The sequence below is a fragment of the Vicugna pacos genome, chromosome 29, assembly GCF_048564905.1.
Source record: "Vicugna pacos chromosome 29, VicPac4, whole genome shotgun sequence".
In the NCBI taxonomy this organism is placed as follows: Eukaryota; Metazoa; Chordata; class Mammalia; order Artiodactyla; family Camelidae; genus Vicugna; species Vicugna pacos.
This window is the reverse complement of record NC_133015.1, coordinates 24,323,953-24,612,310: the sequence shown is the minus strand read 5'-3', so window position 1 is coordinate 24,612,310 and position 288,358 is coordinate 24,323,953. Positions and strand designations below refer to the sequence as shown.

Genomic DNA, 288,358 nt, shown 5'->3' with positions numbered 1-288,358 from the left:
CATAAAACTAATCATAAACCTACCCTATTGTCCAGCAATTTTGCCCTGAGGTCGTTACTCAAAAGAATACATAAATAAATAAATAAATATATCCACACAAGGACTTGTATAAAAATGTTTGTGACATTTTACTGGTAATACCTCACTTGTCCAATAAAAAGGAAAATGGAAAAAAAAAAGCCCTCTGAGACACTCAGCCCTTGGAATTCCACCCAGTGAGTGAAAGGAGTGAACTGCTGGCGCACATCGTGCGGAACTCTCAGGACCACCGTGCCGAATGACAGAAGCATCACACAGAGAGCTGCATACAGGGTCGTCCTTCTTAGCGTCAGTTCTAGAACAGGCAGAAGTAATTTATGGGGAAAAATCATCAGGATAGTGATTCCCTTGAGGAAGTTGGGGAGGCTGCTCCTGACCTCAGGGTCTCCCACAGGCCCTGCGCCCCTGCCCGTGAGAGCCGGGGCCAGGGCGGGTGGCCGCCACCCCCAGGGGGGGCACCTCCCCTCTGTGCATCCGGGCAGCTCACAGCCTCTGCTGGGACGCCTTTGCCCAGTGGTCGGGGAGGATTTGCAGTTTGTGACTCATACGGGGGCCACCGTTTGAGTGTGTATGAGTGTGTGTGTCAGTGTGGGTGTGTGTACACACATAAATGGAGATATATGTATGTTAGGTAATGAAATAAATGCTTTTATGCATTTAAATTAGCAGCAGTCTCTCTTTTCTGGAGAATAATGGAAATAAAACATTCTCCCCACCAAACTCCCACGACCTTATATTTTACCTGAAAATCTGTTGTCAGTCTTAAAGCAAAGTCACTGTGAATGGCACCCAAAGCATTTTGAGTTCTAAAGCGCCGACTCTGAGCCCTCCTGCGCTTCTTACTCTGCAAAGCGTCAAACCCGCTCTTGTCCCTCGTCATGCGCCCTAACACCCCACCTGCTATTAATGCAGATCAAATAATGGTCGTTACTCTGAGAGCAAATAATTATGGGCTCTTTGATGCTTTGTCCAGCCTATTAAACTTTATATAATTTGTTCTGGGAAAATATATTCAACCTTGTACCAAAAAAAGTACATATCTCTTTGTATTTCTGATTTCTGAATCAAAACTTCAAACAATCTAACTTGATAACAGATTATCACAGCAGACACTTTCATCTTTTTTTTTTAAGCACATAAAGAAACCAGGACCGAGAACAGTGTAATAGCATGTTCAAAGTTATCAAGCTGGTTAACGGAGATGATTCCAAATCCAAGTTGCCGCGGCTCACAAAACCCAGCACCCTGCAGCTTCCCTACAGTGCTGTCAGGGATGACACTTGTGTGATCTGAGACCATAATAGTTAGGAACCTGAGATGACATACAATGATACATGTACTTTTTGCGAACTATCATCCATGTCAACAAGAAATGTACCCTCCGTGTTCTAATAAAATGCCTGCATTTGCTGTTTGCTTCCATTGTCCATAAAGGCACTGCGGTTTTCTCCCCCACCACTCAGCTGTCCTTTTTGTGGCGTTCATTACCTGCTGCTGTGGTCCAGCGGCAGCTGGAGGGAAGGGAATCCAAGGAGATCTTAGACGCCTTCGCGTTTACGTCTTCCTGTTGGATGGGAATCGGTGAGCTAACAAGGTTCGGGGCAAAGGCTGCACCTTTGTACCACTGAGAGGGCTAGCGCCTCCATCTGCAGCGGGGAGAGGCGCACAGCGAGGTGTCGCGCGGAGGAGGCGGTGACGTCTGATTGCTTCTGCCTGTGCGGGTTTTCCTAACAAATGTCACCTGGTATTATTTATAAACTAACGTTAGTGTCAGAACTCCTTAAAGGCATTCATTATTCTGTGGCTTATGTGTTGACTTTATTTACCAGTTTTAAGAATATCCTATTCTCTTCTATTAATAAGAATTTGTAAATTTGAATACCAACTGGCATTCAGAATCAATAGTCAGGAACATGAGTATTTTTAGCATGAGCCCCTCTTGGCAGTACGTGAACCTGGAGCCCAGTCCCCGGAACAGAAAGAGGCAAGTGACGTGGCTGGTCGGAAGGCCGTGTCCCTCGATGCTGTGGCGCCTGCCTCACGCTCCACCCCTCCCGCGGCTCAGCTCCCTCCCCGCCCCCTGCACACGCCTGGTACAGGTGCGTCCCTCTCAAACCTGCTTCCCCATTGTTCTGTTCCCACCGGTTTCTTCCCCTTTCTTCCCGGAGAGCCGCCGACGATGGGGAGAAAGTCTGACCAGCTGGCTGCACCGGTGGACGGTTGTTACATCTGTCTTCCCAGAGTCCCTTTTCCCTTCTCTGGTGATAGACTCCTCGTTCCGATGGAAATTAATTCCATGAGGTTCAAGGCAGATCACCCTCCCCGACTCCGTCTTGCTAGCACGCATGTGGGGCTGTGGGACAGATAAACGAGGCCTGGCCAACTGGAGTACCGCGTCCCCCGTAGTAGCGACTGACTCAGAGTCACGGCGATGGGAATCCCTTCCTTGGATGCGTGGTGCTGGAGAAGAGAGGGTCCCTCTGTTCCTTGGGTGTCTGAGCTGTAAGGGCCATGCGAGCCTAGAGCTGCTGGTACCACGCTTGGAGAGAGGTTGCCTGAAGATGGATGCAGTGCAGAAGGCGTTAGAATAAAGATAAGAGGAGTGAAACAGAGCCCTGATGTCATCATCTGAGCGATGAATCCATCCATGTCTGTCATCGGAGTTACCCAGCGTCCCTGAACTGCCTTGCAAACAGCCCCTATGCCTTATGAGCCAGCTTCCAGCGGTCCCTTCAGGTGGGAAAGCAACCAGGTTAGTCCTTTCCTATTCCTAGTACATACCGTCTCCTACAGGAGGCATTAACCAGTGAGGACAAGGCAGTCTGTTGGTCAGGAATAAATACCTTCCAGGTTTGGGGAGGAAAACAGAGCCCTCGGACTAGGCTTCTCACTATTCTGGAAGACAGACACCTGCATCCCATCACGCTGGAAAGCTCAGACCGCCTTCCCAGGACACAGCAGTGTGCAAGGGTGATTTCACAGCTACTGGTGGGAAGGAGATGCCAGTAGTGTCCTCACTGCCTGCTAGATCTCCTGCGTCAGCATTTTTTTCTTATTTATTTATTTACTGATTTATTTGTTTATTTTTATTGAAGTACCGTCAGTTACAACGTGTCAGTTTCTGGGGTGCAGCACAGTGTCCCAGTCACTTCCTGCATCCAGATTTGTCACACACGAAGCAGCCCACAGGGATCTCAGAGTGTGAGATGTTAGAATTGGAGGAAACCACAGGCATAATGGGATCCGATTTCTCTGCAGTGAGGCTGATTGAGAATAACAATCGTTACACTAACGAGTGCTCATGAGGAGTGACTGCAGCTGTGTGAGCCCAGCGACGCTCCACGGTGGGCGTTCCTTTTGTCAGGATTTCGCAGGGGAGGCTGCAGCAGAGGAAAGGCCGTGCCTTGCACAAGACCACACGTGTCTCGGCTGGAGCTGGGGTTTACCCCCTAATGCCCGAGCCTGTCTGTGCTAGGCTGCCTCCCTCTCTCTGCTGGTGTGAATTACCGCCTCCCGTGAACACTCCCTGAGACACCCCATCTGCTGAGTGTGGTAATCACGTTGTTCTCCACCTCTGCCACTTACTAACATGTGGCACTGGCAAATTTACGTGGTATCTCTGTTTCACACAACTAACTCATAGGTTTGTTGAGACTATTAACCCAGGCCACATGAAGCACTTAGCATAGCAATAAGTGAAAGGCTTTACGATTATTAAATGTGCCATGGTGGCACCGTCACGTTTAAATCAAAACATAACTGACACTTCCCTTTAGTAAATAACTCTCAGGCTTAAACTGAGTATTTGTGGCCTAAATTTCAGGCTGAGGTACATTATGACATAGAAACGTCAAGTTTCGTCGGTAATTTCAAAGATACACTTTGAAGAAGCAGAGACATCTGAGACTTCGATTGTGGGTCCCTGGTCCTTCTTTCTATGTCAGACGTGGACTCCCATCCCCTAAATAACATTATTGTTTAGGTCGCTTCAAACAGCATGGGAAGTCTTTTAAGTTATGAAGCAGATCCATGTTATACCCCGCTGAAACCATAAACCTGCAGATGACAGGTTTGTTCCAATAACCCTCTAGCCAGGGACATCCTGCTAAGGGCGTTCTGGAGGTATGGTCAGTTATCAGAGGTCCTGCTGAGAAGGCTATCAGGCAGTGCCCTGGCTTCGCTGTCCCCAGCCCCACACCTTGGGGGGGAGGGGGGGTCTCTTCCACAATGGGAGCAAGGGGAGCGAACTGGTTGCAGCCCAGCTACTTTAACTCTTTACTCTCCAGTTCCATGTGAAAAATATCAAAAGCAACTACATTACAGTCCATGCAACTGTGCAGCGTGGCCTGTGTTTTATATGCATCTTTACAGCACAGCTTATAATGAGCAATGTCTCATCTCCTGGTAAAATTCCCAAACTACATTATCCCTAAGTTATTTGGCATCCAACACACTGGCTTCCTTGACTGTTTGAAACTCGAACAAGTCACTTACACTATTTCACAGCTGCCATTTTTGCTGTCTCCGGTTAATGGAGTGCTGTTATTTTAACCTTTCTAGCAGTTTCAGGTGTAGCATAGAGACATGGATTGAGCAATTTCTAAACCATGTCTAGGTAGACAGGTAGGCAGACTTTCCAGACTAGGCTGCATTCCACTACCTGTGCCTCCATTGCAGTGTATTGTAATCACTTCTTCAATTCCTTGTTTTTTCTTAGACTGTTAGCATTGAAAGCATATCTGTTTCCTTCACCTGTCTGCCCAGAATCTAGCATGAGTCCTGGCACAGATAGAAACGAACATCCTTTCGAACATCAGTTGCTGAAAAAGATTCAGTTGCAATGTTTGTTTGTGATTGTTATCCACAAACCGAGACACCGTCCTCTAGGAAGGATAATGCTGTAAGTTAATTTCCGAGAGGAGGAGATACCATAATGCTTCAAGCTTGCTGCACATTGAGCTTTCCCTCCAGGCAAAGAGATTAGCAGTTTCCTTAAAAATAAATGTCTAATCATGTTCAACGTATCCTGACATTTTTACGACCAAACATACAGCATCCAGCCCAAGGAAATGATCCTGTTTCAGATGAAAAAAAAATTTGCTTTCTTAGAATTTTCCAAATTTTACTTGGTCCTTATTTTGTTAAACAAGTCAAAGGATTGCCAAACATGGGATCTTATAATGCGCTTGAACTCCAGTCACTAGTGAAAAGTTGAGTTGGCAATCCAGGTGCACAATAATGAGACATTTGCTGTTTTAAGTGAGACTGAGACTTGCTAGTGTGTCCTCCCCAAGTAGCAAAAGGGAGGCCCTGCTCACCTCCCTTCCCTAAGTTTTTGTTTTTATTTACCAAAAAAAAAAATCTTTCTTTTGTCAAGGTGATGACTTTTAAATTGCTCTGCTTGTGTGTTCAAACACCATGAGGTTTAGAAACAGTCCATGGCAGCGATGTGGTTGTGTTTCACTGGGAGCAGGGCAGAGGCTGCCTGTGCCTCCAGAGAGTTGTTTTGTGTTTTTATGGGTGGGACAGTTTGATTTTGAATTTTGCATGTTTTTCAGAGTGAAAAAGTGCCTTTTCAAAGGGAAGGCAGTGGGTAACCCAGAGTCTGGGATCTTGGTAGCATTACCGTGGAAACAGGTGCTTTGTCCTCAGTGACTGATGGGTTTGGGAATTTAAGATCATACACAGTTTAGATTCCTACATGTTCTGTTCCTTCCCACTAACCCTCCACAACGTCGCCATGGATGGGAAGTTAAGGCGGCAGTTTATATTTCTGCCTAACAGTGAGCCTCCTCCCTGCTGACGTGCGGCACCATTGAAGCCGTGAGAGCGTAGATGAGTGAGAGCAGTAATGGGCTGCTGTGACTTAGCAGGCGGCTTTTATTTTATTGCAAGGCACACAACCATACACACGATGCATAATCATCAGCTTCTAAGCACAAGCTATAAATCATGTGCAGTAGCATAAAGAGCGTGTGAGTAGACTTCTGTCTCAGAGAAGAAAGCTGCCCTAGGGCAAGCAAGTTCATGCCCTTTGGGGATGAGATTTTTCATTTTGACGCTGAAGTTTCCAAACAGCTCGTGCTTAGAAAATAAGTCCGACTGAGTGGACACACCGCCTCGTCACGGGTTCTCCTTTAAAAGCTCCAGGTTAAAGCCAGCCGACGTGTTCCTTGCATCCCAGTTGCTCATCGGACGGCCCGATGCTGGATGAAGCCCCTGATGATGGTCACGCAGGCTTAAGAACTCTGTGTCTCAGTGATACCTCGTAGAATGAAACAATTGTCTCAAAACGTATGCGAATTTTCCTTTATTTTTTTTCAAACTTATCTTTCCAAACTATGCTTCCTTTTTAGTATTAAGACTGGAGCTTTGACTTAACCCCTTTGCACAGGGGATGTGTCCAGATTTGTAAGAGTAATCAGAGACACTAACGGTGGTTCCGCTCTCCCCTGAGTAAGAATTACAGTTTTTCATCCTCATTGCTGCCTCCTGCACAATGTTTCATTTCTCTGCATTTTTTCTGACCCCTAACTAGGTCCTAAGCTTTCAGCAGGGAGAGAAGACGGAGTTCACAGAGAAAGCTGAATTCAGAGTTAGACACATGCAGCTCTCGTCCCAGGGAGACACAGCGGACAGTGCCCTGCTTGCTGTGATGGGGGACCAGGAACACCAAGAGATGGGGCATAGACGTGCACACCTGTCACACCCATGCACACGCACAGGATCATACACATGCACACACATGCACAGACACACACTCAACTCACACACACGCACACACACTTTTGACACAGAAATGCATTTGTGTAAGTGGTATTTTCCCTAACATACATGATTCACTTTATCATTCTTTCAAGTACTGGCCTGAGATGAATAGCCATCCTCTCCTCTTCCAGTTTGGGGAAACTGGTGCTTACAGCAATGGAGACGCTTGGACATCATGACCTCACGGGCACTGAGAGCTGCTCCTCTCTCCTGGGGCTGCAAACTTAGACACAAAGAGATGCAGGATGCACGGGCAATGTCTAGACTCCAACAATGGCAGTGGATCCTGTGAGCGTGAGTGGAATACGGATTTAAGGAGGTTTCTGTATTTCCCACATCAGTAGGAGCTGTTCCTGGAGCTACTCTCTATATAGTAGATAATGGCCAAGACTTTTAACCATGGGGTGAATCTCAACCAATATTTAAGCCATTCCTGGGTACATTTAATTACAAGAATGTAGGAACGCCTAGGAAAGTCAACGAAATATAAGAAGCGCTCGGAAGAACACTTCATTTTCATTAGGGAAAACCTCGCCTCGCTGCCCCCAGTCACCTGTGTGAGGAGTCGTGAAAACCTGGAGCGCAGACAGACACCATCACAGCACAATTCTGGGGCCCCACAGACAGACTCTTCCATGGAAGGCGCTTCCAAAAGGAGAGCGTCACACACACGAGAGAAGGTGCACGGTGAACAGGACTCACCGACGTAGTGACGTCTATGGCCTACGTGTTTTATTTTCCAATAAATTCCACAGGGGGCTACCCTAGTAACATACAAGCTTAAAGAAGAGACGGGTGTTATTTGTCAACTAGCCCTTTCCTCTGCCCAGGCAAATTGCAGAGAAAGCCATTTCCTCTGAGATCATAAGTTTCAGGGGCAAGAAGGAAGAATTTATGTCTTCTGGAAGTTTTAGCAAAACTACCCTCAACGTGCTGCCCGTGGGTGTTATCCCCAGCAGGCGTGCTCCTCACGGAACACAGCGCCAGGTGTGTCCAAGCACCACGGGTGACATAATGTCCCCACTGTGCCCACGATGAGGGTCAACCCCACTTCCCGCTAAAAGCCAGAAAGCAGCGTCTCAAGGTCTGCACGACAAGACGCCCTCCTCCCACGAAGAGGGAGAGTTTGGCGGTAGCCACACCTTCATAAGGAGATGCAGCTTGTAAACCTGCCTCTGCCAAGGCCACAGCCTGGGAGCCAGGTAACCACTGCTTGACTCATTAGCACGCGTTCTGAGCCCTGCTGAAGGACTAGCGGGCGCTCGGCGAGTCGGACAGAGATGGCGCCGTGACTGAGTCCTGGACAGAAGCTGACGCGGCAGCAAGACCTCTCAGCATCGATGGCTCGGGGACCTCGGGAGCGTGCCCTCCGGAAACTGCCCAGTGGGAAGGCCAGCCCATTCCTTATTTGCACATATACCATTATTTACAGGTGAAACTATAAATATATATATTTGGTGGTATTTGAACTTCATGTCTCAACATCAGGGCGTGCTTTACCATGAGATTATTTATCTGAAGAGCATGCTAAAAACAAACAAACCGTACTGTTCAAGAAGTGAAAGCATGTTGGAAACCGCCGTTTGCACGGTGAAATAGCTCCGTAAACATCGTGTAATTTTCTGCTACACGTGAGCAGCGGACACCTCCGGCGTGGGTGTCTTCGGCTGGGCTCCTCACCCCGCGTCACAGGAAGTGCGTGTCCACAGAGTGGAAAGAGAGCTGGGCACGGGCCCTGGGAACGTTCACCTTGCTGAGGCTGTGCTATCAATGTTAAGCTTCTGGACTGGATGCCCACGAAGCTCTGAAACCACTTTCTTTCCCTGTTTCCTAAATAGAGCTTTTGACACCACATTGCATAGAAAAGTCACAGCAGATGTGTCCTGAACTAAATCTAGGTAACCAGAAGGAAGAGGCTTGTTTCTTTGTTCATCAGAGGAACTTGGGCTCAGCCTTGCTTCCCCGCCCTGGAAGGAGGCTGAGTCTAATTGCCCAGACCTCCCGTGCGCCACCCCTGCAGGCTGGATGCTTCCACCGACCTGGGTCGCTAAGGCAGCCTGCATCCTATGACATCGGACCACGAGGTTTCTAAAGTTTGTTTAAAGTTCTACCTCTCCTTCTCAGACTGCAGTAGTAACCTGAGTTAGACCTAGATCGTTGAGCTCCCCTCCACCTGGAGAACTACAAGAAGACATCTCCACGACTAGTCATACTGGTTTATTGATCCCATCCACATCCCTCATGTAGGTGGGATTCTGAACGGTATTTCTCACTCTGCTCGTGCTCTGTCGCTCCATCCTCATCTTAATGGGAAAGCAGAAGTCCCTGAAACACCGCTTGAAGTTTTCATCGAGAAAGGCATAGAGGATGGGGTTCAGGCTGCTGTTGGTGTACCCCAGGGCGATACAGAAGTAGTAGCTGGAGAGGGCAGCCGTGCTGTGGGAGGTGCTGCCCAGAGCCTCCACGAGGATGAAGATGTGAATGGGGGTCCAGCAGACGATGAAGACCGCCACCACCACCAGGACCAGCCTGGTGATCCGGCGAAGGTTGCGGTCTTTCTCTCTGGAGCCGGAGAGGAGCCGGACGCTCTTCAAGCGCAGGATCATCAGCGTGTAGCAGACGATGATGATGAGCACCGGGATCACGAAGGCAAAGACGAAGACGCAGATCTTCATAAACAGGTCCCACCAGGAGTAATCGTCGTCCGGGAACTGCAGGGAGCACTCGATGACATCCACGTCTGCAGCGGGTGACAAAACAAGACCGCAAAAGGAAAACCGGTTGTGATTACTGTGGCTGCCAAGTGTTCTGAATGTGAATTTTGATACCTTTGGTCGCCAAGGTCCAATCACGCTGAGGCGATATTCCCCAAAGCAGATCACCAAATTAAGAATGAATGCCATCTACATTAACCATCCGATCTTTGCGCATAGAACAATGAAGCCAGAAGGTCACCATTTATTGGTAACACATACAAGGCTTCAGAATAAATGAGATTAGCCAGGAACATGAGTTATCTAGTTGTGGAACTGGTTTGACATGGATGACTTTCAGAAGAGCTAATCTGCTCATTTATAGCACGAGTACTTGCCTGCATTTCCGTATATTACCAGTTCTCCCCGACCTAAGGCTCTGGCAATAAAAGCTAGTATCTCTTTGTGATAAGTGATCAGATATTTCCAATCTATCCTTTCCATTTAACAAAAGCCAACTTATCTGAAAAATATTAAATGGTTTACAAGAAATTATTATGTAGGTCAATGAAAATACAAGCAAAATTTTAAGTATGACCCAGCTGTGTGATTTAATGGAACCAATGGTGGTCATTGTGACAGAGCATTGCTAAAACACGAGCAAACTTTTGAAGAAGGAGGAGGAGGAGAAAGAAAATAGAAGGGGAGGAAAATGAGGAAGAGAAGCATCATCACCATCAAGGAAATTCACAAGTCAGACACATTTTTCACTTTTGCAAACATCGACTAGGTAACAGGTAAGACAAATACATTGATATGATTACTTAGAAACCTGCTTTATTTGCTCTGCTTCTCTTTACCGGGTAGTATTCTCTTTGGAGTGGCCATAAGATTAGAAAGAGCAGAGAGCCAGGATAAGCACTTTATATCATACTTGCACTGGCGGCCCTCTCACCTGTCCAGGCTCCCCTGTCCCCAGGCATCAACCAGCCACACCTTTTCCTCTTGCCTCTGAGCAGTCACTGAGCAGGGAGCAGGCTACACTCTCTTTGTCCTGATCCTTCCTTACAGATAAAGGAATCAAGCAATACTAAGTTGTAATTTTTATAATGAAAATATTTTCTTCTGACATTGAAAAATATCTGTGTTAAAAATAGTACAATATTTTTGAATGACGAAAACAGCTCTATTAACAATGTTTTCTAAAACATCTTAATGTGCTCTTAATCATATATGCCTTAGTAAAACAAAATACATCTTCTTAGCATTTCAATTAGACATAATTTAAAATACAAAGAATATAATCATTTTGGCCAATTAATAAAGATGATTACCTTAAACTTATCTTTTATCAACTAAATACTAACTCAAATCTCCCAGAATAACCTGTGATTTTTGATTCTCTGAAAAAGGTCATTGCCCAAAGTATTATTACTATGAAAACTGTAAGAAACAGACAAGCACCTCTCTTAATTTTTGCTTTAGTGTCTATGGGGGAAAGAACAGTTAAAACCATTTTTTAAAATCATTACTATTTTATAGAAGAAATGCACTTATTAACTTTTTTAGGGTGGCACATTGTAATCTAGCTAGCTTCCCTGAAGGTTTTTTCTTTCCTGATTTTGTATATTCCAACAGTGCCTCTTCTTGTGGTTGACTCAGCTTAAATGTCACTTTAGAGACATTTATACAGAGGCTGGTCTGTCTGAATAGTCCTCCTCCCTGCAACTTATATTCTGTCTACTTATTATACTTTATCTATTTTTTGTCATTACATAATGACAGAAGCTAGACAGGAGCCAGACAGAAGCTCTTCTGCAATAACGTGTTGCCTTTCCTAATGTTTTTCTCTCCATCCAGAATGTAAACTACCTTAGGGTAGGCACCCAATCCAGTCCTCCTTAAATACTGTTCAATCTCTGCCACATAGGGAGGCAGAAAAATACGGTGTTTGAGGAGAATAAATTGTTAAATAAATAAACAAATGAATACCACATGGAAACCCCTGAAGATATGGGCTCAATATAGTAGTTATTATGGGAGAGTAATCTGCTAAGATAAGCAAGGCCACATAAGGGCTGGTGTTGAATTTGGATACATCTTTTAACTCTGAGGATCAGCTTCCTCTTGAACAGTTATCTTGTACGTAGTGGGAGCTCATTAAATATTTAATGAATGGGTGAAATAATCAACTACAGTTGCTTTTACAAGACTTTGGAAAACACCCAGTGACAGAGGTGAAAATATCCTCAGGAAATGTCAGTGAAGCTGAATTTATAACAATAAGGAGAAAGGAGAATACTGAGGCAGCCACCAAGGAAATCCAAGTCCAAACACACCATTTCATTAAATGTTCTGTTTAGAGTGCATGTTTATCTTTAAAGACACAGTAGGCTGAAAGTGAAAGGATACAAAAAGATACCCAATGCATATGGAAACCAAAAGAAAGCATGAGAACCTAGCTGTACTTACATCAGACCAAATAGACTTTGAGTTAAAAACTGTCATAAGAGGCAATTTTATACAATGATGAAAGGATCAATTCATCAAGAGGACACAACAATTGTAAACATACATGCACCCAACATTGGAGCACCTAAATATATAAAGTATATATGAACAGAGCTGGAGGGAGACACTGACAGCAACACAGTAACAGGATGGATTTCAATACCCAGCTTTCAACTATGGGTAGATTATCCAGATACACAATCAATAAGGAAATGGGGGACTTGAACAGCATTATAAATAAAATTAACTTAACAGACATACACAAAACATGCCATTCAAGAGCAACAGAATACACATTCTTCCTAAGTGTGTATGAAACATTCTACAGTGTGTAGATCACACGTTAGGCCACAGAGCAAGTCTTAACAAATTTTAAAAGATTAAAATCATATCAAGTATCTTTTCTGACCAAAAGAAAACAGATACCTGTAACAGGAAGAAAACTGGAAAATTCACAAATATGTGGAAATTAAGCAACACACTCTTGAACAACCCAGGGGTCAAAGAAGAAATCAAAAGGTTGAGATGAATGAGAAAGAAAGACAATATACCAAAACTGGCAGGATGGAGCAAAAGCAGGTCTAAGAGGGAAGCTAATAGTGAGAAACAGCTACACTGAGAAAAAAAGAAGGCTCTCAAATAAGTAAACTAACTGCACATACCAAGGAACTTAAAAAAAAGAACAAACTAAGTCCAAAAGTTAGTCAGGAAGGAAATAAGAAAAGATAGTCAGGAATAATGAGATAAAGGCTAAAAAAAGAAAAAAGAGTTGGTTCTTTTTGAAAAGATAAACAAAAATAACAAAACCTTAGCTAGACTAAGAAAAAAGACAGAAGATTCAAATAAGCAAAATTATTTCATATTTTTTAAATGCTTCTCTAATAAAGTTTGGCATTTCTTAAAATTTACCAAGCGTTATAGCTGAACACCTGGAGTGCTTATGTGGGAAATTAATTTTATAGTTTAAGAGGAAAAGGATTATGCTTCATTTAAAAATGTGTATCCTGCAAGATAAGCTGGGGTTTTAGCGCTGCCCTTTCACCATGACCTGGAAGGTTCCTTCCGACTTATCTGTACTCGCAGGTATCATGAAACTCCCTAGTAAACTGGAGCATGTAGCCAAGTCTTAGCGCGATAGCCAGCACTGGTGAAGTCCAAAGTGATCATTCTGCTCCTCTCCGCTCTGTGAATCCCTGTTAAGCTCCAAGAGTTTGTCACAGCTTTCTCTTTTACTAGGAAAACAAAACTCCTAGAACGGTGGTTCTCACGTTGGTTGCGGGTCACAGGCACCTGGGGAGACTCTAGCATCTGGACAACCAGACTGTGCCTCAGGTCAATGAAGCCAGACCCTCCGGGGTGGGACCCAGGCAGCAGTATTTTCTAACGCACCCAGGTGATTCCAACACGCAGCCTGGGGTGAGAACCATGGTGCAAGAAACACAGGGAAAACATCAAGTATACAGTATGCATGGGGTAAAAAGTAATGAGTCCAAAGTCTGATGGGTTTGCTCATCCGTACTACCTCCATCCGTGAACCTGCCTGTGAACGGCCGACAGCCAATGAAGCTTCGTGACAGTGGTGAGGAGATTAACGCCTAAGCAAGAGAGTGGAGAGCAAGCGTGTGGCTCTGATTCTGGGCCCTTTTTAGGGAGAAAGAAGAGGAGCAAGGAGGTGGATCAGAACTGCCAGGATGCAACAGAAATGTATTTTAAAAATCCACATTACAAAACAGAAACAGACTCACAGACGTAGAAAACAAACTTATGGTTACCAGGGGAGACAGTGGGCAGATAAATTGGGAGTTCGGGATTAGCAGATACAAATGTCTATATATAAGACAGATAAACAACAAGGTCCTACTGTTTATACAAGGAACTACATTCAATATCTTATAACAGCTTATAATGAAAAAGAATATGAAAACAAATATGTACATATGTATAACTGAATCACCATGCTGTACCCCCAGGGAACCATATTCAGTATCTTGTAATAGCCTATGATGAAAAAGAATATGACAACAAGTATATGTGTGTATACCTGAATCACTCCGCTGTGCACCAGAAATTAACACAACATTGTAAACCGACTAGACTTCAAAAAAAAAAAAAAAAAAGAATCCACACGCCTGCGGCTCGTTACCTCATCCCACCTCTCCAGATCCTGATCTGCGCTTTCTGAACAGGACATGGGCTGGGTGCCTGCGTTCTGGCCACACCATTATCCCATCCTGCATTTAGATGTGGAAAGGAACACAAAATTGTTTCATTTCTCATCTTCCGTGAAGGTGGGCATTACATTTCCTTTGGCTTCTGGCTTTCTTTCTAGGTATGTGTCCTCCTCACTCCCAAATTAAGAGTTTGTGTAATGAGAAGTTACATTTTTAAAAATGAAATGATATAACTGAACCACTCTGCTGTACACCTGAAACTGACACAATGTTGTAAATCAATACAAAATATTTTTCCTTTTATGAACAATCACAAAATCAATAACTTTAAAAGGCGAGAAAGAAATGAGAACAGCTGCCCTTACCTTCCCTGACTTTGGTCCCTCCGAGGACAATGGCAGATATGCCAACGGAGGAAGACAGGATCCAAATGCAGACATTGATGATCTTTGCCTTCATGGGCGTGCGGAAGTCGAGAGCCTTGACGGGGTGGCACACGGCGATGTAGCGGTCCACACTCATCATGGTCAAGGTGAAGATGCTGGTGAACATGTTGTAGTAGTCAATGGAGATGACGATCTTGCACAGCACGTCCCCAAACGGCCAGGAGTTCATCAGGTAGACCGTGCTCTGGAAGGGCATGGTCGTGGTGACCAAGGCGTCCGCCAAAGCCAGGTTAAATATGTAGATGTTGGTTGCTGTCTTCATCTTCGTGTACCTGAAAGACAAGAAACAAGACCACTTCCCTCCGTTGTCATGTCACACCCATGAGGTAAATGTGCCTTCCAATCACTGAGCTTGTTTTTCATTCACTTCTTCTTTACGTATTTATCATCTAAGATTAAAGGGCTGTTCTAGACATTGGGGGTAGTAGAAAAATGGGCCAAAATGTCCTGACTTTATTTAGCTTTTATTCTGGTACTTTGTTCCAAAATATGTTTAATTTTAAAAAGTAAAGAAATTACTATAGATAAACCGATCAATATGCGTATAGATCTTTTCAACAAGACTTGCATGCAGTACGGCTCTTTATTTTGTGACTGACAGTTCATTTTAATCCTACCTTTGATCACTTTTTAACACTTTTTTTTTCATTGCATAAAACAAAGATAAAACCTACCCCTTTTCCTCAAGGTTACTTTGAGACAATCAATCATGGTAATTATGTCTTTTGAAAATGCAAAATGGTTTTCTTTACTTTTTTTTTTTAACTCACTTCATTTCAATGACTAGAACAACTATGTGCTGATTTTTATTTACCAGGGTCCCACTAGCCTCTCACTTCAGATGCATTACGGAAACAGAGCAGGCTGGGTCCTCTCACACACGGCCCAGCACTAAACACCGCCGGTCCCGCAGGTGAGAGACAACTTGGTTCTCCTTCTCTCATCCCGGGAGATTAGCAAAGCACACAGGTTGTTTCATCTTCCAACTGAGGGAACAGAAATTTTCGAAATAGGTCAGAAAGATTGCCTTTAAGCCCAAATCATGCCTTTCCATTTTCACATGAAGTTTAGAACAATTCCATTTTCAACTGAAACTGAACTAAGAAGATTGCTTCACTTAGGAGATGTGTCCTCATGGATCCTGGGGCGTGAAATGTTCCCACCTGCACTGCAGGTTTTCGGAGGCCAAATGCTAAGGTATGCTGGGAAAATCCACATGTTAATTACTGTCTACACACCTCAGCTTGTGAACCTAATCAGAATTAATTCAGCCATGCCCCATGCACCATCACGGAGCCAGTTTTTCCTCGTTAGGGCCTGACGTTTACTAAGGTTATTTATAAGGAGCGGACTATGGAAAGCCACCCCTGCTTTGGCTGCCGAGTCAACACCACCAGCGCCTGCTGATCACTGTGTGGGTGTCGTTTCCGCTCAAGAACCTTCTGCTACCGCGCGGAGACCGAGCAGCCTCGGCTCCCCCGGGGGGCACTGCGGGCTGAGGTCGAGTCAGGCAGCCCCGAGTCTGAACTCAGTACGTGACTTAGTTCTGAGTTTCAGCTCCTGTGAAATGAGGCTAACAAAACCGAACTGGCGGGACACAGGCAGACGCCCCGCCTCACCCCACCCCCAGGGTCGCACCCCCAGCCCGGCTCCCGGCCTCACTCCCCCTCCTGCCGGCGCTGGGATGAAGGCGCTGTAAACGCGGGCACAGGAGTCCTTATCTCTGGGTTTCTGTTTTGATGCTCTGCTAACTAAACAGTGCTTTGATCTGAAGAGTGAGGAGTTTATTTTAAAATATGTCTTGCCTTTAGTTTTCACCCAGATATTATCATGTGGCCCGTAAGTTTTAGGAAGTGAACGACTGTGTGTGCCCAGGGCTCCGGGCATAGGCGCTTAAAGGCACGGATAACTAAGCAGGGGCACTTCCTGAGAAGGAGCCAAATGCTTCTAGTGAACAAGACTAAAATGCTATCTGTTCAAGTATTGTCTTCCTAAAACTACGGTTTTATGTTTGAAAAATGCATCTTAAAAGCTGGCCTCCTACTCGTTCAGCTTCCTCCCCCAAATCCCTGATGCCAGCAAAGACTCGAGCAGCCAGTACCTCCGACTCCTGCTCTCGGGTTTTGTGACCGGAGAGTCTCCTCTTTCTCTGCAAGTTAGACTGCGGTTCTCCGCCTGGTACACCCAGGCAGCCCTGGCTTCTAGTCCTTGGTCTTCCTTCCAGCTGATGGACTTTGGGGAGGTCACTGAAAGCCCCGAGCATCGGCCTCCCAGCTACAGAATGCGGACTATAACACTCATTTCATGGAGCTCCTGAGATCGTTAGGGGAGGCCCCTGATCCGGACGCCAGGCCTGATTTATCCCATGTTCCCAGCTCCTCTCCCCTTCTTATGTGGGTGGAAGCCACCAGCTCCCACGGGAAGCAGAAGGGAACACAGTTCCTAGCCAACACCCCTGGTCGTATCTACTGATTTCAGCTTGAATATGAGAGATAATAGTAAAATTAAGCCTGGCTGCTAACCTTAACTGCCAGAAGACAAGAATGGAAGGATACATGATTCCATGAATCCATAAATGTGTTCTATTTACAATGAAATAGAATTTGCATCATTTAAGTGGCCACAAAATGCTAAATGAGAACTTGCTCTTAGCATTTTAAAAATACTTTTAACAACTGGATGTGTGAAACTGCTTAAGGCTTGACCTTATAAAGAGTTCACATGCTGTCATCAGATCTCAGAATAAGACAGATGACCACCTAAAACAGAGACGTCTACAAATTACACAGACGGTAATTACACTAATTACAAAAGTCCTTGCTCCCAGGGAGACCAGTGCTGCTCAGACCCTGCCTGCCCAGCTACCACCGTTACCGCCCCCGGGGCTGGAGGCATCTGCCGGACACACAAGACGTGCCTGCACCTCCTGCTGTGGTGACCCCTGCATCCGCCAACATCCCAGTGTCCCGGCATCGAGATGGATCACGCTAATGACAAGAATCATAATAACCATTTCATTCAGAACACTCCCTGTGTCAGACTCTGCTGCACGGCCCACACGCTTTACCTGGCTCAGTCCTCACCGTGTCTCCACGCGGTCGGTACCAGCACCCCGGCTCTAGATGCGAGCCCCCGAGACCGCAGGAGCTCCGTAAATTTCTCAAAGTAACATGGTTGTGAAAGGCACTGCAGGAAGTCAAACCCAGGGGTTTGCCCGCAGGCCCTGCATTCGTCCGTCTCCCCAGGACTTTACAATGTACCGTGCCCAGCGTTTTGACTCCATGCATCTTATTTGATTCTCACCGCAACTGCCCTTGAGCTGCCCACGAGCTTTACGTCTTTCCCCTAACTCAGCTGAAGAAAGTGGACCCAGGTGAGCGAAGTGATTTTTCCAGTGTCTGCAAAGACAGGAGCTCAGTGGGAGGATGTGGGGACTCAGCAGGGCCCACCCCCCACCCCAGGGCTCTGGAAGGCAGGCGCTACACGCCCACAACACTGAAAGGGAGAACCGAACAGACACAGTTAAAAGTATCGCACGGACTGAGTTAAACAAATATTTACCGACAGTTTTTATGGGCCCCTCTGGACTGGAACCTGTTTAGCCAGGAGGATGAGATCCCTGCCCTCGGAGGCAGCCTGGCTGAGCCCTCAGGGGACCGTCCGTGTTTAGCTAAGACAGACCGGCAGTCAGACCTCTCAGTCGTTGCGCGCCTCCTGGCGCAGACAAGTCAGCTTTCTCGCTGCACTCAGATACGAAATGATTTTCCATTTCATCCACAAACACTCGCAAGTATGCCAAGCAGATCGGCGCCATCTGATGGGTAGTCTCGGCGGGCGGGTGCACTTCTCGACGTGCACACCACCAGAGCGTGTGGCATTAAAAGAGCAAAGTCTGCCAGCTGTCCCCGCTAAATGTGTCAGTGTCACCAACCCGGAAATGACACGGGGTGCGGGCAGCCGTCCAGGAAGAGGGCTCAGGAGGGAGCTCAGGGCACCAGCCGTGAGGTTGTCCCGGCAACGTGCTAGAGGGTGTGCCTGTGAGCTCACAGGGCTCCCATCGCACGTGGACCCAAGTCCTTCCTCGCACCGCCCTCTTCCCAGGGGACTGCGGGCGGCTTCAAACTTGGGCGAGAGTGGGACATGAAATACAAGCCTTATGAATAGTCACCAAACTGCAGCTGCAACGTCACGAAAAAGCAAACAGCCTCATGGCCCTTCTTCTGAATAGACTCCCTTCATACAGCAAATACCCAGCCGCTGGGAGAAAGCGCCTGGACAAGCAGCTGGTCTGGGGGAAAACGCATGTGACCAGACGCCCCTGCCCACGGGGAGCTGGCAGCCACCCCACGACCCCGAGCTGCACCGAACACCGACTCAGGAGCGGGAGGGTCTGCAGCACCTCGGATAACGCAGCCCCTTCCCAACCAGCGGCGGGAGACGAGCACAGTGAGAGCTGGGTTTCGGCACACTTTTCTCTGCACGATTGATTCATCAACCTGGGCATGTTTTCCAGATACAAAGCATTCTAGATTTTAGGATAAAAATGATCAGAAATGATGGCTGCAGGGGGGTGAGTTCTCAGGAGAACAAATCTGAAAGCACGCTGCCTCTGCTGCCTCACATTCTCCACGCACTTCCAGTTCATTCAGTGAAATTAACCTGCGTGGATTGTTTCCTGCTGAAATTATGGTGCTTTACTAACGGACAGTGGCTTATTAATTTTTTTAAAAAAAGAAGGGAAATCCAGCCATTGTTTCTCCAATGATCTGACTTTGAAATTGCCTCTACCTCTACCACTCTGAAGGAGGCACCAGGCCCCTGAAACGCTCCCACAGGCAAAGAGCAAAAGCTGTAACCAGAACAGAGGAGGGGCGGGGCTTGTCCCCCAGTGACGTACAGCCAGGAGGGCGCACAGGCATTGCCCCGCGCCCGGATGGGCTGTCCTTGCGTGGCGGTGCGGGGACAAAGGGGAAGCAGAAGTAATGATCTCACTGCAAAAGCCAGGACCCCAGCAACGCTCCTTCACCCTGCAGTCACGGCCCTGCCCCCCAGAAGGAATGTTCTAGTGCCTTCTGTGGGGCACGCAGGGTGAGTGTGCATCCTGCCCAAAAACACTCAGTAGAAAATGACAAATGTCAAAAGACTGACAAGTTCTTTCCTAGTGTACAACTACCTGGATACCCAGATGGATACAGAGTTCTTACATGATTTTTCCGCCTTTATGCAGAAACCTGGCCTAGCTAAGGTGAGCCGCAGGGTGCCGCAGAGAGGCCGCACGGTCCCCCTCCCGCTCCGTCCCCCATCAGAAGGAAGTGTCCCCTCCACGAGGCCGAGAGCAGCAGGTACGGCAGAGAGCACTCAGAGTTTTGTTGCCAAGTTACAGGCGCTCAGAAAACCACCCCTGTTGTTACGGCTGGTCTCTCCGGGCTCGTGACTCTGGGCCGTTCCTGGTCCGAAGGCTCCTGCCCACCGTCAGACCAGTTCCTTTGAGATTCTCAATTCATCACGTGTCTTACATTTTTCTCATTTCTCATTTAAATTCTGTCTTGCCTGGCCAGTGGAGAGGGTAAGTCTTTAAAAAAAAAAGACGTAAGCCTTTCACAGTACTGCCCCCACTCCTAAAATCTCCTCTCCTTATGTAAGTCTGCCTTGTCGAAGACACAAGCCAGCACCCCCTCCAAAGAAACAAACAACATTATCCGCTGGTGTCCGCTGAGGAATAAGCGAACGCTATTCTGAAACCACCTCCTGTTACCGCTGCGTTTTGTTAGGCCTGTGTGACGCGCACCCCTGCGACCTAACAGCTGCAGGGTTTCAGCAGAGCACAGAGTCCCCCGCGGCGGCGACAACGGAGCGTGTCCACAGGTTCGTGTGCAGCGAGGGAGGTGCCCGCCGCAGGGCTCCCGCGAAGACGCTGCTCACTGCTGCAGAGACAGGGCTGAAGGATGCACGGAGCAGAGCTGCCGTCTCCAGCGAGAGCAGGGAGAACTGCGAAGGCAGCACAAGCGACTGTGCGCGCTGCAGGTTTGCCGAGTCTGTTAGAGCTTGGGAGCGCGCTACCTGATCACCCGTTTGGGTTCTTTCTTCTTCTTTTCCCCCATTTTTCCTTTTTTCTTTTGTCTTCTTTTCTCTCCTTCTCCTTTTTTTTTTTTTTTTTTTTTTGGCAGCTGTCTGAGCTCTGATCTCTGAAGCAGTTCCACAAGGATTTGGCCTTCCATGATCACATGTGCCACAGGGAAGAAAATAATATTCCATTTAGCGAATCCATATAAACAGGATTATGGAGCCAATGCTCTCTTTTCAGAGCTTGTCAAATAATTAAATTACTTTGAGAAATTCAAGACAGGCTCTTCTGAGAATAATTTCTGAAGTTATTTTTGCTTTGCTTGCTTTAAAGGAAATGTGGAGTGTGGATTCCAAAAGAGGATTCAAGACTAATTAGAACTTTTTCTTTAAACCAAAGCCTCAGGTATGACTGCTGTCAGACAGGCAGCAGCAGGCGGGCACATGGCTAGTTACATCTCTGCCCCCCTTGAACGCCCTCCTGGGTGTTGTTTGGTGATATTATCCAAGGTCAGTTGCAGTGGCGCTTGAGAGGACGTGGAATAGGCAGGTGTCTACACACAGCTGCAGTGACTACAAGCAACACCCTCGGGAGAAGGACTGAGACACCTGGGATGGGAAAGAGGCGTGCGCTGCAGGAGACCCCCTGACCAGGCCACCCCATCCCTTCCCGTGCACCCCCAATCCGGTGACAGCCACACGGCTTTGGTGGGACTGGTACAAGTTCAACCGTGGGGCCCCTGCTAACGCAGGGGTGGCCTGAGTGAGTCAGCTTGTGTCAGTAACTTAAGAAGGTCTCAGCAGAGTGGAGTGTGGGACTTCTGTCGCCTGAGGAAGAAACACCCTGCTCTTGTATTTATGAGCAAGACAACAGGTACCTTGTGAGGAACGACCTCCATCCCAGCGAACCTGGGGGATTAGCTGCCTTTGGAGAAGAAATTTGAGTTCGGGACATAGAATCACTTCCAGAGTCCTTTTGTGGCTCTGGTTTTCCCTAAGCCTCTTATAAAGCCGCCGCTTTTAGGAAGTTTCAACACTGCCCAGGCTGAACTATAGGGGAGCCAAGGTCCTCCCCTCCCAGGGCAAGGTCAGCAGCAGACTGGGCCCAGGGCGCCTTCACCGTGGTGACAGAGAGCGGACGAAACGATGAGGAAAGAAGCAGGCAGAACGGAAGGCCAAGGACCAGACAATGCTCTGACTCCTGTTTCGTTTCTCCTGATACATTTTTCCTTCTTTGGCCTTACATTGAAGTTTAAAAGAAACATACCTTTGCAAGAGTAAAGCTTTTCTTTAAATTAAACACAAGAAAGCGTATATACCCAATTTCATAAAAACTGAAGCTGGGAGAGTGTTTTCTTACAGAGAACAGAAAATGGATAAAAAGTGTTCAGGGCTGAATTGTGTCTCCCAAATTCCTCGTTCAAGTCCTACCCCTGGCACCTCAGAATGTGACTGTTTGAAAGTAGCGCCTTTAAGGGGGTGAAATGAGGTAAAATTAAGGTACAATGGGGTCACTAGGGTAGACCCTAATCCAACGTAACTAGTGTCCCTAGAAGAAGGGAGATCGGGGCACAGAGACGGGGGACGAGCACACAGCAGGAAGACCCTGTGGGACCCAGGGGGAAGGCGGCCGCCTGCGAGCCAGGGAGGGAGGCCTCAGAAGAAACGAAGCCTGGAGACACCCTGATCCTGAACTTCGAGCCTATGACTGTGAGGCAACACACTTCCGTCGAGAAAGCCACTCGGTCTGTGGTACTACGGCAGCCCCAGCACGCTCATAAGGCAGATCCTCTAGGAATCTGAGCGACCTGTAAGATGACCATCCAGGGCCGTCCAGAAGGAAGGCGGCCGGCTGAGTCTGCAGCCAGGGTGGACAAGGCGGGGAGAGACGCGCAGATTTAGGGCTGGTCAGCATTTCCCTGACAGTTACAGCCACAAGAACGGATGCTAGCACTGAGGGAGGTGGTGTCACGTTGGCCAGGCTGCAGTCTCCGGACATTCAGTCACATACTCACCAAGGTGCTGCTGTGAAGGATGTTTGTAGATGTGGATAAACTCCATAGTCAATTGACTTTAAACAAAGGAGATTACCCTTGAGGATCTGGGTGGGCCAGGTCCAATCAGTTGAAAGACCTTCAGAGCAGAGCTGCAGCTTCCCTGAGAAAGGAGACATCCCCCCGCGTAGGGCCGCCTGCCTCCCCTGACACCTGCCTGCTGAGCCTCAGAGCCGCCCAGCCAGCCCACAGTCACATAAGCCAATTCCTTGTAGTCAGTCTCTCAACGCGTACATCCCCTACTGGTTCAGCTTCTCTGGGTGACTCCTGACTAACACGGAGAGAAGTGAAGTGAGGATGGAGATTGCTGAGCAGGCTCTGGGAAGAGGATCATTTAGACACAGCATGATGCTGCACCAGAAACTGACGCCACGCTGTAAACTGCCTATTTCTCAATGTAAAAAGTAAAAAAAAAATAAAGAACGATGGACAGATGCATAATTATGTAACAAAGCAAGTACAATAAAAAGTTAATTGTACGGGGTAAAAAACACCAGTGGAGAGGAGTGAGAAACCCAGTGGGTGTGGAAGGAGGTCAAGGAGCAGGTGAGGCTGGTCCGGTGGGCGGAGTCTCCACAGAAGCCAGGGGACAGCCAGCTGGGAGCGCGCATCCGAGCCTGAGCCCCGCTCTGGGGAAGCAGCGCCGGGGTGGGGAGCCAAGTGCACCGGGCTGAGGACTCGGCGGAAGACACCGAAGCAAAGAGGAGGCATGGTTCCTCCCAGAGGCCCCAGCAGACAGGAGGAAGAGAGGACGTTAGCTCAGGGAACTCAGAGACGGAAGGCTGTGGACTGACACTTGCAGGAGGACAGACACTGAGCGCATCCAGGTGCCTAAGGGTCAAAAGCAGCGATGAGGGAGAACTGACCGACAGGAGAAAGGAGATGACCGGTACCAGAGACCCCGTGAGACTCAAACACAGAAGCAGGGCTTTTGCTCCGGCGAGGGGACCCTTCACAGGGATGCAGCGGGATGAGGGGAGTGGGCTGCCAACGCTGTTTTTATCATATTTGCAGGAGGAGCTGGACCGGACGGTCCCAGTAGACCACTGAGACCAGCCACCTGCCCTGAGGGGAAGTGGCCAAGAAGAGGGCTTGGGAATTAGTGGCAACTAGAGTTTTGGGGGTTTTTAATGAGAAATGGGAAAAGCCCAGTCCTTTCCTGGGCTCTTTCTGGAAACAGGAGACAGAAAAACTAGGCAGAATGGAGGTCAGATATACTTGGAGGCAGTGATTTTACCTTGACAAAAGGAAAACTGATTTTATTCAGCAGCATTCAGTGATTCAAGGCCGGTTACTGGCCCCACCCTGGGTGCGGGCTCAGTGAAAGGCAGGGCAGGAGGACAAGGAGGCCGGGCAGTCGAGCATCTGCAGGGACGGCTCCCGGAGTCCAGGCTCAGCCGGGAGAGCAGGCAGGGCCCGGGAGAACGTGCAGGGCCGCGGGGGGAGGTGCCCAGACGTCTGCAGAGGCGGTGGGTGCAGACTGAAGACCAGAGTGGATGAAAGCACAGGGCCGGGGGCCAGGCTGCTGGGATCCTTCTGGCCCCACAAGTTAGCAAGGTGTGACCTTAGTCGGTTTATTTAATCTTTCTTTGCTTTAGTTGCATCGTCTGTTAAATGGGTGTGGAAACATACCTGTCATTACGAAGATTAAATAATTCACATGGAGTAAGCAGATTTACCAGCTCGCATATATGAAGTGTTCATTGAATTTTAATCATTTTCGCTAAGGGAGGAGACAGCTGTATGCGTGGGAGATAGAGGTTTAAGGTGTCAGAGGTGGGGCTGCTGGCAAGGTTGGTGGTGTGGGCGTGGGTGGGCATCATGGCAGGTGACCTGCACAGGAAGAAGTGAAGAGAACCTGGGGTTAGGATCCTGAGTGTCACCCCATGGGCACCCCCAAGGTGTTGGCGGGAGCCAAGGACATGAAGCAAAGGCTGAGGTAAGAACTTTGTACGCCAGGACCACAAACTCCAAAGCCTGCTGAGAAGGGAGGCTGGAGCGCTTCACCGTGGAAGGTTAAAGTACCCTGATATTCAGCTGTTAGCAGTTGCTACACGTTAAATGATGAAAATCCTTGAAACATTCAGTTATCTTCAAAAGGTACTGGACAGAGTTCCAGGTGCCCAGGGTGGGAAAAGCTACTCGGAAGGCAGGTCTAAAAGCAGTCAAAGCTTTTCCACAACTCTCACATTCTCCCCAGGTCCATGCTGGCCATCCTAGACCCGCAGCTGCCCCGCCGTCCGAGCATCTAAATTCCACCTGCAGAGTGATTTCCCAGATGACACAACCATGGCCCTTTCGCATGCTTAACATTTAAAAATAATGTCCTCAAAATTGAGCCTCCATCTTTCCAAGCAATGCTGCTCAGCCCTCGACGTCAGTCACGAAAGCTGAATGTGAATCCCACACCCCGGTTCTGCCCTGAGCTCTGATGAGCGCACCACTGCCTGAGGCCACCCTCGCTAGTATCTTCAGTCCTTTCCTTTCCTGAGCGAAATAAACCCAGCTCCGTCAGCGTTTCTTCTGGGGTGTGTTTTTCAGCTCATTGACCACCTATCAGTCGGAACAAATTCTAAATGCTCCTCGGTGCCCTTAGCTGTGGCTCTAAGCCAGCTCTTGTTTCCGTGGGTCAGCATTCCAGAATGCTGACAGACCCCTTCACTCCTCATTTGTCATCAAACTATCTCCAGGTAGCCGAGAATGGGGTGGGAGGATGGGTAATGCTGTTATGTGAACTCTCTCAACTTCTTTTGCACCTTCAGCTGAATTTATCCCCTTCTCACAAATTTTAGTCTTGGATACCTTTGGGATACATATATTTAGTTTATATTTATAGTTCTTTATATTTACCATTAAAACTCCCAGCCAGTCTACAATGACTCTTTTTTCTCTCTGGCATGCCTGTTGCTCCCCATAGAGTCACTTGTGCACATATTTTGGGATTCTTCATTCTTTTTACTTTTTATTTTTATTTTTTTATTGAAGTCTAGTCAGCTTGTAATATTTTGTCAGTTTCCGGTGTGCAGCATTATGTTTCAGTCATACAAGTACATACATATATTCCCTTTTCATATTCTTTTTCATTATAGGTTACTACAAGGCACTGAATACAGTTCCCTGTGCTGTGCAGGAGAAACTTGTTGTTCATCTATGTTATATATAGTAGTTAGAATCTGCAAATCTCGAACTCCCAGTTTATCCCGCCCCACCCCCTTCCCCTCCTGGTGACCGTAAGTTTAGTTTCTGTGTCTATGAGTCTGTTTCTTCATTCTTTTTCATCCTAGACTGCAAGGCTATACAGAAAGGTGTAGAGCAACTCAGAAGCCCTTCCTAGACTCAAAACTTGAAGTGCCTGTTCAAATGCCAATAAGATGTATCTGTTTCACTGAAGCACGTAAACGTGACATAAGGAGCGACAGAGCGGGGCTTTTGTTTGCATCCTCTTTCCTGTAGCAATGTTTTATTACAAAACAACGGCCTCTGTAACAAAAATCTCCTTAAAATTTTAATTATGGTTTCGAATACAGCTGTCTTTTCTTTTTTCTTTTCTTTTGGTTACTATAATCTTCTCTGTAATGGAGAGCAGCCCTGAAATTACTAATGACTTGGGAAAACAATTCACTTTTAAAATAGACCTCCTTCTGTACCCTGTACTCAGCACTGATGGAAGTCCTGTAAAATGCAATGAGCAATTATGGAAGCCAGGGGCAGCAAGCTACAGACACCGATTGTGGGTGAAAAGAGCGTATCTGGAGGCTTAAATGATGGTTTTCAGCTCCAGAGCCCAGACAAGGATAAAAGACCTGACATTCCGAAGCCAGAGAGAGAGAGAGAGATTAAGGGGTATTTGAAAATTCATGTTACTACAGATACTGTTCTTAAAGTTCATAATAAATAAAGAGCCTGTTTCAAAACTAAAGTCAGGATAAAAAATAGTAAGAAATTAGCTCCTCATCCTTACAAGGCCCCTAAACAGAGTAACTCGCACCCTTCCTTTATTTCACAGGAACTTCCCAAAGGAACGTCAGCTTTGTATTCTCTCTCAAAGGTGCATCTCCAAAGCATTAAGTCTCCCGGGACGTGAAACTTCTCAAAGGGCGCCCAGACAACGTTGAGGCTTTTTTTTTTTCCCCCTTTCTTTTCTTTTCTTGTTTTCTTTGTTGCAAGAGGCCAAAATAGGAATCATTTCACTAACCAGAAAGCGAGTGTATATGTCGATATTGGATACTTAATCATTGGAAGTTGACTTCAGTGTAATTCCACAAAAGAACAATAAAATAAAACAGTCAATTCTTAAGGTGGGCAATAAAAAAAAGCAATTTTTGAAAACCTCCAGCATCCTTTAGAGGATAAATATTAGGCGGCTTGGATCCTAGGTCGCTGGAAGTCTAAGCAAATAAGATGATATGTCAGCACTTAGAGGCTCGTGTATGGACACCAACCACCCTAAGTAGTGCAGTGTCTTTGCTCCATAAACCTTAACACCAATCTGATGAGTCACGAGAAATACTGAGGTGTCTTCAGTGCATTAGGTGGGCACGAACTGTATCTAAAGAAATACTTGCAAAGGGCAAAACGCGGTGCTCCAACCTGGGGCAGGCAGCAGGCAAATGGCCAGGCAGACGGACTAGTTTCCTGCCCAGGCGACCCTGACTTTGTTCCACACCCCAGCACTTTCCTTGTCTGCAGGGTTCGCAGTAGGGTCTTGGGGGGCAGGGGAGGGTTGCTCTGAAATCCTCAAGACACCTCTGGCCTCGGATTCGCCCTATGCGAACCTCGCGGTCTCGCACCAAATATTCTCCCAGGAAATCCTTCACTTCTGAGTCCACCCTCAGAATCTGCGGAGCCCCGACGGAATGGGGTTCCCGGAGTCCAGTACGGACGCAGTGGGCTCCCCACCTCCCAGCGGGTGGCAGGCCCGACCCTCCCTCCCGGCTGCGACCGCTGCGGCGCCCGGACCCCGCGCTCACCGGATGATCACGAACATGACCAGCGAGTTGCCCACCAAGCCCACGACGAACACCACCGAGTAGACCGCCGTGATGACGACCGCGATGGCCGGGGAGATGTGCGCGGGCTCGGGCGGCGCGCCCTCGGGGCCTGCGCTAGTGTTGCCGTCCGGCTCGGCCCAGCCCGGGGACCAGCCGCTGCCGTTGCGGGGCAGGCAGGTGCTCGGGGAGCAGGTGGGGCCCGGCTCGCCGCGGAAGATCTGGACCGGGGGCTCCATGGCGGGCGGCTGCTGCTGGGGGGCGAGGACAGGCGGCACCTGCGGGCTGCGGGGGCGAGAGAACCGGCTGGACCCGAGAGGCAAACTTTGGCCACTCCCGAGCCAGCGCTCGGGGCCGGCGGTGTTGGGGGCCCAGGGCCCGCTGATGCCCACCCGGCCGCACGTCCCCGAGGCGGGACAGGGAGGACGGACCTCTGGCTGCCACCCCGGCCAGCAGACGCTCCGCAGATGCCGGGAGAGGCAGAGAGCGCGCCCTTCTTTTCTCCCGTTCCTGAAATCACCCTACCCTTTCCTAGGCACGTTTGCCTGCTGAAACTGTCCCCAGACTGCCTCTCGGAGCCCCCAAGGACAAAAGACCCCTAGAGCACAGAGCCCTCGCTCCTGAGACTGCGTCTCCAAAGCCCAAAGCTCACCTCTGGCTCCCGGAGACGCGCGGAGCGGTGCAGGGGGCCCTGGCCGGCGCGGAAGCGCGCGTTCCCGGGTACTGCTCAGCCCTGGGGTTGCCGCGGGCTCCCAGCCCCCGGCCCCGCGCTCTGGCTGCGGACGCCTGTCCCCCCCGAGCGCGTCCTCGCCGCCCAGCGCGCGGCTCCCAGATCGGCGGCGGCCAAGCGGGGCTGGACGCGGGGAGGGCGCGCGGGCGCCGGGACCCGCGGGCGGAGAGCTGGGCCGGCCACCTCGCCCCGCCCCTCCCTGCCCCGCCCCGCCCCAGCCGTCCCGCCCACCCGGCCCCGCCGCGCCCCCGGCCCCGCGCCCGTTCACCCTGCGCGTGAACTTCGCAGAGCCGCGCACAGCCGCCCTCCGATGGTCCCCGGCCTTCCCCGCCACCCGAGCCGCCGAGCCCCGTGCGGTTCAGATGGAGTGGTCGGGAAGGGCGTGCCCGCCGCGCGCGAGTGCGCGTGGGTTGCTCAGGATTCGTCTGGAACTCCTGCAGGCCTAGTTCTCCGGACACGTCCGCTTTCAAGTGAGGAGGGGAAGTCGTAGCTTTGTTTATTTGAATGGCCCATCCAAATGGAGCAGCCAAATTGTACAAACAGAATAAGGCCCAGATCTCACAACTTCAATGATTTACTTGACATACGTAGAATATTCCGTCCCTTTCAGTCTCCTCCGTCTGAGACAGCGCACAGACTGCACCTTAGGGCGTCACTCGTATTTTGCGGTGTTACCTGCGGAAAATCAAAGCACGCGCCTAACTCAGGCCTCAGTGCTGGTCCAGGGAGCTGACAATGTCCCTGCCTCCTACATCCACCTCTGTGCCCACGACTTCCCTCACTGTGGTTCTTTCTCTCTGACACCTCGGACAACCTGAGCCCCACAGAGAAATTCAATCACCATTCCTTAGCATGACTCTGCCAGCTCAAGGATCAGGTTCTGCGGGTGAAGGAGGCCCTCAGGACGACGACCAAAAGATAGGAAAGCAAAGGTCAGCTGGAGCAGGGGAGCCGGGACTCGGCCGCTAAGATGAAGACCTGAAGGACACGGGGGAACTTCCCGTTGCCTAATTGGGTATTGGAGGCAGGATGCGGGGAGACCGAGGTACCTGAGTTTCCCGATTGGATTCCTGTCTATGTCCGATTTTCAAGACGGACACGGGTCCTCCACTGCTTCCTACTGCTCACGTCCGTGCCCACACCTGGGCACCGTGACGGCCGATACAGTCATTCCATCCATCGCTGACAGCAGAGGAGAGCTCCTGCCCCTTCCAAGACGCTGTGACCCCAGGGAGGTGCTTGGCCACCTGAGCCCCAGCCTGGAAGAGTGCTGCTCTCCTCAGCATGACGTGGAGAGCCACAGTTCTGCCCTGGGCATCTTAGGGGTTTTGAAAATTCATGTCACCCAATCTTATATTTCTTTAAAGTCTGATCGCAGATTTTCATTAGACAACGACGTCTACTTTCACAAAACCTCAGAATGCTGGGAACTCCGAGCATCTGAGGGTCCCTCTCTGTTAGGAAGATGGCAGGTGAGTCTTCTCCAGGTGTCTGGGGGCTCGCCTCCTGCCGGAGGGAGTCCAGCCTACCACCAAAGCAGCCCAGCAAGATGTCTGTTCAAGTTCACAAACACTGAGCAGTATGCAAGGCAGAAGGAAAGTAGAAATACTATGAGAAGGGCTTACAGATCCAGCTATCATTCTGTTACGATGTACCTATTTATCTATGCATTCGGCACTGAGATCCCACTGCCTCTGTGCTGCACACTTCTGAAAGGGTGTTGACAGTGTCTCTCCTCCTTTTGCACTTTTTTTTTGTTCGCTTTTTGCACACCTGGGGGGCTAGCACAGCTGGTAATGTTAGAGCTGTTTCAAACACAAGGTGTTTCTGGCTCTTGCCACTTGCTAACTGAAAGGAATGATTTCATACAAGGGCACAAAAGCAGACTACCTCTTCCCCAAAAGACAAAACAATGTAGGAGGAGGGTACTCGGCAAGAACAAAAAGGAAGAAAGGGAAAGTTGTTACCTGAAAAGATATAAGGAGAGTTGTAAAGAAGTGAAAAACTTTAAAGAAGTGTCTAAAAGTTGGCACAATTTCAGTAATTCAAAAGTTGGTCTTCCGTTCTCACATGTACATATAGTATGTTTGGGGAGCGGAATTGCGGGGAAAAGCACTTCCACCCTGAAAGCAGAATGCAGAACTCAGCCTGGGACTTTTTGACTGTAAGATGATGGTCCAATTCTGATCATAGGTAGGAACCGCCTACTAGTCTTTAAAGTCTTTTTTTAAGTCTTTTTAAAAAAAATTGCTATTTATGATAAAGTGGTTTCATTCAAGTGTTTCACTTGAATACTCCTATTTGTTGTTGTTGTTTTTACCAAACTAGTGGCTAGAATAAAGTGAAGTCAAAATAAGCAGAGCATTAAGAAGCCCTCAGGTGGCTCCGGTTGTCGGGAAGACCTGGCCCGTGTCTCTGAACACAGTGAAGAATGCTGCTCACATGGACTCAGGTTGTCACGAGATTGTTATCATGATATCAGAGAAGCCTTACAAACCAGGAACTTAAAGAAGCAGCCGACGTGCTGCGCGCGCTTCCACACCGAGGTAAAGCACGCGTGGTTAAACTCCCTGGCACTCCCTCTCCACTCGCCCTTCTGCTCCGTGCAGATGCCACACGTGTAACTGCAAGCACAGCGCCTTTAAAGCTGGAAATGTGTTTTCAGCCAGTTTTATTTCAGCCGGGGGCGGGGGGTGCATTGGCCTTTCTGTCACAGAGACCAGAGAACCCACCAGCAAGCTGTGATCAACCCGCTTTCTTGTGGCTGCAGCCAGGGTAGAGCTGAAGGGAGCAGCTTATTTTACGTAAGGCCCCTGGTGCAGCCAGTGCCGCCTGGAGACGAGTAGGATGCTGCTGCTCTCGGTCACTCAGCAGACACGTCCTGACTGTCCCCAGGTGGGAGACAGGGAGGCAGGATGCTGAGGGTGCAAAAATAAGCACGCCAGGCAGTCCCTTCCCAAGGGGGGGGGTGCGATCTGGTGAGAGACAGAGCCTAATTTTTTCTAATTTTATAAATAATTAATTGATAACAAATACGGTTACCTCTGGTAAGTGTTACATAGGGAAAGTGTTTAATAAAACAGAGGAGCCGACAGCCAAGGCAGCACGTCTGCGCACAGTGAAAAACGGCTCCCTACTTCAAGATGCTACTAATAAACATCCATCAGCAAATGGCCATGTTAAAGGCTCAAGTCCCCTTCCTGTCCCCAGCGAGAAGGAATCCGGTGAGCTATCTCTCACAAGGTGCACAGGCTGCAGCTGCTTGCAGGGACCCTGAAGACCAGATGTCAGGGGACCTTGGAACCAAGCGGCCTTGGCGCTGACGTTTGAAGGCTGCTTGGGAAGTCTCCAGGTGAAGAGGAAGGAAGAGACCATTCCAGGCAGAAGCAGCCATGATTGGCAGGAGAGGACACATTTGTGGAGCTGAGGGAGGTCAGGGAATCCGAACCTGGGAGCCAAGGGAAGTGTGGCACAAGGTAAAATCCCACGGAGCTCTGACCAGTGTGGCTGGATCTCAGCCTGAGTAACAGAGCCTGTAGGAGGTCAGGCAGGAGGGCGGGTGCTCAGATCTGGGGCCTTTGATCTGTCACTTGTCTTTGATGAGAGAATGCATTGGAGGGACAGGAGCAGATGGGCGGGTGCCACACTGAACAAAAAGGCATCTTAGTATGCCCCATCCTGCATGGCATACAAATGAGGACCCTCCTGTGGTCACAAGGCTGGGGCCTAAACCCGAAACTTCTTACACTGAAACTCTTGATCAAACTGAATCCGCAGATTTGAAGATTCAGTGCTGGTGCTGTGTCAGGCACCAGGTTGTGGACTGAGAGAAAGCAGGGTGACACAAAGAAGTAAATGGCATGAAAGACGCCTGAGCAGAGTTAGTCCAAAGGAGGCGGGACTCTCTCCGGTACTAGAGCAAGGGTGGTGTCCCGGTGGGGACTGGAGTTTGTGCAAGTTTGCCAGGAAGAGGAGGCACGGAAACATTCGTGCAGACGTGACGGCCTGACCCGCGGTGCTGTGTGCGCAGTGTTCCTAGCACCGATGGCGCTAAGGTGGCAGCCGGTGGAGGGGGGAGGGAGGTGGAAGCAGAGCCCGCAGGTCAGCAGGCGCGCGGCCGGAGGGGCGGCGCTGGGTTCCGCGAGGAGCTCGGGCTGGCGGGGCTGGGTCTGACGCGCCGGGGGCGTGGGTCTGCGCACGTGGAGTCGCCGCACCGGCTGCTCGGAGCGTCCGCGCCGGAGGCAGTTGGAGCCACGGAGGAGAACAGAGCGCCAGGTGAGGTGAGGGAGCCCCAAGCTGATGAGAAAACGCTGCAGACCCCACCCGGCTGACCCGGGAGCCAGGCGGGGGGCTGGCGACAGGCATGACGGAAGGGGGAGAAACAGAATTGGGAAGGAGAGGTAATCAACCGTGTCCACAGGCCAGGGATGGAAAACACCGTATTTGACAAGGAGAAAGTCACTGGGGCCCACACATTATATGGCATTAAAATTGTGACTTCTGTTTGCACACCAGAACAGAAATGAACAGATAATACACCATAATGAGAGTGGACACTGAGTTCCCTGTTGAAGGAACGCTTACCTGGGAGAGAGGGGTCGCCTGTGTCAGGTGGCGGGTGTGGAGGTCACCTGCCCACAGCTCTTCCCCACCTTCCATGGCACTGCGGGGACAGAGACTCCCACCTGCCTGGGCTGGCTGCTGGATGGGAGACTTGTGCACTCTGGGGGATGGGGGCCCCATCTGTATTAGACACGGTCCCAGGCTTTGGGCTGCTGTGATGTTTGGGGGTCAAGGACTCAGGACAAGGGCGTGAGGACACCAGCTTTCCTGTTCCCCCAGGATTCTCGGCCTTCCCAGCACATCACTCTCCACTTGCTCTGAGTCTGGACAGCACTCGCTGGGTCCAGTTCTGGATGGCGCCTGCGAGAGGTCAGAGGAGAGATGGAGGCTGAAGTCTTGCTTTTGCCCACCTCCCTCCAGCCGGGGCTCCGTGGTCAGCCCGTGGTCCCCCCACCGCTGCAGGGTGCAGCCCCGCCTAGCAGCCTTCCCTGTCGGCTGCCTTCTCAGAACTGCAGAAGCACCCTTTGCTGGCTCCCTTGGGTCTTCCCACATCTTGTAAGCAGCCTTTTATTAAAGTCTCTCAGTTACCAAGTTTAGGGTGTTGGTCTGTCTCCGCCCAGGACCCACATAGCCCATTCACGCAGGATCTGTGCTAGTTGTGCTCAGCCAGCCGTGGGGGGCTGGGCGGGAGCTGCTCGCACATCGTCTGGGTCACATTCACCAACGTCCACAGAGAAGCAAGTCGGGCGTGACTTCCTCTAAGCTGCCTTTGAAAGATTATGCTTCTGTGTTTGATCATTTGTCTTTCGAATGCCCTCATGGGACCTGAACGGTTACTTGGTGCTCAGGGGAAGAGCGGGCCTCTGCGTTGCCTTGGGATGGGTGAAGCAAGGCCGGGTGGCCAGAACAGCAGCCTCCCTCCACACTGAGGCGCCCCAAGCAGAGGTGCCTCTCCCTCTCAGTCACCACCATCAGCAGGTTTCCACTGAGGCTAAAACAGCCAGCTCCACACACTGGAGGTCATGCCCTGCTAGACCAGAGATTGTCCAAGGGGTGTCCACGCTGGCTGTGGAGAGAGACAGCGGCTGATCCAGTCCTGCCAGGCCAGGGGGTCACACGCGCCACACACACTTTGTCTCAGCTCACTCGTCTCTGCACATGGTCTGCAGAGGGGAAAATTTCCTTGCAGCTCCTGGTGGTGTCACAGCTGACATGACTGTGTTTGTCTAAGTCTCTCGCAGAAACACATTGAAGTGTCAAGGGAGTCTTTTATTTGTTTCCCCTTTCTTTCTGTTTGGTTTGCTTTCTGTCAGCCCAGTGGGGCCTCCTGTCCCCACCTCAGCCCCGCTCAGTACCTCGCGTTTTCATCGTTGTGAAGGCCGCTCTGCTGGGAGATTTCGCCCCTGTCTGTGTGCTCCTGGCGTGGCTCAGAAGAGGCACAGTAAGAAGGCCGTGTCCTGGGCATGATTTCCATCAGCCTTTTCTGAACCTACCCCTCCGTCTCTGCCACAACGCACCCGACATGGGTCTGGGGCGCCTCTCCGCTTCCGCCCCTACTGCCCCACTCTGCGTGAGAACACTGGTTTGGAGTAAAGCTCAAGGCGCTTCAGATCTTCAGCCTCTGAGAGCTGGATCAGAAAAGCCATTTTAAAAACGCAAGTGTGTTTGCAGCTCACAGCTCATACGATAGTCTTATGATTTCACTTTATGTATAAAAACATGAGTTTCAAGGGAGACACGAGAAGGTCAGGAGCTTTTCATCTTCAGGAATGACCATGACCACTGGTGCCCAGCTCAGCAAGAAAGGGCAGGTTCACAGCGGCGCTGTCGGTGGAGGAGCTGACCCACCCCTGCTTTGGAGGATAACTGGTTTCCTAGGGGCTCCTGGTGCCTGAGTGTCTTTCTTCTTTCCCCTGAATGGCCCTGGAGAGGCTGTGCAGAGGCCCCCGGAGTGGAGCAGATGCAGACCCCTACCAACCCCTCACTCACTCTCTCGACCTCACCAAACCCACCGTCCTGTGTGCAAAGAGTGAAGAGCATTTTGACTTAATAAATATTCATAGAGATATTGCTGCTGATATTCCCCATACAGTATTTGGCATCAAAAAAACATATATTGGCTGAGTGAATTAAGAATAACGGCAGGTCACGTGGCACATTTCACAGCAAAGGAGCAAACACGGATGGTCAGGCTTGGGATGAGGAAAGATGCTGGTGGAACGTTAGCATTTGTTTGGAAGGCAGCATTAACTCGAGACAGTGGTTATGTTTGATTCATCACATTTAATAGCACTTTCTTTCCCTTTTTCTTACATACTTCTTAAAGCAAAATCATGACCAAAGTGACAGAACTCAAGGGATAGTAAAGCTAAGGAAGATGAGCAGGTGGCTTCCTTTGAAGCCTACGTGGCCTTGTGCACATTTACGATCAATAAACTGACCGAGCTTAACAAAACTCAGCACTGCATGACTCCAGAGAGTTCAGACTCAGAGCAAGCTTTGTGCTTGGAGGCAGTGTTTGCCAAAAATATTTCTTGTTTTGCAGTAAATCCTACAATTATTCAGTTAGCACCCAGTCTAGAAACAAAAATCCCTGAGTAAAGAAGCCACAGTAGCTCCTGACATCGCATGAGACCATCTCTGACTGACTCCTTTGTCTTAGAAGATCTCCTCCAATTCCTAGCATTTTTAAAAGCATGTGCCACTGAAATGAAAATGAGCATCAGATCGCACCCAAACAGCGATGTTTTAAAGGAAGATCAATGCCTAGTGCTACAAACTACCAATAAAAATTCCACAACGTTTGAATAATCTACCCTTGGAGAGAGATAATTCCAAGAATATTTCAGGTGACATAGACGTGAGTCCTGCTTGATTTTATTCCTGACCTTCACCCTTTTGACCCCTAGTTTAATGGGAAACAAGGACAGCTGAGCAGCAGAGGGAGTAGGTGCTATAAAATACTGTTTTTGGTAAAGAGATAAAAGTAAAGTAAATTAGAACTGACATATCAATATTTTCAATCACGCAGCAAAGTTTGAACCCAGCTTTATTTCAAAAATACAGCTTTTTTTCTGATTTCAAAGTCTATGCAGCATATTAAAAGATTGCTTTGTGTGGATGGTAATGACAAGATCATAAATGTGCACGAGCTTTGAATTCGTCCAAGTGCTTCCTATGATAACATCTCTTTCGGTTATGAAAACTTCCTTGTGCTTCATGCAGCATAGCCCTATCTCGATTTTATAATTCAGAACAGGCTCTGAGGGGCTAAGCTGCATAATCATGATCCTCTAGTAAGTGGAGGAAGTGGGAACAGAATTGTTCCTTTGAATCCTACCCCGTGATCTCTTCACCTTCCCAGGTTGCACAAAAATTTTAGTTTGAATGAAAGCAGAGATGAGTCACACGAGTAAAAATTAAAATGTGAGAAGAATGTTAAGTGTTCACTTTGACACTGAAGCACGAGCTGAGGCCTCACTGCATCTTGCACAAGAGCTGGTTAACCTGTTCCATGAAACAGAGACAAGAGGTCACAATGGAAATTATCTTGAAAAGTTGCCTCAATGTTAGTGCGTTAAACTCCCGTACAAAGGGGGTGTATTCAGACAGCGAAGGCAAGAAGGTGGAAAGACTGATCAATTCCACGCTCAATTCAAAGAAAGAGATTGAATAAGTGAATGTACAAATACGTTTATTCCAGGAAAAATAACTGATATGAAGAGGATTATATAGAACAATGAAAGAAATACAGTTATGGGAAGGGGAGAGATAAGTTAGGAGTTTGGGATTTGCAGATACAAACTACCAACATATAAAATAGATAAACAACAAGGTCGGACTGTGTAGCACAGGGTCCTATATTCAATATCTCGTAGTAACCTACAATGAAATAAAAGGAATATACATATGTGTAACTGAATCCCTGTGCTGTACACCAGAAACTAACACAACATTGTCAATCCACTAAATGTCAATAAATGTTTTAAATACCAGTTGTATTTAACAACCCAAGGCAAACGAAAGTAATGCAGTTATATAAACATAGTACAATGTATTATTTAGCTGGTAAACATTAAGAAAATATCGCTTATAGTTCAAAAAAGACGAAGATTTTATTGGTTTAAAAGAATGCTGCTCTCTTTGGTGATGCACGCATGTGGACCAAACATGAGGACTGTTTACAAAGGCACTGTGAGGAACCTTAGCTCCATTTCCACATCCAGCCCCCGTCTCATAGAAGTAAACTTTTTTTTCAGTTTTCTTTGTAATTTTTGGTGTTTCCTTGTGCAAATACAATTAAATTGCTTTCTCTACATTTTTACACAAAAGTATTTATTGCTCTGCACCATGTGTTCTCCGTGCAACAGTATATACTGGAGACATTGCTATGTCGATGTGTGGTTTTATCATTCTTTTGAAGATAATCTGACTTCTTCATGGCGTTTCATTTTGTGGAAATGTCAGAGTTTGTGTAACCAGTTCTTCTCAAACAGGAATTTGGGTTGCTTTCATCTCGTGCTACCACAAACAACGCTCAAGTGTGTTTCTGTGTCACGGGGCGTGTGCACAGGGGTATCCGCAGGATAAGGTCCCAGAGGGAGACGATGTGGTCAGAGCGTCGAATCCGCGGGGAACTGAAGTCAGTGGTTAAAATTTGGGAATCTTCTTCCAGCTGTCCAGACGCTACTAAACGTTAAATTACATAAACTTATAATTAAGAAAATTACATTATACATAAAGGTCATAAATACTTTAAAAAAGAATCCCTTCCACTTACTGTCCTACGTTTTACTACAATTTATGCTTTGGAGGTTGTGACAGGTGCATCGGTGTGGGGACCACAGAACAGGGGCTACTGCCTGTCTGTCCCCAGCCCCACGTTCAGTAGCAACCTGTTAGCAGCTGAAATCGGTACCAATAGGGGTCTCTACACCTTTGCAACTGGCAACTGCTACAAACCAGGGTTTGGTTTTGTTTGCTCCAGAGATCCAGTTCTTAAAATCTACTTGCATACCATTGATGACTGTAAGCTATTTACAATAATCTACAACAATGTTGTAGACTTTGATAAACAAATTAAACACTTTCATCTGATACCTGATTCCCACTTTCCAAGAATTCACTTCTTTTATTGAGCCTCTTTGCCTTTCATGGCAAATAGTTATTTGCATAAGTTCAGTAAGAATTTGTCCTTGTTTTTTTTACCAGGATGTAATTTGCAGAATTAGTGTCTTTCAAGTGTCATTTTGGTAAAATATACCTTCTTATAGTTTCTTATTTTGCCCCTTATGATTTCTTACTTTTTATATTTGAAATTTCTCCCCTCTTCAAAAATAGATTAGCTAATGTTTTATCTGTTTTAATTTTTGTTATTATTCTGCAATAAAGACCTGAATTATTCTATTATTTTTTCTTTTTCAGTTTCATAATTTTGGCTTTTAACTACTAATTCCTCCTCATTTTGTTTGATTTAATTTGTTATTGTTCTAACTGTTCCATTTGGTGGATAATTTATTTCTTCCTTTTTCAATAGATAGAAGTATTTAAGGTTATAAATTTTCCTCTGAGCTTTGATTTTTTTTTTATTCCAAATGATCTCAAACACAACATTTTCATTATTGTGCTTTTCAGGAAATTCTTTAATTTCAATTCATATTTCCTCTTTGATAGAAGAGTCATTTGAATGAGATTGATTTTTCTTAAATGTTCCTATAAAAAACTTTGTTTTCTGATTTTTAAAATTCATTTCTATTCTTGTGACGTCGCGATCAAAATGTCTGAAGGAATTGACCGAAATGGTGACAAAGAAGGCTTGTGAGTGTCCCTCCCCCTACAGACGCACCAATTCCACAGCTACACAGAGAGCAATCCCCTTTGAAAGTGGCTCCTATGTACACATCAGGGCGTGAGAAAACGCCCACATCGAAACGGATAGGAAGGGCGAAGGCACAGCCTCACCATGGTCCCCGCTCCGTGCTCCGCTCCTCGCAGTTGGGAGGGAGCTCCTCACTGCAGCTTCTCCTTGGGGAGCGAAGGGTCTAGAAGACACACCCAGCTCCTCGACTATCATGACCCCACCTGAGGGACAGGCCCCCCAAACACCTACCTCTCAAAGCCTTGCTCCCCAAGACCCACAAGACTGTGGCAAAAAAGAAGCATTTCCTAAGGGCACATGTGACTCTCTGAGACCCTCTTTCCACTTTGATATTTCAATCCAGCTGCAACAGGTATGTGCCTTGAAAATAGCTATTAACAAATAATCGGGGAAGGGTGTAGCTCAGTGGCAAAGCGCATGCTTAGCACACACGAGGTCCTTTGTTCAATCCCCTGTACTTCCACTTAAATAAATTAACAAACAATTACGTGGATTAAGTAACAGAGCATTCCCTATCTTAAACCCTGGGTCCTGCTAATGGTACATATTTAGGTCCAGGGATCAGCAAGCATTAAAGGCTCTGTCCTTAAAGGATCATACTTACATTTGTAATTATAACAGAAATTCAGGTGAACAGAATCATCAAAAGTAATTTAAATGTAGCTGTTTTTCCCAGGTCAGTCTAAATGTGTCCAATTATTTCCTCCAATTGCAGATCAGGTCTTGAAAAATAATTCTGTTAATTACCTCTTACGAAGTACATTACCTCTGTGCTTTTACTGCTATAAAAGAAAAAGGAGTTCCAGAATGTTTATCTGTCCACATTCCCCTCTTCAGTTTTCTAATACATAAAACGTCTGTTACTATAAGGCCACATTTTATCATTATAGGTTCACAGTCTCACCTATCAAGCCCTTGGGCTCTCGTGTGAAAATTACCTGGTGTGTACACCTTGTTTCTGTAAGTCCTTCAGTAGCTCTGAGGCAGCGCTCTTGTAATCAAACGTCAATAGCTCTGGAGTGAGACAGGATGGGATAAAGACTACAAGCAGCCTCACTTCATTTCAGACCAGATTTCACCCCTGAATTAGCCGCTTATTTCTGGGAAAAAATTGATTTTCAGGGCTTTTTGCATTATAGAATCACAATTAAGTGATCTAAGTGACTAGGGCCCTTCAGGAAAATACTTCGTCGTGTGGCAACTGTAACAAAGGAAGGGGAAAGGTGCGATCCTTCAAGTCTAATGAGAAATCGTACTTAATTCCCCCGTCTCCTCAGCATCCTCGCCCACCCTCGTCGAAGCCGGAAGCAAGCAGGTTACGTAGCTCAGAGACACCGTTTAGCTGTACAGTACCACGCATTCAGTGTGTTTAAAACACAGCTCACTCCCAGGATGAAGCCCACCTGTCTCTCTCCTCTCTCCTAGCACTGTATCAGCGGTGCTGGCTGACCAGCCAGCGTGAGGTCCAGGAGTCAGAGGGCGACCAGCAAGGAGATTTGGACGCACACGCACAACTCGCTACACTTGTGACTTGATAGAAATAAACAGATACATCTTATTATCCCATGTAAGCATTACATCTCATTGATACATACGAGAAAACAGTATTTCCTAAAGCTCTCCCGTATGAAAAAATTTGGAGAAAAATATTTCAAATCAAAATTCAGGGATTTCCTCCACAAAAGCAGCACCACTTAGCAATGAAACAGAAGACGGCACTTCGGCTTGTTTAAGCCACAGAGTGGGGGGGACAGGTAATAAACCGAGTCAGCAACTGTGTGTGTTCCATTTTTACAGAAATTACAAACAACACTCTATCGAGTTTTGATCAGAGGACTGGTTTCTTCTGTGAAGAAAAGTATTACGTTACTCATTCCAGAATTCAGTTTCAAGAATTGTCCCGCCTGTAAATTAACGTTTCTCTAGCGAGCGTCAGTGAGACCCTCCCTGTCTGGCCCTTGAGAAGCTTCCCGTGCAGGCCTTCCGGGGGGCGCGTCGGAGGTGCGGGCACCCGTGCTTCCAGGAAGCACGTTCGGCTCAGACTTCGAGAGTCAAGTGACCAGCACTCGTTTAAGGCATGTTTGCTTATGGTCTTGGCTTTTTCTGTCTGGCAGAGACACTATTATACATTTAGTCATGGAATAATTTTAGCTTCTTTAAATGCATAAAGTTTCTCAAGTTGGTGCAACATTTAGGTCAGCACTTTGGTTGTATTTAATCCCCCAAAACAAGCACTGTTATTTTCTTTCTTAGTTTCTTCGTTGTTGGTTTTAAAGGTACCTTTTCGCAGCCAGACCTTCTATTGGGAACCCTGTCTTTTTCTTAAGTTCTTCAAAAGTTCATTCGCTGCGCACCAGGTGGGTGTGAACGCCCTCGGTGTGTGTCTGGCCGTGTCTTTATTTTGTGCTTCTTTTGTAACGGAAGGCTGACGACCTAGCTCCAGAGTGACCGTTACCTCCCGGCGCCCCTGGTGGACGGTGTGACACTGGCTCTGAGCTCCACCGTCTCGCGCTGAAGTCGGCTCTGGCTTCGAGGTCGTGTCTCAGGAGCAGCCTGCCCGTGCTCTTCACCTGCTTCTAAGATCTTTCTCTTCACTCTTCCGGCTGTTTAACTGCAATTATCTGAGGCTTTTTTTTTTTTGGAGGAAAAAAGTATCCTGTTGAGAATATGTGTTCCTCTTGACTATGGGTGTGTATGTCTTTCAACAATTTTTAAACTTCTCAGTCATTTTTTCCTTAAATATTCCATCTTCACTTTCTCTGGTCTTCCCCTCTGGAGTGCTGAGTGTCTGCTGGACCACCCTTCTGGAGGTCTCTTAACTTCTCCAACATATCTTCCATTTCCTCATCTCTTAGTGCTGGATCATAAGTACTTTCAAGTGCTTTCTGCCCTGACGTCTTAGCTATGGTGGTCCTGCAGGGTGGGTGTCCCGCGGGGTGGGCGTCCCGTGGGGTGGGCATCCCGCGGGGCTGCTCAGCTAACCAGGCACAAGCACCGATCCAGAAGTGCCTGGGACCTTACCGCCCTGGAGCGACCCTTGTCCCCTGGGGAATGAGGCCAATCATACGCTCCCGTTCTCCGTGCCAGGTGGACGCTTCTGTGCATTCTGCAAAGCTCTTCACAGGGTCCTCAGCAAGCGCCCCAGTTGCCCACAGCAGTGACCAGCTCGTCCTGAATTAACGCCTGCTGAGCTGAGTTCCTCCTCTTCTCCGTGTCCGGCCCTCCCCACCCCATCTTGGTCCCTGTGATCACTTTCCAGAACAGTCCCCCTTCACGCAAGCGGCAGTGGCCGCCGGGCGCTCCACCAGCCCTCCCGTGGGGATGAAGGCATGCTTGTCCCAGGTGTACAAGGCTTGCTTGCTGCTGGCCTTCCGAGAACTGCTTGTGACTGAAGGCACCGCGTGACTCAAGAGCGTACTACTGTCCCCGGGCCAGTCAATACCCAGGACCGGCCAGAACTGGACGACAAAGGCTCGACCCCTTGCCCCAGTGTGGAACAGTTCTGCGAGGCCATCTCAGATCCAGAGCTCGCCGAGGGGACCACTGGGGCCTCTGCTGCAGACGCAGCACAGGTCATCATCTCCGTTTGTCCAGATCCTCCCCTCCCTTGTATGTCAATACAGAGAGCAACATACTGACAAGCCTGCTCAACTCAAATCTACAACACAGGCTCTCCTTCCGCGTTTCGGAAGACATGGCTCTTGTCCCAGCCCTTGTTTTGCGTTTAGGTAACTCAAGCCAAGCCAGTTGCCTGGAACTCTCATTCTCTCTCTTCCTTTCTTTCTCTGCACCATCTCTCTGCCTCTCCCTCCTTCCTCCACTGTGTGTGTGTGTGTTTGTGTGTGTGTGTGTTGGACAGGGTAGATGATCACATACTTTCAGTAATATTTGCCTAAGATTTGACTTACAGTATCTCTGGCATAGGAATCAATCCTAACAAAAGAGAGAGTAATGACTTCTTAAGATGGAAATCAGGACTAGTCACCGAAGCATCCCAATTAACTATCGGTTAGACGCGGGCACTGGAAAAAACACGCATCTCAGTATGCAGGCTTTCTCTATCTTACTGAAAAATTATATTTATTTATCATTATTTGGGGACATTATAACCATGAAGTTGTAAATTTATATTTTTTCTTCCATTTTTCCCAACAGCAGAGAGCTATCATTAATTTGCACTTTTTTATGCTGCATAATTTTTTTTTTTTACCTCTGGACATACCTAGAAATGTTTGGCACTTTTGCATTTCAGCTGCTCTCAACACTCTTGTTTCATTGCCGATTGACTGTCCTTTGTAATTGCAGTTTTAAAATTGGCAGGTAATACATCACTTTTCCAAGACAACCAATAAATTGATAGGGTTGTTAAATTCAAGTCTGCACCTGATCCCTGCAGGGCCATTCATCTCTGGCATATAACACCACCTGCCTGTGCAGGAAATTAAGACCTGTCCTTTCCCTGACTATGAATGTTTTCTTTTAACAGTGGTATAAATTGAGTAATTGCAGAGAAATAATAAATTACCAAGTAAAGGGAAATGGGATTAAATATGTAGCTGGTTGAGACCACATTGTTTTTTTCAACCAGGCGTGAGAAAATGAAGGATTAAGCAATAATGTGAGGATTTTCACCAATATGGGCAATAAATCTAGAGCCCCCAGGTTTCTGAGACACTGCTTTGTTCTTTAATGGAAATAAACTCAAACTGTAGAATTTATTATTTCCAATAGTCATTTTATTTTGCTTTCAGTAATCTGATCAAAGGAAAATAGGAAAACGCTCTTACTTTTATTTTCCTTAGATGTTTTATATTTCATGTCAAGCACAACATCGTATTACATAGTTATGAATATCGTGTCATTTAAATGATCCTTCGGGATGAAAGCCTCGGTGTTAACCACTTGGGTTTTTTGAGGACACAAACATGCATGGAGCTTGTTGACAAGAACACACCTCATTGGCCACAGGACTGCTCTCACACACAGAGAGGATCCCCTTTGTTAAAGGAGAATGCAGCAGAACAGGGTCAGGCCTAGCTGAAGTTCCAACACAAATTGTGAACTCCTTCTTCCGTGTGTTCGTACCTCCTCGTGGTCATAGCTGCACAGACACATGCCACTTGCTGTCCCCCTGCTCCGGGTGGGGGGCCAGGGCATCCCAGGGCTCTGTGTGGTCTAATCCTTCTAACCCTTTCCTTACTCTCGTCCTCAGTTCACCAGTCTTGCTTTCCAAGCACTCAGGCAAGACTTACCTCGAAGCTAGGGTGGATATCCAAGTCTACAGGACACAATTTGATGGGCTCCTGCTTTCAAATCCTGACCTGCTGTGATAAAGAGCATCTTACTGCTGGACTCTGCTCCTGTTAGTCATGTAGGTGCTTCTGACTTGAAGGCTCCCGTATTAAAATTCATAGACCTCTGAGATGTGACAGCCACTAACATCATTACCAGCACTTTGAGTGACCCTGGCTGAGCAAGGCCGCAGATGTGAGAACCGGAGAGACACGTGGGCAGGGAAGAGAATGGCGCTGAAGCCAGTCCCCGGGGGGGCCTCACACCCCTCACACGTACCTGAGCGCCCGGCACACGTACACACCCCGGACGGTGAGTGGAATTGCGGGCTGACGACGTGAAGGGCAGGTGCCTAAACCAGACTCGACAGCGTCACAGCCAGGAGGCCTTGTTCTTGAGGTGTTGTTAGACGACCAGCAAGTCAGCCTCAATTACAAACGCCTCTCAACGTATGATGCTCATAAAGTTCCCATAAATACCCCTCTAACACACACACACGGCCCCCAGCTTCACGCAAATGCGTTTACTGCAGCCTTTCTCACACAGTGTCATCACTGACTGGCTCGCCTGGACCGCACATCTCAGGCTCAGGTGCCGACAAGGCCCCACAACGGCCTGAACGTCCTGGCCGGGCGGAAGCGTCCGAAGGAGCAGCCCCGCCCAGCTGCCGCCTGTGCTGCGTAATGTGGGCGCAGCGATGCCGCCCCGCTGCGGGGTTTTAAGACTACAAAACATGTACTAGCTTAATGTAAAACGCGCTTGCCACCATTTAAAAGTTAGGAGGCCAACTCTGTCTGAACTAGACATGACGTTCAACTTCAGGCCAGACTGGACCGCAGGCTGGCAACTGTATGTCCTCTGAACTAGGGCAGATGTTCTGGAAGGAGAGCCAGGTCTTGTTTCTCATTCCTTGGAGCTCAGCACCGTGTCTGTGCGGGGCTGAGTGTGAACATGTTGCTGAACGTCCCCAGGCGAGTCTAATGTTGAGAACAACTGTGTTAACCCTGTGAGACACCGCTGTCGCCCTGGGGAGTGATTATCTGCAGCTTTTACTTTCTCCCCTTAGAAGAAAATTTTTATTTTTACAGGCTCTTGCTTGTACCACAATATATTAAAAATATGAAAGAAGACATGAGAGTCACTCCAGGCAGTATTATCGAAGATCACAAAGGGAAATGCTTTATTCAGATGACAGACTTTTGACATTTTATCACATCAGGTTGGACTATGAAAAGAAATTCTGGTCAAATGTACCTGGATGGCTCCAGGTCTCCCCAAGCTTGATCCTCTGCTCACAAATGGGTGACTTCTATGCACAGATTCTCACCCACACTCCTGTTCACTGTGCCCTGCATGTTCATAAAACTGCTGCCCAGGAAATTGCCAGAAAGAAAAATTGGGGCCAGAAAAATTGTCCCGAGGACAGTGAAGAAGCACTCGATTTTATGAGCTGCTCCTTTGCCAAGAGAATGAAAACAAACCTGAACGGAGAAAGCTAACTGCTCCAGACGGAGCCGCACCTCCAAAGCGCAGCTGGGAAGACATTAGTCTCAGTTCAGACTAAAACAAGATCATAGCCCAGGTGATCAAAAGTCAATACTATATTTGGTTCAAATTCATCACCACCTGCCGTGGGTTTTTTGCCTTTTCGGACAGCCTACGTAGTCTCCTCGCTTTGCCCTGATGCCGGTTCCCTCTGTAGAAAGGAGCTCTATGTGGCTGCTCATGCGCCAAGGTGTTCGAACCGGGTGCACACATGAGTTTTGAGGACTCCATGAACCTCCTTGCCACCAACTTAAATCACGTACAAAATTCTTTCCATATGTGTTTTCTTTCTGGGTAAAGAGTGCAGAGCATTCATTAAGTTGTCAAAGGAACCAAGAAAATATTAATCATCACTGACCTAGAAGGTCCTCCAGTTCCCTTCTAAGTACTGAAATATCTCGGACTATTTCAGGAAGTCGTGCAAAATGAATATGAATAACTAAAAAGAATAACTAAAATCTGTGTAACTATTTTACTGAAATAATAAATTATCCAGATTAAAAATAAAAGAAAAACGGCTGTTTTTTTTAAATGTATGGATTCTTGTCTTTTGAGATTGTTCCCTGTCATGACAAAATGTAAAGCCAGTCCTCAACATGCACAGGGCTTTAACAAATTACGAAGAGATGAATGAACTATTCAATAGAAAACAATGACTAAATGACGTTTCCTCTCCTAGGACCAACCCTGGTGCGTTATATACAAATATAATGTGGCTATATTAGTTCTACGGGCCACACACAGCTACTGATCCCTGTATAACAGACCACCGCAAAGCTACGTGTCTGCCTATTAGAATGGATTGTGCATCTGTAGGTTAGCTGGAGGCTGGTGGAAACCGTCTGCAGTTACATGTCTGCAGGTCGGCTGAGGATTCTACTCTCGGCTTCTGCAGTTCGACTGCATCTTCCTCCTGGGACCAGGGGACCAATGTGAGTGTGCCTGCTCAAGGCGGTGGTGGATGAGAAAAAACAAGCAGAAATTTTGAAGACCCTTAAGGTCTAGGTTGCAACAGCCACACCATCACTTCTGCCTCATTCTACTGCCCAAAGCAAGTCGTGTGGGCAACGGTTGGAGAAATATAGTCAGGATCTACACCAGCGGTGTCTGGTGATGGAGAGGAGGGAGGACAAAGGCCTGGCCGGCCAGCCCAGATCTGGACGGCGCCCACGGGCAGGTCCTGCTTTAGATGCTCCCGTCAGGGTGGCTGGGCCCCTGCCTCGTGCTCTGCCTACTGCTGTTGCTCCGTCTTCTTTTCAGAGGCTTGGCTGCCCCCCAGACATCTGCAGCCCAAACTCCATCTCAGCGTCTGCTCCCAGGAACCTGACACTTTAGCTGACAGTTCCCTGGTGACAGTTTCCAGCTCAGTTTCCAGTGCATTCCCCTTGTCAGCTGTATTTCTATTGTCTTCTATTTTTGCCCAAATTGAATAAAATTCCTAAGTCCTTTTCTGATCATTTACATACATGGTAACCAACAGAGGTAATGTTGCTATAAAACCAAAAGGAGCTTCCATTTTTCATTACTACTTTCAGAGAGTTTCAATTCTGCAAACTTTTTCCCCACATCTGTTCACATTCTACAGGACTCAGTGCCATTTAACTATTATTTCTGATTTTTTACCTCAATTGTTCAACTGCTCTTCAAACTGACTTTTATAGTCCTTAAAAAGAACATTCTGTTAAACTTAACACAGTCTCAAGGTAATGAAGACCAGCTGATATTCCAGAGCTGAGACATGCGAAGCCACAGACAACAGGAACTCCTCAGACCCCTGTGGAGCAGCCCCACGCCGCGGGAGTGCGAAGGCAGTGCTGTGTGATTTGCCTCTCTGCCTTTCAGAAGTGACTTTACTGACGGAAGCGAGTCAGGGGAAAAATCTAATGACATGTGACATTAATGATAAACAAACAGAAGCTCTAAGTAAAATTTGCTTTTAATAAACAAAATGTATGTCCACCTGGCACAAAACCAGGATTAGAAGCAGCAAGTGCATTTTTAATTAAATAATTTCTAGTAGGACCAAGTAAAACCAGCAGGTAAATATATCCTCGAAAGGAGAGATGTGAAAAGAGAAGCCTAGTGACAACCTTGGAAGGAAAGGGTCGGAAGGGGGTCCCTAGGATGGGGCCCACCCTGCCTGTGTCCCCACCCCGGCTTCTCTCACATCTTTGGCCGCGACTAAAAAGTCCATGTTTGTGGTCATTTATGGATGAATATAAAATGAGCTACATATTTACCCTAATTTTTGTAAGATGTGGCACCAGAATAAAAGATAACCACAAACACCATTTGCAGCAAAATGGATGTCCCTGGAAAATGTCATTCTATGTGAAGTAAGCCAGAAAGAGAAAGAAAAATACCATATGAGATAGCGCATATGTGGCACCTAAAAAAAAAAAAAAAGAAAGAACATAAATACAAAACAGAAACAGACTCATAGACATAGAATACAAACTTGTGGTTGCCAAGGGGGTGGGAAAGGACAGACGGGGATTTCAAAATTTGTAGATACTGACAGGCATATGTAGAATAGATAAACAAGATTATACTGTACAGCACAGAGAAATATATACAGGATCTCGTGGTAGCTCACAGTGAAAAAAAAGGTGACAATGAATATATGTATGTTCATGTGTAACTGAAAAATTGTGCTCCACACTGGAATTTGACACAACACTGTAAAATGAGTATAACTCAATAAAAAAAATGTTAAAAAAAACCCGATAACCATAAAAGATTGAGCGTGTGAACTTCTCTAATGTGTTTTAAAACAACCTACCTTACAATAAACCTTAATATCTTTTCTCAGATTCCATACCGTTCCACCCAAGGGCAGCACGTATGTGCGCGTGTGCAGAGGGGAAAGCGAAAAGCCTAGGAGTGGGGAAAGGTGAGTCTTCTTAAGGGGCTATGAGTTTAATTCTTTAAGTTCCAAAGTAAGTGCAAAGAGATTAAAAAAAACAGCTTTGGCTACAATGGGATTGAGAGGAAAGAGGGATTAAGGAGCATAAACGTGGCAGGAAGTCAGCACTGTGTGATTTGCTTTGATTGTCATCTCTTCAGTTTACAGGACACCATAAATCAATGTCCGTATTTGAAGAAAGGTCCTATTTTTAGTTCAAGGAAGTAATCACTCTCACTGAATCAGTTCCCATCGTGGTATTTCTAGACCGGATTGTCTGATCCGACTGCTTGCTACTGTAAAGACTGACTTCACTCTATTTTAAGTACAGGCTAAAACCCCACTGGGAACCCCAAACGGCGCCCCCGAGTCCACACAGGGATCAAGCTGAATGAACAGCAGCCTCTTTCCTCCTGACCTTTCAGGGAATTACGGACAGGAAGCTCATACAAACAGTTCGTGTGTTGGAAAAGCCTAACAAATGCTGTTGCAGGTGGTTTCCCTTCGTTTCCAGACTCTAACTACAGACAGTGTGTTTCCAGGTCATACTCACGTCCAAGTGCACCATCAAACAATCAGAGAATGCGACTTGTAATATTTTTGGAAAAGACACAGTGCGGTGTACCGAAAGGATGCAACTGGCAGGTTCTGTCCAGAAAATTTTTCCAAAACATGATTTATCATAAAGAATGTTACACCTTCAGGGTGAAATTAATAGAAGTGGGCGGTCTGGGTAATAAACAGAGCAGTAAAGCCCTCAGTGTTCTCAGGACAGACCTTCATCCTCTCATGGTCATTGGCGCCTTATCGACTCAACCGTCCAGGTCAAAGTCGGCAGGGTCTCATCCTGGTCGTCAAAGCCAACGGAAGCCAGAAGCGTGTACGAGCCCAGCTGGTGACGAGCTGCTGAGCAGGCCCACTTGCCAGGCCCCGGACGGAAGGCTGAGGAGGTCGGCTAGGAACTAGCCGTCACCTCTGTTCTCGAGCCAGTGCCCGGAGCAGAGAGAGAGTCCAGGGTGCGAATTTCCCAAGAGGCTGTGGATACAACAGAGAGCTATCAGATCTACCAGGCGGTCAAGGAAGGCTTCCTGGACTAAGTCGCGTCTGAGCTGGGCTGTGAAAGACGTTTGCAGGACAGAAAAAGAAAAAAAAAAGGAGCGTAAAAGAGCATGCTCAGAGACAGGGCTGCGCACACAGGGTGTGTTCCGGGAAAGGCAAGTGCTGCTCAGTAGGGTGGTAATCCTGTTCTCTTTGCCTCCGAGAACACCGACAGGCACCCCAGCGGGGCCGGGACCCTCTGAGCCAGGCTCTTCCGGAGCCGCTCCCGCTGGAGGCCGATGAGCTCGGCTTTCGGGCACAGTCCCGTGTTGCACGGGGGCCGAGCTGGTCTTGGAGACAGAACGGTGATGGTGCTTCGTAGCTGAGCAGCCTTGTCAACTTTTAAAGACTGTTTTTAAGTCCACGTTCTCTCTCTAGCGTACATCCAGTGGCTGAGCAGGGTCCTACATTTGAGTTCATTAAAACAAATAAAGTGGAGAAAAGGCAAGTTACCTACGTCACTCAAGTAAAATAGTCGTTATGCCATTTTCTGGAAAGTGTCAGCAAGAGGTTGTTCGTTTAAATTACTCTACCACTACCTGCAAAAAAATCATCTCTGTGTTCCCTGTCCCCCTGCCCAGGAGACCTGCCCCAGCTCCGAGCTCCCCCAGCACGGGTCGCGCCCTCCACGCACTCACCGGTTCTCATTCACCTACGTGCGCCCTGGTGAACGCACGCAACTTTTAAATAAAACTTTGCCCATTTTAGCGTGTGTGAGAAATAAGTATTCTATCCAAGTCTCTGTGAAGCGTGTGTTCTAATGCCTTAAGAACTCCTATAATACAACAGACGCAGAGCTTTGACACTTAAAAGCAACCAGACCCCAGCTGATTGAACTGACAACTGAGACGTTCCCCCTCCTTTGAGCCGGTGAAGTCTGACTATTTAGGGCACCCTGGAAATGCTCTTCCTCACTGCCATAGCCGGGTTCCCAGGAAAGAGGCAGTCTCTTCTTTGTCTTACGAACCTGTTAGTGATTTCTACTGAATCTCCCAGTTAAACAAAACCGACGCGTTAAACAGCCAAGCCCCTCCCTGTGGCTTTCTAAGACGGGGAAAGCATCTCTGCAACGGGGTTGCCGTTTCTCACATGACACACACAGGTGTCCCCGTAGCGTTCACGTGCCAGTTAATTCCAACACCTACATATATGCAACCATAGTTCATGGTGTCCTAGGAAGTATTTTTAAGGCACAAGGTATTCTGCACATGTTTCCACATACATGTCAGACACCTAACATGGACAAAGGTGCAAAGCACACACGGGACCACGCATCTGTCTGCACCTCCCCTGCTTTCCTGCCCACTCCCCGCTCCGTGCTGCCCATCCAGAGGCCTGCCAGCCAGTTGTCCCAGGGCTCTGAGCTGTCCCCACGGGGCGCGGCCGGAGGGACGTGAGCCTCAGGTTTTATTAGGAAGTCAGTATATCCTCTCATCTATCACAGAGAAATCCTAGCTCCGTCTTGATCCCTCTAGATTCCGTCAATCGTGCTCTCTGGTTTTTCAAGCTTTTTTTGTTTCTGAAACATTTATCAGCCGCCACGGCACACAGGCACTACCCGCTCCCGAAATCTCGCTTAACCCTTGTGGGATTCTGGGCTGGCCTCGCCTCACTGGCGCGCCTCCCCTGCCGAGTAGATCTCCATTTCTCACTGCACTGCAAGAGATAAACAAGGGTTGGACCCTGACAGGCCTCCAGCAAGAATGATGGCAGAATGCTAAAGTGACAACTTGAAACAAATCGAAAATCAAATTTGTTTTGCTCTAATGACACTACTTATTGCATAAAGCAACAGCATAGAAAGCATGCCCATTGCTCTCTTGGTAATCAGGTCTGAGGCTCATTAGCAGGAAAGAAAACAGCACTTTAAGGACAAAATGTGTGTGTCGATCCCTAGCTCCCACGGTGCGTGCACACGCAGGGCAGGCGAGAACACTGAGTTACTCACAGCATCTTAGTTAGAAACATTCAGTCTATGCTTTTGTGCCCCGCACAGCTTCTTGGCCTCACAGAACCTGGGTTTTAAATGAGGACCCAGGGGGAGGGAAGACCAGGGCCCCACGCTGCCCCCTGTAACAGGAGTGCATTGGGCAGTTCATGGTGCCACCGCGGCGACACCGAGGTGCGGGTTCCGGGTGTGGGTGTCAGGTGGCTCTCGCTGTGGGACAGACGTGGACACGACCACCCAGGAGAGAAGAGGGGCGTTAGGATGCAAACAGTCCGCCCGGCAGTCAGAGGGAATGGCGGCCGAATTCTGCCTCCTCTATGTCTTTGAAAGCAAATCGGAGGAGCAGGGAGGCCTCTCTGACTTGTGGGGAGCCGTAACTCGGCCACCACAGTGCGCCCACTGCAGTAGGGAGACGTGTCCTGGAAAACGGGGATCACGGAATAAAGGAAACGTCTTCAGTCCATCACGGCTTGGATTTCTGATGCGCCCCCTTCCCGAGACTTGAGGGTCCCCTGAGTGTCTGAAAAACACTCTGTCCTTCTCCTGAAAATCATGGCTCAAGGCAGATACTTCCAGCACTCGCCAGCATTGCTGGTTCACTTTATTCATTATTTGTGCTCCAGATTGTCCATCCAGGCCCTCACCTACTACGCGCCGGATGCCATGATGCCTCCCGGCAGAAGGTCAGAATGAAGCGGGGAAGCAGACACGGTGGCGGATGAAGACGGTGCATCAGAATGCAGGCGTGGACGAGCCTCCCCAGGACCCGAGGGGAGCCGTGCATCCTCCTGCGTCGCCGGCTGGGAGCAGGGGAGCGGCAGGGCCTGGAGGGGCCTTGGTATTTAGGCTGCGTCTGCAAGGGCGAGGAGCGTCGCCCAGAGGGAATCCAGCGGAAAGCGCCGCAGAAACACCGAGTGCCGCCTCAGCAGGTTGCGGGGCGGCAGCAGCTGGGAGGCGGGGTTTGGGGGGCGGGGGGCCGGCGGTGAGAGGCCGGGACGGGGTGGCTGTGCGCGCCGACGGCCGGCGCCCCCCCTGCCCCGCGGCCGCGCCTCGCAGACCGAGGCCGGCGAGCGCCTCTGCGCGCGGGGCGGGGCGCTGCTCGAGCTGCGCGGCCCGGTGAGCGTCAGCTGCGTCTGGATGTTGGCTGCTCCCCAGGGTATGTCTTCTGTCCTGCACCTCCTTCCTCGTTTTCCGGTTTCTGTTTCAGGCGGTGAGGAGCCCATTCAAACGAAAGGGGAGGCCAACACGGGGGCGTTTGTTCGGGGAAGGTCAGAAGGTGAAGCCGACGCACCAGGGGTGAGGTCTGGGGTGAGGCTGCGCCGACGTCTTGGTCAGCAGCCAAGCCCAGCCCGTCTGCTCCCTCTGGGACGAGAGGACCAACCGTCTGCCATTTCCCCGGGTTTCCTCCTGTCCATTCTCCCCGTGAGCCTGACTCTCTGGCCCCTCAAGCCCACCCTCCACAAAGCCGAAGAGCGCTCTCCAACACGGTAGCCTGAGCGTGGCAGGCCGTTGCTTCACACCTGCCCGCAGCCTCCCGCTGCCTGCGAGATGGGGTCTAGTCCGTGCTTTGCCATCAGACCCCTTGCACACGACCTCTGTGCCTTCCACACACCATTTTCATCGGATGTGGAGGGAGGTGTTTAAGAATCCATCTCCCCCTCCCCACTCCTCCAAATGGTGTTTAAAGGCAGGGGCTGGACACAATCGCCTTCGTATTTTTGGTGACCAGCTCAGTGAACGCTCGGGTAGCTTTCCCGTAACGCTCGCTCATCTGAACCATCCTTGGTGCTGCTGTAAACCACAGGGAGAGGCACAGTCATATCTATGTTTGGGGGATAGTCATTTTGGCCACAAAGAAGAGAGTGGATTAAAACAAGAAGTACGTAGTCACAGAAAGGCTTTCAACTTAATCCCCACAGAGAGCTGGTGGGAATCAGCCTAAAGTGTGGAACACAGTGGCAGCCAAGGTGTGTTAAGCGCTCTGTGCCTGGCGGGGTACACTGCACGTCTCAAACATCAGCTCAATCCATCCTGACAATAATGTTATAAGGGGAGTGCTGTTTTTATGGGACCAGAGTTTTGATCGGTAAGACAACTTGTCTGAAGTCACACAGCGATCATGGAATGAGAAGCTTGTGGGAGAAGAAGAGAATTTAGAAGATGTTCACAGGTTTGAAAACTCAGTAAGTCCTGGGGTTAAACAAGAGGAAAAAGTCAAGGCGTCTATTTTGTATGGTTGGACGATAAGATTCTTTAAATGCTAGGTGTATAGGAAGAGGAACAGATGAGGAAGGGAAAGTCTGGGTATTGGGGTAATGTTCGTGCATGTAGCTGGCATGCAGTTTAGGTGTCTGATCAGATCATTCAAATACAAATACTTGTTTCAAATACACAAGAAATAGTTGCAAAGGTGGCTTATGGTCACGAAACATTTTCAAGTCTTTGCTTTGTCCTATGTCTGAAGCACAGAAGCTCTGACAGTTTCTTTGCTGTAATACGTGCCCTGCCTTTTCTATGACAACAGACACAGTTCCACCAAGTGAAGGCGCCTTGTGACCACATGGCACCCTGTTGGTAAAGTCTCGTCTGAAATTTCATGAAGGCAGAAACCTTGTCTCCTTCCGTTGTCTGTTTCCTAAATCCCATCGACAACACCTAGGCCGTTGTAGGTATGTAATCATTTGTTCATTATTTGAATCGTTACTTATTATTTTTTTTAAAAAGCATTGTTCCTATGCGTGTGGAGAGAGTAGACAGCCTCTGTCTGCGTGTAAGTGTGGAAACGGGCACTACGGGAGGATGGTGAGGACACAGCTTCTTCTGGGAAAACGTTTCATCTCAGCTGCCTTCATCTGCAAGTGATGGACCACTCAATTCAGGAGAAACACTTATACAATAAGGTTACCAGTTGGCTCACAAAACAAGAAGGCCAGAAGCCAAAAGTTCAGAGGTATCATCCAGGCCTGGATTCTCTCTGCCTCTTCGCTCCGCCATCCGAGGCATTGGCTTCTGCTAAGGCAGGCTCCCCGGTGATGTCAGGATGCTGCCAGTAGCAGCCGCAGTTACGTGCTTCCTCCTCCAACACTCACGCCCAGCAGCAGACAAACAGCAGCTTGTCATGACTTCCTCCGAAGGGAAAGGAAGGCATTTGCCAGGCGCTCCCGCAAAGGCTGCAGACCCGCACAGGGACCCATTCTGGAGGCGCTCAATCCCTGCCTAAGAGACAGGATTCCCCTGGGGAGGGGCGGGGGGTGCAGATGGAAGGAAATGATGGCCTCTCCTGGGATGGAGGAAAGGGGAATGAATGTGAGAGAGAGCTGCAGGCTTCGGTGTAACCCACCCTGAGAAACCAGGTCAATCCCAGCTGGGATCCAGCTCCACATGCATAAATTAACAGTAATTAAGGAAACAGTCTGACTGAAACATTACACTGCACACCAGAAACTGACACATTGTGATTGACCGCACTTCAATAAATAAGACAAGAAACAGTCTGAATTTGATCCAAAGAACAGAAGCTCTCTCTTCGTATCTTTACATGAAAGACAAATGTAGAGAGTGACACTGTAATTTATCATCTGAACCAGGACACTTTGAGCTTTGAAGGAGGCACAAAAATTATTAAAATCATGCATATTACGTATGTATGTATGTATGCATATTACGTGTGTATTACGTGTATAGAGGTCAGCAAATAGGTTTAGTTTACTAGCAGAACTGTGAGTCTATTCAAAACCTACTCTCAAAAGTAAAATTCTAAAAATGATAACATCCATAAGCAATAAAGGGAATTTTCAAAGGCTTTATATTTATTAGCTAAATATCAAAAAGTAATATAAGCAAAACAGCTAGCCCTGAGTTACTTTCAAGGGTGTCAGTCAGTTTCTTGATATTATCTGCTTCTAACACTGTCTCTGGTATTTTTTCAGCATGCTCCTAATATTTTAAACTTTTTTCAGAAAATGTGCTGCAGCTTCTCAGGGTTATATTTCATGATTAATGATGAATTCCCCGTCACTGACATCATCCTTCCTCTGCAGGCAGAGCAGAGTACATTTCAAATGGTCATAATCAAAATGAAGCCACCACATAAATACTGGAGGAAAATATGGGTGAATATCTTTATAACACGAGTATGGGGAAACCTTTCTAACTTTGACCCAAAATCCAGATACAATTTTTAAAACAGACGATTTGTAAGTTTGGCTATATAAATTAGTAAAGAAATGACTGATTCCAGATCTGGGTGGGGAAAAGGCACAGTGAGGCTGGAAAATTCCAATGTGACAGAAAGCTAGAAGTGTTCAGAGACCAAGGGTGACATGCAGCAATGACACAGGAGCTGACCAATGTGAACCCTGATTGGCCAAATTTGGGACAATCTGAGAATCAAAAAGAAAAATGAGAGTGGAGGATTATTTGATTTTTTTTTAATCCATAAGTTTAGTTAACAGTGATACATCAATGTCAGTTTCTTTTCAAATGTACAATGGTAACAGGAGACGTTAACAATGAGGCAGCTGGGTGGCGTATATGGGAATTTTCTGTATTATGTTTGCAACTCTTCTGTAAATCCAAAATTACTGCAAAATAAATGGTTATTTAAAAAGAAAGGGAGGAAGGGAGAGAACTCATAGGTTCATAATGAATAGGACAAAGGGAGGAGAAATTCTTCCCCCCACCCCAGAAGAATGCCAACTAAGGAGACTAAGGAGATGTGATAACTGAATGTAACTCACTTACTTTACTTGGATCCTGCTATTAAAGAAAATTTAAAAAGTTAAATGACATCTTGGAACAACTTGGAAAATTTTAGCATGGTTGGCATATTAAATGATAGACTCAATGGAGAATTGCTTAAGTGTGAAATTAGTATCATGAGAATGTTCTTTTTTTTTTTTTTACAAGACACCTGCTAAAGCATGGGGTAAAGCATCATGACGTCTGTAGTTTTTTCAGATTGTTCCAGAAAAAAGAAGTGTGCGTGTACAGACATACTGAAAGAGACAAGCATGGCAAATGTTAACAACCTGTAAATCTAAGTGAAGGGTATACAGGTGCTCCCTGCTGATATTTTAACTTTTTTTCAAGCTTTAAACGTCTTCAAAATATTAATTGTGGGGGTGGGATAAGAAATCTGTTAGGTTAAAAAAAAAAAGGAAATTCTATTGGACCAGGTCACATCACTCAGTGAATGAACTTCTGTCTAAGACATAAACAGAACCAAAGTGCAGGCTTTATAGGAAGTCTCTCAAAAAAGAGCTGATGGCTTCATGTGTGAAAACATTATTGGACTTCAATTTAAAAAAATAATAATAAGGACCATTTATTTAATCACCAGAGCATTATTTTTGAACCTCGTAGTTTTACATGTAAATTTTAAAAGAATTTTAAATTCTGTGCTTTACAAGTTATAAGACTGTCCAAATATAAGGCAGAAAGTAAAACTGACTTCAATTTACAGCAGGGCCAGGACTTTTTTTTTTTTTTGCTTTTTTCCCCTTAGAAAAGACTCAGAAGGCACATCTACCACTCAGGCCCTGACCGCCTGCCTTCTGAGGAGCCTCATCAGGGCAGGACTAACCAGCCCGGGGCAGATCCGGTCTCTCTGCTGTGAACTGCACGCAGTGAGGACCAGGTGTGGCTTCATCAGCCCCCAGACTGGATGCAAATTATGTTCTCCCTCCTTCTGCATCAAAGTTACAAAGAGGAAACACTGCTACTCACTTAGCCTCATGCCACCTTTATCCCTGAAAGGAAGAGAACATAATTATGCTCATTTTCCAGGTTAAAAAAGTGAGGTACAAGGCAAATTAAATGCCTGACCTCGTGTCACGCTGTGAACCAATGCGGCAAGCCTCTTAGATATTCTGGCGCTCACGCCAGGATTTTCTCTCCGATACATCTCGCTCTGTTTTCTAAAATGTTCTTTCTGGAGCCAAGTTGTTTTCCACACTCAGTTAGAAAAAGGAGGAGGAACAGTTAGGTTTCCGTTCTTTTCGCTCTGCCTTCTCCTGACTTCGGTTTGTTAGAAGTATCGGTGGATCAGAAACAGGACAGCCTGAAGCCGCTCACAGATTCAGTTCTGTCCCTTAACTGGCCGTGCGAGGTCAGCTCGTCGCCTGAACCCCCGCCCTGCGCGCACGCTGCCCGCCTACGACGCGATGAAGGTGCATTTTCTTTGTCTACGAACATGTTGGTTTGAGGAAACAGCTGCTGGTGTGTTTGAACACACTTTGGAAAGTACTTCAAAAACATGAAGCCTTGTGTGTTAGCGGCTCCGCCTGCATCACTCTTGTCGTGAACCACGCCCTGCGCCGAGCGGCCGCAGGCCCCTCTGAACCTCCCCGAAGATGCTTACCGTTTTTCACCTCGCGTGTCAAAACAACTGCTCTTGTTAAAACAATTGTTTCATTGTTTACGACAAGAATCATGAGACTTTTGTACTCTTACATTTCTGAAGTGTACCAACTGCAATTGATGAAAATCGTGCCAAAGGGGTTCGTTATAACTGAGACCGTTCCCAGCACGACCGTGCTTCTGACCAACCAAGGGCGCAGCGACGGGGACCCACATGGACCGCAGAGCTTCTGCAGGAGGCTTTTTCAAGAATATAGATACAAGCTCACTCTCTTGCTATCCCCGTGTGGAACCGGTTGCTCCCCCACAGCTGCTTCACAGGCAGCGAGTTAGTGCCCACAGCACGGGAAGAAAGTAAGAATCAATTGTAGACGAACCCGCCCTTTCCTTTTCAGAGAGGCAGCTTGCTTGTTTACCGCCACAGCGTGTGATGGTGTGTGAGTAAGGGTGTGCGTGACTGTGCACAGGGTTGCTTTAGGACGCAAGGGGCTTTACGTCAGAAACCATGTCGGCCCACGCTTTTGTGTAACGGTGAGTATGGCTGTGTTCTCATATTTATTAGAAAATTAAGAAACATTAGCAGTGGGAAAGCGAAGAGGAGCGTCAGTGGTCTGCTAATTGTTCTTGCGTGTGGGCATTAACGTGAGTGTGTGTGTGACCGCGTGTGTGTGTGTGTATGACTGGATTCGTGTGTGTAACACTGTATGTGAGTGTGGCTGTCCTCTTGTGTGTGTGACCACATTTGTGTCTATGACTGTGTTTGTGTGTGTGTGTGTGTGTGTGGCTGTACTTTTGTGTGTGGCTATATTTGTGTGTGTGTGAACACTGACTTCTGTGTGTACACACAGCACAGCTCCCCCAAGGGTGGTAGTACTCTGAGCTGTGCTTCCAGGGACAAAAAAAGAATTTATGCTAATATATTCATCCTACTACGCCTTTTTATAATTAAGGGCCATGCATTTTCCAGACAGCTGACCCGGGTCAGGCTGCCACTTGTGACCCCTGACAAACTTGCAGCTAACTGACCTGAGGGTCCTCGCCACCAGCTGTGAACCGCAGACGTCCCGTGAGCAAGGCTGCTCAGCCTGGCCCGTGGCCAGCGTATGGCCTTGGTCGATCTCACTTTGTACCTTTCATTTAATTTGGTTGTACACGTTTTTAGAAGTTTAATCATCTTCCCTTCAGAAAAGAGCCCCATTAATGCCCACAATCATTTCTTCCAATGATCATGTTTGACCTTAAGAAGGAGAGCACTCCAATTTCATGGTCGGCACACGGCACAATTTTACACTTGAAAATAATGGCAGAAGCTATCTGTAGTGGAAAAGGAGACAAAGAGCATTCTAGCCACAGATGACCCATCACCTTACTGGCTGGGGGAAAAAAGCATTTGTGATGTACTCCAGAATTTCTAGGAAATTTTGGAACTGGCTCTTGCAGATTAATACATTTAACTAATTATTACCTTTGGTCACACAGACACAGTAATTAGTACGTTGACTCATGAAGAATAAATGCCGGTGACAGGAGTAATTAAGGTAGTAATGAGCACTGATGATCTGGCCGTCACTACTCTTCCTTCCTAAAGACGTAATGAAACACACCCTTTTCGCTTTCCCAGGACTAACATTACTATTGATGAAACAAAGATCCTGAAGTTGAATTGGTGTCCGTGCGTGTGTACTGACCACTGGCATTCTTCAGTATGAAGCTTTGACCATAAAACAGATGTGAGATTGTTGAATTTAAAATAATTTAAATGTATGCTTTAAAATTGAAACTTAAGATTTTGAGAGCCCAAGTCTTCTTAAAATGATCAAATGCAGTCCTTTATTCCTAGAAGTTGCTCTCAAAGTGTGATCCTCCTTACTCTGAGGGTGAAGAGGGACTCCAGGAGAACCCGGAAGGAAGCCTTTGCCCTTCAGCCGTGAACCCCACCACAGTCACGTGCCTCGTGTTTTGAAGATGTGTTGGCGATGAGACATCACCTCACACCTGTTTGAGCAGCTCTTATCAAAAAGACAAGAGATTACAAACGCTGGTGAGGATGTGGAGAAGAGAGAACCCTGGGGCGCTGCTGGTGGGAATGTAAATTGGTGCAGCTGCTGTGGGAAATCAGAACGGACATCAGTTCCTTGAAAAATTAAGAATAGACCTGCCACAGAATCTAACAATTCCACTCCTGGGTATTTAGCTGAAGGAAATTAATTCCCTGCCTTCAACGGACAACTGCACCCCCATATTCACTGCAGCAGGAGTCACAATGGCCGTGACACGGAGCAACCTGAGCATCCGTGGGTGGATGCGTGGGTGAAGATGCGTGAGAGCTGATCTGGCGCGTTGGGAAACCGGCAAGAAGGCCCACAGCTGGCTGGAGCGGGGTAGGGGGTGGGGGGAGGAATAATCCACGTGAACGCACAGATGGGATCCCATCGCCTCGATGGTGGTCTCCCTCTTTCTCTTGTCCCCGTTTCTTCCCGTCTCCACTCCACTGACGTCCCAGTGTGACTCCTATTACTAACCCAGAATGCACCCTTCCAAAGTTTTCTCTTTGTTTATATGGTTTTATTCAGACACACATATTAGATACACAAAGGTCACGTTCTGTCTTTCATAAAAATGAGATCGCATTATTCATGCTTTTCCACAATTGCACTTCTCACTTAACCACATCAGCCACGTGTGTCCAAGTCAGATGATAGAGTTTTGATTTACTATTTTTAAAGACCATGAAAAACTCCGTGAGTCGAAGAGACTCTATCTTACACACCCCTTCTCCTTCTGATGGAATGGTTTCTGTCCAGCTTTTTGCTACAATAATGAAATAAACACCTTGGAGACCAATCCTTGCATACTGATGTCTTTATTTTGCTGGGATATGTTCAGGAGAGTGAAATCGATGGGGTGGGTGTATGTCTATTAATGGCTATTGATACCTTTCAAACAAAGGTGATAAGGATTCGCATTTTGCCCAGGAGTGATGAGAGCACACTCCTCCTCGCATCCTGCCGTCAATGTGCTATTTTTACCAAAGTGCTGTGCACAAAAGACCAGCTTACCAATACCATCATTCAAATTCTCCTGGAGGCTGACGCCTTTCATGTGCTTATTGACCTTTTGAATTTGTCGCTCAGTGAAAATTACTCTTTCATATTCTTTGCTCTTTTCTGTTGAATTGTTACATTTTATTTAGACAATTTTTCAGAGGGCTTTGTGTTAGATAAAGTAACCCTTTTACACATCTTTATTGCCATTTTCTTCGATTGATTATATGGTATTTTGCCATATAAAAAATTTTAAATCAACTATATATGTGTATTTTTTTATAACTTCTGGATTTTCTGTCTTCATTAAGAAGTTTTTTCCTCACTTCTATATTCTACCTGTAGTCCATTATGTTTCCTTACAAGACTCATATCATTTCTTTTTTTTTTTTTCACTTAAGTATTTAATATATCTAGAGTTTATTTTCCTTTGTGGAGTAGGATAGGAATCCACTTTTATTGTCTTGCAAATGGGCAGGGTGTCTTACGAGCACCATTTTTTAAGTAATCAGCTTTTTCCCATAGTATTAAATGTTATGTTTTATCTTCTTATATATTCTGGGATTTTTTTTTTTTTTGAATCTCTATTCTGTTCAGTGAGCTATTTTGACTTTATACTGTTCTGATATTTGGTAAAATCAGTCCTATCTCATTTTTTTTTCTTGCCTACTTTTCTTGTTATTCTTAAGTATGTGTCCTTTCTTATGAATTGTAAGATAGAATCTTCCAACTCCATTAAAATGTTTTCCCCTTACAAGGTTAATTGTAAATTAAATTTACACATCAGTTTTGGGAGAACTGGCGTTAAATTACCCTGACTCTTCCCATCCTAGGACACGCTGAGTAACTGCTCACTCTGATCTTTCACCGTCTTCAGTAACTTTCCAGGTCCACTGGCTTTCTTGTTAAATTTGTCTCTATTTGTAGAGGTTTCTTTTCACTGTTGTGAATAAAATATTTCACTTTACATTTTCAGCTACTCATGACTGAAGTAAAAGCTGCAGCTTTTCTATACGTGTATCTGTTCACCTCACCAACTTTTCCTCTTAGTTTCAGTAGTTCTGCCCCAAAGTCTGGCAAAGTTTCTACACATACATATAGATGATCGGCAAAAATGTAAATTATTTTGGCTCTAATTTTCCAGAGTTTCTTCTAAGTATTTCATTTTCTTTTTGCTGAAACTTCGAGGGCAATGTGGAATTTTAATGAGAGTTGATCAGCAACATTCTCCAGTTTCTGACTTAAAGTGAAATGGATTTTTGCTTCAAAAGTTAGAAAAATATTTAGTGTTAGTTCTTTTGGAAAATATTCTCTAATGTGTCTAAGTCATTTCCTACCATCATCTTTTACTTTGTATTTTTTATAGGAATGGCTGTTAATATTATTTAATGAATTTTTAGCATCTAGTAATGTAAACATAGCACTTTAAACTTTTAATTTTAGGTAAAAGAATAGATTGATAGATTTCCTGATATAAAAATTCCTGCCAAGGATAACAAATGATAAATGCTGGAGAGGCTGTGGAGAAAAGGGAACCCTCCTACACTGCTGGTGGGAATGCAGTTTGGTGCAGCCACTGTGGAAAACAGTATGGAGATTCCTCAAAAGACTAGGAATAGACTTACCATATGACCCAGCAATCCCGCTCCTGGGTAAATATCCAGAGAGAACCCCACTTCAAAAAGACACCTGCCCCCCAGTGTTCACAGCAGCACTATTTACAACAGCCAAGGCATGGAAACAGCCTAAATGTCCATTGACAGATGACTCGATAAAGAAGATGTGGTATATTTATACAATGAAGTACTATTCAGCCATAAAAAATGACAACATAATGCCATTTGCAGCAACATGGATGTCCCTGGAAAATGTCATTCTAAGTGAAGTAAGCCAGAAAAGGAAAGAAAAATACCATATGATATTGCTCATATGTGGAATCTAAAAAAAAAAAAAGAAGAAGACAAATGAACTTAAATATAAAACAGAAACAGACTCATAGACATAGAATACAAACTTGTGGTTGCCAGGGGTGAAGGAGGTGGGAAGGGACAGACTGGGAGTTTGAAATTTGTAGATACTGACAGGTAGATATAGAATAGATAAACAAGATTATACTGCATAGCACAGGGAAAGATATACAAGATCTTGTGGTAGCTCACGGTGAAAAAGAATGTGACAATGACTATATGTATGTTCATGTATAACTGAAAAATTGTGCTCTGCACTGGAAATTGTCACAATGTTGTAAACTAACTATTCATAAAATAAAATTTTAAAAAAAGAAGCCTAGGTTGGTAAGTTATAATATATACACCCATGGAAAACTATACAACCTGTTAAAATAATAATGTGTTGTTTATAAGTACAATACAGATGTACCATCGTCCTGTAAGATAGCAGCAGGGGAAACCGAGAGCAGGGACCACGGGAACTCCTGAACTACCTTCGTGATTTATTTTAAGTCCCAAACTGCGCTAAAACATAAAGTTCATTTGAAAACATTATCCATATCGTTACTTCACTTAAAATTCCCCGGTGACTTTCTGATTAAAATGCTTACTTCTCTGAATGCTCATCATGTCCTAACCAGCAGGGCCCCACTGGCTTCTCAGTTCCTATCTCCATCCCTGAGCCCTGGACGTCCCCCATGCGCTGGCCCTGCAGGGCCGCCAGAGAGCCATCCTCCCCGCCGCAGTCTTCACATGCTTACTTCTCCGCCTGCCCCTCTTACCCAGGGACCAGACCAGCTCTACTGTCAGGCTTTTATTTTACTTTTGAGAGCCATTTTTTTAAACTTTTTTTTTATTTTATTAAAGTATAGTCTATTTACAATGTGTTAGCTTCTGGCATACAGCATAGTGATTCAGTTATATATATGTATCTATTCCTTTTCATACTCTTTTTCTCTCCAGGTTATCACAAGGTACTGAGTTAATGCCGTAACTCTGGGGGACTTGGGATAAATAAGCGGCGCAGCGCTGCGCCGCTGGGGCCTCTCGGTCACGTCTTCCCTTCCTCGTTGCCAAGTTCATCACGTTCTAAACAGCATCTTCTTCTTCCAACACGGCCTTTACGAAACTAGGTAACGCAGGTACCAGGTAAGACCACTTCAGGAGAGTCTTGCCTTTCTCGCAGTAACCATCTGCCTCCTCTTCCTGGTGGAAGCCGGCCGGCCGGCCCCATCTCTGCCCGGCGGCAGAGGGGCGCCCGCGGCTGAGGCCCTCGGGGAGCAGGTGCCCGCGCGGCTCCGGGGCCCGGGCCCAGGGCTCCGGCCTCCGCTGCCCGGCCGTGCGCGGCGCGGGCTTCGCAGGGGAGGCTTCTGCTCTCTCCCTTTCTCGGGCAAAACCTACCCGATTTCCAGCTACCTTCTGAAGAAAAGAGTCCACAGTGGAAAATGAAGCAAATTGTCCAGGTGGTATTTTGAGTCAGGACGTTGTCAGGACGCCCCTCAACGTGTAAATGATACACTCTTTCTCCCACTTCCCGGAAGACTAGAAAACATACTAAACTCCCCGGCAGGCTGCCCAGCTCTCCTCATGAAGGTTTAAAACCTCCCTGTACCTCTCTGGGCTCCCTACTGACTCTTTGAAGCAACTCATGATGAGCTTAATTGGCTGCAAATCTCTGAATTATTTCTACACCACACTGTGTTCCATGATGCACGTCTTGTTGCTTTTAATGGGAGCTGTTTTCCCCAAAGGGCTTTAATGTCTCTAGCCTAGTTCAAAGCCAGTAAAATTCATCTCCTAAAAAAAAAAAAAAATTCCTTCTATGGCAATAAATAAGATATTAAGGCAATGCTAAGCTCACTTTTTTATGTCACAGTGTTTATAACCAAATGTTTGCAGGATACACTGTATTTTAAATGGCCCCCTAACTAGTGAAAAATGCCAGTCTGCCCTCAGCTCCTTGTTTTTCCACATTTACTAACATTCTGGAATAAGCTTTGTATAGTTTATAAAAAAAAAAAAAAGGCCAAGGACATGTGCAAATATCACCCTAGAATTACAGAAAATGGTATCAAAAGGTTAAACAATTCACTCTCAGTCTCAGCAAACACAGCGGCTGGCTGAGCGGAGACCCTCTGGACAGAAGAAGGGGCGTTCTGTGGTCTCACGGGCTCTCAGCAATGAAAGAGCTGAAATTATTGTTTATGATAAACCTCAGTTAACCAGCAGCCTGTCAGTAATTGTAGGTCCATGCCGACTCCGCCGTCCTTAGAGAAAGTGTTTCAGTAGAACTATTGAAATAAAAACTGGTTTCGGCTAATCCGAAAGTAGGCATAAATTCCAGTATTTCAAACAGAAATACTATTCCAGTTAATTATTACCCTTCCTGCAAACAGCAGCTCTGAACTCCTTTGAGGTGAGTTAACTGTAGTAACAAAAGTGTCTTCATGAAGACTGTCTTTATAGAGAAATCTAGAAAGCAGTTTTATCAGTTGGGTGCCAGTGGCAGAAACCCACGCATGATGCACATAATACAGAGAATTTATTGGTTCACATACTTTAAAAGTCTGGAAGCAAACACACTGCTTAGATTAGACTTTGTGGAGCGGCTGGAATGATGTCACCAGTGGCCCTGGCTTCTCCCTCTCTCTGCCGTGACTCCCCACATCAGGTGTGTCCTCGGCAGCTCCAGGGACTCTCCTGCTGGTGGCGCACGGCTGCAGCAGCTTTGAGCCCCGCACCCTCACCCCACACCACCCAGAACAAGGGAGACTCTGCCAACGGCTGCCCCAGGAGGTGAGGCAGCTCCCCTTCCCTAAGGCCGGTCTCCCTCACGTCTCTGTGACTCTGACTGGCTCATGTGCCCACATCTGAGCCAGTCCCTGTCCCAGGGGGATTGAATAACCAGTGGGCTTAAGTCCCCTGCAGCCAAGACTTGGAATTGCAGCTGGACTGGGGCATTGAGGCTGGCGGGAGAACAGAGAAACCATCAATGCTGGGGAGACGACAGATGTCCGCTACCGCAGGAAGTGAGGAGCTCTCAAACTTCCTAAAACATGGAAGCCCATGGAGGCTGGAGGATGGAGGGGACAGCGGAGTTAACGCAAGCCGTCAGCCAGCTCCAGGTTTAAAACTGATTAAACCAGGCAGGCAGTTTTTGCCATATTTTCCCAGGCACTCAAGTTAAGTTAAAAAAATACCCGGGTGGTTGAAGATCGAGTGGTAGGAAGGCCACACAGAAACAGCTTTAAATATTTTTAATTAAAAAAATATTTTAAACCCTAACGCTCTAGAAGAAAGACTAAAAAATGTGTTCACTGAGCTGTCAGTTCAGATTTTGGAGGCAGAGAGACCTGGGTTTACCCCCAAGATGCTCTGCTTACAAGCTGCGTGGTTTATGGCAGCTGGTTTTCCTTCCTTGCGGTTCAGTTTTTTCACCTGAATAATAAGGATGATGAGGCTCTTAATAATACTTAGCTCAGGTAGTGTTTGAGAATTAAAATCAGACCGTGTCGGCAGCACGTCTGAATGTCCGGTGCAGGGCGGGAGCTCAGCGGGGCTGGGCGGGGCCCTCACCGGGGTGACGGGCCGTTGCTCCCCTCCCAGTCCCTGAGAGCCGCACCAAGAGGTCCCTGTTTCTGTTTTCTTGCTACTTTTCCTGATTCTTGCTGTCCTTACATATTCTTGAACAGCAAATTTCTCACGTACAGGAACACATCTGGGATCATACTGGTATCTAAAATAGACGTCTTTACCCAAGGAGCTATTTCTGCGATGACAAAGAGAGGGTGAAGGAAGAGGGGAGTTGAAGCGAGCAAGATGAGGTGATTGCTTCCAGAGAATGATCACAGCATTGTCGCGCAGAGAGAAGCAAATGTCCTTTTCCTCCCCAAGCCTTTATTTAACTGTCACCACACAGCAATCAAGTTCAAAGCAGAGCCGCAATTTGCAAAGTACCTTGAAATTTTGATGAGAAGTGTTATGCATGGACTAGGTAACAGGAACAATGAGAGGAAATGTACAAATAGACCTTTCACCACAATGGGATTCACGGTGCGTGCGCTGGTGTGTGCCGAGTGTATCCGACGCGTTACCTTGGTTCTCTCCTGCTCCCAAAGCTTATTCTAGGTGAACCCTCCCGCTGAGTGACCAATGAAAGCTATCTGTCCTGTTGTCACTTGCACAGACTCTTCCACGCCTTGCAAATTTGCAAAGGAGTCAACCTTATAATCAGTCAGACTAATCAGTGCCGGATGCAGTGGGGAAGAGCCCTTCCACAACCTCTTTTTTCTCGGTCGCAAATATGTAATTTGATGGGGACTATTTGGACCTCAATTATAATTCCATCTAATAGGAACCTTTTCAAGCCAGTTGGAAGACGGGGTTTCTAAGCACCGAGTTTAACAATCAGATCATATTCCATCATAAGAAGGAACCGTATTTGCTTAATTATTCCCCTACTACTGAGGATTTTGATAATTTTTTACTTTACTTTTGGGGAACTAGAAACTTTTCTGCATATACCATTTCCTACACTTTGGATTATTTCTTCAGGACAAATTCCTAGATGTAATATTAGTATAATAAATGGGCATGAATATGTTAATGACTCTTAATGTAAATTGCGAGACTGCCTCCCCAAGTCGCTGTGTCACTCTGCAGCATCTCCGTGGAGCGCTGCTCCCTGTAGAGCCCCGGGAACGCACACCCTGCCAACAGCAACATCCAAGGGATCCAGGAAGTGACTAAGAGTCTACTAAGCACTTCATGTATTGTAGCTACATTCAAGTGTGTCTTTTAAATTTTTGTTATATTTTCTAACTAGTCATTCTTGACATACAGAAATCCATTTGACTTTTAATGTGAATTCATTCCTTTGTTCATACCTCATATTTTTTCATTTTCAATTGATTGCCTTGATGTTTTTAGTCAAAAAATTTTTCAGCTACAAAGTGATCAGTTTTATTCCTTGCCAATATATTATATACTTACTTCTGTTCCAAGTCTTATTGTAGAAGACAGAACTTCCAAGCTAATGTTTATGTAACAGTGATGACATCGATTCTTAATTTGATGCTAATGTTAATGGTCTCTACAGACTCAGCTTTGCATTTAATCTTGACGTTACGAAGCTATACTACTGTTCTGACTGTTACCTTTCTCGGGCTGGGTGGTGAGTTTTAGAAGTTAATGTCTCCATGTTTATGAATACAAACGCTTGTTTGATTTGTAGTGAGTCGTCATTATGTTACTAAACCACACCTGGGTCTGCTTGCCCAATGTACAGCAAAGCCAATCTACTGATGCCAGGTCGTGGTGAAGGAAAGCACAGCATTTACTGTAGGGCGCCAAGCAAGGAGAATGGGCAGCCTGTGCTCAAAGATCCAAACTCCCCAATGGCTTTCGGAGAAGAGGCTTTTAAAGGCAAGGTGAGGGAGAGGGCCACAGGGTGCGTGATCAGACTCATGGACGTTCTTCTGATTGCTTGGCTTTGAGGTAACCAGGTGGTGTTTCAGGAGTCAGCTTCATCAACCTTCTGGTTCCAGCTGGTCTGGGGTCTTCATACTCGGGTCAGCATTCAGTCAACTTCCTCCATCTGGTGGGAGTTTTAGTACCTGCAGAACAACTCAAGCATACGACTCAGGATATAATCTCTAGCCTTGAGGAGGAGCTAAGGGTCCTTGACTTTGTTTATGGCTAAACAATTATGATTTTGTCTTGCTTGACTGCTTCCCTTTGTTTCTTCATTTCTCCATTTCTCTGATTAAATATGTTCTTTGGAACTTGGGGAAGGCCTAGGAGGCTGAAGCTTTTCTACAAGCAAGAGTCAGGGGACAAGGAGGTGGGGAGATCTGGTCCCAGGAAGGCCCTGCAGGGTCCTGCTCAGTTTCAGTTATAGTCTTGTGTTCACCATATTGTAGGAGGCTTTGCCTTTGGATTTTAATATGCCTTGGAATCACAATTGCTAATAATTTATGTAGGCATTTCTAGTATTTATTTGTGTATCAACATTGTGTATTTTTGTAGGAGAAAAACATCATTTCTTATCTTTTCTACATTATGAAACAGCTTTATAAAAAAGGAATTATTTCTCCCATAATGCTTGAAATAGCTTACCAAGACAACTTTCTGTGCCTAGATCCCTTTAAACAGTAATTCCTTGCTAACTCAGCACCATGCATAATTAATGGTCTACTCAGAGATAAATGGGGGGAAAAGGGGGAAAAAAAAGAATAGAGAACACCAAACTCTGTTTCTTTGAAAAGATCAACAAAATTGACAAACCTTTACCTGGATTAGGAAAATTAGGGACAAGATGCAAACAACTGAAATCAGAAAATAAGGTGAAGACATTACTACCAAACCTACAGAAATACAAAGAGTTATGAGAGAATACTATGAACAATTATATGCCAATCAATTAAATAACCTAGAAAAAAAGGACAAATTATTATAAATACATAAATTACCTAAACTGATGCAAGAAAAACAGAAAATCTGAACATACTTATAATAAGATATTATGCCAGTAATCAAAAACTGCTCTGGTACAGTCCACTCTGCAGCAGCAAAAACATCCCTTTTGAGATGTAAATCATATCACATTACTCCACTGCCTAAAACTACTGCTCAAAGAAGAGTCAAAGCCTTTAAAACAACTGTGAGACTCTATAATCTGTATCAACTCCGCCCACCACGTCCTCCCTGATCTCATTTCCTTCCGTGCCTTTCTTTTTCTTTTTATCCCAGGCAAAAAAAAAAAAAAAAAAAAAAACTCTTCTTATTTTTCACATCTTAAAAATATACCCTGTTTTTGTCACTCTCTACTCCACGAAGATCCTTTGAGTTTTTTTTCCCAAAATAGTACAAACCACTACCGGATACCTTATTTGTTTACTGGCTAATTATGCAGGGGAACAACATGCACACTCACACGTACACACGTTCACACAGACACAAACCTCAACAGAACAAGACTTCGCTGTTGTATTTACCGACATCCCAAATAACTAGGTAAGCCCCTGGCCCCAGCTAGACCCATAATAAACATTTATTGAATGATGTAATGAAGTCAATTTCATTATGAAGCATTAACTATATTTCTATTAAGTATCAAACACTGCCCTAAGTATAATTATACCTCTTTTAGTGTTTCTAACAATCCTAACAGTTCTAAAAATTAACTACAATTATCCTTTTTGATGAGGTTCTGAGAGATTGAGGACTTGCTTAAGATTACATAGCATGTTAATAGAATTGGATTTCAGGCTTTTAATTTCAAGCTTTTAGCTCTGTTACATCAGTTGTCAGTAATACTGGGTGCCCAGGGCAACCACAGAATAGAACCCATGGAGACAGGATTAAAAGCCAGACACCAGTGAGAACCATTCTGGGCAGCCTCAATATCTGGTTTTGTAGCCTTTTGTCAGATTACAACGGCCAGTACTCAGACTAGAGTTTTGAACTTCTGCAGGAAGTGCATTTTCCTGATGTGCAGAGCTACCAGACAGCATCCTTCCCATCAGGGAAACAGGCGGACAAGCCGTCTATGCCCCTGCGGTTTCCATACTGTTTTGTCACACTGACTGGAATAACAGCTTTGAAGGATGATTTAAAGTAAAATTACTGGTGCAAAAAAGTCTATTCTGTGGATAGTCACATGATTTGTCCCAGTTGTGCACCTTCTAATTAAGAAAGAAATATGTGCATAATAAGCTCCAGCTACAATTTGCTCATTATTGTTTGTTCTTAATTCGGCAGGGAGACTTCCAGGGTGAACAGAGTGCGCCCTCTAAGGCAAGCTGTTCCCTTACACTGCACGCAAGTCTCAAACAATCCAGTTCTAAAGACTATTTTTGCTAAAACGCATCCTCTTGGGACCTTTGCTTAGAGGTTGTTCAAGAGGAAAAACGATGAATGCAGAACAAAAGGCAAAGTGATGTGGGAAATGGTCAATTTTCCCTCATTTCGGGACTGAGTGTGGAAAAGCAAGTTAATATTCAGCCAGGTGTTGGAATCTCCGAACACATAACTTTAACGTGAACCCTCAGCAAAGATTATGCATTTCATCTTCTTAGAAGCATTGTTTCTGGAGGAGTTTGGGGTACATAAGTCCACAGCGTTTTTAAGAAGAGTTTAGGGAAAAGGCAGTCCACTCGAAGTAGGGCAGAGAAGATCACCAGACGGGACATGGAACTGCAGGCACCAAAACGGCGTGTCGGCTGCTGTTTCAGTTTTTGTGGAGTCGGGGAGGAAGCCGTCCTGTGAATGAGGAGAAATGTGCGACATTTGCTTAACCAAGAGTGGCTTAAATTGGGAAAGATTAAAGTTTAAAGAAGAGTTTTGTTTAAACTCATTATAATGAAGTGAAGAAAAGAAAGATAAAGATTACAGATAAACTTTAATCTCTGAAAAATTAAGAGTACAGTCATGTTTACATTACTTTGATGTATGGGAAAAGTAAAATTTAACTAAATTTGTGTTGCTCGTCATGCTAAGATACTCTTTGTTGCATGAGCTCTCTTCTGTTTCCCACTGCCCACTCTAACTTCTAAAGGCGATACGTGCCCTGCCTTCTGGTCCAGTCACGTTCTTTCCGTACATAAACACGCCATGTTCACCTACACTTCTGGGCTTTCTTTTAGGTGATTTGTTCCGCCAGTAACACGTTTCTTCCTCCCTAGCCGTTTTCCAAATCATACCCATTTATCCAGCCTCAGCTTGTCACGGTTTCTCTGCGTCGTCTTTAATACCCACTGTTGGTCTCTTCCCTCTTCAAACGCTTTTAGGACCCAGAGTCTGGATCACAAAATTTAGTGTGCGTGATTCCTTGTATTATATCTCATGTGTGTCGCTTTTCTGTTTCTCAAACTCAGATTTAAGCTTTGACCCCTGGCACCGTGTTTTATATCTCACTGGTACCCCACACGGTACCTGACACAATGGCGACGGCAAAGGAAGTATGCAAAAGTGCCCTTTGATTGGTAATGAAGTGCAATGAATTTAATAAAAAATAAAACCGCTGCCAGCCCTGGGACCCCTGCTTTTTAGCTAAGGTTTCTTAAATAAATCCAAGTCAGCCTGGTTTTCAGAATCCTAGGAAACTTCTGTGGCTCCATGTCACCTGCCATGAAGTAAAAACTCAAATCTAAATGGGAAGAGTACATTTTAACATCAGATCCCATCTCACTCCCCATCTCAGCACCTGCCATCTTTGCTGGCTATTTCAGTGTTCACGTCAGAAACCATCCTTATCCTGGTACCCTGGCACTTGACTTGGGAACCTCCAAAGACATAAGGAAGTTAAAATGCCACAGAGTCATCCGTTACTAGCAAGAATCAGCATTTCTCTTATGTAAGCACTCCCCACGTTGCTGCAAGCATTTGGTTCACTTCCAGAGTTCCCAAAATACTGATTCTGATACTTTTGCCAGCTTCTCACTGTTTTTACGGAGGGTAGAATTCAGAGTTCCTTCCTCCATTTTGCTGACACCATCTCCCCCTTTGTTTCCTGAGCCCCTCCACCTACCATCCAAACTCTGTCCTCCTCAGTCACAGGCAAATCACTCAAAAGGCTGTTTGCGCTCGTCACTCCATTTGCTTATCCCCCACTTCATCCTCAAGCCTCTATCATTTGGCTTCGACTCCCACCGCCCCACTGAGACGGCTCTTCCTAAAGTCACCAGTGGCCCCCGTGCCCAAGATGCATTTGTCTGACTATTTTCTATCATCTAAACACTGTCAGCTTTATTCTTCGGCGAGGCCTCTCTCAAAGCCCAGCTCTCAGCACCGTGTCTGACACACAGCAGGCTCTCCTCAGTGTTTCCCTCTTTTGGTCACTTTCACTCTGGCCTGGACGCCCCCTCCATCCTGGCCTGTGGATGCTCCTCGGGATTCGGTGACAAACAACCTTACGTCTCACCGTGCAGTCCACCCCTAGGCATTCGCGTCCACTTGCAGGGCTCCAGCTCGTCTTGACGTGCAAACCAAACACATCTGAACCTAGCCAGCACCTTCTCCAGGGAGCCTTCCTCACCTCGTGCTGTCTTCCACAGCGAGTACCACAGTCACGCACCGGAAGCCTAGGAGGTACTTTCTGCCCACATCACTCTTCCCGCTGGTAATGATAATACAGAAGTGTTACTAAACAAACCAATTCCCTTGGTTGAGAAATTATAAAAATTCTTGGCCACCTGCTTACGTTTTTAAGGCACAGGCTAACTTCCCGAGGGAATTCCAGGAACGTAAAACAAAGCTTATGAAGAGCATCTGCTGAAACACCAAGTTCCCACTAGACCTGACTTGGAGGGAGAAAGGTAAGCTGGACTCCCCTGGAGGCCTTTCAGAGGCCGCCTAGCTGGGCACAGTGTGTCCTGCAGACGTCGGAGTCTGAAATGAACCTGCCTCAAGAGAGAAGAGGCACTTTGACCTCCCTTGTAAGGGGGACACAGCTGGCTGTCCTCTGTAAGAGCTTCTCTAGATGGAGAATGGCTAAACTCTGCTAGATACGGCAGCTTTGCAGATATTGGATGAAACCTAGACACGGAATAGAAGCTGAAGATACAATGGGACCAAGTGATAACCTAGCAACTCAGCTTGCAGGTGAGGGCGGTGTCCTGTAAAAGAAGTTCTATATTAAAGAAAGAAATATAATGCATCAAAGTTGTGTCAGTAAACTTCACTAACATGCTGTATATGGACTCCGTGTCGCTTGAAGCTAGGTGTACTTCTCTGTGGAGTTTTACATTCTACACCATCTATGTGACCAAATTGTGCCTTTCTTAAATGAGGGTGAAGGAGTCATACGTTCTGTCTTCTTAACTGTCAGCTTGTTACATAAGACATCGAGTTTTTTCAAAAAAGAACTCAAAGGTGCTCTAATAGTTGCCTAGGAGACAAGAAAATACAGGACATTATTTGGACATATTTGTGACTCTGACCCCAAGAATTCCAACAATTCATACCCAAATGATTACCCAAAGCTGCACTTTCCTTAAGTTTATTTCACATTTAAGGCTCAGTTTTTTTTTTATCAAGATTTGAGACACTTCTGCTCATCTTACTTGAACTGATTTTCAAGACAACAGCAACAATCATCAGTGATCTATTAATATGCTAATTGATCCCAAAAAGCAGGAAAACATCACATAAAACAAAATGCTAATATCATCACCAAGATTGACTACGGTTTTATTAAAAATCCCCTTCATATCTCCTTTACCTTCAAACATCGCCCCCCAGGTCAACGAGCTCTCTCATCCATTGTCTCCAACACTAGCTCAGTAGACACAGAAATGCAACCCCTGTGAAATGATGGCATGTCATGTCCTCCCTTTTGTCTAAGTGATAGTTGGCAGTCATGAGAATGGGCTAACAGTGATAGCAGCTGGGACACCCTGAGCCTCCAGGAGCTCTAGATCTGGCCAAGAATGTTTGCGTCCTTGCCTGCCTTTCCTGCAAGCGCACCCATGTCATTTACCCGAGGAAAGAAACTGAAGCCAAGTGACCAAGCTTCCCTTAGAATCAAAGAAATGTTCTTAGAAAGGAACTTCCAGAGACCATCAAATCTGTTTCCTGTCACCTGGCCACTCCAGTATGTGACCGTGGTGTTTTGGGTTTTTTTGTTTTCTTTTTTTTTTGTTTGCTTTTTTTAGAGTTCTCCAGAAAGGAACACCTGAAAGTTTCCCTCAGTCACTATACTGGTTTCCTGAGTTTGCTGTGACAAATTATGACAAATTTAGGGGCTGAAAACAACAAAACTGTCCTCTCTCACAGTTCCTGAGACCAGAAGTCTGACATCAAGTTGTCAGGAGGACCACGCTCCCCCCGGAGGCTCTTGGGGGAAATGCTTCTTTGCCGTATCCAAGTTCCTTTGTGTTCCATGGTTGCAGTCACATCACTCTGATGTCTGCCTCCTTGGTCATCTTGCCTCCCCCTCTTCTGTGCTGTCATTTCCCTCTGCCTCTTTTCTATTGACATTTGTGATTGGATTTAGGGGCCCCAAATAATGCGGGATAATCTCTCCTGATTTCAAGATTTTGGGGGGAGGGGTGGGTAATTAGGTGGGCTTTTTTTGAGGGCGGTACTGGGGATTGAACCCAGGACCGCGTGCATGCTAAGCAAGCGCTTTACCGATGAGCTATACACTGCCCCCATCTCAAGATTCTTAACCTAATCACATCTGCAAAGTGAAGTCACACCTTTTTTGCCATGTAAGGTAACAGCCACAGGTTCCCGGGGTTCAAAGATGGATACCTTGTGGGGCCCCCATTACTCAGCCTACCATAGAAACCCATGGAGTCCTTTGCAGACAACCCTTCTAAACTTTAGGTGGCTTTGAGACAGCCAGGTTCAATAGCTGAATGATTCATCCATTGATTTGTTCAGCTAGTATCTAGCCAGCATCTACTTTGTGCAAGACGTTGCGCTAAGCCTAGGAAACAGTAAAACAGACACATGCGGACCCAGCATGCGGGAAGTAAAGCTGAAGTCAAACACTTTCAAAGTCTTGGCAGTCACAAACAGCAGCTCAGTGGAAAGAGGTCTGCTCATAATCGGGAAATCAGGGACTGCGACGTACTAGTGCTTTGTAACTACAGTTTTAAAAATGTCCCGACCAAGGACTGGAAATGCCCACCCAAGACAAGTAGGCGGACAGGGCCTGAGGAATGACAAGGCACATCTTTCCCTCGCTTCACCCCACATCCCACCAGAATGTCGTGCAGGGATGAAGCCTGGGGCTCGAAGATGGAAAAACCTATTGCAAAGTATTGCAGCCAAGTCTGCACCTTGTGGGCCTCCATCCCCAGCCTCTGCTAGATTACTTGTCCTGTGTTTTAATAGACTTTGTTGTTTCTAGGAAAGAGAAGACCCACAGATCAGGAGACAACTGCCGTTGAAAGGACAGTTCACGCCACTCACAGATTGCAGGAGAGGGAGCAAGCGCCCGCCACAGGGCCACGGGGGCAATTTCCAGGCTCAGACATGAGGCAGAGGGAGAAACTGTGTGCAAGAGCCCTTCTCTGGTTCCCACTGGAAGGAACAGGCGAAGTGGGGGAGGCAGGCTTAGGGCTGGCTAGTCTGAATAATTTCAGCAGCTCTGGGGCGTGGCGGTGGGTGGTCCTTGCTGTCTGGTGTCTGGCTCTGGGGTAATTAGGGCAGGTGAACAGCAGCCCGGGATGTGAGGGCCTGATAAGGGAGACAGTTGAGGATGCAGATTCTGGACTAGTTGGTTTGTATTTGAAAAAACGTGCCCCTGGGAGCAGGACTCCCCCCGAGATCAGGGAGAGGGGCCATAAGGGAGGCAAGAGACCAAGGCGAGGCGACCGGCGTATGAGTGGGTGGCCCGGGACCAGAGGCGTCTGGAACACCACTGGGTGGTGTCTGGATTACGCACAAGGGCAGATGGGAAAGCATCAAGGTTATAGGCGCTAGGAACATGGCCCAGACACCTGCCTCCCAATTCAGGGAACCACGATACTCACTCCTGAAAGGGCTTCAAAAATTTTAACTGCAACACGAATTTAGAATATGATTATTTTAAGAAGAACACGTACCCAGTTGGCCTGAGAGAAACTAGTCACGTGCCCTCATGCCCTTCTGAAAGGCGGTGTGACGCCCAGAGGGGAGCAGCCCGCACGCCCTCCGTCGCGTTATCTGTTGTCTGCTCTCCTCTGTGCGCTTCCGCCAGGGAAAGCCCTATGGAAAGAAACAGTGTTCGGTCGCCTGGAGGGATAACATCTAAATTACTTTTTGAAATACGAAGCCCGAAAGTAGTGACAGCTTATGTGATTGATTACTCGGCCTCTGTTTTTAATTCTTACTTGGTTTGGGGAAGGTCGTGAGCAGCATCCGAGCTCCAGTTCCTTCCAGACTCTTAGGGTTTCTTGCCGGGTTTTGGTCACACTGACTCGGGCGCCCTGCCCGGAACGCATCCGCCTTTTCCTCTGACTCGTCCTTTGGGTGAAAGTGCTGCTGAGCCGCGTAAGCACGCGGGGCGGGGTGGGGTGAGGAAGGGGCGGGGCGGGGAAAGGGCGGGGTGGGGCAGGGCGGGGAAGGGGCGAGTGGGGCGGGGTGGGGCGGGGAAGGGGCGAGTGGGGCGGGGTGGGGCGGGGAAGGGGCGGGGCTGGGAGGCGGTGGGGCGGGGCTGGGAGGCGGTGGGGCGGGGAAGGGAGAACAAGTGGAAAGAACGCTTGTGTGGCCTCTTAAAACCACAGACAAGACACTTTCATTAAAAATAAAACCATAAATAGGCTTCTGTAGTTTTCAACTGTTTGTGTAAGTCTGGGAGTCCTGCAAGTCCCTCCTGCCTTCATCAGCATGGCTAGAAGTCCTCACACACTGCATCCTGCGGCCTCCTTTCTGGGGGAGCCCTGGACCAGCCTGAGAGGACAGCTCGGGTCTCGGCGGCCGCAGGGAGCCTGCGCGTCGGCGAGGCCTGGGCTCCTCATGGTGCGGACAGCCATGGTCATTTCATTTTCGTAGGCTCACACACTCACACATCACTTTGTCAAGGGTGTAAGCCAATATAACACCAGCTTTCTTTTCATAATCACATAGCACTCAACAAGTCTGACGTCATTTGCTGACCTGCAGCAGTGAGCTTTCCAAGGGCAGGGATGGGGGCCTCTATTTCTGTACCCCCAGATACAGCAGACAGCAGGAACCCCACAAACACGTGGTGAATGGATAAAGGAATTTCTGACAGTGCCTCAGGCTCATCGTTGCAAACATAGCTTAGAGATCACTGCACGGACCTGTTGGTGGCAACTCAGGATTCCACAGGAATCAGGTTTCACTGTATCAATTTAAATATTTCATACATTTATGAATGTTTTATTAAAATGCCCAGGTTTGATGAGACAGATATGCAGAAACTAAAGTGTGGCCTATTTTAAAGATACTGTTCTCTTCTAGTCTGACACTAATCAGAAAGCTTTTATGAGCATTCTTATTACCCTGAAGCTTCTTTTGAACATATTTTTAGTGACAGTCTCATTTCTGCATCAACCGATTCAACCTCTTCCTGACTTTGTCATTAAAACTAATTTTGATTCTCCCTTTCTTTCTCTACAGACAGAATATATACTTAAAACTTACAGCGGTGTCATCATTAAGCTGGGTTTATTTTGAGTCGATGAGATCCGACCAGGCTAGCCCCTCTCCAACATCAAAGTAAGTGCAGATCATATATTATGTCTTCTAGCCCTAAACTGAAGAGAGAGGGGAAAAAACATTTATACATCAGACCTGCCTTTATCTGTTCACTGCCTTTTATTGTTATTCATTAGAAAGCTAGGGTTTGATGCAAATTAAAACAGAAATTCCAAAGGTTAGCTCTCTTGTTCCCTGCTCATAGAAACAGGAAGGATGGGATTCTAGACTCAAGGCAAACTTTACAGCCCTTTCTAATCAGCCAGACACTATATAACAAAACCTAACCCTTGGAGGCTTGAGGTGATAATGATGAAAGAGCCTTTAGAAACAGATAAAACTTTATGCCAATGTGAATCCCAGGGAAACCTGATTCTCCTGGGCTGTTCTTTGAGGGCTTCTTTTGGTGGTTTAACATGTCTGCCCTCCAGCCCTAAACACTGCCCCAGAGAGTTCCACCCTAACCCCAGCCTAAGCGGGACACCCCCTTACTTAACCCTCTGCCTTGTTTGGGTCCCTCTCTGAGATTTCACATGTTCACCAGTCAGTAGCTGGCGCCCGACTCCCTGCCCGCAGGGTCACCGGATCCCGGCTCCTGGCAGGATGCCTGCAGCTCTGAAGGCGCCCCGTAAACGCCGGCCGGGGGACGGGATGCACCCACCCGACAGCTGCGGTGAAGGGGTTTGCGTCTCAAGACGCCCTGGGCTTATTGATCTTTCAGCGCGTCTTTTCCGAGTGTCTAACCCCTAAGAATGATTCTAGGCGCTAAAGATACACTAGGAAACAAAACAGAAAACCAATGCCCCTTCTCTCACAGAACTTGTATTTCGGTGCAGAGAGACAGGCCGTAAGGTAGCACAATGAGTAAACAAATTATGTCAGGAGGTGAGTGCCCCGGAGAAGCAGCAAGCAGAAGCGGGGGCCGGGGGCCGAGGCGGAGCTGAGCGCCCGGCTCAGGCGCCGTGAGCTTGCTTTAAGGCTGGCCTTCAGCTTACCAGAGAATCTTCAGACTTACCTCCTTTGAATCTCACGTGACTCCATGCGCCGTCACCACGTGTAGAAGGACAGTACTGGGTGTCGGGAGCCTCTGGCACATGCTTCCTTTGACCTGAGCCACGTATGTGAATCTGGTGGAAAAAAATCCTTCTGGGCCTCAGTTTCGCCATCTGCAAAGTGAGAAGATCAAACTAAACTCTGAGACCCTTTCAGCCCTGGAAGTGTTTTAATGACAATGTGGAACTTGACTTGAGTCTTGTGATCCTGGGAAACAAAGTCAAGAAACACCCCTTTCGTGCTGGGGGAATGGCTTACCTCCAGCCCCTCCCCAGGTGGCCTGGGTCAGAGTCACGGATGCTCAGCTTGATTTCCTACAACACTGCCACTCACAGACCTTCCAGAGTCCCGTCTTTGCCTCGTAAGCGCTTAGCGGGACGCTGGTCCTCCCTGATCCGTCAGGACAGAAGGCTTGTTAACCGAACCGTGGCGCAGACCCTGTCCTCCGGAACTCCGGCTCAGCCCCAGCCTGAGCAGCAAACAGAGCCTGTGAGAACAGGCTGAGCTCCGGGAAGACCTTCTCCAGCCTCCCGCCCCGCACAGCTAGCCTGGAGCCCACCTCCCCCCGGTGGGCTCTTCCTAGCCATGGTTACTCCTCCCTATAGAAGAGAAAACCCCTCTCTGCCGAACCCTTGAGACACTTGTAGACGCATGCTCAGAGTATTCACCCTTCAGCAAGAGCCCCCCTCCCCCAACAACAGCCCCTCCCCCAACTGCAACAGCCCCGCCCCCAACTACCACAGCCCCCTCCCCCAACCACCACAGCCCCCTTCCCCTATTGCAACTTCCCCTCCCCCTACTGTAATAATACCCTCCCCTCATTGCAAAGATCCCCCGCCCCCATTGCAATAGTGCTCTTTCCCCCCAGAGCAGAGAGGAACTACTGCCCCTTCTGCTACCAACATCAAAGGGGCCATTCATATTGCAAGACACAGAGCAACGATCCCAAAATCCTCCTCACCAGATTCTCTCCCAAAATTTCACATTCCAGGTCTGTCCTCCGCCCAGCAAACATTCAGTTCTCTGAAGTCTGCTGTGTTCTTGTGAGAACGGATACCCGCCCTTTGTCGTCAGTCACTGTTCTACCTGAGCCTCTCCACCTGCATCTCCACCCCTTCCTCATCAGCTGGACTTGGACTTGGTTCTGGAAAGGGTCCTGGGAGCCAAACTGCAAAACCCTGAATCTTCCAAGAAGGGGGAGGGGGAGCCATGAGTGCTGTGTGCCATGCACAAGCGGCCATACAAATTCAACTGCACACGTGGGTGGAGGAGCGTTGAAACAGTGCCAGAGAAGGGCTGCCTGTCCACCAGCGAGCACAGACCCCCACGCACCCTCCCACAGCCTCAGCTCCTCGGCTGTGTTTCTGCTGCTTGAAGGCACTTCACTTTGTCAACATCCTCTATGAACAGGAGACGATTCCATCAGATGATCAGCTGAAAACAAAGGATAGAAGAACCCACAGGACTGGACCCCTGAGAGACAGCAGCAGTCCCCAGCACGGCCCTTCCTCAGGGACTTTCAAGGGCAATCTTGTCGACATGAGACTCTGCAAACTTTATGTGCAGCTTTTAGACCCTGACCCCCAAGGGAGAGGACATGACGTCTCTGTAACTGAAATTTCTGTCTGTCTCTCACTACAAGACACAAAAATAGCCAGATGGGTTTTTGGATTTGGGGGCCGTTTTTAAACTAAAGTTGGAAGGTTTCTTTGTGTCAAAGTGGGCGTAACAAAGGCATCTGAGAGAGGTCACTCCCCTCCAAAGCGTCAGAAGGCAGCACAGTTAGGAGGAACATGGCATTTGTACTAAAAAGCTGCAGCGAAACACAAGCCACAGTGGCTTTCAAGACAAAGCTCAAGTCACAAGTCGCAAGAGCTGAGGATCTGAATTGCGGGTGTCAGTTTGCTGCCGGGCAGCTTTCACCCTAGTGACCACGCAGCGACGTGCTCGGCTGCCTGGAGCAGACAACCATGGTTCTCCAGCAGCCCAGCCAGGCCAGCGGCATGGCAGCGCCCCGCCGGGATCACACGGGTACTGCTGAAAAACTGCAAATGCGCATTTGCACTGACTCTTACAGCTCGTCAGCAGCACAAGCCCCATTAAACTCCATGCGGCAGAAATCTTTGTCTTTTTGTTTCAACACTGTATCCCCAGAGCTTAGAACAGAAACCACTGCAAGAGCAGACACTTCGTAAGTGTGTAGAGTGAACCCTTACACAGTCCTCCGACATGGTGTCCCTGCTTTAAAGTGAGGGACGTGGAGGTCTGGGACTTGATGCCACTGGTCCACGGGAACTGTCACAGAAAGGGACAAGTTTGGAGGGCACTGTTGTGTCACTTTGGGTCATGTGGAATTCAAGGTACTTTGGACACTTCCAGGTAGAGATATCAGCCACCTGCCCTGTATCCAGAAGGGCTTTTTCTCTCCCACCAATTCCTAAAATACCTTTTTATGCCACTTCCCCACTTCAGGCAATTAACACATACTGCCTGGTGTTACGATGGTCTGTGTGTGTGTCTTAGTCTTCTAACTGGTTTGTAAACCTGGTGAGGGGATTAATAGCACGAATCCCTTTTGGTTACCCCTATAGGACCTACCTAACATAAAGGCTATGACAGGTAGCAGGTGCTTAATCCAGGCAGCTTTCCCGAGCTTTCTCTCCAGCAACGACTGTCTGTGTGCTCACCAACTCATTTCTTTTCTTTCTGGACACACAGAAAATATACCTCCTAATCTCCTTTGAAGTTATATGTGGTCTTGCGCCCAAGTTCTGGATAGAATGTGGGCAGAAGAGACACTCAGGTCTCCAGCTGGACCATAGAAGTTCTGCTTAGTCCTCTACACTCTCCTTCCTTTGTCTTTCCCATCAAATTCAGGGAATTCAGGGGTGACTTTCAAGGCCTGAGACGACAGAAGAAACTGAAGGAGCACAGCCTCACCCTCACTATATACACACCTGACCCTCCCTGGACTACGACATGAGTGAAAAATAAAGCTTGCTTTGTTAAGCCAGTGAGATTTGGGGGCTGTTTGTTACTGCAGCTAGCCTTTCCTGACGAATACAATTAGCACACTAGTAAGTACAAGATCTGGGTGCTTATTTCATGATTCCTGGGAAGTGCCCTTTCCTATCAGTTATCACAACAGATCTGAATTTAAATGAAGACACCATTGATGGCAAATGTAATTGGAGCAGGAAGGACTTGAAGTTAGGAGCTGGGCTCCTTGGGTACACAGGCAGCCCTTCTTGTAACAGCCCTTTTCAACACATTAGATGGTAAAGCACTTGATACGGGACTGTTCAGTGTCCCTCCTCATATCCAAGCTCTACCACAATGCAGTCAGTAGACATGTGTTGGATCAATTAACACACGCATATATTGGAAAACAAGGCTTAAAATGGCAATAAACACATATCTATCAATAATTACCTTAAATGCCAGTGGACTAAATGCTCTCATCAAAAGACCCAGAGTGGCAGACTGGACAATACAAGAGCCTACAGTGCGGTGCTTACAAGAGACCACTTAGGGTGAAGTGAGGAGATGCAAAAAGATATTTCATGCAAATGGAAATGGCAAGAAAGTGGGGTAGCAATACTCATAGCAGACAAAATAGACTTTAAAACAAAGGCCATAAAGAAAGATAAACACAGACACATGTTTATTGGGTTCCAATTCCAACCTATTGTTTGGAACAATTTGAAATGTAAGCATTTGGGGGGAAATACGTCTTCTTCCAAGCAGCAGCCACATGCACACTGAGGGAAGCGAAGCTTCGTGCACCTGACGGAAATCAGCCTTTTAATTTTCCAGAAGTCTTTCATCCCCTGAGCCAGCAGAGGAGCCGGCCCCCCCCCCGGCAAGCTGCCGCCCCCTCTTCGGCCCAGAGGCCCGGGCTGCGGAGTGAGACCCTCCCCGGCGCCAGCCCGGGGGCAGCTCTGGTGCAGCGACGCCAGACGCCTAGACTTCAGACCAGAGCTCATCAGCCCGTGTCCGTGTCCGTGAGTTTCACTGCCAGCCAAAACCAGCGCTGTGTGCCAACAGCAAAGCATCGCAGCCGCTGAGGCCAGGGGGCAGTGTCGTCGCCACGTGACAGCTCTGCGGGGACGCGCGGCGGCGACGGCGCGGCTGGGCAGGCGGGGCCGCGGGCGGAGCCCCCCTGACGCCCCGGCGGCGCCCCGAGCGCGGCCTCCGCCCGCCGTCACGCCTTCACCCGGGAAGGGGTCCAGGCCACGCTGGCGGGGTCAGGAAATGCCACCATCTCCTCCAGCAAAGGCGGCACCAAGTTGCCTGCCCCCCTCCCCCGCTCCGCCCTCCGTCTTCACGCCTCCTCCCGGCGACCGCCCGCTAGGCGGCCCTCCGGGCGGGCGGTTCTCTTCCTTCTGGGGTGGCTTCTTGGCTTCCCTGCCACACTCCCCGTTGGAACATACGGTCCCTGGGTGCAGGGACTCTGTCCCCTCCTCTCCCGCGTGTAGAACGGCGCCGAGCAGGCGGGCCGTGAGCGTAGTGCGAGTGGATGGGTGCACAGGTGAGGGGCTGGCCGCCAGCACTCTGCTGAGACGGCCTGGCTTCGTCGGCCCCCTCGATGTCACTCCATGATGCTTAGTCCACAACTGAAACAACTGTCTCAAGATCCGTGACTTTATCAGACACCTGGGACCCCCCCCCCCATCTCAGCACACTGCTGAGCTTTGAAACTGCCATCGCCAAAAGATGCTGACAATTCCGGGGAGAGGGGAAAACAGAAATGAACAGGCCTTCGCCATGCACGGCACGTGAGACGCTTTGCGGAAGTCCTCACACGATAAACTGAGCAGCCCAGCTCATGTGGGTGAAGCCACAGGCGGGACTGTCACCCCGAATCCCCCAACACCGCCGTGTGGCCAGGACAGGCGCCCGACCCCTAGACCAGGCGGATGTTTTCAAGACTTTGGGACTGCTATTTTAATTCTGCCCACCCCCAGGAGAGAATTCTCATGAATGACAAAGGATTCTCTATCACAAGATTTTAAAATAAAGTTCCCATGTGACGTTTTAAGACAGACAGCAGAAATTAAAGTATCGAATAGTTCCAGGGGAAGCAGCCGTTCCGTTAAGCTCCCTGTTCTTTTGTTGCTGTTTTTAGCAGCACATTGAGTCTAGATGTTTCATGGTAAGTTTTTAAATGCTGTGCAGAACGCCAGTCCTTGCAGGAACGTGTGTGCCTCTCAGGAGGGCCTGTCTGTGCTCTGGGAACATTCCCAGTTCCCAGTTCCGTCAAAACCTCAGCCTTGACCAAATGGGATCCTGGCATCCTCGCCTATCAGGCCCCAGACAGGTTGGGGGAGGCAGAGAAGAGGTGGTCGGGAGCAAGAAGGTTCACCCCAGGTGTGCGAAGCGCTCCCAAGTCCCTCAGAAATTCTGCTGGCACCTGAAGGCAGAACTAGGGTCTATCAAACGTCCACACCTCTGGCTCAATACTTCTTCATCTGGGATCCTGGACTTACATAAGCCTACGTAAGTGTGGAAGATGTACCTTAAGTATTAATTAGAACAGAAAAAAAATAGAGACAACCTGAACATCAGTCGTCATGGAAACAGGTAAGTAAGTGATGGTGTGCCCGCGCCATGCCCTGCCACGCAGCCACCGCTGTCCACAGTGTTAGGGTTTTCTTTTAATCCTATGACTGTTGTGGGAGAAGATTTCTGGTGTGGGTGTTATGTGTCTGGAGAGACCCAGACCAGTTTATCGTGATTTCCTCCAGGGAGTGAAAGGTTGGGGTGAAATCAAAATGGAGAACTTTCATTTTTCACTTTAAATGTTCCTGTGTCTGAATTTGTTACATAGGCATGTATCATGTAAAATCAAATTAAAATAAAAATGTAAAACTGTGCAGGTGGTAAGAGTTAAAAAAAACACCTAAATGGAGACAGAAGGAAAGAGATGTAGGCAGAAGCTGACTACTTTACAGCTATTCCTGAGATAAACCTCCTGATGCTGGCCGTTCAGGGGCTGACTGTCATGACAAGGACACAAATAAAACTGTTCTCTTAGGATTAAAAGAAAAAGCAACTGGTTTCAACTCACCTGGGGCACAACGACTTAATATACTCAGTGGAAGCCTTCTCCAGTGTCAGATTGACCCATTCTGTGTTAATTTGTTAAAACCGTAGAAGCCGTATGGAGCCTTTTATCAGCAGACATTCTGCCTACCCTGGATTCAAGAACAGCAGAACTCTGCCCCCACCATGCCCGGCGTCCTCGTCGGAGACTCAGCTCTCACGCCCGCTCCACAGACAGACCCGAAGACAGCGCCCGGCTTCACCTGGACGCTTCTCTTTTTAGACATGGACACAGTCTTAACAGGCTTTAGATAACACATAAAGATACACACTGAAAAGCACCTGTAAAACTCCCAGCAGATGCAGGTAAGCACTTTTGCATGCGACACAAACCCTGCTGTGTGTTTCCCACGTGCGTGTACGCACATACGGGCACGTAGGGATAATATACACACGTAACTGACTTTTACAAAACTTAATGCTATTTGTTAGCATGTCTTCTTCTTTTTTTTAATTTTATTTATTCATTTTTTTGGCGGGGGTGGTAATTAGGTTTATTATTTATTTACTTTTAGAGGAGGTACTGGGGATTGAACCCAGGACCTTGTGCGTGCTAAGTGTGCGCTCTGCCACTTGAGCTGTACCTTCCCCCGGCAGGTCTTCTTTTAAGTAAAGCTGTGTCTCAGACATCTTTCATCTTTACTGGCCTGTAAATGTAATTTGCACCATCACTTTTAATACCCACATAGCATTTGCTTATATGGATCAATTGTAATTTATTTAACCAATCCTCTATTGATTTACCTTTGGGATACTTCCTATTGTCTCTGTGACCTGTTGATCTTAAAATCCCACTAAACATTGTCATCATCTGTGTGGTCTCAGATTAGCACAAAGGTCATAGCCACCACCTCCTCTGTGTCCTCTGGACCGTGGTGGATTTGCTGCAGGGAGAATTAGAGAGTGACCAAGTTGATGGAATTTTAGAAATTCCAATTTATTATAAAAAGACTTGAATGAAGAAATCTAGGAGCTATCAAAGTAGGGCACAAAACAATTTCAGATGCAGTAAGTTTTGCATATTTATTGTTATATTAGAACACCGCCATATTCTAAAGCACAATTTACAGAAAGGGCTAAATCTGGCCAGCACTTCAAATACGGGGATGCATCCATCTTTGCCATTTTACTTCTTTTCCTCTCAAAAATGATGTTTCAACTTCATGACAATCCTAAAAAAACAATGATGTTTCAGGTCTTTGCCCATCTGGAAATGTTACTATTTCTTGAAGAGTACCTGACATCACCACATTACTGCTTGTCATTCTCAAGCAGAAGTATCTCACATGACTCTCCAGGTGCTAGCAGTCTTCATGTGAACTCTGCAGTGCTCGTGAGCACCAGACTTGCTATGGCGGTATCACGGGCTACCTGTTCCATTAACACCATCAGCAACTTAGCAGAAGCATCTTCACATCTTACTTCAGCTTAAAATGCCTGTCAGAGGCTGGGTGTCATACTGGTTTCTTAGCTGCTGTAACACAGTAGCTCAGGCTGCCTGGTTTAAACAGCAGTGTTTATCTTCCCGCTGTTCTGGAGGCTGGAAGCCAGAGGTCAGGGTGTGGGCAGGGCTGGTTCCTTCCCAGCCCTGTCTCTGTGACTTGAGGATGGACGCTTCTCCTGTGTCCTCACATGGTCATCCCTCTGTGTGTGTCTCTGTCCTGACTCTTCTTATAAGGACACCAGTCACACTGGATCAGAGCCCACCCTGACAACCTCATCTTAACTTAATTACCTCTTTGAAGATCCTGTCTTCAGAAACGGTCACATTCTGAGGCACTGGTGGTAAGACTTCAGCATGAATTTGGGGGGCGAGGGAACACAGTTCAGCCATCATGAGATGTGGTATAATTCATGAGCAATGGGGTTGAAACTCAGAAGACGAGGGTTCTGGTCCTAGCTTAGACACGTAGTGATGAATTAGCTTGGACAAGTCCCTTAGCCTCCCAGGGACCTGGCTTCCCTGTGGGGTGCTGAGGAGAGCCCCAAACCTGTGCTCCAACGTGTGGAGGGGCCACCAGTGCACGCTGCAGAGGGGCCAGTAGGGGGCAGACACTTCACAAGGCACGTTCTAGGGCTTGCCCGCTGGTCACCTGGAGAATCTGGCTGGTCAGCACTTTGGGAGCAGCCCGTGTTGGGAGGGGAGAGATGAACATATAGAAACAAGGAGAGGCCCTGGGGCACGTGGAGGTCCGTCCTTGCTGGGCACACTGGCCTTGAGGTCAAGCTCCAGGCAGAGTCAACGTGGCCAGGAGAAGGACGTCTGGGGTGTTAGAGTCAGAACAAGGGGCATCGCGGGAGCCTGCTGGAACGCTCGTCAGCTGCAACTGCCTGCTGCAGTCTTACTCGTTATGTGGATACTTCTGCAAAGGACATAAAGATTAAGTCCTCCAGCCAGAAAACCCCAGTGAGCAGTGCCAGGACCTGGTGAGCAAATGCTGCATCTGATCCCCTTTCCTATCACAGGACGCTGGAGTCACCGAAAATTAAGTAAAATGTAGAAGTCCCTTCCTCAGCCACACTAAGCACATTCCGAGGGCCCAGTGGCCCCGTGTGGCCAGTGGCCACCAGGCTGAGCAGCGTCGATGCAGAACATTTCCATCACTGCAGAGGGTCCTGTTGGGCAGAGCTGCCATCACCTACACAAAGAATTCAGCTGTCAGCTTCTACTTCCAACGTGCCATGTTCTATGCCGAGACTTTAGACATGACCGTTGAATACACAGTACTTACTGAGTGAGTAGAAACATGCCCACTTACTGCACAGATAATATTAATGTTAACGATCATAGTCCCTGCTTCTGCAGCACCCTAGAAGCACCTCCTATATGTAACTCATTACAAGGACCCTATGACATTAGTGTTATTACTGTCCCAATTTTAGATAAGTGAACTGATGCACAGAGAGGTTAGTATCTCCCCCAAAGGTCACACAGCTATTAAGAAACAGAGCTGGTCTGGCTACGGAGACTCTGTGCTCACCGCACAGGGAGACCTAAGCAGACCAATGGCCAGTCAGCCTCACCGTGCGTCGGTTTGTTTAGTTAACTATCACTGCGGAGTCCTTCACTGTCTCCTGCAAACCTATGTCAACATAAGCTGAAAACGCCGCAGAACTTCATTAGAATCTGACCCATAGTCCAGGGCTTACATGAGGAGCCTCACAGCTCTAATCGGATTACTATTGCTTTGGACTATGTAGCTTCACGAAAGTTACCCCACATGCTTGGAGCCACACCATAAAAATTTAAAGAACACGGTGGATCCTCATGACTCCAGGATCCCGGGTGGGCGCATTTCCCTTCTCAATGACACTTCTGTGTACCCCCAACACCAGCGCTCCCACGGCCTTCACATGCAGATGTGCTCGGAGAGGTGAGAACTTTGTCACCCCGAGCACATGTTCCCGGCTCAGGGAGATGCAGGGGACACTGCCTCCCCGTCTCAGCTCTCCTGCTGTTAGCACGTGTCTCTTCCACACTGTTCAGTGCCATGTTTTCGCATTTCTTGTTGGTGACTTCACTGTTTTAAATGACCCCCCAAGCGTAGTGCTGAAGTGCTGCCTTGGTTCCTAAGTACAAGACAGCTGTCACGGCCCTAACAATCCATCGCAGGTATCTTTAAACTGCTGCCCGTTAAGTATGAGACATCCAGGTGGAATTGCTGGCCTCTGTCCAGAAGTGATTTCTTTCTCTCAATAGCTTTTTATACACACACCCTCTGTTAGTTACCAAAAACTTTCATATCTACACAATGTACATGTGTTATCTTCTTTTTATTGCTAGCTTGCAAACTTGAAAAGAGGTATAGTGTATAATTTATTTTTATAAGCCCTATGCAGCACAAAGCCTTGTGTGTGTAGTTGGTGCTAAATTCAAGTAATGCATTAAAGAACGGATGGATGGACAGACGGACGGGTGGCTTCAAGTAGTCTCAGAGATGTGAGGTAAAAGGGAGAAATATGAAAAGTGGATCCCAAGCAACAGAATTCTGATCTGAAATCTGCTGCCAGGAAACATGAATTCTGCTTTGCTTTATGTTCGCTTAAATGTATAATCTGAATGTCTTTCAGAGAATTTACTTTATCAAAGACACGGAGAGAAGAAAAGGAATCAAATTATGAAGTAACATAGATGAACGTGGCTGCTAGGAAACATTCCTGCTTATGAAACACATCAAGGGTGAGGCAGCATAATCAGCAGTGTTAATAGTACTAAAGGTGATCGCCATGGTAACTCAGCACATCCATTCCCTGCACATTGTGAACTCAGGAGATACTTTTTCAACCTACAAACTCATGGCTTGTAAAAATGAAAATATGCATTAAGCAACTTCATCCCTCCCTGGGTGAGTGATAACCAGGTCTCCTGCAGGATGGATGCTCAGCCCACTCTCTTTTTTATCGATGACTTCTCTCTTGTATGCACCCTCCTAGCCGCTTCAGAGCGCACCCACGCAAGCCCCTCTCCAGCACGAATATGCATTTCATAACAACAGTTATTACAGGTGTCACTTTGATCTGACTGGTCCATAGGAAATGAACTGCTCACCTTTCGGAATCAGCAGCCATTTAACACAGCAGAAGAGCAATTAGCCAAATAGCCGCCTAATATCCTCACCACCTCTAAAAGGTAGATAATTTATTCTCTGTTGTCTAATGAAACGAGCCCTAAGGCTATTGCTAAGCATTATTTACCGAGAGAAATCCTTAAATTTCCCAGCAATTAAATACAACTTGCCACCCTTCGGTGTCAAAGATAATATTTCAGATTAAAGTATGCCCCCCCACCCTCCCAGACTCCCTTATTTCCATCCCAACACACCACTGTCAGAACAACTGGGCTTGCATTTTTCAGTCTCTGATCTTGAGCAAGCTTCCTAACTTCTCTGAGTCTCTATTCTTATCAGTAAAAATCTTACCAGGATATTGTGTGTTAATGAGATGATGTATGTAAAGGCCAACATATAGGTTATCAATAAATGCTACCTTGGCTAACAGATTGTGAAATTAAATATGTGATCTTTGGTTTCTGGGTTTTCTGGGTCTTTTAGAAAATTTTTTATTGAAGTATGATTCATTTACAATATTTCAGTTGCACAGCAAAGTGGTTCCGTTATACATATATGTGTGTATATATATTCTTTTTCAGATTCTTTTCCATTATAGGTTATTACAAGATATTGAATATAGTTCCCTGGGCTGTACAGTAGGACTTTGTTGTTTATCTATGTTATGTATAATAGTGTGTATCTGTTAATCCCAAACTCCTAATTTATCCCTACCCCCACCTTTTCCCCCTGGTAACCTTAAGTTTGTTTTCTATGTCTGTGAGTCTGTTTCTGCTTTATAAGTAAGTTCATTTGTATCATTTTTTTCAATTCCACATATAAGTGATATCATATGGCATTTGTCTTTCTCTGTCTGACTTACTTCACTTAGTATGATGATCTCTAGGTCCATTCATGTTGCTGCAAATGGCATTATTTCATTCTTTTTATAGCTGAGTAGTATTCCATTGTGTATATAAATACACCACATCTTCTTTATCCAATCATTTGTCTATGGACACTTAGGTTGCTTCTACATTTGGGCTGTTGTAAACAGTGCTGCTGTAAAGGGTGCATGTGCCTTTCCAATTACAGACAGACCTTCCTTCATGGAAGCTATGCTGTTCTCCTGTCAAATTGAGCTGATGTGATTTTTTTCTACATGAAGCACAAAAATGAAGTCTTTGGTTCTACAAGGATCAACTCAGTCTCTCCATTTGGTATCGACAGTCTCCTTCCACCACCAAGTCAGCCACGGGGCGAGCAAACCAAGGGTGGTGGACGATGAAGTGGGCCGCGGGAAGGACAGAGCTGGGTCTGCTCTGCCCGACGTCCCACGGTTGTCGCGTTTCTGATCGCTCTCCCTGTGTGTCCTTCTCCCAGAGCTGCTCCTCGTCCTGTCTCAAGCAGGTGCTTTGGACCAGGCTCTGAGTGGATGTGGGTCCTGCCCTCCAGAAGCTACTAGTCTGAGGGAAGAGCATCTGGGTGAACAGATAAACAACAACACAGTACAGACTGTGCCTCCAGCTGAGGGCTCATTCCATCCCCAAACTGAATTAAGCCCGGGAAAGCCAGCTGCTTGCCAGCTTCCCAATGATATTGTATCATGAAATGCATCAATATTTGAAAGGTCTGCATAGCCATTATTTTCCAAATAACCAATGCATGATGGTACCCCTGGGAAATTATAGTTCTTTACATTTCATATAATTATTGTCATTTAAGCGGATGTAACGAATATGTATTTTAAATTTTCTCAGGCTTAATTCCTGATGTGGAAATATGAATAGATATAACTCACATAAATGAAAGCTCTTTGGGCCTCAACAATCTTAAAGAATACAAATTGTTTTTTAAAAAGCAGTTTTAAAGAATATAAAGGGGCTTTTTGAGCAGAAATTGAATTGTGTGTCTCTATGCTAGCAACAGGCCATTGGAGATTAATTTTTTGATGCCATTTACAATAGCACCAAAAAGTATGAACTACTTCAGGATACACGTAACAAAATGTGAAAGACTTTGTTCAAATGGAAAGGAAATGTTTGGAGTGTCAGCCGCGAATAACTTGAAGGGGCCAGGGGCTGTCGGCGCTGCTGCTGTCCAGGGTGCTGATCGAAAGTGGGCTCAGGGAATCTAACGCTTAAGCGATTGGTAGGAAAGAAAAGAATGTTTTGAATTAAGAGGATAACCTGCGGGTTTCAATGTCAATAAAATCACTAAGATAACAGATAATTTTAATGAAAGAGTATTCAATTACAAAGAGATCCAATAAAGCAAGAACTAGGAAAAACAGTCCAGCGGAACCGCAGGTGACCTAGGCAAATTTTAGTAGAGGTGTGGGCATAGTTTTCTGTGCGTGTACTTATGTAGAAAAGTGTAAAACATGCACATAAAGAATACACACCAACTTCAGGGCAGTGGTTACCTACAGAGAGAGCGGAATGGGGTAGGAAAGGAGTGTTTTGGCTGTACTTATAAATTTTTCATCTCAAAATATTTAAGTCAAATGCAGCCAAATATTACTTTCACTAAGCCTGTGCGGTGGGTACAGGGATGCCTGTATTGGTGCTTTCTGCACTTTTCTGTTCTTTAAATGTTCCGTAACTTTTAATAGTGAATAGGACATTGGGACATTGAGTTTGAAATACTCCTGCAAGATGACTCATGTCCCCAAAGAAAACAGGAAAAGAAAAGGAAGACCTTGAAGAGAAGGTGTCAAGTGACAGTATCTGAGCCTAGATAAAAGTAATGTGATTGTGATTAAATCAATATATAGGTAGGAAAATGTGATATTCCAGCTGTAAAATAGGGCTCTCGTTACCACTTAGTCTACCACCCCCCACCCAAAGCTGCCAAAGAGAAAATGTAATAATGTGAATCTCCTGTTTACATATATTCAGCGGCTGCAATGCGCTCCCTTCACGGCAATACGTTCTGTGCCCGTTTCTCCGACCTCATAAATCACCCTTTCCTTTCTCCTTATTTCTGTCCTTTCCCATCCCAGAAAACCACACTGCAGACACACCAAACTCCATCCCATCACCCGAACTCACCCTCATACTTGGCAGCTTCATGATGCAGCTGCATCTTCTCCACATTGCCTCTTAGCACCAGGCCAAGCAAAGCACATGGGTGAAATCTGCCCTGACCCTAACTGCCTGAGCTGGTAACTTTCATGCCAACTCTGAACCCTCTGAAGAGAACTTACCACAGCGTCTTGCAGTTAGTGGTTCATGTAATGGATTCACCTAATATACTGAGCCAGTGAGATCTGCGTTCCCCTGGGCCTGACAGACGCCTGGTCTATTGTAGGCTCTCAGTAGTGTTTACTAAGTCAATGAAAGAAGAAGACCACTGACATTTATATGGGCATCAGGCTTTTATATTTAGGAAGGTAATTTATGATCAGGCTTTCTCAGAATTTCTTTAAGCTCTGCAATGTGATGCGCATTTTCTAGGATTAGAATCTGATGGAGCAATAAAAAATCTGATGCAGCCTTATTTTTCTAACAAATGTAAAAATATAACTAATCAAAACCCACCTTTGAAAATGAATCTACCGAGTCATGCTTCCTCTCTAAAACCTCAGTTATTCTCCCAGTGAACAGCTATTGTTAAGTCAACTGCCCTGTGAGACGATGCAAGTTACAAGTTCCCCCGGGGCTCTGAAGCCATGACTCTTTCATTCCGCCTGCTTCCTCTGAAAGAGTTACTTCCCTTGGGTGAGAAACTTGCTTATACAGATGATTTTACCATAATCTCGGGCCTCTGGAATAGGAAATATTCTACTTTTATTCCACTTACGTGTATGTGTCTTTAGAGCTCATCGTCCATCATTTAACGAAGAACTGTTAATTACTTGGAGAAGGATTGTTTTTCCTCTCAAATGTATGACTTAATGAACTTAACAAAGATGCTATGGAGGTCTGCTTCTTAGGAGAACACTTACAAATCACAAATTACTCTGGGCTTTAACAAATTCAGAATCTGTTCCATGAAATTAGATTATTACAGAAACATCAAATTACATTTTGGATGGGTCTGTAGCCTAATCATTCAGAGTGAGTTTCATGATGCTTAATTTCTTCTGAGTTTGTTTAATTATGAAATTCAAGTGCATTTATTATTACCATGAAGCTTAACTTGGCAACTGTACATACATGATTTCTTAAAATATATGGCCAGAAGGTTATAGCAGACATTTCCATAAATATCCATGCTCCCCGCGTAGGCTGTGTAGCTGTTTACACATCGTCTGCTCTCTACATAACTATATTGTTATCGGCTGGGTTCTGCAGTTATTATCTCACTTAATGACCGTGTAGTCCACTAACAGGATTAAGTGTCGTTATCTGCATTTTATAGATGGAAAATAAAAAGGAAGGCTAGTGAGATTAGGGAACTTCCCCAAGTTCAAACACCAGAATTGGTGGAACCGGGATTTGAACCCCAGCCCTTCTGATTCCAGAGTTTCACACTTTTTAGTCACTGCTATGCTGAAAGCCCCTTTAGGCAGGGCGTCTGCCTCCTTCACCACTGTGTCCTCCACAGCTCACCGCACTGCATCTTGCAGGTATTGGTGCTGGATACTGTCTGACTGGATAAAAGAAGGAATAAGAAAATGCTTGTGAGATGAAGCTATTGGGAATATATAATATGGAAATTTCCAAAACACACCCAGAATATATATATAGAATGAGTATCATCTCAATTTTGCAAGTGAGGAAACCAAGCCTCAAAAACCAACGTAGCTCAGAATAAAGAGCAGCTGGTAGACACGAGAGTCACACCAGGGCTTTGATCCCCACAGCCCGTTCTGTCCGCCCCGCACCCCCTCGTCCTGCATTGCGGAGAGGAGAGATCAAACAGCGTGGCTCAGAGAGGCCGTGCAGCACGGCGGTGATGCGGATGGACTCCCGCATCAGCCCTGGCCCCGACAAGACCCAAATGCTCACTTATGAGTGATGGGATCCAGAGCAACAAGCCCACTGATAGATTATAAATTTAAATGTAAAATGACGAACATTTCAGAAGATAATATAGGGGAAGATCTTCAGGACTTAGGTCTTCGTTAAGGGTTTTTTATACATAACACCAAGAGCATGACCCCTAAAACTAAAGCGGGTGAACTGGACTTAAAATGAAAAACATTTGTTCTATGAAACATCCTGTTAAGACATGAAAAGACAAGCTAGATGTTGGGGAAAAAAATATTTGAAAACCACATAGGTGGCAAAGGACTCATATCTAGAACCCTCAAAGCTCAGCAACAAACCACAATCCAGTTAGAAAATGGGCAAAAGGCGTCTCGGCAAAGGCGGGGTGCAAATAGCAAGCAGGCTCGTCAAGGGACGCCCAGCGTCACTGGCTCCCAGGGAAGTGAAAATCCAGACCACGCTGAAATGCCGCCGCACACTCTCTAGAGCAGCTACATAGACAGTGGTGCCAGCACCGAATGCGGGAGGGTGCAGAGAAACGGGGTTTCTCATTTGCATTCCTTCCCAGCTCAAGCGCCCTTGCCCCCACCCCCATCACTACATTTCAAACACACTGAAGTTGCCCCACCTATGCACAATCGTCAGTGCGCCCAAAGATGCATCTACTTCTCCTGGAGCTCAAGTCTTCTCCGGATGCAGGCACACTCACTGCTGGACACCTTGTTAATAAGCCTTGGCACACATCGGAGGATACATTTTGCTCATGTTAGTGCGTTATAGACACCTTACTCATGGAGAGCACTTCATAGCCTCTAAAATACTGTGTCTTAGTCCAGGTCATTGTAACAGAAGACCATAGACTCGGTGATTTAAACAAAATTTAGTTTCTTTCTCACAGCTCTGGAGACTGGGAAATCCAGGGCCAAGGCACCAGCAGACCCGGTGTCTGGTGAGGACCAGACTCCTGGCTTGCAGACAGCCACCTGCGGGCTGTGTCCTCATAAAGCCAAGAGAGAGAAAGAAAGGGCTCCCCTCTTCCTCTTCCTGTAAGGATGACAATCCCCATCATGGGGGCTCTGTTCTCATGACTTATCTCTCACAGCCCCCACGAAGTACTATCACACTGGGGCTTCAACATATGAACGGGGGGGGAGGGAAATACACTCAGTCCATAGCAATTGTCTCGTTGAAAAAATTATAGTAAATACTATTATTACTATAATTGTGGTATATGCACACATAGAGAAATATATTACTAGTATTAGACATTATTTAATTCTTAAAAACGTGAACCAGAAAAAAAAAAAAACCCAGAAGCTTGTTATCTCTTCCACTACGTAGAAGAGTGCAAACCCCCCCTCACGCAGAGCCACGCATCGTTCACGTCACTGATTAAGGCATGTGCTCTACGCCAGAGGGAGCAGCAGCGCCTGGACCCACCAGGTCGGCTCACCCACAGCACGTGAGCGCCTAGAATACAGACGTTGTGCAGAACTCTCTATTGGCAGAATAATGGTTACACAGCCCGAAGACGATGATCCTTAGTTCACAAACTAAAGTGTGAGGGCATCCTCACACAAATCTGTTTTTCAATAAATGCATTTGATTTCTGTTTTGAACTCCATCCCCGCCAAATAGGCAAACGAAATTAACCTCAGTCACGTTGGGGATTTCCTCTCATTTTTCTTCAGGCTCAAGTCAGGGGGTGATGAGTGTCAGCCCCCTGCAGGGCCCCCCCAACTCATCCGTCCATGTAAGTCCCCACCGGCACACTCACTGTCCTGTTTCTTTGCACTGGTTTTGATTTTTTTAAATGTTGCATTAACTTAGGTTTATCCTGATGACACATGGGGGGGCTCTCCTTGGGTTTCGCCCTCAGGACAAGCGCCTCACCCGCCCCGCCCCCCGTCCTGGACCGGCGGACCGGCCTCCGACGCGGCTGGCGCAGGCTCCCCGAGGCTCGCAAACGAGAGTTGTTACATATTCCTGCAGGACATTTCCTCTCCTTCCGAAGGAGCAGAATGTGACTTTATTTTTCTCTAATGTATGACAGTAGCGGACCCAGTCACTCCTCCGGGAGAGTGCCCTCCGGAGGCCGACCGGCCGGGTCCGGGCGCGGGTGGAAATCGGCGCCTCCGCCTGGGCGCTCAGGGCAACGCCGTGGCCTCCTGGCCTGCGGAGATGGATTCCAGGAAGCAGCTCGGCGCCAAACTCACTTAGCTGTGAATGACAATTTATTTTCGCCCCTGATAAACTGCTAACTCCCCAGTTAATTTCTTCATCCAGAGCTTCTTTTCTCTCAACGAAGCGAACAGCTTCCTGACAGCAGTGAAAACGTGAGCGCCCCGTGAGCTCTGCTGGCTGACAGTCAAGGTCGCTGTTACTTGAAGTTTATATTTTAAAAGGCTCATGGAGGAAAACAATCATTCAAAAAGCATTCAGCCCGTCAAATGTGTTCAAGCCCCAGAATTCAGTGCATTCTAACTACTCTAGCAACTGTTTGCAAATAAAAACTTCTAAAACTTACAAACAGAAAATAAACAAGGAGGGGAGAGGGACTAGCTCAATGGCAGAGGGCATGCCTAGCATGCATGAGGTCCTGGGTTCAGTCCCCAGCGCTTCCATTAAAATAGAATAAATAAATAAATCTAATTATCTTCCCCACCGCGAAAAAAAGAAAAGAAACAAGGAAAGAGAATGGACAAGTATCTGCCAAATAGGGGAAGCTAAGGAAAGTCTATATTCAGAGTAGAGTATTTTAAAATACTGCATATTCTTCAAAGAAAAAATTAATCTTAATGAAGCAAGGTTTTTCTTAAGTGGAATATCTTTTTTGTCCCCAAGAAACTTAGAAAAAGCATTCATAAAATCACAAATCACTCTCAGGGATATAAATATTGAGGGCAGCAATAGCGTGTGACAATAAAATTACCTTCAGAAACAGAAGAAGTGAGAGGCTGTTCCAGGGCAGAGAGATTAGGTGATGACTCAAGACACTGTGGTCCCTACACATATTTTCTAAATTATCCCTTGTGTCAGAAAAAAACCTAAAAGGACACGTAAAATCTAACCAGATAATGCAAGTCAAAAGAGCAGGCAAAAAGAGAAAGAAAAACAAGGCTCTGGACTTAAAACCGAGGCAGGAAAGAAGGGAAAATAATCTGCAGAATAATTAATCATGAGCACAAGGAAGACATCCAGGTGGCCAACAGGCACGGGAACACATGCTCAGCATCACTAAATGTTAGAGGAATGCAAATCAAAACTACAATGAGGTACACCTCACACCGGTCAGAATGGCCGTCATTCAAAAGTCCACAGATGACAAATGCTAGAGAGGCTGTGGAGAAAAGGGAACCCTCCTACACTGCTAGTGGGAATGCAGTTTGATGCAGCCACTGTGGAAAACAGTATGCCCATCAACAGATGACTGGATAAAGAAGTTGTGGTATATGTATACAACGGAATACTACTCAGCCATAAAAAAGATTAAAATAATGTCATGTTCAGCAACATGTGTGGACCAGGAGATCATCATTCTAAGTGAAGAAAGCCAGAGAGAGAAAGAAAAATGCCATATGATATCACTTATATATGGAATTTTTTTTAAAAGGATACAAGTGAACTTATCTACAAAACAGAAACAGACCCACAGACATAGAGAACAAACTTATGGTTACCAGGGGGGAACCCGGCATCCCAAGGGATAAACTGGGAACTCGAAAACTGCACCTCTTGGGGAGGGATGGAAATATTAGCTATCTTGATTGTGGTGGTGGTTTCATGGGTGTGCACATCTACCAAAATTCATCACACTGTACACCTGAAATGTGTGTAGTTTACTATGCAGGAATCACACCACAATAAAGGTGTTAAGACATTTTTTTAAATCATGAGCACGTGTATCTAACGTGGTCTGGCTTCACCACTGGCAGAAATGTTAAAACAGACTCTGAAAGTGAGATTTGGAAAGACGTCTGTGCCTCCGTCCTCCCAGCTCAGAAACAGAGTCCAGGGAAAGGCAGGCAGGGGGCCCACAGGGGTGGCTTCGTTCTGCTTTCCTCTAAACTGCACATCCTTTCTGCTTTCGCTGCTTCGACCTCAGACCTCTCTTCTTTTTCCTCTGGGTGAATCCTCGATGGATAACCAATGAGGAAGAGGAAAAGGATGTAGATTTAGAGGCAAAAGACATACAGGTATTGGCAAAGCTGGTTCACTTACTGTCCAGCCGTCACCGCGCTGGTCGTGGGTGCGATGGGGAGGGAACAGGAAGAAAACACAAAGGTGGGGCCGGGGAAGTTAGTCACACCATCACTCCATTGCTGATTCCCTCTTGTGTCCAACAAACAAAACTTCTAAGTCTTTATGGATCTACTGGTGATTTTTAAGTGCTGTTAAATTTTCCTTCCATAACCTTAGTAAGAAAATTAAATGCTCAATCTGAGTATTAAAATGTTACCTTTACAACCCACATATTCTTGTCCCATTTCGTAAGAGACGTATACTAGATTGAGAAAAGGAACGCAGGTGTTAGCATGACTTACTTAAGAAGACAGGCTGCCCGTGTCACATGGCCCCCTCATCTGAAGGGAGGGCAATGAAAGCATATATATAGTTTTAATTTCTTTCTCTTTCCTTTATTTATATATTTCAAAAACTGTGAGGGACTCTTGTTTTTTTATAGTAGCATCAACTACCCATAAAAAATAGCCCCACCGTTGCCATAGGGATCATGAATGTTGGAGCCATTCCGCCAGAAATCTCATTCACCTGAAAATTGAGGTCCCCAAGTGACAATGAGCTGAGGATACTTTAATATCAGGTGGGATGAAAAGGAAACGGAAAAGCCTCAGACACGGCAAGGCACTCGGACAAGAAGTGCAGGGCTCGATTCACTTTACCGCCAGTCATAGGAAGGGCGGCTGCAGACACGCCCAGGAACCCAGCACTGGCGAGCAGATAGCTTCCACAGCTGAAGAGCAAATGTGCTACTTAAAAGAAAGAAAACAATATATATACATGTTTCTAGGACAGTGAAGAGAAGACAGACATGCTGGCAAGACAATCAGGTTGATCGTCCATAAAACTGTCCTGCAGTACACGCAGTAAAAAATCCCTGGACATGGCGTTCTTCTGCCCAGAATTGACTCACACCACAGCAGAACTCATGGGCTATTCCTGTTAGCATCCCAGAGGGACCAACCACAGGGGACCGACCACAGAGCCCCAGGCACGGGAGTGGGGCAGACAGCACAGCGTCACCATCACCTGCTTCAGTCACAGCTTCACGCACCTGTCCAGACCAGGAAGAGAGGATGCCTGGTTACACAGAGGTTCTCTCTTAAGATTATCTTCTAAATGCTTTTGTTTGCTTCTTACATTTAGGCGTCTCAGCCATCCAGAACTGACTTTTGTGTAACGTGAGGGCCGCCAGGCTCTCGGTTGTCCCAGCATCAAGCACTGCAAAGGCTGTTGTCCCCCACTGCTCCAAGACACAGCTCTGAATAACCGGTGTCAGCACGTGCCTTGTCACCTTTCTGGGCTCTCTATTCTGAGTTTTTAGCCCAAGTCTACCTCTGCACCAACATCCCTTGTGTAATGTCTTACCATACCTGTGTGATGTCCTAATGCCTCGTGGGACCAGCCATGACCTCTCCTCTGATTCTACAAGTGTGCACTGGCTGTTCTTGCTCATTTGCATTTCCATATAAATCTTCGAATCAGTCCATCAGGTTTTGTTTAATGTTGTTAGATTTTTATTGGATTATCCAAGTTCTGTATATCAATACTGAGTCTTCTAATCCATAACTATCGTGCACCTCCCCCGACTTAAGTCCGTTTAGACAGTGTTGTATAGTTTTCCACGTGGAGATCTCGCTTTGCCTCCTTCTCAGGCCCCGCTGTCCGTATTTCATTTCCAGACCTTCAGCTGTACCTCCTCCCACTCCTCCCTTCCCCGCCCTCACCACTTCTCAGTGAAACCACAGCTGCCTGCCTTCCTTCACCTGCCGAGACGGAGCCGCGACAGAGATGCCCCCTCACCTCACCTGGACCAGAAGCACTGCCTGGCGGGCTGTTATCATTCCTGTTTCCATAGTAACTGGTTCAAACACTTCCCTTTGACTTGGTTAACCAGTCCCAAAGAGTCCTTGTTGAGATACTGCTTTTAAGTCTTACTGTTCTCATTTGTTCAAGTTCGATTTATCTGGTTATCAGTGTTCATTGTTTCTTGATGGGTTTTGTGTCCAACAGAAATAAGCTAAATTCTGAGTCAATTATCACTTCTATGTGAGAGGTGACAAACGCCTGCCAAGCTCAGGGTCCCAGGTTTTCATTTTAATGCTTTATTATGTTGCCACGGAGGCTGCGACAGCTAGCACTTTCTCTGGTTGATGCCACAGGTGAAAAAGGAAGTTCACTACAGGAATTGGGAGGAGAGCAAGTAAAATGTATCCCAAAGTTACACGAGGTACAGAGCCCCGAGCCGTTCCAAGCATTACAATTACTCTGCTGCCAGTGTCTCCCATTGTCCTCTGTGGTCTCTGAAGAAATAATTAACCTTGTGAACTCTGATAAACTCACAAGAGATGGAGAAGATCACAGCATATCAGGGCCACGTGAGTATTTGAAGATAAAGGATTATTGTGACTAGAGCAATCAAAAGAGAAAATGTGTCTGCAGGGAGAAAGAATTATTGTGTATGCTTCAAGGGCATTGAAAATACTCAGCTAATCTATTTTAAGAGAGCTCTTTCTCTCTTGCTCTGAATTTTGCAGCCAGAAATCACATCTGCTCTGTGCAGAAGCCAGCACCACGTGACCTTCTACATGCTGGAACGTCCTCTCCACTCTGTTTGTTGAAATGGGGCAAAATTTCTCTCAACGCAAGAGGTATCTGTCCTGAATTAGGAGGTTGCCAGAAGGATGTATAGGTCTCATATGTCACCTAATTGGAGACCAGACTTCTGCCTTCACATTTGAATCATAAATTGCTCCCAGTGGCTGGGCTGTCTGCTCCGTGACCTCACTCATCCCCTCTGTGGCCCCCTCAGCGGCACTCCCATCGGCTCACATTTCTGTCTTTGTCTCTGACTGCCCCCCCCCCGCAACGACACCAGAACGCCTCGGACATGCCTTCCTTGTCTAATACACAGACATCCAGAGAAGTAGGTTCAATATAGCACAATGTTCAGGCTCACTTTCGAATGACCTCAGAAATCAGTTGGAAATTACAGAAATAAAGTTTGACTAACTTAGCAGGAGTTTAGTAAATGATACTGAGTTGTTCAAAGTATCTCTCAGGGGCTGGAGAACCAGTGGCTGAGGTTACACTGCCAAACAGTCCAAAATTACGCCACAAACCATCCCTGTGGATACCTCAGCACCGTCACTGCCTTCTGGCTGCCATCCCAACCACAGGCCCTGGACCCTCTGCTGGGAACCACACCCACCACTGCTCTCCTTGGGAGCGGGCACTGCCCATGCTGCTGTCCTCACCAGGAAGAAGCCCTTGTTGACCTGCTCCGTGGGCACACCAGATTCTGAGCCAAAGTTTGGTCCAAGTGCTTGTGATGGAGACAGCCAAGGTCATTGTGATAGCTAATTTTGTCAACTTGGGTAGGCAATGGTGTCAAATTACTTGGTCAAACACCAGTCTAGTTGTTGCTCTGAAGCTATTTTTTGATGTGATTAATATTTAAATCAGTAGACTTTGAATAAAGCAGATTATCCTTCAGAATGGTGGGCCTCATCTAATCAGTTGAAAGTCTTAAATAGAAAAACAGAGGTTCCCTAAGGAAGAGAGAATTCTGTCTCCAGACTGCAACATAGAAATTCTGCCTAAGTTATGAGGCTTTAGACTCAAGACTGTAACATTAACTCTTACCTAAATCTCTAGCCACTGTGCGAATTTCGAATTTGCCAATTGCCCCGATCACATGAGCCAATTCCTTAAAATAATAAGTCTCTTTCTCTTTCCCTCTCTTTCCTTTCTGTGTACATACACAAATGTATGTCTATATATGTGTTCTCCCACCAAGATTCTAGAAGAATGTGCTAAGCAGCCAGAGAAAAGAGCAAATTACACTTTTATTCTTATATAAATTTTATATGCAAAAAAACCTAACAGACGTTCCCTTTGAAATGTTTGCAGCTGTAACTATTAACGTCTCTTGGGTATCCAGAGATGGAGAACTGTCACCTTTCTTGAAGCATGGATTTAAATTGCCACGAGGCTGCAGGATTCACTCCGCTGGTGGGGAGCATGGACCCGGCCAATGAGGACACCTCAGGGTTGACCCACTGTTCTCTGCAGTGACCAGATTTAGCAACTCTTGTGAAGGGGGATTTGGTTTCCTTATGAAACAGCCTCCAAAAGAAAGTCAACTTTCATGTTGTTGATGAAAAAGATGAGGTCAAATAGTGAGATGATTCACAGTTTAAAGCCAGAAAATAGAGGTTTTAGATAAACAAACAAGATAGGATTGACGCTGACCATGCCTTACATTTCTCCCCTGAACACAGTCACCACATGCTCTATAAAGACAGGAAAACAGAATTACGGAAACTGGCTTGAGAAGCTGGAGCAATAAAAGGAGTGACTTTGTGCTGGATCTGAGCCCCAGCCTCAAGAGCTTTGGCATGGTTCCACCCCCTCTCTTGGACCCTCCTAGCCACCGTGCGAACGAGCCAGCGCTAACCCACTGGACAGTGAGACACACCCCCCATCGCCCCAGCTGGCAGCCCACCAATGTCAGACAAGTGAGTTGGGCTGTCCCAGATCATTGAGACTGGCCATCATCCTGACCTACCAGCTGATGCAGACACACGAGTGGGCCCAGCTGAGACCAGCAGAACTTCCAAACTGACCCACAGACTCATGAATAATGACATGTGGCTGTTGTTTTCAGACACTTCATTTTGGGGGCGTGGGGTATTTGTCACACAGCAATAGATGACAGAAATATTCAGAGCTGTCAAAATTGGCTGGAGAATAAAAAAAACAGGTAGAAACCCCTCCAGAACACACTGTTTTTAAAGCTCCAGTGACTCATGCATCCTGGCCAGAAGCTGAAATTTATCCCTGGGGAAACTTTACCTCTGTTCTGGGAGGGGCCATTTTTATGAGCAATGTTGCCCATACAGGTCTTGAACACTGTGTAGTAATCCAAATGCAGGTGCTTCCAACCACGTTCATCTTATTATAACTAAATATGGAAAAGGTTACCTCTATTGTGGTTGAGTGCGTCTCTTTAGGGATGACTATGAGGTAAGAGATTTGGGGTTCCCACTGACAGGCCTGTGATCAGGCAGCCTGGGGTCCTGGTGGTCTCTGGGGAGAAGACATGACTAGGGGGCCTGTCGCCCCTGAGGAGGCGTTCCAGGGAAGGGGGCAGTCGCTAGGGAAGGAGTCTGAGGTACAGGCAATGACTCTGGGGACAAAGATGCAAACCATCTCCTGTCCCAGGTCTAACTGAGCTGTCTCTCCTCCCAGCCTTCACACCAGCCCCATGCTCACCTGCTCTGTTCTGTAAACTAAGGGGATGGCACTGCTCTAGCATCTGGAGCGTGGACAAAATGGACAGAGACATTCACAGAGATAGCGGCATCATACACAGCCAGAGAGAGCAGGCAAACAGCTAGAGGTCACTTGAAATAAGAGGGAGCAAGCAGCAAGCAGGAAAGCCCCTATGACCACAGCCCAGAACCTCTGGAGACGCCCTCCGGGGCTTTAGGACAGAACTGCTGTGGTCCGTTAGATCAGGGCTTGCTTTTTGTTTAGACATTAAAGGGGCAGCTGGCTCCCAAGGGCTGGCAAGCTCGAGGACAGAGACACCGAGGTACTTATAAAGCACTCATTTTCAGGAAGAAGGTGCATAATGGCAATAATTAAAAGTTGACAACCAAATTGGAGAATAAAAGCAGTTAAGTCCAAACATATTTTCAGATGTGTGAATGGGAAATAAGATTTTTAGAATTGAGTTTCCTCTAAAGCAATAATACCACACAGAAATTCACTGCAAGAACGCATTCTCATGAGTTATTGCTTTATTAAAGTATAATGTGTGCCCGCGAGGAACTCGACGGTGGGGTTACAGCTAAAATCCCCACTTAGCCCGCATTTCCCTCGGATTGACGACGACAGCTCTGAGATACGCACTTCATAACGTGCGAGGACTGTGATTGGTCCTCCTGGTTTATTATTAAGCCTGACTGGTTTATCATGTGCCAAGACACTGTGTGCAAATAAGAAACTGATTGACTCTTGGTCTCATCTCTCCCCACCGCAGATCACCCAAGGCCCAGGGCTCCGCTGTGGAGAGATGATTTACATCACAGGCAGCTCGCCCAGCGGCCTTTGAAAGCAGGAGGCCGGGAGTGCGGAAGCACAGAAAGGGAGAGAAAGGAGCGACGGTCGGCAATAAAGCCCCGCCTTTGCAGAGGGCATGCCGTGCACGCCTGGGTGAAGAGGCAGTGTCCCTCACACGGTCACCGTGCGGTTGCTTGGGGCACTCGCCATCTGGCTTTCAGAAAAGCGACAGATCTTCACTGGGGAAGGTCTTTGAAATGAGGACACGACAAGGCATTGGAGGACGAGTGAGCGGACTTTAAATGGAAGAGGGCGGCTTAGCCGTTTTTCCCGTTTGCTACCAAGAGCTTCTTCACGTCCTCTCCGAGGCGCCTGCTCTCCTGGTCTCTCCAGCTCCATGCCTGCCCTGTTTTGAGGCAAACAGGGTCAAGGCCCCTTGTCCAAGCCCTTCCTTAAAACAGTCCTCCCTCAGAGCACCAAGGCCACTTCCTAAGGACCCAAATGTGGCAGCCAAGACGTGAGGCAGCAGAAGAGGGGCCCCAGACCAGCTGATGTGCCAGAGGCTGCCAGACGGCGTCCCTCGCCACCCCGATCTGGCCGGGCCCGGAGCGCTGACAGTGCGTGGGCCCGGAGAGCGGCCTCACGGGGGCTCCCGCACGGCCGGGGCTCGCGGCAGGACCGGCGGCGCCAGCGCTGAGCCACGCGGGCCACCGCGGCCTCAGTCTGAGGGGGGCCACTGAAGACGCCATAGAGCTCGGTACCGCCTCCAGGTCTGCTTTGCGAGTGTGTTTTGAGTTTCTTAAACCTACGATGCCTTTAGTGAATATACGCATTTTACACACACGTCCGCTCACCGAACCTTTTCTCAAGGAATCGCTGTGACTGAAGTAACGGCGTCCTGAAAACTAAAAGATGAGCTGAAAGCACTAAACAGCTGGTCTACCCAACTTCATCCCCGGCAGCCCACACCCCACCGCCCCCGGGGTCCCTGTTCTCAGCCTCTGTCCAGGGGGCCTTCTGCTCCGGAGCTGTGAAGACAGGTACCTGCTCAGGAAGGCAAAGGGGCACAAGGGGCACTTTTTTTTAATTGTTTAACATCTTTACTGTGGTCTGGCTCCTGCACAGGAAACTACACACATTTCAGAGGTACAACCTGAATGGATTTTGGTAGATGTCTACACCCATGAAACCACCACCACCACCAAGACAGCTAATGTTTCCATCTCTCCCCAAGAGGCACAATTCTCAAATTCCCAATTCATGTTTTAAATGCCCACCTCGCCCATACTGTGCCTTCCTGACGGAGCTCGGAACGGCTTCAGAAACTTCCCTTGTCTGTTGCGAAGTCTGTTGTGCCCTCTGAGCGGCAGACGAAAATGGAATCCCAATACTGGCGTGTATCGGCAAGAAGCTGGTGAGCAGCCTCTTCTGCTCTTGGTTCTCTGGTTCCCAAATTCACTCGTCACTTGTAGATTTTAATTTCTCTTTTTGCCCATCTCAAGACAGAAAAAAAAAAAGGCATCCGAACACAATTCAAAAGAATTCTCAATGAGCCTCACCAGACGGCCAACAGAAGACCACGTACATGTAACTGGCCCGTTTTCGAGCTGCGTTAAAGCCACACCTGTATTTATGACTTTGTATGAATAAACTCCAGCAAAGGAAACATTTACATCTTATGTATACTGAGCAAGACCACATTAGTAAAATTAGAGAGAAGGAAAAAAAACATTCATGAATGTGGAATAATCGAGAGCCCAGAGCCTTTAACCTTAAAAAGACCCCTCACTGGCTTATAATCTGAAAATGTATAACTGATGTTTTATACAAGAAAGGCCATCCTTGAGCAGACAATGTTACCAAATGTTTCAGTAAGCTCAGAAGAACTGGGAAAGCAAATGGGAGAATTTTTAATCCATTCTAACGGGAGCATTTCAGAACCTAATCAGCAATGAAATGGTGCTGTTCTCAGATGAGTATCTTCCAGTAGGAAGATAATGCTAGTAGAAATACATGTAACTTAAAATTTTCTAGCAGCCACATTTTAAAAAGTAAAAAGAACAGTCCTCTCTTTTTTTTATTGAAGTAATGTCAGCTTACAATGTCGTGTTAACTTCTGGCGAGCAGCATGGTGATTCAGCTCTACACATACATAGATTCCTTTTCATATTCTGTTTCACTATAGGCTGTTACAAGGTATTGAATATAGTTCCCTGTGCTCTACAGTATAACTTTGTTGTCTATCTATTTCATGTATTGTAGTTAGTATCTGCAGTGTCTTGGCTTCAGAAGCTGAATTTTCTGCACGTTTCCCTGGCCCTTAATCTTAAAGATCCATCTAGACCCTATTCCCTGGCTTTTGTGATCTGTGCCCCCGACCCCCGCCCGCACACACCCCACCTTTACCCAATCTCTTGACTACGGCGGCACCTACCCACACCTCCAGCCCTCCCCACCGCTGGCCTGAGGGCACACCGTTTAAGGGAGCAGATGGGACAGCTGTCAGCTACCAGATGCTCCGTCAGCACTCGCACGCCAAGCACAGGTGTGTGAACGAAAATTGCTGCCAGCCAGATGGGCAAACAAAGGAAGCTGTGGCCGTCAGGTCATCAGCCAGCAGCTCCGCCCCCGACAGCGAGCGGAGGGAATTCAGGATGGGGACATGCAGGCAGCCCGGCCTCTGCTGCCCCCACAGCAGTGCCCACTAAGGGGACTCAGGATGGGAAAGAACAGGACACCGGCCCTAGACAGGTAAGGTGCAGATCAAAGGGATGATCTCAGTGAGTCCAGACCTTTGCACCTTCCCACGTGGAGAAAAGCGCTAAGTTCCTTAACTTGAGATGTCTGGTTTTCTTTAACAGTCATCTTTCGATGTTCCAACCACCTGGTCTTTGTTGGAGATCTCCTGTATCTCCTGTCTCCTCCCTTGCCGCAGCGGAATAGTCTCTTCGAGCGATCTGGGAGGCTGCCTCCCGGTTCGAGTCCTCAGGAAGTCCATCAAATAAAACACGACTCTCAGCTTTTAGGCTGTGCAGTTTTTTCAGTCAACAGGTGTGGCCGTGCAACTCTGTGCTGGAAATGGTCACTGAGATAAAATGTGCCCTTCTTGACTGCCCTCCATCACCTGTGTTACTTACCAGCACAAATAATTTGTCTTGATGAGCTGTTTGCTTTCCTGTAAAACTAAAGAACAGGGAGTTGTAGGAGCCTTGGTGGAGAGTCTCAAGCCAGAACCACGGGATTCAGCCCGGAACCCGCGGTCTTCACTCCACTCTTGTTGGTCCTGGTGTCTGTCACGTGGGCACCGGAAGGGCAGGGACGTGGCTCAGCCACCCCAAGCTCTTTGTCTGTTTGCCGCAGTTTCCTTGTGCTGCTCACAATGTTTTCTTCCTCTACGGTGAGGGCTGACTTGACAATTCAAATGAGGTTCATCTCCACTGCACCTTTGAAGAGTGAGCCAGTGCAGCCAGCCCTCTGCTCTGCCTCCAACGTGCCCAGATGTGCACAGAAAAAGCCAGCCGGCGAGTGCCCGGCGGTGTCCCTATGGTCTCCTGCCCTGAAAGGGAGAGCAGAGACCTCGCGTGTGGGGCAAGGCGGCAGAACCAACCAACCTGCTCTGGGAAATGACATCCCACGCCATCCACCCACGCGTCCGGGACGCAAACAAGGTCACACTATTCAACTCCAGGTGCTCATCTGCATTAACAGAAATCTGAAAAAGACTCCATCCGGGTTTTAGTCTCCTGAATCACCACGGCCATGGTCATTGCTGCGTGGTGCTGAGAAGCGGGCATCGGCAGGTAACTAGGTAAACAGCAGCTCGGCCTGAAATTTTAGGTCACAAGAGAGTCTAGGACAGATGACGACAGACCGGTGAGGGCGTCAGGGCCAACGGCTCCCCAGGTTGATTCCACACTGAACTTCCCGTGACGGTTGTGGAGGGCCTCCCTCCTGTAAGGACATAATCCCACAAGCTTGTTCCTGGTTATCAGGAGTAAATAATGGCGCACCAGCAGCCTGTCAGGACCCGGGACAAGCCCCTGAGGCAAACTCACGACATCAGTTCATCCTCATGACAACGCCGTCAAACAGGCACGACGAACACCACTCCGGGATGGAAACCCGCGTTTCCAAGACGTGTTCAGCCCCCGGAAGCACAGGGCCAGCCTCCATCCTTCAGAGGGGGGTCCCCCCAGCCCTGCCGCCTGAGGGCAGAAGGAAGCAGTTCATCCCAGCCTCCTGACCACTTAGAAAAGGAACCCATGTCTGTATGCAGGACTGAAACATTAGGCTGCACACCAGAAATTGACACAACATCGCGAACTGACTAGACCTGTTTTTTAAAAAAGACCTATTGGCTGACAGCTCACTCAGGTCCTGTTTCAGTTGTGTTGGACGTAAAGCTCTGAAAATCACTTGCCTTTCAAACTGACTTGTTACTGAGTTATCCTCTTTCTCAGTGGGGGGAAGGCATTTAAAAAAAAAAAGGCTTTTCCTAGACTTACCAAATGCTGCTCATTGTACTTGATTTTCTTTAACGTAGAAACACCTAGTTTACCAAGTTAATATAAAACTGGACTGAAGAGTAAAAACCTGTAAAATTGAGTATTGACTATCTTAGGATTTTTCCCACTGACTATGAACTAAAACATACAGCTTCATGCTAACCTCCAGTACTCTTGCTTGTGTCTGTCTGCTTTAAAAAGACAACTCATGGAAAGGAAAATATGAATTATCATATACAAATAAATTAACGGTAATTTTAAACGGTTAGATTTAGAATCACGGATTTGACAGGACTCCAGCAGCAGGCCAAGGCTTTGACTGTATCGTGAATTGACTGTAATTAAACTGGTTCTCTGAAGTTCATGCTTAAAATGCTCTGCTCTTAAGAGTATAAGATAATCTTCTCTTTGGAAACAAGCAAAAAGAAGAGGTGGGCTGTGTGGCTGGCAGGTGTGGCGCCTACAAAAGCCGTATCAGTAATTGTTACTCGGTAGGCCGTGCTCACGGTCTCCAACGATCTGGCAAATGTGAAGGAAAACAGGTTTCTCCCTCTGCGTCTAAGTAAGTTTGTGGCGATGTGGGACAATCATGCATCTCCGCTGTTGGTTTGTGACATTTCTCTGACAGCAGTAAACATGAATCTTTTCACCCCGTCCTCCTTGAAACCATACACCTTGAGAGGTGAGACACGGTCCACAAAATGGGCCACTGAGAGGGGTCTGCCTCGTTCCCAAAATGCAGAGCGTTGGTCTGGGAACAGCTAACGTGACCAGAACGCCTCTGTCCCCCTGCTGTCTGATTCCGTGGGCACCTCAAGTAAGGCCTGGAGCGTGTATCTGGGTGGATAAAATGCAAGGGCCTCGACCCTCTGTGAGGCTCTCCCCGCCTGGCTCTCAGGGGGCTCTCCCCGAAGAGAGATGCCTACTCCCAGGGGTCCGGGCAGGAAGCTGGGGACCCCAAATACACAGTGGCTTTCTCACCCTGCCCCAATCTGCAATGCATCTGAGTTCACTGTTGACCGAAACACTGCTTCTAACGTCACCTTCACTCAACAGCCGTAGATTTAAGACTGAGAAACCCCTACATGGGTTGACGGAACTTCGATGGAAAGGGCCTCGGGGACACCAGCCTCCCAGATCGTCCTTATTTTGTGGAGTGGGACAAAGAGCAAGTGCGGAGGGACAGTCGTGATGTCAAGGCGCGGCCTGCGTGGAGCGTGCCGTCACCAGAGGCAGGTGGATGCCAAGACCAGCGTCTGCTTCCTCCTTTGCAGGGCGGTGACAGCCCTTCCCCCGCGGCTGTCCTCTCCCTGGGGTCCGTGCTGTCCCGGCCCAGATCATCTGCTCTCATCTCAGGAACGCCCATTTCTAGCTCATGCATCAGTCACAGGAGCCATTTTTAACAGCTGCATCTTCGCAAGGTGATCCCAAGAGTGGGTGTGTGTGGCCACGGAGGTGGCTTTTCCACCTGAGCACGGTGGCTCCTTCTCTCCTGAGCGGGTGGGAGAGGTCCCGCCTCCTCGCTGGGGTCAGGCAGAGGTGACAGTGGAGCACCCTCAGAGAAAGCAGGACTGGTAGGTCCACTAGGTGAGGACTGACAGGTACCTGCCCCATTTAGCAACCAGGATGGTGGCATTAAGGTGCTGAGAGCGGTCACCCTAGGGAAGGCGGCAGGAAGCCAGGTGACTGTGGACTGACGACCAAGAAGAGCCTCCGTGGAGAAGCTACACTGACCTCAAATCTCTTCCTCTGTAAGTCGTTTCTCCATTTCTCCAAACCAAAGCAATACATCATTCTGGCCACCACATGGAACATTTTAAATTTTTCTTATAGTGTTCATCACATTTGCCTTACATTAAGGTTATGATTCCTCTCTCTTTCTATATTATAAACTCTTCAAAGACAAAGTAGCATCTCTTACATATTCCCTTTTACACACACACACCTGGATGGACACACACCTGGATACATATACACATAGACACACCTGGATGGATACGCACACCTGGACACACACACACCCCTGGACAAAAGTCCCTACATCAGTCTTGCACACAGTAGGGTTTTTAAAATAACTCTTACCTGATTTGAATTGAATTAATGTACTCTACATCCAAAAAAACTTGCTAAGATTTTTTAAAATAAATATTCTCTGTCCCCAGTGGATGGTCGGATTGTATGGTGGTGATACAGCGACTCTGTTCTTAATCATTTGATTTATTTCCATCTTGGTGTCATGTTTTCACCTCAAAATAAAACTTCATTTGACTAAATCTGCACCAGACATTAATCACATGCTTATTAAACGTCTTTGAAGCTGGATATGCATGACGTGTCTTTTATAGCTCAGCGTGCGTGTTGGTTTCACTTGGAACGTCAACTGAATCTTAATGCACTTGGCAGATGGTGCTTCCTGATACAGTTGGAAGACATCACACGTGGCTCAGCTTGAAGCTGTGCTGGTCCAGGTGACGGGCTTCCAGGAGCACCCACATTCCAAGACCCGCTCCTCAACTTTTCAGTCCCAGATCATGACTTTACCAACACACCAGGGAGCCCAGGCTGGAAACCCTAGCTGCCCTTCAGTGGGTGAAGAGCTACAGAAATAAACTAGTGAAACATGCAATGACCTGGATGAATCCAGAGAATTGTGCTCAGCGGAAAAAGCCGATCTGGAAAGGTTGCACACTGTATGATTCCAGTTACACAACTTTCTTGAAACGCAAAATATTGGGGATGGAGAACCGATGAGTGGTTGCCAGGAGTTAAGGATGGAGCGGAAGGTAGTGGGTGTGGCTATTAAAGGGCCACAGGAGAGCTCCTTCTGTGGCAGAAACATTCTTGACTGTGCCAAGGTCAGTCTCCTGTTCGGATACTGTACTATAATTTTGCAATATGTTATCCTTGGGGGAAACTGAGGCAAGGGTACACAGGATTTCTCTCTGCTGTTTCTTACAATTGCATAGGAATCCACAATTACCTAAACATTAAAGGTTTGACTTAAAGCATCCTTCCCCGGCACGGGTGACTGGACTCTCATCACCACAGCTGCCTTTCAGCTTTCTCACCCCCAAGCCTCACTGCATCACTTCTCATCTCCATAGAAATCACAGGATCATTAAAGACCATCTCATCCAAAGGTTTTCAAACTCTGCTCCCTTGAGTCCTAAGAATGAAGTTGCAGGAGGTACAGCCAACTTGGGTGGTCCAGGGAAGGAGATCTACCAGTGCATCTCCACTAACACAGAGCAAGTCCACTTCTGTCTGTGATGAATATTGGGATTCCACTTATGTTAAATAGGGTTCTACTCTCTCCTACACTGTTGGTGGGAATGTAAATTGGTGCAGACTGAAAACAGAGTTACCCTATGATCCAGCAATCCCATTCCTGGGCATATATCCAGGGAAAATTCCAGTTAGAAAAGATACATGCAACCCAATGTTCATAGCAATGCTATTTACAGTAGCCCAGACATGGAAACAACCTAAGTGTCCATCAACAGGTGACTGGATAAAGAAGCTGTGGCATAGATATATAATGGAATATTACTAAGTCATAAAGAAGAAAATAATGCCTTTTGTAGCAACATGGATGAACCTGGAGATTATCGTACTAAGTGAAGTAAGTCAGACAGAAAAAGACAAATATCACATGAGATCACTTATAGGTGGGGTCTAAAAGAAATGTTAAATAAAACAAAATTTACAAAGCAGAAAGAGGGATAAATTAGGAGTTTGGGATTAACGGATACACACTATATAAACTGTATATAAACAACAAGGACCTACTGCACAGCAGAGGGAACTATATTCAGTATCTTGTAATAACTTATAGGGAAAAAGAATATGAATAAAATAATATATACATATACATGTGTACCTGAATTTCTATGCTGTACACCAGAAACTAACACAACATTGTAAATCAACTATACTTCAGAAAGGAAGGAAGGAAGGAAGGAAGGAAGGAAGGAAGGAAGGAAGGAAGGAAGGAAGGAAGAGGGTTTTACTGCATTATCATGTAGTAACTCATCTAGTAAAAGCTGGTGCATGTTTTAGACTTTAGAATATCTCCCCCGATTTTCCTTGTCCCAGCCGAGGGGCTATTAAAGCTGAGTTCAAACACCACTGGCTTGGGTGAGTCGCTTACCCTCACGGGGACGCCCTCTTCTCTGAAAGGAAGGTGACTACCGTGTCCTCACAGGAGGGCTGTTCTAAGCGGCAAATGAGAGGAGCCATGTACAGCCCTGGGCACAGGCCTTCCGAAAAATAGGACTCACGGCACGCAAGTTAATTTTAGAACCACTCCCTCTCGGCAACATTTCATGCTACACAACTCTAACAGGAAGCTCTTTATCCTGAGCCAAAAAGCCATCCCAACAGCATGGACCGGGTCCAGCTTTCCCCGGTCTCCTCAGTCCCTTTATGTCTGACCTACTTTTCAGTGCTGCCGACACATCCTTAGACGTTCTCTGGTTTCCCACTGCTTCTCACACATTGTGACGGCCAAGCCTGAGCACAAGGCTCTGGGTATCCCCATGCCAGGACCCCTGATGGTTCTGTGTAGATCGTGTTTATGTAGGTACAGTAGCACAACCTGTAATCACCGTGCCCTTTGTTTACACTGTTCATTAAGATGCTTAAAAATGCTTAACAGAATTTGTTCTGCTAAATGCATACCTAATTATATTTAAAAGCATTAATTACCTAGAATTTGTCAGATTTAAGTTTCCTCTGTTAGTGTAGTGTCAATCAGCATGCCACCCACATTAACAACCTAAGGAATAAATACTGTATGATCATCTCAATAGATACAGAAAACTTTTCACAAAATTCAACCTCCATTTACGATGAAATAAACTCTCCATAAAATGGGCATAAAAGGGAACATACTTCAACATAATAAACGCCATATGTGACAAGCCCACAGCTAAAATCATACGCAATAGTGAAAAGCTAAAAGCATTTCCTCTAAGTCAGGAATAAGACAAGGATGCCCACTCCAGCCATTTTTACTCAAGATAGTATTGGAAATCCTACATAGCAACCAGACAAGGAAAAGAAGTAAGAGGAATGCAGACTGGAAAGGAAGTAAAACGGCCACTGTTCGCAGGCGACATGATACTATACATAGAAAACTCTAAAGATGCCCCCAAAAAACTACTAGAACTCACCAATGAATTCAGTAAAGTTGCAGGATATGAAATTAATATACAGAAATCAGTTACATTTCTATACACTAATAATGAACTATCAGAAAGAGAAATTAAGAAAATCCCATTTACAATTGCATCAAGAAGAACAAAATACCTGGAATAAATCTAACGACGGAGGTAAAAGACCTGTACTCTGACAACTACAAGACACTGATGAAGGAACAAACAAACGGAAAGATAAACTATGTTCATGGACTGGAAAAATTAATACTGTTAAAATGACCACACTACCCAAGGTAATCTGCAGATTCATTGCAATCTGTATGAAAATATAAATGGCATTTTTCACATAAGTACAACAGACAATTCTAAAATTTGTATGGAAACATGGAAGAACTCAAACAGCTGAAACAATCCTAAGAAAGAAGAACAGAGCTGGAGGAATCATGCTCCCTGAATTCAGGCTATACTACAAAGCTACAGTAATCAAAACAGTATGGTACTGGTGCAAAAAGAATAAAATCTTCCCATTGGTGATGACATGGATGGAGCCAAAGGGAGTTATGCTAAGTAAAATAAGTCTGACAAAGACAAATGCTGCTTGACTTCATTTATGTGTGGAACCTAAAAACAAATAAATATAACTAAACAGAAACAGAGTCAGAGACACAGAGATAAAACAAGTGCTACCAGAGGGGAAATGAGAGACAGAGGTGAGGGGGATGAAGAGGTACAAAGTTCCAGTTACAAAATAAATGAGTCATGAATATGAAATGTACAGTGTGGGGAATACAGTCAATGACTATGTAATGTTTTTGTGTGGGGACAGGTGGTAACTAGACTTACCTGGTTGGTGATCATTTTGAAATTATAGAAATATCAAATCACTATGCTGTGCACCAGGAACTAACATAGTGATGTAGGTCAATTATACTTCAAAACCAACCAAACTCATAGAAAAAGAAATCGTATTTGTGGTTATCAGAGGCAGGGAGTGGCGGGAGAGGGGAGGGATTGGATAAAGGTGGTCAAAAGGTACAAACTTCCAGTTATAAGATAAGTACCGGGGATGTAATGTCCAACATGATAAATATAACGAACACTGCTGTATGTTATGTATAAAAGTTGTTAAGAGAATGACAGAGAGTTCTCATCCCAAAGAAAAAAGTTTTTTTCTATTTCTTTAATTTTTGTATGTATAAAAGATGGACGTTCAGTAAACTTACTGTGGTCAATTCATGACGTAAGTCAAATCGTAACACCGTACACCTTAAACTTATACAGTGCTAGATGTCAATTATATCTCAATAAAACTAGAAGGAAAAAAAAAAGAGGTGATTCTCAGAACAGATTTGGAATTTCATACTTGGGTACCCAATGACAGCTTCTAGACTGTTAATGGAATAAATGATTAACTGGTCCTTTTTTAAAAAATGTTACCTACTTAGATTTTCTTTGTTGGATTTAGAATTCCACTGTTAGTGTTTGTGGTTTACTTGAAAGTGTTAAGCGGTATTAAATTTATGAAGGATTTAACCATTGAATGTTAATCAAAAACATGAAGCACAGAAAAAAATGAAAGTGATTGTTTTATAATTGTTATAAATAAGTTCTGTAAGCTGAGTGTAAAGATTTAAAAGGAAAAAAAGGTGCCTAGATATAGTTCATTTTAATATTTGGGATAATAATTAAAACATGAGGACGTGGGAATAATGCTTCCCTGTACAAAAGCATTTCTTGGAGATTGCAGCTCTAACAATTTCCACCAGGACGACTGTCTACTTTACAACCACAGGGTTATGCAAAATGCAACTCAAATCATAAAGTGTGACATCACAGAATCAACGTGTTCTTACAAAATTCAGAAGACTTCAGTGTCGCTGGTTACCAGAACTTCTAGACATGAGTGTCTTAAAAACCTAATAATTTCACAGACCGTTAACACCTTAACATCAAAACAGATCCTTTGCCAATGCAGACTCTGTCATTACCACTGTCTAGTTTTCTCCATGTTGCGGTAAGTAAAAATATCTAGGTCTAAGCAGTTTTGAAAACTTGAAACTTTCAGTCAAGAGAAAATTGGTTTGATCAGTCTACCTGTTTTCTTGGCAAATATGAAATGCACTCTTTAAGAAAAATCACTGAGTCACAGGAACCCACCGACCAAGGAGAACACCCATCACCCTAACTGCAGCTCCCACAGGGCTTCACACAGGGGGCGGGGCCTGTGGGTGTCTCTGCACAGGAGAACAACTCAGCCTGTAAACTGTTCATTTGCCTTACTGCCTTCACTCAGCAACTTGACATTCAGAGAACTGCTAGGAAACGAATGAAAAATGAGACTCAGATCAGGTGACGAGGTTCAAAGGGCTCTGATCTGGGGCGGGGGTGCTCCATGCCATGTATGCCCCACTGAAGGCCTGGAGTTCCAGAATAAAGTGGTGATGGAGGTGGGGGGTATATACTGGCAATACTTAAACTGAAAAGTATTAAAGGAAACAGACTTAAGGTACTAAAATTCAATGCAATAAAATAATCTAAAGCTAAAATTCTTCACTGAGCTCCCTAAGCAAATCTTTTGGGCCACGATGTGTTAAAAGTTAATTTAACATTTGGAGCTCTCTAAATGTTAGCAGAGGGTTACTGCAAAATGTATGTGTGGATGGACGGACAGATGGACGGACAGGAGACAGTGTAGATGTGCATAATCTCAAAACATTTACTTACCATTCACTACTTGGCAAAATCAGTTCTCCCAATCTGGTTGGGACAATAGGTATTTTTGTTAAAATACAAGTAAGGAACAAGGAAAGAGAAAAGCATATTTGGAGTGAGAATCCTTTAATAACTATATTCATTTCCAGAGAACAATAAATAGAGAAATGACAAGCAGTACATGTAACAGTAGTATTTTCCTTAGGTACAGAAAGCATCTACTTTAATACAACTTAACGGGCAAATCCTTTTATCGGGAATCAGCATGGGGAAGAGCTACACAAGAGAAGAAAAGGACGCTAAAATGAGAAATTGTTCGTTCCTGACCCTCACTGCTGAGACCCTCACTCCAGGCCGTCGGTCCCCTGGAAGGGAGGCGGGAGACCCCGAGGCTGGAGGCCCGCTCAGCTCCGGGCGGCCGCGGTCTGCGGTTGTTCAGACTGGAGCTGTTTACCGAGGTATTCCCTGAAACACAGGGACAGCAAGGTGGATTAGAACTTCAACAACACAGAAACTCTTTCAAAACTGGAGCACCACGTGTACTATCATTTATACTTACTTTAGTATCTAAAAACCAGTGAAACAGCCCCAGAAAACAAATCTTATCCCAACACCAAAAGTGCCCGCACCACAGGAATTCTGAACGCTCCGCGTACCGTGCACAGACAAGTGTTCTCCGAGCTCCCTGAACCTGTGGTTTGGTGTCTGAGGTTAACTTGGGGGAAATCCTCAGTCACTGTCGTTCCAAGTGCTGCGTCTGTTCCTTTCTTTCTTTCTCTGATATTCGCACCACATGCATCTTACTTCTTTCGGAGCTGCCCCACAGTCCTTGGATACTCTGCTCTGGTTTTTTCGGTCTTGTTCTCTTTGCTTCTCAGTTTGGAGGTTTCTACTGATACACCCTCCAGCGCAGGGATTCCCGCCTCAGCTGTGTCCAGTCTGCTACTGAGTTACAGTGTTTCTGACCTCTAACGTTTCTCCTTCGGGATCTCTTTCTGACGGTTTCTGTCTCTCTGCTTAACCTGCCCGCTGTTACTGCACGCTGTCTACTTTATCCATTAGCGTCCTTAGCATATTAATCATAGCTGCTCCCAGTCTGGTAATTCCAACCTTCCTGCCACGGCTGGTTCTGATGTTTACTATGTCTCTTGTTCTTTTTTTTCCCCCCTCAGCAATATTTTCTTGACAGCTGGACATGATGTGCCAGGCAAAAGAAACTGCTGTAAAGAAGCCTTCGGTACGCGGTGGTGAGGCGGGGGGAGAGGAAGCTTTCTGCAGTCCTCGGACTGGCTCCCAGTCCTTATCGAGCCTGTGCCTCAGGACTGTGACCTTCGCAGCTGTCCCTTAGGGTTTTTCTACCCCTTTGGGTGGAACAGGACGGCTAGGGTCAGCTAGAGTTAGTTACCTCCCTTCCCTCAGTTCGAACTCTGATAACCTCTCAGCAGGTTAGGCTCTGGTTACCCAGTCTCCCAAGTGCAGGCCTTGCTGAGAACAAAGGGCTCTGGTTCCCTTCCCCTCCCTGTGCCGGAGCCTGAGGGAATTTTTCTCAGATATTTATGGTGGGAAGCTGGTCTAGTTTCTGGAGGCACATCTCACTATACATTGGGGGCCCTTATGATTGGGTCCCCCTGGAGTTTTTAACTCAGAAGTGTGCACGCACCCCAAGCCTCCTGCAATTCACTGATCACTGTGCCGGCCTTCCCACGTGGCGCTGCTTCCCTCACTGGCTTCGCTCTGGGTCCCCGCGCCTGTAAGCCACAACTCCCTGTCTTCATTTGTCTCTCCAGGCTTGGCAGCAGCCGTGTGCCTGTGTCCTGCCCTCTCTGACAGATCCAAGAAAAGTTGATTTTTTTCAGTTAGTTCAGCTTTTTATTTGTTGTTTGGATGGAGTGACTTCCAAGCTCCTTACATGCAGAACCAGAGATCAGAAGTCTCTCCTTTCCTTTTTAAATGCTGGTTCTGCATCAGCAAGTAGTTACAACCAAAATCAATCTGTACAATGCAAAGCGTGTCCCTAAATGGCCACAGGACACACACACCTAGTGACGTAACATGCCGTGTGCGAGAAACGTCCGTGCTGCTGCAAGGACTCTCAAGGAGAAAGCTCATATTTTATTAGTTACAAAATTGGTATGTCAGCAAAGACCACATTCAAGGCCTGTTATAGACCCTTTTTTCTTGAATTACATTCAGAATGTAAGATTCTTAAGTGCACAAGAGACAGGGTGCCTGACCTACCTTCTCCTACTATTTAAATCAGTGCCTGGCATATTCCAGGAGCTCAAGAACTGCTGAATGCAAAAAGTTGAAAAGTCCTACAGGGAAGTTAGAACCTGAAAAAAAGATCCATTTTTCTCCTGCGGAGAAACATCAGGAGAGACAACGCCAGCCGTTAAACCTACCAATCACCCCAGTCTAAGCGGCTCATTACCAGCAGAACGTCCAAACGACACGTGCAATTGTTTTAAATTAGGGAAAATTGCCAATATTTTATACTAACCATAAATGGAGTGTAACCTTTAACAACTGCGAACCACCATACTGTGCCTGTAACTTAGATAATGTTGTACATCAACTATACTTCAATGAAAAAGAAAAAAATATTTTAAATTAGAGTTTGCTTAAAAGACAAGAAAGTTCAACTAACCCCACAGTAGAGAAACCAATATTTTAGAAGGCAAGCCCTGTGTTTTAATGATAATGTAGTGGAAAGTGAACTAAATAAGTTTTATAATTAAGTTTGAAAGATCTCCTAGCCTATAAAAGTACTCTTTAGAGAATCATTTCCCCATAAGATATGTAAAAACTAAAATACACCAAATGTGGGCCAGTTGTTTCTCCAACATGAATCCATAATCACCTCTAATGAGTCTCAGAACTATTTTAAAAAAAAAAAAAGCAACTATGCACATTTGAAATACAACAAACCAGGATGTAAGAGGTTTTTGTCTGATTTTGTTTGATAACTAAGAACACCAATTATAAACTGTGGGAAACACTGGCTTCCTCGCTCTCACTTTTGCCCAAATCCAAGCTGTCTCCGGGTTTTAGAGATTCTATCCCCTTCAGCTCCTGGTCCTGCCTCACTAAACAGACGTCCTCCTTATCCACGGCCTGGATCAAATCTGCCGTCTCCTGACTGGCATTTTCCCTCCAGCCTTCCTCCTCCAAATCACAAGCCCCCACTGCCTCTCAAACAGTCCTTCTAAAATGACACATCATTTTTACTATCTGTCTGTAATTTTCCATAATCTCAGGAAAGAGCTGAAACTTCTCAGAACAGCAAAGATGGCTTTTCATGATCTGGCCACTACTTATGTCTCCAGTTTTATTTTTAGCTTCAGAACCAAACTCCAGCTCCCCAAGGGGGTCAGCATCCCTCCAGCCTCAATGGGCCTGTACACACAGCTTCCTTCCTGGGGCCACCCCACTCCAGCTCCCCTCCTCCCCTCTCACCAGCCACCTCCTCCTGTCTGTTAATGCCTTCTACATGCCCTCCGCCCAGAGCATTCCCGGGCCTGGACTGGGCCTGCTCCCCACGTGGCCGCACAGCCCTCCCCCAGGACTATGAGGACACACTGCGCGTGCGAGTGGGGCTCCCCCCGGGCGGCGGGGCTCCCCGAGGGTTGCGGGCGTGCCCCACGCTGCCGTGAGACACAGACAAACGTCCTTCACGTTTAACCTACTGCTTTTCTGGGTTTCAGTTATGTCAGGAGCTGACCCTACCTCCTAATCATTTCTCTTCTTAAATAAAAATATCAGTGTCCACGTGCACTGGCTTTAATGCAAGTGTCTGTGACGAGGTCAATCCACCTGGCACGTCAAAGACGCTTCGGTAACGGCTCACTCCCACACTGACATAAACCCAAACACATGGCAGGACTCAGGTGTTTTTCAAACGCTGACGTCCTGAAACCTTCCTCACTGTTCTGCCTCAACGTGCAGCAGCCAAGGACGTTCCTAAAAGCATAACCTACGAACAACTTGGTCTGAAGAGCACTGACCACTGGCAAGAAATCATTTAGCAGACAAAAAACAAGGTGAAGTGTTTAATTAGCAAAATGGAAATGAAAATTCTCTGTTTTAAACATTCTGGACCACAACTTATCCTCAAAACTATGCGAGAAATCATTCAGCTGAGAAGCAAGACCTGCCGCCTCAGCTGCCCACGTTTCTGGGGCTTTGCCGCGGATGAGAGCAACTCCAGCAGCAGTATGTATTCCGTTCTGTAGACAAATCTATACGTTTTTTAATTGATCAAGGATGGTTCAGTAACTGCAAATCAACTCAATGTGACGTGTACACCAGCAAAAGAAAGAACACATTTTCTTTAATATTTAACAATCATCCTTTTTACATGCTTATAATTTATCATACTTGATCTAATTTAACATATTATGGCAAAAAAATTTCTAATAGCAATTTTCTCCAAATTAGGAGCTGTTTTTTGTTCTAAAGCTTCAGTTCAATATTTTTCAGAAAACTAAGTGATCCGTTTTGTCACAATATGAAAAATCTATTCCTACAGCTCTAATTTTTTAAAAGTATTCATTTAATATATTAAATCCAAAGTCCTTAAAAAATTTTTATTTCTACAAAGATAAATCAAAAAGGTTAAAGTAAATCATGGTTACCAAATACTGAATAGATGACACGCTACCATGCCACCAGGAGGAACTTCAGAATATAATTTACAGAACAGAGGTCCAAACAACTAACATAGTCTGCTATCACCCAATAAGTAAATTCTGTATACTGGAAATCCCACAGCATTCAGAAAAGAGAGAGAGAAGTACGAGAAACAGCACTTCAAAGAGACTACAAAAAATTAAAAGGTGGTTTTTTTAAAACGTATAATGATAAATAATAAAACAGAGGTAATTTCAAATACAGGTCCTTGGGGGAGGAAAAAAGCAGGTCTTTTACCTGCCGAGATAATACACCTCCCCGGCCAGCGCCTCAGCAACACTGCTTCTCTCCCGGCCACAGCCCGGACGAGGGCCGCGCCACCTGACCCCGCTCACTTGTCTGCAGCGCGGCCAGTGCCTGATAAAGAGCGCAAACTACTCTGAACATTTCTGAAGAGTTACACTGCCTCCTAACCACTAAATACCCACCCTGCCCTCAAATTAAAAGTAGGAAACATAAAGAGTTAATTCTTCAGCTATGAGGGAAGCACACGTTCAACATAAACTGGGCACCTACCCTCCCCAATTTACCAATTCATTTCAATGAATATTGATTTGCTAAATTAGGACAGACAACAGAGGCTTAATCTCACCAATGGGAGGGATGTTGGCAAGGAAATGTGTCCACACATTTAAGAGCAGACAGTCCAGGCCTGAGCCCTGGGCCCTGGGAACAGTCCCACCCACCTCTTCAGCCCTTTCCCTCCATCAACCACCCGCCTCTCACATCTTCACTTTCTCCCGCTTGAGAGAAAAATCGCAAAACTGTTGTAGGTTGCCAAAAGATGACAAACTGGATATATTTTATTTTAAACGTATGTAGTAAGAAAAAATGATCTTAGAAAACAACGCAGGGGGTGTGTGTGTGTGCGTGTGTTTATGTGTACCTTTTCTCATGCAGGCAGAACAAAACGAGACAAATGGAAAAAGTAATTATTTTACTAACACGAACGTATAATCACTTAACCAAACATTCACTTATATGCCTAACATGTGAAGAAAACCGGAGTCTGCAGTAATCGAAATGCCTGGCGACTAACCTTCGGAGAGCGTGTCAGTGCTGGGAGACCCCTGTGCGGCACAGCAAGCCGCCAGCGCTGGCTTCCGCTGAAAAGCACAGTCAGCAGAAACGTTTCTAACAGCTTTGTAACATCTATCGTAAAAACACTCTAGAAGAGATCAAAGGTGTAAGGTCACTGTCAGAAAACCGTAACTGAGATGGGATGGCCACTCCCTGAGGAGCTAGAAGCAAACTCTCTCTCAACTGAGAAAGCAGCTGGACACAAATGGACCGACAGCACAGTGTCTGAACAAGCCTAAAATGTTCCTCATAAGATATTTCTAGGCTTTCTAGCAAGGTAGGAAAAAATCTTCCAGGAGACTGTCTTCACTTCAGGCATCTACGAACACCTAACCCTTAAGGAAAACAGGCAAGAAGCTTCTGGAGGTGGAGCCGTACCGGGAGCCGACCCAGAGCTCCGACGCTGTGTCGCCGTGAGAAACACCATCTGTTAGGAAACCACTGGCCTGGTACTAACACTTTGGCACCTTCATGCTGAATTCATTGTTTAAAATATAAGCTAAGGACTGGGGATAAACTTCGTTTAACTCATATAAGGGGGTTTACACTTAGGACAGGTGCCAACTGCATCACTGCGCAATTCTATTAAAATGTAAATTTAACTGAAATTCAATTAAAGAAATCTGGAAGTGCTATATGTTTATTTAAAATCACATGGAATGTTTTAGTAACATGATTATTAATGCTAAAATGTTTAAACTTACATAAGGGTTTTTGGGTTTTCTTTTTTCTTCAATTCTGTTCATAAGTAACTGTTTTACTCACTGCATTTATGGCTGTGTTCTTACGGAATAACTAAAATATCCTAAGTAGATGTAAACATCAGAGAATAAAGCAGTATCACCCAGACCCTTGGCTCGGGGAGCACCTCTCTGTTACACTATTTACCTACATGTAAAGATCGAGAGGGTAACACTCATAGAACTTACTATTCTGCTTGAACATTGGTTGAAAAAGAATCTGGAAACAAAGAGAAAATTCTACATGAGATCTTCTATCTACAAAATTCAGTGTTTCTTTCCTGAAGTCCTGAGCTGCCCATACGCACATCTTGCTGCTTCTGAATTAGAGGCTGATTACATTTAGAATTGTTCTGTAGGAGAAAAACGGTGACATTTTATGATGTTAAATTATAACGTGTAAACTGAGGGTCCATATAAAAGTTTTCTAGAGTAAGCTGTCATTGGTTATATATGTTGCCAAATGTATGACTATAAACATCCAGCCCAGCTCAAAAAGAAGAGGGACATACCAGGCACTGTGGGGACAGGGAGAGCAGAGCCAGGAGGAGGGCAGGGGGGTGGGACTGACCAGCTCTAGGTCCCCTGAACTCCGGAGCACCCAGCGTGTACCCACAGCTGCCTCCCTCTCCAGCAACTCCATTCTGTCCCCCACGTCCACCTGCATCAGTCAGGGCTACATGCAACCCATGATTCCACGTAAACACAGGTGTCAAGTGGAAGGGACAAACGCTGCCTACTCTAAGACCTGCAGTTCACAGAAATGATTCTGAAATCAGTCATAAAATCGTGACGGCCGGGCATAGCTCAGTGGTAGAGCGCATGCTTAGTGTGCACAAGGTCCTGGGTTCAATCCCCAGTACTTCTATTAAAAAAAAAAGGAATTAAGTAATATTTTCACATGATATAAAACTCAATAATTCATGTTATACAAACCAGAGATAAATGTATCTGTACGTTACCAGGAAATGGAATATTTAACTCCTTAGAGCAGAATCTAAATCAAAATCCATTGACAACCCAGTTCCATGATTTCGTAAGTGTCCAGTATATACTTGAAATGTTATTTTAAACTTAAAGCAGCAATAAAAACATTCCCTACAATAAAAAAGAAATGTTAACTTCACTATCTCCCAAGTTACGGTTTAATCTAATCAACAGAAACTTTGGGAATACCACGATATCAAAAATTTAAAACTCATTTATGAAGAAAAGTAAAAGAAAATCAAGCACGTGTTGGCAACCTGACAGCAGGGCCTCAGAGCAAAACAGTGACACACAAAACGTGCGGCCGCGCCAGGAAGCGCCGCCGCCGCCGCCGCCCAGGCAGACTTTCATTCCTCTGTTGCCCGTGGTTGTATTCTAGTTATCTTCAACTGATTTATTTTACTGCCGAGCACTGAAGTACACCATTTCTAAAAATTCATTTTAATTAAGTCAAAACACACAGAATGCCAAGAGGAAACCAAGTCAACTGCGCTTTCGTGTTCTATTGGGTGTGAAACACCTTGGCAGCCAGCGCTGTGGTTTGGGCGAAGAGCCTCTATTCCAGGGGAGCAGAAAGGCCGCCTTCACCGGCAGGAGTGGTTACAGGCAACCTGGTCACCTGCACAAAGATACTGATGCAAAACCTTTCACATTTGGGGACAGCTCTGCTACTTTCCCAGTGGCATTTTATTTGGTCTCATACTTAATCTGATGTTGAAATAAACTGCTATTTTCATTTTCTGGCACAAAGAGCCACAGAAATGTACACATCACAACAAAAGCTATAGATCACATGTGAATTCTAATCTTTCACTGTACGAAAACTCCTTTATAAAGAAAGTACAGGAAAATACTGACACTAAGCTTCCCCATTAAAGGAGATTTATCATAATTAAAACATTAAAGATAAGATAGCATGATTAGATAACATGATAAGACAGGTCGGGGGGAGGCATTCTCTCATAAGCTAGTCAATGATAAAGAGCAAAAAAGCCAGTTTCTGGCTATAAAGACGTTTACTTTGCCTTTTGTAATCATATATCAAAAAATTTACCATGAGACTAAATCAAGTTCCTAAATTCAAGGAAGATTTTTCAAATTTTAAATGTTTCATCTTTAATGCATGATCATCTGAACAACAAAAAAAAATTCTTAAAAATTTTCTCCACTGGCAAAGGGAAGAGTCCTATTTCACATTCAGCTCTTTTTTCACACTAGAAATACACATTTAATTAATTAATTAATTTAATTAAATACATTTTAAAAAGCTAAACCCAACAAATTCAAGAGAAAGAACTATTAAAATGAGATTGGTTTTTATTCAGCAACCCAACTTTCAACAAAAGGGAAAAATAAAACTGTTTAACAGAAACTTTAGTAAAAGATCTATCAGATAGAAGCTCACGGATCACAACCACCTCAAACTCTACTAAATGCCAACATTCTCTAAACCAATTTCATGAAAGAGACAGAAACAAACCAAGAGATATAAAGTTACTAAGTAATTTATGTTAAAAACTGCAGCTCGGGGTACAGTGAACCAAGGGCAGGACCCAGGGGAGTCTTCCCTACTTTCCTGACACACAGGAAAGTTTTCCCTTCGCTACACAGGAGATAAAAACCACAACTGAGTGCCTCTGCCTTGATCTCATTCTTCCTGCACTGACAACAGGAAAAAAGTAAGAAACGTTTTCAGTCCGTCAAGTGCCATGAGCACTGGCTCTGAAACCCAGTCCACGTCCATCTGCTTCTCGGCATCTCAACTTCCATCATTTCAGTCCCAGCCACGGGCCATCCCTCCTCTAGACCACAAGGAGGACCTTCCTGCTCCCACACTCAGCATCCATCCTCCACGGAGCAGCCTACAAGACCCTCCCAAAATATAAACCAGATCCTGTGGCTTCCCTGTTAAAACCTTTACAAGAGCTTTTAACTCATCTTACGAAAGGAAGACTCAAACAATAGCCTACAAGACCCTCTGCGATCAGACCCCGCCAACCTCTCCTCGCCCATCATCCTTCACGTCACTCTCTCACCCTCAGCACTACTGACACACTGGGCAGGACGGCTCTGTTGCGGGGGGCTGTCTGCGCCCTGTAGGATGCCCAGCAGCATCCCTGGCCTCTCCCACCAGGTGCCAGGAGCACCACCCCCCCAGCTGTCACATCAAATACGTCTCCAAACAGACAATGCTTTCAAAGAGCCAGACTCATCCTTGCTTCCTGGTCTCTCTCCTCCCACCCCCTCCACCCAAAATGCTGATCCCCAAACCTGAGCTGCAGGGCTGGTTCCTTATCGTCGCTGCCTCCGCTGAGCTGCTGCAGCCGACTGGCGAGGCCACCTCTGATCACCCACTCCCACTGCGCCCATCACCCAGCGCCTGGCGGACAGGCTACAAACTAAGTGCCCGAAGAGCAGGTGCCGAGGGAACACGTCAGTATTCAAGAGAAAAGGACTGAAGGGGCAAGACGCCAACATTCAACAACACATGATGCTCAGCAGCCCGGACACCCGGGTCCTCTCCTACGCTGGACTTCCTGCATCTTTCCAACGCACGCATTCAAATGAGCCATCAGTTCTTTCCTCTGGAACTACTGGCAGGATTACTGTCAGTCATAGGCAGGGTATGTCTGTTCACTGTGCCTTGACAGAAACAGTCCTGCACCAGAGCATCCGTCCAAAGGGTGGGAACAGAGGCACTTGAGCTGTTCAGGAAAGAGCTGAAAGCAATGAACTTCCAACCTACTGTCAAAACAGCCGTGACACAGAGTCCTGGGTGGTTCGCTCATGTCCACCAGTGGCCCACCCGTGTATCTAAGCAGTCACTCTTAACTTACCTTGTTTTAAGTGGGCACAAAAAGGTCCATCATTTTGATTTAAAAAATGAAAACAAGAGGAAGACATGACTTTGGTTGCTATGTCAACAGCAAAAGGCTAAAACAAATCAAATGTGAGAGATGGACCTTAACTGAGCTTTTAGCATCTTCATGTGAGCTGGTAAAAATCCACTCGGGTAACGCATAAGCTGAATCGTTGAACCGTGCAAAACTGCAGAGTCTCTGATCCACAGTCCAGCTGACTCCCATTCAGCCCCAAACAACTGAGCCACTCACGTCACCAGGTCCTCTTAGTTACTTCTGGAGCCGCTTTCCATACCAGCGCTTTGAATGCACATTTCTCCAGAACACGAGTACAGTTGTTTCTTCTAAGTGATCATGTCATGTTCTGAATGGCTACAATATATTTCTAGATAGTCATCAAAATCACTGCTTTGAAAACCACCACCCATCCGAGCATTTATTTCCATGAGAACCTCCGGGCAGCAGGGCATCGCAGGCACCTACCAGTTGTGCACCATGAGCTTCTGCACGGCCAGGAGCGCGTTGTAGCGGACCTGCTGGTCCTCGTGGTGCATGTGGTTCATCACCAGCTGCTTGCCGCCCAGCAGCTCGATGACCCTGTAGAACAGAAGCCACGTGGGGAAGACACCGCAGTTACTTTCAGAGTCGGCAGAAAGCCCAAATTCCAAAGCACCAAGGGGTTTTAAAAAGTTACAATACAGGTAAGTAAACCGACACGCGTCTTTTTTTAAATATAATTTTCCCCAAATCACAGATTGAAAGTATTCATGTATTTTCTCTTGAATTCCTAATGATAGAGCCAACTGTTATTCCCAATCCTAGTCCAGGCAAGTATCAGTAACCTGCACTGTGGTGGTGTTCTAGAATACAGTGTCCTAGGCAGCTGAGTATTAATATCTTTATTATCAGTATTTCTTGCTTACTTAAAAGTCCATATACTAAACATCACATAACTGAAATAATACCAGATCACCGATATTAAGCCTGCCAGCTGCCACGCCGTGAGACAGACGTGGGCTCAGATGCAGACAGCAGGGAACACGGGGTTAAAAGCACCCAGTAGGAGTCCTGTTAATTTCCTGACAAAAGCTTGATTTTTTAAGACACTGGCCCTTTCCTGTGATGACGGACTCTGCCACACAACCTCCTGGGCAGTGAGACAGACGGGAAATCCCCACTGTCAAGAGCACCATGAGGACTGATAACTGGCACTGGCTCTGCCACCACACCCCTAACACCCTGAAGCCTCCAGTCACTGCAGATGCAAAACTGAAACAGTCACGTGCTTCGTGAATGAAGAGAGGCTCTCTGTTCCTCGGCAAGGGTGTCGAGTCTCTTAACTCCAGCTCAACAGTGTGGATTCTCTGGTCTGCACTGTCTGGTGGCAAATCTCCACTACATGGTCAGTGACACGTGACATCTTAATGCAGCAGGGCTTTTGGTGACGAAGGCCACAGTCGGGACGCTCAGGGAAGCAGGCCCTCACCTGCCAAGGGCATCACAGAGAGAAGTCCTCCCCTGAATGAGCGGGGGGGGGCGCTACGTGTCCTGGACTAAACGCCTTCTGTGGTTTACGATGACCAGAGGGCCATCTGTTACCAAGGGTGAGGGGATATGTAACGAGGCCCACCTAGGTCTCCATCGGGAGGATGAGAAGATGATTATCACCGAATAAAATGTAAAGGGATTTCAAGACCAAACATAAAGTCATTCTTATGTCACCACAAACTGCTTACTCAGCCGACCAGCCTGGTGTCCGTGGGTAAACGCCGCTCTCAGAGCCTGGCAGGGCTGGTCCGACCCCTGGTAGCACCCGTCTCCTCCCCAGCCTGGGGACCTCTGTGCCTGGCGAGGTGGGAGGCGGGAATCTGCCCTCCTTGCCGTCCACACGGTCCAGTGCCCCCAGGACGGCGGGGCAGGCCAGCTCTGGGGCCCGGTCTCCGGCCACACACACACCGCGCTCTCCACTGTTGGCCTCAGCAGTGCGGGTTATCCACCTGTTACATCCTTTGTCGTGTTTCTCAAGTAATTCAGAATTGAGGCAGACAGGAGGGGCACTGTTTATGGGGCCCCTTCGGGGTACCTCCCAACGCGGAAATACAGTTGGTGACCGCCTTTCACTGCAGGCACATTCTAGAGAGTTGTACCAACAGTGAGTCACTACTCTTTCCTGTGTTTTTCAAGGTGTCTGTAATGAGTATTTGTTACTTTTCCATGATAACGATCGTTTAGAAAGGAGTATTGGAGTTTGGTTGATAAAAGGTTTGTGCCACCATCAAAGCAATTTACTACTTTCATTTGCATGTGCTACGTCAGGCTTTGTACAAAGGAAAATAGACCTTCACCTCGCATGAAAGTCTGCACCTAAGAGAACAAGCTTGAGCTCTTTGGCAGCCCTTCCTCCCAGCGCTCAGGACGCCTACTGGGTGCCAAACCCTCTGCCTGGTCAGACACAGCTTCCCTTTCTGAGCGTCCACAGTTATCACTGTGCTGACTGCAAAGTGCCGTTTCATGGAGACCCATGCACAACACCGCAGAAGCACGCAGCTTTTGCATCAGTCAGCACTTTCAACTGCAGAAGCAGAAACCTGACTGCCTGATCTGAGCAGCAAGCTTCGCAGAAAGGCAACCACAGCTGGGAAGGCTGCCCGGCTGACCCGTGGTCACAGCAAAGCCATCAAGTGACACCCAGACACCAGGCACTGGTGCGGGGAGGGAAGGCCCGCTACGCCCACTTCCCTGTTCCTCATTCCTCGTGCAAATCTGGGGCAGAGACAGCTGCCGGCTGAGCTTAGGCCAGGAGCGCACGTCAGATGGAAAGCAGGTCAGAACGGGGGCTGCTGGCGTTCTTATCTTCTCCGCTGGGAGGGAGCATGTGCCTTATTAGGTTGGGGGGGTTCCTCGAATAGAGGAAGGCAGGTTAGATGATGCACTCCTTAAAAATAAAAAAGGAAATGCCCTATGGCGTCCCAGGCAGAGAGGGGCTCGCCCTTGCTCACGCCCCACGAGGCTCTGCTGTGGCTGAGGTGTTGCTGTCTGACATGCTGATGGTTGCGACAACGTTCATGTCAGCATCTGTGCTGTGAGTCACACCCGCAAAGGACACACAGTGCCCCAAGTCGTCCACGTGTGACTTCTGGGCGTCTGCCAGGGTCACGGGTGGACTTGTGCTTTCTGAGGAACAATTCTGTTCACAAACATCATGCACGTCTGAAAAGTAAGATTAATGGTAAGTTGTGCTTCTCACCTGGAAATCGTATTACAATCGTAAAGGTTATGGGTCCTTTACGAGGACTGAACTGGCCGGGACGGCTGCGGCTCGGTAAGTTCACTTGGCAGTTTATTTTCACGTCGTCTGCAGTGATGGGGGACAGTGGTTCAATCTGCAGCTGGGGGCAGTTCCCGTGGAGCTCTGCCCCCGGTCCCGGGGCCCGAGGGGACTCTCTCCGCAGCGCTGAAGCTGCTGCCATCCCTCCACCGCGCCCCGTTCCTGAACGTCCTCCCCCGCACGGTACAGGGATGTGCAGGGGCGCACAGTAAGCCTGCACAGGCGCTCAGACGCAGAAGCAACAAGTCACCGAATTGGCCCGAAGGACCCGCCCACATTCGTTTCCCCGCCCCACCGGCAACTAGGAAGCACAGGATCTACAAAGGGAAAAACCAGACACCACCCGCACTCCTGCGGACGCGAGCCGCCGCCGCCAGCGCCGCGACTGACTTGTTTCACGCAGCCACGTGCGCGCGCGTCTGACGCCAGAGGCTGCACGACGCCCGGCTCACGGCCGTGGAGCGAGCACCGGCCCAAGTCACACCAGGGCTCCGCGCCCTCGTCCCATCACACGGAGTGCGCCACAGCGTTTACCTGTGTCACTAACGCCGCGTGCTCGGGCTACTTTCAGAATCGGCTGCTATTATAAACGACGCTGCAAGCGCAGCTTTAATACTTCACTTGTAATGCTTTCTTTTATACTGAGTGAGGCATGAGTCTAGCATTTCGTTATTTTTGTTATTATTTTTCCCCAAAAAATCTTTTCCACAACATTCACTTTCTATTTTTGATGCTTACTAAGCTCTTTTACACACAGGCTTCTGTATTTGTATCTGTGCCACCTGCCTTCTGTACATTTACCCACCACGTGGAGTTCAGACATGCTCGTGGTCATTATTCCAACCCAGAGAAACATTCCCCTTGGCGCCAAAGGGACCTGAACTACCGCCTCTCCTCCTTCTATCTGAACCCAAAGCGGATTGCATCCTACCTACTCCAAGCCTAGTTTTCCATATAATGGTGTCAGTGTGTGACCCACGTGATACTCAGCACTGGCAGATTCTGCTTCAGATGAAACAGTCGTACTTTTGCAGTCAGGGTTACCAAAATCTACCGTACAAAGCAGCCTGACCTACTACAAATCAGATATAAAAAACAAGGTAAAGATCAAAAGTAAAATATTCCAGACAGTTGAGGTAAAAGATGATGTCTCTGCTTGACAGGATACGACTTCACTTGTCACTGACATGACGTTCCATGATGTTTAGATACTTGTACACAGTGAGGACAGAGAAGTCATGAAGTAGCTGCGGAATGTTATAGTCAGCACCTCCAACGGTGGCTCTGCCAATTTTTCCCCACGTTCTAAGAAGTTCTGGGTTTACACGACACCATTTTATGCGGAGTAGGATAAATGCTGTCGTATGCCTCTTATAAAACAGTAACAGTAATTACAATAAAAGTAGCTAATGCTAATCACTGTGCTTGGATGAACTCATTCACTCCTCCCATCAGCCTCACGAGAGAGGAATGCGATTATCACCCCAACTGTAGAGGTCAGGGAACCAATCCGCAAGTGGAATGGCAGCCATCCAACCCGAGGCATCCCTGCTTCTGCAGGCAGCGCGCAGCAGCCCTCGGTCTCCTCTAATGCTTTCTCCCTCAATATAATATTGGCCCCTTGACTTCTTGGTTTAAAAAAAAAAAGGCTGTCTGCCGTTTCATTGTCGATATATTTAAGTGATTTTACATTACGTGGCCAGCGTCACCTCCTCTGAAAGCCTTACCTGTCTCCTCCCACAGAAAATTCCTCACTCTTCAATGCTTCGAAATACGTGATTCCATTACTGTACATCGGCTGTAACTTTTCTTCACACGAGTTACATTTCCTTTTATACTATGAACTGACTCAGTTCAGTAACAGTGAAACCACAAATAGTGGGGAAATCACCTGCGCTAACAAAACGGCTTTTGAGTTTAATCGTACAAACCAGAGAAAACCCTGAACGTGCAACGTCTAGTGTGGTCTCCCTCGGCTCCCACGCTGTAATCTGCTTACATACTCACACTACCCATTTTCAATCAGGTTTACCATCTACCGGAACTCCCAACATCACGGGAATTTGACTCCGCTTGCCAGCTGCCCCGTCCGAGAGAAGCGCACAGGGGAGGGCCGGTTGAGCACCCGGGGAAACCCCGAGGAACGAGGCCCCGCGCTTACCGCTTGCCGCGGGGGTAATGCCGCACGTACTCCCCCACGTCGTGAGCGGCAACTGCCAAGACTTGCGGGTCGTCAGACACTTCCAGAAGTTTCGTCAAAATCCTGAAATAAATTTAATCCAAAGAGAGATTGATTTCTGATCCGTCTACAGAGTGCAACAGAGCACAGGCTGAATGCCAGTATCTTCCTGAAAACAGACGTTTACAAACATGACCGTATTTTCCACAGCTTTCACTGTTACGCGCAATACATCACACGTATTTTATTACATGTACGTTAGCAGTTTTCAAATCTTTCTACGCACATGACAGGTTACTTTCAGAGTCAAAACATACACCACGCATAATTCCCCAAATATCCGAGACTCCCTCTCCTACTCTTTCGAGAAGGACGACGAGAATTTTGCGTAGATGCTGCCTTAATACACGACTACCCGTGGGTCCCTGCTCATCACACTCCGTCATCCTCCTGCCAGCGCCAGTAACCAAGCACCTTCCCGCGACCGATCAAGACGGGGCCGAGGAAACCAGGTGTTTGCGCGACCGCTGACTGCGCCCTCCTCTCCCGAATACAACGCAGCTTAACGAGAACGAGAACGAGAGCGGGGCTGTAGCTGCCACTGCACCTGCCGCGCCGGGAACGGCGCTCACCACACGCCGCCGCCCGGCAAGCCCCCGCGTCCCTCGTCATCTGCGTTCAGGCAAATCCTTACGAGAATAAAAGTGCGCTTTGTTCGCCGTCTGCACGCGTCCGTGAGGCTCGCTGACTCCAGTTCCTGGAGCGCGTTTACCAGGTAAGGTCCCGGGGACTGTGGCTCAAGCCTTCCCCGCCCCTTCCTGCCAGCACCTCAGCCTGGCGACAAGCTAACTCCACAGTAAGCACCGCTGCCAACCACGGAACCGTTTCATCATGAAGTAATCACACACCTTCTCTCTTTCAGACTAAATGGGAACCCACACTTCCAAACAACAGAGGAGAAAGGAATGCACGTTCACTGCACACACGCCTGTTCCCACGTCTGTGTAAATCTGCTCCTCGTGACAACACATAAATGAGGAAACGAGACTCAGAGAAGCTAGGTAACATGCCTCAGGACACAGCAGAGTGGAAACTGAGATTTGCATCATCATCTGCTGACTGCAGCCCTCACAAAGCACAACCACACCCTGATGGCCGTTACTCAGCTCAAGCACAGAAGACCCAGTAAGAAAAAACAAGACTTACAGTCAATCTCCCATACATTTACATTTTTTAAATTTCAAAAAAGGTTCTTTTTATAAGGCCAACAGGCAAATTATTCTAAAATTCAGTTTAATTCAACTGAAACATTTTAATAATTTCAAAGGATTAAATTACTTTGCATTTAAAATTATTTTGAAATGTTACTTTAGAATTATTTTATAAAATAACAAGAAACTGATATTAACATAAGAGTCTTTTAAAGTGTAACAGAGTATCTGTTCTGAATACCCCAAACCAGAAGTCAGCAAATCTCAGCTGAAATCTAAACCCAGCAGCCACTGCTTTTATAGTTTTATTTTTTTAAGTATAGGTGATTTACAATGTTGTGTTAATTTCAGGTGTACAGCAAAGTGCTTACATATATATATAAAAATTATACGTGTATGTGTGTATATATATAATTTTTCATCAGATTCTTTTCCATTATAGGTTATTATGTATATTGCACATCGTCCCCTGTGCTGCACAACAGGTTGCTGTTGTTTACCTATTTTACATGTAGTAGTATGTACATACATTAATCTCAAATTCCTAATTTATCCCTTCCCCCCACCTCTTTCCTCTTTGGTAACCACAGTTTGTTTTCTATGTCTGTGAGTCTCATTTTTGTAAATTAAGTTTTATTGGCACACAGTCACACTACTCAGTTTACTCACTGCCCATGGCTGCTCTCGCACTACAAGGCAGAGTTTACCTCCTGGGCCTTTACAGAAGTCTGCCAATGCCTGCTTTAAACCACATTCAGTGGCCTGAGACATTCTCCACACGGCTGAGACCTTGATTTTCAAAATCAGGTCTGCGAATCAGCACCGTCAGCATCACTGGACACTTAACAAGAAAAGCTGAATCACAGACCCAACCCTAGACCTGCCAAGACAGAACCTGCCCTTTAACCAGACCTCTGGGAACATCTGAGGAGCAGTCTGAGAATCAGAGAAGTCAGAATTAGGAGGAATCCCAGAATCCTATGGACAGATTTCCTGATAAACACAGAAATGATTTTAATGGTTATCCTTCAGAGCCATTCCACTGAATATCTTCAGCAACAATGAGAATATCTTTATATTATTATCTGTAAATCTACTAGGCATACTTTCTATTTCTATATTCAAATCATCAATAAAAATATCCAAAAGTATAGGTTCAAAACCAGATTCTCGGGTGAGTAAAGAGAGCTCCCTCCAAGTCATCTCTGAATGTAGATGTTAAGTCCACAGCGGACCCGACGATCATCATCCAAGTCTCCATCACCACGGTAACCACAAGCCAAGACTGTCAGGTACACAAGTGGGATGGAGACAGCAACACATCGCAGCTCTGTACTTGGACCAAACGTGAATTCTCACTCTCACATGTGCTAGCAATGTAATCTTAGAAAGCAAGGATTCAAATCCAAAACAGAATTCACATTATTATTCTAACTGATCACTCCACAAATTTGTGTTTCTTCTCTTTCACAGTGTTTTCCCTCGGTTTTATAAACCTGCTTTTGTTTTTCTTTAATTATAATCCACATGGTTTCCTGTATTTCAGAATATTCCCTATTCAAAATACATACTATTTCATAGGTAAACAACAAGGACCTTCTGTAGAGCACAGGGAACGATATTCAATTTCTTGTAATGAGCTGTAACGGAAGAGAATCTAAAAATATATGTGTGTGTGTGTATATGTGTATATATATATATATATATATATATATATATATATATATATAATATATATAAACTGAATTGCCTTGCTGTATACCTGAAACTAACACTGTAAATCAACACTTAAATAAAAAATAAGAATTTAAAAAATACACACTATTTCAAAATTATAACATGCCAGATCATAATGCATTTTCCATATACTATTATACTCAAAAGTGGTAAAGGGCGAACCAACTAACATCACGTAACTGCTAAGTTTGGCATCCCGTGGAAAACAGGTCAGAGCCTGACGCACGCACGGCTCTCCACAGACAAAAAGGCCCGCGTGCACTGTGCTTTTCTAACAGCAGAATAAAAACAAAACCAGACAGACTTCATCCGTGTCTGCTTTATCAGCTAGTTTAAAGGGCAACACTGGTGTGGCCCTTTCAATCATCCCCATGCAGATAATTAACAGGAATAAAAACTAAAGACAATGACTTCAAATATCTCAACACATTAGCATAAAATCAAACTAATGGACCACACGTCATTGTTTCTTGTTATTCAGAAAAGTCACAAAACTCAAAGGGAGTAACCTGAAGGAGCCATGAAAATTAAAACCTCACAGCAGAAGACAGAACATGCACTTCAAAAGTCCTTTAAGTGCATCTTAATAAAATATGCGTAATGCTTTATAAAGTAAAAGCTCCTTCCATTATATTCAAGTTTTCCAAAGAGTAGATTGAAAAAAAAATTATCTCATTTTGTTATTGTTGCTAAAAACTCAAAGTGGCAAAACAACGCTGGAAAGGTAATTCATTCTCTCCCTCCAGCCTATTCTCCATCAGTCCTGCCAATAAACTTTTAGAAGATAAAGTCTAAGCAACAGAAACAAATCTGCCTAAGAATGTTTATTGGACACGTGCACATACGTTCTCTGCTCCTTCTAGAGATCTCATTAAAATGACAGCAAAAGGACTTTTCTCTTTTTAAAACATAAACCCATAAGAAAAGACAATGTGGAAAATTAAACTACAGTAACAAAACCCTGAAGTGGAAAATCAGAGGAACAAACACTAAATAACCCGAGAAAACCAAATACCAAGCTGATCGTGAGGGAAGCTGAGTGGCAACCTGATCTGTAACACAGACCGTCTTGATCAGTATTTCTCCAAATCAGACTCAAGCTGTGCTATCCAATACGACATCTACGAGCCACACTGTTAAAGTTAAATTGACAGAAATTAAATTAAATTAAAATTCAGTTTCTCGGTCACATCAGCAATATTTCAGTCACTGACAACTACACTGAACGGCACAAACATAAACTAGTTTTACCATCACAAAATATTCTATTGAAGCTGAAGGAGAAAACAAAAAAATTTAAATGGTACAATATACAGGAATGCCAAGAAATCAAATACATAGGAATAAATCTAATGAAAGAAGGACAAGACCCTAACATTATCTGAAGGAAATCCTATACAAACGGAAGGGTATATATACCATGTTTATGGACTGGAAACAACTACATTTTTAAAGTATCAATTCCCCCTGGACTGAACTATGGATTCAAACTCAACCAAAATTCTACTAGAACTGTTTAGTTGACAAGTTTATTCTAAAATGCATAAAGAAAAAATAATAATAAAATAAAATAAGATGCATACAGAAATTCACAGAGCCAAAAGCACCGAGACACCTTGGAAGAACAACACATTGGAAGTGCTCATGCTGTCAGATACTAAGACTTACTACAAAGTACAATGAACATATGCAGTTCTGCAGCAAGAAAAGGCAAATAAATGATAGAACAAAATAAAGACTTCATTAAGGCATCTGCATAACAGAGACTCTAAACATCTGTAATTAGGGGGAAAGAAAGGCATCCAGACTGGAAAATGAGGAATAAAACTCCCTCTGTTCACAGATACCATGACCTTGTACATAGAAAATGGGAGAAAAAAAAGTCACTAAAAAAAACTATGCAAACCAATAAAAAGAGCTCAGAAAAACTGCAGAATAAAAGAGCAATATACAAAAGTCAATTGTATTTCTATAAACTTGCAACAAAAAATTGAAAATGAAGTTCAAAAAACAGTTCCATTCACAATAGCATGAAAAGAAAAAGAAAAAATTTATAAATAAATTTAACCAAAAAAAAAAAAACCCTCAAAACTTTTACTCTGAAAACTTTAAAGCACTTTTGAAATTAAATATAATCTAAATAAATGGGAAAGCATCCCACGTTCATGAGTCTGAACACTAAATATTGTTAAGATGGCAGAACTCCGCAAATTGATTTACAGCTTCAAAAGATATCCAAGTGACTAATAAGCATATGAAAAGGTATTCAAACACATTAGTAAGCAAGAAAATAGAAACTGAAATCATGGAATATCTAAAATTTCTTAAGAATGACAAAAACATGCTCATATGTGGAACAAGGGGTTTTAGAGCATAAACTGGAATTTAAAACTTACTTCAAGAGCTCATAATTCTTCTCATTTAATCTCACAGCATTTTCTCTCCAAAACTTCTCAGATTTGTGCACAGGACTCCATTCCAATCTTCCAGACTTAAGTTCTGAACTATATTCATCAAATGAGCTATAAAAATTTTTGAAGAATTCAAAATTTATAAGAATCGGAGAGATATACCAAAATTTAAAAATGTAAAATGTCTTCACTGATGATTTAACAACAAAGACTGACTTCCTTTGCACATTCACAAACTCCCACTAAACAAAATTTAGACAGCTTAAATAATCCTCTATAAATCATGTGAAATGTATTCGGGGTACTAAGGGGCAATACTCCTGTCGAATTTGAAAGCTCATCATCAGATAATAGCAAGAGCACTTGCTTTCAGAATCCTTGCCCTAATATTCACATAAATGTGTATCACTAAAATATCTAGTAATCTAGCATGACTTCCACCACGCCACCTAAAATACTATTTGCCAGACCACTAGATACATTAATGGGAACTGATGTAAAACTATATTACTTTAACACAAAATATAATAGTACGTTCTAATTCTATTTACCATAAATGTTGTGAACTACGATACTGCACTAGAAAAATAAAAACACGTATCACTAAAATATTTTCGAATGTGACTACCAACAATGTAGCGGGAATTCATTCACTGAATTAGCCCATTAAAGATTATTAAAAACAAAAACCTCCATGCACATTACAAACTGCAGTGCAGTTTGATTCAAAAGTTATTTACCTGTACTGAGTAACAATCATTCAAAGCTTCATAACATGAAAATGTTTTAACGTGGTTAGCCAGTGAACAAACGTAATGACAGGACATGCTAGTACTTTTTTTCAAGGAAAAATTTCAAAAAGAAGTAGCCATTTAATGCTGATTGGTAATTCAATGTAGAGGATTCACTGGTTAAGCTGGCCAGAGCACCCTGTCAAGTAGTAATTTAATGTAAGGCTAGTTAGTGTAAGAAGTAATCTTATTCATTTTTTTAAAAGGGCTCAAATCATTATTACAAAAGAATAATAAATCTTTTAAATAAATATAACAGAACAGAATCTGTGTAAACTGCAAGCTTACTGGTGGCCTATAATATTACAATCAACTTATTCATATCTGAAATTATAGGATGACAAAAATCATTTGCTTTCCTCCACAAAACTCATCCAAACCACTGACATGGGTGATAACTCCCATCTCTACAAAAGCTCTCGAACCTTGGGATCATGGGCTGCACTGAACTGCCCGGTAAATACACTTCTGGAATACACACTATACTGAAGGCATTTGCTGGACAACTCACGGCAAATACTACACGGTTGGAATTTTATCACTATTTTACCAAAAGGAAAACTGAAACTAAAATGGCAAGAAGCTTGTTCAAGGCCACATATGGAGAAAGTAGCCAAACAATTCAAACAAGAGTCAGCCTGGCTCCCAAACCCAATCCACTCGTGAGAAAGATCTATTTCTAGCAAGTAACTCTCTTGTGAAAGAGGATGTGACAATGAATGTATGTATGATCATGTATAACTGAAAAACTGTGCTCTACACTGGAATTTGACACAACATTGTAAAATGACTATAACTCAATTAAAAACTTGTTTAAAACAAATAAACTTCTTAAAATGGTTAAAAAAAGAATATTCAACTTCTCTTTTTCTTTGATTAATGTTTGATTAACTCAGATTGAACAGATTAAATGCCATTAAACAACAACAACAACAAATGTATCAATAGTTTAAAAACACAGAATACATGGGTTAATGGGAAAAATCATCAAGATACCACTGAACAAAAAAGAACAAGGTCAAGAAGAGTATGCAGAACCCCATTTGTGCGTGTGTGCACGTGTGGGCGCCGGGGTGGGGGCTAGAAGGATTTTTGGGAAGTAAACACCAGAAGCCAGAGGGGCGGGGGGAACGAGGTAGAGAAGGTGGGGGCAAGGCTGGTGTCTCTTCTGTTAGTGCAGAAGGGATTTTTTTTTCTTTACTGCATATACATTATTTGCATAATTTTTAATATAAAAAATAAATAAAACCAACAGGAACTTCAAAAAAGCCGGGAGAAACAAAACTCTTCCCACATATGAGCAAACCTCCTCCATGAATTAACAACGCCTGCTGCCCAGAAAGGTTCCCAGAGGGCGGCACCAACAGCCTGCGGATTCCAGACACACAGAACCGCGCGACCTCCCCGACAGGGAGGAGGCGACACTGGCCAGGACCAGTTGTTGCCACGCGGCTGAGCCGGTTTTTCCGTACCTCCCAAGTTTTAACAGGAGACGTGTTTTAGTGCAGTCTTTTGAGTTGATAGTAGCAAACTGAGATTCCCTTAAAATACGAGGCAAGTTTAACAAGGCCCGAGGTATCCAGCCTGCGAGCATTAAGAAGAATGACATACCTAAGGTCTTGGACACTCTCACCAAGTTTCTCCAAAAGGAATTTTATATCCTCACTGATGTCCTCATCATCGTACTTCTGCTGTTCCAAGTTCTCCAACTGCTTCAGAACTTTGCACTGAATCATAGCCAGAGCGTACTCTTGGCGAGTTTCTCTTTCAGTTGACTTTTCTAAGAAGTTCTGGGTTAGACAAAAACATGATGAGAAGTGATTATAATCTGTTATGTTCTCAGTCCACCGCTGTTCTCAGACCACTGCTCTTGCAGACCACTGCTCGCTCCTCCTCCTGTTCGTACGTGAACCATCACTCTTAAGTGGATGCCTGTATTGCAAATCTGCACTGCTTTCCCCGGCACCAGAACCATATCAGAAGCGTACCTCTGATTTTTTCCTTCCTTACTGGCTTACGAACATTTTATATGACTGACCCGGGCAAGCCTCAAAACACTGGACACATTCACAATTAAGTCCATCACGATGCTTCCTCACAGCCCTGCTCCTGAGCACACCACCACGAACGCTCCATTCACCGGCCGCGTGGAGCACTTCGGATCCCGAGGAAGACTGGAGAGCTACACTCCATATTTGAGATGTATCATAACTCACGGTTTCAACTGTGAACTCAACACAGTCAAGAGAACTAGTACCGAGCGGCCTGGAGGCGGGCGCTCTCCTGAAACCAGCTCTCCCCTCCACTCCCTAAGACAATGCACTTCAACTTCTGCCCTTTCCTTCAACCCTAGGTCAAATCAGTCAGTAAGTCTCATCTGTTTTTCCGTTCAAACCTGTTTGAATTTCATCTCTCCGTCTCATTATGAAGAATAAAAAGGTTATGAAAAACACCTAAGAAAAAGAATTTGCCAGAAACAAACCTAGCTTTTCCAGCAGCGGTGCTCTATTTAAAGACAGTAAGTCAGTGCATCTTCACCACAACAAAATCATAAGCGTAAATACCATCTTGGCCTCTGTCCAGGCAATGGTGCCAAGCGGTCTGGACTTCACCGAGGACAAGGGGGAACCAAGTGACAATTCAGATCCTTCCTCCAGCACAGCTGCTAACCTTGTAAAACACGTGGCAAGCAGCGCTTCTCAAACCAGCTGCGGAGGAGACCAGTGTTGTTTGTTTTTTGATTTCCAATCAGTCACGAACAAAATGCTTTTAAGAAATTCCAATAAAAAAAGAACTTTTAGGGGGCAGGGTATAGCTCAGTGGTGGAGCATGTGCTGAGCATGCACGAGGTCCTGGGTTCGATCCCCAGTACCTCCACTTAAAAAATAAAGAAACCTAATTGCCCCCCCAAATTTTCTTAATAAAAAAAAAGAATTCCTAGAGAAATGAATTCAAAAAGACATGCAAAATATGAACTCAAATTTTGTATCATCAAACTTGACAGGCACGTCAACTTACTGTAAGTTTCTCCACGTGCACGCTCACCTCCCGTATCTGCCTCCTGCAGGCTGTGACCAACAGCTCACAGCACTGCACAGACACACAGACCACACCTGAAGCAGTGCTGTGTTAAAGCTCTCCCCCCAAGATTTAAAACGTCTCATTCTTTCCAGACCTCATCCAAACCTGGCATCTAATGAGCAGACAGGTAAATTCCTAAAACAGGGAACGAGGGACAGCCTTAGGAATAAAACTCGTTGACAGCAATACTTCCATGTCAAAGCAGTGGGCAGAACGGTCCCACGTGCCCAGACTAGAGGCAGCCTCGTGAAAGGCTATGACCATGAACTGCCTGCACAGGGAGACGGGAGCACGTGCTCGTCTGTGTCTGTGTGCGCATGGGGGGGTGAATTAAACATCATGGCTAATACAGCGAATGTAAAATCCACATTCGATCTGGTGGTTATTTCTTTCCAAGCCTCTCTGCTGAAAACCATGCAGTTGTAAAATATAATTTTATCACCTGACCTATTACAGAGGCTCTTGACTATAAGCAGAGTTAAAAGAGAAGAAATGCCCACAACAGATGTAAACCTGCAGACAACGAGCATGGTCTTCAGAGTCTCTCCCAGTCACAGCCTCAGAACACTTCACATTATTTTTGAAACTACAACTGACACATCAGTGTCACCAATGGAATAACATTTACGGGGACCTGGAGTGTCAGCCCCGGCTATGAGTAAGTGAGACTGACATTTTCAAAAACAAAACTCACCCAGCCAAATGGGAAAAAAAACCAAAAAACAGCTGCTGGGTTTCCTCAGCTCACAGCAGCTCAGCAAGCTTCCGGCAGTCTCCAGCACAGAACTTCCTTCCTGAGCTTCAGGACGGGGGGAAGTCCCAACAGACAATCCTCAAAAACCTCAGCAGGGAAATCTTTATTAAAGGTTACAGGGCTTTGAGAATGATTAAAAAAAAAAGACCTAGCTAGGTCTGACAGTCTTACTCGAAGGCACCAGGCCTTGGTGGGTGATGGCCCACGAGAGGGGCGGTCAGTAATGGATCCCGACTGGCCCCACCAGTTCAACGCCCAAACGGCAGCACAGGTCAGCAGAGCCAAAGTCTACTCCTTCAGAAAGCAAACGGCCACAAACACCAGGACTGCATCTTCACCAGCCACGTGCCCCCTCTACTCCCCTAAGGCTCCCTTCAGGGGCGGGGGCGGGGGGAGTGTGGACGGAGGGGCAGGGATGGGTCCCTCCTCAGGAACAAACCCCTGACAACCCCAGAAGGTCCTCTCTCTCTTCACTGGGTAACGTTTATCAAGCTCCCTCCACCTCTGCAGATCTGAGACTCCGATGCAACCTTCACAAGCCTCTTCCAGCCCTCTCCTCCCTGAAGCTTTTCCTAAACCCAATTAAAAGATAACATTGATGCAAAAGAATGGAAAGATATGCACCCTCGATATATAGTGGATAGAGACGTAAATTTGCAGTTTTGAAAGGTGATGTGATTTTAATTGTCAAAACTATAAAAAAAACTATATTCCTCAACTTAGCAATTCCACCTTTGGAACTTACCCAACAGAAATACTCACTCAAGTGGGCAAACGTGTAAGAGAAACTGGAAACACCTCGCATTTTCATCAACAAGATACTGGTTAAATAAACCACTTTACATGAACACAGCAGAATGCAGCCATTAAAAAGAGCACTGAAGATCTACCACAGGAAAATGAAAATATATTCCTTACATACTTCTAAGAATAAAGCTACAGAACAGCATTTATAATGATACCCCTTTTATTTTTAAATACAAAACAAAATGATACACCTACTTATATATTTATCTCTGTGTGCTTAGAAAAATCCAAAAGATGTTAGTGACTATATTTGGCAAGTGCGAAGACTGCTATTTACATTTGCAATACATCTGTACTAGTTTTTATTTTTGACTTGTCATTGTTGTTTATTTAAAGAAAGCAAAGAACAAGTAACAGTTTAAAGCACAAATTCCAAAGCCAGTAGCTTGCACCTGTATGTCCACCATCTTCCAGCCACGCGCCCCCTCTGCCCCAGTGTCCCCGTAGGTAAAAGCATCCTCCACTTTCTCGTCTGTTCAAGTGGAGACGTTGACTTAGGTCACTGCCAAAATTCTGATATCCTAACAGGATCACTTTACTGCTCAAAAAGCATCAATAGATGCTTATAGTTTCCTCAGAAACACGCTGCTGGTCAGCAGACCCAGAACCTGAACTACAACTCCACGCTAAAACAAGGGCCCACAGGAGAAAAAACTCAGTAACAGCCTCTTGGAACACAAGCAAGGAGGTAACAGTGACACTGGCACCTCCCAGGCTCCCCTCTGAGCGGCCTCCTCCGGTCCACCCTCCCCGACGCACCAGCACAGACCAGGGACACCCGACCCCACGTCCACCAGGACGCAGTTTCACCACCACACGGGGAACACGCAGCTGCGCCCCCCTGCTGAAAGCCCCCAATGCTCCACAGCAACAACGCCTCACACGCGCACACACACCGTAAGCAGCTGCACAGGACACTTACGCGGAACGCGGCCAGGATGATTCTGGTCACCTTCTCTTTGACGGACTCCTGGAGGATGTCGGACAGCACAGGGATGACGTTGTAGCGCCGCAGGTGTTCGCACATCTGAGGGCTGAACGCCAGGAGCCACACTGAAAAGATCATCTGATACTGCAGCTGAAAGCCACACTTGTTGCTCAAAACTCCCATGATGCTGAAAAGGAGCACACACCGAGGAGACGTTTAGGGTGGCGGCACAGCGCGGAAGACGCGTAGCGACTCTTCTTTCCACACTAAGGACACAGTCTCAATTACGTCCTTGCTCTCTTTCTTAAGACCCCGATGTCCTGGGGTCTTACACCACCAGTTCTCTCCTTTCAGTTTTTTCCCTCCTCCCGTGATCCCTGCTTTGTGATTTGAGGAGTACCAAAAAGGCAAAAAAAGAAGGAAAAAAAGGGAACTTTCAATCCTAAACAAAGAAACAGCAAAGTATATGTTTGATTTCTTTAAAAATGAAAAAATTAAATGACTTTCCTAAACTGCTCAGCTACCGGCAAGTTAGCATATTACACCTTTCTTAATGCCTGTTCTCAACCTACAAGCCTCTTAATTAGATCACGGCTGACCTCGGCAGTGGTTATTAGCGTATCAAGAAGTGCAGGCTGAACATGGACTACTCCAGACTGCGTTTCCGCCTGCTCTTCCGGCTGGACTGAATGGTTAATACTGCTCGCCGGCTTCCAGGCTGCCAGTGCCAAGGATCAAAACAGCAGCATCTGGTTACCCTCAGTTTACCATCCGGGTCCACTGGGCCGAATTCTTGCATCTGAGTTTATATTTTGGGTAACTGTCACTATTTGTAGAAACTGCCATTTCATGACTTTCACGCTCTTACAGGTCTTCCAAAGAACAAAAAGAAAAGCTACTTTTTGTTAAATACAATAAAATTCAATTTATCTTCCAATTACAATACAGGTCTATTGGACCCATTTACAAACCAAGATAAATTATGAGATCTTGGTGATTCTGTTAACTATAATTTGAAGAATTACACTGTTTCATCATGCCAGATACTATTTATCATTATTCATTCTTTTTCTCAATTCTGCTAGAAAATGTTAAAGACTAAAATGATGAGGAAATTGGAGACTGCTGGACTCATCTAGGAAGATGATATAATAGTGAAGTAAGTATTATTTATTAATTAAGAATTTACAATACTTATCGCATTGCCCCAAATACTGCATCACTTTTAAGCAGGTAAAGACTGGAAACACCATCTTTGTGGTCTGCCTTCAGGTTTCCGTGCAGAAAAGAGTTATTAACATCATGGTCCTGAGACAGCTTTCCTTGGAGAGGCCTGCTTACAAAGCTGGCCCTTGGCTGGCTGCTGGGAACTCGACTGGTAAACAGTTCCCCACATGGAAACGAAACTTCTCCTTAATGGCAGGGTGGCTCACTGCACCTAGACGGTCTGCACAAACAATGTGCTCGTGTTTACGCTGAGCACCTGCCTTCCTCCTGGAGTCTGCAGTGATCTGCGTGCGAGGCGGGGGCCGACCTGACACACCCCCAGTGAAAACCGTGGGTCCTAAGTCTCTGGGCAGAAACCTCATGGAAGATAGTTTAAAAAAACAAAAAGAAGAAAACCCTTCTTTTTAATAATTAAATGTATTAGTTTCTTTGAAAACGTCAAGGAGAGACACTTTTAAACGTTCTTCCACATGAAAAGTCAAAAGGCGCTCACCAGTTTACCCCGTCTGCTTCCACCCAGGCAAAGCGGTACTCGTTGACCCGAAGCATCAGCTGCAGACAGCCGGCCACGCACTGCACGTGCTGGGAGCTCTGCGCGGGAGAAGCACGGGGCTTAACACCGGGCGTACCGAGAGGCACGCGGCACGCGGATGCCAAACTCTGGAATTTCCCACCGAGAGTTTCTTACCATCAGAACCCAAACGTCTCTCATACTTTTTTCAAAAGTCAATCCTCCTTTTTGCTCTTCCCGCCACCACTTAGAAATGAAGCTTTTTCTGCCAAATCAAGCCTACAAGGTTCAAGCCCATTGGACACTTGGTGTTAGGGAAATCAAGGATCAAACTCATTAGGTCTTTGATGCGGTTTGATGAGCAGCTTATCTGGCAAGGTGTCACTTACCCCTGGAAGGGGGCGCTCTACAGAGATACGGCTCTTCAACATTATACAAGTATCAAAGAGTAACAACAAAAAGAGTAAGATAGAAGCGTATACTTTGAGACAGGCCCTTATTTGAACCACCTTGAGCATGTTTCTGAACCTTTTCAATACTCCGTTTCTCCATCCTTAAGCAGGATGACACTGCAAGCACCAGGAAAGGGTGGCTTAGGGTTAAGTCAAGTAATTCATTCAGCTTAGAGCCGAGACATTCCATAGAAACTGAATCAGTAAGAACTTAAAAAAGAACATACAGCATATAAAAAGTCTAACTAAACACTTGATAAAGACTGTGAATTTTTTAAACTATCAGTTTGACAGCACCATCTTAGAGAAACTGAGGTTACATCCGAAGCTCACAATAAACACGAATAAACATCCCCAGGAAGTTTCAGGCTCCTCAGTGTCAGCCAAGCTGGGAGAGACACCTGGCCCGGGCTGGTCACTAAGTACTTGCATCTACAAGAAATGGGGGGACAAGAGGACGCTAGCCTTAAAGAACTTGCTAACAAAAAGAAAAAAGAAAGGAGAGGATGGTGGATGTTAGATAAATTCACAAAACCTCACACACCTGATGCTCCTTAAGTCTCATGTTTTAATTTAAACTAAGTTTGTTGAAACTTAACACTTCAGAGAAATTCCAGGCACGCAAACACAAAAACACAATGATATAAGTATATTTGGTGGAAAAAAATCAAAAGTTCTCATAAACAGGCTGTCTTAGGTTTTACCTACAAAGTAGTGAACACAGTTGCCCAAAATACCACATAGCCAGTAATATAAGTTGCCTGAAAACTCAAAACATTAGCAGAAATTAATGACCACAAAAGGTGAAATTTCAGCTCTAAAACAATCCTCCATAATGGGAAAAAATACACAGGTATTTTTCCAATTAAGTCATCAGGTAAGGAGTCCTTTGTGAAAGGATTCCATCTATCTGTCTGGAGAGAGAGCCTTAGCTCGGTTTCCACACGAAATGAGTAAAAAGGCCACCTAGGGCACCCTTTCCTCTCCCATTTATTATTGACCTCCTCTCACACAGAAACCCCCCGGTTCACTGTAGGTCCTCTTCTCTGTATCCATTCACCATACTATGCTGAAACACACGACGCATTCTAAAAATGAATTCTTCGTTGTTAGTTATGGCTTCAGGATTCACATTACAGTCGAGCACATACAAGACGCTGGTGCTAAAACTGCTCTCTCCTCCTACACTGCAGGGGGCAGTCCATACACCATTCCAGAAATTATTTTCAAAATATACAGTGAAGGCAATACTGGGGAACGACTGTATCAGTCCCTTGGCTTTCGCTCACACTGTCCTATTGGTCTCACACATAAAATTATTCAATTATTTTTTTCAAAAGAAAATAATCAGCCTTTGATCAATCCAACCAGTCACCAAATCTAATTCCGCACAGAGACAGCTCACGCGCTGCTGGGGAACGCTGCGCAGTCGTGCAAGGCTGTGTGACCACTCCTCTCGGCCCCCCCGGAGCCCTCACACCCTCCCCTCTGTCCTCCTGTCCTACCCCCTTACTCGCAGCAGCAGGAGGAAAATCCTGAGACTGGCTCCGCCACCAACATCTCACCCCTCAAACAGAGCTACGCTGGCGGCCACTCACCCCTCCCTCACCGCAGGCAGGCTGCTTCCTGCCAGGACCCGCAGCCCCAGCAAGGTCTGCACCCCCCCCCGACACGCCGCTCCACCACTCAGACCCCTCTCCTGCATCTTCAGTCCCTGCTCATCAGTGTCCTCTCCTCAGCACCTTAACGTACTCAGTCCTTCCCGTCTGAACATTATCCCTAAACCTTGTGCCAATCTCTGCATCTTTCTTCCTCCCAATATATGAAGGTTTCTTGAAAGAACTATCACCAAATTCTTACCTAATTTCTTATCGCCCACTAACATGGCAAATGCTGAGGTCACCCGTGACCTTCAATTGCCAGTTCCAACAGCTCCTCTCTCACCTGAGAACCAGACCCCTCTCTCCAGCTGCTTCCTGGAAGCCCTTCCCCCTGCTCTCTCCAGCTGAACTGACGCTCCAGCTGCAAGTCTCAGACCGAATGTCACCTCCTCCACCACACGCGAAAGGTAGTAACGCAGCGTAATGGCTACGAACAAAGGCTCTGGAAGCAGCCTGCCACACTCGGCCACTTCCAAGCTAGGTGACCCTGAATGAGCTTCCTGCCTATAGAACAGGGAAAACAGGGGCAGGTCCCACACTGTGGGGCTAATCTCACCGCTAGCACAGGGAAGGGCTCTCAGCGGGACCTGGCACAGCACACCCGACAACGTCCGCGGCTGCGCCTGCCTCTGTGGTCCGGCTTCTCAGACGGGACTCCCAGCCCTGTGGCGCCACCCGGCAGTCTCCAGTCCCGCCCTGAGTGTGTGTGCGCGTGTGTGTGTGCGTGTGTGTGTCCGTGTGAGAGATCAGTCACCCCCATTACACCAGAGAGCAGAAGAGAAGCCTTTTTTAGTCTCAGCACCAGGTACAGTCCCTGATAAATCACAGCAGTTTTCACTGTTTGTTTGTTAAACGAAGAATGAATATTTGCTTCACTTGATGGGATTTTTTTCTATTTTGCCATTTGGCTTTCAAAGAAAAAAAGTAGAACCTGAAGTTTTAAGATGCATTTCGTCCAGATGAAGTCGTTCTTGTTTGCCTGTTTTTCAAACTGCATCTTGCTGGCAGAAAAGGACAAAGTAGAGAGGTCCCCAGGTGCACGCCCCCTTCCCCCGAAGCCAGCTGCCGCGACAGCGACACAGGAGCGCCCGACCCTCCACAGCGCGCAGGGCAGACACCGGGCCTGAGCTTCCCCTGCTGCACACGTTCCTCTCTCGCTACAACTTCCTGCCCTGCTAGCAGGCCATATGACTTCTGAAATGTACTTCACAGAAAATACTGAAATCTCACAAGATTTCCAACAAAGGCAAAGTGAACGAGAACTGAAAGGCAGACAAACAGTCTACCTTACAAGACGAGGCCAAGAACCAGCAAACTGAGGAGGTGGCGTTCGAGGTGTTCAAATGTTGCTCCTTCCAAACCAAGTGCCACGAGAGAGAGTCACGCCCGGAAGAGCAGCCCAGCGCCTCCCAAGCCGCCCCAGGCCTGGCCCCCCCCCCCGGCGGCCTCTTCCCGCTCTCCCCAACCCCTCTGCGAAGAACGCCCCGAGGGTGCCAACACCACAGCTTCTGGGTGTTCGGACCAGTTATAAACTACAAGTATGACCTGCAAGTAGCATGTGGCCTTGTTAACACTTGTGCATGTTTTTATTGACCTGAATTTTACATGAGATGCTCTAGACATTATTTACAATAAATACCCTATTGGCACAGACAGCATAAAATCAACTCCCTCCAGCCCTCAGTACCACTCCTCAGATCAGCCACTCTTAACAATGCTGAAATGTTCTACACACTATATGCATGTCTTTTCTTTTTTAAACATTGACTTGTAACTTTCTGTTTTCATTTAATAAATCTTATACTTAGAGAGCTACTTCATTTTTAACAACTTCATCTATACAAAGATTTCAAAACCATGGTGCTCTCAACTTTGAAGAAGCGTTCCTGAATTCATCAGCACTTACTGGGCTGGTAACGTCACCTGGGGCGCAGGAGGAGCTCCGTTCTGCTTGCAAACACACTGCGCCTGTTACCACCCAGGTGAGGAGGCCGTCTGCCGCTGCGGCGCCAGGACGCTGCTGGACAGCGCCACCCTGACCACCTGCACCGTCAGAACTGAACCCAGGGCACGAGGCCTGCGTCATCCCCCGTTCTCAGCTGTTCCCCAGAAAGGCTCTGAACTCAGGATTCATTCAACAAACATTTATCGAGTGATGACTACGTGCCAGACGCTGTGCTTGCACCGGGCACACAAGCGTGAACAAAACACCCCGGTCCTACCAGCAAAGGCTCACGATCTAGAGGAGGAAGAGGAAAGGTGGGAGACAGGATCTGGAGACCAAGTCCTCTCTGTGCCCCATGTCCCTGCACCGCCCAGCAAACATCTTGTTTACCAAACATTTGCTTTTCCATCTCCGTGTGAACAGCTGTCCCCCACCCCCCGCCCCCGCTGAAGTCGCCGACCCCACCCCTTCTCCTTCGCTCAGAGGCCATGTAAGCCTCAATTATCTAATTTGCCCTGGGGCCTCATACTCTTACACAGCCCCGAACGTACACATTTAAATTTGATTTTCTCCTGTTAATCTGACTCCCATCAATTTAATTCTTAGACCAGCCAGAAGAACCTAGAAAAGGCAGGGTAATTTTTTCCTCCCCGGCAAAGCTATGACATTTTTTTTTTAATGACCAAAGAAAGGGAAAGGAGGCAAAGAGGAGAGAGGTTTGACAAATTATCTCTGGCAAATCACTTAAACTCTTCAAAACTGTTGTTTCAGTAAAGGAAAACAACACCAGCCTTACCAAATTAAAAAAAAGAACAAACCTCTGCCACTCAGATCAGTTTCCATAAACACAACAATTGTAAGGTATGTTATTATTATTACTATTACCTCATAAAATCAGAACGAAAACACATACAGTGCAAGAATTCCCTTGAACTTGGCTTACTAAAAGAGACCCTCTAGTTAATACTCATAAAATACCTATATTAAATTAAGACCTAAATTAACTTAGGATAATTTAGTGTTAGACTTCAGTCTTAACCAAAAAAGCAATTTCACTATTAATTTACAAGTTTATAAATCTCCTTCAAGTATCGCTTTCAATCTAATTTGTTTAGTCATGTAATTTAATTACATCACTACTGGGATTCTTCATTATAGGAAAAAATTATTGCAGACTTAAGAAACTGTGATTTACTGTATAAATTACTGCTCTGTATACAAGTTTCAAGAACACACCTAATGCACAGTAGCAGGCTACCTTATTATTGCTTTGAAGCTATACTTTGAAAATGCTCTGTACTGAAATTCTCTACCATTTAATTTTCCTTCTCATTGCCAGAATATTCATCCAGGCAGTCCTTCCAAATATCCAATCAGAAAAACAAAACTCGTAGGTTCTTATCTCCTCTTTTTCTTAATATTCATTCTTTGCATATATTTTAATGATCCCCAAAGTTTAAGACATTAATTTTGTGGTAAGAAGATAAAGGATAATTGAACGATGAAAATCGCCCAAGAATTGCTTTAGGTACATAACGATGCTCTAGAAACCTGCGAAGACATGGAATTGACTGTGAATTTCTTTGGGTCCTCACCCTTTACAGCTCACCAGCTAAACTACAGGCAAATAACAGGCCTGCACTGTATGCATCCCTGACGCGGCCCCCTCACCCCAGCTATCTGGGCAGCACTTTCCATGCACTTATCAACACACAGTGCGGGGCACGCAGCAGTGCAGCGCACAGGGAGCACGCATGTGCAGCATGTGTGAGGCCCCGAGCGCACAGGGAGCGCTCACGCGCAGCATGCACGAGGTCCTGGGCGCAATCCTCAGCACCTCCATTTCAAAAAAAAAAACAGTAAAGAACTAAATCATTAAAGTACTCCATCTCTTTTGAAAAACTGAAAAGTCTTAAATTTTGCAAATGTTAGCCACTATATATAAAAACAGACTTTAAAAAAAGTTTCTTCTCTAGAGCACAGGGTATTCAATTACAAGATACTCAGTATCTTATAATAATCTTTGATGAAAAAGAATAGCAAAACAAATTTATACATGTATATGTATGACTGGGACATTGTGCTGTGCACCAGAGATTGACACATTGTAACTGACTGTACCTCAATTAAAAAATATAGTCTTAAATTAAAAACAGAGTCAAAGCAGTAATACTTAACCTCACATTAACAAGATTAGAATTGCCACGGAAAACAATTTAAGGAATAGGTCAAAAGCCAAAATAGCTACTTTTTTTCCCTCTTGTTCAAAAATGCTGCCATACGTGCTAAAACATGGATAAATCCTGAAAACTTTACGCTAAGTGAAATGAGCTCGTATTATGAGACTCGATTACTGGAAAGGACCGGAAGAGGCAAATCCAGAGACAGAACGTGGATCAGTGGTTGCCCGAGGTTAGCGAGGGGATGAGGAACAGGAGTGACTGTTAACGTGGACAGGGTTTCTTTCCGAGGTGCTGAAAATGCTATAAAATTAGCCTGTGTAAATATGCTAAAAACCTACTGAGTTGCAAATGGAAGGATTGTGTGGTATAAGAAATGTATTTTGATAAAGCTGTAAACAAACCAACCAAAAAGCCTCCATCAAACTGACAGGTTACCTGCCCACCTGCTCTTGCCACCTTCCCAAGTGCTCACAGCCCCATGGGGCTCGTGGCTGCCACGGTGGATGAGGCAAATGTAAGGGATAGGGCCGTCATCACGGAACATCCCACTGGGAAGAACCGCTCCAGAACATTAAACGGCAAAAGAAAATAAACAACACGGAGAACCTGGCAGCCCAGCCACGTTACTCACTGCCAGGGAGGCCACCCTCACCCAGCAGCAACCAGCGCCAGGCCAGGCCTACAAGAGCCAGCGACAAGGATCACCTAGCCCGGCAACACAGGCAAGAGTGGAGACGACAGAGGAGAAAGAATCCAAAGTCTCGCAGAGGCCACAGGACTCCTCTCCATCAGGGCATGAGCACAACAGCCAGCTTCCAAGGCTGCGTGACTTCCTCCGGAGAAAGGAAGACGGATAGTTCACACTCCAGGGCTAACAGAGACCTGAGCAGAGCCCTTAAGGCAAGTACCTGGACTTCGACGTCGTTTAGTATTTTTATATTTCAGTAAAAATCACACAGTGCGTTTTAGGAAAATTTCATTTACACGATGTCATTTAAATAAAAACGTTTGTAATGACCGACTGGGAACCTGAGATTATGCCTCTGGCTGTTCTGAAAGCCAAGACCGCTGCAGCACGCTTTTTCACACAGTACAGCATCAAGCCTTTTCTGTCTGCGTTACACTGCCATCAAGTGGCAGCAGCATGCACTGCAGCTTAGCAAACTGCTTTCCCATGCTCTCTGAGAACCTAAAGGAATTTCAAGATAAAATATCAGTATTCCTTTAAAGTCTATGCAGGCTATGCACCGTGGGGATGCCTGCAGCTCCGAGTCTAGTCCGGTGCCTCTGAACTCTCTCAGCAAGCCATTTGTTTCTTTGGGTGTCTTGCCACTCGAGTTGGATGACCTCGGGCAAGCCAGTGGGCCTTCCCACTGGCCTCACTGTTCATCCCTAAAATATGGCCTGTGGTAAGTCCTACGACAGGGAGGGAGTGTGCATGCTCAAGGCCACATAAATGCAAAAGGAGTGAAACAGCGCCAGGCACACAGAAGAGCTCAGTAAATCTCAGCTGCCAATTCAGACTCCCCCACTGAGACACAAGTGTCAGAGAAAGGGCTAATCTCAACTTAGCACAGTCTGCTTTCCAAGGCAACAGCCTTCTGAAAAAGCAGGAGCCTTCCAGAAGAGAGAGGGGGTGTGCTCAGGTCTGAAGGGCGCTAAGGGAAGAGGTGGACCATCAAAGGCCTCCTTCTCTTCACTCGGCATCACCTCTGATGCTAGTCCCAGCTGAAGTCTGATTTTTCCCTCCAGTTGTGCCTCTGAGGCCAGACCCTTGCTCTGATCCTCAGGTCTGAGATACACCCGCCTGAGGGGAGCAGCAGGGAGAACAAACCCCATGTCCACCAGCAGCAGAGTGACCACCCAGACCAGACATGTTCACGTACAGCTTCCACAGAGCCAGTAACCAATGGCGGGGACACCAAATCCATGGGTTTACATTGGGAAACCAATAAACATCCTCAAAATGGTAAATGTCTACAACTCAAAATAACTTCTATTCAGGACGTCAGGAGGCCAGTGAATTAAGAAAGAAAGTACTTACATCACTTGAAGAGGCTGTTCCTGTTTCAACAGCGACACCGCTACCACGCAGTTTCTATTACGAAATAAATGACTTATTACTTAGTTTTGTTTTTAACTTTATCCTAATCAATCAGCTTACAAAAGGGAGCTAGGCAAATTTTATAATTTTTTTCCGAATCCTACTTAGTGGAGAATCATCAACAAATAAAGGGCATGGGGATGATAGGAAATATTCTAAACACCATTACAGTCATCCAGATAGTTCATAAGTGAAGCTAGTGCAAATCCCCAAGTCTCAGGATTTACTTTCTGAGCTGATTTTTCCAGTTAGACAACTGTGTTAAGCTGAATCATCTACACTGTATTCCATGGCAAAGCTTTCAAAGCAGGTGACTGTTGATGGGAAGATATTACATGGAACTTAAAATTGAGGTTATCCACAGCAGTGCTAGCAAGTTACAAAACCTCACATGTTATAGAGAAATGACCAAAGAAAATTCAAGGTAGAAAATCAGAAGCTGGATAGGAGAGAGAAAAGTGATAATGAATTTCTGAAAGGCACTTTTTACTTTGTTTTATTCAGTAACTATCACTTACTAGGTGCCAGGCATGAGTCCCTGTAACCCAAGTATAATGCTCAGACTACCAAAAAAGGCTCCTAGACGTCACTGTGAAGTCAAAGAACAAACTGTATGCTTAACACACTTCATTTACAACTAATTTGGGCTTTTGAAAGTTTATTTTCTATTAGGATTATGAAAATGTGGCCCTTTTTATGAAGGAGAAAACGCTTATGATAGAGAAAAGGAGACTTCCAGACATAGTGCTGTCACAAGACATTTAAGCAAAGCAGAAAATGAAATCCAGAACAATGCTGTTTCGTTCCTTAAACAAGAGGTCTGTAATTTAACCCTGATCAAAGGTTGTGGAAGAAGGGCCTGCCCACTGCGAGAGAGACAGCAAGCCAGAGTCCAGCGGAAGCCAGGCCAGCAGGGGCCGGGGCGCCCTGCAGAGTCTCCCTGGAGCAGGACTTGCAAAGCAGGAGTGCCAGACCACAATGGAGCGAGGCAGAGGCAGAGCGCACAGGAAGGAGACAGAACCGGGCTCTGAGAGCCCGTGTCTCAGACCCAGGAGCCCCATTCTAACGGCCAGTCCTGACTTTGAAATCTCTGCTTCCACTAGTGACCAGAGAAGTATCCCCCAACTGCTGGACATGTTACAGCCACAGCCAATCACCCTACAAGTGTCAAATCGTCTGAGGCACAGCGTAGATGTTACTCCTACGAGGCCGAGTCTAAGACGAAACAACACAGAATGCCAGCAGCAGCCCGCAGCGTGCGCGCCTCCCGCTGCCCTCCGAGGCCCACCGGCGCCTGGTCCCCACCGCAGCACGGAGCTCGCACTGCAGCACAGAGATGTTTGTCCAGGGAGGACCAATCTCAAGACAGGGAAAACAAAGGGGCGGACGGCCTATTTGACTCAATATTCTGAGTCCGAATGATACACATTTAGAAATTAAAATCTCATCTTAACATACCGATTTTTCATGTTCTAAGTAATTTATTTCTGAAATACCTCACCAACTCAGCAAAATCTGCAAACTTCAGGATCTTGTAAAAACTACTTTTAAAAACTAAGCCAGAAATAGTGTTAAAATGTGTGCTCTTGACAGAAAAAAATCACTAATTTTGTTCACTTCAGGATCTCTCACCAAATATAAAAGGCTCCTGGGCTCCCCCCCAGAAAGGCAGGGCACGACAAGACAAAAATAAATCCAAGCAAAACGTCACGGTGCCTCTTTACACTTCAAATTAAAATCCACTGAAATAATAAAGCCACTTGAGACCTAAATTACAACCACCCCCAAACTTATCTCAAGGAGACCCGTATCTGCAACCTAACGCTGACATCATAACTACCCCCGCTGCCCCCGGCCCACACCCCGCGGCCCCCTGGCCCCAGCCCGGCCCCAGCAGGCCCCTCGCCGGCCCCGCCGGCCCACCCGCAGAGCCCTCCTCCCCACCAGCTTCGCTTCACTCCTTCCCTGAAGACCCCCCCCACGTCGCACGTGGTCAGGGAAGCCTGCAAGGCACCCTCCACCAGGCCGTGAGAAGCGTCCCGGCGCCTGCCCTGCTCTGGGGACCGAGAAGACACCACAGAAGACGTATCACCTGCAACTGTGACGCCAGCCGGACACGCAGAGGACTGAGAGCAGCAAGGCAACCACGGGCAGGCTTAGCACCTCCCTCTGGGCCCAAACCCAGAGACGCAAGGGGACAGCGGACTCAGGAGACGAGTCACCAAGCTAGATGGGCGCTGCCCACGGCCCAGCGGCCCCAGGCCCCTCGCGGCGCCGGAAGCCTGGTGTGGGGTGTGGACCCCTGGCCGAGCCCAGGGCCCTGGGCTGACGAAGGGTCTGGAACGTGCTGGCTGCCGTCTGAAACTCCCCAGCGGCAGCCAGGGCCCGTTCACTGGTGTAACTGGTCAGACAGCTTGACCCGGTTAGGACACCTGAGGTCACACAGGCCCCACTAGGAACTTTCGGAGAACTGTCCCCAAACCAAGCTATCTGGCACAAATCCGGGCGGCCCCCAGCGCCTGCACGCTCGCCGGCTGCCCTCCCAGGAGCCTCACATGAGCGTGCTCTTTGGAGCTCCGTGTGTCCTTCCAGCTCTCCAACCAGGGCGACCCGGCAGCACTCCCCGCCCGCCGAAGCAGAAGAGACAGGAAGGTCGGAGCTGAAGCCAAAGGAGGAGAAAGTGAAACAGCTACCAGACCGACAAGCAGCGCACTGACTCACCGAGCTCAAAGCGGCGGCACCGCTTTAACGCCCCTTCTTTGTAATTTCACATTACCATAAATAGCTTAAGAGAACATGGATGTTACATTCCTTTCAAACATACTAAAAGGAATGTCTTTTTACCTGCGAACTCAGCTGAGTTTTTATCCAGTTGAAATAGTAATTTAAGTCACTGCCTTCCATCAGTTCTTTTCCCCAAGCTGCTAACTTGGCAATGATTCTTGCTGCCTGAAAAACAAGAAATACATTTGGACACTATACTGATTCAAAACAAATCACATCACAGACTTTAAAAAACAGGACTCGTAAGAACCCAGCTGCATCATTTTCTTAATAGTCAACTCCTCAAAAGATAATAGATTACATTTCATTTTTTAAAATATTTTAATATGGTCAAAATATAGTTTTAAATATTTCCACTGAAGTGAACCAAAATCAGTTGTGTTCTAAGAATTTCATCGCATTCCCGTCGTTACTCTGAGTTTCAGAAGTAAGACTGGGACTCATTATAACACCAACAAAAATCCAAAGAACACAGAAACCGTCTTTAGAGACTTTCACCATCACTTGCTAGAGTTCTGAGCAAGCTCTACAGCAAACCGCCAGCCACTACGTTGTTCATTCAAGCCTCTCGTGAGTTCTCACATTTAAAAACCTGTATCTTGGTATACAATATGTCCCGAGTATTAAAGAGCCACCTCTCTCAATACAACCAAATACCCCTTTCTCCTCACTCAAAAATTTCTCAGTTTTCTTTAAGCTGTAAAACAAATCATAAACTTTTTCTTATTAAATAGGCAACAGAAGTATACATTCATCAAATCATCATGTTGTACACGTGAGACATCTTACAATTTTATTTGTCAATTATACTTTGATAAATCTGGAAAAATATAGAGAGATAAACACCTCCCCAAAAACACAAACCCACTTTAATGAATACTCTTTCAGTCCTTTCCGTAAGCAAGTGTTTCAAAGCTCCGGTCAGTAGTAGAGAGCAGAGGGCTGAGGTCAGCTAACCAAGAGCACGCTGATGTCTGTCCTCAGACCTGCGCAGAGCCGAGCCAGGTGACAGAGCTCAGCACACGTCGTAGGCAACTCAGATTCGGCAGCAGGCTGGGGGCACAGCCTGGCTCACGCACCGAGCAGTGACGTCTGGACGCCTCCATGTGCCTCGCTGAGTGAGCGCACAGACGCGTATCTAGCTTACGCAGACCTCGCTTTCACGAAATAGGTACGTAGCACGAGAGGATTCCCGTAAGGAAACCAGGGATGGAAACCCTGACCCGCAGCGTGAGCACAAGCAGAAGGGAAGAGACAGGGAAACCCGGCCTGGCGTTCCGTCTCCGAGCTTTAACTCCCAACAGCCTGACCCTCAAAATTTGGAAGATTAGCCAAAAGTAACTGAAGTCATAAAGAAATTAAAATACGGATTTGGCTGCACAATAACTGCTGATGAATCGTACCTAAACGTATGTTTGGTCTTTAACTTATTTGTCAATTTCAGTACAAAACCATCAAAATTCAGAAGACGTTTAAACCATGTTTCTAGACAGTGAAAACAAGCCTCTACCATTTGAAAGAAAATACATCACTGTTTTTAAAAAATACTCTTTAAAATATAGTTTAGCTTCATGAGTCTTCCTTCTTAATTTCCTTTCATAACTGTTGTGTAACACAAGCAGCGCACAGTCATACAACACAGATGTACATGGGAGAGAGAGAAAGCACGTGCTCAAGACTGGGTCACTGACCGTGGTTCCTGAACGCAGCGGCAGGAGCCCCCTGCCACCCACAGCACGCTGGGGACAGAAACGGCCTGGACAAAGACTCCTCCTCTGACCGCCCCCCCTCACCTTCTGCACACTTCACAAAAGACTGCTCAGTACTGAGGCTTCCAAAGACAGCCTTTCAGGCTCAGTGTAAGACAGAAATGTATTTAAGAGATTAAAAAGCAGTTAAGTAATTAAAATAAAAACCAAACACAACAGCTGCTTCAAAGCAAAACTTAAATTTCCATAGTAAAACACAGGTAACTCTGTCACAGACAATCTAAAGCTGCTTGCACTTACGAATTTACCAAAAGCTTTTATGCCGACAATCTCATCAAATGCTCTACAAAACTTTACCTGTATCGGAGCAATCCTGGCTCCCCGGATAGTCCAACACCCCGCACTGCTAAATGCCAATAAGGAAATTCTGCTTTGAAAAGTCAACGTCAGCGCAGTCACTCCTCTGGGAAGTGGCAGGTTACCAAGTCAAAAGTGTCCTGAGTGTGTTTCTTCCCTAAATCAGAAATCTGACCCATTCAGTAGTTACCATGTGAACAGTAAAGAGGTCCTGGCGATTCAGCATTGGCAGAAAGTAGGACCAGGCGGTGTTCTTGCTCCGTTTAGCATAGTCAAAGAAAATGCTAACACGCTGGTGGTTTTCCTAAAAAAAAAGAAAAGAAAGAAATTTCAGTAATCAATGTATTTTCCTAAAGAATGTAACAATTACACACTGCTTCTCAGCCTGTCATCTTATGTGCCCTCAATCAGCGTGACACCTCTCCCCTGCTCCCAGCCAAACAAAATCGGGAGGGGCAGAAAGATCCTCATTTGGCTCTAGAGGGAAGGGTCAGTAGGAAGCACCTCAAGCTACTTACAAGCTAGGGAAACAGGGAATCAGAGAAATCTCACATGTTCGTGATTACTCCCAGCACATCATGATAGAAAAATCAGGGCAGCTAAGACAGCAAAAAAGAGCATATGATATCAGCAGGTAGATTTGAGGAGCAATTAATTCTTAGTTCAAATCATACAAACTCCACCTCTCACCTGAATCTTCTCTGCACACGGCTGGCTGAATCCGCCATCGGGTTCACTACGTGAACATGGTGGCTAAGTAGCAATATTCGGTAAAAGCACAAATAACCACTCGAACAGTCATTTTAATCCTCAGATCAACATGTAACTCTTTCTAAACACAATGGCTTTAATTGCGGTCTGCGCTAGCAGCTACTGATTTGAAGAGCAGACTACTGTCTCCTTGCGGAGTAAAGCACTATAGTTCAGGTAACAATTAAAATGGTTATGATAATGACTTTATCAAGGAACTCAAAGTTCAGACAGGTCATCACTAACTCCACTGGTGGATTATTTCCAAAGTTAAAGTTGAAAGGACCATTGCACACAAACATGAACAAAGCACCTACCCTACACGGAGAAAGAGGAGGAACTACACCACATGTTTAAGTAAGTTCAAAGCTCATCTTCCTCAACTGGTCCTTTGCGGCTTTGATTCCTGCTTAAAACATACCTCCAGCCACCACTGCTTGGGCACCCACATTACAAGTCTTTAAGAGAATCAGGATAAAGCCCTTCTCAGAAGCACTAAGCAACTGATACTAAAATGTGAGGAGAGAAAACATTTTAATCTTCAAAGGTATGTACTAAAACTAAACACATGTGGAAAAACAAGCAATTCTGCCCCAAAGTATTCTATTCAGAAACGTTAAGAATAAAACGACTGCGTTAGAAACATGTAATTATAATATTCTTTAAGTAGCACAAGAACTCAAATGGTAAAGATGTGTGCAAATTTTTCAGTGTAACCGAAGTCATACCAATAAAATCAACTGTTAAAATACATTTAATCAGTAGCTGAGGACAATGTTGGCTACCTAAGCCTAAATCTCTCCACAGATCTTTCATAAACACAGGTCACCAAGAACAACCAAAACTATGCATTTGAAGATGTCCAGTTTCAGATACCGTCTTCACTGGGGAAAATGTAACAGCCTGACAACACTTTCCGCCGGCGAAGTGGCAGGGAAAGAGGCCCTCTCACACGCTGGTGGCAACACAAGACGGAACACGTGGTAACCCCTTTACTGCAGGTGCAGATCCCCTTTCACCCAGAAATCCCACTTCTCAGAGTTTACCATGAAGTCTCCTCCCAACCACAGGAGAACATACTTGCCACTTGCATGAGGTTATTATCTCCCTTCTTTCTAATTACAAAATACTGAAGAGAGGGAGTCACACCGCCGGTAAGTACTCAGAGCATCAGGGACATGTCGAGGGATTCACCGAGCATTGCTGGTGTTCAGCGCAGAAGGTGGCGGTGATGCGGAAAAACAACAGACTGACTCCCTGACATCTGCAAACGGCAAAGCCAGCCTGCGGAGGGGCACTTCCATCTTTACCACGCTTAGCAAATTACAGCTCACACAGTGAAGGAAAATACAGTATCACACTCTGGAAGAGAACCAGGGCTCCAAGCGAACCCCTGCAGGGATGTTCTGACTGGGAGAACACAGAAAGACGAGGTCACAGACGCATCAAGAGGACGACACACCCACCTGCAGCATATCATCAACCATAGTTAGGATGTACTGGACTGTCTGCTCTTTGGAGATGTGCGTCATCAGATTGATAAACGTTTTCGCACACTAGGAAAGATGAAACGAACATTAATCACTGTTGTCAAAAACAGACACATTTTAATGGAATTTCAGGAAAAACAGGCAATTACAGAAAATGCACACCTTTTACAAATATCGTGATGATGTAAGGATGGACCATGACTTGCATCAGATTTTTTTTTATCATTTCTAGTAATAAATGTCAAAATGTTAACCATTTTTAAATAGACCTAGCCACTGTCAAGTCTTGATTACTGACGATAACAAAAAGATTTAATTATGCAGACTATCTAATACTATCATTGGTTTAGTTGGAGGGTTTGGGGGGGTTGGGGTGTGTTTTTTTGGTGTTTACTAGGTTTTATTTACTTTTTTAGCGGTTGGAGGTAATTAGGTTTATTTATATATATATATATATATATTTTTTTTTTAAGTGGAGGTACTGGAGGTTGAGCCCAGGCCCTGTGCACACTCAACGTGCACCCCACTACCAGGCTCCGCCCTCCACCTGGCGTTACTGGGAAGCAGGACACCACGCAACGCCACAGGAGTGGGGCGCGGGCACTGGAAGCAGGAGGCCCTGAGCAGCTCTGCCCTCCAGCTGGCAGGTTACGTCATGATCCCTCCAGAATTCACAGAAGACCTGATGGACCGGGGAACTGCACATTATTCCACTGAGAATACAAAGGAGAAAAAATTTTCTTAAAAAAAAAAAGTTAAGCACCTTTGACAGTATCAGATACTTTGAGACAGTAATTTTCATGCTCAGAATCTATTTTAATTTGAAATTCTTTTTTTCAAAAATGCAGGAAAGGATGGAGGAACTTAACATACTCATTATAACATGTTTTCCAAAATTAATAAAGAAAACTAGAAATGACTCAAATGCCTTCCAATTAAAAAGAATTTTTAGTTAAATTACATCTGCCTACAATGGAATAACACAGAGCCCTGGAGAAAACTCCTGGAACTTTTAATGGCACAGGGGAGTGTTCAGATACAGTATCTTTGCCGATCACCTGACTGCCTTCAGTCTGAAGCATCTCCTGCTTCTCCTCGGGACTTCTCTTCATTTCAAATCTTTGAATGAATTCACAGTCTTCGGAGGAAATCATCTGCCCCCTAGAAAGTAAGAATTAGTTGATTTTTTCAGTAGGAGCGGAAGAGCCGCAGTGCGCCAGCGACAGACACCCAGGCCCTCCCCTCTCTGCCCGGCTGTGCGAGGGTAACAGGCCGGGCCCTGGACCTGCGTCCCAAGCTCAGCAGCACCACCCACTGATCACGACCCTCCCTGGACCTGAGCTAACTGGCCCGCAGGACGGGCGCACTGACCACACACTGACGTGGCAGGGAGGAAGCGTGCCGGCCGGCGGCGCTGGGCGATCCTTCCCCAGGGTTTACCGTCAGAACACGGTGCGACGTCAGGGCCCCTGAGAACGCAGCGTCCTGTCCAGCCCCCAACTCTCTGTGAGCTCTTTTGGGGGAAGGGAGGGCGCACATCTCACACCCACCAGTGTCCCCACGACAACCGGCTCAACGGCAGACACACAGTTAACATGTGGCAAGCATCTGTGTGTCGACGTACAGAGTAGATGGGTTTTATCAAAGAAATCCATGAGCCAGACCACAGAATAAAAGACAGAAATAGGAAAAAAGGGAGACTGGGACTTAGGGAGCATGGAGGCCTTGGAATGGGAGGAACAGGAAAGAAAGCAATTAGAAATCTCCACGTGACCACACATGTTCCAAATGCCAATGCTACAGAACGCCTGCCGGCCCGCCCAAGCCTCACAACGAATTTCAACAGTACTCTAGTTAGGTTCTACATACTCAGGCTTTAGAAACGTGAAACTCCTTGTCTTCTAGGCTAAACACACTGTGGACTAAAACTAGGGAACAGAACTCAAAACCCTAATTTCCCAGGGTTTAAGCAATCACACAGATACAGATGAACAGAGAAAACACCAGAAAATCCATCTTCCTCCTGCCCTGGAATCCACGGCCTCAGCACAATCCAGGCCCTTAGAGTGAGAATCCAGGCGTCATCCTAGATTCTTCTTCAGCCTCATACATCAAATCGATCACCAAGAGTTTCTCAAATCTCCCCAATTCTGTCCGTTCCAACAACCTGAAAATTGCCACATGCTCTTCTGAACTCCAGGCCTGTTATCCACAAATCTACCACCTACGCTGACGGGAGAACAGTCCAACCAAAAGGCAAATCTGATCATCTGACGCCAGCATAGAAGCATCAGACATTTCCCATTTCTGCAACTGTGCTCCTTGGGCCCAGAAACAGACCCCTGGTAGTCCCCTGACCTTCAACAAGGGTGCCAAGAACACACAATGGGGGCAGGACAGTCTCTTCAATAAATGGTGTTGGGAAAACTGAACAGCCACACACAAAAGAATTGAACTGAACCCTTATCTTAGACCACACATAAAAATCAAGTCAAAATGGGTTAAATACTTAAACACTAAGACATAAAACTGTCCAACTCCTAGAAAACATAGTGAGAAAGCTTCTTGACAATGGCCTTGGCAATGATTTCTTGGATATTAACCAAAAGCACAGGCAACAAAAGCAAAAATCAACAGGCGGGAGGGACTACATCGAACTAGAGAGCCTCTGCAGGACAAAAGCACCGATAGACAAAACACAAAGGCACCCTCCAGAATAGGATAAAGTACTTGCAAAATCTCTCTCTAATGAGTTATTTTCAAAAATAAAGAACTCGCATACTCAGCAACAAAAAAAAAAATAAGCTGATTTAAAAATGGACAGAGGATCTGAACAGTTTCCAGAGACGACAAACAAATGGCCAACAGGCACAGGAAAACGGGCTCAAGACCACTGATCCTCAGGGAAATGCAAGTCAGAGACACAGTGAGACATCACCACACAGGCTGTTACCAGAAAACAAAAGAGTGTAAGTGAGGTTACGGAGAAGCGGGAACCCCTCCGCACTGTGGGTAGGAATGTAAATTGGGACAGCCACTATGGAAAACAGTATGGAGGGCCCTCAAAACACTGAAAAACAGAGCCACCACCCAATCCAGCAACGCCACGTCTAGCCAATACCCAAAGGAATTAAAATCAAGATCTCAAAGAGACAGCTGCACTCCCACGTTCACAGCCACGAATGGAAACAACCTAAGTGTCTGCGGACGGATAAACAGATAAAGAAAACGAAGCATTTACAAAGAATGGAGTATTACTCAGTCTTTAAAAAAGAGGGAAATCCTGCCATTTACAACAACATGTATGAACCTGGAGGACGTTCTACTAAGCCAGACAAGCCAGACACCGGAACAAACGCTACCTAACTCACGTGAGGAACCTACACCGGGCAAAGCCGCAGCCGCAGTCGCGGAGGGTGGAGGGGCGGCCACCCGGGGGCTGGGGGCGTGGTCAGGAGGGCGTGGCCAGGGGGCGCGGGCCTCAGTCACGCGGGAAGAGCGCCCCTGCACGGCTGCTGCGCGGCCCCGCGACGCTAGCTAACAGGCCTGTATGTGCACTGAAAAATCTGCCGTTAGGGTAGATCTTATATTAGGTGTTCTTATCACAAAACTTTTAAAAAGCAGGAGAACACTTTTGCGGGGGGACGTGTCTACGGCACAGACTGCGGCGCTGGTCTCCCGCGTGCGTACTTACCCCCAGACCCAGCGAGTCGCGTACATTAAGTACGTGCTGCATTGTTACGTCAACCATGAACAAAAACACAACCCTGTGCTCCTTGGAACCCTGAAGAGGGTGATAAACGGTCTCAAAAGAAGGTTTTGCGACGTCCGCTCCCACCTCCATTCATCCACCGTTTTCATCTGTTTTACGTGCTGTGCTTCCTTCAGGTCAGCCATGGACACAGCTTGCATGTCAGGCTGAAAAGCTCCGACTCACAGGAACAAACCCTAACTCCCCCGGTGGCACTGGGGGCCTTCACCGCTGGCACCGGCTGCCTCTCCGGCCTCAGTGTCCCCACTGCCTGCCTCCAAAACACGTGTTATGGCGCCCCGCCCGGGCATGCTATGAATCCCCTACCTGTGAACACCACCTGCAGGAACATGTTCTGAAGGTGGGATCCACGGTCCTCTCTCTGTGCACCAACCATGCTTGCACCCTTCTGTTACCCCGGTTAACATCCTAATGTAAATGTTTATATACCTGACTTCCCTACTAGAAGACGAGTTTCTCCCGCTGAAGCTCCCAAGACTGGAAAAATGCCTCAAACTTAGCAGGTGGTCAATAAATGTTTGATGAGTAACTAAATTAACAGAAATAAATGCGATCACTTTTGCACACTGCATATCCCTCTTAGGACAAAGCAAATTGCTAAATGTAAAACTAAAGATCCCTCAATTTGTTTTTCAAAATATGTAGGCAAATCTTAGCTGAATTTCTTTAATAACTCACTGTTATAAAGATACCAAAATAAACCAATATGAAAAGTAAAGTCAATAAGATAAAATATGGTCAAGAATAAATGAACATTTACTTTACAGACAAATACAAAACATCATGTTAACTCTTAATATTAACTAACAGAGGTACTAGGGATTGAACCCAGGACCCTGTGCATGCTAAGCATGCGCTCTACCACTGAGCTATGCCCTCCCCACTCCCCCAACCCATGCTAACTCTTAATACACACAAGGAGGGGGAAAGAACTAAAACTTTTTCAGTGTATTCAACATACTGCTGCTTGTATACAACTGTGCCAATGCTTAAAATACACTATTTCGGCAACAATCCCGTGAGATACGTATCCCCATTTCACGTTTACTTTAATGAACCTGAGACGTTGAGGGATCTGCCTAAGATCACCAAACTAGCAGACAAAAGAACCAGGGTTCAAACCCAGGTCTTGAAACTCAGCACTTTTTCCTCCTTGTCAGAGCCCCTCGGCAACACCACCCGTGCCCACGCGGTTCCCCAAGGCATCCTGAGTGGGCCCGGCAGGCTCTGCCCCCTGTCCTCCTCCCTCCACGGCTCATGAACACTCTTCCTGTGTTTCCCACTTACCTTCCAGATGGAGAAGGTCAAAAGTGCCCTACCCCCACCCCTGGCGCTGCAAGCTGTTCCCACCACCCTGTGCTGTCTCCCCATGACAGCTCATCAGTCTAAGGAGGAAGTGCTTTCTTCCACACGTATTAGTATTTTTCCAGTACTTCTCTCACAAGAGCATGACCATGAAAAGTTCTGATTCAAAGGCGCATGACTCCCCATCACTCATAGCAGGCCGGCACTTACTGAAGATAGGACTGCCAGTTCACTTTGTTCGCTCGGACTTCTGCAGCCTTGGCAGCAATTATGTTGGTTGGAACAGCAGCATCCACGGCCCCCCGAATATCCATTTTGGTCATCGAATTTTACGGTCTTTAAAGTTTTTCAACAGATCTTCAATTCTGATGCAAGGTGAAACCAGAATACCAGGTGTTACTGTTTTTATAACAACTACTACTACTATTTCATTACTAATGTCATCACTATCACCTTAATCTCAATAAGCATTCAACTCAAATATTAAATATCCTAAATATTAAACATTAATATCGTATTTCAAAGCTTGCCCAATTATGCACTGCTCCATGAAAGTGTTCTCTAAAGGTTTCACTTTTCCAGGAAAGGGTTTTTTTAAATCACTGGCACAAACATTGCAGGAAGATTTTTTTAAGGTAACCGTCTATGATACTGACATCAGAAACCGTGCTTAACTAGAATAGGCATACAAAATAGGAAAGTGTTTTAAATGTATGCAATTGAGATCAACTTTCCTTTTCTGACAGAGGAAAAACAAGAACCTGCACAATACAGATAGGACCAATTATTTACATTTACTAAGCGTCATTTTAAAGTGACATCTGAAAAGCCTATGTCCCTTCTAACATTATTCCTTCAAACTAAAATACCCAAAGTGGGAATGTAGTATCTTAGAAGACAGAGCTTTCTTTTTGAAATCAACCTTCACAGTGTTTTGAAATCAATATTGAGAGAATTGGGGGGAACAAATAGAAATTACAATTCAGGCTCAGCCAACGAGAGTCGGGCCTGATTATACGAACCACCTACATATCATCTTAATTAAGAATTACTTAATGAGCTTTTAAGTAATTCTCACTCCTAAACTTTAAGACAAAAGCTTCAGCCTTGTTTTATCACTACACAAAACACAGGTTCCGGGTTACAAAACATAAGCTCTTAGTTATGGCCACAAAGAAGCTAAAACCACACCCCAAGTTCTATTCCAAGATCGCAACGATCTCAGTTTGGAACTTCATCTCTACACCTGAGGGTTTGCTGCCTAAACAAACATGAGCGACGCGGACCGGCTGGGCCCAGGCAGGAACAGACTCAGTCCGGGCCAAGCAGGAAGCCTGGGGGCGAGCGGGCTGGGCCAGCGGCCGCTGCTGCGGCAGGTGACGGTGCCTCGGCGCGGCCCACCAGTCCCCGCACAACCCGGCCCCGCAGCGGGTCCCGGGGAGGCACGCTCCCCGAGCGCCCCGGGCGCTGCGGGGAAGCCTCTGCCGCTGAGTCAGCCTGGCCAGGCCCCGAAAGGGAAGAGCCGGGACCCGGGGCCGGAGGGAGGCAGGGCTGCCCGCCCGGCACGCGCCGGAGAAGCGCCGCAACCGCAGGGCGGCCTCCCTTCCGCAACGCACCCGCAGGCGAGGTCCGGGCTCGGGGCCGCCGCCGCGCTGGCGCCGAGTCAGAGCTGAGGCGAGTCTCCTGCCGGGTCCGGGGCCTGAGCGGCGGCGGGACGCGGCGGCGGGACGCGAGTGGATCCCGCACCCGGGAGACGCGTAGGGCGGCGGGGAGACGAAAGCCGCAGCGGCCGCAGCGGAGTGACAGGCGCGCCGGCACGTGACCCGAGCACGTGACCGCCCGGAAGGCGGAAGCCGGGAGGGCCCAAAACAGCCCGCGGAGCGCCCTGCGCGCACGCGGAGACCCCTCCCCCCCGCCCCGATACCCGGGGCCCGCAAGCACGCCAGGGCCGGACAGCGGGCCCGAAACTCCCTGTGACTGTCATTCTGAGAAGTTTAATTCGGGGCTTTGAACCAGACTGACCTTCACTTGGGTTTAACAAGTCAGTAAAGCAGGCGTTCTTACTCCCATTCCCGGTATGAGACTGATGCTCAGACGCGACACGAAAGTTATCCTGCCCTAGGGTTGCGGATGTAGCAAAGCATGGATGTTCCATGCTGTATCTGCAGTTACACTAACACATATCCCCCCCACACACACACACACACACAAATACAAAAAATAATGTTTACCAGGATCTCACAAGCATTGTGTGTGCCATGTTTTATTGGGAGACTTACTGAGATAAAGTCATTGACAAATTAAACTTAAGATGAAAGAACTTTCACAGAAATAATTTTTAAGTAGCAAGAAGTTTCTAAAAAGGCAAATTTTTACAAATGTGGAGAAAGTGCTAAGAGAAGTTAACAAATGTTCAAATGAAACATTTCCTCCAAGGTTTGACACAGGAATAGAAGTTTTGGATATTCTGAGTCCTTTACAATCTCGTATGAACTATAGAATCAACTTGTCAATTTCTGGGGGAAAAGGAGGAGTTGGGATGTTGATGGGGACTGTGTTCATTTTGTTTATCAATTTTGGGGTCTAGGGTGTTTTATAAAAGGAAACTTCTCCAGTTCATTGTCCCCAGTAATACATACCTGGGGCCCTCACCTCCTTGCATCCCCGGACCCAGCAGAGGCTACTGGGACATTAGAGACCCTCTGAGAGAAAGGCATTGTGTTCTAACTTTTTGCACTTTGTTTAATAATTTTATATTTATAAAGCACTTTACAAATACGAAGGATGGTGTAGAAGCCAAGTCTTGGCTTAATCATTTGATGACTAGTTACCTCATAAGAAAATCACTTCAATTAATTCTACATGACATAAATAAAAAGTAAAGTAATCCTTGTTTGGATATGAGTTTAGCATATGCTTCTAGCCTCAAAGCTCACTGTAAACCAAAACTCACTGTAACTTTTAAGACGTCAAGACAGACTAGGTGGGTGGTCTGCCCAAGATTGGGAATTATCACATACTACAAATACAGGACTTCACCACCCAATCTGCTTCCTTTATCATTATATACTAAGCAATATGTCACTTGAATCATTCCTTTCAGCTTTGATTTGGGATTGAATTGCAATTAGGAATACCCTGCCACCTGTAGAGGGCAGTCACAGCGCACCCAGACGCTCAAAACCAGCACCTCTTCCTGGAACAGAGCCCGAAAGATCTGTGGATAAACTGCAGGTCCACAACACCAGTAATCCTTTGGCTTCAATTGGGGTAAGTTTGCAGGGACAGCCCCGCAGACGGAGAGACGGCCCAGCACCAGCCACAGGAGGAGAACAGAGTGGACCCCAGGCTGGTGTTGTTCAAATCAGGCTACAGGACTCATTTGGAGCCTTTGTTGTCAAAACATGCCCAGACTTTCCCGAGACCACCAAGACTGCCTCCAGAAACACTCCTTCAGACCATCCATGTGGACGCAATTCCTGCCCCCGCCCAGGGCTGAGGAATATAATGCCAGCATTCACCAAACTGTGGAAGATGAAGGAGGCACCAGGGCCGTGAACAATGTCAAGGTAAGACCATCCCCACAGTCCGTGACCTTTCTTGACAAGGAGTAGGTTTATCCAGAAAGAGTATAAAGCAATAAGCTTTAGTGCCAGTGCTCACTTTGTCTTATGGAAGATTTGTCGGAAGTGCTCTCTAACTAAACCCAACAGGAAAACTAGAACACTGGTCGTCGTCATCTGATCCGTCCAGTCCTCTCCGACCTAAACGGCTTCCCTTTACCAACACAAACGACTGTATTTGTGTGTTTGTTTCAGGAGGTCATGTTTTAAAAAGCAGTAAAAGCTGGACACAGACTTTTGTGGCTATTGATAACTAACCCTTAAATATCTTCCTCTGATAGGAACGTTTTATCTCATATAGTAATGAAAAATTACAGATTGCTTTCTATCAAAATTGCTTGAGAAAACAAAATTGATAAACTAACACATGCACATAAAAACATGAAGGAGCGACAGGGTATTTTTCGTAAATTCGTAGTTTTCTAAGTAAATTTCTCCCGCTCGATGACGTTATTTCCCCAAAGAGTAACCATTTTCCTGCTCGGTGCTGCTGTGCAGAGCTTTGCAGCACGTACGGTTTAAGTCTGTAGATCCTCTTAACTATTAATAGAACCATCGCTTAAAAGGTGAGTTGGTGCAGCGGCAGATGGGCATGTGTTAATGCCTGACAAATAATGCTCAGAGCTCAGGATTAAACGTGGCAAAATCCTACAAGAGCAAACCTGGCCAAACGCTGTAACGCTGGACAACATATCCGTCCCCACAACGTGCCTCACTTCCTCATCATAGTCACCCTTTCTTTGCAGACTCTTTATAATTACCTGGATCTGCTCTTTCCCCGATGTTATTTTAAGCAACTGGCACAGGGAGAAGAAAATGTGGGGTTTTTAAAGTTATTAGGAAGCTTTTCCTGTTGAAAGGTACCGACCTTTACTTTTGAGTGCTCAGACAAATAATATGCGAACAAGTAACACACGAATGTTCAGCCCCCGTTATCACGTAAGCACTAGGTCTTTAGGAAATGACAATGAAATGGGGTATAATGGCCAGAAGTCCTTAATTAATGGGTGTCTAAATGAAGGCAATGCACACAAAAGAGACTGCTAGAAGGGGGGATATGGAGACTGCATCTGATGAAACAGACAGCAGTGACAGAGCACACGTGGTGTGTGTACAGATATATTATGTGTCACATGTATGGTGCATGTGGAATATATATAATATGTGCATACACACATATAATTTCAAGGTTCAGGCTAGCTTGAAGGGTGTGCGTTAAGCAGAGTCATAGACGAATGCCTTGAGACATTACATACTGAGAGGAGAAAAATGAATTCCAAGGCCCCAAAGTGTAGCTACAAAGACAACGAAGCTTTGTGCAGCGGGCCCGAAGGTGGAGGAAAGAAGACAGGAAAAGCGTCTTAGAAAGGAATTACGCACAAACCACTGTCAGAGATGCTAAAATTGATGGCTCTGGCTGGCTCCATGTGTGTCACCAGCCACCCTAGGCTCAGGGCACGCAGTCAGAAGTCCCTGACTCCTTGGTGTCCTGCACTCTCAAACACTTCTTGATTTCCGGGTGCTGGGTGTTGCCACGGGGCCCTAATCATACAAGAGCCACATGGGGCTTCTCTGCAGCCGGGGGCAGCGTCCCTGCCTGGAGGGTCTGCCTACAGAGCCCGGAGCCTTCGGCTGCTACTGTTGGCTTTGTTGTAGGTTGACGCTCACCAAACCACGGGGCACACTTCACGCAGGAAACAGAACACGCGTCTTAATAATCCGTACCTGTGCCGTATTCACTGTAATACTCCAGCAGGTGGTGTATTTCTGAAATTGGTGAGGGGTCACCAAAAAATGCAAAACTCTAGAAAAGGAAGTTTCACGTGGAGACAAGACACTCTGAGATCAATTTTAAAGGGAGGGAGATTTTTAATAGCAGGTTGGATGCCACAAAAATTTAAATGATCGAAGTAGAAAATACCAAAATAGAAAAACATGTTTGAGAAAGTCTACCAGAACACAGAGGAGAAAGATAAAGAAATTAAAATTATGAGAGAGGAGAGGAAATACTATCAATGGAGGACATATCTTGGAAATTCACCTTAGGGATGGAAAGAAGAATAGTTAAAAATGGAATCTGAGCAGATGAAATAGCAATAATCAATTTTTTAAAAAACACAATTGCATATTCCTGACATAGATAAACATTTCAGACAGTAGCTCAAAGACACAGATTGTATTCCAAGCAAACAGTGGAAACAGGATTGAACCTACAAGTAACCTCACAGAATGTTTCAATTCCAAAAATTAAGACACTGTTTCTATAAACATCCAGAACGGAAGAAAAACAGATTACCTGCAAGAAAGCAAAGAAGGACCTTCAGCATATAATTCTCCAGAGCACTAAATAACTGAAAATTAAAGATTTACAAGCAGAGAGCTTTGAAGAAAAAAAAAACTGTCTCAAGACTTATTCATAACCAGGAGTCATTCATGCCTTAACACAAGAGAAAGCTATTTGAAGATATGCAAACATATGGCCAACACATGACACAGTGACGCTTTTCTGTGTAAATCACTTGGAAAGATGTTTCAGAGCAACAAAAACTGAGGGCAAAGAATGAGAAAGTCACAGTTGGGAGGGACTGGTGGCCACTGTTGAAACAGTTAACTGGATGGAGGAATTATACCTAAAAAGTGACTGTAAAATGTGATTATTCTTTAGAAATGTGATCGTATTATATAAAGGGGGGAAATGAGTGAAGAGGCGTAGAACGCCAGGTTAAATCACCGACACAGAGGAAGGGAGAGAGGAGGCATCGCCGCTCCGCAGGGCAGGTGGAAGGAAGGCGGACCACAGAGCGAGCGCCCAGGCAGGAGAGCCTTTGAGGAGGGCGGACCTGAGCGCTGGCAAAGGAAAGGCAGTGGTGCCCTGCGTCCAGACCAGTCCTGAAAGGAAGACACGAAGACTGTACAGAAAAGTATAATAATAATAATAATAATAATAGAAATACTAAGAAAACAAAAGCAAGACTCAGCCCAGTAGCTGCCAGACACACACAGTCGGGAGTGCTGGAGGAGCGAGGCTCTGGGCAGAATGAGCAGGTGTCCCAGAGTTGGCAGGGGACCACACCAGCCTGTGGTCCAGAGAAGGACTGAATGTGGACGTGGCAGCGGAGGGCAGACGGGGCCCTGGGAGTAGGAGGGCTCTCCTCTGGCTTCACATCAGAGGGGAGGCAGCACCAAGGCTTGGGGTGTTGTGGGGGGACAGCGTCCTGGGCACTGGCTTCCCTGCCCCCCAGGTAACAGGGCGAGTGCCCGAGGAGGCATGGTCTCGGGCAGCTGGGCAGGAGGCGGGCAGCGGTAGCATCGCAGGCCCCGGGCCTGAGCGAGGCGCGCAGAGCCCGGTTTGCAGGGAGCCACTGGGAAAGCACGGAGCCCACACAGCCCCCCCAGCCCGTCACAAATCGGCCACTCCACGGAACAACAGCCTCCATTGTTGTTGGTGTCCTGTCTGTTGGTTTTTGTGCTCCTCCAGTGTGGCACTGGTAGCTCTGGCCAGGATGATGGGGACCAACAGAGTGCAGGCTCCTGCCCGGGTCCCCTTCTGCACGAGGCCTCCTCCAAACACCCGGGTCAGTAAACTCACACCCTCGAGGCTCGTGCACACACCAGTGGCCGCTTCTATCCCACCATTACTTGTCTATTGCAATTTAAGAAGCTATGAGAGACAGCATCTAGATGTTAAAAACTATGTCTTTTTTTTTCACTCTTATTACAGAAAATGTCAGAGAGACATAAAAACAAAGGAAAACAGCATGTTAAAATCCTGTCTACCTGTTACGCAGCTCCCACAGTCATCAATGCCAGATCATGTCTAAGTTCATTCATTAAACAAATATTGACTGAATGCACATCCTGGCCTGACACTGCCTTAGGTTTTTAGGACACGGCTGTGAATCAGGCAAAGTCCTGGAAACACACTGGGCTGCAGTCTCTTGGGGACACTGACTGTCACAGTGCAGGGCAGGAAGCGCTGTGGCACAGAGAGCAAGGAGGCAGCAGACCCAGCCTGGGCAAGGTCCCCAAGGAAGCAGCACCCAGGCTGGGGCTCCAAGTGGGAGCTGTCCGGGGAGGGACCAGGAGGAGCCCACTGGAAAAGGGTGCGATTCCGGCAGAGGCAGCCGGTGCGGATTTTTTCTCTTCTTCACTCACTGATTGCTGTACTTTCATTTTGAAAATGTTTAAACTTACAGAAAATTTGAAACCGTCAGACAATGAACAACACCCTTCACCTAGATCCCAGTCTTGTGGCAGACGTTGTGAAACTTCACCACGGAGGGAGCAGTTTCTACAAAGAGCAGGACTGAGGACCAACAAGGAGATGGCAGGAGTTAAAGGAACCTTAACATGACTGGGGCTTTGAGTGGAAAAGAACAGTGAGTGAGAAAGAAAGTTGGGAGAGTCAACCGAGTGTAGATCAACAAATCACGAAAGGTCTTTTATGCCACATGAAATCCTGTAGAGACACGAGGACCCACTGAATGGTTAGAAAGTCACACGGTCACACTTGCCTTTTCCACACTCCTGCAGGGTGGGGAGCAGGTTAGAGAGGACACAGGCCGTGTAGACGCCAAGGAGGCACCTGTTTGGGAGTTGCTGTGATTTAATTAACGAGCCAGGCAGTCCGGTGGGGATGCTGAAGAAGGCTCGCCCGGGGAGGCCGGGGCTCGAGCTCTCTCTGTGGATTCTGCTCTGCGTCTCCACTTTAAGGCAGGGCCAAGGTTTGGGGTTGGGATTGGTGTATGTGTGTGTGTTCATGTGTGTTTGGAGTGGGTTCCCAAGAGGGCCGTGGAGAATGATTACTACCAAAACACAGAGCGTGGAAGCACATACTACACAGTCAGTCTGCATCCAGCCAGTCACCAGCCTCCATTCCCCCACACACCCAAGGTAAACGCTCTGCACTCTTACCAGCTTCTTTGCATTCTATAGAGGTGGCTTATGTGTACGTAAATATGTGCGTGTGCGCGCGCGCACACACACACACACCCCCCCACCTCAATCCTTCTACTAAAGATCAAAGAGGAAATCAGAAAGTCCAGCTTTGCTTAAATTCCTTCAAACTTGTTCTGTTATTTTTCTAGATACGAGTCCTTGGTGAGGTCATTTCATTTTTCTGAGTCTCAGCACAGCTGTCCGTGACCTGGAGCTGAGACCTGCTCGTAGGGTTGCTGTAAGGAATGAACAACACAGCATGTAAGCAAGGTCTGGATCGTAACAGACAGTGTCCCTTTTGTCTTGTTCTCCTTCTGCTGCTCTGACTACTCTTTTTTAACCTCTTTTGCAAGTTCCTCTCCCTTGATTGACTTTGAAATATTGGAAATTCCCTGGGTTTTCAGCCCGGCCCCTTTTCTCACTCAACGCCTCCTCCCGGGCTAGCCTTGGCCACGTCGGTGGCTCTGAGACAGCTGACGGGTGATGGCTCGCTCTCTGTCCTGCAGGCCACACGTGAATGCACGGGTACAAATGTTCTCTCACCATCTACAGTGAAATGTCTCACAGGCACTTCCAAATAACCAGTATGTCTTTACGTCCCCAAACTCTTCTGTGACACTAAAGCTGTACCATCTTCCAACCAGTTTTAAACTAGAAATTCAGAGGCATAACCCTTGACCTTGCTCTTGTCTCCACTTCCCACCCCTAATCAGTCTTCAAGTTTTGTCCACGCCATTCAGAGTTCTCTCTTGATCTGTCTGTTTTGTTATCTCCATTCCTTGTAGCACTTTTCTAGATCAAGTTGCTATCATCTCCCCCCAGATTACTGCAGCACCCTCTTCTCTGGTCATGTCTGCCTCTGACACCAGAAGTCAGAAATCTTAAAACACCAACCTGATCGTGTTAACTCCCTGATTAAATTTTGTCGGTGCTTGCTATTTCAAACTCCTTAAGTGGATTCAATCTTGTTCTCTCTTCCATCTCTTTCTAGGGATCATCCCCAATTCCAATAGCTTTAAATACCATTTTATGTTAATGATTCCTAAATTTACATCTCCTAGACTCCCACTGAGACCTCTACCCTGGGCTTCGGGCTCCTTAGCAACAGCCTATTTGACGTCTCCATTTGAGTAACTCGTAGGCATCTAAAACAAGTGTTTACCATGATTCTCGATTCCGCCCCCCCCCCCCGTGCCTTCCTCATTTCAGCAAGCCACCCACAAGGCAGGAAACTTAGGAATTATCCTTGATGCCCTTTTCCTCAGCCCACACATTCCAGTCCACCCGAAGTCCATTAATCCTCTCCCAAACGTATCTCACATCCGCCCACTTCTATTTTGTTCCCATTGCCTGTCCAAGTCATCATCCTCTCTCACCTGGACCAGTGCAAAGCCTCCTGTTTCACTGCTCCCACGCCTGCCGCCTTCCAACTCTCTCCCATACAAAGCAGTCAAAGGGTCTTTAAAAAATATCAATCAGATGATATCACTCTCTTGCTTAAAACCTGTCAGTGATTCCCACTGCCTTTACAATAAAATCCAAAGTCCTTCCCGTGACTCACTTGCCCTATTCCGTCTACCTGGACACGACGTCCTTCAACACACAAGGGTAGGTCATTTTCTTCCCCACTCACCTTAAATCCAGAGCATCTAGGACATCGCCTGGTACTTAAGAGACAGGTAATAAATGTTTGTTGACAGAATGAATAAGCGAGTGGTTCACAAGATCCCTTGGTCTGAGCCCTGCGTCTGCTCTTCCCTGTCCACTTTCCCGAATCACAATCCCGGTTCCGCTAAGCTCCAGGAGCAGAGAGTGGCAGTGTCTATCCTGCACACACTCTTAGTTGGCGGCAGCACAAGCCAAAGTGAGAGAACCCCAAGAGGCAGAATCAAGAGTGACTAACTCAGCTGGCCTCCTACTGGGGCGGTGTGGGGGGACTCTCTCAGGCTTCTCTTAGCTCACACCTTGAAGAGTTTTGAGTGTCTTTTTTTAATTATTGTAAACCATAAATAGCATGAAATTTACCACTCTGGCCATTTTAAGTGTGCAATTCAGCAGCGTTAATGACATTCACAATGTTGTGGAACCACTGCTACTGTCTATTTCCAGCAGCCCAAACACTATGCTTCCATTAAACAGTAACTCCCCATCACCTCTCCAGCAGCCCCTGTAACCCCTGTTCTGCTTCCTCTCTGTATGTTTGCCTATTTGGGGTATCTCACGTCAATGGCCTCATTCAGTATTTGTCCTTTTGTGTCCAGTTTCTTTCACTGAGCACCCTGTTCTCAAGGCTCATCCGTGCTGTAGCACGTGTCAGAATTCCATTTCTTTTTATGGCTGAATAATACTTGAACTTGGTTTTTTCCCCCTTTTTTTCTTTCTTTCTTTTCTTCTTTTTTTTTTTTTTTTTGGAGGAGGAAGGTAATTAGGTTTCTATTTATTTATTTATTATTTAATGGAGGTGCTGGGGATTGAACCCAAGACCTTGTGCATGCTAGGCACTCACTCTACCACTGAGCTATACCCTCCCCTTCGAGTTTGCTTTCTAATTAATTCATCCAACAAATATTCACTGAGAACTTAGTAAAAGGCCAAGAACTGTTCGAGGCACTACTAATATAGCAAAGAACACAAGAGAACACAACGAAGAAACAAATGAATACATGTGTCGGACAGTAACAGGTGCTATGGAAGGCCAATATTGCAGGAGTAACTGCACAGGAAGAGGAGGTCTTAGAGGCAGGGTGGGACCATTCACCTAGTGCCTTGAGAGCGGTGCAAGGACTTTGGATTTTACTCTGAAAAGAGCAGCCAATGGAAAGTTTGGATTTGCAGAGTGACATAATCTGCCCTACATTTTAAAGGATAATTCTGGGTTCAGTATTGAGACTAGACTATGAGAGAAAATGAGGCAAATGAAGTAAAAATACCAGTTAGGGGCTATTCCAATAGTCCAGGTGAAAGGTGACAAGAACTGTACCAGAGTGTATTAGTCAAGGTTCTCCAAAGAATTAGAACCAATAGGCTATATATGTGATAGGTAGGTAGGTAGATAGATAAGATAGATAGATAGATAGATAGATAGATAGATAGATAGATAGATAGATAGATAGATAGATAAGAGAGAGGTAGGGGGGGGAGAGACAGATTTTAAAGAATTGACTCATGTGATTGTTGGCAAGTCTGAAATCTTTAGGGCAAGCCAGCCCTGCAGACTGGAAATTCAGGGAAGAGTTGATGCTTCAGTCTTGTTCTGAAATCCACAGGGCAGCCCAAGCAGGCTGGAAACTCAGTCTTGTCGCCAAATTCCTTCTGAGGGAAATTCTGTTCCATGCCTCTTCCTACATGCTGGGGGTTTACTGGTGGTCTTTTGGGTTCCTTTGCCTGTAGATGCATCACCTTCATCTCTGCCTTCATGTTCACATGGCGTTCTCCCCGTGGACATGTCTGTGTCCAAACTTTCCCCTTTCATAAGGACACCAGTCATACTGGAGGGGCTCATCCTCCTCCAGCAAAACCTCACTGAATTACATCTGCAACAACCCTGTTTCCAAATAAGGCAATGTTCTGGCATATTGGCAGTTAGGACTTCAGCATACAGTTTGGGGAGACCCAATTCAGACTATAACACAGAGTAACAGTTGTGTTATGAGGCTATGAGAAGCAGTTGGATTTGACTGAAGAGCATGAAAGAGAAAAGTCAAGGAGACGCCAGCATTTGACGAATTAAAAGAATCAGTGGGGAGGGTATAGCTCAGTGGTAGAGCACATGTTTAGCATGCATGAGGTCCTGGGTTCAATCCCCAGTACCTCCATTAAAATAAATAAATAAATAAATAAATAAATAAATAAATAAATAAATAAAGACTTAATTACCTCCCCCAAAAAATTAGAAAAGAAAAAAGTAAAAAAAAAATTTTAATCAAGTTTACTGAGATGGTGAAGACTTCAGGAAGAGAAAGTTTGGAGGAGGAAATCAAGAGTTCACTTTAGGATATATTCAAAGAAATATATGGATATATTCAAATAAAGACCCATGTCCTATCTGAAGCTCCTCACTTGATTTGCAAAACTGGCAGGGAGGCGGAAGGCCCAACTGCTTCTGCAAGAACAAAGCTGACAGAGTCTGGGAGCCTGAGAGTGTTTCTCTTCCCCAGGCAAACACGTCTCCCAGGCAGCCCTTATTTCTGGTCCCCTCCACTTCTGTTCATAGCCCGCCTTCCTCAGCCATTGCTCCAGCATTCAGCGCCTCCTTATGACACCTCCACATAGGTCCCAGGCACAAGTCCACTTACAAAGTTATTCAAAGAAAGGATGAAGTCAGAACCAGCTATGAGCTGCAGAGGTATTCATTGTAACAAACTGTACTTTTGCAAGGAACGTTGAGATTTTAAGTGAACCTTGACAGAAACATGTTTAACAGTTTGGTTGGCCTCAAATTAAGAGTAACCCGTGACTCTGGAATCTACGGTCTATCTGTCTCATTTATGGTCGCTTCCCAATCTGCATGATTTATAGTCAGCACAAGCAAAGATGTGCCTTTATAGTTTTCAGTCACTCTCTATTAGATTCTTAGGGCCAAGTGGAAAAATGACTTCTCCAAATAACAGAAAATTAAAATGTATAATACAACTAAATCACAGCAAAACAGAGTTCTTAAAAATAAAGTTCAGGAAAATAGGTCATCTCTTAAAAGTAAATCTAACTTTAAATTCCATCCTAACTGTAATTTTAATTCTAAAGGCTCTCAGAAAGTTTTGGTCCAAAAGTAGGCTAATTCTGCCATGGGTGTTTCCTTTATGAAATGGTACTATTTCAGCGTGAACGAAAATTTTCAATTTGCTTTTTAAAGGGGTGAGACTGTTTATACTGAGTAAGGCTGTGGTGATGTTCTCCTCTGCGAGGTTCAGTAACCAGCGTGATTCATTAGGGAAGTGGATACGCAGAACAAGATGCTCCCTAAGTCTTCTGGATCCCTAAGGAGCAGTGCTTTCAGGAATCCAGATTCCAAGATGATTCCATTTGGTGGCGCATGTTTTGAACCCCTCAGACTGTCATCTAGAAGCTGGCTTAAAAGGAAGACAGGACTGTCTGGAAGATCAGCACCATTAGCAGCGGAAGGTCTCTCCTCAGATAACTTTTCTCGGGTCGGATTTTGTGGCTACACTGATACCCCGTTCTCTGTCCTTGCCGGGACGACCCAAGGAAGTGGACGGATGTCAGCATCCTGCAGCTGTCACGCTTCACACCTCCGCTAGTTGGAGAAGCCGTGGGTCCCTCGGCAGATGGGAGCCAAAACTGAGGAGGAAAAAGACCACGCCAGGAAAGAGGGAAGAGGGAGTGTCTCAGGAGAAGCACAGGAGCCGGGCTTCGCGTTTCTGGGGCAGAGTGCAGGGCTTTTCTTCTGCCTGAACGTTTCCGCTGCTTCCCTGACAAGCGGCTCTGTCTGGAAGCACAGGACCGGAGCGGAATGCCTAATGAAGCGTGCGGAGAAAGGGGCGCCCAGTGACTTGGTAAGAAGGGCCGGGGCGGGAGGAGAAGAGGAGCGTCAGGTTACAGGTTCACGCCTTATCAAAAAAAATTTGAAAATCCGAGCTGGAGACGCAAATTCTGGGGCCCATGGAAGGCCAGTGGAGCGACCTCTGGCCCCGGCAGCCGGAGTGCATCGCAGAGGCGTCTGCGGCTCGCTTTCTGCGTTCTGCGCTTTGTTCCAGCTCTGGCCTGAAGCCGTTCGGGAAGGCGGGGAGTGGGCTGGCCAAGCTCCGACTCTCCGGGGACCGGCCGGTTTTCTCTTGACTTCCTTAGCATAGGGTCCTTCCGGCCCGGTGCCCGCGTCCACTAAGGTGCCTGCGGCCACTGGCATCGCGCGGGAGCAGAGGCTGCGGCTGGCCCGCGCACCCCCGTGCGCACCGGTTTAGCGGCGACCCTCGCAGGACCAGTCGCGCCGCTGAGGCCGAGCCCCGACTCCATCCCCGGCCCAGGGGCTCGTCCCCTACCGCCCTCCCTGCGAGACCGACGCTGGGCACCAGGACCGGCTCTGAGCATCTTCAGAGTTGCTCATCTCCCCCTTCGAGTGAGCTGTTGGAGCTTCTCCAGAAGCCTCCCGGGTTTCCAGCTCCAACCCCTAAAACAAACGCCTTTCCAGAAAGCGAGGGAAGGAAGAGAGCATCTGCACGCAGAAAATGAAAATACTAGAACGACCCCGTTCTCTAGGAAAAGGTAATGAGGGGAAGAGAAACTGTGTGAACTTACTCGGAAATGCAAACCAAGCTCCACTCTCGCCGGGCGCATACAAACGACCGGAGGACGAATCGGCCAACGCGCTCGGCGACTTCCCAGAAAGGGCCTCATGAATGAAAATGGGTTGCTAGGCTCCTCGCTTCCTCCCAACACCCGCTTCCCACAAGATTTCCACCGCCGAAAGAAAGCAGGCCGGGCCTGGCAACTGCAGAGCCGGGGAACCGCGCCAAGCCCGCAAGGCCGCCCGCGGCCGTCTCCCGCCTTCAGGACCCTGGAGAGCGGCCGCTGCGCCCTTGGGACCCGCGGCCGCTGCGCGCCTCGCCCCCTCCCACGCCTCACCGCCTTGTCACTTGCATTCGCTGCTTCCCGCCTCCACCTTCACTTTTCTTGGCAACCTCCACTCTTGTTTTTCACAAACAGATTAAACCGTCTTTTTGTTTTGCTCGAGGGGGCCGTTGGTTGGCTGTGTTAGGTTCCGGTTTGTAATTTCACTACATATTAGGTTGACCGAGAAACCTTGAGAGTTCCAAAACGAGAGCCCGAACAAGGCAGGTGACCTTAAAAGCCACTGAGTTCAGTCCCTTGACTCCGTAAATGAATCAAACTCAAAGGATAAAGAGAATTTCCCAAGGTAGGCTGTCAAATTCGTTGCCAGGCTGAGTCCAGAGCCCTGAGCCTCTGACTTCTAAATTAATGCTTCCCTGTACTTCCCAAGAAAATAGTAATTTTGTCTTCACCAAGGCCGCTTAGATCCCCTAAGCAACAAGTGGAGGGTGGAAAGGCCTGTGTTCAGAGAAATAGATGGACACATGGAATGCAGAAAGGGGGACCACAGAGTGTGCACTTAAGTCCTTCCTGGTCTCCCCTGCATCCAGCACAACAAAAGTCAAACCACCAGTTCCTTTTCCACCAGTCCGAGGATCCCACAGCCTTCTGCCAGTGTCCAAGCGTCCCCCGGACACCTGTCACAAGGACACAGTAACCATGTCCAGCTGTGCCTTTGGTGGTAGAGCTCTAGGCACTTTGGAAGGTGGGAAAGGACAGGCGGAAAGAGGCAGGCCGAGAGGAGGAAGAGGCAAAGCAAAGTGTCCCAGAAGTAAACCAGATTTTCATCCAAATTCTCAAGAACCAAGACAGGTGACACAGGCGCTCCTTTACACCACACCTCACATTTAACATGCCAAAGAATTCCCTGAGAATGTTAGCATTCCGATTCTGATGCTGTAGGTCACGAGAGGGTCTGAGACTCTGCGCGTCTAACAGGCTCCTGGGTTTTACCCACGCCCCTGGTCCAAGGACCACACTTTTGAGTAGCACAGAGTTAGAGGGGGTGAGGGAAGAAAGGGAGGAAGGGGGAGAGGGAGGAAAGAGAGAAGAGGGGAGAACCAGAGCAAAGGCCTTTCCTTTAGCTCTCACTGACCTTCTTCTGCAGTCCCAAAGTAATGCTTCAAAACGCCGCAGTGAATAGCACTCGAGACCCCTTTACTTCAGCCTGTAGCCAGATCCAACAGTGACGGTGTGCTGGTTTTGTCTCTTTCCTCCCCTGCCTCTCGCCTTTCCCGCCGTCGGCCCTGCACAGCTCCCAGGCTCGCCCGCTGCCCCGAAGCTGCTCAGCCTCCTTTCTGGCACGCTCTCCGGCTTCGCGCGCTTCTTCTCGCACCTTCTCCAGCCACCCCCTCCTGAAGCTCCCCAGTGGCGCCGGGACTTCTCCCTCCTGCTTCCCGCCCTGCCGGGCGCTGGGCTCTCGCGGGAGCACGAGGAGCGGCGGGGCCGCCTCTCGCTCCTGCTCAGGGCAGCTCTGGCCCTGCCCGGCCGACCCCCTGGGGGACGCCTGCCCCGGCAAGAGGACGCCAGCGCTGCGCAGAGTTGGCCCATGCCCGTGAGTACTGTGGTCTCCACCACGTCCCATCTCCGGCCTCCTCCGGCCTCCAGCACCCGGGGTTCCTCCCTTCTCCACGCTGGGCCAGTAGGGGCTCCAGCCAGCAAGGGGCGCGGTGGGGGCGGAGGGGCGGACAGGAAGGTGGAGACTGAGCTGAGCACGTTCAAGGAGACGGAGGCCCGCCTGACACCCCCTCCCCCCAGGAGACCCCTGAAGCTACTTTTCCCAGGCCACTTCCTTCCAGGGTCAGTGGAAGAGGGAGGGCGCCCCCGCCCTCCCTCAGGCTGCTTCTCGAACTCTCGCTCGCTACACATGGCTCTCCTCCCCCTTCTCCAAGTCTCCCCGGGACGAGCCTCCACCCCCTCCTCGCGCTCCCACTCCCCAGCCCTCAGACACTGCGGGCTTGGGAGGTCGGGGAGGAAATGACGTGATGTTATTTTAGTGTCAGGTCAGTTTCCAGCCTCAGTTTAGCCCCTGGAGCTCAGGCGCAAGACCCCTGCGGTCTGACTGCGTTTGGCTCCCGCGGGCACACCGTGGCCAGGGACACGCGGCAGAGCTGGGCGGCGGGTCTTCCCCTTGCCCCCACTCCGGGGTCGGGAGTTAGCCACTTCTGCCACACAGCCCGGAGGGACTTCGGCTCAGGCTGGCCAGGAGAGGGCGAGAAGCCCCTTTCTAGAGCGGGGCCCCGGAGGCGGAGGCTGCAGCCGGGTGGGCGGGGCAGAGCTGGGAGAAGCACCCTGCGGAAAGGGAGAAGAGGGGATCTGCCCTCCAGAGGCGGACAGTTCAGGGCCAGACTCCCCGGGAACCAGCACACTGCGCGGCGCACCCCCGCACACACACCGGCCCCTCCCTCCGCCCGCTTCATTCACCAGGTCCCAGCACGCTTCCCCGCCCGCTAGAGTCTCGCTCGGCCCCCACGCGCCCTAGCAAAGGGACAGCAGAGGGGGCTCTGCGGCGCCCGCACTATCGTACTTCCCAACCTGGGCTGGAAAAGGGGACTACTGCCCCGGCGTGGACTGGGTCCTGCGCGAGGCCTCCGGCGACACCCCCCCAGCCCCCGCCGCAGAGGAGCGCGCCGCCGCGGGAGGGAGGGGAGCCCCTGGGATCGCCCAGCCGGGGAGGGGGGAGTGAGGGGCGGGGAGAGGCAGAGCGGAGGGAGGGAGACGGGGAGAGAAGAGGGCGACAGGAAAGACCAGAGTCAGAGGAAGGGGGAAGCCAGAGAGAGTGATCGCGGGCGTAGTAAGGGCAGCGCTGAGTATTAGAACAAAAATCGGGCCCTCGCGGGACGCATGCGCACGGCTCACGGAGGCGAGCGGGCCGCAGCTCCTCCTCGGGCTCGCCGGCTGGGCTGTGGAACCGTGAGTACCCGGCTTCCTCAACGCCCCCTTCTCCCTCCCGGACTCACCCCAAGGCCTCGGGCCAGGAGGTGGTCGGGGCCGAGGGGGGCGCGCACGCTGGGCAGGACCCGGCGCTCTCGCTGTCTCCGCTGTGGCCGCCCCCTCCGCCCGTCCAGCCCCTACCGTAGTCAGTGCGTCGGGTGTGCGGGGCTTAGGGTGTGACCGCGTCTGAAGGGGGGTCCGCCCGGGCGTTCCCACGACCTTTGTGACCGGGCGTCTGCGAGCCGGTGGGCGTGCTGACACCCGGAGGGGATCTGGGAAACTCCCGGCGCCGGAGGCGGGCAGTTGAGCGCAGGTGGGAAGGAAGCGGAGACCTTCCCGGAACCGCGCAACCTCCCTTCGGGAGACGCGCCACTCCGGCGGGGACCCAGGAGCCGGGCGCGAAGCCGGCCCCCGCCACAGACCCCGGAGGGTCTGACGCGGTGTCGACACTGATGCTCCGAAAACCGGATGAGCAGAACTGTCCCCACCCCCTGCCGGCGCCAAGGAGGTTGATGCGGGCGTCGCGGGTATTTTTCTTGAAGGAACCGGCGATTGAGTGTTCCGCGCTCTGGCGGCGGCGCTCCGAAGTTGGAACGAGTCTGGCGCTCGGGCTGCGGAGACTGCAGGGGGCCGGGGGCGGCCGGGGGACCTCCGGGGCGGCGGCGCGCGGCCGCGGGGTGGGCTCTGGGGGTCGGTAGGCGCGGTGATCCCCCCAACTGTAGGGAGCCGGAGGGGGAGGGGGCCCGGGCGGGCGGGGCTCGTGCGCCCGCGGCCCGGCGGCGTTGAGGGGCATTGGGGGAAGGGATGAAGGGAGACAGCGCACGGGGACCGGAGTGGCTTGCGGGCCTCTGGGCCTCGCCGGCGTCCGAGGAAAGCCCGGAGGGGGGCGTCCAGGTCCCGGAGCGAGCCTGGCGGCGGACGCGGCGGTGGAGGACGCTCGAGGCGGGCGAGAGGGGGCGGACAGGGCGGAGGAGTGCGCGCGTGGGCAGAACTTCTGTCCCGGAGGAGCGCGCGCTGGAAGGGAACTCTCCCCCACTTCCCCTCCTCCCGAGATCCGGCTGCGGCCGAGCGCTCTTTGTCCGCCCCCACCGGGCCGATTGGCTGGAGCGCGCCGGGTGCCCCAACCCGAATCGGTGCCTGCGGCGCGGGCGCAACGCCTCTCGCCCCCGGGGCAGCACAAGCAGGCGCTCGCCGGCGGGGGCTCCAGTTGCCCCCGGCGTGCGGGGAGCTTCCTCACCACCTCCTGTGACCCTCCGGGGTCAGCCCCTGTCCTCTGCAGCGCCGGTCGCAGTGTCCCTGCGTAGCTTGGTTTCATTTCACTTCTGGTGGTTCCAGGTTGTGCAATTGGCTAAACAAGGGTCCGAGTTCACGAAACAGCCTGACTTACTCCCTAGACTTGGCAAAGGAGGTTTGTGATGAGAGGAGTCTATCTGCAAACTTTTTTTTCCTTCTTACAACCTAATTTTCTACTGGGCCGCATCCTGTTAACTTCTGCTCATTAAGTGGCATCTTTTGTGCATTAAGTGGCATCACGTATCAGTAATGCTTATAAGGGGCAACGTTGCCTAATGGATAAGAATCCTGGACTCTGTAACTGTCTGAATTCAAATCCCAGCATAGCTGTGTGACCTCAGGCAAGTTACTTAACCTCTCGGACGGAGCCTTAGTTTTATTGTCTGTAAAGTGAGGATAAGAAAAGTACCTACATCACAGGCTGGCTGCGTGCATTCAGTAAATGAATGCAGTGGAGCTCTGACACATACCAGATGAAAGGTGGTATTACTATTTTCATTATATGGATGCTAAACTGTCTACGCAGACCTCAGAATATAACAAGATCAGGAACGAACTGTGTATTTTGCTTGTTGTTAAGAGTATACATAATGAAATAGAAGATGTCCGTCAAAATGTAAAAACAGAAAACGTTCTCTATGTCAGTATCTAAATGTAAAAACATTTCTACACCACCTGGAGCCTTTTATCTCAAATAAGTATGAAATATTTACATACAAGCTTCAAGCAGAATTTTAAGAAAATAATCTCTAGCCTTCAAAATGCTTCACTTTGTAAAAGAGACACACATTAAAAATAGGTATTAGGTCATCGTACATACAGAAAATCCCATGTCTGCATGAAAATATTGCACTGAGTCAAGTTTAAGAGACCGGGAACTTACCTTGTAAGCTAGAAATGCTAACTTCTCTAAGACCATTGTAAGCATTTTGGCCACAATACCCTTGCTATCAAGCACATAGAATGATAAAAGTCTTTACTTACTTACCTCCTTCACTTTACAGGTGAAGAAGGATTCAGAGAGGTTAAGGACTTGGGTCAGATATCTCGAGGTAAACAGAGGCCAAAATGGGATTAGAATTAGTCCTGACTCGCCGCCCGGGGCTCTTGCACACCACACAGGATTTCCTGCTCACTACAGATTTATGAACGCTTAACAGATAGGAAACCAGAAGGTATTATATAAAGAAAAATATACAAGCATCCGTTCTCTCCAGCACCAGGAAGAACGGGTGGTAATGTGGCCACTGCTGGCCCACAACTTTATCCTAATGTCCCTCACATCCGAAAATGACCACCTGGCTTGCTTGAGGGAAGGGAAGGTCACAGGTGGGGCCAGAGGCAGAGCCAGAGTTAGAATTTAAGGTCCCACCTTTGGCTGTGTATTCTCTTAACCCCTTTTGACAGTTTTAAACTAGAAATCACTTTTGAGCTGCTCTTAAATTTTCAAAAATCTTCCTGCTGGCTTTGAAGGTCTCACACAGCTTTTTAGGAAATTCTTTCAAGAGTACATTCAAGGAGATTTTATTGTTCCAGATTTTGTAAACAAGCAAGAGTGAAAAAGGAAAAAAAAAAAAGAAAAGCTTTCTTTTTTTAATGCAATTGCTAGGTGACTGGTTTCAATGCAGACCCTTGAAGATGAATTCCTAAAGTCGTCCTGTTGTTTCATATCTGCACGTGGCCATCTAATAATGTTCACCTTCCACAGACAGATGCAGCTGGGGGTTAAGAGGTCCAGCCCTCACATAAGCAGCTTAGGAGTTACAGGACGGAGCCTTTCAAGCCTGCGGCTGGCCTTGCAAAGTTGTTTACAGGAGTGATGTGTCTTCCAGGGAAGGCGCCTCCAGGAACTGTGCCGGCCTCTCTGAAGGAGGAAACCATGGTTCTCTCCATGGATATCTCCCTCTTGGTTTTGCACCTCTCCCAATCCCTAACCCATGTTCTCAGTCAGAAATCCAGGGCACTGAGCAGCGAGTGACTTTGTAGCACACTCCCAAGCCAGTTGAGCAGAACTGAGTTTTGAAATCGCATGTGTCCATCAGGTCTCATTATGATAACAATGCGAATCACTCTGCAGCTGGGAATATTGCCGCTTGGTTTTCTGTGCACCACCGGGTGACTCACACTCGGAGCCTCCGTCCACATACACGTAGTGTCAGTCAGCAGCTAATAGGGTCCACGCTGAGTCGGCCTGGCATTTACAGTGAGGCACTCACGACCTGGCACCATCTCAGTTGGCCCCTGAATGTTACCTTAAGCAACCAGTTCAAGAGTCTAGACAACACTGCACCGAGTGAGCGAGTTCACCGTACAAGTGAATGGGCTTCCGTAGCAGCCATTCACGGTGGAGTCTGTGACTGGGTGCTTAAGGTGATATTCCTGGGTCATGAACTCACAGAATCCGGCTGATTAGATTCTAGCCATTTGCATGGGGAGTTGTTTGTGAAATACGTGTAATATGCTCCACTGACCGGCAGTGATATTTTACTGGAGTTACTTCAGTTACAACCAGTTGACCTTTCTGATTTGGGAAGGCTCAGTTTTTAGATATTAATTAATTTTGCCCTGACTTGTAAAATCCTTTTTAAGTACAAATTAGTGTTTGAAATTTAGACAAGAGCATCTCATGCAAAGTGACCCAGCAGTTGGACTTCCTGAGGTCGTGGGCTGTACCACGTGCACCTCAGCCAAACAGAGAAGCAGAGGAAACCTCTTGTCCTCTGGTTTGTCTCTGTCTGTGCCTCGACACCCCTGATGCAAACTGAACTGTGTTTGCTCCAAAACCAGAACACAAGTTTGTGGTGCCTGTCATTCTAAGGCTGCAACAGCCAGCACTTCCAGCCCTTCTGGGGCTGTCTGGCTAGATCAACACAGGCTTGTACAGCTGTTCCATTTATGCAAGAGAGTGGAAAGAATTGTGCAACCCACACCTTACCCAACCCTTGCAAATGACTTCTAAGTCTCAGGGTGGGGTGATAATGAGATTTAAGGGACCAGTAGATTTCTTTTCTTTCCTACTTTTTTGATTTCTTAATTTGTGTAAAAGTGTTGTTGATAATTAATGGCAAGGAGTTATTACCTGTGAAATCAAGATCAGACTGTTTAAAAAAAAGTACACGTGTATTTCTCTCTCTCACTGTGTCCTGGTGGATGCAAGAGAGTCCCAGATGTGTGCATTTCCCCCATACCTTTATTGTGTTTCTACAAATAGCCATTTCCTGTGATAACCAGGATGCTAGTTCACGCATCTCCTGCTGCATAGAAAGGAATAGATGCTGCTTTGCATTTCATGGGGACTGCAGATCAAGAGTTCATTTCTTCCTGGCTTGATGCAGTTCCTGGCAAATTCAGGTCATTGTACTCTTTGATAAATTAGACAATTTGTAAAATGGAAACAAAAGTTCATATACATTTGCTGAATTTCAGTGAGGAGCTATAGCTGCTTTGTGAGAGTCTTGATTTCTTTTAACTTTGTTTATTTGTCATAACTTAAAGAGGGCGCATTTTAAGTGTGCAGTTTAATAAACTTAACGCAAGTGCACCGTCATGTCGTCATTATCTGGGTGAGGATTTCTCTGCCTCAGCACTGTGGACCTTTGGGGTTGAGCACCTCCTTGCAGGGGCCGAGCTCTCCACTGCAGGATGTTTAGTAACCAGCCTGCTCTCTACCCGCCCAATGCCAGGAGCACCCTCCCTGGAAGTGACACCCCAAAAACGTCTCCAGGCACTGCCCGATATTTCCTCGGGGCTCACCGCTGATCAAGATGCCGGCTGTTTTCAGCCTGTATCCACAAGACCCCCTCTAGCTCCCTCCTGCTCAGTTCTTCCAGAGGTAACCACTCTTGTAAGTGGCTGTAAGTTCCCAAATCACATCTTAGTTGTGCCTGTTTGGGAACCTCTTGTACAATTACCCAGTCCGTGTTCTTCGCATCTGGTTCTCTCGCTCAGCGTTCTGTTTTTGAGATCCGTGCGCGGTTGCTGCATCTGTAGCTACTTCATGCAGTGTCCCTTCGTGTGACTGCACCATAGCCGTCTCCATTCCGTTCTTGAAGGACACCCAGTGTGGGTGTATGCTGCTATGAACATTCTGATTCAGGTCTTTTGACAGACGTAAGCCCCTATGTCCGCTGGATGCTCAGGAATGAAGCTGCTGGGCAATAGATCCAGTAAATATTTAGCTTTGTTGGATGCTGTCAGTTTTTCGAAGTGCTTTACACTCCGAACCAATTCACACCCCTACCAGCAACATGTGCGTTGCTTCACATCCTCACGAGCACTTAGTATTGTCCACGGATTACATTGTAGTTGTTCTGGTGGCTGCAGAGGTGTGCCATTGTGGTTGTAATTTGTGGTTCCCTGATTACTAATGATACGGTGAGCACTTTTTTTTTATACATTTTTTTCTACATTTTTGTATCTTCTATTGTAAACTGCTTCTACAAGTTTTGGCCTATTTTTCTATTGTATTGTCTGTCTTTTTCTTATTGATCTGTAAGAGTTCTTTATATATTCTGGATATAAGTTACTGTCAAAATGTGTGTGTGTGTGTCTGTCTCTGTGTGTGTGTGTGTGTGTATGTGTGTGTGTGTGTGTGTGTGTGGCAAATCCAAGTCTGTGTCTTGCCTTTCCAGTTTCTTTCCATTGTCTTTTGACTTTGATAGTTTCTGTTGGAAAGTCATGCTTCTATGAAAGCAAATGTCTTCTCCCTCTGGATGATTTAAAATTTTTCTCTTTGTTTTTCACTCTCCGCAGGTGTGAATATAATGTCCCTGAGTTTGTCCTGCTTTGGGTTCATTGGGCTTCTTGTATCTGTGGGTTGATTTTTTTTTAGTTTTTGTCAGGAGAAGGAAGGATTTATGGTTTCTTGCCACAAGCAAGGAGAACACAGGGGATCTTTCCCAAAGCGGTGTCTCCTGTGGATTGAGCTTCAGCTCATCAGCTTCAGAAATTTTCATTTAATGTCTCTTCAGATGTCACTTCTTAACTGTTTTCTCTCTTTCTCTCCCACGTTTGAGATGTAAATCATACACATTTTAGACTTTTTCCTTTTTTCCCTCCTGTCTTTTCTTCTCTCCTATGGTTTGTCCATTTTCTCTCTCATTCCTTCAGCTTGAATACTGTCTTTTAACCGTGTTGGAGTTCACTTAATCTGTCTGCTCCTGTGCCAAGGCTTCTGCCAAATCATCTCATGATTGTTAATTTCAAAAACTGTTTTATTCTAAATGCAGTATGTCTGTTTGATGCTTGTTAATACATTTACATTCTCTGATGAAATTCTCCATCTTCCCTCATCAGTTTTTCCATCTAATTCTAATCTACTGAGTCCAATGTTGACATTCGGGAGGAGCTTCTATCTGGTGTTTGTTTTTCATCATTGGTCATGTTTTTCTGTCTCTTCACATATCTGGCACTTTTCGTTGTATGTAGACATCGTATATAAAGAAACTGTAAGCGGAGATGATATCTTCCACCAGCAAGGAACCTTCCTTGGAGGGCTTTCCTCTGCGAGGATAAGGGGCTGATCGTGTCAGGCCTAAAAGGAAGTGAAATGGGTTGGGGCTGGTTGCAGTTTTGCTGAGACTTAGGTACCCTTGGTTTTTCCCACTCTTCAGGTGTTTCCTCCTGGGCGTTGGATTTAGAACCTAACAGGTTTGTCTCCTCACTCAGTCCTGAAAGACTGAGACTCAGTCTCACCATCAGAGGCTCTGAGCGTCTTTCTCTCCCCATCTTCCACATGTGGTAACTGATGTGAGGAGGCCAGCTGTGTGTCTGAGGAAGACCTGGTTTTTGAAGGGAGACTTGTCCTCCCACGTGAGACCCTAGAGTCCCATGCCCAGGGCCCACCCCTCCTTCGGGGAAGAAGACCCTTGTGACAGCCCGTGCCCTGGTGACACTTCAGGTAATTCAGCCCTTCTGCCTCCACAGCTGTCCGATGTCTTTAGAAATGGGACTTCACTTACTCCTCTGACATTCTTAGTTGCTGCTCAGGAACCGTGGTCTGCCCTGACCTATTACCATTTTTCTTGGAGACATTTTTCTTAAATTAAGTTTCTTTTTCTTCTGTCTTGGGAGCACATTTTTCCCTTTCTATTACATCATTTGTCTCCAATGCAGTTTAGAAGACTCACGTTAAACATTTTGCTGTGCGAATTTGAAATATAATACCTGTTTTTTGAGTTTTAAAATGTTAGAAGGGAACGAAGTGCATTGTTTTCCCTGCAGTGCTTTACGCTCCGCGCTGCGGTGCTGCGGTGTAAGACGCACCAGCGCTGGGGCGAAAGAGATCTGGGTTTGAGTTGTGACTTTGCGCACTAGTTCTGGGAGCCTCTACTTCCAAATGTACCCAACGGGGGTGATTACACTTACTTTATAGCAAGAGATGTACAGCGGAGGGTCTGAGAGAGCATTAAGTAAGTGGCAGCTGTCATCATTACTCCTGTAATACTTATCCATCATTATTTCAGGCTGCTGAACATGGATAACCTGATTTGAAATACGTATTTTGATATATTTATGTCAGGTACACATTCTAAAATTTTTACCATTCAAATAAGGTGCTGAAAAAAAGTTTTTTCTTAATATGAAAGGCCTGTACCTTTGACTTATTATCTATGAAAATATTACTAAATAAGTTTGCAAATTCATATTTTGCCTTAATCTTTGCCTTTCTAGGCTGAAAATACATAAATAACATTTAGTGGCGGAAAGGGTTACATCCGCAGTCGTCTGCGCTCAGTAAGATTCACAGCTGACTGCTTGGTGGCAGGCTTTACTATAAGACGCTGGCAACAAGAAGACAGTATTAAGAAATATGAAGAAAAGGCAAACAGTATTTTCTGGAAAGGACAGCTGGTTGACCTTTGCAGAGGAAAGTCTGTGGGGTCTGTGAGTAATTTTAATGATATCTCCATGAATTATTGAAACATAATTAATTTTCGTATTAAATTTCCTGTTACCAGTCTGCTCTTTTATTTTGACTTCTGCATTTGATTCTTTTTTTTTTTTCAAAGACCTCACTAATAAATGGAAACAGTTGGGTTCTACTCTCAGTACAAGATGGGAATAGTCATCTTGGGAGCAGCTGGGTGGCTCTGGAGCAACAGGCTCTCTGCCCCTCTCCCTCAGTGGACAGCCCTGCAGGCCTGCATCCTTGAGGCCAGAGATGCAGATGCATCTTAGTTGTTAGTTCTTTAGTGTGACAAGAGCCGGCTTCTCTGATCCAGCCTCCGCCCTCTGAGAAGACTGAACTTCAGACAATTTGTAGGCAGGTTTAAATCAGATAAATCAAGGCACAAGAATTATTGGACTGAGTTTTACAACAACCTAGAATTTATCAAATTCTCGCTAAGAGCCAAGTTTTTGCTAAAGCAAATAAGTCACTTCTGGCCCTTTAAATAACTTGGGAGTTCTGTGCTGTTCTTTTGACAAAATGAGGTACTTATTAACAGAAACATCCAAACACTACACCAGGCCATGTTGAATAAATCTGGGTTAAAGGAGGTTAAATAAAATGGTACAAGGAGGGATGAAACAGGAATCCAAAATCTAATCAAGTGAAGGGCTCACGTGTTCATGTTAAACACGTCTCATAAATTAACCCCAAAAAGATATATTTTTCCTTATCTTCTAGTCATGTGCTTAAAATTATACAGGTATTAAAACTTAAGTACTAATTTAGATAGAGCATACATTTGTAGAAGTATACCAAATTAGGCTGAGAATCAGGAGACTACATAGAGATTATCTTTTAATGGAAATTGGTCCTTTATGAGCCTTTTAAAAATTTTTTCAATTTCATTTTATTTTTATATTTTAAAAATTTTTGTTGTAGTTGATTTACAATGTTAGTTTCAGGTGTACAGCAAAGTGATTCAGTTATATATATACATGCATATATATTTTTTCTTTTCAGATTGTTTTCGATGAGTCTTTTTATGTATCCCTTAGGATGGAGGCTTTATTCCTAAATCTCAGTATCTACCTGCCTTCTGTTGTCGCAAAAAGAGGGTCACATGGCTTCGGTTCCCTGCAGAGTCCAAAATGCATAACCATCACGCATTTCGATTCACTGAGATCTGCTTGTTCGAGGTATCAAGCTACCTAAGACTTCATGCCAAGGGGTGGGAGGGGCCTAAAATTCAGCAGCTATTTTGGCATAAACTGTAGAAAACCAGAACCTTGAGGAACAGAGATTCTCTGACACGCACCCCGGGAACAGCAGCCAGAAGCCTTCCGCGAGCCCCGCGCCGGGGACCGGCGTCGCGAGCACGAGGCAGGATGGAGCCCGGGGGACGTGCCGCCGCCTGCCAGCCCGCCGCCAGCAGCCGCAGGCCTGCGGGAGGGGCGCTGCGGGGCATCGCGGAGGGCGTCCGGAAGCGAGCCCGGTCCGTCGGCCCGCGCCTGGGCGTGGCGGGGGCAGCGCAGCCTGCGGCCGCGTGGCGTGGGGACCGCTCCGCCGGGGAGGTGTGGGCGGGGGTGGGGTCCCGGCGTCCGCCCATCGGACAGGGGGCACCTGCGTGCGCGGATGCTGTTGGCGGGGAGGCAGGCTGTGCTGCGGCGCCGTGGGTGGCCGTGGAAGGCCACAGGAGGGACTAACAGAACCTGGATTCTGCTTTAAAACAGTAAATGTTTCGAGCTTCCAGGGCCGCGTGGTCTCTATTGCAGCTTCTCAACTCCGCCACTGTGTCCGGAAGCCGCAGGGGACAGAGTAGGAGGAGATGGACTTGCAGGGGTGGGGGGTGCAGGGGACTTGGAGAGAAGTGAGCACGTCTGCGGTGAGCGAGGTGCCGAGGAGGAGGCCCGAGGTGACCCCTGGGATGTGGGAGGGGGGCTCGTGGTGGACCTGACGCAGGCTGGGGAGCACACGGTGGGGCAGGGGACGCGCTCTTGTGGGCAGCAGTCTCTACGAAAGTAAGTTCAACTTCCTTAGAGAAACGGTGTGCTCTCAGGAAAAGAAAATTCAGAAGTCAGACCAAAAGTCCCATTAAAGACAGTCTCCCATAGAAGTAGAGCCAAACGATCTACCGCGTTTCCTTTTGCTGTCCCCGTCATTTCAACATTCCGAATTTTATACTGAAGGGAAAACCTAGTGACAGTTAACAAGTCCCAAAAGTTCTGGCGAGGAGGGGAGTGACACACACAGAGGTTCTGTGGATGAGAGCTCGGGTGCTGGACGCTTTCAGGGATTCAAGTCACTCACAGAAAGAGCTTTAAACCGGACGAGACCTACTGGTAGGTTCAGACCGTTCAGACCGTTTGTAATAGGGTCGTCATCACAGATGAAAATTCTGACTCATCGTGGACGTGAGGCAGTCTGAACACCCAGCGCTGCCATCCAGTAAGGGATCGTGGAGAACCTGCTATGGGGAAAAGGGAAATTTGTGAAAAAAGAGACGGACAGAGAAAAGGTGTTCAGAGGCAGACCCATACGGGGTAGAAAAGGCTAGTTCGTTACTTACAAACACGCCTTTTTGTACCTTTTATTTTCCTTAATTTGCACGTACGTTAACACTTCTCATAACCCTTCTGTTGTAATTGCTGGAAAAGAAGTTCTTCAAAGAGAAAATACTCATCCAGGCCTGACGGGTGTGAGAGCTACACCCAGCCCAGAGGGGTCACGGGAGCCCCGTCGACTGGACCAGGGTGCGGGCGGCTTCTGCGGGATGGACCAAGCACCGGCTCTCACCTGGGATACAGCAAGGACACCTCGTCCCTAGGAGTTTACATCATTCAGGCTAATAACTTAGGAACAATGATAGGGAGCTTCGTTATCAATGTTATCTATTAAAGATGGTGCAAATACCAATGAATGTTACTTTTAAGAAACATAATGACCTTAGCACACTTTAAAATAGGATAGCCATCCCACTCCTGGGCATATATCCGGAGGGAACTCTAATTGGAAAATTAGATGCACCCCGTGCTCACAGCAGCGCTGTCTACAACAGCCAAGACATGGAAGCAGCCCAAATGCCCATGGACAGGTGCGTCTCCCCGGAAAGCGCAGGCGTGCTCTCTGGCTCTGACAGGCCGGCTTCACACCCCTTCTCCAGGCTTCCCAGCCTCGGCTTTCCGCGCCGGTTTTGGTCACTGCTTGCACGTCCTCAGGGGCGTTTAGGTTCCTTCTAGGTTTGTGAACAGTCAAGGTGCCAGGTGTCTGGGGGTCAATGGATGGGGGCCTGGCTGTTTGAGTCTCTGCTGAATGTAGACAGGGGTGTAGGATCAGTTTGTTTATGGTCTTAAGACACAATTTGAGGACCTTCCACATGCGTCACTCTGTCTGTTACGCGAAATGCCGTCAGGAAGAGCTCAGGTGGAACAGGGGCAGTGGCCCCGGAGCTCAGGGGCCTTTCACATGCACGTGCTCCCGGCCTGCTTTGCCTAAGTCTCCGTGTAGCTCCTGTTCTATAGACGCGAAGGTGGGGGCTTAGAGCAGAGAGGGAATTTGGTCCAGGCCTCACAAGTGGAAAGGTCAGACTGGACGAGACCTTGGACTTGAAACCCCACGACAGCTCTCCTCTGTTCCCACTACACGCCCTTCTCAAAATTCTTGATCAACTGTTCATGTTTTCCAGCTGCGGCTGGAAGGCCTGCGCAGGACCCCTCCAAACAGACCCCCTGTTCCCGCCACAGCCTCTCTGTTCCTGGTCCTCCAAGCGCTGCTTATCCCGTGATCTGGCCTCTCTGGAAGCCCCTCTCCCTCCCGCCCCTGGGACCCAGTCAGTTGTCCTCCACAGTTGTCCCCTCGTGTCCCTACCTGCCCACCTCTCCCTGAACTCTGGCCACTCTGTGAGGACAGCGCTTCCCCCGTGGCCTTGGTAGCTGCGGACATTTTTCCGCTGAAATCCCACCACTTCCGTTCTTAGAAGTCAGGTCGGCATCTCTTTGCTCTCGTTGCCACTACATTTCTTCCCTTGTCTTCCCTCAAAAACAAAGTTTGCAAAGTTCTGACACAGGACACATAGATGAACCTTGAAGACATAAGTGACATAAGGAGTCACAAAAGGACAAATATTATGTGAGTCTTCTTATTTGAGGTACCTGGTACAGTCAAATCTCCAGGGACAGAAAATAGGATGATGGGGGCTGGATTAGAGAGTATGCGTCAGTGTTTAATGGGGACAGAGTTTTGGTTGGAGAAGATGAAGAGTTCTGGAGATGGAGGCGGGTGATAACTCTCATGGATCCTTCCAGAATGTGACCCTTTTCGTGGTCACTGGGGGCAAGAGGCAGAGTGCACAGACACGGAGCCCTCCTCCCTAATCCAGGCTCTGCCAAGCAGACCAGGGCCGTGGCCCATGGAGAGAGAACGGGGGCAGACGTGAGAGACATCAGGCGATAGACTTCATCTGGCTTTGCCAGGAGCTGGAAGTTGAGGGTAATTTCAACTGGACAGATAGTGACACTGCTCTCCAAGAGACAAGGAGGGAGAGAACAGGTAGTTTTGTCCAGGGAAATGTCAGTTCGATTTTAGACATTAACTTTTCCGTGTTGGGCATATCTCATCCCGTTTTTTCTGGGATTGGCAAGGATTGCTCAGAAGTTCTCTTCAGAGAACCTATCCCCTTGCTGTGAAACACTGAAAAGCTAGCAGACATTCTCACCCCAAACCTGACACGTTCTTTAATGATTTGAAGATTGCCTGAAGCAGCCTCACAGACATTAATAAGTGTTCAGTACTTTCAGGGGTGCCCTGGGCTCAGTTGTCATGGGAACCCCCCCCCCACCTACAGTCTCCTCGAGGAACCCTATGGCTTCCTGGGGTAAAGAGAGCCCGTGATTAAGATTTCAATCAGTACTTGCAAAATGCTCTTTAATAGTTAATTGGTATTAAGGAAGAACAAGTAAATGCATGCATAATTTACTCATTTCCCTCAGATCATACTTTCTTACTGTTTCTAATAGATCCCAAAGGCAATTGCAAACGTTGACGTATGCAAAATGTTCATTTAGTGACAGCAGAAGAGAAAGATATTACTCCTATAGTCTTCGAACCTTTGGTGGCTTAAGCTACAAACCTGGCGACAACTATATAAACAAGAGTAAAGACTTCCATTCAGAGTCGCCAAAAAACAGTTGGTAACATGCTTAAATCATTTTTTTTTAAGGTAAGGACATGTGAAGGCACCCATCTGGAAGTAATTATAATTCTGAAAAAGCCAAGTGTCATTATTAAGCTTTCAGTTGACTTCCCCTGCTAGAACAATGAACCAGCTTTTTCTTAAAACAGTCCTGGAATTATTCAGACAATAAAACCAAAAAGACCGGAAAAAAAAAAACCGAAAGACAGAAAAATTTGAAAATTCACAGTTTCACACAGAGGAAGAGTTAAGATCTCCCACTGAAACCCACTAGCTGCTAAACATTGTGAGCTTTCTGTGTCCTATAAAGTGGAAGACACAGCTTGGATCTGAATTTTGGCCTCTTTGTGATGAAGTCAGTGCAAGTAATCCCAGCTCTTCATTAACACTTCACGAGCGGGAGCGAGCCGGACTTCCTTGGTGATGGTCACATGGCGGGATAACAGGCCAGTGTCCTCAGGCCTGAGGCTGGCTTACTTCAGGATCCCCCAAAACTACAGAAGCATCACTGTGGACTAGATTTAGCTTATTTCCCAGCAGCTAATAATGACAGGTGGGAGCCTTGGGGAGCGTGGGCAGGCAGAGGCCCTGTTTGTGACTTAATTGGCATCAGGTGAGCGGTGTTTATGCTCGACATACGTGGTTCAGAGAAAGCTGTGTTTACCTGCTGCTGTTTTCAGCGCCGGTAGCTAAACCCAGGGAGACTTCAGCATCCACCCTTTTGGTTTCAGTCGGTCTGTGTTTCAAACTTCATTGTGTAGATTTTTTTAGTTATTTTTGTTGGTTCTTTTTTTTTTCCTCATTATTTTGGGGGGTAGTAATTGGGTTTATTTGTTTTTGATGGAGGTACTGGGGATTGAACCCAGGACCTCGTGCATACTAAGCAGGTGCTCTGCCACGGAGCTACACCCTCCACCGATGGGTAGATTCTTGAATGAGAGAGCAGCAGCAGCAGCCAAAGAGGACTTTCTGCGGGTTAATCAGCCTCCAAGCCCCACATCCTCACATACAGCTCCCTCCTAGTTCTGGAAGCCTGGTGCCCATCACGCCAGATTGGAACCTTTCTCCCTCCCTCTCGAGGAAGGAGTTTTAACAGTTCCTTTCGCAGCCTGTGCCCTCGGTTTCTTCCAGCTCTACAGGGAGTGATAGGCTCGGGTGGAGAGGTACCTGGATCATAGCTGCCTCCTCCCCCACCCTCAGCTGGGCACCAGGCTTCAAGGAGAGCCTTCAGGAGGTCCTGCTCAACCCTCCACCAGGCCGCCATCCCCACCGAGCACACTCTGGGTGTGCTTGAGAAGGTACCAGTGATGGGAGTTTCCCATCCTGGGGAAAATGATGTCAGAAAAAGGTTCTCAGGCTAGGGAGACTTAGACGGCAGAAAGACTCAAAGAAGGCTAAAATTAGGAACAAATGGTGACTGCACTTAACAGAGAAATGAACGGGCCTCTCGAGGCTGCTGCACAGAGAACATTCCTGGAACACCACCCCTCTTTCCATGCACATTGGGACCACAGCTGTGGAAGCCCAGGAAGCAGAGAGTCTAGAAAAGTGAACAGACGTGGCTCAGGAGGAAGGGAGCTTTGTTCCTCACACAGAGCAGCAACAAAGACCTGGTCGTGTGAACAGGCGCTGGAGAATGTCATTCTAAATGAAGGAAGCCAGAAAGAGAAAGAAAAATACCGTGTGAGATCACTCAGAAGTGTAATCTAAAAAAAAAAGAAGACACAAATGAACTCATCTGCAAAACAGAAACAGACTCACAGACACAGTCAACAAACTTACGGTCACCAGGGGGAAAGGGGGTGGGAAGGGATGAACTGGGAGTCCAAGATTTGCAGATACTAACTACTGTATATAAAACAGACATGCAACAATATTTAATAACACTCAATATGCAACTATATAGCACAGGGGACTATATTCAATATCTTAAAGTAAACTATAATGAAAATGAGTATATGTATGCATAAGTGTGAAGCATTATGTGGTGCACCGGAAATTGACACATTGTAAACTGACTGTACTTGAGTAAAAAATAAATAAATAAAATCACTTTTCTGAGCTAATAATAGTTAGGTTAGAATTTTTTTCTAACTGGTTACTATTTTCAATTTCAAATTACCAGCAGATTGCGCTCAGGATTAAGAATGTACCTTGGCTTTTACTTGAACTTTGAAAGACTTCTCTTAAATGCTGGCTTCCTAGGAATGGAGAAGCCGTGTTTGAGTAGGATTATCTCTTTGTTGAGATCTGAACATTTAATAAACTTCCAGCCTGTTTTTCCCATTTCCTCTGGCTGGTTTTAAAATGTCATAAATCACAGAATAAAGCCCCTGAGGTCGCTGATATTGGTTTTACATTCATCTGACTTGTGAGCCTTGGGCTCCTCAAGCAAAGGCGTCCAGTTCCTGGGGCATCACGCTTGTGACATGCACACAGCATCCCAACCGACACTGAGGCGACGGCCAGCGGTCGGCCCTGGACACACGGGAGAGGCATAAAGTAGCAATGGCAGAGGAGCACTGATTCCGTGTTGCTTAGAAAGAACACATGGAAACGAAGCGTGTGTGGAGCTTCCCCCGCACACATGATAAAGGCAAAGGAAAAGATGCGCGAAGCTAGTTTTTTGCCGATCAGACCGCATATGACTGTCTGAAAGGACAAGCTGAATTAACACATACGCCAATGGCATGTTTCTTTTTAATTTTGTAAACAGTAGCATTCATTTGCTATATGTTGTTGGTCTTCATATTAGTTAGCTGTTACATTACAAAATTAATTCTCTACAAATACTTAATAACACTCAATATGCAACTCTCCCATAAGCAACTATGTACATTTGCCTTTTAAAGCATCCAGATCTGACAATTAGGATAACTAGTAATGGTAGGTTTCAGTAAATTTGAAAACTAGATGAAATGGGTGGATTTGTTTTCCCCAGGAAATGAAAAATACCATATTGACTCAAAGAGAGAAAGAAACTGTGAGAAGAACAGAAATCAAAGAACAAATTGCAGACACAGTCAATAAGCCACTCCTGAAAGATTCCAGTAGTTTTACCGCCGAAGTCTACATATTCTTCAGGGGAAAAACAATTCCCTTAGGAAAAAGGAAAGAAAGGTAGACAAGTGGATTTTAACAGCTCTTGTAAAATATTACCACATCCATTTCAGCAGTGCAATAAAAGAGTAATCATCTTTTAGACCCAACAGGAGTGTACTTAGTAAAGTAAGGGCGACTCAACATTAAGAAATGTGTTCATGTGATTCACTTCATTAACTACCTCAGGGATGAAATTCATAGGATCATCTCAATAGATATTTATTTTATTTTATTTGAGGGGGTAGTTAGGTTTTTAATTTATTCGCTTTTTAGTGGAGGGACTGAGGATGGAGCCCAGGATCTCGTGCATGCTGAGCACATGCTCCACCACTGATCTAGACCCACCCCCTAGGTATGTTTTTAATACAATAGAATTCGACATTTCTGAAACGTTTTTAAGGAAAGATTTCAAACATACACAAGTGTAGACGCAATAATCTAACAAACTCCATGTGTTAATGACATAACTTTAATTATCAGCACTGTTTAATCTTTATTTGCATTTTTTTTTGACACTTTTAACTTCCTCTTGGGCTCTCCTAAGTCACCACTGCTCGGCGTGGTGTATTCATGACCCTTCGCTGCTGAATACTCCAGCATCTAGTCATTGGGTGAAAAATCACACCTGTCGGTTTAGAATTTTCGGAACTGAGTGATGACAGCTTGCTAGTAAATGTTATAGAAATGGCACAGATTTCTGTATACTTGTTTATTCAAAATTTTAAATGATTTAAGATGTCAAAATTAGTGAACCATGTGTAAGAATTCCAAGGAACCATGTAAGAAATTGTAATGATGTTCAGAGCAAAATTAGAGTGTGAGCCCAAGTCGAGACTCTACGAAGATGAACTGAGACGTAGAACACTGAGGAAAGAAACGAGGAGGTACAGACCGGGACAGTGGCTGGCGTCCCAGGACGAAGTGCACCTGCTGTGGGTCCTCACCGAGGGCTGTGACGTGGGTCTGTCTGCTCGGCTGAACTGTGAGCACCTTGGCTCAGGGACCCTCGGTTCGTCATTTTACGCCTAGAATTCATCGCGGTGCTTGGCAGGTTCTAGACAGTGAATAAATATTTGATCCGTTAATAGATTGTAAGCATCGGCTTTTAGCAGAATTAGAAACGCCCTGGGTAGCGTCGCACGGCGTCTGGTCAACAACCGGGGCGGCGGGGGCTCCAGGCTCCGTGGTGCTCACTGCCCCGCCTTTGCTCTCCCCGTTGCAGCCGATGGGCTCCGAGCGGACGGAGGCGCGGGAGCAGCCGGCGACGGCGACGGCGACGGCGGGCCCCGGGCCCGGGCAGCGCGGGGCGGGGCGCCGAGCGGCCAACGCCTGCTGCTTCTGCTGGTGCTGCTGCTGCAGCTGCTCCTGGTAAGGCCCGCGCGCCCCGGCGGGGGCGGCCCGCGCCCTGCCAGCCTGGGCTTCTCGCCAGTCGCGCTTCTGAAGCACGGCCGTATGCCTGGCGGTGACTTGGGGCTCTGAGTGACAGCAGAAACAAAAAACAAGCAAACAAAACGAAAAACAAGGGGCCGCATCCTAGCCCTGGAGAGACACGTTCAGATCCCTGAAACCAAGCAAACCGACAGAAGTCAAACAACGAAAGGGCGGTCTAAGGCAGTGATGACTGACTGTTAATACTGGGGCAGAAACAGCGCCCAGATTCCCCCAGAAGTGAACCTAAGGCCCGCTAGCTGGTAACAAAGGCTTCGCGGAGGGCTTAGAACTTCATGTGGGCCTGGAAGGTTAGGGTTATGAAGGAGAAGCAGCCTGGATTTTATCTTCTGCTGCTTCTGTTTTATTAATTTTGCTTTTTAATAAAGAAAAATGTCAATGCTTGGCAGGGAGAGAAAAAAATCTAAAAAATATAGGTTAATTTACTGGTAGGGGAAGATACACAATTATTGCTTAAAAAAGGATACAACTTGACCATTTGAGTCGTTGTTGAGGGTCTGGAGAAATGCGTATGATTCGCACCTGGAGATCACAGGGATGTTAGGTTGCGGTTCTGAAATCTCGGATATGACACGTGCTTAGTGCCAGCCCAAAGTGTGCAGAGCTTCGGGCAGTTAAGTTATTGTAAATTAATATAGGCTTGGCTGCTATCTGGACCAAGACCTCACTGTCCAGTGGAGAAGAAAAACTGGAATTGATCGGTGACATAGAACCGTTAGAATTGGGGGTTGCGAGATGTGGGGGTTGGAGGTTGAAAATGAGATTTCCAGGATAGTTTGGGCTGCTCCTGTCTGCCTTGGGCTAGTGTCAGTTTCCAAGAGGGTCCTCTCTGGTGGGTGGGACCCAGTAATGGGACATTCTGAAGACTGATGGCGTCATGATGCAGGGAGGTCTCCCCATTCGGGACAGAACCCCAGACCCAAGTGGGAATGTGGGGGAGAGGGGCAGACAAGAGCCAAGCAGCCCAGCATGCAAGGTGAGCCTTCAGCACCGAGGAGGCGTCTAGAGGCCCCAGCAGGAGACAAGAGGGCAGGCACGTGTAGACGCTCCCGACACACATGGTGTCCAGGACCCAACCTAGTCGGGGAGGAGACCCCCCAGCGGTGAAGAGAGTAGGTTTAGGCCCCTTTCCACTCTCACTCTGCGAATCAGGCTCAGTGAGGTGACGTCTGAGACGTGTGCAGAGATGTCCCAGTGCAGGTGGTCAATTCAAGCCCAAAATCGATTCCCGATGGCTTAAAAACCTACATGTGACAAGCCCAGAAGGAAACACAGGGCGGTAGCTTTTACAATCTTGGGAAGGATTACTTTAAAAAAGAAAAAAGAAAATCCATAAAAGGACAAGACTGATAAATTTGCACTGAAATAAAACAATGTTTAACCAGAGAAATGAAAACATTCCACACAAAGACTTGTACGTGAATATTCACTGCTGCACGCTTCCCACTGTGAGAGGGTTCATGGCAGCATCCATCTGATTGAAAGAAACTGGAATAAGAATATGAAAACAAATATATGTATGTATATGCGTGACTGGGACATTGCGCTGCACACCAGAGACGGACACACTGTAACCGACTGTCACTAAAAAGGAAAGAAAGAAAGAGAGAAATTAGTACCCTTTAGAAATACAAACAGTAAGGTGAGGAGTTAGGAGATAAAATGGAAGTGAAAAGTCCATTGGCTGTGCCCACAAAAAACCTTGGAGTAAATTTATAAAGAAATGTACAAAATGTATGGAAGGAATGGAAAGAGACAAAGACTTTGACTGTATACTTCCCTGGTTTTCTCTCATACTTTTGTATGTGTGCCTGTAAATATACAAGACCTCCATTTTCATTCAAAACACAGTCTGGAGAATGTATACCTTTTTATAGATGCAGGAAGTGAAGTGAAAACCCCACACATTCCTGAAATCCTCACTTTTTACTGCTTTTGAGCGGATGTGTTTCATGAAAAGAATTGTTATTCTAAACGGAAACCCTCTCATTAGTGCAGACTGCAATGTTATGCCTACAGTTTATCTCACTAACGCTTGGCTAGTAGTCATTCTTTTGGTGTTCCTAAGACAAAGCAGTGTCAGCTTTATCAAGAAAGCAATTGTACTTGGTAACCTGGAGTTCTCTGAAATATCTGTAAAAAAAAATCTTTCCTTGATACAGAAGGATCTCAACTGACACATCTATGTCCCTTGCATGCAGTCTGACTGTCAGAAACCAAGAGGAACAGAGACTCAGAAGGGCTTCCTATGAACTCAGCAGAGAGGACCTTCCAACCTGCGAAGAAAGGTAAAATCTCCTATTGTTTAGCTCACTAAGTCACAGAAATGCCAGCCTTACTATTTTTCCTTCCAGTTTTATTGAGGTATGATTGACATGCGGCGGTGCAGAAGTTTAAGCTGTACAGCATAATGATGTGACTTGCATACGTCATGAAATGATTATCACATATGTTTCATGAACATCCAGCTCATATAGAGTCTCAGCCTGATTTCTGTTTGCATATATGTTCCAACAGAACGCGGTTTCTCTAACTGCAGTTTAATAATATCAGATCATAACGTGCCATCACCTTTTCACTCGGCAGAATTCCTTTTAAGTTAATTAATTTAATTGTGTGACAGGGAGAAAAATCAGTTCCGTTATTAATCTAATGCCTGTTAATCACAACTATAAATTGATGCTTCATGGCAAAACATAGGACATCATTTTATTTTTATGTGATATACTTTTTAAAAAAAAGAACATAATAAAACATAAAAGCTGGGTTTTCAGGAGAATTTTTCTAGTCTCATGTTTTTCTTCACTATTAATTTATACTTAGCTAATGTATTTTTTAAAGTAATTTGGAAAAAACATATAAATTACTTACTGTAATGCCAAAATTTTTAATTGTCTTTTTTCCTTCCTGTATTATCAACAAGTTTGCTTTCACTTACCTGTTCTTATATTTCACTTACTTTCCTTCACATTATGCCTCTATAATTGCAGATACTAGGCAAATATCCTAAGAGCACCATTCAAATAGGTCTTTATTCAATTACTTATTTTTGATGGGAGAAAAAACCAAGTAACCTAAAAGTTGACTTAAAATATTTTTCTTCAGTCTTTATCTTATTTGTTACCCCAATACTTCAAAGTCTAGGAAGCATATTAAAATCTTCCACAATGTATGAGTCTGTTAAAAACAGCGTTTATTTGATACATTTCAGTGTACTGTACTCTATACCAAAGCTTGAGGCTTTGGGTCTGACCTGAAACAAGAAAGCCCACATCTAGTCCTGGCTCCACTCATTCTGCCAGAAAGACCTTGGGCCCTTGGCAGCCACAGCCTGCCTCAGTCTCCTCATGTGTAAAATGGGCATATTAATAGTTTGTTGTGGCTCAGCCAAAGCAGGGTTGTCATAGATACCGAGTAACTAGTAAAGCACTGAGAACAGAGAGAAGCAAGAGGCAAGGACTCAATTATGTTGGACTTTATTCATTCTCAACTGTACCCAGTCATAGAACATGACTTTTTGTCCAATTCAGTGCCTTGGGCTTCCGGTTAGTTCTACTTAGATAATAATTGTATTCCTATTTGCACTTGCCTTGCGTATCTTTGCCTGTTTGTTTTCCATTTTTGGTGCTATTTTGTATGTTTCCCAAAAAATAGCACCATGTTGGATTTTGGCCTGGTTTGAGTCTCTGTCACTGAGTGGGAATTTGAGTCAGAACGCAGTTACACTGGGTCAGTTATGTTGACGATTACCGGTATGTTTAATCTTCCAGCATATTTTTGTTGATTGCTTGCTTATAGTCTCTTCTAATTATTTTCTTCTTTTTTTTTTTGCCATATGAACTGTGCTTTCTTTGCTCCTAGGTTCTTCAGTGCAGTGGAAAGGATATGCTCTCTCTCGCTCTTTATTTAATGTACTCCTGATTAAAGTTTTCAAAATCATTCTTTAATATGTTTCTTAAGTTGACAGGAGTAAAAAGACGTATTTTGAATCCCCATATTTAAGGAACATAATTTAACCCACTTTATGAAGCCTCACCAATTAAATTAACCGTTCTAAAAAGAATCCAGGATTTTTATGTAATTACTTTATTATTTTTTAATTATCTTTTAAATATCTTTTAAAATACTTCTTTCAAAAGTAATTTTCCTAGTTGGGATGGGTATCTGCATCCTCACACACGATGCTTTTTGCACGATGGCAAGCCTAAGCACCTGCTCAGTCAAATCAAACAGTGCAAAAGCTTTGCAATAAAAGCTCGATTGTCCTACTCCAGACCTTGTCCCAATCTCTAGGTTTAACTGCCACCAACAGTGTCTTTACGTATCCCCAATGGAACTTTCTATGCATTCACACACAGCTGCACTTAAATGGGATCCATCTATGCACTGAACCTAAGTCTGAAGCTAAACTTGCCCACCGTCGGCTCAGCTGACTGCTCTCCTTCTGAGACCCCCTTTCTCTGTCTGGTCTCCAGCTTTTCCCCGAGGCTTCACTGCTGGGTCCCTTGTAATCCACCTCCAAGATACGATTTCAAGAAAAGGAGCTAGAATTTACACTGTGAACTTTGCGTATGTGGGAGAGTTTTTTTCCTACGATCACATACACAGGACAAATTCACTGCGTAGCAAATTCTTGGGTGTACATCCTTTACCCCCCAAAACTAAGCAGAGAGCCTTTGGCAGCGCAGCAGAGAGCTCTGTCTGTGGGCCTTCCCAGTGCACGACGACAGGTTTTGCATAAGCCTGAGAGTGGTCAGACGGTGGTAGGGTTTTTTTTTTCACTTCTTTTCCTTTTATTTTTTTCTTATTTTTTAAGGTGGGGTAGTTAGTTTATTAGTAATTAGGTAATTTGTTTATTTTCTAATGGAGGTACTGGGGACTGAACCTAGGACCTCGTGCATGCTAAGCACACACTCTACCACTGAGCTGCCCCCGCCCCCCTTTTTTCACTTCTCTACTTTAAACCTTTGCCGCGTGCACCTGGGCATGAAGGAGCACATTCTTGGCAGCGAGTCTCGCAATCTGGTTTGCAGGCACCACGGCAGTGGCCCTGCCGCCCCACTCCACACCCGGCAGGTGCCCCACTCCACACCCGGAAGGAGCCCCACTCCACACCTGGAAGGTGCCCGGCTCGGGTGTTTCTGCCCAAGGCTCAGGGAAACGAGCACAGCTCTGGTCCTCGGTGCACATTTTCCTTCTCAGAGGGGTGCCATTCACTGCAGCCACCAGTGACACAGCCCCTCTGCCCCTCCTCTCGCCCGCCCAGCCCGAGCCCCACGCTGGAGGAGGCCAGTGCCTGGGCCCAGTCCTTCGACAAGCTGATGCTGACGCCCGCGGGGCGGAACGCCTTCCGACAGTTCCTCCGAACCGAGTTCAGTGAGGAGAACATGCTCTTCTGGATGGCGTGCGAGGAGCTGAAACAGGAGGCCAGCAAGACCATCATCGAAGAGAAGGCGAGGACAATCTATGAGGACTACATCTCTGTCCTTTCCCCCAAAGAGGTGCGTGCCCCCCGGAGGTTCCCCCCCAGAGGTGTCCCCAGGAGGTGCTCCCCAAGAGGTGCCCCCTGGAGGCCACGGTAAGAGGGACCCCTTTGGCGTCCCGGCACCCCACCCACTCACAGCAGCTCCAGGATACGGGAGGGCAGGAATCAGTGGCCCCATCCTTGCCAAGCTGGGAAGACAGAGACCCCGAGATGCTGAGGCTGTTCCACTGTGCTAGGTCTGAGTTACGGGTGGGCAGGCAAAGGGGCTTTGCAGGAGGAGCATGGGCGGTGCCTGTGGAAAGGCAGATCGCTGGAGCCAGCATTCAGTGATCTGGGTGATCATTGCTTCCCTTCCTGTTAAACCACAGCGCGCGCACCGCATAGATACCACGCCCCGCTGGCGCCGAGGTGGCCGGGCCGAGGCTCCTCACCCCGCAGAGGGGACGTGTGAGTTCATGCGGGCGGGGGTGTCCTGTTCTGGGCCGTCTGGTGTCCAGTGAAGAGGCCAGCCCCATGGCCCGCTCTGGGCGCCGACGAGCCACGTGCAGGAGGGAGAGCCAACTTCGGAGGGTGAGAGCAGCGTCTCCCGGGACTTCATGAACTCCAGCACTTTGAGCAGATTCTCATGAAACCCTGGCCAGCCACCATCACCGTCACTCCCACTGCAGGGGCCAGCGCATTAGGGCTCGGTTCACCCGGCCTGAGGCCCCACAGCTAACCGGTGGCCGAGCTGGAACACAAGGCCCGGCCCGCAATGCTGGCGCTGCCGCGGGGCTTCCGAGGCAGACTCCGCCGCGCTGACAGCGCGGGCCCGTCCCCAGCGCCCTGCGGCGGGTCCAGCTCCAGGCTTTGGCCCTAGCGTTCTGAGGGAATAAGCCGGGGTGCACGTGTGCACCCCACCTCTGCTCCTTGAAGACTGCAGCACACTCATTCTCGAGTAGTCACCCAGGGCTGATGCCCGCCAGCAGCACTGAGGCTCAGAAGAGGTACAGACTACCGCCCCCCACCGTCCACCGAGTCAGAAGCTCCGTGGGGCCCAGAGACCCCGACCCCGTTCACTGTGCTCAGGTTCCCTTGCAGCCGCTGGCTTCCTGGATGACCTGGTTTGGTTTGGGATTTTTGAAAAATGAAACCAGTTATAGGAGTTTGGGATGGATTTCCAAAGGGGCCCGTGTCTAACAGCGCTCCCCTGTGTCCCCGCCGACAGGTCAGCCTGGACTCCCGCGTCAGGGAGGTGATCAACAGGAGCATGGCGCAGCCGTCCCCCCACATCTTCGACGACGCCCAGCTCCAGATCTACACCCTGATGCACAGGGACTCGTACCCCCGCTTCATGAACTCTGCTCTCTACAAAGACCTGCTCCGGTCCTTATCTGAGGAGTCAGCGGAAGCATAGGCCGTGAAAGCTGTTTATCGTTCATGAACTGATAAGTGAACTTGTGGGCTCCGCCTGGTACAGGGAACCTCGAGGCTGCGGCGGGATCTTCTGCTGGGTCGCCCTCGGGCTGTGGTAGAGAGGCAGTGTATTTACATTTGTAGGAGCAGTCGCGTGTTCTCAGTGGCAAAGACACAAGAGGACGTCTCACTGCCTGGAGCAGGTCCGTCCACGGGGACAGACAGGACCCAGATTCCCGTTTTACAAAGATGTGACCGCTCCTTGTAAAAACGGCATTCCACCTTCCTCTTAGGACACGTGTGTGCAGGTACACACGTGTGCGTGTGTACCTTACGTGGTTAATGGAAAGCACTGTGCTCTTAAGTGGATCAGCCTCGAATGTCTTGGAAGAGAAGTTGTGCTTAGAAAAGTTCTCTTGTCGAAAAGTTACTGTTACTTTATTACCAGAATCTGCCAACCTAAAGGAGGCATTCTTAAGTCCACAGCTTAGTGGTGTGCATCACAAAACGTTCAAGTAAGTGTACCTCTGTTTTTATTATTGGAAGAAATGTGGGCATTTTCACTCTAAAAAAATAAAGCACAAGAGTTTTATCTCCCCTGATGCCAGAATACGATTTCTTTGGGTCCTGGGCCTGACTGTGGGTCCTGGCTTCCTCTGATGACCCATTCCCATGTCAGTTACAGAACAGGGGCCTCCAAGTCCTCCAGGTAAGACTGATTTCTAGGTAAATGGGCACAACCCAGGGAGCCCCAGAAATCGTGGCACACAGCTGGGGGGGGGGCGCCCGCTGCATGGCCCAGCTTCGTACTGCTTCCTCTGGGAAGTCTTCTCTAAACCCCAAGGCTGGATTCCAGGCTAGCTTTTAACAACAAAACCCTCCTCTGCCCTCCCACGGCACCTTTTGTATTGCTGTTACCCTTACTGGTCTGTCTCTCCAAATACAGTGAGATCCTTGTGGGCAGAGTCTGGATGCCAAACGTCTCTGCATCCCAAGTGGCTGGCACATTGTCTAGCAAATTAATGTGTCCAGCCCAATAAAACAAGCCACCCCCCCTCAAAAAAAAAAAAAACCCCGAAGAGTTTTATCTCAATCTTTTTTTTTCACATGTAACTATTTGGGAAATACAAGATTAAGTCAGTAGAGGGGGACACGGACCTTTCAGCTCCCAGACTGGGATTTAGTTTCTAGATCCTACTGGTTTTATCACAGGTGAGTTGGATAACCTCATAGCTCACACGCAGAAAGACAGCTCTGTGGACCTAAACCATCCTGAAGAAGCCCGTCACCAGAGTAAAGGAGAAAGAAAGACCCCAGCACCGGAGTGGCCCGAGCAGCGAGCTGGGAAGTAACCTGCATGAGGCCCATGCCTCCTCCTGTCACCTCCTTCCCCTGGCCCTTCAACCAGACCATTTCTTCATCAGTCTTAGAGCCCCAAACCTGAGCCCTGCATCCTCATTCTCAGCAAAACATCTCACCTCCTGCTTGACTGTGGAAATTGTGGCCCTAACCCTGCACTGTCCCTCAGAGCCTGTAAGTCCACGCAGATCAGCATCCACTCCCACCCGCTTCAGTCCAGCCCCAGAGGAGGTGTGTTTCCTCCTCTTCAAGGCATCAACCCCGCACGTGTCCTTCTGACCCAGTCTCCTACCGTCTCCCTTTTCCTTAGACAAAGGGGATGTCACCGTGATCAAGGCATACTACAGAACTCACTACTGCCATGGAGCAATCCAGTGCCATCTGTGTGTATGAATGAATCCTGAAGTCCACCCCTGAAGCATCCTACAAATTCTGTGCAATTTCAAGGTCTACAGACAGTTATGTACAATCTGGCAAGCTGACTTGGTGGGGGTGGACAGCTCTCCATTTGGGAAAAGGTACACATAAACAAATGTAAATTCCAAACGGCTTAAAGATCTAAAAAAATTGTAAGAATAATGGAAGAAAATGTAGGCAATCTTTTTGTAACTTCAGGTGGAAACAGCCTTCCTAAGAAAACGTAAAGTCCAGAAGCCACACAAGAAACACTGATAGATTAGCCTACGTAAAAAGTTTCCTTCTGTAGCACAGAAGACAACAAAAAGCATGAAACACAAATACTGCGCTGTAAAACGTGCTAACGACCACTATGCAGAAGGCATCACGAGTGTCTATGAATTAGTCAGGCAGCTCTACAGACAGAAAAGGAAAGAAACAACACAAACTGCAAACACCAACCAGCTGGAAAGCAAGAAAACACGAGCGTCACAAATGAGAGAAGACAATCGCGTGACACAGTGAAGCAACGAGATGCCCGTGGTTACCGGTTCCCCCTAGACCGGCCAAAGGCAGGACGGTAGGTAACACTCAGGACTGACAGGGGGTCAGGGAATGGGCGTCCCCCCCCTGCTGGCAGCTGGGTGGACTGGGCCGACTTTTTCGTAAGCAGTCCGGTGATAACCATCATTCTGAATGCACGTACCCACTCGCTGAGCAGTCACACGTCCAAGAATCCGTATCACAAAACAGCAGGACAGAAACTACCCACAGGGGCCCCTCCTTTGAAGGAGGGGTGTACCCCCGCAGACTGCCTGCCCTCCGGTGAGAGTGCCCACCCCGCAGCTCTGTGCGTGGCAGGGGGCCTTCCAGGCGAAAGCAGCCGCTGGGGGGGGCGTGCACCGCGTGCTCGGTTACAGTGGTAACGCCGGCCGCCCCAGGAAAGCCCTCCCCTGGCTGGAACTGGGTACTGTTCCAAGGCCTCACTGTGGCGAATCAGAGTCGTTACAACCCTCCACGGCAGGACGGTGTCCCTGCTCACAGATGAGCAGGGAGAGGGGCGAGGTTCAGAGCCTCCCAGCTGGTCGTGGATCTGAACCGGAGCAGATCCGAAGCGCACGCCGAGACCCGCGGCGCAGGGCGCGTCTCCGGGGGAAGAGGGCTGGCCCGCGGGGCGCGCGCACACGCGACAGAGGAAGCCGAGCCGGGAGCGCCTTCTCTGCTGCACGACTCTGACCTAAAGGACGGGGGTGGGGTGGGGGGGTCCAGCCAGCCTCCCAGCCGGCCTCTCGGCTCGTAGAACTCACCAAGGTTCAGGTGGGCGGTTTTTCTTACTCAGTAGAATACGACAAAGTAAACATTTATAAAAAGTCAGCCTTTGCATATAAAGGTGATACTACTGTCTCGCACAGGTCAGTCATGTTTTTTTTTCCCTGTTACTGAATTAGGAGCTAAACCATTAAGTGTCTTTCCTGACATCGTATAATCAAAAATTTGTTTTGAATCATTTAACTTACAGCAGTCGCTGAACAGGTTCTCCCTGAGCAATGCCAACTTAATCCCTCGGGGGCTGAAACTGTGGCCTTGACAGGATAATCCGTCCACTGGAGTTACCTGTTCCAGTGGAATATTCTGGGAAGGCAAATGATCAAAATATTAACTATAAGAAAACTAGGAGTTAAAACTTGATTAGCCTCAGAACGAGAAGTCTAAATAAAATATCTACTTAAACAGAAAATGCTTTAAAAAGTAACTGCATGGTAAATGCAGGTAAAAATATCGTATATTTGAAAGTTGCTAAGAGAGTAATGTTAACAATTCTCATCACAAGAAGAAAAATCGTAAACTATACGTGGTGATGGATATATTGACAATCATCTTGCAATATATATACATGTCAAATCACGATGTCGTCTGTACAACTCAAACTAATACAATGTTATATGTCAATTACAGCTGACCCTTGAACTACATAGGGGTTAGGGGCACCAACCCTCCACCAGGTTGAAAATCGACATAGAATTTTAGTCGGCCCTCCACATCCTGGGCTCCGCACCTGTGGATTCAACCAACCGTGGATCCTGTAGAACGATAGTAGGTACTGAAAAAATCCACATTGTAAGTGGACCTGTGCAGTTCAGACCCATGGTGTTCAAGGGTCAACTGTAAACCACAATTCTTTCAGTTTTCAGTGCGGAGAGGATTCACGAGCATTTGACCTTATGGAGATGTATGGATGAACTTAAAAAGAGAATTAAAATTGGAATTATCCAGGAGGAAGGGGAATGGGCCTGAGAAATCGAGACACTCACCTGCAGCTTTAACACTCTCCAGATCAAAAATGCTTCTGTGATTAACCAGAAATCTTAGTAGTGCTCCCACAGGTTTTGATGTTCTAAGTACTTTTATTTAGAATCATTACATGTTTACTTAACTCAAATATTCATCCAAAATAATTCAGGATTAAAAAAAAATTTTTTTCCCATTGCTTGCTACAGAAATGCATCTCAAACTGGCTTAAACACAAAGGAAACTGCCTGGCTTTCAATTGCTGGTGGTCCGGGGTGGTTCCAGTGTCCCCACGGCTGGACCCAGACGTGCAGTGCTGTCCAGACCGTCCCTCCATCTCAACTTCCCTGGGCTCATCACACACGGTGGGGGATGGGGGACGGGGTACAGGGAGCCCCAGGGGCAGCTCCTGCTGGCCCAGCTAGCCCAGCCCAGGAGAAACAATGCTTCTCCCATCTTTCCCACAGTTACCCGGGGGAAGGAGCGCAGGGTGGGGCACTGAACGACAGGCCCTGCAGGGTCACGTGGAGGTGAGGTGTCCCCTAAATGAACCAGAAGAGACGTTTGGGAACGAGCACCGGAAAGACAAAAGGCACAGCTGTGCACTCCCCCTTCCAGGGCTATACATCGGCTATACTTCCTATTGGCAATATTATCAAAATAACTTGGATACATACTGGGAACCACGTATTAGGGCAAGAAGAAACCCTTTCATGTCAAAGCAGCTCCGTCTTCCAATTATGTAAACACCTGGGTTAACTGAACCGGACTGGATGGCCCAGCACCTATAAAACGTTCTTTCTCTTTGCAGTCAAGGTCATTAAGGAGAAAATAATAGTAATTAGGTGTCTTTTTATGGCGCGGGGAGAAGAACCAGAACAAGTCACTGGAGGCAGCCATCTGTGCTTTCATTTTCCATCTACCGGTTGGATAAACAAGTAGAAGAGTACACAGGACCATCTGAACGACTGTTTAATTAATAATAAAACTATTGCATCACTCTGCAGAACTGAAGTAGCAGAGAGACCTCCAGAGACGCAGGCTTGTGACACCTCTTCCTCTAGAGCCGGAGGCTGAAACATCGCCAGCCGCTGGTTACCCGCCTGCTCCTGCAGGACCCGACCGGTGGGACACTCTCCACGTCTCAGCTCCCACAGCCAAGACGAAATGGAACACAAACATAACCAAGGAAAACTATTTCATGAGTGCCTATTGCGTGACACCCGACCTAGGTTCTAAGCACAGCAACGAACACGTCTCCCGCAGACGCGTACTGCCCCACCCTCACGTCACAGCTCTCGGTTTCCAGCACAGCCACGTGATGAGATGTCCCGGCACGTCTGTTACTTCTGCCTGATTTCACCCCACTTCAGTTTCTTCAACCCAGTTCTTCATCACTACCTAGGAGCTCGTCAGGCAGTAATGCTCCTGTTTACCATGAAGTAGCATCTTCAATGTTGGTTCCTTGCTTATTTTTGAAACTTACAGAAATATGTGGATTTTACGTCAATGACTATTCACATTCCATTTCCCAGTGGGACATTCAGATCTTCCTGAGTGGCTAATTTCTACAGCTAAGTGGGCAAAGGGGGGCCACAGAGGGCAGGACAGAGTAACTGTTGATTAAAACTTCTAAAATCACAATACTTTAACTGTAGTTTTTGATTCAGTTCAAATCCCCAAGCACACCCTGCCCTGTAGATAATCACTGTCAAAATCTAGCCTGTTATTCCTCTTGCTGTCTTGTTGATATTTAACATTCTTCCACTTGTAAGGCACGCACAGATTCCAACGTCTGCGTGCACAGGAGCATCTCAGAGCTCCCAACACGGCTTCTCAACACCTGCACCGACGCTCATCACCTCTCAGCTGAGCAGAAAACCACGGTGGAGATTTTCTGCTTTCCCAGGACGGGTCTTCACGAGCTGCCACTCTGTCCAGCTCAGTTCCTCTGTGCGTTCATTTAAGTTACTTTGCCCTGGAAATAAGCATTATCAAATATCACCCTTGGGAACATTTACTTCCGGATACTTTATAACTGGCGGCTAGTTTTCAATGTAAGACTCACTCTCATATTACATCAGGTGCCCACAAGGGATGCACTCATGTGCTCTGCTCAGAACCACCCCCGTGCCCTTCAGCAGGGGTCCAGGAGGAGAGACAGACACTACAGCTCAGTACTAGTTCCTGCTTAAACCAGGCAGCCGTCATTTAACTAAAACAGGGCTTTAAAAACACCTGAACAGTTGAGAAAGGAGAACTTTTTAAACAAAAGATAAAGCAAGCATCAATGCCTAAATAAAATGACAAAATGTGATACATGTTTAGTAACAAGAAACTTTATTGAATTACAAATTTAAAAATGGATCACTTTATTTAAAAGTGGAGCTACTTTAATTTTATTCTTCTTAAACTTATTCTTTCAAAAAGGTACTTTACTTTTCAAATGACAGGTTACTCTGTGATCTGACAGAGCAGAGATGGGCCGGTGCCAGTGGGCCAGTTCTCACACAGGGGTCTTAATCTGCACTGAGATCGAAGGGAGCTGCAGTGAGCGATGGGGGGGGGGGGGGGCGCCCAGCACATGCTGAGGTCTCCCTATGGTGTCTGATGCACGCAGATGGAGCAGCATGAAGCATGGGCGTGGCACCAGTGGCCTGAAGACGTGCTACAGCAAGCCCACCGAGGAACCCACGTGAAAATCATCTTCTCTTACTCTTAACAAAATAGATGGCACACACTTAACTGTGAGGTCCTCACGGTAAACGAGCCGTGTCACAGCCCACAGACCTGCTCGTTCCACAACCTCCTTCTTATGCAACAGAAAGAGAGCCAGCAAATTAGAGTCAAGACAGAAATGTGCCCCACCCTTTCCACGCAGAAGGACCACAGCTGTAGTGACTTCTATAAACCTTCAAGTCCTTGGTCAGCATGGATCTCTAAATTAAAGTCAAGTCAGGAACTGTTCACAGTAACTACACTCTCCTAAAACGCTAACTTCTTCTTCCCAGTATGTCTTTCTACAAGGGGAAAAAATGGTAGAAAGCTTTCCTTCTTGGCCTGTGCTGGGATTTATGAAAAGCCTACTAAGACGGCAACAGTGTTCCACAAAACTAAAATGCACTACAAAGTCAAACAAGCAAATAAACAATAAACAAAACTCATTTCAACAAAGTCATGTTTCCAAACGTAAAATCTATTAAGAACAAGTAATAAACATGTACAAGAAATTACAAGAAGTGAAGATCACAGTTAGTTACAAATGCAAAATAATATCTAATTATCCCAGACTTGTGTACATAATAAGTAAAATCAATTTAATATGCTAGTTCAAATATTATGTACAATTTAGATAAGCTGGTCAAGTATTATTTGAATACACACCACATCTGATAAACTTATAATTATATTACCTCTTCTCCTCTTTAATATTTGCAGGTACATGCCAATATGGGAAAAAAATGTAATTTCCATTTGTGTATCAACTGAGAAGAATAACATTGCTACTGCGTATGTTTCAGATTGTAAAAAAGTTAAGGTACACTTTCCTTTAAGAAGAAAAAAAAGGTAAAAATAAACTGCCAAAAGTTTAATATCAACTTACTTATAAAAATGAAAAAAAATGTTTTGAAACAGGTACCATACAATTATAATGTGGTCTTCCTACTGGTCCGAAACTACAGAAGGCATTTAAGGAAGGGATGCTATGTCGAAAACATGACTAACCCAAGGGATATATGTTACTTTAAAAATCTGATTTGCAGGAAAACTAGTTGGTTGGCCTAGTCTTAAAGCTAATTACAAAATCCATTTTCTTAATGGTCCAGACATTTCGCCAATTCTTCCAACTCAACAGAACTGTCAAAAAAGAAGAAACATCGTGTGAGAATTTTAAGTACAAACCATGGGGTATACCCTCCCCCGTTTACGACAGCATGCTAGAGAAAGGGGCAGTTTTGAGAAAGATGCATTATTTTCCTGACGTGAATAGCCACCTGTACTAAGTGTTTGGCTCTTCCAACTTAGATATACTAGGAATACACAGAGGAAGAAATAGTATAAAATATTTTTTATTAAGTATTTAAAACTTAACAAAAAGTACTCTTCAATTTTTAGGTTAAAAAAATTCATTCCAAATTTGAACTTCTAGAGTAAGCCACTCCAGGCACCAGCTTTTTACATTAACTTCAACTTTGTTAAATCCGACAGGCACTGCGTCAAACACCACGCAACAGCAAACTGCAAAACACCCAGTCAGTCATCACCACCACCACCGCCCACCACGCAAAACCATCCCGAGCACGCTGCCTGGCAAAGCCAGACGAGCTCAACAGGGTTGAAAAAAAAGGAGCACCCCGCTCTCAGACCAATTAAAACACCTGCCGACTCAGGAGAGGAAACAGTTTCCAACCACGAAGGTCCTCTCAACACCACAACGTTCCCACTCAGAACTAAACCTCTGTGTGTAACACAATGGGTCCTGGCTTCAGCCCCTAAAACAGCACCCAGAGCCAAAGTCTCACACTATGTGAGGATACCTTCCCCTCGTCTGGCTTTTATTCACTTCTGATTTTCAGAAAATGTTTAACCTATGTGAGTAATTCAAAATAAGCATTAGACTAAAACGTCTAATGTAACTATAATTTAAAAAACAATCTTGTATAAATTTCACAAAAACTTTAAAAAATACCAGCATTTCTGGAGTACCAACAGTTATCAGGCACTTTAAATATCTTATTTCTGCTCGTCACCACAGCCTGAAGCGTAGGCCTTACTCACATTTACTACGTGAGAAAGGAGTTCAGAGCCTGTCTGGCTCCGAAGACTGTACATTCCTGCCCCGTGGGCCTCCCCAACCCCACGCCCCTCACCTCCCCCTCCATCCTGGGTGTGCTGTGTAATTCTTCCACCTCTGCGGCTGATAAAAGTCACTCAGGAATGAACCATTTCAGTGACAACTTGCCCACGTGGGGCTAACAGTGTGAATGAAGGCCCAGTGAAAAGCCCCCGAACCCCGACAGTGCTCGTCCGGGGCCCCTAAATCAGCATTAGACACACAGGCTGGATTCAACCAGGCACAGTAGCTGTTCCAGAATCAAAACCCACGAAGACAAGGCAGACACACGCACAGGTTTTCTTCAAGAGCAGAAGTCTAAGCAGCTGAATGGCTCCAGCACGCCCAGGAAGGCGGCAGAGCGACTGCCCACCTGAGACTCCACCCGGCCCTTCCTGCACCAGGCCACCGTGACGGCGGGTAGGTCAGGGTGACACTTCACATCCAGTGGGGCCCCAGTGCTGGGCAGTGCGAGCACGTCACATACCCGGACCCAGGCAGCCCCGTGAGTGGGGGGCAGGGGCCTGGGGACGCCCTACCTTCCATCGATTTCCACACTCGTTGCAGACAACGAACGTCGTCATGGGCTCATCGGCACTCCGCGTCTGGACCTGCGGCAGAGTCAGGGGAAGATACTTCTCACAAAACTACACAAAGTCCACGCTAGACAAGAACGTTCTACATGAAGATCCAATAACCACCAAATGGTACCACAGTAAAATGTGCACGGGCCTGAGAAAAGTTCAAATAAGCTAAGTAACGTGCAACGAACACACATCTCCAAACTCCACTTGTCCAAGTCCTCCTTGTTTGTCTTTCCATGTTTAATGTACCCCAAGTAAGTGGAAAAATCATCTAAAGTCACAATTATACTTTTGGTAGATGGCTAACAAGTAAGAAAAATTTTCATCATAAGAAACACAGAAATGTTATTTAAAAGGCATGTCAATTTTCTCTTAAAAATTAGCAAAGCTGTAAAGCTTACAAATATTTCATTCCTACAAATATAAACTGCCACAACCTTTCTAAAAGTTAGGCAGCAACAAGGCAAGAGCCTTAAATACCCATTCTCTGTGACCCAGGGACTTGGTATTTGGTTTGTTGTAAGGTGGTAATTAGAAACACTAATAAAGGCCCACCTACAGCTCAACACCACTCATCATGCGCACAATGCAAATTAAAACCACAGAAAGTACCACCTCACACCCGCCAGAATGGCTGTGAGCAAAAGGACAAGAAACAGCAAGTGCTGCCAAGGACGGGGAGCAAAGCGAGACCCTGCGCACTGCTGCTCACACACAGCGTAAGGTGGTGTGGCCGCTGTGGAGCACAGTATGGAGGCTCCTCAAAAAATTAAAAATCAAACTACCATACGATGATCCAGCAACTCCACACCCTGGCATGTATCTGAAGGAAATGAAATCAGTATCTCAAAGAGATTATCTGCACACGTGTTCTTTGCAGTATTATTCACAATAGCCAAGATGTGGAAGCCACCTCAATGTCCTTCAGCAGATAAATGGATAAAGGAAAAAACGGCATATATACACAAAAGAACATTATCCAGCCATAAAAAGAAGGAAATCCTGCCATTTGAGACAGCATGGATGCACATGGAAGGCACCGTGCTAAGTGAAATATGCCAGACAGAGAAAGACAAACACTCTGTGACATCACTCACATGTGGCATCTAAAAAAAAAAAAGCTGATTTCATAGAAACAATAAATAAATGGTGGCTGCCAGGGGCTGGGGTGGGGGAGGAAATGGGAAGCTGCAGGTCAAAGGGCATAAAGTTGCAGTTACAAGAAGCAGCTCTGAGGAACTAATGCACAGCATGGTGACTGCTGTTAGAGGAGAGCTAAGCATTCTCACCACCAAAAAAAAAAAAAAAGAAGAAAAAAAATTAACTATGTCAGGTGATGGATGTGTTAATTATCTTGATCTTGGTAATCATTCCATGATACATAGGTGTGTCAAATCATCACACTTTAAATATATACAATTATATTTGTCAATTATTCTTCAGTTAAAGCTGGAGGTAAAGATTTGTATACAAGGATATTTGAAGAGTATAATTTTATAACAACACAAACACTGGAAACAACAACATCCAACAGGGAAATAATGAAATGCATTAGGGTCTATCCATCTGATGGAATAGTATACAGCTATTAAGATGCTTATGAAGGTTTTTTAAAAACTTAAAGGAAAATGCTCACACTATAGTAGTTAACTGGGGTAAAAGTATATAAAACGACTTACAATATTTAGCTGCAACTACATTTTTTTAAGAACCCACAAAATACTATAGGCACTAAAATATGGATGACTGTCCTCTGTGGATGGCAGGTTAATAAGTGATTTTTAACTTCTTGTTCATACTTTTCTGTATTTTCCAAATTGTTTGTAAGTAGGTATACTTACACAATAATTTAAGTAAACTTAATACTATTTTTAAGTGTTTAATTTTCTGTCAATCAAAAAATTCGACCTCAATTAAAAAAAAAGAAAAGAAAATTCCCTAAACCTGTTAACCTAAAACGTAACAGTTAGTTGTTCTTTAGAGGGAAAATTTTGAATTTAACAGATTATAGATATAGCACAATTTATTTGGCAAATGAAATTAATGACAATAATTAAAAAAACCATCTTCACACACGCACATACAAACAAAACAACTATTAACGTGGCTCCTTTCAACTGTTTAAGAATAAAAAGGTTAGTCACAACATGTATGAAGATAAAAGTAATCAATATGTTGCAAAAAAGAAATAAATTATCTGGAAACTAGGTAAGCTAAAAGTACCAGGACCCAAGCAAGGAAGGAAGAGCAAAGAACTTTCCCTAAATTACATGATCCTGACAAATAAAAAGAATTATAGGCTGTTTACAAATTAACCAATAATCAACTGCTAATTAGCTCTTAGAGAAAGAACGTGGCCATTTCCTTAAATTCTGTAATATCTTACAAATTTCATTTAATTTATACAGCTTTCACAGTAACAATTTCTAAGAAAGGCTAACTACATTAACATATTTTTAATTAACAGGAACCTGTCGGCAGCATCCCTCGCGAGAGAACGAGGGCCCGTGCGCAGCCACGCACCTGCGTGTAGGTGCAGTTCTTCTTCTTGCACTTGCCGCACGTGAACAGGTCCGTCTGCGTCCCCCCCGTCTTGGCCATCTGGTGCTCTCTGATGGCCTCTTTGGTCAGGTTTTTCCGCATCTCCTTGAGTTCGTCACTAGCCATTTCCTACCGGGGAGACGGCAACACCATTGGTCACAGGCATCTTCTGCACACATGCTGAATGCTTTTTATGCTCCATTAGTTTAGTAATAGGACCAAAATCAACTCTTAAAGTTTCAAAAGTGAAAAATAAATATTTTTCCTCACAGGACTCATAAGAGTTTGCTTCCTCTTAAAAGGTTTTCAAATACTTACAGGTTTGTGTGTGAAAACTGGCTTTAATTACCATGTATAAAGGCTTGTAGACAATGTAACCCTGTAGCAATGGGCACCTCTAGTATCCAGACTGGTGTCTACCATTGTCCCCACACCCCCAAGACTGGAACCAGGGACCTTGGAGGAACGTGTGATTTCAGCCTGAGTCAAGACATGCACAGGATGAGTCAAGGTCATCTTCCTGTGCCAGAAAGCACGGAAGCCACCTGACTACCGTGGTTAAGTCACATGGAGAGAGGAGCTACAGGAAGGAGCCCCCACTGGCCACAGGTAGGACGGCTTCTTCAGCCATCATATGAATGGCTGGAAAGGCCAATCTCCATGGGATAAATACAGTCGCAGGGCCATGATGACACTCAGAAAAGAACAGCACAAACACAAGCAAAAATGACAAACCACTCCCACCCCCACCCCCCTGCCCCGGCAGTTACTAGGGCTCCACCCCTGCTTCTGTAACTGTGAAGCGGAGGGAAAGAATGACACACCTCCCCTGCCCTTCCCATCCTAACCAACAGGGCAACCCGGAGCCCTCACTCAGGGCAAGTCCTTCTTTATCAAGGAAATCCAGCTAACACACGTGCAAGGAATGACAGGATTTTACAAGTCTCTTATTTGCAACTCCCAGTGAAAGAACCAGTTCAGGCAAGGATGACAGTGGACGAACACACAGATGAAAGGCTGACAGAGAACGTGACCTGACTGCCAGCACTCAACCCCCTGATCAATTTCCACACGCTCAGGGCAGTGGCTCCTGATGTGATGCAACATGGAGTAAGAAACACCACTTATGAAGTATTTACGCAGAAAAAAGGTGAACCTGTAGGTAAGCAAGCCCACGGAACTAGCCTGGAGTTCACAGAAAACGGAGGGGACAGAAAAGTTAAATAATATCACAAGGGAGAAACGGGCAGTTCATACTGTGGGACACAGAGAGAGAAACTGGTTTCAACAGGTCAGTGTCACTGTCCCGAAGGAAGGGGGCAGGAGTAGAAGAGACTGCTTTAGGTTTATTTAGATTTAATTATGTACAACATCTTAAGAGGACAAACTCAAGGTAACATCTCGACTCTGGATCCTTATACAAAACAAATGTACAATCAGGAACATAATGTGAATGTGAACCAGGCAGTAAATACGCCAAGGAGTTATCATTAGACTTGCTGGGTGCAGTAATGACAATGTAGTTACAGAAAAATGCCACATTTTTAAAGCCATCTCTCAAGTACAGAGAGGTAAAATGGTGTAACAAAATAAAATAACTGAAAATAATTCAGGGGAAAAGAAAGAAAAAGGAAGAAGGGATAGAAGAAAAGGGTGACAAAATTATTTAAAATACCTGAAGCTTGGGTGAAGGATACATAGGACTTCATAATACCATGTTCTCTACTTTGTGAAAGCTTTAAATTACTCTAATGAGGTTTTAAAAAGTTAATTAAAATATAACAATTTTATTAGCTATATAGAAGGACAAATTTACTCTCTTGGATGCTTAGTAAAATAGTGAGATTACAGACACACAACAGTTACTGTCTATAAATAGGAAACAATGAATTTCATTTTCACCATCATTCCTTATATAAATTTAAGGAATAGTCAATAAGATGAGACCAATTTTACAGTATTTAACCATGAATAAAGCTTAGAGGTTACAAAGTCTATTTGCGATTAGAGATTCAGCTCTTTGATTCTACATGAGTCCACAATAAGTATAAACACTTGTTTTTAAACAATAACTTAAGGCAATCTCCCAAAGATCATGGTAAAATTATGAAAGGGACAAGTATCAATGCCAAGAGATTCGATCATTGCTGGTGTCTGTCCGGTGTACTGTATGTATGAGTAAATCAGAACAGCTAATCTTGGCTCATTATACACTTGGTACTTACAGAGTACTTTATGATTTAAACGGACTTTACATCTGATGTTGTGGAACCTGTCACAGAAACATTATATTCCGATATACTCACCTCTGCCGTCATTCTAGCAAATAGGTCCGGAGGAATATTCCCACATAGCACGTTCTTCCTTAAATTTGGATTCTTAGCATCCTTAAGATTCGATATTCTACTTCGTACTCTATTTTTGTATTTCATGTCCGTATTCCGTATTTCTTGATATATAGGTATGAGGCCGTTAAGGAACAGAGGTTAAATGGTAACGGCAAGACCATTCGTCCTCCTCTTCTGCCACAGTAAGAATTCCCGAAATTTCTAAGCAGTGCTTCCAACCTAGATTAAGTTAACAACAGGCTCTGTTTCTGCCTGATTTCCTCACCTGTAACTGGCAAATAACAGTGATCATACATCCACGCTATGGAACAGCAGTGCTTTCTCAGTGTTTAATGCCAAGCAGCACACAAATCAAAAGGGTTTCAAAATGTACCTCAGGTACTCAATCTGAGCGAGAACACTTTTGAAAAAGAACTTGAACTTATACATACTTTCCCTTGCCCAAGTCTGAATCCTACCAAGGATCCTAAAAAGCCTCAAAAAGACCTCACAGCTCCCTGGAGGGCCTTCTAAGAGAAGGCCATTCACCATTCACAGTGGCCCTGAGGGTTCATTCCTCCCCGGCTCAGCAGGAAGCTAGGTTAGCAGGTGGCTTTTCTCAGCAGAACAGGTTGAAGCAGGGACCAAGCCCCAGGACCGCCTTTCTAACAAGGCCATTTCCTTCACCAGGACAATCCCCTGGAAGGTTCCTGCTCCGTGCATCCACGTGCGAGCCCCTCCCCCAGGGCCCACAACGCGGTGTTCAGCATGAGCACACCTACCTCCAGCGTCATGAGCTCAGGGGACTGTACATGATTTGCTGCATCTGCCCAAATGTGAAACCCGACTTCATACTTACTAGTTCACAGTTACTAGTGTGAAGTGAGTGTTTCCATGTCCTTCTGCACAACTTCAATTGAGATGCTACATTCTCAATTTGTAAGGCAGAAAAAAAAAAACTACAATTATGTGATTTACTTCTGAATGACAGGAAAACAAGAAAAGGACATGGATAAACCTCCTCTTTCCCATCAAAACAATCAAGATAGAAACTGAAGAATAAAATGAACTCTGAATTCTTTACAGAAAGGAAAAATTATACTTAGCCTAGATTACTTAAAACAATTACGCATATACACACAAAGGATATCTTCCTCAATCTGAGATCCTAATTCTTCCTCATCAGCTCCAATAGCGATGTAATCATCTAAACATAGGCACAAAGAATTGTCAAGCATAAGCAATTACAACAAATCAAAAGAAAATTTCAATACAGAGTCAATTAAACTGGGTTCCCATTGCTTCAACCCCATGTGCCCTGTACAAAGACTCCTTTCAGTTTCATTTCATCAGAATCTGGTCTCTTTACTCCCCACTTGGCTTCTGCTTGAGCGAGTCCTCAGCCCTCATGAGTGGGGAAGTAATTCATCTCGCAGACAGTTCCTCATTTCACAACTCCGTAAGCTCTGGCTGCTCCAGCAGAGAGCAGAGAAAGTTACACAAAGAACTATCTTGGCTCCTGAGACTCAGACTTCAGTGCAAAGAAACCATTCATTTTATCTGCCAATCACGTACACGGACACATTGAGAAGGCTCCTAGGCAAATACTCAAAAGGACAGAAGGAAATGAAAAGAAACTAGGAAGAAAAAAGAAAAAAATACATGAAGAGAAAGGAGAGGAACCAGAGTAGAAAGGGGAGAGTAAGCAGAAGAACAGGCCACACGGACTGTGGTTCCGTGTGACAGAGAAGAAAAAGGGTGACTCTGCACAGGACAATAAATACATAGTCCTATATATGGAACCTGGAAGTCAAACTTTTACATAAGAATGAAGACCCCCGGGTAGGAGGGCACAGCTCAGTGGCAGCGCACGTGCTCAGCATGCAGGTGGTTCTGGGTTCCATCCCCAGTCCCTCCTCTAAGAATAAATAAATAAATTAACCTAATGACCTCCCACAACCAAAAAAAAAGAACGAAGACCTCCGAATTAAATTAAAGCTCCCACATACAAAGCTCTTATCTACTTAAAAAATAAGAAAAGTAGGAAATGAAATGACAAATCTATATATCATACTAACATTTAACAAGGGGACCCAAACACAGTGTCGTTAACTCTCAACCTGAGGGGTGGGGTGATTGGTTTGCACATTAAATGTGAGGAGAAAAAAGGCTGTGAAAGACACAAATGACTAAACTTCAGGAGAAGCACCTGCACATGAGAAGTGCGGAACTGTATGGGAATAAGCAGAGGCCAGATGGCCCGCAGTCTGCCCTCAGTGACCTGCAGCAGACTCTCCCCGCGGGGCAGTGGTGGCAGCTCTCACTGGGGTCCCACTGGTAGCACAGAAGTAAGGGGGCGGGCAAGGCCAAAGGACAGAGAGCGGAGCCACGGACACCGAGCTTACCTCCCGTCCGGAGAGCTGCAGCAAGCATCTCCCTGCACTTTAACCGCACGGAGTCAGAGGTGCCCGGGGCCCGAGGGAAGGAGGACACGTACGTGTCTCGAGCGTGCGGCTCGTCCTTCCTGCTGCTTCCATTGCCGCTGGAGCTGCTGAAACACACACATGTGCACACACACCCCGGAACAAGTCAGGAAGACTCTCTTACAGTAAACATCATCACTACCACTCTCTAAAAACTAAAACTTTTCCCCTGATTAAATGAGAGTATTTCAGTGACTCTTACGTGAAAAAAAAATTTCCCACGTGGAGATTAAAAGGAAGCAAAAATTTCAGTAAAGATATGAGATACAAGTCTCAAGTCCCTTATTCTTTAACCTTGATTATTGTTTTAAACATTAAAAAATATTTTTAATACAGAAAATACACATTACAGCTTAACACAATAAATGAAAAGCAAGGATCTTGGTTACGAGAGAGGTGAGGGGATGGCACCAGAGAGTATGACAGCTCTGATCCAAAAATAGAGGGGGAAAAAGTTTGAAAAACCCTGTTTCAATTAGACAACCAATGAGGTTTATATGTAAAACACCCACTTCTGGATAAAAACCACATGTAGTGAGAAGTAAGTTGTGAAAATACAAAAATGTCTGGTAATTTCTCCCCAGAAACATCAATGCAATCAAGATAGTTCTGTAATTTTTCCAGTCAACCTAATCATTTCAACCGCTTCTGATTAACTTCTTGTACTGGATTCTTACCAAAATACTTTTCTGGCTGGTTTCAATTAACTTCCATCACATTAGAGATTTCTGCCACAAACCTCTCTAGACTAATCAAACCTTTCACCCTCCATGGATGTCACTTGCTGCCTGGCTGCAAGGAGGTCCCTCCCTGCCCTCTCCCCTTTCCTACCCCGCGACCTCTGCAGCCGGACCGCCCTCCGCAGATGACCGAGGGCACAACAGTCGCTTCCTTCCCGAAGCCTCCTCCAACCTGCCTCCCCAAGTACTGTCTGCACACAGGTGTGTACTACAGTGACTTCCCTTGTGTCCTCCCCCGCCAGCCCAAGCTCTGGGGGCAAAGATGAGAACTTATTTCCTCTTCCTTGTACTCCCAGGACGCAGCACACCACCTGCCAGTGATCAATCACTGTTTCAAACCCCACTTCTCAAATCCTTCAGTTACGTGCTCACGTCAACCCGCAGGTGGCCAAACGCCTCGCGCGGCCTGGGGGCTGTCCAGGTGGACGACGGGGCCTTTTCCTCACTAGCACCGCTGCCACTGGCCCCACCCCTGACGTCCTAAGCATTTTCCCACATCACTTCCTCCTTAAATTCTTACACCAAAGTGTGAAACCCTGCACGTCACCTAGGTCTTCCTGTAGATGATACCTCTGACTTGTTTCTCCAATCTGTTAAAAATTTTCTTCACTGTACAAGTGTGTGTGTGTGTGTATGTGCGTGCGTGTAGGTGCATGTGTGCGTGCATGCGTACATACCAACCACTTACTTTATCAGGCTTCACTTAAGGAATGCTATGCTTTTGCAGATAAGCTCTAACCTTAAACTTCAGTTACTTAAATCTGATAAAAATAATACCAAGAACTCCTCTTTCAATATTTATTTAAAATATTTGTCTATACCTTCATATTTTATATTAAAGGCATTAAATCAGTGACTTTAAATGTAACATAACTGAAAGTGTGTGTTAAAAATTATGGCCTGCACTTTCCAAAAATATCAAGGTCGTCAAAGACACTGACAGACTGAAGAATCATTCCAGGTTAAAGGAAACCAGATATGGTAACTAAATGCAATGTGACCCGAGATGACATTTTGGAAAATTTTTTTCTTTTGCAACAAAAGACATTATTGGGACAAATGCTGAAATATGAATGAGGTCTGCAGACTAGGAGGAAGCATCGTATCAATGTTAATTTCCAGATATCGCTCTCTCTATCACGGTCCTATGTGAGGGCATGTCCTTGTTCTTAGAAAACACACGCTGACGCAGTCAGTATTCAGGGGTATAAAGGGCATAATGCCCGTAAATTACTCTCATTTGGTTCAGAATAAAACTCGTGTGTGTGCATTTATACACACATCTGCACACATGTACAGAAGTATCACAGGGGCCATCTGGGAGTCTTCTGTACTATTCTTATAATTTCCTAAAAGCCCAAAACCATCTCAAAATATTTAGGAAAAAAACTGAAGAAATTTTATTAACAACTGGCGTTTAACCCTATCTTCAGCTTACCTTTTTATCATCACGTTTAGTGAGTACTAATATATAAAAGAACTGCGTATGGGATATTAATCATTGTTAAAAAATGAGGAGTATGTTATCAATTTGGGGTAAACAGAAACAGATGAAGTTAAAATAAGCAGCCTAAAACTTGAGTGCCTAAGAGTTCCCTGAAGGGACTGTTAGAAGCGTATCTCTGGGCCCCACCACCAGAAACCCTGGTTCCGGAGCTCCAGGGCAGAGCCCAGGAGTTTGCTTTTCAACAAAGCTCCCAGGGTCCCTTCTGGGACCACACTTTGAGAACGAGTGCTCTACAGCAAAGTCAAGCCTCCCAAGAACACGGATCTGTATTTCATCTTCCAGGCTCCCCACCTATCCCACCAGTGCCCTGGATACCGCACGTTCACTACGTGTAACAGGGAGGCGTGAACACAAAGGCCTCCCAAGCGCTGAGGAACAACTGAACCCTTCATCACCGAACGTGTTTCAAGTTCTTATGATAAACAGCTAAACTGGGAAAGAAAAAGAAGCATCAAAAGGAGAATTAGATCCAGGTCCAAAACTATCTAAAGAAATGTGGTAAATAAAGGAAGCAGCCACGTGAACCCCCAGGCAGCGCCTTCACCACACTGTCCTGGTGCTGCTCAGAGTCCACGCAACCACACGTCAGGCGTGACGTAAGCAGTTTCTCATCTATGTGCTATCTTCTAATTCTCTTAAATCTCCAGGAAATCTTGTCAGAAACCTTACTTCTATCTGGCTTTTATCTATCTATTTATGCTAGTGTGATTAGAAAATAGAGGGGAACAGACATGAGACTGTAAGATCATGGGGAAGCGATGGTCACATAAAACCGTGACTTTCAACATAAACGAATTTCCATAAAGCAAAAAATACCTTTCTTCTCTTGCTTCAGGGCTATTCTGCGATGTAATTGCAGTATCTTTTTTCTTTTCTTCAGGATCTTTATCTGTTGATGGTCCATCTGAAAAATTTAAGAAATTCCTAAGTTGTTGACATTTGTTAAAAAAAGACCAAACTACTACATTATCATACTACCGTGTTATGCAATAAAAAAACACTAAAACCCTAAGCTTTTAACAAGTAAATGGAGTTTATGCAAGCTGCCCTACTAGCATATGTACGCGGGTGTCACAGCAGTGCTCGGTCAGCATCCCCAGATAAGCTCTCGGTTGGTCCTACGCTAACGGTAGCATAAAAGGGAGGACTGACTACACAGAACAAGGGAAGCAAAGAACAGGGAAAAAGCACCAGCACTGTCATTTAAAAATGAAAGCGCAAAGCATATATTGCGATACTGTTTTAATAATTTTTCATGAAGTCAAAAAATTCGAGGTGGTACCCGAAACATAAGGAAATATTTCAGGGACAGTGAACAAAGAACATTTCACAGCATGTACTGCAGGGCTATTGGTTAGGCCTGCCCAGCACCTCCTCTGTCTTAGATGCCCTGTGAACTAACACAGACCACTAGCACGAGTAAAGCACACGCGTGAGGACCTAAGGAGGACCTCAGCAATCAGACACTGGCGAGTAAAGCACAGAAAGCAGGTTGGGCCAAGGCAACAGTTCAGCACTGAAAAGAAACAGTCGTGTTTAAATCAACCAAAACAGCCTTGAAAGCTGGGTTCAGAAAATGTCTGGATCTACTGTGTAAACTACCCCATTTGACCTACATTTTGACCCTACACACGTGATAAGAGCTACATAAACAACTCAACTCTCCACGTCCCTCTGTATATGACATGGAAGAACACACATTCAGCTGTGTGGCAGGACCACCAGGCAACTCTTAAGCACATCCCATGGTCACACTCCCATCCAGACCGCTCAATCCAAATCTCTGGAGGGCAGGCGTGAGCGTCAAAATTTTTACAGGTTCCCCAGATGACTCTAACATGCCAGTCCGGATAAGACTAATTGACAGAACAGTCCAGATCACAACTCTAGAACTTATCCTGTAAAGGTTAGGGTGACCAAACCTGAAACACAATTCCAGCCCCTACGATACACGTCAGTTCTCACATACTAACACTACCGCCCTCTCTGTCCTGCAAGTCACCGGGAAGCCTCAAGGCCTAAAGACACTGTAGTACTGTGAGGAAGAAAATAAAGATCAATAATGACGTTAAAGAATATAGCAAGGATGAGATACGTTCCCAAGGTAACAGGGCAGAAAGCTTCTGAGAGGTGATGTAATAACGCAATACTATCTAACAGGGACCCAGTGCTGTGGGAGGGGCAGTAAAGCTGGCCCCTGACACACTGCTCCAGTGCGGGGTGTGCTGGTGCAGTCCTGAGAAAGCAGAGCAGTAAGAGGTGTGAACGGCCTTAAAAACAACCCCACTATGGGAACAGAGTGGGCAATGCAGCAGAGCCCCGGGGACATGCCCTGGACTCTGGACTCTGCAGATGACCCCCCGCCCAGCGTGGCTACTCACCACGGACCCAAGCGCACACAAGACACCTAATCTCTCAGTGCCTCCGTTCCCTCATCACGAGACGGGGATTACAAGAGCACCGAGCACACAGGCTCTGGGAGGACTAAATGCGCTAACACAGGCTGAGGCTCGGCACGTCTTAAGTACTCAGAACGGCGCGAGCCAGCAGCAGCGGAAGCAGACCTTCCAGAAACCCACCTAACAACCCAAGGAGAACGCTTTAGGCAGAGCTTAAATGCATCAAGATACTATTTACAATAGCTTAAAGTTAAAAAGGACAACAAATCTAACAGGTATGTGATTTAAGTATGGCATAATCACACAACAGAGAATTTTGAAGCCAGTAAAAATGTGTTATAATGATGGAAAAACATAAAAACAATTTCGTTAAGAAGACAATAGAAATACGTATACATAGTGTAAGTAAAAATTACAGCTGAAGCAAAAATCATGCATTGGGGGAAAAGAAGAGTACAAATTCTCCTTCAAAAAAAGGTTTTCATTTATCCTAAAAGGTTACATGTTCATTAAATTTAGAGAGTTGGATGAGGGAAAAAGCCTCCTTATTTACCCGTCTCTAACTACAACTGTCAGTTAATCTCTTGCTGCATATCTCTCCACTCCCCCCCCCAAAAAAGTGGGAGAGTTAGAAAATCAGTTGTGCAGCTGTCACTGTCAGGGTGGTCTGGGCAAGAACCGGTGGACACTAAAAGGGGGCAGGGTGGGTTTGAGGGGCAGCAAGATAGTTTCCGGGTCTTAAAGTGTCTCCCACAGAATTCCTATTAGACACGAGGGAAAGTCCTAAACGGTGCAGGGTACCCCTCGGTCGGGTCTCACCATTACCACCACCACTGCCTCTGGACACGACACCCTGAGGAGGGCACGGACACACACATGCAGTGGACACACAACTAGATCTAATCGTGAGAAAACGCTACAGAAACCACAAATAAGAAGCACATTGTTGACAACAAAAGGGAAAGGGTATTCTTCAAAAGTCAATGTCCTAAAAGACAAAAAGGCGTAAGAACTATTCCACATTAGAAGACTAGATACTTCCTAGGTGGGACACTGTTCTGGAGGAGAAAAGCTATAAAGGACGTTAGTGGGACAACTGACAAAACCGGACATGCACTGCGATTCAAGTCCTGGACCAGCGTTACATTTCCTGAATTTTCTGTATTACGATCACTCAAGAAAATAAACTTGTTCCAAGAAAACACACACTTCAGTATTAAAGAGTAAATAAAGCATGACAGATGCAGCCTATTCTCCAACGGTTCAGCAAAAACAAAAGTAAGTGTGAGTTTATGCATCAGAGACAAAGACAGAGGGGAGAGAATATGACAAAGACAGCAAAGATGAAAACTTAAGGAACTAGAAAAAGGACATGTGAGCTACTTTTATTATTCTTGAAATTTTCTGTAAGTAAGAAAACTATTTTGAAAAAGCTTGACACCGTCTTCTTGGGAGGAAATATTCCTCTTAAAGAGGAAATCCAATTACAAGTGTTCAAAAATTAGACAGCTAAATCTGACTAGCTTAAAAAGCAGACCCCTCCAGGAAGGAGGTCCGACGAAAGCCCCCTCCCATATTACAAAGCACTGATTTCAAAACATCTGAATTCATTAAAAGAAAAAAATGCAACAATCAAATGTCTGAATAAACCAGAACATCATAAGTATGTAAAGGAAGGACAAATATACCTAATAACTTTTTCCAGGATTTGATGAGGGACTTTGCTAAAGATGTAACTTCTTCATCTGTGCTCTGCTTGCGAATAGCATTTACTGACATTCCGATTCTTGTGGACTGCAAGGCAACAACAACAAAAATTTGTACAAGGAAATTTATTTCAGGCAATTCAGTGTTTCACTTCTTTTTTCCCAGATGCCTGTTTCCATTTTAGAACAGAAAAAAACTTCAAGTACATGAAATCTTTTAACAGTACACTACAGACTTAAGACACACACATCTTCAGATCAGCATCGGACTCTTCAAGGTTCTCATCACAGAGCTCTGCAAGCATGCAGCCTGAGCCCACAGGAAGGCCGGGGAAGCTAGTCCTGCTGACGAGAGAACAGAACGTACAACGTCTGTGTCTGCAGACAAGGCAGGCTGACACCGTCACGGCTAACACAGGCACTTTGTTTCTCCACAGTCTCCGACCTGCATTATTTCACATAACCACTCGCTGCAACTTATAAGGAAGACATCCAAACAAATACCAGCACCCACAGAGGTTTAAACACCAGCATATAACCAAGATACTAAAAACAGTTCACAGAATATAGAAAATTTAACTTGTGGTGATGCTGTGTGCCTAGGGCTATGCTGGGCACACCCGTATTTATTAATTTTCCTAACAACCCTTTAAAGTTGAGACCATTGTCCCTGTTTTTAAAGATGAAGAGATTGGAAGTACCAATAAATGACTTGCCCAGCATTACACCATTACTAAGTGACAAACCTGGAATTTTAATCCAGCTCTGTCACTTCTGAAGTCCATGCTCTTTCCAACACATCAGTGGTTTTCCAAATGTACTCAAAGAACAAAAGCTATGACAGGCCAATTATAGATGATAAATAAAAAGTGGTAAGTTACGCAGTAAGTTCGGCCTGTCAGCAGACAATCTTTCAAAACACAGTTAATAGATTCAATGCAATCCCCATCAGAATCACAGCTGCCTTCTGTGAAGACACTGATACGCTTGTCCTGAAGTTTATATGGAAGCGGAAGGGACCCAAAAGAGCCACAACAATCTCGGAAAAGGGGAACAAACTTAGAGGACTCACAATTCCCAATTTCAAAACTGAACACATAGCAACAGTAATCAATACAATGTGGTCCTGCGTAAGGAGAGACATGCAGATTAAAGAACAGACTTTAGAATCCAGAAATAGACCTCTCCATTTTTCATCACTGATTTTCAACAAGGATGTCAAGACAATTCACTGGGGAAAATATAAAAAGGTGGAACAACTAGCTCTCCATTCAAATGAGAATGGAGTTGGACTTCTTTACACCACACATGAAGACTAGCTTAAATCACAGACCTAAATGAAAGGGCTAAAACTGTAAGACTCTTAGAAGAAAACATAGGAATACGTCTTTGTAACCTTGAATTAGGCAATGGTTTCTTAGATATGACACCTAAAAGCACAGCAACCAAAGAAAATAGATAAATTAGACTACAACGAAATTTTAACTTTTGTGTTTCAAAGACCACCACCAGGAAAGTAAAGCTAATCTACAGAACGGGAGATAACTGTATTCTAGAACATATAAAGAACTACTGCACCTCAATAACAAAAAGACATACTACCGAACTTAAAAGTAGGCAAAGCATCTGTATAGACACTTCTTCAAAGACACACAAATGGTCAACAGGCACATGCAATGACGTTTCCTCATTCAGTCATCAGAGAAATGGAAACCAGCATGACAATGAAACATCACTTCACACCCACCAGGATGGCTATCATCAAAGACAGATAATGACAAGTGTGGACAAGAATGTGGATAAACTGGAACCCTCATTTACTTGCTGTTGGGAATGGAAAATGGCACAGCCACTTAGGAAAATAGTCTGGCAGGTCCTCAAAATGTTCAACATAAAATTGCCATACCACTCAGCAACTGCACTCTCTTAGGTATCTGCCTAAGAGAAACAAAACATTTTTACACATAAACTGTCATGTCTTTATAACCCCAACACAATTTCTAATCCTAACAAAAAACTCAAATCTCTGTTATATAAATACACCGACTTTCCACGGAATGAAGCATACAAAAAAATTAAAGGTGTTTTATAAAGGATAATCCTACCCAAAGTCCACACCCTCTATAAAGCTTCGCATCTTTTGAATCCTGGGATTGCTATGTTGCTGTCAATGTGGTTATCCCTACATAGATCTGCCAGGATAAGGTCACACCCAGGTGGTAAGGTGGTGACTCAAAGGCAAGGTTACTCTCAGAACTGATATGCCAGAAGCTGCTGACCCTTGGATGGGACATCTGCCCTGGGAAGACAGGACTTAAATATGCGCTTCCTCTCTCTCTCTCTGGTCTATAGTTAAAGGAGGCGTTCTTCACCTCTTCACACCACGGATCCCTTTGGTAATCGGAAGCTTATGGGCTCCTTCTCAGAATGCTTTTAAAATAAGTTAAATAAGATACATAGGATTACAGAGAAAACCAATTACATAATATAAAGTTACAAAATATTTTCTTAAATGTTAACATGGTAATATATGCGCTCCTTTATTGAAACATTGAGTAAGCTCTAGCCTAAGTTTAATAGCCAACATAATAATGAGCAAAACCAGATGTCAGTACACCCATAAGAACTACAATATGAAGTTAGAACGTCTGTGATTTCTCTCAGCTAGTCATAAATAATGCTAATATAATTGTGGTCCACTGCCTTCATAACTGAAAGAGACGCTCAATTTCAGTTAGATGTTAGTGAAAATAAGTGATCTTTTTTCTCAACCACGTACATACCCCTATCACACTTTGCTAAATTCTGACTTAATGGAATAGAAATATCAAAGGCGGCACTCATACAATAAGAAATGTGCACAAGAAAATAGCCAGACTCATGTTGCTAACTATTTCCTTTCCTTTTTAACATTCTGACTTTTGTTAAAGTTTTAGGTTTAGTCTTGATGGAACATTAAGACTTCAGTAACGAGTCTCCGTAATGACTGCTTGACATCTGACTGTGCACACGCCGGCTGGTGCAAAGAGAGGAGAGTGAGCTGCCACCCTCACCCTGAGGCCACCCCCACCCTGCAGCAGCAAGGGACAGCAGTTAGGAAAGTGAAATCCTGGGAGATCAAATCAGGGCCGAGAGTCCAACTTCCTCTCACAGTGAGATTTCATTTCCACTGCCAACCTGGGACATTCGGGTTTTATTCTTCTCAAGGAAGGTAACGTTTTTCTACAATGGTAACTCAGTTTATTTATTTACGTTACCACCTTAAAAAAACAGAAGTTAATAATGGTTTACACTGTAACAGGAAAATACAAAAATAATTATATTGGTACGGAAGGTGTTTCAGTATTTCACAGCTGCCTATTCAAAAATCACGACACACAGCAGCACATACCTGTAGTAACTCCAGGGTCATGGGAATGTTCTTAAGCTCCTTCAACAAATCCAACGCTCCAGCCTATAAAGCAAAGTAATTTCACAGTGAATTTCCCAGACAGTAAAGCAAGGAGTAACTAGAGATTTAAATTTATGTTTTCCCATCCACAATTCACTATGGCTCACTTATTCACGTGAAGAGAACAGTAGACAGAGATGCAGATATGACAGAGAGAGTTTTCCAAATAGGGCTTGCGGCTCATCAGAGGATCATAAAATCCGTTTACTATGTTATGACTCAGTTGTTTTGTGATGTTTATTTTCCGTATTTATTTACATGTGTCCTGATGAGAAATCTAAAGTACATCTCTTACTGTGGTGGTATAACCCACCCCAAATTTCCATGGCAAGCCCCTGTGTGAGGACGGGGGAGTGGGAATGGGGGTCCCGAGGTGTACCCGCTCACACACAGGGAGAGTGGGGGGGGCACCGCCTCACTGGGGTCTCTTGCCGTCTCTGTGGCTCACTGCTCTGTCACAAGAACACTGCTGTCTACCTGGTTCTCGCAAAGGAGTAAAGAGCAAATTCTGATAGAAAATCCAGAATTAAAATCTACGTTAAGCTCACAGGCCTGTCCCCTGCCAGTTCCCATCTAGAATCAAAAGGCTCCCATGTAGCTGAAGATGGAACAAAATAAGACTCATGGAAGATTTATGGAAAGTGGCTAAAGTTAAAAGAGCAATGGAATCGCACGAGAAGCAACAGCTCCCCCTACAGGCTGTGGCCAACACTGCTATTTAGATATTCATTCAATCTACCCGACGTCATCTCACCTAATACATCACTTAATCTGTCAAATATTTTATTTAGTCTAACAGTCACGTAATGTACTTAGTGTACTATATTTGGACACACTATTCTATATACCACTAATTAAAAAACGATTAAACTAGAATAAGAAACTGTCTTATTTCCTCTTACTTTCACAATTCCTTCAGACTTAGAATTTTTATCATACATCAACTTTTCCATACAGAAAAAGAAAAATATAAGCAAAACTGGCTAAGGTGTTTCTAAAATTACTTCGCATTCAGCATCTAACGCTTATGAATCACTTACTGACTCAGATTCAATAATATCTGTTTTTAGTCCACAAAAAGTTATATCAAGACACCAATAATGCGGCATTTCACAGAAGAATCCACAAAAGAGCTAAGAGACCTTAGCTCTCGGCGGGCACCGCAGTGTGCAGAGCTCACCCCCTTCACCCACACTGCTCTTCAACCATTCGGTTCTCTGAGATTCAGAGCGCGCTCCACTCACGGCTCAGAGCCCCTGACACCCATTCTGCAATGCTGACGCTGTTTGATGTCCTGCCGGTGAAAATACATCCCAGTGGCCATCTGGCCAACAATACGTATCTCATTCTGCTCTCTGAAATGTGAAAATGTGAAAACGAGGCACCATGCGGATCAGTGAAATACAGCACACGTCAGGAAAACAGAACGCCCCAGCGCATGCCCCTCATACGCACTCCAAAGCAGAACAAGCCTGGCATCTCATGGTATCATTATATTTCTCAAATTTAAAATAAAGCAAGGATTTCCAGCCGTATAATTTTTCCATCCAAAGCTGACAGACAGACATAGCTGTGGAGAATAAAACAGTATTAACTTAACTTCTGGCAATAAACAGGTATGTCATTTTAATTTAACCCAGTCCTTCAAGTTCAACAGAAATTATGAAATGGGGGTAAGATATAGCTCAGTGGCAGACAGCATGTCCAGCATGCACAGGGTCCTGGGTTCAATCCCCAGTGCCTCCATTAAACAAACCAACCAACCTAATTACTTCCCTCACATCAGAAAGAAAAAAGAAATTATGAAACAGGTTATTATGAAGGATTTTAGTGATTCGTTGCTTAAAGATCCCTTCTGATCATAAAATGCAATAATTTCTTTTTATTTAGAGGTAACTAAAAAAAGTAAAACATTAAATTGTTAAAAAATAAAACACTGACTTTAAATTTACTATTAATCAAGAATTTCTATAGGCATGACATTTTCGTGAGCGAGTGTCTTCAATCCCATATCAGCAAATCCCCAAACCAAAATCCTTTTGAAAATCAAAAGATTTCTCCTAGATTTTCAATAAACTCATTTGGTAGCAACATCTAATCTCAACAGATGCATGAAACTGTTTATGTTCCACTTCTCCCACTTCACGTAAGAGTGCTGCATTTCACTACAGAAATGCTGATGTCTGATTGCTGGAAACTGCCCAGATCTTGTTGCGGATATTACGAAATATATGATGTATGTACCATATTATCCTTATAAAACCTGAACAATCTGGCACTCTCAAATATATCAGACTCTAAAGGTCTTAAGAGACTGTGGACCTGTATCCTATATTAACCGTAGGTAATTTTCTTCCACCCAAGTCTCCATGGTCTTTCAGATTGATTTCTGACCTAGCATCACTCAGAGAGGAGGTGCAGCATCACAATTCTACGAGTTTCCTAAGAAGGAGGGTCTCCTAGGTGTACAGAAAGCTTTCTATCACACATGAAGTTGCCTCTCTAACACATCAGCAATGGGGCATGAGGTTTAAGCTGTTTTCTGTTTTCTAAGTAGAAGCAATAGACTTGCGTGAGTCTCATCACACTCTCCCTGTTTTACTCAGTTCTCTTCGGTGAGACTGAGGTAGAGACACAGGCCATGGAAGGAAGAAAAAGTTAAATAAAACTCATAGGGTAAAACCATTCTCAGAATTACAGTGTGTTCTAACCAAGATGAATTATTTCAATCATAGTTCTCTGAGAAATAAACAATGATGACCTGAATGAATGAAAAGGGAATTAAACAATCATATTATTAATTCAGTGACAAAAACTTCTTTGAGTGCTAACCATCTGCCAAATGCTGTGTTAAATACTTTACATGTATTATCTCATTTCATCTATACAATAAACTCTACAGAAGCAGATAAGGAAATTAAAGTCCAGTTAAGAAACTTGCACAAGTTCACATGATTACCAACTAGAAAAGGTGAGATTTACCCTGTTCTGTCAAATTACACTTACTGCCTCTCAACAAACTCATTAGCACCATGTGCCAAGCTCTGCTCTGTGGAGGACACAGCAATGAGCAAGACAGAAACCCTCCTTGACCTCAGGCAGCAGTAATCTTTGACATCTACTTCAAGCCCTCAGTTATACAAGAAAAGAAAGGTAAACTCAGAAAAGGAAGTGATTTGCCCAAGGTCACACTGAGGGATAACATGAAGGGACAAGAGCCCAGGGTCCCGACCTTGCCCCACTCACTTCCCATTCCACAGGCCCCCTTGGCAGCTGTGCTCCGTGAACTCGGTGAACAGCATTACCAAACAAACTGTACTCCACCCTTCCCCAGTCATCACTTGCCTCCAAAGGTCAAGTCTATCCGATTGCAGCATCTCCTACAGGTAATGATGCAAGAGAAAGAAAGATTCTACCTTAACTTCCAGAGTCAAATTTAAATTTAGTTCACAGTACTGGCTGGAAAATAAACAACAGCTACATATTACTGTATTACATCGTTGACACTGCTGTCTGTCATCAGAAACAAGCACTTTTACAAAGTATGGTATTCAGACCCAGCATAAACAAGACTGTGCAGGATACAAATATCTTTCTCCTCAAGGAGATGTAAGAGGGAAGGAGTAACACGGAACATGCAGTTAAGAACACGGGCTACATGTATGTGACAGACCTGCATCCACATCCCTGCTCCGTCATTTTCTAATTATAAGATCTTGGGAATATTACTTGGTCTTTTCATGCCTCAGCTTCTTTATATGTTGGTGAGCATAATACACCGACCCCCAGTAGTTAAAATAGTCAGGTGAGGTAATATAACACATATGAAATATCAAAACAGAGTGCCTGACACATAGGAGATGGCTGATAAGGCGTAGAAAAAATTTTTTAATTATCTATTTCTACCACAACAGTATTTTCAAAGAGCCATAAAGCCAGTATTTAAAGTGAGCATTATTTAACCTCAACCAACTCAAAATACTTCTTAGTAAGAATTATGACGCGATTTCAAGGTTTAAAAAACTATGATGCCACTTTTTTTTCTTAGAAAGGAAACACATTATAAATATTTGAGTTACAGCTCAGCAACATCACTATAAACTAGGAAATATAATTTTACTGCTACCTCAAATTTGTAGTTATTCTACAGCAAAAGCATAAGTGACAAAAGAAAAAATATATAAATTTGACTTCACAAAAATTAAAAGCTCCTGTATTTCAAAAGACGTCATCAAGAGAGTGACAACAGAATGGGACACAATATATGCAAATCCTGTCTCTGATAAGGGTCTAGTATTCAGAATATAAAGAATTCTTACAACTCAATAATCCAAATACTCGATTAAAAAATGGGCAAAGGACCTGAACAGACATTTCTCCAAAGATATACAAATGGCAAACAAGCAAAGAAAAATGTTCATCATCATCAGTCATCAGAGAAACGCAAATCAAAACCACGATGAGACACCACTTCACACTCACAACGACGGCTATCATCAAAAAGACAATGTAATGAGTGTTGGTGACAATGTGGTGAAACTGGAACTCCCATACACTACTGAGAATGTGAAATGTGCAACAACTATGGACAACAGTTTGGCAATTCCTCAAAAGGCTAAACATAGTAATTAGATAACCCAGCAATTCTACTCCTAGTATATACCCAACAGAAATGAAAACGTGTCCAAAGACTTGCTCAAGAACATTCTTAGCAGATTACCCATAATAAGCAAAAAGTGGAAAGTGCCCAAAATGTCCATCAGATGATGAATGAATAAACAAAACGTGGTATATCCATCAGCAGAAAGGAGAGCTACTCAGCAGTGCAAGGGAATGAAGTACTGACACATGCTACAACACAGATGAACACTGAAAACACGAAGTGGAAGAAACCAGACACAAAAGACCACACTGTGTGATGCCATTGATACCACACGTCCCAAACAGGCAAATCCACAGAGAAAGAAAGTAGACTAGGGGGAGGAGGGAGATGGTGACTATTTAATGGGTTACAGTTTCTATTCAGAATGAGGCTATTCTAAAATTAGATAGTGGTGACAGTTGAACAAATCTGTGAATGTATTAAAAACCACTGAATCGTATACTTTAAAAGGATGTACTGCATTGTATATATACCCCAATAAAGCTGTTATAAAAAATTAGTCATTCTAAGTTTTGATTTATGCTAATTAATCTAACCCTGATAGGGAAACGAAAGTTCTTTCTGCAACCTAGGTACCATCAAGACTTACATTCCAAGTATCCCAGCTCCTAGGAAATTCTAACATGTTTCAATTTCTCTCTCTGCACAATTTGATCTACTCAGCCCTTAGCCTTCAATGAAGAAAAAATAAACAAACCTCAACGCCACTCACAAAATGTGTCCATAAACTTGAAAATTCTAAGTTCTTACCTGACTCCTCTTTCCACAGTCTAGTGTTATAAATCCTTTACAAAGATAATCCAGAAGGTTTTTTAGCCCTTACCATATCCTAGGCCAAGAATTTTCTATTCATCCATTCTTTACTAAGTTATCTCCAGTTTACCACCAAGAAAAACATTTTAGAGATGTTAAGAAACTTGCCTAAGATTACACAGCTAAAGTTTGGAAGAGCCAAAATTTGAACCAGATGAGTAGTCAGATTTGCTTGCTGACATCAAGTCAAAATGACAAGAAAAAAAGCTAAGTGAAAAACAGGCAATATCTGAAAATTTGGAACTAATTTATGTGGTTCATCATGGTCTCAAAGTGTGTACTTGTAAAACTGCTAATACTGATTAAAATCAAGTATACACATGGGGCAACATTCTGGGTAGTACTAGGGTTGATGCTGTGGGATGTTTAGGGAAATCTGTCTGCTCCAGAACAGCAGATACCCTTACTTCCCAGTTGTGTATGCGCTGAACTGGACCCAGGCAAGGTTCAGACACAGATGCAACAGTCTTCTAGGAGATGGTACACGAAACAGAGTGGAACTGGATTTGAAGCAAAACGGATTTAGATTCGCATCTTAATTTGACCACTTTCTAGCCATCTGGCTTAAAGCGATTCACTTAACTTTCTAATTACTTCATTTCCTTGTTTTTAAGAATGGAGATAATACTTATCTCAACAAACCATCCGAGGAGTAAATGAGATAAGGTAGGTATACTTAGTAGAATGCCTGGTTCAAAGCAGTAACTCAATAAATGGTTTTACTATTGTTTAAAAGTGACACCTATGGTTTTATTAAAACAAAACAATATCTAAAAAGATACAGATAAGCAACTAGGTCCTACTGTATAGCACAGGGAACTATATTCAGTAGCTTATAATAACCTATAATGAAAAAGAATATATATGTATAACTGAATCACTATGCTGTACACCAGAAACAACTATGAGAATCAACTATGCTTTAGTTAAAACAAACAAACAAACAAAAACTACAGCAAACCAGAAAAAGAAAATCTAATAACGGCATTTAAACTTCAATTCATAACATAACCATTATTTTTCAAGCAAAGTTCACTTTTTCTCAGTATAAAAATAATATGAAAAATAGCTCACAGGGAAAATCTAGAAACCACAAAAAAAAAAAAAGAGAGAGAGAAACAAATCTACCATAATCCTGTAACCCACAGAAAAACTTCTGTTAAATTATTGAACACTTAAAAAGCTATTTATGGTCTGTTGATGAGCTTTGAAGGGCAGGGAGGGAGAGTCATTCAGACCATTTCCCTTTATTTCATTTGCCTGTTTGAACTTCTGTAAGACAGACAGGAAAAGAGAGAAGAAAAAAAAACTAAAAAGAGACAGTCAATCTTAACCTTTCTTTTTGGAGAGACGTTTCATATTGGTAAAGTTTTGTACTACCAGAAAAATAGGATTTGAGAAGAAGAATGAGACTTGAGGCCTATCTGCCGAGCCCATCCTTTCTCTCGCAAACACGTTATGCGTTTACAATGTGAGAACTGCAGATAAATACAAACTGGTCCTCAACACGCCTGCCCACTAAGGAATCCTTCGTTTTTAAGAAGTACCAATTACAGGGAGAGGAAACAAACAAACAAAAACAAACACCTCGGGCACTACATGATTAAAGAATACACATTATATAGCATGAGTTAGAGAAAAAAAATCACCCAACAAAAGGCCTTTTTTCCTAGGAGCTAGCTTCTACTGTGGGAGTCTAGGTTCTCTCCCCAAAGAAAACAACTTGCCCGTTTAAACAAAGTAACAGACATGTTCAGCCTATCAAATACCCAGAACTCAGCACTTGCAGTAGAGAATGAAAGGGCTCCGTCAATAGGAAGAAAAAACGGCACAGGTAACGTCTGGCACAGAAAACAAACAGGATATCCTTTAAAAGGCCAAAATTGCAAATACAGATTAACAGGGTATGAAATTTCATGCTGGGCAATGCACCTGTCAGAGGAAAAGAGGAACAGACCATGTCTGAAGTATTAAGAATTCAGTGTTTAACACTACTTCCTGCTCTGGCATGCTGACCAGTAGAAAACCTGGGTCCTGGCTTAACCCAAATTGCACGCTTAATTTGAGTAGGTGAACTACTTGATCTCTGACTTGGTTGCTTATTCTGTAAAGTGGATACAGCATAGCTGTGTCTCCTGTGTCTCAGAAAAATTTTGCAGACGCTTTGTAGCTCCGAAGTGCTGCACAAATCAGAGCATCCCTTTCCTCCTTAACATTAGTTTGACAAAGAATTTTATAAGTTGAGCTGAAAACAGATGACTCTTAAGCAAAGGACTAAGAATGGCGCACACACACAGGTGGTCAGAGATGCAGAAACTGGAACACCTCATAAAAACCACCAGAGGACACCTTCACATAAACACATTATCATAACAGATAGCGCCACTGGTATTAACCGTAAAACCACTTAGTGAGTAGCCTGCAACGACATTCGTCCAAATCCATCTACCAGCACACCCTCGTCAGTGTGTGTGCCTAAATTATTTCTTCAGCACTGTACCGCCTAACAGGATCGACTCTTAAAAAAGCGTTTAGCTACTTGCCAAGCACACCGCTGGCATAGTTAAACTTTTTAAATTGCTAAACAAACATGCAGGGTAGTTGAGATAATCAAGTGAATGTTTGGCCTTCTTCAAAAATAAGATCCAGGAATCTCACATTTTGCTTTATCAGCTTGAGGTCTAGAACAGATCACAGACCTCCCTCTATCTGATGTTGCTCGTCGTTGGTCAACGAGCCCGGAGAATGAATTCTCTCAAACAGTGAGGGCTCTCTGTACTCTTTCGATTCTTAAGCGAAATCAGCGAGGCTTTAGCACCATCAAGTTTACAATAATAAAGGAGAACGCCTCGATCAAGTTTACTAGGCTGCACCAACCACGAGGGACCCCGGAGCGCCCAGAGTGGGTCCTAATGCCTGCGGCCGCCGGACCGAACGCCCTCCCTGAGACCCCCTCCCCAGGACTCCCTCCTCAGGACCCTCTCTCCTCAGGACGTGGGACAGGATGTCCCCCCAGGATCCCCTCCCCAGGACGTGGCTTCAGGACCACACGACCCCCACCAAGACAGCCTCCCCAGAACGCGGCCACGGAACAGGACGCTCCCTCAGAGCCCCTCCTCACGACCCCCTCCTCAGGACGCGGGAGAAGACGCCCCCAGGACTCCCTCCCGAGGGCCCTCTCTCCTCAGGTCGTGAGGCAGGATGCCCCCCCAGGACTCCCTCCTCACAACCCCCTCCCCAGGACGCGGCCTCAGGATCAGACGGCCCCCGCAGGACCTCCCCCAGAACTGCCTCCGCGGGACGCGGCCGCGGGACAGGATGCCCCACCCCCCACCAGGACCCCTCCCCAGGGCGCGGGCCTCGCCGGCGTCTCGCAGGGAGGCCGGGCCGGCGGGCAGGCGGCGCGGGCCAGGAGCTCCCTACGGCCGATGGGCCCCCGAGTCCGGCCCCCGCCCGCCGCCCGGCCTCCCTCCGGCCCGCGCCGCCCGCCGCCCGCCGCGCTCACCGCGTTCTTCTTCTGCACCATCTTGTCCATCTTCTTGGCAATGCGGACCACCTCGTCCTCCATGGCTCCGGCAGGCTGCGCAGCGCCCAGCCGCGTGGGACAGGAAGTGGGCGAAGCGGGCGGCGGGGCGGCAGGCGAGCCCAGGCGCTCGGCGAGGCCCCACAGCAGGCCGGGGCCTAGGCGCTTCCTCACCACCGAGCCCGCGGCGGCGGCGGCGGCGGCGGCGGCGGCGACGCTCCTCCCCCGCAGGCAGCGGCAATCGAGCTCCGCGCGTGCTGAGCAGGCGCCACCAATCGACAGCGGATGGCTGGGGAAGGCGAGCTGAGACGCCGCCAGCTGGGCGACCAGCCCGCCGGGCGGCAGGACTTCCCGGCTGTCGTAAAAGTGGGCGGGAGGCGGGGCCGAGCACGGCGCTCGTTCCCTCAGGCCCCGCCCTCGCCCGCCCCGCCCCGCCCCGCGGTTCCCGGTCCCCCAGGCCGTAGCGCCCGCGGAGACCCTCGCAGCGCCGAGCCTGAGCCCAGGCGGTTCCGAGGATGGGACGTGGGCGGGTTTACAGTCGGTCGGACCGGCCGTGACGGCGGATTGAAGTACAGAACCCCGTCCCTGCAGACCCATGACCGTAGATTGGATCGTTGTGGGCGTCTCCTTGTTTAAAGTCAAGTCATCTGTGAGCTCCTTAAGGATGGAGACCCCGTCTTGTTTCCTGACTCGGAATGCAGGATGCGCTTTGAATACAGTTGAACAGTAGTTGACAGAAACGTTCTCATCAAAGAAATTTAATGAGGCATCTCACCTGCTCTGAAGATCAGTGAGGAAGGTGACAACCTTAAGTCGAGGCAGAACATTAAAACAGCTGTGTTGTCAAGAGTACGGGCTCCTTCAGGTCTTTGCCCAGTTACTTGCAAGCATATCCCACACCCAGGTTAACCATCATTAATCCAAACTCACCACCTCATAGTTTTTCTATACTAAGATGTCAGATTTTGTTCTAGTTTAGTTATTCGGGGGAAAGAGTAATTTGAACCGTATCTTTTTATTTCACTTATTTTGTTTCACTTTTAAATTATCTTTTTATTATTGACTCTCAAATTGTAGTGAGAATATATGACAAGTTACTCGTTCTAAGGTGTTCATTGAGATTTGTTTTGTCAATTTTTATAAATATGATGTGTCCTGGAAAAGCGTGTATTCTATAATGGCAAATCTGAAGTTCTGTAAAGACCTGTTAGCCCAAAATTAATTTTTTTGTTCAAATAATTATATCCCAGTTTGTTGTCTGCTTGATGCATCAATTCATGAGTATGTACAAGTCTCCATGTATGATTGTGGATTTGTACATTTACTCTAGTAATTGTCACTTTTGTTTTTTTCCCGAAGATTCAGTTTGTTATTCTTTCACAGCGGTAAGATACACATAACATTGTCAAAGGACAAAACTAAAACAACCTGGTGATGAGTGTGATGTCCTTGATCCAAGGGAAGACACTCCATGGGTGGGGGTACAGGGCCTCACAAACAGTGGGTGCTCTTTCCCGGGGATTGAAAGGCAAGAGTGAGGTTTATAGAGCTTAGAACAGGCAACCCTGAAGCAGGGCATGATTGGCTAAGGAGGTGGGGGTTTCCTTACAAGGTTGGTGGGTCTCATTTCTAGGGTGAGGTGGGCTCACCAAAGCTGGATTGGAGGATTATGATGGTGGCGTTAGGTTCTCTTGGCAGGTATTTCCCCTAAGTGCAGGCTGACTCAGGTTTAGATTTGTGAAGCGGGCCACACCACTTGTGGGACCCCCTATACAAATTAACTTTAACATGAAATTTACGATTTTAACTAGTTTAAAATGTGCACTTTGGTAGCATTTAGTACAATCACAATGCTGTGCAACCATCACCACTATCTAGTTTCAAAAAAGATCTTGAAAAATTTCCATCATCTCAGAAAGAAAAACCCTGTTCTCTTTTAATGAGTCGCTTGTGACTCCCCCAGCCCCACAAGCCTTGCCAACCAATAATTGGCTTTCTGTCTCCATGGTCTCAAATGTTCTGATCGTTCATATAATCATACAATATGTGACCTTTGGACTGGCTCCTTTCACTTAACATGACGTTTGCAAAGTTCATGCTGTGGCAGCTGTCAGTCTTTCATTTCGCTTTTCGGTTGGTTAATACTTGCATTGGAGGGACGCACCGCATTTCGTTTATTCATTCATCAAGGGAGGGTTGCTCGGGTTGTTTCTACTTAGCTTTCTCTGTTCCACATTTTCACTCGTGTGAATAGTACTGCTGTGAATATTTATGTACAAAGTTTTGTGGAAACACCTATTTTCAGTTCTTTTCAGTATGTACCCAGGAGTGGGTTGCTAGGTCATATGGTAAGTATTTAATTTTGAGGAATCTGTTTTCCTGGAGCAGCTGCACCATTTTACATTCCCACCAGAAATATACTAGGGTTCCAATTGCTCCACATCCTTGTCAATGCTTGTTTCTACCCATACTTTTATGCTAACTCTCCTTGTGGATGTGAAATGGCATCTCTTTGTGGTTTTAATTTGCATTTCCCTAATACCTGTGTTGAGCATATTTTAATATGCTTGTTGGCCATTTGTGCATCTGGAGACATGTCGTGACTAATCCTACACCCAATTTTCAACCAGACTGTCTTTGTTGTTGAGATTTAAGAGCTCTTCATATGTCCAGGACACTAAACTCTTATCAGATAATATTTGAAAATATTGCTTCCCACTCTGGGTTTTTTCTCCTGATAGTGATTGTTAATGCACAAACCTATTTAATTTTTATCAAAGTCCAACATATCTGTTTTCTTTTGTTGTTTGTGTCATATCTAAGAAACCACTGCCAAATCCAAGGTCTTAAAAGTTTATCACGGCCAGTTTGATGAAATTAACCCTTCTAATTCATAAAATTGGAATGTCTTTCCATTTAGTTATGTCTACTTTAATTTCTTCCCACAACATTTTATAGTTTTTAGTGTGCAAATCTTTTACCTCCCTAGATTGACATAGAGCATCTTCATTCTTTTTTACAGCTGACACTTCAGAGACAGGACAGGATTCCTTTACTGGGAAAAGTTAGGCGTCAGTAGCAAAATAAAAGGAGAAAAACTCTTTGGAGAACCGATTTATGACACCAACTTAAAAATCCCATGAATACGACATAAAAGGAAAAGACAAAAGGAAACACCAAACAAAACTTAAACGGGTTAGGAACACTGAAAAGCCAGTTCAGGACTTTTTTTTAGCTTGTTAGCACTGAGGAACAGGAGAAGCCTTCTTCCTGCCTGGTTCCGCTCCAGGCTGACCACACCGGCACCAGGATTTCTCTCCCTGAGGGTATATTCCTGGGGGCATACTGTCATTTCCCTCCTTCTCATTACAGGCAGCCATTCCAAGGCAAACCCAAAAGTTAAAAAAAAACTTCGAAAAAGCCAGTCAGAGAAAAGTGAGAATTGAGTTTTATTTCACATTGATAGAAACCGTGAAAAAGATTTTCATTTTCCCACGTTACAGCACAATATTTCAACGGAGTATTTCTTGCCATAAGTTAGATCTTGCTGATTTGTGTAAGTGAAACAACAGCTTATATTCTTCAAGGTAGAGCAAAATGACTTAGTAAATGATTGTTTAAAAATTTTAAATCCAGACATAAACATATGGCTTCATTAACATTCTCTATAGTCCATTACCAAATTATTTCCACTATCAAGTAGCACCCATTTATAAAGATACATTCCTAACGTTGTTTTAGTCAGTTGGAATATGGCAGAAAAACTGACAACAGTTCAGAAATATCAAGTGTACATTTTTGCTGCATATTAATCTGTATGGTAACTATTCCATATGCATTGAGTTCTGACTGACTTTTATTACCCATAAATTTGTTTCCAAATAATTTCCACCAATAATCCGAAATTTTTGATGATTTAAAATCAAATAATCGCTACTTTTATGTTTGCACAAAAAGTAATTTTTGAAAAAAAAAATCACCTGACTAAAGTAAAAATTTCAAAGAAGTCCACTGGCAGATAAAAGTAAAGCAGAATTTTCTAATGGACTGCTCCTTTCCCACAGCAGCTGGTTTCAAACAGATGTACAAAATCAGTAAACTAAAACTACGCTACAAAGAGAGTCACCTTAGAGCAAATTGTCTTAAAAATTAGTTTTTTAAGATCAGTCTTAAATATTCGTGAACATTCTAGAATGTGACCTAATTATTTTCAGTCAATTACAGAAAAATACAAACACAGAATTATTTTCGTTACCAGGACTATAGATTCTAGGAACTATGTCGGTCTAAACTTCAGACAAAGGTACAGTTTGAGAAGTAAGTAGCGTAGGACGTTTGAAGGGGTGTCTGGTTTCTTCGTGTCAGCACAAGTACGTTTTAAATACCATCCTGTCTGCGATTCAGTGTCAAGTCACAGCAGGTACTGATAGTGGATGTCTATGGCAAGGAGGTGGTATCTGGTCTGTTACGAAGGATGAACAAGAAAGAATACATTTCTTTTCTAGAGAGGCAAAAATAATTTTAAATAGAAATTACATTCAGGAAAGAAAAACCTGGTCCCCAAAATAAAGGGCCACTAATTGAAGAGAGCAATATTACTCTTTATTGACACTTAGAAGCATTAACCCTACTATTAGGAGTAATGTATAACACCTCATTCTTATGAAGCCTTAAAATCATTAAGTGCACGTGACACATGTAAATACAAAAATACACACACTGCATGGTGACAAAGTCATCCTGGAGTAAGTCCGTGGACTAAGTCACAGCATGCATAAACCAGTTACATCTTAGCCACTCATTTATACCTGAACAAGTTTTCATTAAGCATACTAATAATTTTCAAATGATGTAATAAAAAATCTGTTTGTAGTATTTTATTATTTTTCTGAATTACATTTGGGAAAAAGAAGCTAGCTGCTTCCTCTATTTTAATACTAGTAGAATCTGGATCATATTATACAAATACATATACAGAAATCTAAATGATCATAAATTTCCTAAGAGGAGGTTTATTTAGTCTGTGTCATTGGTGCATATTTGCAAAACATTTTAACACTGCACACATCAGAGGTTTCGAGAGCAGGCGCAGGACAAGGTTTTCTCTCTACCACGAGGATGCTGGTGTGACTCCCACACAAGGCCTCTTCGTGACTCAGTCAACGGGAGGTAGGAGTTTATCAATGAATTGCTTGACATCCATCATTTCCTGTTGGAATAAAGGGACTTAATAAGCAGTTACACAAATCAGAAATTAAATCCCCACTAAAGTACCACTACCTAAATCCATGGTGTGCACAGGCAAGATGGAGTCACCTTTTTACAACTACAATTAAATAAAAAGTGTAAAAGAGAAAGGAGGCCCCCAAAGAAATCTGAAAACGTTTCCTGCAATTCTTTTATCGCACATTCAAATGCCAGCTCTCATGTACGATCTTGTCCCGAGAAAATGGTCTGCGTTTTGCTCCACTTGAACAAAAGAAAACACTGGGGGCGGAAGGAAGACAACCACACGGAGAAGACTCAGAAAGTGCACAGTCACGGGCAACTAAGCATCCACGTCTCTAACATCCCCTCATTGGAACGAAATGCCAAACCAGCAAATACTGTGTGCCTTTCAGAAGGATTTACATACAACCAGCCTAAGGCAGGCCTGGAGAGACGTGGAGGTGAACGCACCGAACACCCAGCATGGAGCAAACTCTCCCAGACACTCCCAGTCTCCACACTTCCCGCAGTGTCTCCCAGTTCAGCCTCACAGATGCACACGTCAGCAACGCAGAGAACCTTCAACCTTCTCCTTTACTCAGGAAAGAACGGCCAGCGTGACGGTGGCCTCTGTTACTCACCCTGCGGTCCTGAGAGCCTGCCGGCACCACCTCCCCTCCCCTTCTGCTCCTAACCACGCCGCCCAGCGGCCCCCAGTGCAGGTGCACAGGGAGCCAGGAACAGAGCTTTCACTGTAGGAACACGTGCACACAGCACCAATGCCTCGCTGGCCCTGCAGCTCTGCTGTCTGGGTGTTTCCTAAGTGGTGGGGTCCTGGTGGGGCGAGGCCAGCTCTGAAAACCAATGCTCCGACCCGCGGCCCCTGCCCCCGCTCAGGGGGCCCCGCCGCCCTTCCAGAATTCAGAGTTCATTGGGTTCCAAAGATGTTTCCAGTAACAACCTAGAACCCAGGGACCCCTGGTCTCCCCGGGTCAGTCGTATCACTAGGGGTCTTCTCTGCCCCTAAAGCAAGTGGCTTAGCCGGGCCCAGAGCTGCACAGAACGTTAACGTGAGCTGTCTCAACGCTTCTTATCCCGGACCTTTTCAAGCCCCAAACCTACCCTGACGTGCTTCATTCTGAACAAGCGAGCATGTCTCCTCCTTTACCAAAAAGGGAAAGAGGCCCTAATACGGGCTGCCGGCGCGCCTCTGGCATGGACACCGGCCTCGTCTCCCCGGGGCCCCAAGTGTCCTCTCCGTAACTCCAAGGCAAGCGCCACCCATTTCAGAGCTTACTTACAGGGCAGGGTCCCCGAACAGCCCCCCACCCATCGCCTCCTCCCTCCCTCCCCCGCACCTCCAGGGTCTCCTCCCGTCACACTGCGAAACAGCCTTCCCACTCCTTCCCCTTCACCAAACCCGTCTTCGCAAGGTCGGCCCCATCCTCTCCACCCGGCCCCTCCGTGTGGCTCCTCCTCACCGGGCAGGGTGGTTGTCCGAATCAGGGGACACGCTCCTGCACCCCGAGTTCTCCCTGCCTTTCTCCTGTTCACACCTGGCCCCTTTAACCCCCAGAGCTCTGGCCCTCGCCTTCCTCAGGGCACCCTCCCACAGAAATCCCTCGCTGATCAACCCCTCAGTGTCTACCACAGGCCTGACCGTCGGACAAGCGTCTCCAACACCCCGTTCTGATGCCACGGGCCCCGTGAGTCTCAGTCTGTTCACCAGACTCAGCTCATCTCCTTCCTGTTACCCTAAGCTGTCCTGTACATGCTTCATGATCCTCTCGGTCATCAGAGCTGAAATCTAAGGCCTCCATGGTTCGCCCCCTTCTGTCCCACAGAATTAGTCACCGAACCCTACTGGGCTCTCCTCCTCTGTCTCCAGAATGTAGGCCAGGTCGCAGCTTGTTCTGCTGAGGGCACACAGGAGCTCAGCACAGCACATGTCCCTCCCAGGTTGGGGGGGGGCTCTCCTGACTCCGTCCTGTGGCCCCTGGACAGGCCCTCCTGTCCCGCAGCCCAAGCTCTGCACACCTACTCTCCAGAGCCTGCCCATCCTTCAAAATCTGGCTCTTTCCTCTTGACCTTAGTGCTTCCTGAGATAAAATCAATCTCACCCTTCATACTTCTTCAAGGACTTTTTAAAAACCTCCCAACGTAGCACACAGAACATTCCACTTTCTATATAGTTACTTGGGTAAACATCCTTCTCCCTCTACTAAAATTCCTTATTTTAATTAACCTACTTTAGATTTTTAATACAGGGATGTTTTTAATTTGTCCTTGAATTATGCACTCTGCTGGTATTAGTAGATCAGTGAAGGTTCATCGAATTAAACGGAATAAACTGATCTAAGTCCTACTAACCTATGGTTCAATGTGAATTCATTAACGTCTTTGACCCCCAAGCAGTCAAATGTTACCATCTTAAAAACATCACATGCAGACATTGTAAATCTGTCCCTACGGTTCCTGCTTCCAAACGTTTACCTGTTGACATGAACTGTGCATCATGCCTTCGTAGGTTCTGAAGGTGACGTTGGCTGGATTTACCAAGGTTTTTAGCCTTTCGGCAGTAAGAGAACCAAACATTAGGGGGACTAAATGATCCAAGGTTCCATGGCACTGAAGGATGGAAATGTCTCTATTCACGCCGCTGATAGGACCCTGTGAAAACCAGAACAAACCCGAGTTATTTACTCCAGTGGGTGGAGCGCTATGCTGCGTGTGTGAACTGTGGACAGACATCCTACCCCAGGACAGGTCACATCTGGCTCCTTCCATCCCTGCACACCCATCTCTTTTTAAACTTTTACAGGACGTCCGTACCCCGTCTGTATCCGGTCCCGTGTGACACGTCTTCCTAATGAACTGGCTCCTGACGTGGAGTATAACCTAATTATATGCTCAGTGTCCTGACACGAGGTGTGTTTTAGCTGAGCCACGCTCTTCTCAACTCTTATTTGATTTAATTATTTAAATCAAATGGTTTTGATTTTGATGGTTAGTAACCAGCACTCACTATGTGCAGCACACCAAAAAGTTCCTCTACAGTGCCAGGGAAAAAACAAGATTTAAAGATGAATTTGAAAATAAAATCATGTCCATACCCCCATGTATAGATGTGTCCCACAAACTGCTTTCCTCTGCTGGGTATGTAGGAATTACATTCTATGGCAAAATCCCACTGTCGAGCCCTGAGCGCTCAGAAATATTATTTCTACATATAAAAACAGCCCTAATTTTGATACATATCTTAAAATGTAGCAAACACTTCAAATATAGAACTTATGACAATCAGGACTTCTTTCCTTTTTCCTCTTTGAAGGACTTATTCCCCTCTGTGTGGTCTGCAGTGAAGACACTGTAGCGCACAGATGAAGCCAAGTGGCACATCACCAGAGTCTACGAAAACTCTTTTTGAAAAGGGTGACAGATTTCAACCACAGGCTGTGGGTGACAATGATGTGTCAGTGTGGGAATAGACCCCGTGCTGGGGGAGCTCCATGCAGAGGCTGTGTGTGGACGGGGACAGTGGGCATATGGACACTTTCTGCTCAATTTTGTGGTGAACTTAAAACTGCCCAAAAAAATTAATTTTAGGGGGAGGGTGGAGCTCAGTGGTGGAGAGCATGCCTAGCATGCACCAGGTCCTGGGTTCAATCCCCAGTACCGCCATTAAAAAACTAGTAATGATAAATAAATCTAAAAGCTTCTCCCCCTAATTAAGTTTACTAATTTAAAAAAATCGACAACCGTGCCCTCAGCGTCACTCTCCCATCCTAGCTGGGTCCCGCACCCGCCCGTCGGCACCTGTGGAAATGAAGTCCGCAATGGGAGCCAGCAGCTGAGCGCCGTGACACCTGCCAGCTTCTGCTGCGTGGTCAGTGCGGTGTACAGAGACAAAGCTCCTCCCTGGAAAGACAGGAACGGGTCAGGCAGACCATCTTTTCCAACGGCAACGGGAGTGATTCCTGTTATCCATACTGTACGCACAAAACCAAACTGGGTAGCTGACATCAGAAATCAGGCAAACAGCAGGACTACGTGCACAGCCCACCGTGTCAAGGACCTGACTGTCTACACTGAGCGCCGCCCAACCAGTCAGACACCGTTAACAGCAGAGTTAGCTGCTGCCCTGACAATGCCTTAGGAATATTCTGAGTTTATAGTTATGATTTTCTTCTTTGCAAAGTCTTACGTAGAAAATCAAATCTAGTCTTAAACTGGTATTACTTTCCAAAAAAGAATTGAAGATCTGCAGATACACACTGCTATATATAAAGGAGATAAACAAGGTTCTCCTGTAAAGTAGAGGGAACTACATTCGATATCTTGTAACAGCCTATAATAAAAAAAGAATATGAAAAGGAATATATATATGCGCATAACTGAATCACTACGCTGTACACCAGAAATTAACACAATGTTGTAAATCGACTATACTTCAAAAAAAAATAGAGGCAAGAAATATATTACAAAGAATATAAAATACTTCAATGAAAGAATTGAAGATGACAAGGACGCCACAGCAGACACCTCTGGAACAGCACCTACTAGCGCACCACACCCTGCATCCGGGGCCCACGTTCAGTCCAGCGGACGTACATCATCCTGACCGTGCCCAGGGCTCACTGAGCCACGTGAGGACGCGAGATTCTTTCTCATTGAGGAGAGTCCTTCCCCCAGGATTTTAAAAGTGAAATTCAGTGACTGTCAGTCTCTGTCTGTGTGGCTGGAACTGTAACACGGAAAAGCGACAGCAGCAGGAAGCCAACTGCAGACAGAGAGGCGGACCGAGCAGGCGGGCAGAGGAGGGGGAGAGTCCCGGTGGCTCTGCCAAGCCTGCGCTCTTTCCCGGGCCCGCTTTATTCTCACCCCTGGCCTCCTCGATGTGATCCCAGACTCATTACTTACTCTTTCTTGATAAAGGTATTAGGAGTTGGTTTCTGCAAACTGTAATCAAAGAATCTCGTACACAGACTGTCTAAATCAAGCACTCACTTTTGCACCCACATTTATGTCACAATGTGTAGTACAATGTACATTACCTATGAATTTCAACAAGTATCAAACCAATAACAAATCTTTTTACTGTATTATATCAACAACCTATCTTTCTATTGAATTCTAACTTCCAAATAATTCCGTAATTCGGACGCTGCCCTAATTCAGGTCGTCTGGACACTAAACTGTTGACTTGAAGAAGATCTACAGATTAGAAGCTCGGGCACTTTTGGGGTGAGTGACATGGTGAATTAAGATGTGAAGTCAATATGAGGTAACTGCAGAGAAAGTATGGAAGGTAGGACAAAAAGTATAGAAAGAAAAGAAGAAAGATGCTAAGAATATACATCATGTATTTTAACCTAAAACCTGTTTTCCATGACAAAAAGAGGGGAGAGGATAAAGTCACAAGGTGGTGACACAAACAACTGATGTCCACGTTCAAGGACAGGACACCACTGAGGGAATCCAAGAATATGGGGCGAGGCTGAGGCACCCCAGAGACAGGACAGATGCAGGGAGGGAAGGAAGCGGCCACACGCTGACCGCACGGCCCCACCCGGGCCAGCGCAGCACACTGCAGAGGTCTCCCCGGGGCTAGACATCCAGCCCCCAGCACTGGGTCGCCCTGTGGGAGCCCCTACTCTGATCTCACCCCTCCAGGCTTACAGGGGAATCTGCTACAGGGGCTCAACTACTGGGAATCTGACTGTGACAAAAAGAGGGAAGAAATTCTCATGTCTTCGACCTACTGTCCCACCAGCCGTCTCCTGGGACAGGGGACTCACACCTGCGTTTAAACAGTTTTGTTTGAAGTGGCCCACAGTGTTAACTTCGTGATCTAACTACTGGTGTACTAAGGTTATTTAGAAAAAATGCATTCCAGGTTCCAATCAATTTACCTAATAAACTGATTTTCAAGACAATCTATACAGTGAAGGCTATCACTGAAGAGAGAAAACTAGAAAAGAGTACGACAAAGAGTACTCTCTAATCAATCGTTATTTCTAGTCCATTCAAACTAAAGTCAGCGTTAAAGGTAAGCAGCATATCAGAGCCTGTAACACCCTCCTGGAAAAGCACTTCCCCACAGAGAAAGGGCTGAGACCAGACCTCTGGACAAACACCCCAACGTGCTGGTACACCGCCCGAACTTCCTCCTTACCTGAGAAAACCCTCCCAGAACAATTCTGCTGGAAGGAATGCCGTTCTTCACCTCTTGTTCTATCAGAGCTTTCACTAAAAATAACGTGAAAGTTAAATCACCAATGCTTTCAAAGTCAAGCCCATTCATACAATTTACACAGGAAAAAACTAGTAACAGAAAAGTACAAAGTGTATTAACGGTTGAAACAAGTGAAAAACTTGAAGCACTCTACTGAAATACAAAATTAGGGTGCATTTTCAAAAGCTCAGATTTTGCAGGTGTTGCTTTCACTGTTCAATTACTTCCTGTCACATAATTTGTAAACAACAGTCCTTTCTTCAATAGGTGGAGTTGGGGATTCTTTTAATTATGGTCAGTTCTGCTCAAACACATTTTATATTTCTCTCCCTTCAATGAACCATAGGCATTTATACCTAAAAGCTGTTATTTTAAAATCACAAGCAGTTAAGTAGTTTACTTGGTTTGTGATTTACAGTGTTTAAACCGTTCATTCTATTATTTAAAAAAAAACCCCACAGTATTAATCTTCCCTATATCCAGCAAACGATTTGGAGAGGAAAATCAAATGAGTTCTTCTGTTTCTGCAAAATGCTTTGACGCTCATCATTAAATATACTACTTGATAACTTGGAGGACTTCCTTTTGCTTTATAATACTGTATTTTTGGAATATCTGTACCTTTTACAAATTTAACTCCTTTCATTTATGACATATGTGTAAGAGTTTCATCTTTTTAAGATTAAAATTTCCAAGTTTACATTTCCTTTTTATCAAAAAACAAAAATCTGCTTCTATTAGAATACTGCAAAACCCTTAAATACCCAAATTAAAAATGATTTTTTAAATATAATTTAGTTCTTAGAACAATATGAAAAGCAAGAGGCACCCTGGTGAGTGCATGGAGAACGGGCTAGAGGGCAGGAAAGGAGGTTACGAGACGGAAGGCTTGCTGAGGCGGACGAGGGGTTTACTGGGGGGTATGCGAGCCCCAAGGGGAGAAGATGCAGAGGGGGTCGTGGCTGGGGCTGGGGGACGTGAGCCTTGCCAGCAGGGAGCTGGGGGACCACTCCTGCTTCACCAGCTTTACTCCCGGGTTATAGCACCTGCCTAGACAAAGCTAGACCACATCCCAAGACAGCAGTCAGCCGTGCCCTGATGGGTCCTAATTCCCATCCCTGGACCCAATCTCAGCCCTCCCCTCCGTGTCCACCGGCACATCCTCTCAGCCCCAGACAGAGACACCTTTCCTTCCCGGCTCCGAGTCTGAACCTGATTCTCTCCAGCAATACATTACAGAGAAAGAAACTTCACTCTGCAGCCCACCAGGCCACAAGCCCACCGCCCGTCCTCCAAGCGTCTAACAACTCAGCCCCAGACCCAACAGGTACTTTATCACCTATTTATCTCTTGACAGAATACTGGCTCTAGGGATCTATCTTTGACTTACTTTGTGATGATCCTAAAACTCATTGTTCTTGGTATGAAATGCCTAAATATCCAGTATGTTTTGAATGCACCTTCCCTGTTTTAAAGTTGAGTTATTCTTAAAAAAATTTTTTTTAATATTTTTCAAAAGGATCCTACTGGCTTTTGGTTTTTAAACAATTTTGGGAAACTTCAAACAAATGTGAAAACAGAAAGAGCATGCAATGCCTGCCCGGGTACATGCCACCTCGCTTCTGCCGTGGTCAACTCCCAGCCGGGCTGGTCCCGTCAGCGTCAGGCCACCTCGTCACCTCCCAGGTTACGCTGCAGGCCACCCTGGCCATCACGCTGTCTCCACATCGGTATTTCAGCACACACGTGTGTGCAAAGGAAATACGAGCTTCTGTGAGTGTGCTGAAACCAGGCTTCTCCCAATAAGTCAGTGTTCTTTACACTTTCACCCAAAATATAAGAGGAGTCGCCATGTTCACGAGGGAGAGCATGAGCGGAGAGTCTGCACACGGGAGCTGACACTTGTTACCAGGGCAGGGTTACCCGAGACGGTCTGGGAGCACGGCCCGGTGCCAGCAGGGTGCACGCGGGCACCACACTGAAATCAACCACCAGTGTAACTGTCAGTGTATGTCACTACATCGTCATGTCATTATTTTCATCCTTATCTCACATCCCCTTCAGGACGGTGACTGGCCACGACTCTCAGACATGCTACGATCTTCCCCACTTGCCTGCGTCAGTCAAAGCAAAGCAACGGGTCTGACACAGCTGGAGGTCGATAAACGCCTCTCCTCCCCGTCCACCTCGTCTTCATGGACAACAAAGGAGTCAAGCATGGCAGAGCGCGGTCAGGAAGGGAGGGAGGGAGCAGCGCTGCCAAGGTAGCCACTCAGTGTTTCATGCACAGCAGCACAACTACAGACTCCGCTATGAAGCTCCTCTTACTTACCATTTTCTGCTGCCTGTTTAATTCCAGGCTCATCCTCCTGCGAGTCTGGTGAAAGCCCAATGATGTCAAACCTGGAAAATAAGACAAAATCCTAAAAGAATCATTCGATTCCAAGAATACCTACTCTTGGTAGGAGTGTGTCACTAAACTCGCGGTAGTTCTGCAGAAAAAAGCAAACCAAGGATATTCTCCAGAACATTAAATTCAAATTAAACTGTCTTTGTAGGCCAAACAGTCAGCTTAAACGCACGAATCTGACATTCCGTAAGTTCCTTTCACCCGACTACATACAGATTCTATCAGCCATCTGAAGAATTGCCTAGCCCAATCTGACAGCCACACAGGAATCTCAAAGCACAGCCTAAGAAGTCCGCAGCGAACGCCAGCGGCTCATCTCCTTGCACTGCGTCCCGAGGCGGCCCACTGAGCAGACCTACGGCGCCACGTCACCCGCAGGCGGGGCCCATCCCACTCAGCACAGGTGGTTATGCTGCTGTCCAGCCGCACTCTGCAAAACCTTCCTGTTGCACAGCGGCGACCTCCAGCCAGAGACCGGGCGGCCTTCCTCTGGCCCTGGCTACGTGCTTCCACTACGGTCTCAAGCGACATCAGGTAGAAAGTTTGGTTCTGGATGGGGAGAGGGAAGATGAAAGAACCACAGGCCGAGGCAGGTAGGAACCTGTAAAAGTTACCAAGGAATTGAAAGTACATTAAAAAAAGGCGGTGCAGGGGTGGGTTAGGGATGGGAGGGAGCAAGCCGAGGACAAGATGGCAACAGGCTGGAAGTCCTGATGGGGTCTCGACAGTGGTGTGGAGATGGGCATGCAAGCTCAGTCAGGTCTCAATGAAGGGACTTCAGAGACAGGGCTGCTCCAGGTGGCCTACGCCAAGGATGACGTCACCGAGAAGAGGAGAGTCAAGGAAGCCACCCGCTGGCCGAGGCTGTGGACAGGCTGCTCACCCTGGGTCCGCAACTACCTGAAAGGCAGGAGGGCTGCGGGGCTGGAGGGGAGGGAGGTGTGAAAAGACCTGCTGGCAGGAGTCCAGAGGGCAGCAGGAAGAAATCAAGGCCTGGAAGTGGCCCAGAGAACAAAGAACTGACACTCCTTCCAGATGGTGAAGCGCACGGGGAGGTCTTCTATCCTGAAACGTCTTGAGAGGGCTGAACAGAAAATGGTTTCCTTAAAAACTCGCCAGCTCCCCAGAAAGGCAAGACGTTGGAAGGGTGAAGAGGCCGTGCCTTCATCAGAGTGGAGGCCACGTGGGCTCGTGCAGGCGTCTGGTCACTGAAATCAGCAAAGGTGTATGGAGCAGAACGAGAGACTCCCCGCGTGCTTCTAGTCGCCCCTTGTCTCCCGCTCCTCTCCCTGCTGGTGCAGCTCCATAAGTTTACCCCTGAATCTAAAGTTCGAAAACTAGTTATAGAGAAACAGTGAAAGGTTAAATTTAAAGTTAATTGTGAATCTTTGCAACTTAAAAATAGTTCATTAAAAACTGCTGTCTGCAAACTCACTTCTGATGAAAGAAAAACAACTAAGTATAAATAAAAAGTTCTTACTGGATAAGCAGAGTCTTACTCACCAAGAAGGCATGGCCATGTTCATATTTAATGTTACAGGCATAACTGGCCTACACGGGAAAGGAACAAAAGCAGAATAAGAATAAGAATAATATAATGAAGCACAAAACCTGATAAATTCCAGCAATTAAAGATGGATCACTACTCGAGGCTCACCCAGAACCGCGTGCTGCAAGCGTTAACGTATCAGCGACTCTGCAGCATCCACACCTTACAGCTCTGTTCTCCAAACCGCCCCCCCAAGTGTGTTCTCAGGACCGAGCAGCAGCCAGGAAGGACTAAGTCTGGCAAATGAAAATATCTTTCTTCTTCAACACCTTCAATTCATAATTTCAAACCAGACACGAGAAGGAAAACCAGTAACCAAGACAGTTGGAAACATATAAAATATGAGCCTCTGGCTGAGGCACTGAGGAATGAGCAGTTCACTGCACAGAGACCGTGGCATCCATCCCCGCAGGCTCAAATTACATCTTTGTTTATTTTCTAGTTCTTAGCTGTGCACCTTGCTTATTTGAGAGACCTCTAAATAAATAAGGGAAATGTAAGTTTTGCCTAAGTGTCCATTTTACCCGACTCAAGGCTATGATGAAAAATTTGCTGGAAAACCTGAGGGTAGACAGGGACAAAGCAAAGGAAAACACACACCCCACAACTACAGCTCACCACCACCCTCTCGACTCATGAAACAAGCCTACCTCAGAGACCTCAAAATCCTACTAAAATTTCCTTGAGAACATAAACTTCCCTAGGTTGGGAAATGGCCTTAAACCGAATTCAATCTTGGGGCCAATAACAATACAGCAGAAATCCCAACACAATCAAGAATTCCATCTCCTGCAGGGGTCGGACTAACAGAGGTACCCAGCTGCTGGCCGGCAACAGTGGGAAAACCATCTACTCCAGGGAACAGAGGACGGAGTGTTTTCTTACCTAATCTCAGATGTTTTTCCTCTTTCACATTTTAATTCTAATTTTTTATTGAAGTGTAGTTGATTTACAATGTTAGTTTCAATTGCAAAGCGATTCAGTTATACATATAGCACTTGTACGTATATTTTTTCAGATTCTTTTCCATTACAGCTCATTGCAAGAACTGAATATAAGTCCCTGTGCTGCACAGTCGGTCCCTGTTGCTCATCCTCTTTTATATTTATCAGCCCTACTGCCACTAACACCTCTGAGGATGAAATACGAACTGTTGGCGTCTAATCCTATTTGTCTTCTCCAGGCCACTGCTTCTCGGGACCCTCTGACCTAAGACTTGCTAATCTTACCAGTTTTCTGAGTTTGCTCAAAACTTACTCGTTGCTTTTTAACACCCACAAGCATTCTCAGAATTCGAAACCAAATGTAACCGACTGCAAAGTCTGTGGTCTCTCCACGGGGCGTCACACTGCTTCTAACCGGTAACTTCAGGACTGTTTTCAAGGCAGTAAAGATTTCTCACACACCTGACAGGCAAACCCCTTCAGAGACAGCTCACAGACATCCTTAGCACTTCACAGATGTTTGTGTATCTAAAAGAATTTTTTGGCTGTGAGTTCAACTGATCTCCAAGAGAGGATTATTTTAAATTTCTTAACGAAAAAGAAAAGAAAAGAAAAAATTCAACATAACCAAGATATCATTCTGTTTTAAAGAATTTACTGATCTTTATTTTTAAGCTGAACATTTAAAAGATAAAAATCAATTATATTCAAATACTTTTCTGGAAAAGTAAAGTGATCACAGTTGTCTCATCAGGTTCTGAATCCCAAACCTGAAAATTAACAACACTTACGCATGTGGGCAGATATACTTGATGTGGGCACTTCTGATATCTGCAAAGGCCTCCGCCCACCCGTGCCTGGTAGAGAAATAATTTGAATAATGCCATTAGATACTGTTTTAAATTCCAGTAAGTTAGTAACAGAACAGTAAATCTCTGAGGGTAAATTTTAACTCCTTAAAACACCACTACCGACCTAGAAACAACGCAGTTTATCATTTACGCTCCACTTGTGGATAAAGGTGACTTCTCATGGTTTGAGGAACAGTGCTTTTCCTTTCACGTGTCTCCACTGGGCTTTGTAACTTTCAAAATGTGTTTTTTTTATCACTTTATAACCTCACAACAATGTTGCTTACAAAGCAGGCAATATAGATGATAAAATTCACATTTTATACAAAGAAAAAGAGCCTCAAGGAGTAAAGTCCATCAGCTGCCTGATGGCTGTACATGCTTCCGACATTAACAGCAACAACCTGAACGTCATCTCCTTGTGCGCACGTGAACATACATCTACTCAAAACAGATAGAGGAAAACTAAAAAATGTAAATCATCACAATCCTTCTAGCCAGAAATAGTTAATCTTTTTATGTATTTCCTTCCATTTTTTCCCATGCAGTTGAAAAATGGACACTGATTTTACAAAAAAGAGATCATACTATATGTACACGCAGCTCCCTGCTTGTTTACAGTTGACGCTACACCTGACACTTTTATGTCACCTCTACCAAGGATAAAATAGAACTTAAGCCATTTTATATATACAAAATAGTCTAGAAACAAATACTAAATGCTTTTCTGTTAACTACTTCTCTATTTTAATCTACCTTCTCCAAAAGTGTTAAGGACTTAGAGAAAAATTAATGACGACAGTATTAGCATTATCACTTACATAACACTGACACTGAGCAGGCACTGGTCTAGAAGTTGGCTATGTGTGTGTGTACGTGTATGTGTGTTTCCATGTGAGTTCCTGTGTGTGTCTTGTGTGTGTGCTGTGTGTGCATGTGAGACTTCACCGTGAAAACTACAACACATGTTGAAAGAAATTAAAGAAGACGTATAATAACGGACACCCGTGTTCTGGAAGACTTACTATTCTCAAGACAGCAGTGGTCCCCAAGAGGATCTACAGAGTCAATGCAACCTTGATCAGAACCACAGCTGGCTCTGCAGAAACTGACAAGCTCATTCTGAAATTCATTTGGACACTCACGAGACCCAGAATAGCCAAAACAATCTTGAAAAAAAAATATTGTTAAAGGACTCACATTTCCTAATTTCAAAAGTTATCCCAAAGCAACAGTAATCAAGACTGTGGTACTGTAATAAGAAAAGACATACAAATCAATAGAATAGGTCTGAGAATACAGAAATAAACCCTCACATTTACGGTCAACTTACTTCTGAAAAGGGTGCCAAGACAAATCAATGGGGAAGAAATAGTCTTTTCAATAAAAGCAACTGGAGTAAGTGGAAATCCACATTAAACAGGAGGAAGTTAGACTCCTACCTCACACCATATACAAAAGTAATTCAAAATACGACACACGCTTTCACCACTTCTATTTAACACGGTACTGGAAGTTCTAGCCAGAGCAACTGGGCAAGAAAAAGAAATAAAAGGAATTGGAAAGCCAAGTAAAATTACTTCTGTTTACAGATTTTATGATCTTATACATAGAATACCCTAAAAATAGCTATAATAAAAAGATAATAACAAATACTGGTGAGAATGTGAAAAAATTAGAACCCTCAAGCACTGCTGGTACAAGCGCAAAATAGTGCAGCCACTCCGGACAAGTCTAGGAGGTCCTCAAAGAGTTAAACATAAACCAGTGACTCAGCAATTAAGCAACAGAACTAAAAAGCTATGTCCATGTAAAATCTTGCACAAATGTTCAAAGTAGCATTATTCATAATAGCCAAAAAGTGGAAACAATCCAAATGTTTATCAACTGATGAATGAATCCTTAAAATGTGGTCTTTATCCATACAATGGAACATTATTTGGGAATAAAGTACCGATACACATTACAACATGGATGAACCAGAAAAAAACATTATGCTAGGTGAAGGAACTCAGACACAAAAGATCACATATCGTCTGATTCCACTATATTAGGTATGAAATACCCAGAATAGGCTAATCCATAGAAACCAGAAGGAAACTGCCGGTTGCCAGAGGGCATGAAGGCCATCTGCTAATGGGCGTTTCTCTCTGGGATGCTGAAAATATTCGGGAATTAAGACAGCAGTAATGGTCACACAAATTTACAAATATCCTAAAAACTACTGAATTGTACACTTTCCAAGTATGACTTTCATGGTATGAATTACAGGAAATTATACATCAATAAATAACATTAACAAAAACAAAATTAGTTTCTCAGAAAGTGAAAGAACTGAACTGTGGCCCATTGTTTGCCAATCTCTGTTTTACATGAGAAACCGAGAACATTTACGTAAGTAAAAGGAGTAGGAATCTTGGGTTCTAGTCCCAACTCTGTCTGTCTCTAGAAGGGTGGCCTAACTCACTCCAGTGGTTTGCACAAGTGTGGTACCACCCAGCAACTTGTTAGCGATGCAGATCCCTGGGCCCCACCCCACAGCTACTGAACCAGAAACTCTGGTGGTGGGGCCACCATCACCATCGAGCCTCGCAGGAGACGTTTATGCTAAAGGGTGAGGATCATTGCCTGTCCAGCCCTCCGTCTCCCCATCCACAGCCTGAGCTGCTTGTCCTGGATGATTTCAAAGGTCCCCACAGGTTATAAAATCTTCGCCTCCAACCATACCATACAAAAGCTTGGCCCACTTGCTTTCAGTCCTTTTGACAATTTTCAAGGTCAATGGAAACCTCTGAATTCAAGAATTTAAGAACTCTACACAAAGCTTCAATTAAACATAGTCTATATTCAGAAACCTAGATTAATCAGAATATATTTCCCTTTATTATTAGAAAGCAGAAAAGGAAAACAAAATGTGGACACGCACAAAGGCTTACATGAGTTCAGAAAGTGAATTTGGGGGCACACCCCTAGACAACTGCAAATTCACTCTATTCTGCTTCTCAGTGGCGCTCTTTTAGAAAAGACTACAAAGTAACTGAAGTGTATTTCCATTATGTTCACTACCCACAGTAACAGGGCATGGAACTAAAAACTCAAGGAACCTTCCCAGATGTGCACAAGGAACACCTCACAGTCCCGTGCCCGTCCCACCGACCCAGCGCTGTTACTGAGTCTCCCCTGCACGTTCTGTTCAGTCTCACTAACTGGCCAAGAGCCAAATGACCCAGATGAGTTGGCGTCTTAACTGGACACGACTACTCAGAGCTAGGATGCAGATACGAAGTCAGAGCTAGGATGGTCCACTTCTGGGTGACAAGAAAGTGTGTCAAATACACAAAAAGAAGCAAAACTGTGAGAAACGGTGAGGCCACGAAAGGCAGTGAGCAAACCTTGGTGCAATGGTGAATTATACCCCTCAAAATCCATGTTTAAAGGGAACCTCAGAATGTGACCTTATTGGAAAGAGGGTCTTTGCAAGTGTAATTTATTAAGGATCAAGGTGAGGTCACACTGGATTAGGGTGGTCCCTACACGTAGTAAGGTGTCCTTATAAGAGGCAGAGAGAACACAGATAAACAACAGGAAAGGTCACGTGAAGAGGGAGGCAGAGACTGGAGGTAGGCGGTCACAGGCCAAGGAGCCCCAGGAGCACACAGGAACTGGAAAGGGCAAAGGAGCCTCTCTGAGGGTCCTCGGAGGGAGTGCAGGCACCTTCAGACACCTCGATTTTGGACGTGTAGCCTCTTGAACAAACTTCTGTTGATTTCAGTCATCCAGACTGTGGCTGACTGTGGCCCCTGGAAAAGATCTTCTTGCCCCAGAAAGTAAGGAAGTGCTTAAGTAATGATGGGGTTGTGTTCCAAAGGTGTAAGCGCCAGTGTAAACGGCTCCCCCCCGGCCGAGGGTGGGATGATTTGAGCATCAAAATAAATACAGATTTAACAGCAGATTGTAACCGTCAGAGTGAAACAGGAATCCAAGCGTCTACACTGATTTAAAATGAATGCATGCATACATAATAATCCAAGGAGAAGGGAAAGTTCTACCCACACTGTAGACTGCCAACAAATGAATCTAGACAGAAGGGATTTTTAAAAAGATCTGCATTTGGCAACCATCATAATAGATTCAGACAGCAACTGTTAATGGATGCTAAATCCACAGGCAAAACAGATGTTTTCATAAAAATCAAAGTCTCTCACTACAAAATACTTTTAAAGTGCAATTATACTTACTAATTTTGCTGTGGAGGAACCTGTTAGTTAAGACACTGTCTTAACCAGGTGATGAAACATAACATCATCACCAAAGGGACAAACGTGAACCTGGGTGGGCCTGAGACCTGCACAGCAGCAGCACCTCTGTGGCGCTCCTGCCAAAAGGGAGACGTCACTTTATCCAGTAACTGGCCTGCGTGGGGAAAGTGTCAAGGTCAAGGAAGACAAGAAAATGGACTGCTCCAGACTGAAGGAGACTCGAGAGATGGGTGAACTCAATCCAACGAACTAACTTGTGATCCTGAACCCACAAAGGACATTAGTGGGTCAAATCATGGAAACATGAATGGGGTTGGCGGAGGTGATGGTAGCACCAGAGTAACGTCAACTTCTGACTGATGGCTACACCGTGGTCATGAGGCAGCGTCCTTGCACTGACAAAATACACACTGAAGCTTTATGGAGTAATGAGGCAGTATGCCTGCAACTTGTTCTCAAATCGGTAAGAAATGTTAACGATTGGGTAATCTAAGTGAAGGGCAGAAGGACTTCTAAATACTACTTCTGTAACTTTCCTGTAAATTTGAAGTTAAAAATGACCCAATAAGGGAGACCTATGAGTCCACACTGCATAAATGCGGAGGGGCAAACTAACAAAGGGAGTGACAGGGTCAGAAAATCACATCACCGTCACAGCCATGCCAGCAAGGATCATCAACAGATACTGTAAACACTGGGTGAAAGTCTGACGTACAATCTGCATGGTCTCAAAGTATCTCCCCACGTGCTGCTCTCAGTACACAGGGTAAACAGCAGCAGCGGAGGGGCCTGGCAGGAAGAGACCACCTTCATCAGGCGATCCAGGTCAGTGTCAGCCATGGGACAGAAGGCACTGCCTGTCTCCTGAGGCGATGCAATGAGCAGGGCGTGAAACCTACGTCGTATTTGTACCAAAAATGCAAAAACTGAACCTCGCCACGAGGAAATGTCAAGCAAACCTCAATGGAAGGACCAGCCTGCTCTCTGCAGAAATGCCAACGTCACGCACGCCACCACAGAGCTGAGGGACGGTTCCAGATTAAGAGACTAGAGAGCTGAGCAGCTCAGAGCCCCGGGCCGGCTGCCCGCCGGCAGAGAGGGTTACAACAAAGGACGTTACCGGGGCAACGGCCGGAGTCTGTTAGGTAACCATCTATCAGATAATGATATTAAATAAGTGCTAAATTTCCTGAATTGGATCATTTTTTGTGGTTATATAAGGGTCTCTCCTTGTTCTTCGGAGGGACAGGCTAAAGTTTGGAATAAAGAATCGTATTTACTCTTGGAGGTTTTGGTAAACACAGTAACGTATTCAATCGAGTTTAGGGAATCTGAGTAAAAGGTAGTGAGGAATCTGTTTTATTCCTGTAATTCTTCTACAAATTTGAAAGCACTTCAAAATAAAACATTTTTAAAATGCTATCAAAAATAAACATGGATCTCTGGGTTGTAGGATTTCAACTGATTTTCATTCTCTTTTCAAGCATATGTGCATTTGAAATTGTTTTACAATACAAATGGAACATTTTCATAATCACAACAAAAGCTATTTTTTTTGGGAAGGAAAGTTGATCTCATGCAACAGAGTTTGGTCTAAAATGTATTTCCTTGAGTATGTCTCACAGTTTATTATACACATCATGCACAGGACCACTTTGATGGTCAGATGTGTTTCTTGCAGAACTTTTCAGAGCTTTAAACGTGCTACTGTACACACTGCAAACTCTCAAGAGGAGGACATGACAATCTAAGAGGCATCACTGAAGAAAAGCTTTCTATTAAAAAAAATCACAATACACACACAGATAAGATGACTATCAATCTCAGAAGCATAAAAATGTGGTGAGAATGACATATCAGAATTCAGAAAATACAAAACTACACAGGGTCTCCCAATCTTACTTGGCTGCCAAACAATTTTCATGAGGAATCTAAGACTGCAAGACCCAAGTCACCAGACAGCACATCTTGGCTGGTTCTGCCAAGAAGAATCTTAACGACAACAACAAAAACGGCAAAAGCTGCCCATTTTTATAAGTAACAAACTGAATCCCTTAATTCCCAACATCCCCCAAGTTAACCAGACAAAAGAAGTTTAACTAGTTCTCCAAAAAATATTTTAAACATAAAACTGCCCCTTGTCAGACTGGTTGGCTCTGAATTTTGTCGTGTATTCACGGAACCAAGCTGGCACCAGCTCTCCTTAGTGCTCACTCACAGAGTATTTTCAGAACTGGACAACTTTCATTTCTTACACACACGTACTTCTCAGCCAAGATGGCACGGCTGCTCTTGGTATTTTGAATCTCAAGTTGCTCGTTTCCTTCATCATTTCCATTCTTAATTTCAGTCTAAGGAATCTGGCTAAATTGGGGTCCATTGAGAACCTTCCTACAACTGAACTGTTTCTCTCTTGGACCGATTCTTCAGACCTGGACTTTCACTTTATTAGGAAAGTTACAGGGTAGCAAGATTTTGCCTGGCTCTCAGCATCAGGAGGGGTTTGGTGATAAAACAGAGCTTCTCTAAAACCTCTGTTCACTGAAATAAGTAAATAAATAGTAAAATAAGTCTCTCTTTTTCCTAGGACTCCCTGATAGTCCAGAAAGAGTCCTATAAGCTTTCCCAGAACTCCATGCAAGGCATGTGTCAGGCACCTCTGCTTGGCAGCCATAAAGGAATACTGGGAATGACTTTTATTAATTAATCTAGCCCAGCGCCTCCTTATAAAGGTTTAACAGTTTCTTGGCTCTTTTTTCAAAATTTACTTATCTTCACTTTTCCTCCAATTCTGCAATTTTGTAACAATTTTACTTAAGTTTCAAACAGATCATCACTGATTTAAATTTTAAAAACCTCTCCATATAGAAAAAGCCTGAATGAAAGCTAAGTCATCTATCCAAAGTTAGCACAACCAAATGTGTTCCAAAACCTCCCAAGAAATCTGAGCTGCGTCCCCTGCCCTTCAACTGGTTTTTCCTTTTTTCGGAACCTTCCAGCTCTCGTTCAAGACCCCACACAGCTCTTATTTCTCTTATCAAAATCAACCAGTTCCCCTCAACCTGCCATGAAACTGTACCTCTTCTGGAAAGCTCTCAATTGCACTTGCTACAAACATACCTCTCATCTCCGGTATCCAAAAGCCACAGCAACTCGCGGAGGAGTTTGCAATTTTAATATGTTCCAGAAACAGGAGTAGAAAAATGACAAGTCAAGATGATGAGGGGAAAATTCTGGGGGTCTTCAAGAAAGAAAGGATTCTACCTCATTACTGGACTGTAAGAAATACTACTAGTAACCCTTTTTCACAACACAGTCCTGGAGCTCCTAAACGGTAAACCTCTGACCGTGGAGGGGAAGAGCTGCATGGCCCCGTTTCATTACTGGCGCTAACAACGGTACCTACCCTGTATCTCCCAGTCCATGAAGGAAGATCACCTAGAAGAGACGAGGAAAAATTAATAAGCGACGCCTGGATAAGCCCCCCAGAGCTGCTCCCCACCGGAGCTCTGCTTAAGGTGGACGCCGGGACTGCGGAACACCGCCTGCAGCAAGTTGGTTAATCTCTACAGACCTCTCTCAGGCGGCAGAAGCATTTAACTTCTCTCCTTGCGGCTCCTAAGATAATTAACGTGGGGTTTTGGCACTCGGCGAGGTCCCAGTTAGACACTCTTCAGGGCAATCGACCACATTCTAAGACAAATAGTTTCTCCCTTTCAAGTCAAAGTCTCACATGTACGGTGGAATTTTTCCATCACAAAAAAGGAGCTTCCGGGCGGCGGGGGTGGGGGGCCGGGGAAAGTAAGTTTGAAACGCTCTCGCACAAGTCACCTAGGAACAGCACCTCCGACCGGAAAAGACACCAAGCCTCCAACTTCTTTAACAGAGGACAGAGGTGCGAGGCGAGAAAACCAAGTCGCTCTCCTGCGGACCCGAGACTTCCCGCGTCCACAGACGAGACGGACACACGCTCCAAAGCCACCTCGGGTTGGGGCGCGTCTCCACCGGCGCGGGGGCTGGGGTGGGGGCCCCGGCGGGGTGAGGGGTCGGGGTGAGGGGTGGGGGGCCTGGGGGTGCGGGGCACCGAGCCTCCGGCCCCGCCGCGACGCCCCGCCGCGACCACGCAGCCGGGCCGCGCCGCGCCCGCCCCGCCGCCCGCCGGACCTGACCCCGCGCCGGGCCGGCACTCACCGCGGCGGTGGCCTTCCGGGCGGCGGGCACGACGGCGGGCAGCGGGGCAGACATGTTATTGCCGCACATACACCGGCTCGACCGACCGCGCGCGTCGGAAGCGGAAGGCAGAGCGGGCGCCCGGCCCGGCCCAAGGGCGTGCGAGCGAGCGGCGAGTCCGGCCCGCCCCACGGGCGCGCGCTCGGGCGCGTGCGCGCCAACGCGGGGCCGCGCCGCCCTCCAGGCCCCGCGCGCCCCCGCCCCGCCCCCGGCCGCCCGCGCGTCACAAAGTCCGGCCGGCGCGCGCTCGGCTGCGGCGGAGCGGCGGCCTGAGCTGACCTCGCGGGCCCGCGGGCGGCGCATGCTCCGTGCGGGCGAACGGGGGCGGGGCGGGGTCCCGGGGGGCGGCCTCTTTTCCGCCCTCGGGAGCCCGCGGTGGGGGGATGGGCCCCGAGGCCGCTCACCCCCGGCCCCGGTGCTCCCTGTTTCCGGAGCGGGAGGCACTGGACTTGCGGTCGGGGGAGCTTATGCCGTATTTCCACGTGGGGCTGCACCTGTACGTAGTCTGGCGGGGGTCCACTCCCCTTCCCCTTTAAAGTTCAATTGCAGAGGGAAACGCGCAGTTGTCGCCGTTTCCGCAGAGTACTGACTGACGGGTATTGACAGAACACTGATTTAGGCGGCAGACTACTGACCCCTTTTCGGACAGAGGTGGCTGGATGCCGATCAAATACACGGTAGGATCTGGGAGGGGCCGAGATGGAAACAGCCAGAATTCTCAGACCTCTGGAAGGTTGCAGTTGTCTCCCAGGAAAAATGCACAACGTGAGAGCTTTGAGTTCCCTTTTCTTTGGGGACTTACTGAGGAGTAAGCATGGGGGGCCCTCAGATAGTAGCTCCGAAGAACTGCTCTGAAAAGGAGGGGGGGTGGGGGCGGTCAGTATAGACACGGTTGTGGGAAGAGTGTGCGGGCAGTTAAGCACACACCTCAGCAGAAGGTGCTGCTAGTCACAAGCAGCAGGTGTCTAGTTACCGGTTTCAGCTCTTTTCTAAGTACGGGAAGATGCAAGAGTTTGGGTTCATAAAATGTCTCTCCTGAAAGTGTCTAACTATCTGAAGTCCTGTTCTGACAGTTTTCCCAGAGCACAGAGTGCGTCATTCCAGCTCTCCACCCCAAACTCGTTTCAGGGTGTTTGAAGGTCGGTTGGCGACTGCAGTGGCTAGTGATTTCATTCTTGTAGAATCAGATGGCAAACAAGGTTTTAATTGTCACAATTCAGTGGAGAAATGTAAAAGATATACACAGTCTGTTAAAAGAGAGACAACAGGCCACGAATGGAGGCCCTTGTGCTCAGCCCACATCGTCACCAAACTGCAACTCACTACCGAACCTTATTCCCCCTTCAATCTCTGCCAGGAATATAATCTTACAGTCAGTCTGGAATTTCCTGGTCAGCACTAGTGAGGTCATCAGCCTGCGACCCCTTCCATCCCCAAAGAAAAATGAGGTAATCTGCTCTTTCCTTATTCCCACCCTCTCTCTGCCTTTAAGTCTTCCACTCGTACAGCTCCTCAGAGCTCCTTTCTCCTTGTTGGGTGGGATGCCGACTGAGTTATGAATTACTGAATAAAGCAAGTTAGATTTAAAAAAATTTTTTTGAATTTAAATTTAATTTCTTATTGAAGCATAGTTGATTTACCAATTACATTTTTTAATTCACTCCGTTGAATTTTGTTTTTTAACAATCCTTGTGGAGCCCAGTGTAAGATCAGGAAGGAAGCTAGTGAACAAAGATCCTTTAAAAACCCACTTTAATTCACATAACTAGAATGCTGAAGGTAGGTGGTCTTATTTGTACCTTTTTTTTTTTCCACCATTCTTGTCCTGAATGTGAGTGCTGAGAATTTTGTGGACTCTCAACAATGTTAAATTAATGCTGAATTATGAAAATCAGAGTAATGTGACTCACGTTTCACATACAAGTGTACATTTGTGTCAGGTTTTTAAGTATTTGGTTGTGCTGTTAATAGAAAAAAAACTATCTTTAGCTCTTACTATGAACACACACTTTCCAAATCACTAGCATGTGGATTTTTCTAGGCTGTACCATGCAGAGTTCTACCACTGGGTTCCGTCCTCTTTTAGCAAGGAGGACAACTCCTCTGGTGTATCTCAGTCACCCTCTCCTCTCTCCTAATCTAAATGCTACCTTTCCTGCAAGGTTTATGCAAGCCCTACATCCTCTAAGGAACCTTAGTGTTCTAATTAATTGATCTCTCTCTTCCCTGGGCTAGGGAATAAAATAATCATAATAATTGAAAAAAAGACAAAATTATCATTATTTTTAGATGATGATGGTACAAAGGAAAAATTTAACAAAAGCAATTTTAAAATTACTAACCAAAAATTCAGCAATATAACCAATCACACAATTTGTAAATAAATATACAAAAATGAATGGTTTTTCTAGCTACAGATAATAGCTGGTTAGAATATCTGATGGAAGAAAAAATATTCACAATTAAAGTTTTAAAATATATATCTAGGCAAAACTTAACAAGAATGTACCAGACCTATATCAGGAAAAGTATAAAGCTCCCAAGGACCAGAAAAGACAAATAATTGAATAGGATGATGCAATTTTTTAAGGTTATCAATTTGCTCAGAATCAATCTACCAATACTCCCAATTAAGGAGGGGAGAGCATAGCTCAGTGGTAGAGCGCATGCTTAGCATGCACCAAGTCCTGGGTTCAATCCCAAGTTCCTCTGTTAAAAAACAAAAATTAAATAAATAAACCTAATTAGCTTCACCCCCCAAAATAAAAAATAAATATACTCTCAATTAAAAGCCCAGTAACTTACACTTTAATAAAAATTATTTTTAATATCCCAATAAGATTTTAAAATTTTATCAAATAGTTGTAAAATTCATTAACATGGGAGAATAAATATGGAAGAGTATCCTGGAATATTAAAAAGGAAACAGAGTAATTGGAGGTACCACCCCTACCAAATGGATGACATTGAAGGGGATCAGCATACACTACCCCGCATATGCCATTTGGCATATGGATTAAGGACACTGAGACTCAGTAGACGCAGAAAGACACCTTCTCGAAGCTTCCCTTATTTAACTAAGGGCAGGAACTTCTGAGAAATGAAGACTGCCAGGAATCCTTTATCCAGGAGTACTTTTATGGCCACAAAGAAGACACAAGGTCAGTATCAAGATAGTCCTGCACAAACTTTGCAAAATAAACTTTATCTTCCGTGAGTTTCCCCTTATGTTTACCTTCCCACAATTTACCACCCCTAGAAGTATGAAACTCTTTCCCTTTGTCCTGTCAGTGCTCCACACATTTATTTCACTTTGTTAACATGGAACACAGGACTCTATGTCTGTCTGCATCTTTGGGGTTTTCATGTCATTTCTGTGAGCCACCCCACCCACTCCCAACTGTAGTATGCATATGAAATAAACCTTTTTCTCCTGTTCATCTGTCTTTTGTCAGTTCAGTCTGCAGGTCCAGCTCATTTTTAATGTTGTTCAAATCTTCTATAATCTTATCAACCTTCTGCCTATATACTGTATCAACTATTGAATGAGGGGAATTAAAATCCCCAACTATTATTGCTGAATTATCTGTTTTTTCTTTTTATTCTGTCAGTTTTTGCCTCCTGTTGCAATTTTCTCCTAAAATCTATTTTGTCTGATATTAGCATAGCTGCTCGCGCTCTCTTATTGCTGTTTGTGTATCTTTGTCCATTATTTTACTTTGACAGCTTTATGGAGACATAATTTACAAATCACTCAACTCATCCATTAAGGCGTGCAGTTCAGTGATTTTTGGTACATTTCCTTATTGACTTTTAAAATTGTAGTAAGATACATTTAACATAAAGTTTGCCATTTTAGCCATCTTTAAGTGTACAGTTCAGTAGTATTAATTGCATTCAAAATGTTGTGGAATCTTACCACTATTTCCAAAACTTTTTCATCACTCCAACCAGAAACTCTGTAATTATTAAGCAACAACTTTCCATTCCACCCTCTCCCTGACCCCTGTCATGTATAATCTACTTTCTGTCTCTATGAGTTTGCTTATTCTAGATATTTCATAGAAGTGGATTCATACACTATTTGTCCTTTTGTATCTCACTTATTTAACTTAAAATACTGTTTTCAAGGTTCGTCCACGGTGTGGCAAGTGTCAGATCTTCACCTCCTTCTATGACTGAATAATATGCCTTTGCATGTATACACTACATTCTGTTTATCCACTCATTCATTGATGGACAGTTGCGTTGTTTCCACCTTTTGGTTTTTGTGAATAATGCTGCAGTGAACATTGGTATACAAATATGTGTCCGAGTCCCTGTTTTCAATTCCTCTGATATATACCTTGAGCTTTCAGCATTTGACCATGATGTGTCTGAGTGTAGAACTTATTTCAATCTCTAAGGGTTTATTAAGCTTCTTGGGTAGGTAATGTTTTTCGTATTATTTGGGACGTTTTCAGCCACTATATAGTCAACATTTTTCTGCTCTTCTCCCTCCTTTCCTTCTTTTACTTCCATTGCACACATGCTGGTGTGCCCAATGGTGTCCCACAGTTCTCTAAGGCTCTGCTCTTTTTTCTTCACTTTTGTTCCTCTCTCCTCAGATTGCATAATCTCTGTTTAAGTTAGTTCTCTGGTTCTGCCATCCTGCAGTTCACACCAACTGTTGGGCCCCTCTAGTGAATGATTGGTCAGTTCATCTTTGATGTTCCCCCCAGAACAGTCTTTCTCATTTTTTGCAATATAAATAGGATGGGAAATTGCCAAATCTTCAGTTTCGGTTCCTTTTCTAACATGTACCTCAAAACTCTTCCAGCCTCTACTCATCAGCCAGTTGTAAGGCCACCTTCACAACTTTAGATGTTTGTCAGAGCAGTGCCCTGATTCCTGGTACCAGTCTCTGTCTGTTTGCTGGGATTGTCATTGACAAGGTACCACAGTCTGGGTGGATGAAATAAACAGGCATTTTTTTCACAGCTCCGGAGGTGAGATGTCCAAGGTCAGGGTGTTGCCCAGGTTGGTTTCTTCTGAGGCCTCTCTCCTCGACTTGCAGGTGATTGTCTTCTCCCCGTGTCTTCACAACGTCTTCCCACTGTACAAGTCTTGTCCAGATTTCCTCTTCTTGTGAGGATACCGGTCATCTTGGATTAAGGCCCATCCTAAAGGCCTCATCCTAACTTAATTACCTCATTAAAGACCCTTTCTCCAAATACAATCACATTATGAGGTGCTGGAAGTTAGGACTTCAACACAGGAGTTTTGCAGGGACCCAGTTCCGCACATAACACCCTTCTTGGCATGAAACCTGCATCCTGTGGGCAAGCTGGTGTGGACTCTCTCACGTGCATCTGCACAGAAGGAATAAATTTCAACATTTACAGATCAGAGAGTGTAGGAGACAGTAAAAGTGAGAGAGATTAACCAGGATAGAAGGAAACCAGAAATGTGGGCTGTCCAGAAATCAAACAAAATATTTCAAGGAGGGAGTGGTCAGCTGCCTTGAATATTGCTAAGAACTCATTTTAGAGGATAATTTCTACTTCTTAGCTTATTGAGGCATAATTAATATACAAAAATGCATATATTTAATGTATACACTTTGATGAGTTGGACATATGCTTACACTTGTGATACCATCACCACAACCATGGTAATAAACATACTCCTCATCTCCAATTTCTTGTGTCCCCTTGCTTTTGTGTGTGTGTGTGTGGTAAGAACACTTAACATAAGATTTACCATCTTAACAAGGTTTTAAGTGCACACCACATTGCTAGCCATAGGCACAATGTTGTAATGTTATAGATCTCTAGAATGTATTCACCCTGCACTCTTGAAACTGTATACCCAGACGCCAACAGCTCTCCATTTCCCCCACTCCTCTTCCCTAGAAATCGCCAAACTGCTTATTTAAGTCTGACTACTTTAGACGCCTCATATAGGCAGAACCACACAGGACCTGTCCTTCTATTCCTGACTTATTTCACTTAGCATAACGTCTTCCAGGTCCACCCATGTTGTCACCAATGGTAGGATTTCCTTAATTTTTAAGTCTGTATAATATTTGACTGTGCACATCCCACATTTTCTTTGTCTGTTGATGCACATTTGGGACGTTTCTACCTCTTAGCTGTTGTGAATCGTGCTGCCGTAAACATAGGAGTGCAGATCTCTCTTTAAGATCCTGATTTCAATTCTTTTGAATATATACCCAGGAGTGGGATTGCTGGATTACATGGTAGTTCTGTTTTTAATTTTTTGAGGAACCTCCATACTGTTTTCCACAGAGGCTGTGCCATTTTACGTTTTTACATTCTGATGAGAACATGCAGCATGAGGAGAGACTAGTGATGCGGGGAAGAGAGGGCATAATGAAAACAGCAAGATTCCTAAACAGGGAGGAGGTGTGGGAGACAGATCACCAGTGGAAAGACTGACCATTAACAGGAGAAAAGCCACTTCCTGCTCTTTACCAGGTTTTACAGGATGAATGCTGTTCTAGGAAGGATTGTATATTGAGTAGTGGGATATGGAAGAAATTCCCCATCTCATGACTTCTTTTTCTAAAGTAAAAGGGAAAACCATTGGCTGAGAGAGAGACAGAGAGACAGAGAGAGAAAACAAAGTAGTCATCATGGAGAGTGAAAAGTAAGCCTTCTAGACCATGGGGATAGGATAATCTAATAATGTTTGATGATAGTTAATTTGAGGCTTAAGGATATGAATTATTTTTAAAGACAACTCAATTTTTATTTTATTTTCATTTTGTGGTGGGAGGTAGTTAGGTTAATTTATTTCTTTAATGGAGGTACTGGGGATTGAATCCAGGACCTCAGGCACGCTAGGCAGGCACTCTACCACTGAGCTATACCCTCCCCCTTAAGATCGTGAATTTAAAGAAAGCCTATCAACCTGGAAGCCAGTTCTTTGTGGCCAGGAAAGAGGAAAATACTGAAAATTGCTCTAAAGAGAGGAGGTTTAGTAATTGTCGCAGCTTCTTATTTACATATATGATCATTTAAAGTGTATAGGTGTATTGTAATCCATGACAGCGTTAAAGAAAATAGATAGCTTACAGAAGTTGGAAAGAAGTGAGGCAAAGAAGTGAGGAGTGAGGCTTGTCAGCATCCTTAAGTAGGCTGAGGAGCTCATGTACTTTTCTGAAACTTGAAAATTTCAAGTTCTTGTATTACTGAAATCATATGGGTTACCATGAGAGAAAAGGAAAGACCAGGAGGAAATAGTTTAAATTATCTAAATCTTCCTCTATCATAAGACAAGTGAGTATACAAAGTCAAAAATTGATAAAACAATCAGTGATAGGGGCATTTTAACTTGTAAATGTGGAGACAATCACCAGGGGAAATGAAAACAGGAAGTTAAATGTGATAGCCTGTGAAGAACTCCTGCTTTTCATTACGGGCCCTTTCGTATGATTTGATTTTTTTTTTCATCACAAATGTATGCATTACATACTTTAATAAAATCAAAACAAAAACTGTCTGGGTGTGAATGAAGACCCGAGCCAGGGCCCACCTTTGATAGAACTAGGTCGTTTTTATAAAGGTGATGTTTATTTTTAGCCCTTTCCATACTGTCTTAGCTCTCTTGATATTTTGTTTTCTCCCAATAGCAAAGGGGTTCACTGCTCTCCTGCCCCTGGCTTCCTCCACCTCCACTAAAGAAAGTCACCTCTCCAGTTGTTTTCTACTTCTCAGCTCTGCTTATCACAAAATCAGCCTATTCTTGGTCCCATTCTCAAAATGACTTCTTGACTCATGGTGAAACTCAGGAATAATCGAATCACTGAAATTCCTTTCCTCCTCTTGTTCCCATCTCTGCCCAAGTATTATTTTATGTGTGATCTCACTTAGGGAGGTGAGATAGACTTTTATATATATGCTTTTGTTTTGTTGGTTTTTGATCTTAGAAACAGAAAGGTGAGTCAACTAGGCTTTTCATAGTGTGTTACCATTACCATTCACACAAAGTACCTCGTGTGATTTTATCCCCTTTATTTCCATCCCCCACTTCCATTCTCCAACATCCTCAAGAATTTTTATTTTAATAAGCTCAAAGGAATCAATCTGTATTGACAGACTGTCAAGGCACTGGGATCGGTGGGGGGAGATCATTTGGGATTGTACGAGAAAGAGGCCTTTCCCAAGGGACCAGGTTATACTATTTTATAGGGTTCATTTCATTCTTTTACATGAATCAGTGGTCATTATTCACCAGGGCTGGAATCAGGATGGATCTGAAATAGCTGCTGAGATGTTTTCTTATTATTTCTTATCATTACTTATTATTTTCTTGTTGTTTAAAGTCTCCTTAATGTGATTTAAACAGGGACTAGCACAACACCCCAAGCATGTGGGTCCTTAATAAATATTTTCCTGCGATGATAACAATGATGTGGGACGTCCACAGGCATAAGGATGGATGATTTACCACACACCCTTAATTTACATTCTTACAGCACAGACGAGACTCAGCAAGTTACTTTGACTATTTAATTTGCTTTATCAGCATGTTGCATACAGGATAAACAAATCTGTAGCTGACAATTAACTACAATTACTATTTCCACTGTAATTAACTGGTGTCCACCATTACATAACCTACACAACACAAGGCATCTACTTCCCAGAAGTGCAGCACACTGTTTTCTATTTCTTGTATCTCATTTATTCAACAAATTTTTTTTCGATGATAAAAAACACTGGCATTAACACACATCAGAAGCTCATTACTTAATGCAAACAATGATTTTCTAGATGGGGGGGAACTGTGGATCTTTCTATACATTAGGGCACATTTTGCAACGTATTTCCCAATTTTCTTCCCAGAAGTATGAAATTTCTAAAGAAAAAATGATGAAATATATTGAATTGAAAAATCTTAAAGGCAGAAACTAGCTAGCTTGTTTTTTCCCACTGTATTTTCTTCTGTACTTTTAAATAGTCTGGATTTTATCTTCATATTGTTTTATAGAACTCATACATCTGTATCTTTCTTGTATTTGTGCCATTAGGTCTAAAAGAGGCCTTTTTTTTTTAACCTTTTAAAAAAATACTCATTTTTGCAAAGTCTCTACTAGATTCAAACAACCTGGAAGCAAGATCCTGTTTGACTTCATCCAAGTATATTTTTCAGTTAAGTTCAGTGTCTTGTTCACAAATATTGCTTTTAAAAAGGAATAAACGCCAACTTTTTCTTTCTGTAGTTTTTAATATTTGATTTTAAATAACTTCAAAAAAGGTTAAGCATAGACGTAGCTGCCCTCCAAAAATTTCTCACTTTCACGACTTGTGATCCCTAGTCGGAACCAGCAGGAACAAGCCTGCTGCAAGGCTGTGAAATATAGGAAAGAACAATAAGAGAAAGAAAAAGGAAGGAGTACGCGCTATATTACACTCACTTAAGACAAAAGTAGGGAAGCTGATTTTTTTGAGTGAAAATAACGTGACATATTTTGTGATGCAGATATTCAATTGTATGTTATTAAACAATCCTACTTATGTAATATGAAGCAAAGCCTGACCCCTGGCTCTGCGGCTTGCTGAGACCTTGGTCAAGGCACCGACGTTGCCAAGTCTGTGAAACGTAAAAAACATCTACCCCACGACGGTAGATGTTTTTAGCCGACGAACCGAAAGAGGCTGACTCGGCACGCCTGTGACTCTCGCCGACGTCTCCCCCGTGAGCGGGCGCAGCTAGGGTCTCCGGGACTCGGGCGGGCTGCAGTTTGAATCTTATTCACAGGCTGCCCCCGTCGGGCAGGTTGACAGCTGGGCCCCGGGCACTACTGTCCTGTCTCAGGGGGTGAAAGCAGCCAAGCTCAAGCCGGCACCGCAGGGCCCAGGGCGCGCCCAGAGGACAGGCGGAGAGACCCAACCGGCCGGCCGGCCACGAGGGCTCCACATTCTCCAACGCGCAGCGTCTTCAGCGCCTGCTCTGTGCGGCGGCAGAGAACGTCGTACGTTCAGAGCCGACGTCAAGGAGCGCCGTCCCAGAACACGATCTCATCCCCAGGAAGCTGAAAACAAGGCCGTAGCAGCCCCCAGAGGTCAACAGACCACCCCCTCGGCCGCCATGGCGGAGCCCGGCTTCCGGCGCGCCCCGCGGCTGGCCGTACCGCGAGCCCTGCAGCACGACGGGGGCGGGGCCGCGGCCGTAAAGCAGCGCCCGGAAGCACTTGGGTCTGAGCGGCCCCGCGCCCTTGCAGGTTGTCGGGCGCGCGGGTCATGGCCGGCCCGGTGCGGGGCGGTGGGGTCCGGGCTCTGGGCCTGCTACGGGCCCTGCCCCGTGTGAGCCTGGCCAACCTGCAGCCGAACCCGGGCTCCAGGAAACCGGTAAGTGGCTGGGGGCGGTGCGGGGTCGCGGGTCCGGAGGCACTGGGGGAACGCGGGGTCCTTAACTGACGCGGGAGAACCTGCCCACGCGGTTCCAATTGGCAGTAAGGTTCCTGTTTAGGAGCATAATTACGTTAACTAGGCCGGAGACCGAAGCTGCAGGAATTACCAATGACTGTGTCTTTCAAAAGGAAGTCTTTTTCTAGTGTATCTTAACCTTTGTGGGAAAGATTGATTACGTTAGGTGTCTGTTCTGCCAGTCACCAAACACGGCTAGAAAAGGTGTCAGTGGACAGACTGTCGTTTTAAAAATAAACCCGTTGTAGGGAGGATATAGCTCAGTGGTAGAGTTCACGCTTAGCATGCATGAGGTCCTGGGTTCAATCCCCAGAACCTCCATTAAAAATAAATAAATAAGCCTAATTAGCCCCCAATAAATAATTCACTGCTTTCATGAAATGACAGGAAGTAAATTAGGAAAGGTATTTTCTTTCTAAATTCACATTTGAATAAAATACTGTATGTGGGTAACAATGGCGTAGTTACAATTAAGTCCAAAATAAATACGCTTGATCTCATGTAAACTTGGCTTGTTCTGGATGTTTAATTCCAGGATTTGTGTCACTTTCAGCCTACCAAAGAATCCTTTTTCTCATCTCGTCCTTGGAACTTTGCCTTTGAAACACATCCTGGGCTTTGGTTGCAAGAATTAGCTCCATCTTCAAGGGAAAAGTTGCAAATGTAGAGTGTTTGGACTTTTTAGAGCAGCAAGAATGGTGCCCTGCATGCAGTGGTGTTAGCTGGTACTGGTCGATTGGGTTGAATGAAGGGCCTAACGAAAAGAAACAGATCAAAGGTGAAATACAGTTTAAAAAGATGCGTCTGTAGCTCATAAAACATTTCTTTCCTTGTAGGAAAGACGACCAAGAGGTCGGAGAAGAGGTCGAAAATGTGGCAGAGGCCACAAGGGAGAACGGCAGAGAGGAACTCTGCCCCGACTGGGCTTTGAGGGAGGCCAGACCCCGTTTTACCTTCGAATCCCAAAATACGGGTTTAATGAAGGACACAGGTAAGTTCGTTTTGCTTTTTTTTTTTTTCGCTTTGCTTCTTAGCATAAAAATCCCTACTTTTTACTGAGAATCACCTTCAAATAGCTTGGTAGAAATTTAAATCCACTTTGAAGCAAACGTTGCTACTGTTTCTCTGAAACATTTTCAGTAATGAAATTTAGCATGGATTAGTAGGAGAAAAAGCCAGACGTTGCACTCAGACCTGCAAGGTGGAGCCGACAGTGCCGGCTCTCAGGGTTGTCTAGAGCAGTAATATATATATATAAAAGCCTGGCCCGTGTAGTTGCCCAATAAAACGTAATTACCATTACTTTGAGTTTCATTTATAATGTAATTCAGATAGTGGGTTAAATTTTCCACATATTTATTTGTGTAAATGAGTGAAATAAATGCTTCCAGAGGCAAATACTGGTTTTTTTTCATTGTCAAAAATCAAGGAATATTACATGTTTATGCTGTCCTCAGGATCTTTTTTAAGCCATCTAAATTGATAGAGGAAAACACAGGACAGAGCTTTGAGTTAATCTGAAGATCCTACAGGAAGCTAAGCCTGACTGAGTTTTCCACCTGTTACTTTTAGCTTCAGACGCCAGTATCAGCCTTTGAGTCTCAGTAGACTGCAGTATCTTATTGATTTGGGTCGAGTTGATCCTACACAACCTATTGACTTAACCCAGCTTGTCAATGGGAGAGGTGTGACCGTCCAGCCGTCTAAAAGGGATTATGGCGTCCAGCTGGTGGAGGAGGTAAGCCTGCATTCGGTTTTTTGGAGTTACACAGACGGCTTTCTGACTTCCGTATAATCAACACTCTGCCTCCTTTGTTTTTATCCCCTTTGATTTGTCGTGACCGTCATGTAGTGGCGACTGTTACACTGGGTTGTGGTTTTGGAAAGCCGCACGCTGTCTTGGGGGCCGGGGTCGGGGGGCTCTGTTCCCATGTGTCTGTTCCGCTTGCTCCCTCGCTCTCCCTTTGGTTCTCTGTTTGAACGTCATCCTACTAGGAAGATCTTTTTGACGTTCTTTATAAAGGAGCACTCTCACCCGCATAACCCAACTGCCTTACTTTGGCAAAGGCTTCTTGAATGTATGAACACCTGACGTTCATTACCAGGTAATGCATTTGAGTGTCATTGTCTTCCTCAATGTAATGTCAGTTCTTTGAGAGCAAGTGCTTTGATTCATTGCTGTATTTTCAATATTGGAAATATTAGCTCATGATAGTCACTCAGTAATTATGGAAGAAAGGAATAAATCAAATCTAGTTCTCATTGTAGTGAAAAGGTTTTCTATTTATAGAAATTGGCCAGGAGTTTCATAAGCAAATAAAAGTGCATTGTTAATCAGCACCTGTTTCTTGTATGTCAGTAATACAGTAAAGCTGTGTAAGTGACTGCATGTCCACCAGGGGGCAGCATATGTTTCCGGGAAGACCATTTAGATTCCTTTGAAAAAGTAAATACGGCTAAAAGCTTTCTGAATAAAATGATTTGAAGGGAGAATACCAAATACACGAATAAGCCTCAGTGCTCTGCTTTGGGTGTATAAGGAATACACATGTAGATCAACATGTGGAAAAGCCCACGATCTCCCCAGGCATCAAACTGCACATCCAGCGGCTTTGGGGCTTTTGTGTCTTAAACCGGCAGAAGTCATTCTGCCGTCTGCCCCAGGGCAGTGGTTGAGTGCAGTCACACATCACCTACAGCCCTGTAAACTGGGTAAACTTTTCTGGATTTCAGATTTGCGGTAAATCACTGTTTTGTCTTTCAGTGCAAAATTACCAATTTGGAATATATGTTCTCAAGGAAGAACAAAATGAAAGAAACCTAATTAAAGAAATTGTAAATATGCTTCTTAGCGTACTGGAAGTACTGGAACCAACCCCGGTGCCCAAGGGGAGGGAAACGGTTAAGTCTTCTATGGAGCAGTAATTAGAAATCTCAAATGCTACGGCAAGACCTTGTTTTATTGATCAAAGGTGCCACTGACTGTGAAAATGCCCACCAGTGTCACAGGCGGGGAACGTGAGAGAATGTGTCTTGGAACTGATGGCATGTTTTGAAGTTGGAAGCCAGCTTGCTTCAGGCACACCAAAGTAGCAGAAGATTTGTATCACTGCAAAAAGAACGGTGACCATCTATATTTTTGCCAGACTTTGTTTTGAAATTAGAGTAAAATATGACATATCTTAACTCAAGTGACCAAGGACAGGACTTTAAGCAGTTCAGTGCTACATTTGTATTTCTGCCGTCCTCTCCGCCTCCTTCCCTAGAGGGCCTGACCCTTTGACGCTCAAATGCCGTTGTCAGATGTTTTGTTTCTTGCCGGTTCTAGCTTGCTGGTCCCCCTCTTTGACCATCTCTTGGCCTCTGGCTTATGCGTGGGTAAGGAAGGTGTGTTTTTGTCTGTATCACACTGCATGCTGTTGTGGCAGGAAGGCAGGCACCAGGAGTAGACTCCCTAGCTCTGTCATCTTGGGCAAGTTGCCTAAACTCTCTGTGCTTCAGTGTCGCCATCTGTGATGTTGGTGTGGTGATAATTCTGTTGGTTTAGGGTTGTTTGCGGATTAACTAGTCTCCTGTTAGTGAAGCAGTGGGAAGGACCGCTTACGCTGGTGTCTGCTGAGAACATACAATGGAAGTGTAACCATCCCTGCTCATAGAAGTGAAGATTGGTAAAACAAGCTGGCCTAAAAAAGGGTGAAAGAATTTGATGTTGTTTGGTGGGACCTCAAAGCAGAGGTATTTAAAGTAGGAATAGCTGCTACCTTGTGGGCACTTTGGGGAGAAACGGTGTATAAGGCAGCCCGCTCGAACTGACCCCGTTGTAGGCCAGTGGTCTGCTCACAGTCCTTGTGTTGACGTGTGACAGGGCGCTGACACCTTTAAGGCGAAGGTTAACATTGAAGTGCAGCTGGCCTCGGAGCTCGCCATCGCTGCGATTGAGAAGAACGGAGGCGTGGTCACCACCGCCTTCTACGACCCCAGGAGCCTGGGTAAGCTCGTCCTCAGATGCTCGCTCCCCTCAGGGCCTCGTGCTGACCGCCCAGCTGGGGTTTGAACCGCCTCATGGCTCCCTGACTTGCTGTCCAGGCAGCTCGGTTTCCTGTTTTAGGATGTACTGCTCGCGGTGGGGCTGGTGGGGCTCCATCTTCTCGTGTCCCTCAGCCAGTATGTCACAAAAAGGGAACGTGGGGCTTAAACACAGTACTTCCCATGTTTGGAAATTCACTAATTGTTGGTAACCCAGGAGTAACTGACTTTCAAGATGCAGATTTTTGAAAATCAAGCATTTCCATTTGCTTAAGACAAGCCTGTTTAATAAAGAAAAAAGTTCTTGGAATTAAGTTCTCACCTTGGAAATACTTAAAAATTAATAGTTGAAGTATATCATTATTAGAAAACATCATTATGCACGTAGCCAATATTTGCAACTTTTTTCACTTAAACATGTTTTTTAGAAATCCTGTGCAAACCTATTCCATTCTTTCTCCGAGGACAACCGATTCCAAAGCGCATGCTCCCCCCCGAGGCGCTGGTGCCCTATTACACTGACGCGAAGAACCGCGGCTACTTGGCAGACCCTGCCGGGTTTCCCGAAGCAAGACTTGAGCTCGCCAAGAAGTACGGTTATGTCTTACCTGACATCACCAAAGACGAACTCTTCAGAATGCTCAGTGCTCGAAAGGATCCAAGGCAGATTTTCTTTGGTCTTTCTCCTGGCTGGGTGGTGAACATGGCCGACAGGAAGCTGCTCAAGCCCACCGATGAGGATCTGCTCCAGTACTACAGCTCGTGAGCCCTTCGCGGCGGGGCATGCCCCTCGGCAGGTGCTGCTGTTCTCTGCGGCAGCGTGTATCTTTCTCTGTTTCATCTAAATTGAAATAAAAATGCAGGAAGCAAGCACTGCATAGAGGAGCTGGATCTGTGTGCGTCCTCAGAGACCCAGGCTCCCTGGCTCTCTGCCCAAGGACGCGTGTAACTCTCAGAAAATTTCCAGTCGGGTTTTTCATCGTCTTTTCCTCCAGGTCTTGTCTCATCATGGCTGCAGGTCCAAGTGAACGTGCGGGGCGGTGGGGGGGGGGGTGGCGCTGCTGGGGCGAGGTCAGGGGCTGCCGATGAGCTGGTGAGCCTCTTAGTAGCCGCAGGGAAGCTCTGCTCCCCAGGGCCGGGACAGCAAGCCTTCAATCGGGCCGCTCGGAGGCGGGTGTGGGCTTAAGGCTGAGGCTGGTGAAGAGCTTGTAAGTAGTTCGGTGTCTGCTAGCAAAATAGAGACAAAAATTCCAAGCAAATTCAGTTTCTCAACTCTGGTGAGTCGACAAAAACGATCGAGCCATCAGCGAGGAAGGTAGATGTTCTAATTCTGATGGATGTGATTTGACCTTGGAAACCTTTGTCTTTCAGTCCTTGTAAATGATTTTGAAAAAGTGTTCAATGGTTATATAAGCCATAAAAACAATTGGTCATGTGAAAATTAAACCCGATTAACATGAAAGGCTCAGCAGTCAGTAAGCTCATTAGCTTTGTGAGGATCTGTTGTAGCTAAACCGTACGAAAGCTTAATTTGTCTCGATGCAGTTGAATCTTGAATAATTCATGATAATTCTTCTACAGTAGAAATAAAGTGATTGCTGTCTGTTTATTAAAACAAAAAAATTAAAAATCTGAGTACAGTTAACTTATCTACCTCATATATTGCTGACCTAAGTTTCATTCATTTTATTTTTCAAGTATGTATATATTTTTTATTGAAGTATAGTCAGTTTACAGTGTTGTGTCAATTTCTTGTGTGCAGCGCAGTTCTTCAGTCCTGCGTGAACACGCACATACTCGTTTTCATTCTCTTTCACCAGGTGACTGCGAGATACTGAGCATAGTCCCCTGTGCTGCACAGTGTAAACTTGCTGTCTATCCATTTGATACACAGTGGTCAGTGTCTGCACCTCTCAAACTCCCAGTCCGTCCCTTCCCACCTCCTTCCCCCATTGGTAACTGTAAGTTTGTTTTCTGTGTCTGAATCTTTCTATTTTGTAAATAAGTTCATTTGTCCTTTTTTTTTTTTTGATTCCACGTATAAGTGACATCATATGGTATTTTTCTTTCTCTTTCTGACTTACTGCACTTAGAATGACGATCTCCAGGTCCATCACGTTGCTACAAATGACATTATCTTATTATTATGGCTGAGGAGTAGTCCACTGTGTAAATATACCACAACTTCTTTATCCAGTCATAAGATTCAGCTTATAAATAATTTATGTATCAAGAGTACATTTCAGTTTTTATCTAGTATTATATAGTTTGGCTTGTTTTTGGACCATTTCTTAGTAGAACCATCTCTGATAGTCACCTATGAATTTCAGAGGATAGGAAAAAATTTAAAAACATATTTTCACTTTACGGAGAC

General features: G+C 45.9%; 6 protein-coding genes and 1 long non-coding RNA gene across 17 annotated transcripts; 2 read left to right on the top strand and 5 right to left on the bottom strand.

Moving 5' to 3' along the window:
• Positions 1–9,009: 9,009 nt before the first annotated feature.
• OPRK1 (opioid receptor kappa 1) lies at positions 9,010–28,516 on the bottom strand. 2 transcript variants are annotated; one of them, XM_072951981.1, is made up of 4 exons: positions 28,386–28,516; positions 27,716–28,018; positions 14,548–14,900; positions 9,010–9,547 (listed from the first exon to the last, which is right to left on the bottom strand). In XM_072951981.1, the coding sequence occupies exons 2-4, from the start codon at positions 27,970–27,972 to the stop codon at positions 9,015–9,017; spliced, it is 1,143 nt and encodes a 380-aa protein (XP_072808082.1). In that variant the 5' UTR covers positions 27,973–28,018; positions 28,386–28,516; the 3' UTR covers positions 9,010–9,014. The 2 variants fall into 2 exon arrangements, with proteins under 2 accessions (XP_072808082.1, XP_072808083.1); XM_072951982.1 differs by lacking the exon at positions 28,386–28,516 and having other exon boundaries at positions 14,548–14,923; positions 27,716–27,757.
• A 42,517-nt stretch (positions 28,517–71,033) lies between these two features.
• On the bottom strand, positions 71,034–79,396 carry LOC116285975 (uncharacterized). The gene is made up of 5 exons (XR_004195735.2): positions 79,214–79,396; positions 78,145–78,257; positions 76,869–77,001; positions 76,602–76,743; positions 71,034–71,307 (listed from the first exon to the last, which is right to left on the bottom strand). It is a non-coding gene; the product is annotated as an uncharacterized lncRNA (long non-coding RNA).
• A 38,237-nt stretch (positions 79,397–117,633) lies between these two features.
• ATP6V1H (ATPase H+ transporting V1 subunit H) lies at positions 117,634–185,464 on the bottom strand. Of its 5 annotated transcripts, none has more exons than XM_072951977.1 (14): positions 185,444–185,464; positions 167,569–167,723; positions 163,340–163,442; positions 162,258–162,347; positions 160,232–160,345; positions 158,036–158,140; positions 155,132–155,185; positions 146,829–146,926; positions 145,103–145,295; positions 141,150–141,328; positions 138,733–138,858; positions 133,371–133,472; positions 128,365–128,478; positions 117,634–117,989 (listed from the first exon to the last, which is right to left on the bottom strand). In XM_072951977.1, exons 2-14 carry the CDS (start codon positions 167,679–167,681, stop codon positions 117,929–117,931), a joined length of 1,452 nt encoding a protein of 483 aa, XP_072808078.1. In that variant the 5' UTR covers positions 167,682–167,723; positions 185,444–185,464; the 3' UTR covers positions 117,634–117,928. The 5 variants fall into 5 exon arrangements, with proteins under 5 accessions (XP_072808078.1, XP_072808076.1, XP_072808079.1 ...); XM_072951975.1 differs by lacking the exon at positions 185,444–185,464 and adding an exon at positions 168,975–169,175; XM_072951978.1 differs by lacking the exon at positions 185,444–185,464 and adding an exon at positions 168,605–168,625.
• Positions 170,763–210,814, top strand: RGS20 (regulator of G protein signaling 20). 3 transcript variants are annotated; one of them, XM_072951983.1, is made up of 7 exons: positions 170,763–170,927; positions 178,438–178,455; positions 183,739–184,038; positions 203,115–203,260; positions 205,543–205,629; positions 208,608–208,842; positions 210,034–210,814. In XM_072951983.1, exons 1-7 carry the CDS (start codon positions 170,763–170,765, stop codon positions 210,220–210,222), a joined length of 1,140 nt encoding a protein of 379 aa, XP_072808084.1. In that variant the 3' UTR covers positions 210,223–210,814. The 3 variants fall into 3 exon arrangements, with proteins under 3 accessions (XP_072808084.1, XP_072808085.1, XP_072808086.1); XM_072951984.1 differs by lacking the exons at positions 170,763–170,927; positions 178,438–178,455; positions 183,739–184,038 and adding an exon at positions 185,309–185,396; XM_072951985.1 differs by lacking the exons at positions 170,763–170,927; positions 178,438–178,455; positions 183,739–184,038 and having other exon boundaries at positions 203,229–203,260; positions 205,504–205,629.
• A 7,025-nt stretch (positions 210,815–217,839) lies between these two features.
• On the bottom strand, positions 217,840–246,177 carry TCEA1 (transcription elongation factor A1). 2 transcript variants are annotated; one of them, XM_072951971.1, is made up of 10 exons: positions 245,819–246,177; positions 236,778–236,840; positions 233,369–233,474; positions 230,098–230,185; positions 226,957–227,102; positions 225,702–225,758; positions 224,531–224,685; positions 222,207–222,353; positions 219,639–219,710; positions 217,840–218,123 (listed from the first exon to the last, which is right to left on the bottom strand). In XM_072951971.1, exons 1-10 carry the CDS (start codon positions 245,879–245,881, stop codon positions 218,115–218,117), a joined length of 906 nt encoding a protein of 301 aa, XP_072808072.1. In that variant the 5' UTR covers positions 245,882–246,177; the 3' UTR covers positions 217,840–218,114. The 2 variants fall into 2 exon arrangements, with proteins under 2 accessions (XP_072808072.1, XP_072808073.1); XM_072951972.1 differs by having other exon boundaries at positions 226,957–227,099.
• Positions 246,178–250,828: 4,651 nt separating this feature from the next.
• LYPLA1 (lysophospholipase 1) lies at positions 250,829–271,682 on the bottom strand. 2 transcript variants are annotated; one of them, XM_072951973.1, is made up of 9 exons: positions 271,484–271,668; positions 270,699–270,730; positions 262,974–263,039; positions 261,193–261,240; positions 259,612–259,682; positions 257,220–257,293; positions 254,861–254,962; positions 253,538–253,714; positions 250,829–251,045 (listed from the first exon to the last, which is right to left on the bottom strand). In XM_072951973.1, the coding sequence occupies exons 1-9, from the start codon at positions 271,550–271,552 to the stop codon at positions 250,992–250,994; spliced, it is 693 nt and encodes a 230-aa protein (XP_072808074.1). In that variant the 5' UTR covers positions 271,553–271,668; the 3' UTR covers positions 250,829–250,991. The 2 variants fall into 2 exon arrangements, with proteins under 2 accessions (XP_072808074.1, XP_072808075.1); XM_072951974.1 differs by lacking the exon at positions 270,699–270,730 and having other exon boundaries at positions 271,484–271,682.
• A 10,015-nt stretch (positions 271,683–281,697) lies between these two features.
• Positions 281,698–287,642, top strand: MRPL15 (mitochondrial ribosomal protein L15). Of its 2 annotated transcripts, none has more exons than XM_072951970.1 (5): positions 281,698–281,880; positions 282,795–282,949; positions 283,531–283,696; positions 285,824–285,947; positions 286,449–287,642. In XM_072951970.1, the coding sequence occupies exons 1-5, from the start codon at positions 281,773–281,775 to the stop codon at positions 286,748–286,750; spliced, it is 855 nt and encodes a 284-aa protein (XP_072808071.1). In that variant the 5' UTR covers positions 281,698–281,772; the 3' UTR covers positions 286,751–287,642. The 2 variants fall into 2 exon arrangements, with proteins under 2 accessions (XP_072808071.1, XP_006204731.1); XM_006204669.4 differs by having other exon boundaries at positions 281,700–281,880; positions 286,413–287,642.
• The last annotated feature ends 716 nt before the right edge of the window (positions 287,643–288,358 follow it).

Excerpts from the sequence above, each read along its gene's own strand:
- MRPL15 (XM_006204669.4), top strand. The coding sequence starts at position 281,773 with ATGGCCGGCCCGGTGCGGGGCGGTGGGGTCCGGGCTCTGGGCCTGCTA. Across the intron at positions 282,950-283,530 it reads GGGTTTAATGAAGGACACAG|CTTCAGACGCCAGTATCAGC; the intron begins GTAAGTTCGTTT and ends TGTTACTTTTAG. Across the intron at positions 285,948-286,412 it reads CTACGACCCCAGGAGCCTGG|AAATCCTGTGCAAACCTATT; the intron begins GTAAGCTCGTCC and ends CATGTTTTTTAG.
- ATP6V1H (XM_072951977.1), bottom strand. The coding sequence starts at position 167,681 with ATGACCAAAATGGATATTCGGGGGGCCGTGGATGCTGCTGTTCCAACC. Across the intron at positions 158,141-160,231 it reads ACCTCTTTACTGTTCACATG|GCAGCAAGAATCATTGCCAA; the intron begins GTAACTACTGAA and ends CTTGTTTTTCAG. Across the intron at positions 133,473-138,732 it reads AAGAATTATGAGCTCTTGAA|GATTTTGACGAAACTTCTGG; the intron begins GTAAGTTTTAAA and ends AATTTATTTCAG.
- TCEA1 (XM_072951971.1), bottom strand. The coding sequence starts at position 245,881 with ATGGAGGACGAGGTGGTCCGCATTGCCAAGAAGATGGACAAGATGGTG. Across the intron at positions 230,186-233,368 it reads ATCCTGGAAAAAGTTATTAG|ATGGACCATCAACAGATAAA; the intron begins GTATATTTGTCC and ends TAAATTTTTCAG. Across the intron at positions 224,686-225,701 it reads AGGATCTCAGATTGAGGAAG|CTATATATCAAGAAATACGG; the intron begins ATATCCTTTGTG and ends ACGGCCTCATAC.
- RGS20 (XM_072951983.1), top strand. The coding sequence starts at position 170,763 with ATGCCCAGACTTTCCCGAGACCACCAAGACTGCCTCCAGAAACACTCC. Across the intron at positions 203,261-205,542 it reads TGCTGCTGCAGCTGCTCCTG|TCTGACTGTCAGAAACCAAG; the intron begins GTAAGGCCCGCG and ends CCTTGCATGCAG. Across the intron at positions 208,843-210,033 it reads CTGTCCTTTCCCCCAAAGAG|GTCAGCCTGGACTCCCGCGT; the intron begins GTGCGTGCCCCC and ends CCCCGCCGACAG.
- LYPLA1 (XM_072951973.1), bottom strand. The coding sequence starts at position 271,552 with ATGTGCGGCAATAACATGTCTGCCCCGCTGCCCGCCGTCGTGCCCGCC. Across the intron at positions 270,731-271,483 it reads CCCGGAAGGCCACCGCCGCG|GTGATCTTCCTTCATGGACT; the intron begins GTGAGTGCCGGC and ends CGTCTCTTCTAG. Across the intron at positions 251,046-253,537 it reads TGCACAGTTCATGTCAACAG|GAAATGATGGATGTCAAGCA; the intron begins GTAAACGTTTGG and ends TTATTCCAACAG.
- OPRK1 (XM_072951981.1), bottom strand. The coding sequence starts at position 27,972 with ATGGAGCCCCCGGTCCAGATCTTCCGCGGCGAGCCGGGCCCCACCTGC. Across the intron at positions 14,901-27,715 it reads GTCATGTTCGTGATCATCCG|GTACACGAAGATGAAGACAG; the intron begins GTGAGCGCGGGG and ends CTTGTCTTTCAG. Across the intron at positions 9,548-14,547 it reads AGGGACCAAAGTCAGGGAAG|ACGTGGATGTCATCGAGTGC; the intron begins GTAAGGGCAGCT and ends CACCCGCTGCAG.